The 278,286-nt window shown below is 38.7% G+C and overlaps 37 protein-coding genes and 4 long non-coding RNA genes across 63 annotated transcripts in view; 23 read left to right on the forward strand and 18 right to left on the reverse strand.

Annotated features, from left to right (window-relative positions):
- The first annotated feature begins 312 nt into the window (after positions 1 to 312).
- prg (piragua) lies at positions 313 to 2,360 on the forward strand. The gene is made up of 2 exons (XM_064683032.1): positions 313 to 2,245; positions 2,304 to 2,360. Exon 1 carries the CDS (start codon positions 387 to 389, stop codon positions 2,223 to 2,225), a length of 1,839 nt encoding a protein of 612 aa, XP_064539102.1. The 5' UTR covers positions 313 to 386; the 3' UTR covers positions 2,226 to 2,245; positions 2,304 to 2,360.
- Positions 2,361 to 3,276: 916 nt separating this feature from the next.
- Positions 3,277 to 24,796, forward strand: dachs (unconventional myosin-IXb-like dachs). 4 transcript variants are annotated; one of them, XM_064683060.1, is made up of 9 exons: positions 3,277 to 3,419; positions 11,136 to 11,571; positions 11,626 to 11,846; positions 17,853 to 18,166; positions 18,234 to 18,731; positions 18,792 to 19,496; positions 21,067 to 22,747; positions 22,829 to 22,998; positions 23,910 to 24,796. In XM_064683060.1, the coding sequence occupies exons 2-9, from the start codon at positions 11,177 to 11,179 to the stop codon at positions 24,267 to 24,269; spliced, it is 4,344 nt and encodes a 1,447-aa protein (XP_064539130.1). In that variant the 5' UTR covers positions 3,277 to 3,419; positions 11,136 to 11,176; the 3' UTR covers positions 24,270 to 24,796. The 4 variants fall into 4 exon arrangements, with proteins under 4 accessions (XP_064539130.1, XP_064539132.1, XP_064539131.1 ...); XM_064683062.1 differs by lacking the exon at positions 3,277 to 3,419 and adding an exon at positions 5,861 to 5,969; XM_064683061.1 differs by lacking the exon at positions 3,277 to 3,419 and having other exon boundaries at positions 10,862 to 11,571.
- A 2,539-nt stretch (positions 24,797 to 27,335) lies between these two features.
- Positions 27,336 to 43,284, reverse strand: Dh31 (diuretic hormone class 2). 2 transcript variants are annotated; one of them, XM_064682985.1, is made up of 5 exons: positions 43,170 to 43,284; positions 43,003 to 43,099; positions 29,120 to 29,230; positions 28,215 to 28,337; positions 27,336 to 28,155 (listed from the first exon to the last, which is right to left on the reverse strand). In XM_064682985.1, exons 3-5 carry the CDS (start codon positions 29,209 to 29,211, stop codon positions 28,020 to 28,022), a joined length of 351 nt encoding a protein of 116 aa, XP_064539055.1. In that variant the 5' UTR covers positions 29,212 to 29,230; positions 43,003 to 43,099; positions 43,170 to 43,284; the 3' UTR covers positions 27,336 to 28,019. The 2 variants fall into 2 exon arrangements, with proteins under 2 accessions (XP_064539055.1, XP_064539054.1); XM_064682984.1 differs by having other exon boundaries at positions 29,117 to 29,230; positions 43,170 to 43,281.
- A 6,125-nt stretch (positions 43,285 to 49,409) lies between these two features.
- On the reverse strand, positions 49,410 to 51,447 carry LOC135428926 (ribosomal L1 domain-containing protein CG13096). The gene is made up of 2 exons (XM_064683055.1): positions 50,244 to 51,447; positions 49,410 to 50,175 (listed from the first exon to the last, which is right to left on the reverse strand). The coding sequence occupies exons 1-2, from the start codon at positions 51,369 to 51,371 to the stop codon at positions 49,564 to 49,566; spliced, it is 1,740 nt and encodes a 579-aa protein (XP_064539125.1). The 5' UTR covers positions 51,372 to 51,447; the 3' UTR covers positions 49,410 to 49,563.
- Positions 51,448 to 51,963: 516 nt separating this feature from the next.
- Positions 51,964 to 54,164, reverse strand: LOC135428905 (U3 small nucleolar ribonucleoprotein protein MPP10). Its single transcript, XM_064683033.1, has 3 exons — positions 53,961 to 54,164; positions 52,209 to 53,898; positions 51,964 to 52,142 (listed from the first exon to the last, which is right to left on the reverse strand). Exons 1-3 carry the CDS (start codon positions 54,068 to 54,070, stop codon positions 51,990 to 51,992), a joined length of 1,953 nt encoding a protein of 650 aa, XP_064539103.1. The 5' UTR covers positions 54,071 to 54,164; the 3' UTR covers positions 51,964 to 51,989.
- A 480-nt stretch (positions 54,165 to 54,644) lies between these two features.
- PIG-U (phosphatidylinositol glycan anchor biosynthesis class U) lies at positions 54,645 to 56,278 on the forward strand. The gene is made up of 4 exons (XM_064682991.1): positions 54,645 to 54,893; positions 54,958 to 55,582; positions 55,643 to 55,914; positions 55,979 to 56,278. The coding sequence occupies exons 1-4, from the start codon at positions 54,764 to 54,766 to the stop codon at positions 56,230 to 56,232; spliced, it is 1,281 nt and encodes a 426-aa protein (XP_064539061.1). The 5' UTR covers positions 54,645 to 54,763; the 3' UTR covers positions 56,233 to 56,278.
- mRpL51 (mitochondrial ribosomal protein L51) lies at positions 56,247 to 56,912 on the reverse strand. Its single transcript, XM_064682992.1, has one exon. It carries the CDS (start codon positions 56,826 to 56,828, stop codon positions 56,310 to 56,312), a length of 519 nt encoding a protein of 172 aa, XP_064539062.1. The 5' UTR covers positions 56,829 to 56,912; the 3' UTR covers positions 56,247 to 56,309.
- Positions 56,913 to 57,008: 96 nt separating this feature from the next.
- Uba4 (Ubiquitin-like activating enzyme 4) lies at positions 57,009 to 58,456 on the forward strand. The gene has a single exon (XM_064682990.1). The coding sequence runs from the start codon at positions 57,059 to 57,061 to the stop codon at positions 58,421 to 58,423; it is 1,365 nt and encodes a 454-aa protein (XP_064539060.1). The 5' UTR covers positions 57,009 to 57,058; the 3' UTR covers positions 58,424 to 58,456.
- Positions 58,457 to 59,452: 996 nt separating this feature from the next.
- Acer (Angiotensin-converting enzyme-related) lies at positions 59,453 to 62,116 on the forward strand. Its single transcript, XM_064682947.1, has 4 exons — positions 59,453 to 59,767; positions 59,845 to 60,409; positions 60,481 to 61,722; positions 61,784 to 62,116. Exons 1-4 carry the CDS (start codon positions 59,717 to 59,719, stop codon positions 61,819 to 61,821), a joined length of 1,896 nt encoding a protein of 631 aa, XP_064539017.1. The 5' UTR covers positions 59,453 to 59,716; the 3' UTR covers positions 61,822 to 62,116.
- A 1,420-nt stretch (positions 62,117 to 63,536) lies between these two features.
- Positions 63,537 to 65,373, reverse strand: lmgB (lemming B). Its single transcript, XM_064682950.1, has one exon. The coding sequence runs from the start codon at positions 65,371 to 65,373 to the stop codon at positions 64,267 to 64,269; it is 1,107 nt and encodes a 368-aa protein (XP_064539020.1). The 3' UTR covers positions 63,537 to 64,266.
- A 102-nt stretch (positions 65,374 to 65,475) lies between these two features.
- On the reverse strand, positions 65,476 to 65,987 carry lmgA (lemming A). Its single transcript, XM_064682952.1, has one exon. It carries the CDS (start codon positions 65,779 to 65,781, stop codon positions 65,524 to 65,526), a length of 258 nt encoding a protein of 85 aa, XP_064539022.1. The 5' UTR covers positions 65,782 to 65,987; the 3' UTR covers positions 65,476 to 65,523.
- Positions 65,988 to 75,199: 9,212 nt separating this feature from the next.
- LOC135428835 (uncharacterized) lies at positions 75,200 to 81,204 on the forward strand. Of its 2 annotated transcripts, none has more exons than XM_064682949.1 (5): positions 75,200 to 75,629; positions 75,735 to 75,796; positions 76,396 to 76,564; positions 76,822 to 77,081; positions 80,360 to 81,204. In XM_064682949.1, the coding sequence occupies exons 1-5, from the start codon at positions 75,610 to 75,612 to the stop codon at positions 81,076 to 81,078; spliced, it is 1,230 nt and encodes a 409-aa protein (XP_064539019.1). In that variant the 5' UTR covers positions 75,200 to 75,609; the 3' UTR covers positions 81,079 to 81,204. The 2 variants fall into 2 exon arrangements, with proteins under 2 accessions (XP_064539019.1, XP_064539018.1); XM_064682948.1 differs by having other exon boundaries at positions 75,230 to 75,629; positions 76,822 to 77,054; positions 80,315 to 81,203.
- Positions 81,205 to 81,976: 772 nt separating this feature from the next.
- LOC135428925 (C-type lectin 37Db-like) lies at positions 81,977 to 83,059 on the forward strand. Its single transcript, XM_064683053.1, has 2 exons — positions 81,977 to 82,334; positions 82,537 to 83,059. The coding sequence occupies exons 1-2, from the start codon at positions 82,256 to 82,258 to the stop codon at positions 83,019 to 83,021; spliced, it is 564 nt and encodes a 187-aa protein (XP_064539123.1). The 5' UTR covers positions 81,977 to 82,255; the 3' UTR covers positions 83,022 to 83,059.
- Positions 83,060 to 90,892: 7,833 nt separating this feature from the next.
- Positions 90,893 to 91,876, forward strand: LOC135428923 (uncharacterized). Its single transcript, XM_064683052.1, has 3 exons — positions 90,893 to 91,052; positions 91,309 to 91,574; positions 91,641 to 91,876. The coding sequence occupies exons 1-3, from the start codon at positions 90,986 to 90,988 to the stop codon at positions 91,854 to 91,856; spliced, it is 549 nt and encodes a 182-aa protein (XP_064539122.1). The 5' UTR covers positions 90,893 to 90,985; the 3' UTR covers positions 91,857 to 91,876.
- Positions 91,877 to 92,288: 412 nt separating this feature from the next.
- FASN2 (Fatty acid synthase 2) lies at positions 92,289 to 103,424 on the forward strand. Its single transcript, XM_064683051.1, has 7 exons — positions 92,289 to 92,493; positions 94,590 to 94,817; positions 94,912 to 96,377; positions 97,167 to 102,416; positions 102,480 to 102,575; positions 103,035 to 103,181; positions 103,243 to 103,424. The coding sequence occupies exons 2-7, from the start codon at positions 94,631 to 94,633 to the stop codon at positions 103,354 to 103,356; spliced, it is 7,260 nt and encodes a 2,419-aa protein (XP_064539121.1). The 5' UTR covers positions 92,289 to 92,493; positions 94,590 to 94,630; the 3' UTR covers positions 103,357 to 103,424.
- A 108-nt stretch (positions 103,425 to 103,532) lies between these two features.
- On the reverse strand, positions 103,533 to 105,436 carry LOC135428924 (uncharacterized). Its single transcript, XR_010436347.1, has 3 exons — positions 104,898 to 105,436; positions 104,035 to 104,586; positions 103,533 to 103,967 (listed from the first exon to the last, which is right to left on the reverse strand). It is a non-coding gene; the product is annotated as an uncharacterized LOC135428924 (long non-coding RNA).
- Positions 104,332 to 115,913, forward strand: FASN1 (Fatty acid synthase 1). The gene is made up of 6 exons (XM_064683050.1): positions 104,332 to 104,474; positions 107,425 to 107,900; positions 107,962 to 114,671; positions 114,735 to 114,830; positions 114,887 to 115,030; positions 115,091 to 115,913. The coding sequence occupies exons 2-6, from the start codon at positions 107,669 to 107,671 to the stop codon at positions 115,202 to 115,204; spliced, it is 7,296 nt and encodes a 2,431-aa protein (XP_064539120.1). The 5' UTR covers positions 104,332 to 104,474; positions 107,425 to 107,668; the 3' UTR covers positions 115,205 to 115,913.
- A 3,384-nt stretch (positions 115,914 to 119,297) lies between these two features.
- Positions 119,298 to 128,090, forward strand: fusl (fuseless). 5 transcript variants are annotated; one of them, XM_064682995.1, is made up of 6 exons: positions 119,311 to 119,582; positions 119,710 to 119,759; positions 123,585 to 124,839; positions 126,596 to 126,748; positions 126,814 to 126,997; positions 127,056 to 128,090. In XM_064682995.1, the coding sequence occupies exons 3-6, from the start codon at positions 124,108 to 124,110 to the stop codon at positions 127,391 to 127,393; spliced, it is 1,407 nt and encodes a 468-aa protein (XP_064539065.1). In that variant the 5' UTR covers positions 119,311 to 119,582; positions 119,710 to 119,759; positions 123,585 to 124,107; the 3' UTR covers positions 127,394 to 128,090. The 5 variants fall into 5 exon arrangements, with proteins under 5 accessions (XP_064539067.1, XP_064539065.1, XP_064539064.1 ...); XM_064682997.1 differs by lacking the exon at positions 119,710 to 119,759 and having other exon boundaries at positions 119,298 to 119,447; XM_064682994.1 differs by lacking the exon at positions 119,710 to 119,759.
- A 335-nt stretch (positions 128,091 to 128,425) lies between these two features.
- Positions 128,426 to 129,340, forward strand: LOC135428873 (acylphosphatase-2). Its single transcript, XM_064682999.1, has 3 exons — positions 128,426 to 128,725; positions 128,903 to 129,029; positions 129,091 to 129,340. Exons 1-3 carry the CDS (start codon positions 128,662 to 128,664, stop codon positions 129,203 to 129,205), a joined length of 306 nt encoding a protein of 101 aa, XP_064539069.1. The 5' UTR covers positions 128,426 to 128,661; the 3' UTR covers positions 129,206 to 129,340.
- Positions 129,329 to 130,071, reverse strand: cype (cyclope). The gene is made up of 3 exons (XM_064683000.1): positions 129,919 to 130,071; positions 129,544 to 129,727; positions 129,329 to 129,480 (listed from the first exon to the last, which is right to left on the reverse strand). The coding sequence occupies exons 2-3, from the start codon at positions 129,714 to 129,716 to the stop codon at positions 129,417 to 129,419; spliced, it is 237 nt and encodes a 78-aa protein (XP_064539070.1). The 5' UTR covers positions 129,717 to 129,727; positions 129,919 to 130,071; the 3' UTR covers positions 129,329 to 129,416.
- Positions 130,072 to 130,564: 493 nt separating this feature from the next.
- On the forward strand, positions 130,565 to 141,347 carry Ncoa6 (Nuclear receptor coactivator 6). The gene is made up of 6 exons (XM_064682943.1): positions 130,565 to 131,567; positions 132,563 to 132,743; positions 132,820 to 134,121; positions 134,191 to 139,140; positions 139,204 to 139,701; positions 139,765 to 141,347. The coding sequence occupies exons 1-6, from the start codon at positions 131,553 to 131,555 to the stop codon at positions 139,824 to 139,826; spliced, it is 7,008 nt and encodes a 2,335-aa protein (XP_064539013.1). The 5' UTR covers positions 130,565 to 131,552; the 3' UTR covers positions 139,827 to 141,347.
- Positions 141,348 to 144,776: 3,429 nt separating this feature from the next.
- On the forward strand, positions 144,777 to 147,092 carry LOC135428857 (carbohydrate sulfotransferase 11). The gene is made up of 2 exons (XM_064682978.1): positions 144,777 to 145,383; positions 145,853 to 147,092. Exons 1-2 carry the CDS (start codon positions 144,867 to 144,869, stop codon positions 146,656 to 146,658), a joined length of 1,323 nt encoding a protein of 440 aa, XP_064539048.1. The 5' UTR covers positions 144,777 to 144,866; the 3' UTR covers positions 146,659 to 147,092.
- Positions 147,093 to 148,776: 1,684 nt separating this feature from the next.
- LOC135428867 (thioredoxin domain-containing protein 5) lies at positions 148,777 to 149,774 on the reverse strand. The gene has a single exon (XM_064682988.1). The coding sequence runs from the start codon at positions 149,721 to 149,723 to the stop codon at positions 148,854 to 148,856; it is 870 nt and encodes a 289-aa protein (XP_064539058.1). The 5' UTR covers positions 149,724 to 149,774; the 3' UTR covers positions 148,777 to 148,853.
- Positions 149,775 to 151,238: 1,464 nt separating this feature from the next.
- vri (vrille) lies at positions 151,239 to 155,373 on the reverse strand. The gene is made up of 3 exons (XM_064683017.1): positions 154,673 to 155,373; positions 153,229 to 153,522; positions 151,239 to 153,165 (listed from the first exon to the last, which is right to left on the reverse strand). Exons 1-3 carry the CDS (start codon positions 154,896 to 154,898, stop codon positions 151,304 to 151,306), a joined length of 2,382 nt encoding a protein of 793 aa, XP_064539087.1. The 5' UTR covers positions 154,899 to 155,373; the 3' UTR covers positions 151,239 to 151,303.
- An 18,465-nt stretch (positions 155,374 to 173,838) lies between these two features.
- On the forward strand, positions 173,839 to 175,032 carry LOC135428928 (uncharacterized). Of its 2 annotated transcripts, XR_010436349.1 has the most exons (3): positions 173,839 to 174,174; positions 174,238 to 174,371; positions 174,443 to 175,032. It is a non-coding gene; the product is annotated as an uncharacterized LOC135428928 (long non-coding RNA). The 2 variants fall into 2 exon arrangements; XR_010436348.1 differs by having other exon boundaries at positions 173,839 to 174,371.
- Positions 175,033 to 187,188: 12,156 nt separating this feature from the next.
- Bub1 (Bub1 kinase) lies at positions 187,189 to 191,205 on the reverse strand. Its single transcript, XM_064682989.1, has 4 exons — positions 190,053 to 191,205; positions 189,761 to 189,880; positions 187,987 to 189,705; positions 187,189 to 187,929 (listed from the first exon to the last, which is right to left on the reverse strand). The coding sequence occupies exons 1-4, from the start codon at positions 190,911 to 190,913 to the stop codon at positions 187,204 to 187,206; spliced, it is 3,426 nt and encodes a 1,141-aa protein (XP_064539059.1). The 5' UTR covers positions 190,914 to 191,205; the 3' UTR covers positions 187,189 to 187,203.
- Positions 191,206 to 191,901: 696 nt separating this feature from the next.
- On the forward strand, positions 191,902 to 199,766 carry Bsg25D (blastoderm-specific gene 25D). The gene is made up of 8 exons (XM_064682955.1): positions 191,902 to 192,100; positions 192,764 to 193,104; positions 193,433 to 193,668; positions 193,734 to 193,977; positions 194,743 to 196,543; positions 198,264 to 198,687; positions 198,753 to 198,864; positions 198,929 to 199,766. The coding sequence occupies exons 2-8, from the start codon at positions 192,813 to 192,815 to the stop codon at positions 199,183 to 199,185; spliced, it is 3,366 nt and encodes a 1,121-aa protein (XP_064539025.1). The 5' UTR covers positions 191,902 to 192,100; positions 192,764 to 192,812; the 3' UTR covers positions 199,186 to 199,766.
- Positions 199,767 to 199,884: 118 nt separating this feature from the next.
- Positions 199,885 to 201,029, reverse strand: LOC135428844 (uncharacterized). Its single transcript, XM_064682957.1, has 2 exons — positions 200,596 to 201,029; positions 199,885 to 200,518 (listed from the first exon to the last, which is right to left on the reverse strand). Exons 1-2 carry the CDS (start codon positions 200,960 to 200,962, stop codon positions 200,355 to 200,357), a joined length of 531 nt encoding a protein of 176 aa, XP_064539027.1. The 5' UTR covers positions 200,963 to 201,029; the 3' UTR covers positions 199,885 to 200,354.
- Positions 201,030 to 202,771: 1,742 nt separating this feature from the next.
- Positions 202,772 to 206,339, reverse strand: LOC135428843 (protoheme IX farnesyltransferase, mitochondrial). Its single transcript, XM_064682956.1, has 4 exons — positions 206,177 to 206,339; positions 205,900 to 206,116; positions 205,161 to 205,847; positions 202,772 to 203,113 (listed from the first exon to the last, which is right to left on the reverse strand). Exons 1-4 carry the CDS (start codon positions 206,255 to 206,257, stop codon positions 202,872 to 202,874), a joined length of 1,227 nt encoding a protein of 408 aa, XP_064539026.1. The 5' UTR covers positions 206,258 to 206,339; the 3' UTR covers positions 202,772 to 202,871.
- Positions 206,340 to 207,613: 1,274 nt separating this feature from the next.
- Cnot4 (CCR4-NOT transcription complex subunit 4) lies at positions 207,614 to 219,921 on the forward strand. Of its 4 annotated transcripts, XM_064683095.1 has the most exons (17): positions 207,619 to 207,820; positions 209,891 to 210,065; positions 210,123 to 210,236; positions 211,235 to 211,384; positions 211,558 to 211,644; positions 212,201 to 212,419; positions 212,477 to 212,621; positions 212,681 to 213,589; positions 214,194 to 214,355; positions 214,639 to 214,674; positions 215,559 to 215,765; positions 216,678 to 216,959; positions 217,015 to 217,076; positions 217,137 to 217,212; positions 218,325 to 218,741; positions 219,445 to 219,606; positions 219,677 to 219,921. In XM_064683095.1, the coding sequence occupies exons 2-17, from the start codon at positions 209,958 to 209,960 to the stop codon at positions 219,817 to 219,819; spliced, it is 3,279 nt and encodes a 1,092-aa protein (XP_064539165.1). In that variant the 5' UTR covers positions 207,619 to 207,820; positions 209,891 to 209,957; the 3' UTR covers positions 219,820 to 219,921. The 4 variants fall into 4 exon arrangements, 2 of the variants coding, with proteins under 2 accessions (XP_064539165.1, XP_064539166.1); XR_010436355.1 differs by lacking the exons at positions 218,325 to 218,741; positions 219,445 to 219,606; positions 219,677 to 219,921 and adding exons at positions 217,264 to 217,660; positions 217,735 to 217,884 and having other exon boundaries at positions 207,614 to 207,820; XR_010436354.1 differs by lacking the exons at positions 218,325 to 218,741; positions 219,445 to 219,606; positions 219,677 to 219,921 and adding exons at positions 217,264 to 217,660; positions 217,738 to 217,884 and having other exon boundaries at positions 207,614 to 207,820.
- A 2,589-nt stretch (positions 219,922 to 222,510) lies between these two features.
- Positions 222,511 to 225,820, forward strand: LOC135428955 (prolyl endopeptidase). 2 transcript variants are annotated; one of them, XM_064683098.1, is made up of 10 exons: positions 222,511 to 222,625; positions 222,706 to 223,060; positions 223,123 to 223,393; positions 223,451 to 223,593; positions 223,671 to 223,830; positions 223,996 to 224,115; positions 224,170 to 224,250; positions 224,308 to 224,699; positions 224,760 to 225,032; positions 225,394 to 225,820. In XM_064683098.1, exons 1-10 carry the CDS (start codon positions 222,538 to 222,540, stop codon positions 225,791 to 225,793), a joined length of 2,283 nt encoding a protein of 760 aa, XP_064539168.1. In that variant the 5' UTR covers positions 222,511 to 222,537; the 3' UTR covers positions 225,794 to 225,820. The 2 variants fall into 2 exon arrangements, with proteins under 2 accessions (XP_064539168.1, XP_064539169.1); XM_064683099.1 differs by having other exon boundaries at positions 222,600 to 222,615.
- A 2,054-nt stretch (positions 225,821 to 227,874) lies between these two features.
- On the reverse strand, positions 227,875 to 229,018 carry LOC135428856 (BLOC-1-related complex subunit 8 homolog). Its single transcript, XM_064682977.1, has 3 exons — positions 228,543 to 229,018; positions 228,412 to 228,482; positions 227,875 to 228,348 (listed from the first exon to the last, which is right to left on the reverse strand). Exons 1-3 carry the CDS (start codon positions 228,598 to 228,600, stop codon positions 227,917 to 227,919), a joined length of 561 nt encoding a protein of 186 aa, XP_064539047.1. The 5' UTR covers positions 228,601 to 229,018; the 3' UTR covers positions 227,875 to 227,916.
- Positions 229,019 to 229,779: 761 nt separating this feature from the next.
- On the forward strand, positions 229,780 to 232,407 carry RpS27A (ribosomal protein S27A). The gene is made up of 3 exons (XM_064683101.1): positions 229,780 to 229,891; positions 231,399 to 231,738; positions 232,182 to 232,407. The coding sequence occupies exons 2-3, from the start codon at positions 231,418 to 231,420 to the stop codon at positions 232,329 to 232,331; spliced, it is 471 nt and encodes a 156-aa protein (XP_064539171.1). The 5' UTR covers positions 229,780 to 229,891; positions 231,399 to 231,417; the 3' UTR covers positions 232,332 to 232,407.
- Positions 229,820 to 231,285, forward strand: Ip259 (NSA2 ribosome biogenesis factor-like IP259). Its single transcript, XM_064683100.1, has 2 exons — positions 229,820 to 229,891; positions 230,408 to 231,285. Exon 2 carries the CDS (start codon positions 230,433 to 230,435, stop codon positions 231,210 to 231,212), a length of 780 nt encoding a protein of 259 aa, XP_064539170.1. The 5' UTR covers positions 229,820 to 229,891; positions 230,408 to 230,432; the 3' UTR covers positions 231,213 to 231,285.
- Positions 232,408 to 233,325: 918 nt separating the features above from the next.
- Positions 233,326 to 241,167, reverse strand: LOC135428861 (myotrophin). The gene is made up of 4 exons (XM_064682981.1): positions 241,000 to 241,167; positions 240,831 to 240,941; positions 233,543 to 233,626; positions 233,326 to 233,485 (listed from the first exon to the last, which is right to left on the reverse strand). Exons 1-4 carry the CDS (start codon positions 241,081 to 241,083, stop codon positions 233,393 to 233,395), a joined length of 372 nt encoding a protein of 123 aa, XP_064539051.1. The 5' UTR covers positions 241,084 to 241,167; the 3' UTR covers positions 233,326 to 233,392.
- Positions 241,168 to 242,205: 1,038 nt separating this feature from the next.
- Klp31E (kinesin-like protein 31E) lies at positions 242,206 to 254,749 on the forward strand. 4 transcript variants are annotated; one of them, XR_010436356.1, is made up of 13 exons: positions 243,259 to 243,382; positions 245,477 to 245,546; positions 247,631 to 247,769; positions 247,828 to 248,237; positions 248,429 to 248,999; positions 249,597 to 249,945; positions 250,003 to 250,146; positions 250,206 to 250,397; positions 250,790 to 250,992; positions 251,204 to 252,165; positions 254,205 to 254,315; positions 254,368 to 254,452; positions 254,530 to 254,686. XR_010436356.1 is itself a non-coding variant. In XM_064683116.1 (12 exons), exons 2-12 carry the CDS (start codon positions 245,491 to 245,493, stop codon positions 254,596 to 254,598), a joined length of 3,180 nt encoding a protein of 1,059 aa, XP_064539186.1. In that variant the 5' UTR covers positions 242,206 to 242,345; positions 245,477 to 245,490; the 3' UTR covers positions 254,599 to 254,749. The 4 variants fall into 4 exon arrangements, 3 of the variants coding, with proteins under 3 accessions (XP_064539186.1, XP_064539187.1, XP_064539184.1); XM_064683116.1 differs by lacking the exons at positions 243,259 to 243,382; positions 254,205 to 254,315 and adding an exon at positions 242,206 to 242,345 and having other exon boundaries at positions 254,530 to 254,749; XM_064683114.1 differs by lacking the exon at positions 254,205 to 254,315 and having other exon boundaries at positions 243,261 to 243,382; positions 254,530 to 254,749.
- A 538-nt stretch (positions 254,750 to 255,287) lies between these two features.
- Positions 255,288 to 263,877, reverse strand: ova (ovaries absent). Of its 2 annotated transcripts, none has more exons than XM_064683119.1 (5): positions 263,750 to 263,877; positions 259,105 to 259,355; positions 258,841 to 259,038; positions 258,157 to 258,321; positions 255,288 to 256,601 (listed from the first exon to the last, which is right to left on the reverse strand). In XM_064683119.1, the coding sequence occupies exons 2-5, from the start codon at positions 259,348 to 259,350 to the stop codon at positions 255,366 to 255,368; spliced, it is 1,845 nt and encodes a 614-aa protein (XP_064539189.1). In that variant the 5' UTR covers positions 259,351 to 259,355; positions 263,750 to 263,877; the 3' UTR covers positions 255,288 to 255,365. The 2 variants fall into 2 exon arrangements, with proteins under 2 accessions (XP_064539189.1, XP_064539188.1); XM_064683118.1 differs by having other exon boundaries at positions 263,717 to 263,859.
- dpr21 (defective proboscis extension response 21) lies at positions 263,622 to 272,954 on the forward strand. 2 transcript variants are annotated; one of them, XM_064683122.1, is made up of 7 exons: positions 263,622 to 263,640; positions 270,080 to 270,306; positions 270,360 to 270,476; positions 270,886 to 270,979; positions 271,336 to 271,463; positions 272,541 to 272,709; positions 272,775 to 272,954. In XM_064683122.1, exons 1-7 carry the CDS (start codon positions 263,637 to 263,639, stop codon positions 272,864 to 272,866), a joined length of 831 nt encoding a protein of 276 aa, XP_064539192.1. In that variant the 5' UTR covers positions 263,622 to 263,636; the 3' UTR covers positions 272,867 to 272,954. The 2 variants fall into 2 exon arrangements, with proteins under 2 accessions (XP_064539192.1, XP_064539191.1); XM_064683121.1 differs by lacking the exon at positions 263,622 to 263,640 and adding an exon at positions 269,833 to 269,982.
- Positions 266,488 to 268,937, reverse strand: LOC135428974 (uncharacterized). Of its 2 annotated transcripts, none has more exons than XR_010436361.1 (3): positions 268,842 to 268,937; positions 268,509 to 268,716; positions 266,488 to 266,808 (listed from the first exon to the last, which is right to left on the reverse strand). It is a non-coding gene; the product is annotated as an uncharacterized LOC135428974 (long non-coding RNA). The 2 variants fall into 2 exon arrangements; XR_010436360.1 differs by lacking the exon at positions 266,488 to 266,808 and adding an exon at positions 268,315 to 268,351.
- A 173-nt stretch (positions 272,955 to 273,127) lies between the features above and the next one.
- Positions 273,128 to 278,286, reverse strand: part of LOC135428972 (uncharacterized) — a 15,309-nt gene continuing 10,150 nt past the window's right edge. For 2 of the 3 annotated variants that reach the window (XR_010436357.1, XR_010436359.1), the window contains 3 exons: positions 277,538 to 277,701; positions 275,864 to 276,130; positions 274,053 to 275,056 (listed from right to left, as the gene is read on the reverse strand). This is a non-coding gene — a long non-coding RNA (uncharacterized LOC135428972). Of the gene's footprint in view, positions 273,251 to 274,052; positions 275,057 to 275,863; positions 276,131 to 277,537; positions 277,702 to 278,286 lie in introns of those variants that run through there. The other variant, XR_010436358.1, reaches the window with a different exon arrangement.
- LOC135428970 (zinc finger protein ZFP2-like) overlaps positions 274,118 to 278,286 on the forward strand; it is a 14,022-nt gene continuing 9,853 nt past the window's right edge. Inside the window, exon 1 of the mRNA XM_064683120.1 lies at positions 274,118 to 274,292. Within this exon, the coding sequence (XP_064539190.1) occupies positions 274,215 to 274,292 (78 nt within the window). The 5' untranslated portion in view covers positions 274,118 to 274,214. The remainder of the gene's footprint in view (positions 274,293 to 278,286) is intronic.

The following is a 278,286-nucleotide window of genomic DNA, read 5'->3' on the forward strand; positions in this document are numbered from 1 at the left end:
AGCAACTAAAAACTACGGTACATAACAGTGCTCAAATAAAACGGGCGTCAAACGCCTGCGTTTCCCTATTCATATATTGGTTATAAATTTGCTTTAAAATACATAACCAATTTGGTCATTCTTTTACTGGGGAACTTAACCAACCCTTTAACAAAAAAATTCGTTCCTTAAAGTTTTTATCACTGCGTAAACTACATAAACAATAAAAAAATGTTTTCCGATTATTGTTTCCAGGGATGGCAACTTACTTTTACCGCGAATTGGTGCATGGTGCTGTTAATAACAGTAAGCCCATCGTTGGTTGTTCGCTGTTATGTTAGAAATAACATTTTTATATTTTATTGTTCGCGTTGCCGCTCATTTGTCTTTACAAAGTGCAGAAAAAAATGCTCAATTTAGGAACAGATGACGCAGGATATATAAATGAGGATAAGAAAAAGCGTCGAGTATCTATATCAAAACCAACGCCATGTCGTCTATGCCATTCACGCGTGACATTGACAACAGAATCGCCAAACATTTACGAAGCTACCGCAGATTTTATTAAAGAAGGATGTGAAAACGGTGAAGGCGAAAAGCAATTAATAGTCGATGCGTGCCAAAGTATCTGGGGTGTAAAGTATGAGCGCCATGAGTGCTTACCGGAACGTATCTGTGTACGCTGCCTTGAAATGCTCAAGGACTTCTATGAGCAGCGCCGGTGCATGCAGCAGCGGGAGTCTGAGCTGCAGCAAGATTTAAAAAACATTATTTCTCTGGATGCCAAGTACCGACCTGGCCTGAATGGCAATCCTGGCGTGTTTGAATTCGAAGAAGGCGAAGAAGGCTGCGTCATTGTCGACGTGGATCCAGATCAACTTTGCGAGACCAGCGATGACGAATTCTTAGGATCCGATGGAGAGGCTGACCTTGACGAGGAGGAGTGGGACGACGAGGATGAGGAGGAACCTCAAAATGATGAAGATGTTGATATGCCGCTCGGCATGGATGCAGCCCAAATGGCGATCATGCAGGCACACCAAACTGCAGATGCCAGTGCCACGGTAAATGCACATCCCAAGAGCGCCTTTCTGTGCCAATACTGCGATCTGGCCTTCACACTACAGCCAGACTGCCAGCAGCATGAGCTGGGATCACACGACGTCTCTGCGCCTTTCAGTTGTAACTACTGTCAGCTGCGCTTGACCACAAGGCCTGCTCTTATTGCGCACATCAAGGAGCTGCATGACGCTGAGCGGCCGTATGTATGCGCACTCTGCAGCAAGGGATTCGTTCGACGTTCGGACTTGAAGAAGCACACAATTGTTCATACTGGCGTGCGGCCCTTTTCGTGTCACGTCTGTTCCAAAAGCTTTTCACGCAATACCAACCTAACCAAGCACTTGCGCATTCACAGCAGTGTCAAGCCGTTTGTTTGCCAGCAATGTCCGCGTTCTTTTCAAACTCCACTAGAGCTGATGAAGCACACGCGCTCCCATGCCGAGGTCAAGCCCTACCAGTGCCAACGATGCCCTGCTTCATTTGCTCGCAAAGACAAGCTTTTAGTGCACCAGCAAGTGCACTTAAAGCGCGACGTGGAGCAACATAATCAAAATGTGCGCATAAACATGACGGTGCCGCTGGAACAAGTGCAGCTTCCACTGCATCCCTACGTGGAAGCCGATGCATCAGTGCAGCAGCTTCCCTACTCCTATCAACAACAGCCGACGTCGCAGCCAAAGAATAAACCACCAGCGAAGATATCGCGCAATTTTCGCTGTGATGTTTGCGACAGAGGATTTCAGCGTGAGCGGGATCTACAGCGTCATCGGGCTCTGCATATGGATAGGCTTTTTGCGTGCAAGATTTGCGGACAGGGCTTCAACCGACGGGAACAGCTGCAACGTCATGAATTGGAGGCTCATGGCCCCAGCTATACTTGTGCGATCTGTTGCATCACCTTTCTGCAACAGTCGGAGCTGGAAAACCACCTCAAAGTCCATGAGCTACAGCATAGTGTGGCTAAGAGCACACAAGAGGCGTTGCTAGCCGCTGCTGCGGTACCGCTGGGTCATCCCATTGGCGAGCAGATTGGCGCTGCCAAGCCGCCTATCGTACAGGAGCCTGCTCAGATGGCTAACTTAAGGCCTTCGGCTTCTGAGTTGTCCTTCTATAGCAATATGATACCCACAATGAATCTCGGCTTTTACAGCGAGACGCGTCCCGAGGAGAGCAATGGAGCTTGATAAGCTATTATTATTGCTAAGTAAAAAAGATATTGATCGTAATAAAGGTTATTAATTCATATTATGTTATAATTTTAGACTGACGTTGATATTGACGAATAGATAGATATTCAGTATGATTTGAATTCTTACGGACATTGCCCAAAACCAATATACTTTCTTTAATTTAGTGAACTGAGTATAATATTTAGGCATTTGACATTGACCGAATTATGGAGTGGAAAATTTTAACCTATATATATATGTTGCCAGCTTTAGTTGCCAAATTGATCTAGAGGCCAAACATTGAACAAATAGCTAAACCTTGTGAAAATCGTATGAGATTTGACCGAGTTATGGGTTGGGAAATTTTGAGCTATGCCTATATAGGATATTTGAGAGTAACATTTTTACATGAATTCAGACCAAAAATAATGTTGCCAGCTTTAGTTGCCAAATTGATATAGAGGCCAAACTATGAATAAAGATCTGCAAATGTGATGAGATTACGAATGTCGGGCTCTGTCTTTATTGCATTTTATTTTCCTATCTAAATATCAATTTTACTTCTCTTTAATTTAATTTTTTTAAGATTGTGTTACAGTAGACTTTTGTACACTCTCGGATGCACAGGAATCATGCATGCTTCACCTTAGCTAAGCAGATTATTCCCTGCCATTGTTCAGTAACTCTTATTTGGTATCTCTTTGTGTATTGTCACTTTAGAGCATTTATTATTTTAAAATATATATTAAATATATTTAAATGTAAAGCAACATTACATACTTACATCTGTTTTTTTGTTCTGTTAGAATCAAAGTACTCACACCTGAGATGTCGTAGGGAAACGAACAATTTATCAGTTTGACACTCTAGGAAAGCCTTGGGCAATATTTGATCCAGGTGACATAGACCACATCAGCATAATGAGTTGGTTCCATCTGCACAAGCTTATTATGTGGCTCAACACGCCTCACCCTCAACGAGTTAATTGTTTTAGGCCTGTGCTCAAAACATTCTGTCGCTTTGCTAAAACAACGGCGGCGCAACAGCTGCTCCAGCTGGGCAGCTTGTGTTACTTTCTTGCAGCACCGGTTCCACGGTTCTGTTCGTACATCCTCCGATCAGTTCGGAAAAACAATGCGACGAGTGAAGACGTCAGATATAAGCGCGATTCGCTGAGAGTGTAAAACAATCTGTGTGCAGTTCGCAAGCGTGGGTTTCAGTTTGTTTACTTCTTTTTCTGATAAATTGACAAACCAGATGATAAGTTATAATAATATAATACATAAATAAAAAACATGTTAACCGACGTGCACATTATGAAGAAGCATAATCGCCTGTGCCAATGTTTGGTTTCTTGTAATATCAGAATAATATTTGTTGGCCAGTTAAGAAATGCCAAAAATATGTGAAAAGTGCTTGTACTCAAAATTAAATATTGAGAAAATATGTATGTGTGCAAAGAGCGGTAATGTACAATATTGAAAATTGCTGCAACCGAAAGAAGACTTAAAGTTAGACTTAAGTTCAAAGCAGTTGGCAGGGAATTTGAGAATACCTGAAGGGGCGAAGGGGAAGGAAGGCTCACTAAATTCCTGTCTTCCTTATGAATTGCGTTGCCTTCGACTTCCCGTAACAAGTTGCCGGCGCCAACAGCTGCTGCGAATCAGCCATCAGGCGGGGGAGGAGAGGAATCTTTAATATAGATTTATTGGGCACTTTTGCCTTATTATTATTTTTACATGTACTAGAAAAGATACTACTTGAAAGGGGGTTTAGGAAAATGCATGTGTTCTTTGTGGAAATGGCGCCAAAGGATTTGGTTTCTTTGAGAAAGTTCATTTGAGACAGATTTGATAATTTTCGCAAAGTTCAAGTATTCTCGGTGCAGAACGCGGTTCAAAGAATTTTTAGCAAAAGTTATAATTTTCGTTTCATTTTAGATCCCTTCATAATAACTTTATCAATTCATGGAAATTCCACCAGCAAATGTGAAAATTTGGCAAAATCTTTACAGCTTTTTTTATCCACCATGGATAAAATTCTCATTCTCAAAGATCTTTGTGAAAATTTATTTGATACTTTTTTTTCTATTTCCAGCATTTTGCATTGCTCTTGAATGAAAAGGGCTTAAATGAAAGAAAGTTTATTTATCGGCTTCAAGATTCTTAGCATAAGATTAATATAGGCGGAAAACGTTGATTCCCACTTAAGGTTCTTTATTCGCTGGACTTTAAACATATATTCATATGGTGGTAGAGTTCTTAATGGTACGGGTAGATTTAAGTTTTCCACGAGCGGGAACTGGGTGAAAAAGTAATATCTACAAGGCTGGGAAACACCTTATATATATATCCATCCTGGGACTAAAACGAACTTTAAACATGTGTACATATGATTGTGTATGGTAAAAAAGGGGGGATGTTGACCGCAGTCAAAGATTGCTGTTGTCTAGCCGAGATTATCCGATTTGAAGGTTCCCCATTCCCAAACATTGTTTATTGTAATTGTGCTCCGTCGATCGAATCTATCAATGTCAGACATCAGTCAGCCTGTGGATGTGCTTGGCTGTTATTTGGCGAATCTTTTTCCATATTTAATTCTGTTTCGTTGGGGAGAAATGTAATCAGATGTATGCACAAGTCTGCCAGATATTCACATGAGAGCCGCGTTTCACATCCGTTTTGCATGTAGTTTGATCAACAATTCAACAATTCACTTTCTTCTGCCTCTGGCTGCCTTTTTGTTTGATTTCTTTTTTTTGGATAATGTGTGTGTTTTTCAAGACAATGCAATGCTACAGATAACACCCGTACATATGTAGGTAGGCAAGGTGCACAGTTGAAGCGTTCCACTTGGTCGCCGAAAGACCAGCTTTTCATCATATTCGTAGTTAGTCTCCATCTCCGTCGTCATCGTCGTCGTCGTCGTCGTCGTCATCCGTTTACTGTATCATAAACATTTATGCCAATTTTTTTTTTCGTTCGCTCGGAAACCAGTTTCCTGTGATATTTTGAGGTATGCATTTGCCTGGCACGACATTTGCTCCTGCGCTTCCAACGTGCCCCAAAAGACGCTGACACCGCCGACTCTGTGCAACTGTGCAACTGTGGATCTGTGGATCTGCGGATCCGCGGCTCAGTCGTTCGATGTGGCGATGTCGACTCACTTCATGTCGTCACGCGATCTTCAATTCGTTCATTAATTCAGTCGGCATACGGCTGGCCGCTGGGCGTAGAAGTAGAAGTAGCTGGAAGTGTTAATTAGTTGTTATAGTGTGGGGCTTCCCTTCAGGTATGCCCAGGCAGACATATGCGCAGATTTATATGGGAACTTGTGCAAATTGTGGGTGGGTGTCGTTTATAGCTAACTACGCATTACGGTACTAACAAGCTTTCTTCGGCTTTTCGTAACGATAAGGTAAAAAGGTATTCATTTGATTACCAGGTGTGTGTTGAGCGTAAATTTCCATAATTATTTAAATGTGTCTGGTCCAGGAAACTGACTTGGGCTGAGACTCGATATTGACATTGAAATTTCCAATTGTTATTCCGTAACTGCGAACTCTGGCTGCCTGCCTGACAGCGAAGACAAGATACAAATTAGTGGAAGCTGCATCCCAAGGCTTTCGAAATAAATTCCTGCGTGCAAGTCCGCCTCAGCCTCAGCCTGCGACTGGCTGCGATCGTGAATGGGAATCGGAATGCGAATGTGAACGCGGAGACTTGAAAATCAAACTCAGCCATAGCCAAAGATGCGCAGGTAATCTAGCCCGAGGGGCATATCAAGTCCACTTGCTTTGTCCGCTCTATTCCCATTAAATTGTTGTGGGTGTATGTTTATATACATATGTATTATCTGTGGGATATATGTATACCTTTGAGCAGCATGTAAATGTATGGTCACGACATTTTCCATTTGGCTCAGCTGCATTTTGGGGGCAGGTGTTGATTGATTAGTATAGAGACTATCTGTGGCATTTACCCCTTTTTTGGGAAGGTGCATTTTGATTAATATTGCTTGGTCAAGAATTCCCTGCCGCACACTATCGATCACAAACATGCCACGTACGTAATAACTGGTTGGCGTCTCTGGCCAGGGGCCAGAGGCTATATTTGAGCTGGAGGTCAAATTCCTGGCAACAATTTGGTTGTTAGCTGCTGCCTCCGGCTGACTCGCAATTGCCAATTCATAAAGGGACGACAACTCCAATCGCATTGACGCATGCATCTAATTGTTTCAAGCCTTTTACTGCTAACTGATTCGATTCACAGCGAACGTAGATGGCGATGACAAGTTTTTGTGGCCCGTTGGTTCCTGCTGCACTTGTTGGCATCCAACTCATCTCATCTGATCGCGTCGCGTCGCGTCGCATCGCATCGCATCGCTGTCACGATATTACATAACTCTGGCACGGCAAGAAAATTAACGCAATTGCTGTATTTGGCGACGTGCTCAAATTTAGAATTTCAGTTCAGATCCAATCGAAATGCGCCTCAGCTGTCAGCCTTGTTTGGGCTAATGCAATCAAACGCCGATTAAAAGTTCTTACACGCCTTCTCGCAGACGCAGACGCAGACGCAGACGCAGATACATGCATGTACTATTTCCGTCTTCGAGTCAACTCCCACATAAATTGGTGCTAAAAACGAGCCGAGAGTTTCCGTTTCCTGTCCAACCAGACCGATGATTACTTTTGTATTTTCCCTTGCTATCCGACTGCCATTCTTTACTATTTCTTTACTTTTTTGAAACCCAGAAACGTGACGATATTTGCAATTTTCTGGTATTTAAGTTGCGCTGCATATATATTAAAAATATTTTCCCAGTTTGAATACTCAAATATTTTCCATTTTGAATTGTCAAGAAGGTACCTATATGTATATCCACCATCTGAAACTTTTATTTCAATCCTGAGCTATGAATTTCGAATCGATTTCTTCGGCACTTCAATCTTGAACATCAATTTTCCGCCTATTTTCAATTCGAAATCTATATTACATTATACCTAAATATTTAAAAAAAAATATGTGAGATTCATCGAATAAAGAACGAAAGGTTGGAAGCAATTGAAGCCAAATCAAAAAGTTTCGTTCATTCAACCTTTGACCGGATTTGTTTTTTCCAACAGTGTGGATTTCTAAAATATGTTACGTATCAAATAAATTTTTACAATGATTTTTGAAAATGATTTTCAATATTTCAATCTACCACAGTTGGAACACGTATTCATTTAGTTCTTATGTGTAGAACATACAACTTTTCCCAACAAATCTTAGAATCATATATTCCAGCTAGGAAGAGAGGATTCTAAGAAAAGTGGGAAACACATCTTAAAAGAATTTGCATTAAGAACCTTGGAAATGAATTTGAGCACGAAACTTCATCCAACAAATCTTTGGGCCACTTTTTTAACAAGAAAGGGTGGAAAGACACCTCAAATAAATTCGAATAAAGATATTTGAAAATAATTGTAACATATGCGTAGAGACATAAAATCTGGGGATATAGAGAACAATTACAGAAACAAATGTTTTTTTGTTGTATCACAATCAGCATTAAAATAAGAGAGAATATCCTTAAAAATATGAACTGAAAATTTGATCAATATCGGGCAAGAAACACAGAAGTTATTAAGGCGCAGGAATTCCTGGCATGGATGGGTTTATGATGGCAATTAGTTCGCTTGATTGAAGGAAGTTGTGGATTCGATACCGGAAGGGAGAACTTAATCATTTTTAAATTTACTTTTATTAATGCTAGTACTCATACCCTCTACTCATTCAAGCGGGGCTATGGTAAGCGAGTGCGAAGCAAGGGTTGGTAGAAGTAGGTTTAGGATATCCCCAAGTCGGGCACTGCCGACTCTTGCTTCAACTATCATTTGTTCGATTCGATTATTGTTTTCAAGGAACTAAAAACTATATTTTATGGTGGCTTTCTGTTTGTTTGATGGGCTGCTTTATAGAATTCGCCACAGCGTGCGAGGGATTATTTGTAGGCATTTTAAGCCATGTACGGGATATAAGTATAAAAGCATTGCAATGCTATCGGAAGGCTTAGGGCTGAGTTTCATTGAGTTTGAGTGCATCGTCTGCCGACTTGATTTGTAAAAGTATTTCTCAATGTCCGCCTGGGGCCCGGGGCCAATGCCGAGAAGTGAGCAACTAAGGCAATAGCCGGCTCTGGCGAAACAACCAGCTATTAATCAAAATCTCTTGATCTGCGCAAATGTGTACACTGAGAGAAAACGAGCTCAGTCCAAGGCTAAACTACTGCGCCCACCTCTAATTGGGTCAGTAAATATTTTGACAAGTGTGCTGTTGGCGGCAGCCCACCATGATGGACGACGCCAGACCAGGCCAGGCCGGAGCCAGGCCGGAGTCAGGCCAGAGCCATGATGTTGTTGTTCTATTAGACATGTGTGTTTGGCCTGGCCAAATCGCGGTAAATCACAAAAGCCAGGCACGAACTGGCAACACGACTCCAACAAGAGATTCGACTGCGAAGGCGGACCAAGCGACTAGCTGCGCCCTTGGCTCTTTATTAAATTAAGTTAAATCATGTAATTTCCATGTAGCAAGTCAAAAGGGCAATGAATCGCCATCGCCCCATGATAATAATAGGGCAGTACTCTAGGAGTACATTTCTGTACCCTGTGATTTGCTGATCACTGATCACTGATCGCTGCTCGCTGATTTTCTTCTTGGGAAACTTTTCCGCTGGACCACAAATTGATTGTAAATGTTTGCCCAATCCCCACTAAATACTCAGGAATTTCAAAGTCTCGCTCTCTTGGTAATCAATTTATATGTATGCATCTAAGCCGCAGCGGTGATTTGTTGTTGCCAACGTTAGCACAAATGCAAATTAGTTGGCATCGACACATGGCCAAAGCCGAAGCCAGGGCCAAAGTCAGGGCCACATTGTCTTAACTCTGGTCTTGGCCAGAGTGGACCAAAGACGAGCCAAAACAACGTTTACGTTTTAGGTTTCTTCTTCTTCGTTGAGCTAAAACTTTTATCGCTCGCGTAGCTTAGAATAAATAACCTCAGTTAAGGGGCGACCACGGAGCCTGGCCACAGAGCCTGGCCTGCATATTTATGAGACCTATTTTGGTTGATGCGATTTCGCCAGCTGATTCTGTTACGTTCTCATAATAGACAGCAGCTTTTTAACTGTCTTCAAAAACTAATCGCAGCAGCTAATCATATTTATGCTCTTACGAATTTAAATAAACATTTCTCGACTGTACGGATAATAAAAAGAAGAAATATATATAATATAATAAATATAATATAATAAACAATATAATCAATTCCTTACTGCTTAACTTTTACTCATATGAACTTGCTTTATTTAAATTATTTCGCTTTAATTGCACATTAGAAAAAACTCACATTTCCTAATTTAAATTAAGTGCAAGAGTGCTTTAGTCGGGACTGACAGACCTAGGAGATACCCTGCCATAACTAGGAGCAGCTCGCTAATATAAAATATTTATCATAGTATAAAATATTTATTTATTTATTAACCAATGCTATTAGCTTTCAGTTTATCTTAAATTCAATAATATTAGCTTAAATTCTAATTTTAACTAAACAAGAAACATGACACTTGAAGAAAAGTGTATATTAATTAGTTTTAAAGAAAGAATTCCTTAAGCTTATGTTTAATTAAAGCACTATCGAAAAGCATTTCAGTTGCAAGATTGATATTAATTATTATTAATTGATTAAAGCTTTAATGATCAATTCATAGGCTCCTTACTTGCATAAGAAGTTCTATGAGTCCCCACAGAAAAGATCTTCCATGTTTCCGATACAATTTTCTGCGGTAGATTAAATATTTGTATATTCTGTTTGTTTATCAAGGAATCGGCTGCAAAATCATTTTTTGTGAAACCTTTTTACGGTTTAATAAACCGTAAACGAAAGTTTATTATTTTTCGCTTTCAATATCTGTGAAAATGTAGGTGATAATTTTTTTGGCACGGTTTAAAAAACGAAAGTTTATTTTTCGGTTTTTGAATATCTGTGTGAAAGATAACTCTAGTTCAGGACGACGAGTGTTAGTTGAATATAAAGTAATATGTTAAAAAAATTTAAATTTGTAAGCACTAAAGTAGCTGCGCGCAAGGCCGGGGAATACCCGCGTTATTTATATTACGATGCACCAGTTTTAATTGGTTCAGTCGGCAGGCTTAAAAGCAGTTCAAGAATAGTTTGCGAGGTGTCAGCTGTGAAGATCTTTCGCCCATATTAGGTAGCCGCCATAAGAGCCAACAAGTATGTGGAAGTGACTCAGATATGAGTGAGTTTCTGAGTTTTAGCTTTCTACGAGTACTCAAACGGTGCCGCCCGCTGTGTTGACACTGAGAAATGCCTGCGGCTCGTGGTGGCCACATGGGCATCGCTTCCACACTAGCAACATTTTATGACAATCATTTAAGTTAATTGCGGAAAGCAAGAGTTCCCCGAGTTCCCCCGTTAGGGCCACACGGAGAGGCACACGGAGACCACACCGGGTTGCTTGGCAGAGTGTAGGATAAATATTGTGTCTCATTTCCATTGGCAACTCATCCATCTGCCGCCTGCGTTTGCGTTTGCGTTTGCCTTGGTTCTATGTCGGATATCTGAGAGGCGAACAGCTGTGACCAGTTTCTCTGCAGTCTCCTTGGCCCGTCACGCGTAGTAAAAGGCATTAGCGTCCGTGTCTGTCACCTTCGTCATGGTCACGCTAATCGAGGTAATCGCCTGCGCCAATAAACTGACAGGTTTATGGGCGTGCAGACGCGGAAGCCGCCGCAGACCAATAGCCGCCGAGTGGACTAGCTGAGAGCCGCAGTTGGACACTTGATTTAAAAGCAATTAAAATGCGAATTGATGTCGCGATTGATTTCGCTCGTATTCGACTCATTTGTTGCAGATATCTTCGGTTGATGGGTCACGCAATATGATGATGATGCTATGTTGCTGCCGGACCAGACGTACGCCGACTACGTGGACCGACATCTGACCAAGCCGGGCTTCAAGAGCTCCGGCACCAGCAGCAGCAGCAGCAGCTACGACCGCACCGCAGATTTCTTTGAGAACATACCCGACTTCGTCGGCGCCTCCCTGCCGGCCTTTCTTTACAGTCACAGTCACAGTCACAGTCCACAGAGCAGCCGACAGCCTGCAGATGCGCACCAAGACACGCCGGAGACCCGGCGCTCCTCCAACTCCAGCGGACCAACTAAGGAGCCGAGCGAGACTTCGGGCAGGAGCGATAACTGCGACGATGTTTTGCGACTCTGCGAGGACTTTCTCTGTCGGCATCGCATGCGCCCCGACTTCTTTTGCCAATACCACAAGGCACTCAGGTGCGTAATATAGTGTATCCAAATGTTTCCAGGTAAAACTTCTGTGCCTTGCAGCTCAACCACGCCGTCGCCTAAGCAAAGCAAAGCTTCGCCAACCGTGGACAAGGCCGAATGCTCCGCGGGGCCAAGGGCTGCCAAGGAACAGGAATCCTCGGTGCTATCCGGCAATAACATCAATGATGTGGTCGAACGATTCACAAAGTTCTCAGCTATTTACACACTCCCGGTTGCCAGGCGAAAGAAAACATGCAACAAAACCACAGGAAACATAACTGGTGAGCTACTAACACTTTTCAGTTCTTATATATAATTGTTAATGCTTGTAAAGTAATATAGGTATAGGTATATAAATAATATATAATACTCTGCCACGATTAAAATGTAACTATACAGATCAAGTATCTCTCACTTTATGCCTACCAAAACCACCTTCCCGCCTTGCCTGTCACTATAAATGACATAAAGAAACGAGAAAGAAGCCATTCGGCACACCGACGATTTAACACCCTTGCTCGTATTTAAGAAGTACCGAGAAAATAGTTAATGCCGAGTATGGTTAAGGTATCTGGAAAAACAAAACAGGTTTTCATACAAGAACCTCATTTTCGATCGTTCCTATCGCAGCTATATGATATAGTTGTCCAATGTAAACAATATTTTGCATAAGTTTAGGGAGTATAGTTCATCTTGAAAATGCCGAGTTTGGCCGTAATATCTTGAAAAATGAAAAAGTTTTCCATACAACAACTTAATTTTCGACCGATCGTTCCTATGGCAGCTATATGATAAAGTGGCCCGATGTTGATAGGATTAGGCATATATATGAGGAGCATAGTCAAACTTTAAAATGCAGAGTTTGGACAAAATATCTCAAAAAACAAAAAAGTTATCCATACAACAACTTAATTTACGACCGATCGTTCCTATGGCACCTATATGATATAGCTGTCCGATGTTGATATGATTTTGATTTTATAGGAGGATCCTAGTGAAACTAATAAATGCCAAGTTTAATCAAGATACCTTGATAAACAAACAAGTTTTTCATACCAGAACCTACTTTTTGACCGATCGTTCCTAGGGCAGCTATATGATATAGTGGGCCGATGTTAATAGGATTATGCATATATATGAGGAGCATAGTATAACTAATAAATGCAAATTTTGGTCAAATTATCTTGACTAACAAAAAAGTTTTCTCAAGAACAAATTAATTTTCAACCGATCGTTCCTATGGCAACTATTGATATAGAGGGAATATGTACAGTTTCATAACGATAGCTTTAAAATTGAGAGACTACTTCGACAGAGAGAAACAGAGAGTAAAAAATAATACATTTTCAAAGATCTTTGTGAAAATTCATTTCATAAAATTGACTGCACTTGAATGGAAAATACGGATCAAAAGTTTATTGAACGAAATTTAATAAGATCCGCATTGGCTATACTTGCAGCGAATTGGGTATTCGAGGTTGTGGTGCAGCGAAATAAGCATGCAGTGAAGAGAATAAATACCCAAGGGTTACCATATCAGCTAAAAGTGGTGTTCGCTTATATCTTTGTGCAGCAAGCTGGTTTATGTCTAGGATAAACGATTTTCAGGCGTTAATTTTATGTTTTGTATGATTTTTGTGAAATGCCCTATTTCAATTGATTATGCTTGCAAGAAATTACTGGAAATCTTTACTTAAACTGTATAATGCATTGTTAAAAAAATAATGATGGAGAGCGCAGTATTTATATATTTTTGGGAGAAGAAATAATCTTGATCAGAGAATCTGCAAACCAAATTAATTGCCTCTACTTTCGTTTGACCGTAAAAATGTTGAATAAATTAGCATATGGCTGTTGTTAGGTGCTGTGAGCTGCAAACTGCGATGGAAATGATGTGGGAATTATGAAATGCAACATTAACAATAAACAATCAACGGTAATTAACACGCGAGAGACCCATAGTTCAAATACTTGACCCCATATTTGAGCGACTGCGCACAGACAGAGTAAGTGAAGCTGAAAACAAAGAGACCTCGGGCCTTTTACCTGTTTGTTAAATTTACCTGCGCCAACATGATGAGAGCGCGTCTCGGAGAGCACAACGATCGCTTTTCTACAACCGCGTCTGGAGCGGCGCAGACCAGCGCAAATCCAGCGTTCAGTCTTTGTATTGGCCTGGGAGCGAGCAAGTGAAGTCGACGGCTGTTCGTCTGGTCTGTGAATGTGGATTATAAGAAAAGCATATAAATCGAGCGTTCGCCACAAATAAACTGTTTAAAAAACATAGAAAAACTCGCCTGAGCGATGTTTCAAAGTCGCTTCTCAATCAAATTGTTTTCTGGAAAGCTGTGTTAATTTACTGCATATATATATGTACATGTATATGTGTATGTGACTGGCTGCGTGTGTGTGTGTGTGTGTGTGTACCTCGAAGGTATCTAAGCATCTACTCCGAGTTCCAACTCTGCGTGTGCTGGCGCTGCTGTCTGCGAGCTGAAATTGGTGGTAACTTGTTTTTCAGAAAAGCAACAACAACAAAATACAACAACAACAAAAACAACAAAAATGTCTGCATACAACAAGAAAACAAGCGCGCGCGAGTGAGCTGCAGATATAATTATAAGAAGAATCAATATACAAAAAAACAAAAAAAAAGAAACAACAAAAATAATACGGAGTAGAAAAGCAAAAGCAAGAGATTTGCACAACTCCGAAAACTATCGGACTGGACTGATTGAGGCAGATGCTGCCAGTGTGGTTTGGCTGCGCTGCCCTTCTGCATTCTTTGCACTCGTTTGTTTGTATTTTGTTGTTTCACTTGCTGCACAGCCAAAAAAAAGAAAGAAAAAGCAAAATAAAAATATCCCCAGCCAAACGGGCAGAGAGACAGTCGTTCAGTTCGGGCGTATCGGTATCGGTCGCATGCCCAGTTTGTATGCCGTGCACACAAATACAGATGCAGGCTAGCACACACACACATACACTCATACACACACATAGCCACATGCATGTAGACAATCTGGTCAACCTGGACAATGTTTGCCTTCTGTAAGCTTCTCTGCCGAAAACCTGTTCGATCGGGCGTGTTTTGTGCTGTGTATAAGCATACGAAATTATTCAAATAAGAAATATCGTCGTCGTCGCCGGTGCCGACGTAGCACGCTTTTCGTCCTTTTCGTCGTGTGCGTCGCCAAAAAGAGAATAATAATAAAAATACAAATAAAAATAAAAATAAAAGCAACGCATTGCCAATCCAAATCCAAACTCGTTTCTGCGACTGCAGCTCGAATTAGATTGTTTCATTCTCCGCTGGCCACACAAATGTACATCTACGATGGCCACATTGGGCCTGTCAAAAGTTTTCATACTGGATAAATATTTTACGGAATTGCAAAAATTTTGGGAGACCGAGAAGAAGCTGCAGGGTAAGGATTTTGATCTTGATCAACCAAAACCTGTTCACGTTTGTTTCCTACGTCTTTTGTTTCTGCGTTCTACTATTACTTTTTTTTATGATTATTATTGATTGTTTGAGCAGAGCTTTGAACCTTGCTTGCTGTCACCATAAAAGTAAACAATTATAGCATAATTATGGTATAGCCAGATCTGGGCCAAACAACGGACGATTGAAACGCTCGCTATCCCACAACTGTACCTAGGCTCCATTATAAGACCGATTTTGTTTGGTGTATATCATATCTGTTAGAGCTACGATCATTGCAACTATTAGCATAATAAAACACATTGTCCACATTAAAAACAACTCGATGTACCTACATATGTGCTGGGCACGTCGTATATAGTGCGCAGCTGTATTGCTATAAAGGTGTGTGCTGCTTGGCTTGCAACATATGCCTGCCTCCAGCTTCGTCGCAACCTCTCCGCGGGCCCATCGTGACCAGTTTTGGTCCCAGGCAACGCCGCCAACACATCCGTTGAGATGTTTAAATGTGGCCGTCGTCGCCGTCGTCGTCTATGCACGCTTATTTCAGCTTTCTTGAAATTTTCTTGACTGATTTTAAGTTCTACTGCATGCAAAAATTAAAGATTGATAATCAACAGCACGAATGGAAGCTTACCGAAAACGAGAATATAATGTAAAAGAACATTTATTTTCATATATAATTGGATTGATAAAATGTTCCTTGACAAAAAATAAATTTTGCATATCTTGATCTTTGGATCTCTGGATCTTTGAACCTAAAACGTTCAGCAGCATGTCAAATAATTATTTCAAACTAAAAACATCCTTTAGATAAAAGTTTTAACCTAAATATACATAAATTTCGAAATATTTATTACTACTTTAATTTATGTTTCTTGGGTTAATACTTAGCTTAATAACATTACTACTCTTACATACGGTAATTTTCTAGCCAAAGTCTGTAGGATCCTTCTACCTTATAATTTAATGGGTTCAGGGTATCCCCATCAATTTTCTAAGGTGTTTATTTAAAAGAGTTTAGTTTAAGAAAACGGACAATAAGTTTGGTATGCATATTCTCGTATAATATACATAGATTTAAGAGTATTTTAGTTTTTTTTAATAATTTTGTCCCAGATTAAAAAAGTTGCTTGAAAAATAGAATTCCATTCATCCCAACTCTCGCCCATCTGCCCGAGGATCGCATGAAGTTGTGAAGTAAATAAAGAACACAGACTAAGACTAGTTACTAAATGGCTTAGAATATAATATTTAATGCGAGAAAGAAGTCTCTGAACAGATTGGCATGCTATCTTTATCGCCTGCAAGGCATAGTTACTGGTTAGTCTAGTTGAGACTGGACTTTCATTATTATTATCTATAATTTATTTTTATGTGCAATATTAGAAACTTAAGAATTTCGGTATAGATTCTTATTGATTGCTTGGAATCAGGGCAATTTATCAATAATCCTGGGAGGACCAAAGTTTAAAGATCTACGATTAACGCATTTAAACATAAGTACAGACAGAATATATATATAATTAACAGGTCCGAAATTCTTCTACCATTATACCTTTTTTACCCAAATTCAATGGATGCAGGGTATAGAAATCGATACACAAATTCCGTTTTTTGAGCATACCTCCAAGCTTATAAGAGTCAGATACCAATTTCGACTCGTAGACACTTAAATACACACATATTCACAATATATAACCTACCGCCCCGCCCATAAAATAATAAGAAAACAACATTGTGGAGGTATAAATTTAATATAAATATTGGCTGATGAACATTTTAACGCCTTAAAATTTGTCATTTTTCAAAAATACGAATATTCTTAGGCACAAAAAAAAGTTCTACTCCAGAGAATTTCTTCAGGATCGGTTAAAAAGCGCAGAAGGTACTGCAGAAAAGTATTGAAAAAAGTAAAAGAAATTTCAAATAGGCTATAGAACGTTAAGTTTATAGGGTATAGAGGGAGTGATAAATAGTGTGCTACTGTCTTCAGTTTAGTTGAAAATCTAATCTAAATCCTAGTTGTGCACTCCCGACTAGAACACGTGTCTTTTAAGCGGGGTATAGCTTGGCGTATTTAATTCTATATGGGTGAAATACCCACTAATTATATATAATAAAAATATTTTATAGCACAAAAAAAAGGACTAGATCCTCTTACTTGTTGCAGCTACTCGTATTGATAATTTACTAATATCAGGCCAGTTTATAGGACACGTTATGGGAAGACCCTTCTTCCATTCATATGAGAAATATTAATAATGGGAAATATTATTAATCTCGTATTGATAATTTACGAATATCAGGTCAGTTTATAGGACGCGTTATGGGAACACCAACCCCTTCTTCCATTCATATGAGAAATATTAATAATGGAAAATATTATTAATAGTAAATATTGATAATTTACGAATATCAGGGCAGTTTATAGGACACGTTATGGGAAGACCGACCCCTTCTTCCATTCATATGACAAATATTAATAATGGGAAATATTATTAATCGTAAATATTGATAATGTACGAATATCAGGGCAGTTTATAGGACGCGTTATGGGAAGACCGACCCCTTCTTCCATTCATATGACAAATATTAATAATGGGAAATATTATTAATCGTAAATATTGATAATGTACGAATATCAGGGTAGTTTATAGGAAGATCGACCTCTTCTTCCATTCATATGAGAAATATTAATAATGGGAAATATTATTAATCGTAAATATTGATAATTTACGAATATCAGGTCAGTTTATAGGAAGACCGACCTCTTCTTCCATTCATATGGGAAATATTTTTATGGGGAATGTTATTGATCACAACAGTGTCTTTCGTCTTTCAGATGCCTCGTCGTCAAATGAGGCAGTGCACCTGCAACAGCGGCTCAAAAGTCTAAGCACCGAGCTGCTGGTCATGCGCAATCGGCTGCATGTGGAGAGTCAGGGGCATGGCCGGGCAGGCGATGTACAGCACCACGGTATGGGAGGAGGCGCCGGCGCCGGCGGTGGCGTTTCAGTTGGCGCCGGTGGCGGATCAAAGGCGGCCAATTATGACTTGAACGCGTCCAGTCCGAACCTCAATCTGGGCTCCGGGGGGCTCTCTGCGAATGCACTGCAGCAGCATGCGAACGGAAGCGGCCAGAACACCCTGACCAAGGTAAGTTCCATCTAACCACGTGCATGGAACTTCTACTTATCAATTGTGAACTCTAATTGGCGAGCAGCATGCGTACAACTACAGCCAGACGCTGCCGAGCAATGCAGGCTCCGGCGCTGTCATCCCGGCGCGCAACACGTCCATTCCGCATCCGCTGCCGCACCAGCTGAGCGGCGAGGTGTCCGGCATGGGCCAGAGCAAGGGGCACGGCGGCAGTCTGGGCTTTACGGGAACCTTGACGCCCGCCTCCCTGCCCCACAGCGTCAATGGCAGATCCAATACGCTGCCCATGCGCTCCTCCGCCGCAACTTCTCTTCCGGCGTCAGCGACTGTGACTTCGCATCCGAATAGCCAACAATTGCCATCCACAAAGCACGTGAATCCTTGCCAGAGCGTGAAAACGTTACCATTCGGATTTGGCTCTGCAGCCGGCGGTGGCAAGCAGCCGCAGCAGGTCAACCGTCTGGCCAAGGACATGCAGGATCTGATCCATCTGGCGGGCCCGTTGAACGAGCACGCCGTCATGCACACCCTCCAGGCCCGCTTCAACGAGCAGCGCTACTTCGTGAGTATCCCTCTTCCCGGAGATCTGTCCTCGTTTACTATAGATTCGCTTGCCTTGCAGACCAACGTGGGCTCGATACTTCTGTCGATTAATCCATACCTGGATGTTGGAAATCCGCTAACGCTCACTTCTACGCGCGACCTGCCGCTGGCGCCGCAGCTGCAGAAGATCGTTCAGGAGGCAGTGCGTCAGCAGAGCGAGACGGGCTACCCCCAGGCCATCATACTGTCGGGCACCAGCGGGGCCGGGAAGACGGCGAACGCCATGCTCATGCTGCGCCAGTTGTTTGCCATTGCCGGCGGTGGCCAGGAGACGGATGCCTTTAAGCATTTGGCCGCCGCTTTTACAGTATTACGCTCACTTGGATCCGCCAAGACGACCACCAATTCCGAGTCCAGTCGCATTGGCCAGTTTATTGAGGTTCAGGTCACGGACGGTGCGCTCTATCGCACCAAGATACACTGTTACTTTCTGGACCAAACTCGCGTTATTCGTCCATTGCCTAAGGAGAAGAACTATCACATTTTCTACCAGCTGCTCGCCGGCCTCAACAGGGAGGAGCGCCAGAAGCTCCATTTGGAGGGCTACTCCCCGGCGAATCTGCGCTATCTCCGCGGCGACATCACCCAGAATGAGCACGAGGACGCGGTGCGCTTTCAGGCCTGGAAAACTTGCCTGGGCATATTGGGAATACCCTTCTTGGACGTGGTGCGTGTCCTCGCTGCTGTGCTATTGCTGGGCAACGTTCAGTTTATCGACGGTGGGGTAAGTAACATATTCCCAAACTACGAAATTTTTAGACTGTTATATCAATTTTATGGCTATCAAATGCGCTGTTGCGAATATGCTGCTAGTGTTCAGATACCGATTCGAATTCGAAAAGATGTGGCTTTTATTTATTTTTTAAAAAGTAACAATAACAAATATAGTTTAATGATCTTGATAATCAACCATAGTAACACCGATAACAAGGTATTAATATCCTAAATTTTCATATTTAGACACTTTTTTTTGGTTAATATTTTTCCGAGATATTTCAATAGATGGTGTGGTTTGCTTAAGTTTTATTTGAGCCGTGACGCCATCTGTAGCCTTTTTGACTGTTTTGTGAAGTGGCGCCACCTAGTTTTGAACATACATGTTATTGTGCTCAGCTACTTATTCCATTCTTATCAACAAATTTAACTCGAGTGGAATGGCGTTCATGCTAGAGTGTCGATCTGACGCGCGGAAGTCGCGAGTTCGCCTCGCTTGGCTTTGCGTTGTATCTTAATCAATTAAAGGTGCTTCTCACTATTTCTTGCGATGATGATTATTATGGGTAATTTACGTCTGAATTTATTCGTGTTCGAAACTTATATATATTACTGAGCAAGAAGTTTTATTTTACTGTTCATAAAATATGCAGTCGGAATCTTATAAATGGTCCGTTACACATTGTGTTGCCCACAGATTGCAAATACATGTTTTTGGGTGTGTGTGTGTGTTTTTTTTTTGTATATGAGAAGAAAAAGAAGATTCAAGTGCGATGGGTTCAGAATTCCAACTTTGAATGCGAAGTTTTTGCCTCAGCCAATGGCGTGCAAGCAGCTATGTTTGTATGTGTGAATTCTGCATGCAAGAGTACATAAAAATATGTATATGTATGTGTGCTGTTATACACTGTAGTGGCAGTAGAAATTAATTTTGTTGGTTTTCCAGCGCCGAGCATGACCTATCCCAAAGCAAGGCTCTATCCGCGTTTGGGTATGTATTTAAAATTATTTAAAATTAGGCCAGCTTTTTTTGGGCTCGTTTGAAAATATTGGCTGCATAGAAAATATTTTTTATTTTTTTTTTATTTTGGCATGATAAAAATTTTTTTTTAAAAATCTATCATACGTTGAAAATTATTCAATTTATATAGAAAATATGTATAATAATTACCATTATACCCTGTTTACCCAAAAAAACGAATATACTTAATCTAAATGTGAATGTTTATTTATGTGTATATGATTATGAAAGAAAGTTTACATGTTTGTAAGGCAACCTCGACGGTAAGTAGAGCGTAACTCCTAGTCGAGCACGCCCGGCTAGAGGACATTCGAATTTGTTAGCTGACGAAACTTTTGCCTTTTGTAACTATCTGCAGTTGGTGCGAATAAGAAGTAGAAGAAGAAGAAGAGCTTCGGTGGCACTTGCATGCGCCAAATTATTCGTTTAACATCAAACTATTAAGTCTTGAGTAAAGTTTGCTCAAATAAAATTCCCATAAGAGACAGAAATTTAATCTGGATGAATAATATATTATTCATGCAAGTTATTAAAGTGAGCTCTCCTCCGCGTCTTGCAGGGCCTCGAGGTGGACGTAAAGGGCGAGACGGAGCTGAATTCGGTGGCCAGTCTGTTGGGGGTGCCGCCGGCCGCACTGTTCCGCGGACTGACCACGCGCACCCACAACGTGCGGGGCCAGCTGGTGAAGTCGGTGTGCGGGGATGGGGATGCGAACATGACACGCGATTGCCTGGCCAAGGCGCTCTACTGCCGGTTGGTGGCGACGATTGTTAGGCGAGCGAACAGCCTGAAGCGTCTGGGCTCGACGCTGGGCACGTTGAGCTCGGACTCGAACGAGTCCGTGCACAACCAGGCGGATGCGGCGTCGCAGCACACGTCGACCATTGGCGGCGGCAATGCGGGCTCCAAATCGATGGCAGCTCTGAATAATGCGGTGCGGCATGCCACGGACGGATTCATTGGCATACTGGACATGTTCGGGTTCGAGGAGCCCTCGCCGCACGCCCAGCTGGAGCATTTGTGCATCAATTTGTGCGCGGAGACCATGCAGCACTTTTACAATACGCACATTTTCAAATCGTCCGTGGAGTCGTGCCGGGACGAGGGTATTGTGTGCGAAACCGAGGTGGACTATGTCGATAATGTGCCATGCATCGATCTGATATCCTCGCTGCGCACGGGCCTGCTCAGCCTGTTGGACATGGAGTGCTCGGTGCGCGGCACGGCCGAGAGCTACGTGACCAAGCTGAAGGTGCAGCATCGCTGCTCGACGCGTCTGGAGACGAGAACCGCCCTGGAGCCGGACGATCCTCGACTCTTTGCCATTCGGCACTTCGCCGGACGCGTGGAATACGACACCACGGACTTTCTGGACACCAACCGAGACGTGGTGCCGGACGATCTGGTCGCCGTGTTCTACAAGCACAGCTGCAACTTTGGATTCGCTACGCATCTATTTGGATCCGAGCTGAAGGCTCTCTATGCCCAGCAGCACGCGCCACGTGGTCTCAGCTTCCGCATCTCGCCCACCTCCCACTCGGACTTGCTGAACGGGGATGAGCCGGTCTCGACGCTAACTCAGGATTTTCACACGCGGCTGGATAATCTGCTGCGCACCCTGGTCCATGCCCGGCCGCACTTTGTGCGCTGCATCCGGAGCAATACATTCGAGCAGCCGGGCCGGTTCGATCGGGTGACTGTGGTGCGCCAGATCCGATCGCTGCAGGTCTTGGAGACCGTGAATCTCATGGCCTCGGGCTTTCCGCACCGCATGCGATTCAAGCAGTTCAATGCCCGCTATCGAATGCTCGCTCCCTTCCGGCTGCTGCGGCGCACCGAGGACAAAGCTCTCGAGGATTGCCAGCTGATACTTCAGTACGCCATGGGCATGGAACAGCTGCCCGTGCAGGATGGCTCTGTCACGCTGGCCTGGGCCCCGGGCAAGCGGCACGTTTTCATCAGCGAGGGCATACGCCAGCATCTCGAGCACCTGCGCACGGAGATTCGGCACAGGAGCGCCACCCGCATCCAATCCATCTGGCGCGGCTGGTGCTGGCGCAAGAAGATGGGCAGCAGCCTGAAGCGATCCTGTGCCACCGATGCCGGCCTAATCTCGGCGCTGCCCGCCATCGCCAGCACCTGTGCCAAGCTCGTCAATGCCCACAACAATCCCACGGGCAAAGCAGCCACTGCAGCCATGGCCGCCCTGGCGGCAGTCGCAACCGCAGCTCCCAATACGGGTGAGAAACCTTTTGATCGATTGTAATCGACCCGTCTTTATCTCTCTCTCTCTCTCTCTCTCTCTCTCTCCTGCCATTTAGTCTCGCGCCTGTCCGCCAAATCCACAAACCAAACGCCGGGTCTGGGCATCGGAGGTGCCGTGACTCGGCCACGCCCTCAGCCTATTGCCGGCACACCACCGCCGGATCCGCACGAGAAATGCGACCAGAAGATTATCCAGCAAACATGTAGTCTCTTCGGACTCGACCTGGTAAGTGGCTCCTTTTGCAACTCTTGACGGATGCCCGATCCCCAAACTATTAACCAGAAGGAGGCATCTCCGATCTGGAAAGTATATATATTCTCGGTCAACATATATCCAACGCGACGATCTGCTTACTATTCGATCGGCAACAATTCTATTTTAAATTCATTTGTCGTAACTCGTTTCGGCAAATTCCACCCGTATGTGTGGAAAAATCGCGAAAAACTTTGTTGTTTACCATCCGATCGGCCTCAAACTCAATTTCAGAGATCTTTTTTTAAATTCATTTGCGGGGTGTTTCACACTTTTAGGAAAATCCATTCATCCCTGGTGGAAATGGGGATCAAAGATTTGGTGGGTGAACTTTCGCTCTCAAATTCATTTCCATGTATCTATATAAACAATCATTTGAGACGTGTTTCACATATTTGACAAAATCAAAGCTTTCTCGGTGGAAAGTGCAATTCCCAAGATTTTTTTGATGAAGTTTTATGTTTTGTCCGATTTGCTTTAAACTTATTTTCAAAGCTCTACATAGAAACTCAAGAAACACCCGTTTTAGTGATTTGGGAAATTCCACCCGTAACAGTGGTAAATTGGCGGAAATCGTTCGTATGAAAGTTGTTTGTTTACCGCCCGATCAGTGTCAAAATCATTTTCAAAGCTATTGGACCACATTTATTTTAAGTCCGTGTTATACCCGCTATTTATATTATATTATATTATATTATATATAAATTGTTTACCGCTAGCTACACATATATATATTTTTGAGAATGTGTCCCAAGAAACACATATTAAACCTTGTTGAATTTTTAGCTTCCATTGTGCAATAAATTCGTTTTAACTTTTTTACACTCTTTACATGTAAACTTCACCACTTGCTGGGATTATTGCGCTGTGGTTGCCGCTTGCAGGAACGCCCTCCGCCCGTTCCACTATCTCGGGCTTATACCATCACAGCCAATTCAAAGAAGCTGGGCTATCCGCAAAGTCGCATCATGAAAATGAATTTTCCGGAGGATGCACTGGCTAATCCGGCGCCAGGTGAACTGCAGCAGCTGAAAAAGGGCGACACCGTGACCGTTGTGGGCGCCTCCAGTGGGCGGGGCCATTTGGTTGTCGAGCACAAAGGCCAGACCTATCACGTGCCCTTCCAGTACATGGAGCTGAGCGGCCAAACCGTTGCCTCTGCCAGCAATGCCGCCGGCAATGCCACTATGGCCATATCCTCCGCCTTGATGTCGGCTGGCCAGTCGAATGGGGTGAAAATCTGAAATGACGCTGATCAGCCAGGAAATGACACTTTCCGACGGAGACTGTAAATAACTGACCAACTTAGTATAAGTGACTAAATTTAAAATATGAATCGCCGCGATTTGAGTTGTCCGATGGAGTATTATTTGTGTGTTTTTCATATGACAATAGGTTGTAGCTTCCAGTGCCAATCAAGTGGGGTTTTTCCAATAATAATAATCTCTACGGTTTTGTTGTTATATATAGTTTATAAAATAGAAAACATGTAGTTAGTATAAGTCGCTTCTGAAGCCTCGTTTAATTGAACCTTTATCTGGCTGCCTTCAGCGTATCGTGGACTAAATAAGGGTAAAATGCATGCGGTTTTTCATTGTTGCTCATTGCCTGATTCATTATAATATTATATTATTCATATGGCAATATATACATATATATATATATTGATTTAGTTTTTTCACACATATATTTATTTATTAAGTCATGTTGCGTACATAATGTACTAAACATTCCACTTCATCCATTAAAGAAATAGAAGGCATGTACAACATATTCTGCGTTTATTATCTAAGTAAAACGAGTACTAAATATGAATGTTTGAAGTAAAACGAGTACTAAATACGAGGGAATGAAGTAAAACGAGTACTAAATATGAATGTTTGAAGTAAAACGAGTGCTAAATATGAATGCTTGAAGTAAAACGAGTACTTATTAAAATGACTGTATGTATTTGAGATTTCACCATAATAGAACAGATATTATGGTTGGTTGCGTTGTCTCACAAATAAAGTAAGCCTTTTTATCCACGCATTTGTGTTTGGCCAATATAAAATTTGATGTGGCATTATCGAACTGTATAAGTCCGCACATATTTATATGATGAGTTTTCCCATTACTCTCTAATTTATTGTTTAGCAAGTTTGCCTCTGTTCCAGTGGTTAGTGAATAAAATATATTTCGATTGACGAGGTTATTCAAATCGGTCCAATATTCAAGGGTTTGGTTTAGGTTTAAGCCCACGTTAAACAATTCGATATTGTCTTGAAGATTGATTAGATGCGCGTCGAATCGACGACACTTTTCCGCAGCTCCAAACCAATTCAAAGTATTAATATGCTCGATGTAGTAGTACTTCGTCCCGATTTTATCAAAATTGTTCGGAATATCTGCCCGGAAAGTATCCAATACACGATGTTCTATATGCACCTTTGTGTTCGAGCCTAAAAATGGACAAGTTTCTTATATTCGCTGTTTCTTATCAAAACCAACAACTATTTCTCTTAAACGTCACCTTCCATCGCACTCTGGGATTTGGCATAACCCGACACAAGTAACAGAATAATACTATCCAAAAATATAACACTAATTCGATTATACATTTTGATGCCTAAGTGCAGCTGACGGAGCTCGGAAACATACTGGATATTAATTATGAATGCCATTAATGATTTATAGGGGCAAGTTTAGTACACTCAGTTGAGAGCAAAAGTACTAAGCGCGTTCCAGATTCGATCAGATAAATTATAGCGTATATATATAAATATTTGTGGTGTTCCGTCACGATATACAATACTTAACTGGCAACGTTTACCGAAATTTTAAATATAAATAACAATAATGTTAAAAAGAATGATATTCAATATAAGAGAACCAGCAGATGGGAATCCTGAATATTTTCTATTGCGTATGCTACTTGGTTTAAGATGGTTCAATTCCACCTGCCGATTGTAAGGATTTACCATGCTAAATTTTACGGCGTTAATTTCATTACAATGGTAAGATTGGAAAAAAACCAGTTAGTGAAGTAAGTTTTAATTTAAAAGTGATCAATTTCACCTTCTCTTATTAATTGGGCTTATCGATGTGGGGCAATATTGAGCATTTTATTATTTTCGGTCGCACTTCACAAATGTATCTGAGAATATTCACGGCTGTGCGGGAATAAATAAAATAATAAAATAAATAAATAAACACATTCAATTGCAATGTATTGGCACATAGAAGCACAATCATGCTAAAACGAGTTGTTGCGCATTTGCTGGTCCCAAAAGATACATTTGAAATAAGATTAAAGAGGTGCTTCTTCTTTCTTATTTATAATACACTTAAGCAATAAAACTAGGAGGATTTATGTCTGTAGGTAAAAGTGAGGCCAATAAAGCCAAGAAGTGAACTACCAAAAGTCAGCATTGGACTTAAAGGACGACAGCTGAAGTCGATAAATGGCTTTTTAATTGTGTTCTGCAGGATGAACTCCAGACCTCTTCAAGAGAACTTACTTTCTATCCAGAGTGCAAGTGACAGTCCCTTAAAGAGTATTAGCGAAAACAAAACTCAAATCTTATAATATTTATAAGGGAACTATATCCTATATATAAAATAACGTGTTTGAAGTAGATAGGATATAAAACAAAAAGTGCGAATTTTTACCTTTGGGTTGCCGAGTATAAAATACTTCTGCAGTCGTATTCATAAGATCCATATGATATACAGATATAGTCTAGGCAATATCATTCTGCTATCAAGAACTTGCATACCAAGTTTTTTATGTCCATTCAGCTCATTGTTCTGATCAAGAATATATGTACTTTATAGGGTCTGGGACAACAAAACATTACCCATGCCTATAATGTACATATGTAACAGGCAGAAGTAAGCATCTCCGATCCCATAAAGTATATACATATATTCCTTATCCGCATCAATGTCCGCTTCGATCTAGCCATGTCCGTCCGTCTGTCTGTCCATGCTAGAGCTAAAGGCTTGACTAGTTCCCACATTTGATTTCTTGCCCCAAAAAAAAAAGAACACGAATTTCTCAAAACGTCATGTTATGTTTCTCTAAACGTAAATTTATTTAATCTTGTCCATTAAGATATCAATGTATTTATGTTATAAATAGACACAATAATCCGTATATAGATATATATATATATATGTATATATTTATAAGTTCTTAGATATTTGATGCATGCGTAACTCTTAATTCTATCTACAGGAAGTGCTTCCAAGCTGCACCAGATAAAGTTGTTCAGGCCCAAAAGAAGACGTACATAATTTATATCTCATAATCAAAACATAAAACGAGATTTTCAGGTGACACAGTAAAATATTTTTATTTCTCATATAGTACTCATTAACTCAACGTGTAAGCGGGAAACTAAGTTGCACTTCTTTGACTTTGGATCTAGCAAATAAGTTGCCTATGGCAACTATCATGTGCATACTTACATATATAGATATATATTGATATATATATAGATATATATTTGTGGGTGTATATATATTTTGTGTGTTAATACTAAGGCATACCTATTTAAAGATTTTTTGCGCGAGTTTAATTACAGTTCAATTTAGTTATAGCATTGTACTTGTTCCTACATTTTTACTAAATGGGTTATATATGTATGTATATTTATTTATTCAGGCATTAAGTCGAGCGAGAGAGCGAGAGTGGATTATGATCTTAATATATAAAGATTGAGGGTGCATAAATTCATTCAACAGTGGAGCAACAATTTTTCAAAACTAAAACGCGAATATTCCCACGTCTATAGAAATGCCAATTAATATGTATATACAATGCGTAACAGGAAGTATCAATAGTATTGTAATTAAATGGGATTAAAATGGCTGCGAACAGTTCAAATTGTACATTAGTATAAAGACTGTGGAAATCGTAACAATATCTGTTGTTAGTTTCTTGTAGCTTTTGGGGAATTCGTTTTTTTTTTTTGGTAAGACATCATCTCGTGGTCGTGATCATCGCCCGTTTAAGCCTCGGTCTCGGATCGTCGCCTCCGACCCGGTCCGCCGGGAAAGTTGGCCGCAGCCAGGCCCATGCGATGCTTTGCCTCCTGTGTGCCGGAATAGCCGCGCGCCAATCCAAAGTCGACGGTGCGCTTCGAGCTAACAAAGAGCAGGAATGTAAAAACCAGGACCTTAAAACCTTCCGACCATCAGCTTACTTTTCCAAATCGTTACGTGCTCGGATTATGGTGCGACCGAAGCGTGTCATCAGCTCCATCAGAAGGTCGTCGGGCACCTCCTCGAGCTCGTTGTAGGAGCCATAGCCGCCGTTGGCACTTTGACTGCGAATCGAAATATTAACATTACTAGAATTCCTTTAATTCCTATAGATAATTAACTTTAAGCTAGAATTCGGCAGCGCAAACAGCACAAATAATTAAATAATCAGCGCAGCTAATTACTTTTCCTTGTAATTGACATTCGCTTCATATCATTTGCATTTGCATGCAAATCGAAAGGCGGCAGCACGCCCACTCGCCAGGTAAATGTCGTCAAAGTTAATGAATGTAATTTTCCACCTGAGCAGTTGCTCATTAAAGGAACTTCAACAATATTTAAATGGGTCAAGATATATATGCATAGGTAAATCATGAATATTTCAGACAAAATTTAATCATTTCAAGTGTCGCCTTAGTAAGATTTACGAAATATATATAAAACACGTTTGCTGAGTTTACATTCAGTTAATTAAATATGCTACGAGCTGAGTGAAAAAGGCACATTAAAAAAAAAAAAAGAAAATGCTCCGGCAACATAAAGTCGGAAAATGACTGGGGACATGCGCTTCCAGCCCGGCACATGCACACTGGAAATTAGCCCCATCATCTCGGCTGATGTCGAAAAAGTCCTCCATATTTCTGTTTGCCTTTGATAATGTCCTTGTCTAAGCTGAAAGAGTACACACACACACACACACACACACTGAACAAACTCTGGCGCAATTGGTTGCCGCAAATATTTTTCCAGCACTCGCTGCCAAAGTGCCAGAAATTAATTAGTTCATGCGAAAGTGTCTGACAAGAACAAGAAAAATGTGTGGCATGTGAGGCAATTGCACAACTACCTGGGCATGGGTGCAGCGTCGGTCCTCGAGATTGCCAGCAGATAAATGGTCATCAATGCCAAGGCGCAGAAAGCGAAGCGATTTGTCATCATTGCGCTGCGATTTAACTAGCTGAAAAAAGAAAGTTGGGTAAGTCTTTATAAATATCTTTATAGTAATAATAATAAATATCTTATTTATATTAAAGTAGCATTTAAATCTTGCAGGCACACGAAACCCATTACGACTAGCCTCAAGCACTTCTAGGCCCAGGTCAACAATTAAAAATCGATCGAGCGGGCCAGGTACAGGTATAATTTCAGCCCAACTTTAGTAGCCCCCCGTCCGTCCAGCGGACACAAACGGAAGTCGGAGGAATTCCATTTCCCATTAAGTGATTCATTAACTGCCCAACGAACCAGAAGCGACCCTCCCCTCCCCTTCCCCCTTCTCCCCCTCCCGAGCTGGTGTGACTCGGCTTCCGTTTGGCCATTTGACTGCAACGCAGTCACATTGACGTGGACAGGCTGCTCCTCTCCCGTTCTGCATTCTGTGCTTCCTGTCGTCGGGCGTCCTGGTCGTGCCCCTTAATACGGTTGTCACTGTTGTTGTGTTTACAGTTGCAAAAGTCGTACAGCCCGGTGACATTTCTCTGACATCACCCTTGCCGGCCGGGACCACAACAAGTCGGACAAATGAATTGGCTCTCTGGACCCATCCCGTGCGCCCGATGCTGACTTCTAACTCATCCGGGCACTCCGGTCGTTTGTCAGCAAGTGCCGTGGGACGGACGTGCACATTTAAAGTGCATTTTCATTGATAGACGAGCGAATTTTTGTCATCCCACATGTCACATGATTGCCCGTCCGATGGAGCCAATGTCATTTGTTCTGGCCGTCGGATCGCTGGCAATAAAATCCAGCATGGCTCGAATGATTTTCGATTGGTAATAGCAACATAAACTGCACAAAATATTCATGCAAACATTTTATCAAAATTAATTAATTATTTTTAGAAAATAATATCGCTTTTATGCCGGATGACAGACACAAAGATACACGCAATACTAAAATGACAACGCTTGCAGAAAATATTTAATTATTGCCCAAAAAGCGGGCAGATTTTTAATAAATACAAGTAAAAGCTTCTAGTCGGAAGCTCCCGACTAGGGGATACCCTGAACCCTCTTCTTCCAACGATAGGTATAAAATGATAGTTACTTGATATATATATACTCATAGCTCATATTATTTGCTGAAATTGCTTAAAAAACAGGATTTCGATATCGATTTTTATCGATTACTCGGGGTAAGTTATCGAATATCGTAAAACAAAGTCGATCTGCGCGGGCACTAGGAGGACCTACAGCTAAAATATCAAGTCTCTAGCTCTTATAGGTTCTGAGATCCTTGCGATCATACATACGGACAGACGGACGGACAGACGGACGGACATGGCTAAATCGACTCGGCTGTTGATGCTGATCAAGAATATATATACTTTATGGGGTGCTTCCTTCTGCCTGTTACATACATTTGCACAAATACATGATACCCTTTCTTTTTATATTTGTTACGATCGACTTTAAAAATGATTTGAAAACCAAAATGCCAACGCGATGAGCTTTGCTTTAATACTTCATACCTGCAATTAATTCAATTAGTAGACAGACAAACAACCAGCGACTAATTACGCCCTATTTAGGAGAAGGGACTAAAGCTGAAAGAGGTCAACTGCAAAGCAATGTCAAACGCATGAGTGCTCAATTACGACCTCCGATTGCTTTGATACTGAGCTGCTGGCCAGAAAAATGTGGGAAAAATGGGGAAAATTGTCTGTAAGCTTGGACTCGGAAAGGCCAAGGAACAGTTGCCAGTTGCAGATAAAATACCTACCCGAGGCATCTCCCGCTGCGACTCTTAAGCCATTTTGAAAGCAGATTTCAAATCAAATAAATTGGACCGCCATTTGAAAATAAAAGGCCAAGCGAAGCCAACCACACAATAAGATCAATATGTGATTACGTTTTATTGCACAAGCGTTTGCCCGTTCGCCCGTTTGCCCGTTTGCCGGGCAGCCACAGGTTGTTGGAAACAACAACAAAAAACATCCTTTGGCGAAAACTTGACGAATCGGAAGGGGCAACCAGAGGGGAGACTCACAAATATAAGTAATAAACGGATTTTACGCAACGCCGGACAAGTTGCGTGCAGCTCAGTTTCCTTTTTCATACCCTGCCCAAAAAAATAGGCAAGCATTTTTTTTAATATCTTCAAAATATCTATTAACAAAAAGAAAGTTGTGTGTACTAAAATTTTAGCTTACACCTATCTCAGACTGTGAATGCCATTTTTAATTTAATTTTTGTTAATTTCATCTTTAGTCTCTACAGGGCATCATTGAGTCGGTTACTTTTGGCCATGGAACAGGCGCAACTAGTACGTTCTTTTGTTTCCATTTTTTGTTGTTGTGGTTTTCCGTGGGATCACGGTGCGTATGATTGCCGGCTGGCTTTGGGTATTTGGTGTGTATGATTATTGGACAGCCGAAGCGACAGTTCAGTGAAGCGATTGGGCATATGAATGAGTGCGCTTGTCTGACCATCCGTTTATCAATCATTTTCGCATTTGATTTATGGCCGGCCACGCGGCCATAATGAGTAGTCCATAAATACATATAACGCATACGCCCTGGGTGACGGCACCAGTTACGGCCCAGCCAAGTGTAAAGCGCTGCGCACATAAATTTCGATTTATTTTTCTATATATGTACATTTGCTTGCCCGAGGCGCCCCTCGATTTGTGTCTGTGTCCAACAAGCCTTAAAGGCTTAGCAGGTACGCAAATACAAATTATCCGAAAATAATAAACATATAATAATATTTGCGCTCAAACAAGCAGATATTCAACAATTGTTGGGTCAGTGCACAATATAATATTGCGCTCAATAAAATAACTAAAAATATTTATATTGTTTGTCCCCAGCAAACACGCTTTATAATCCATCTCCGCCTTGCACTGAACTCTAGAATCTATCGAGCGATGTGATGTGTGCGCTTCGCCGTTTCCAAAGGAGCTTTGATGCTGACACTGAACGATTCGCTGCCGGGACTCAGTCACTCGAATTTTATGCTCCTAGCTATCCGAGTGCCAGGCGATTAATTGCAAAATGCAGCTGATAGTATGGCCAAATGACGCCTGAAGCCAACAAAGCGCAAATGCCAATAGTTTTTTACTTGACAGCACTCAGCTGAAAAGAATCATTTCAACGCTAACAAAAAATTCCCAATAAACCTACAAAAAATCCATCTAATAATATACATAGTATATGTTCCAATGATTCTAGAATATTTCTACGGTTTTGATTGTGGATATTATCTCTGCTTGAAAACATAAAATTAGTTTTGACAATTTTGAAATGGGCTGTTTACCCATTAAAAATGGTTAAAAATGGTATAATGTATTTGTGCAAATGTATGTAACAGAAAGAAGAAGGCATCTCCGACCCCATAAAGTATATATATTCTTTATCAGCATCAATGTCCGAGTCGATCTGGCTATGTCCGTCTATCTGTCCATGCATATGTATAAACGGAACGATCTCGGAACCTATAAGAGCTAGAGACTTGTACGAGTTTGTTTCCCATAATCGATAGCTTTCCCCGCTTCCGATCGTTACAAATTGATATCGAAATCCCCTTTTTTGATCAAAAATTTCTTAGGTTTTAAGAGCTAGAGTCTCCAAAATTAAAATGTTGCTTTTAGAATAGTAAATACATATTTTTGAAGAAGGTTCAGGGTATACCCTAGTCGAGCACTCCCGACTAAAACCTTACTTGTTATTAGTTAAATTTATAAAATAATAATCGCTATTTTTCTGTAACTTTGTTTTCTAATATTTATTGAATATTAGTTACATATTCTTATGAGAGCTTGATTTGTATTCTGTACTTCTGTTTTTTCAAAAAGAAACAATTTAAAATATTGTTTTGGGATGCAACCGCCAGCATGTTTTATGTTCTGCCTTATCGGATGTCTAAATTTAAATTAACTTTAAATGTATTAAATTAAGATTAAAGATATCCTTTTTAATCGCGGGGTGAGTATTGCCATCAAACTGTGAATGCAAAACTGTGCGAGATATAGATTCCTTTTATTTGAATCTTTAAAGAAAATCATAAATCTACCAGTCAAACTTATGAACTCTAGCTTCTAAGACTTCGGGAGATTTCACTCAAAGCTAATATACTGCTTTTTACTTTGTGCCCAGTGTATAAAATATAAATCTAGGTGCAGCACAGCCCGTAAGTTCTTGACAGTGTGCCTCGGGTGCGGTTTGTTCCGGTCCAAAGCGAAATGGGACACGCAGACATTGAAATTGCATTGCGTTGATTATAGTCAACACCTCGACTCGCCCAGTTGCCGGCCCCGGCGACATTCTCGCCCTGCTCGGATGCGAATGTGGTTGGTCACCTGCTGAGCTGGTAACTGAAAACGTACTTATGATTTTATAGACTTAGGTGTGGGGGAGGGGGGAGGGGGGGGGGGGGTTAGGTATCGACGTGGGCCACAAGTCTGAAATTGAATTTGGGTCATTCAATTTCTAGCTGATATAAGTTTCGGGCCCGCACAAGAAGTAAAGTACGAGAGCAGCACGTGATTTGATGCTTTATTTGAATTTTGTTCTTTTTTCACTTAAAGATAGCCGAGTCGCCGGCATTTGGAGTGCGGGGCTAATTCGCAAATAGTCAGGCCAGACAAACAAAAACAATTATGCGAATTATCTGCGCACTTTGCTGGCATTAAATTTTCATATACCAAATGAAAAATGCGTATACGACCCGGTTGCCAGGCCGGAGCTAGTTCGTGCCGCGTTGTAATTGGATGCTTATTGAATTAGCTACAAAAGGCGACGGCGGGGGGGCAGCCGGACTACAAGCGGCAGCCTGCTGAGTCTTTGGATATTTATCAAATTATTCCGTTTGTCAAATTAAGCAAACGAGTCGTTCATGCCGCAGCCGTAAAATTGATTCGCATTCTGCCACGAGACGGAAGTCGCAAAGCCATTTTATTTTCAGACATTTGATTTTCCCAGATTTCCTCTGATTTTCCTACACTAATCTGCTCGAACTGTCAATTGTGCGACAGGGTCGGTCCGGATTGAAAGAAATCAGAAAAGGTATCACGAGCAAGTCTAATTAACTGCCACGCCCAACCCATGGAAAATGGGTAAAAAGGGTATAATGTATTTTTACAACAGTATGTAACAGGCAGAAGGAAGCAAAGTATGTATCAGCATCAATAGCCGAGTTCATCTAGCCGTGTCTGTCCGTCTGTCCGTCAGTCCGTGCATACTTACGGACGCAAGGATCTCACGACCTATAAGAGCTAGAGGCTTGAAAATTGGAAAGTAGGTCCGCCTCGTGCTCACGCAGTGCGAGTTTCGATAACGATAACGATAATACGATAATCGATAACTTGCCAGGTTTCCTACTTTTTTAGCTTATCTCTTAGGTTTGAGGAGCTAGACTCACCAAACTGGATCTATAGCTTCTTGTATAGTATATATATGTCAAGTATCTTCCATTTTATAAATACCTTTCCCACCCCCTAGGTTCTCTTATAGTCTACACAGATTGAGAATATTTCGCCAAATAGGAAACTTATTTTGAAAGCTATACACAGTTGGACGGCCTACATATATCCTGAAAATTCCATAAAGGTTAGACTATAAGCAAAATTACATTTGCCACATTTTGTCTGAATCATTTTTTATCATTCCGGTTTTACGCACCACGTAAGTAGCAAGGTTAATTATAAAAACTTAATATTAATACAAAGTATACATACATGCTTGCTTTACATTCATAACTCTTAACTCTATCGTAATGGACTGGACACTCAAGGCTTTAACTTCCACTTACGTGCTTAAGTAAAACTGACGTCAAGTAATTACGACCTCTAATGTAGGCCCGAATCGTGGACCTAGCCTTGGGAATTGTAAGTCTTATGCATGCAAGGACTTCAAAACGTTTCCAGGACGAGACCTAAGAGGTACGAGGACAAAAGCACGCGCCGATAAAAAAAGAAGAAACTGTTGTCCTAACTCACAAACTGCTTCGAAGTTGTTGGCCGGGCCGCAGAGGAGCGACGCGCCGGGCTGGCTTGTACACGAAAAACAAGTTAAGACAATGAGAGTAGAAGAGGAACGTTTGAGGCTAAAAGCATCGCACGCATCAGGAGCGTTAAGTCGACAAAAGCATCCTGCGGGAGTCGAGTTGAGAGCTAAAGTCATGATGAAGGGGATCGGGATTGGGATTGGGTTTGGAAGTGACCCGCCGTCAATGTGAGCAGCTCTACCTTGGCGCTCTTTGTATTAACTTAAAAATTCATTGCGGCCCAAGGAATACTTTTATTTAGATTTGGCCATCCCTCCTTCCCCCGCCACCTTCTATCAACTGTAGGAAAATTATGCGAAAAATGTCGGACACAGATTAATATAATTGTACGAAGGTTTGCAACGCACAGCAAAAATCGAAAATTGTTAGCCAGGCAACAGGTTTTTTGGGTCCGACTGCAAGCCACGGGGAATTCGTTTGCGAATTGTTTATTTATTTATTTAAAGTGAGCATTTTGTGAATTAGCCGCAGGCGATTTGAATTGTTGCATCCGTTTGAATTGTTGGCTTACAAATGTTTCTCAAACAGCTACGGGAATATATCTAGGGCTCATACAAATGAGCTGTAATAAAAGTGCTCCCCTTGGCTTTGAAATTGGATAAGTTCATACCATTTGTCCCGAAGTCCTTCAATGCAATCAATGTTTGACAGCAACCTACCTCAGATTCTTGCATTTAGCTTAAGGCCCGAGTTTCTTTAGTGTAAGCTTACGATTCATTTAAAGCAATAGTCGAGCTCTTGAAAATACTTTAAGCTTTTTTCGAAAAACTTAAAACTTTTCGAACGTCACCGGGCTCAAACACGTCACAAGACGCAACAAAAGTGTGCAAAATATTTAAATAATGGGCAAACTATGCTTTTGGCCACAAAGCCGTAAGTGACGCATTCCGGCAAAGTTTTACCAACTGCCTGCCCTCTTCCTCGGCGAGCATTTTGCAATTCCTACATGTTGCCAGGGTATGTTTAGCTATTGCCTATTGTTGCCAGGGTGTGTATAGCTATTGCTTTACGCGACTGTCGTAAGGCATCAGGCCGCAATCTTGATAAACATCCTGTCGCAATTGAAGTCTCAGAGTGGCTCCCAGTCCCGGATGCCATGCAGATCCAGTTGCTGGCTCGCTCTCAATTGTCGCCAAATCCCATTGACATTTGTTTGTTTATGTTTTCCAAGCTTTGTTAATACAACTTTTCACAAATCAAATGGAAACTTTCACCCTCACATATTTAAATATCGAATGGGTAACTTTTTTTCATTGAATTTCTGCCTGTAATGTGAATGTTTTAGTCTTACGGGAATCAGTTTTGCATTTCGTAAAAAAGTCGAAAACCCAAAATGTTTTTTAGCAAAAGTAACCAATTTTTGATTGGGTAACCTACTCTTCTTCAAGCTTCCTGGGTGGGTAAATCTATATTGCATTTAGTACTTCTTCTAATCTTCTACTATCGCAAATTCCAAATACAAAATATCATCCTATATAATTATGTCTCCTCGGGATTCCTGTCTGTCCATCTGGGACCCTAAAATTACGCCAAATATAAAGCCCAACTGCAGTCCAAAATATGCCACCTACCTACGAAATATGTCTATAGTCATTGAAAATGGCTATAAAGTGTATATTATGTTTTTTTAAGGGTGATTCAGCCGGAGAAAAGTATCTTCGAATCCATAAAATATATATACTCTTGGCCAGTGCGATAGGCTGAGTCGATCTGGCAATGTTCGTCTAAAGCTAAATACTTGAAATTAAAAATATATATTTTCTCGCATATCATAAGCAGCATGATTTTATGGATATTTCATTCCATTTCAATATAATTTTGATAAGCATGCAGCTTCGTTTGTATTTAGCTTGGATTATGATAAGAGCTTGATACATCAAAATTGGTATGTCGATTTCCGGGAAGTTAGTTATACGTTTCCCCTTATTACTCCCCCCTTCCCCCCTCCTCTGGCGCCATATATAGCACCTTTACATTTTTTAACGAGTGAAAGAGGTAACTATAACCCATATGATCTGTATACGAAATAACTTTATATATACGTCGAGCAATCTCATTACTGAAGAGAACTGTATGAGTATAAGCATGCCAACATTATTCATTTTGATTAAAATGCCTTTATGACTTCTCGCAAATATTTATCCATATTTAAAAAGTATTTTATGTTGCATTTATTTGCCTGCGCCATGGCCATAGTCCCCTTTCCGCTTCCCCCCTCACCTTGCCCCGCATTCAGCGCTCAGCGATGTCTTTGGTAACATGTCGACTTCGTCTTGCTTGCTTGAATGCTTCCAAATTAATTGTGAAAAATTCATTATATAAATATTTTAACATTTATGGCTGGAATTCAAATAAAATATATTTTATATCATTCCAATGCTTCATGTGTGAAACAAAAACATGAATAACAAGTAAGAGGCTTTAGTCGGGAGTTCCTGACTGGAGAATACCCCTAATCCTCTTCCACCAACACCAAATGCAGCTCGTTTGGCTTGGCAGAAAAAAAAAATATATATAAAAAGAGGAAGGAAATTCATTCAAACCTACTTGCCACCGCATCTTATTACATGTAAGCAGAAATTCTTGCAATGAAGGTTGCCGCAAACACGTTTTCTTTAATAACTTCTGTGCGTTTTAACCGATTTTGATGAAATGCTCAACAGAAGATCTTATTGTGCTATAGAATATTTGTATTAAAAAGACAATTGCATTAAAATTGTGGCGATATCTATAAAATGAAAGATAGTTGATATTCGAGAAGCCGGGCAACTCTAGCCCTAAAAACCAAAGAGATTTGTTTATCAATTTTTATCGATTTTTATCGATTACTTGGAAATGGGGTAAGTTATCGAATATCGGAAACAAACAAAATGCGGGTCGACGGTTTAATAAACGAAAGTTTTTTTTCGGCCTTAACATTCTCACCTCTATTCGATTGACTTTAAATATATTTTTAAACGTCCAAAGTAGTTCAGATTGCAGTTTTTCACGGGCGGGAATTGGTTCAAAAAGTTATATCTAAAATTGTAAGTACAAAACTTGCCAGGTAATGTATGTATATGTATGTAAATGAGATCGAACCAGTAAATATTGTATCGTGCACTCTGGCCCTTCCACAACACAGAATTGCTTGCGTATAAGCATATCAACAATATTCATTTTCACGAATGCCTTCTTTTCTCAAATATTTATCCGCATTAAAAGTGTATTTTATGTTACATTTTTCATAAGTATTTCTTTGCCACAGCCATGTGAATTTCGCCACTGAGTGGCACCAGGAAAATGCCAGTCTCCAGTGATAAGGCATGCATTTACTCGTCTCTTATCCCGCGTCCTTGCCCGTTCCCTCCCCGCTCTGACCCTCATCCAGTGCTCAGCGATGGCGTTGGTATTATGTGGTTTTCTTCTTGTTTGCTTAAAGGCTTCCAAATTGTTTGTATGACAATGTTTGCATTTTGTAATAAATTCGGTTTAAAAAATATCTCAACATTTATGGTCTGCGCTTAAATTAAATATTTTCATATCATCCTAAGCGAGCTATTACGTTCACAAAGCATCAGGTAGAAATAAAAGAAAAGCGCATGCACGGAAATTCTTGCGTTTTGAGCTAGCTGCCAATGCCACGAGGCTTGCCAACCACACTTTTTCTCCAATAACTTCTGTGAATATCAATCGATCTTGTTGAAAATTTAAGCATTAGATCTAATTCTGCTATAGAGTATTTGTATATTCTCAAAAATGTTGAAAAACTGAAAATTATCTTAGAATATTCGGAATCCTATTTATATAAGCGTATAATTCCCGGCTTGTACAATAAGTTTGTGCAATCGAGCTACATGGGTATTAAAAGAAACTCAATTTGTTATTTTATTCAGTCCGCAAATGAGCAAAATTGCTCTTTATTAACTTTTACGTGCCGCCAGTATAAATTTCCATCTCTGCCCATAAAGTCATCTAATTATATATGAACATTTTTTTTTTTTTGCAAAAGTCGTGGACAATTCGAAACCTGAATAGCTCCTCTGCATAAAAGCATGTATTTCGTTGTCCAGAAGCATCATAATATTATAGCAGTAATTCGCTTAATACCCCTTAAAATGCCACTTGCAACAGAAATTTGACGGCAGTCACGAGGGCGTCATGATAGGACCATAGAGTAAATATAAGTTAAAATTTCCAAAGTTCTATTAGCTTTCACAATTTGGATTAATTTGCAACAAATGCAGCAAAGCTCGACGGATAAATAACTGGTTAGAGATTTAAACTCTGTGTTAAGTTATTAACATGTATGTGTGTGTCTCTGTGTGTATGTGTGTGTGTGGTTGTGTATTCCCTGCACTGAAAAGGGCATGCAATGTCATGTCCCAGTATCTCATAACCCTTGATAAGTTTACGGTAGAAGATGGTTCAGGGTATTCCCTAGTCGGAAACTCCTGACTAGAGTCTCTTACTTGTTTGTATTTAACTTTTGGCGATTTAACAAGTACATGTCGCAAATTTGGCAGTCAAATATGCTGCCTGCAACAGAAAGACGAACCTGTGTAAAGTTTGAAAGACGATAGTTTTAAAACTGAGAAACTTATTCGAATACGACAGACGGACAGACTAAAAAAGGGTACTTCAGGGCCTTGAATAATTTTTGTAAGCTCTTTCAGTCTTGTAGCTGACCGTTTAACTTGAGCATTATTAAGGTCTTTTAATTGCTGTTTTGGTATTCGCAAAAAACTTTATCAGGGTTTTTGTGAACTAATTGAAAATGGAAAAGTTTTCGGTGAAAAGCAGATGCGCTCATGTTATTTTTGCCCTGTCCCCTGGCTCATTTGGAAGCTCAACAGGGCTAAACAAAGGTGAATTGAAATTAAAACGCTGACGTGAAGAAATCCAAGGTATTTTCCGTTACGCACAGTTGTTTTTGTTGTTGTTTAATTTAAGTAAATTTAAAGAAAACAAACTTAAAAAGGCACAAGGGCAGCTCCACTAAATATCACCATTTAAAGCAATTTAAGAAAAACTTAAGCAGAGTATAGTTATACCCTTGAAGAGGGTATCATAGTTTTGTCATGAGATGTGCATTGAAGAAGTCATCTCTAACAGCAAAAATGTTAACATATATAATCGTGGTCTGCATCAATAGTCAGTTGATGTCATTATAAAACTTAGATCCGTCGCTCTGTTACAGGCAGTACATAGGTTGAAACCGGCGGGCCGTATCACTATATCACACAGTTGCTATAGGAAAATATAGCTCAAAAATATAGTTTTTGTATGAACAACTATTTTTTATAATGATATCTGTATTAGTTTCCCTAGGCTGCTCTTATATTAACCAAATCTTATTCAGATTCCACTAATTTATTATATACAGCTCTATAATAAGAAACAGTTCCGTTCTCCAGGATACCTTCTCCAAACTCAGCATAAACAAGCACACATATTCTCACAGATCTGCAAAGATACCCGATTTTGTAATATTTATTAAATCACAGTAACACATGTTACTTATTTCTGTAAAATGTACATATTTGCATTGCAAGGCACTGAACAATAATTCTTGAATCATTACACATTGTTAATAGACATCTCATAACAAGAACAAATTTTACAGATGTAATATGCCGACAGCAGGTTTTTTTTTCTGATTTCAGTGTAATTTCAGTTAACGACAATTTTGGACAGTTTCATCAGAAGCAAACTTCAACAAACTGAAAGCAGCCCATTCAACTCCTATCAACCTTAAGCTACATAATAGCAATTTAAAAGGCACATTACGTGTACTTAAAATCTGTCGCTTATTGAAGCTTGCAATTTGTACCATAATCCCAAAGACATCCACTTACGAGCAGAGCCAAAGTATAAAATAATAAAGGTACGAACCGACCTTAATTCAGCAATATTCAGTGAAGATTTTTGTGACATTAAAAGGGTCACATGGGCGAAATCCCATGCTAAGCAGGCAAAAAGGCAACCAAGGCCAGGAACAAATGTCTTTGGCTGAGCACACATTTAGCAGAAGGGCCACGGATGTGTGTGACTGGCCGATTGGCAGGAGCTTACGACATTTAGAAGACAATATTGGAGTATGTTTATGGACAGTTTAGAAAGTTTTACTTCTTCCATGATTTCATCTTTTTATATATCAAATGGGTATGGGCACAAGTGGGCATTGTCCGGCCTTGCCGTGGTAAATTTAAGATATTAAATTCAAATTCACCCGTAGCATCTTAATTTCCAATTAAAATCAACGGTTTCCGCCCACGTTAGTCTTGTCGTGAAAATCTTGATGCTGAGAAATTAATTTTCGTTTATTAAACCCGCATTTTCATCCAAGAGCGCTAAACTTTGCAAAAACGAATCAACTAATGTCCCACAAAGATCTTTAAAAATGAGTTTGAAATTGATTAAAATAAAATGTACACAGTTGCGGGTGGAAATTCCAGAATTGCTGAAACACGTACTCATTAAATTTTTATGTAGCGCTTTGAAAAAAAGTTTGAAGCAGATTAGATAAGAATTTATATCCAAAAGGGTATTCGCCAGCCTTTCCCATGGCAACTTTTATGCATTAAATTACATATAACTTATACACCCGATTACCGCCCGTGGAAATTTTCAATTTTAACTATCTAGAACTCCTCGACTAGAGATATTTTTCGCATATCTATTTGAAATAAGTTTGAAGTCCATCGAATAAGAAAAAAAAGTTGGATTCAGCTGTTTCCACAGTTGCGGGTTGCATTTTTAAAATATTTCAAACGTATTCATTATGGTAGAACTTTAAATTATCTGAAGGTGCATTGGGCGAAACTTAAGACTTTGAAACTTCCAACCAAAAATCAAAAATTTGGCGGAAAATTTAAATATTTTTTGTTCACCAGAAAAAGAACTAGAGATCACATCTGCACACTTTTAAGATTGGAGTACTTTACTTACATATAGATATAAATTATGCACAACAGAAAAACGTGTTGAATGTTCATGTCTAAAGTTTCAAGCAAAAAACTTCGTTCAAGTAAGGTCGGGGAATACCAGTTGGATATATATTATTATAAGTAGATAATATATACTAGATCTCTCAACAACTGCATACTGTTTCTAAAGAAATTTTAAGCACTGGCAAATGTCATTGCAACATACTGGAGCTCTACGACAATTCCTTGGCTGTCAATCTCTTAATAACTCCATTCTCTGGATCTCTCCTTTGGCTCCCCTCCGAGCACTTGATGCCCTCAAACATATTTTTGAAAATTTCCTACTTTTCTTTTTAAATGGCGAATATATATAATAATAGAAATATAGAAGGAAATTAAATTCAGAAGAGAAAGCAGCAGTACGAGAAATACTAAAATATATGCAATGTAGAGATGGTGACGATTTATCTCCTCCAACTAGTATTAAACATAATATTAAAAAACACAAAGAGAAGAATTAATCTACAGGAAAACGTCCTATTAAAATGAAGTTAATGAACAGAAAAGGGAAATTTCAAAACAATATATAATTAGACATTCTAATTCAGCATAGAACAGCCCCTTAACAGTTGTCGACATACTATAAAATTGAAAAAAAATTCCAATGGTCCCTAAGGATATCAACAGTAGTCCAACAACTGAATGATTTACAAAACTTGCTACAAAACTTTTTGTAGCTTAACTTAAGAATTATTCCCATGAAATTCATTTTATTCTTACAGACTACTTAAGGTCGTTTAATTTCAAATTTAACTCACCCTTTTTTGAGATAAAGCCAAAAAATGAGAGAAGTTTTTAGATGAGTCTTAAAAATGTTGTAGGATATTCAAATTTGCACGACTTAATATTTTTGCACTGCAAAACACACGAAACAAGAAAAATGTGTTAAGACTGGAAAAGCACTTTTAGACTATTTGAAACCTACAGTTAAAGGCGATTTCAACCGTCGCTGGCTTTCGCACTGCGCTGCTCTATGTTAGTCTCAGGATATTTCCGCTTATAACTGCACCGCTTTGGAACCGAAACCCAAGTGGAATCGGCAGCCAAAACACACGCGATTTATACGAGCGGTTCGTGCTTCACTGTTCGTATCAAAGTGGACGAGGATTCAAAAGATTTCAACGGACCAGTACGTGTATATTCTCGTGCTCGTGCTGTGTGTGTGTGATTCTGGCGTTCGCGCGCGTGTGTGTGCGTGTATGTCGTTCATCGGAGTAATACGTGTATATTCTTGTGCTCGTGTTCGTCTGTGTGTCTCTGGCGTTCGCGCACGTGTGTGTGTGTGTCTCTGCTGTTCGCGCGCGTGTGTGTGTGTGTCGGTTAACGGAGTAGTACGTGTATATTCTCGTGCTCGTTCTCGTGTGTGTGTGTGTGTCTCTGGCATTCGCGCGCGCTGGTGTGGGTGTGAGTGCCGTTCAACGGAGTTGTACGTGTATATTCGCGTGTGTGTGTGTGTTCTGTCAGGTAAATGCCGACAGCACGAGTAACAAAACGAACGCCCACGAAATTGACGATGTCTGCAAGATTGTGCGCAGTCATTGTTGGGTTGCGTACATGCGACCGACCACACGTCGTATGAGCAATGTGCAACACGTGGTGCAGCGATGGCGTCGCTTTCAGCGCTGGACGACTGCGAGCCACAACATTGGGCGAAGAGTGCGTTCGTTTATCAGTTTATCAGATGGCAATTACGCACAATTATCGCACATACACATTTGTCACGCGATCTTATCAGCTAACCATCTAATCAGCAGCAGATTATTTTCAATTAGTCGCATATTTGGCAGCCGTCAACCGAAATCCAATATAAATCCCAGGCACTATAGATGCCAAAATGGTTTTGGCTTATTAATTCTTTGGCAAGCTAATTATCGTCCTTATCTAATTAGTATTGTACAATATGTTTAATATTTGGCCACACACCCATTCCGTACATGTTATTTCATACTTAATCCCATTAAGAGAGGGGCTATCAATTCATTCTAGACAGTCACTACTTATTATGGATATAAACTTTTACTTATCTGGTGCTATAAAAACATCTATGTGCATAAGGTCATGGGTAATGCAATGAAATTTATCAATGTTAAAATTGTTTAGCCAAGTCTACAATAGGTCAAGCAGCGAAAATCGTATCCTTCATAAAAGAACAAAAAATCACGCAGGCAACAACTCATGATCTCCTTTTAATCAAGAACTATCTCTTGCACTGGTTTAATAGGTAAGAAAATTGGGTTTAAATTATTTTGTTATTTGTTTGTTTCTCAATAAACAAACTCACGAGTGTCGAGATCCCATATGGACAATATTTTGGCAACATCGGAGTCGTATTTATCGTATTTAGTATTTGTGTATTTTTATAACACATAGAAGGAGACATCTCCGATAAATAAAAATAGCATCCATTGGATCATAACCTGTGTTCTATCTAAACTACAATGCAAATGGTCCTCACATAAATACCCGGACAAGTATGCAATATAATACTGTAAATTCTACAGGGCCTTGAAATAAGAGTTCGATTCATATGAACTTTTGAACGTGTCCGAAAAGAACAATCAAGAGGAAGTGTTAAACAGACTCAATTTTCACGTAACTGTCCTAACAAATCCAATAATGTTTATAAAATTCGCTGATCGCAGTCGCATTAAAAAAGTTCGGATAAGTTAAATTTTAGTTGACTGTCTCGTGAACTGAGGTCTAGATTGGGGCATAATCAAAGAGAGAGAGAGAGTTGTGAGGAGCATAAGAAACGTGGAACTTTTGGTCCGGGATACTTCAAAGCAGAACTTACTGCTAATAAGTTGCAGACGAACCAGAAGTATTTAATTGTCCCTTGTGCTCAGATCGATTACTATGCTCTGTTGGAACATGCTTTTATCAAAAAGTATACACATTTTTGATTGAAGCTTGAAGAAGCAAAGCAGATCCCAATTTCATTAGAGATAATTCCTGACGGACTGATCGTCTCATCATTCACCCAGTCGACGAGCAGCAGATCGTCTTCAAATAAAGCCAGTAAGGACTACAGAAAGTTAAAAGATTATTTTCCTGTGCCGATCGTGGAAGAGATATTGGAGAAGCTGCAACGTCTTAATGGACCATAATGGACCTAGAACATGTGATTTTCAATGTACCCATTGAAGAGCAGAGGCAAGTCTTCACAAAAGCATGGCTTTTCGAGTTTAATAAATCGCTTTTGGTAGACTCTGATGCTATACACAGCTTTTTATGGAACACATTATTATTTACGCAATGGATGGAATTTGCGGATGGAATATTAAAAAAAGTAAGTTTGAAGTGGGGATTCGGCAAAAGGTTTAAAGCACGTCTCAAATGATTGTGGGATATTAATTGGAGCCAATGGATTTTACGGAAAGTAAAAAAGTCCCTTAATTAAAATTTAAGGTAGTTAAAAATGAGTTTGAGGTCTGCTGTGAAAATTTGAGCTTACCAGCTCGTACTGAGCGTGCTTTGATCATCAATATGTCAATCAGTCAGAACATTATATATATATATATAATAATAACAATAATAACAAAATATTAACATATTATTTAATACTTGCCGACCGTGAGACCGAATCACAATGTTTTCCATGTCGACATAAATATATTATAAATTTCCTTGTACTCAGTATCACATTCAATTTGAGAATAACTGTTTTTTTTCAGATTATCTTAAATTTCTTTTAATTTATATGCACACTCACTTCAACCTCATGCGAACCGCAATGAATAAGTGAAGCAGTTATTATATATGTATATATATATACCTTTCAGCCTAACAATGGTGAGCTAATACGACTTTATATAAATATTAATATTAAATATTATATATTTACATATATATGTATATATATATATAAATATATACATAAACAAGCATTTTCTACTAAGGCATATAAGTATTATATATATGTGTGTGTATGTATGTGAGCGTGTGTGTGTGTGTGTGGACGTGCGTGTGTTAGTGTATGCATGCATGTAAGTATGCATTTATGTATATATGTATGCATGCATGTTTGTTTTCTAATACCAAACGGAGAACAAGCTTATCAGTCGTTATGCTGCAAGTTTAAATAAAACGAATTTCTGCCAAGAGCCCTCCTCCTCGATTCTCAAGAATTCAAGTAGGCTCTGTAGTTTTGCATGCTTAGCTAGTAGTGTAGTTTTTTTTGTAGTTTATTTTATGTAGTTTTTTTTGGTTTTTTGTTGTTGTGTTTTTTGTGTGTACGTATGTATGGTATGTATGTATGGTATGTATGGTATGTATGTATGGTATGTATATATATATGTATGTATGTATGGTATGTATGTATGTATGTATGTATCTATCTATGTATGTATGTATGTATGTATGTATGTATGTACGTACGTATGTATGAATGTATGAATGTATGAATGTATGTATGTTTGTATGTATGAATGTATGTATGTATGTATGTATGTATGTATGTATGTATGTATGTGTGTATGTATAAATGAATGTATGTATGTATGTATGTATGTATGTATGTATGTATGTATGTATGTATGTATGTATGTATGTATGTATGTATGTATGTACATATGTATGTATGTATGTATGTATGTATGTATGTATGTATGTATGTATGTATATATGTATGTACATATGTATATATGTATGTAGCCGGACATATATTGCCAAAACACCGCCTTTACGTGCACCTTCATCACATTAGGTAACTGCAGTGAAAATTTCAGCTTCCAAGCTCTGACGGTTGATTCAGTCAGTCAGTCCGTCAGTCAAGACAAACAGTTTTATATATAAAATATATACATATATCTCTATATATAAAATTGTTTGTCCTGACTGAATGACTTTTGTCGGAACTGGCCAGATCGGAGCATCTTTTAACATAGCTGACATAAGAACGATCTGCCAAAAAATAAGTACTTACATATATGAAAATCTTGTTATTTATCAACTTATCTTGACCAAACTCGGCATTTATTGTCCTTACAAATAGGCAAAATCTTGTCAATATTTTGATTAGTTTTAAACTGAAGTTATCCAAAATTTAATTTCCAAGAAAGAAACACAGGCAAAAGAAGCAGATAGTTTGTATATTATTCATTTATAAATTTAAAAAAAAACATTTTGGACTATATTTTATGATTTTAAGAATTCAAAACGGCTCCTAAATGTCGAGCACACTCGACTAAAGCGTTCTTCGTAGCTTACTTTTAATGTTTTGCCGGCTTCTATTTTTCTTTTAAATTTGGCTTCTGTTTATTTATTCTGAAATATTTTTCCATGACATATTTTGCCAAAAGAACTTCGTGCTGGTCGTAGAGTTTTGTGTTTACTCGATGTTCAAAAATTGTTTATGGCAGCAACGGAAGCTGGAAAGCTGCGACTGATAAAAGCTTTACAATGTTTTTGTTACGGCCGTCGACAACGTGGTCAGCGCCAAATGTCCATAAACTGAAATAGACGTGATTTAAATCCCTGGAGTATTATCATGGCCAACACCTCGTCAGTTAATAGAACATACATGCATGCACGCACACATGTGTCATACATCCTTATATTTGTATGTTTGTGTCGAAATATGTACATAGATATGTTCAACTGTCAAAGTTGGGCAACACGTTATGGAAGAGCATTAAGCTAATTAAGTAACAAGACTTATGCAAGTCTAAGGTGGATTTTGGCATGTATCTGTTCATCTTAATGTGCATATGAATATGGCAGGTTGACCTTTCGACCTTGAATTAGCACAACGCGCTTGAGGATTGGTCCATCCATCAAAAACTTCAAAGACTTTTGTCTGGCAATAAGCAACATTTGACGTCAGAACTTGGAATATAGCGTCGGAAAAGCTAATTTATGTATTAGACATACTTATTTAATGGACGCTTTAGTCGAATCCTATGGAAATCACGGACCCAATTGCCGTCATCGCAGAGTGCAGTGAAGTGCATTTCACTTTACCACGACACGGAACGCCCGCGGCGAAAGTCTTGTCATATTTTGTAAATTTATACGTTATGTGTATACTGTGTATGGACGATAGTGGCATGTGCATATTTTGATGTTGTGGAGCACAAAGCAAAAGCTAAAGCACGCTCGTGTTATGTTGTCCTTTAAATTTCCAGGACATCGACTTATATGCATATATTGCCCATATGGTGCTAACGACAATGGACATTATTCTGATTTTTTATCGAGCTTAAGTGTACGGGCAATATCCGATTGTCTATGAAAATAAACATTAATTTTTATACCACGCATCTGTTCAATAGGCAACAGAAAAGATGTACTATCTTCGGTATGCCGAAGATTTTATACCCTTGTAGCAGCTGCTTTACGGCTTTGCAGATATGTCAGAATATATCTTAGACAACAGACTTTTTTGCCATGCAAAAACTTCTTTTTTGACCGACAGAACTATATAATATAAAAAAAAATGAGAACTTCATAATGTATAAGCAGCGAAGGGAAAATAATAATTGCCGGGCTTGGTAAAAATATATTGATATAAAAAACAGTTGTTCGTACAAGAACTTAATTTTCGACCAATTGATCAAATTTTGCATATATGTATGTAAAGAACACAGTGAAACTAGCAGAGGCAGAGTATGGTCCAGATATCCGGGAAAAAAAAATATTATTTTTACATTTTTATTTATATTTCATTTTTATTATATAATGTAATTATTATATTCACTTTGTGGACATTATATAAAAAGTATTGTCTTTCTTTTACAAATTTCATGCAACTTTTATAAACTAATTTTCTAGGGTAGAAATCCACATAAACATGAACAATTACACTCGTACGACTATATTATGCAAATATGTACAATTCGCGTTTGCAAATTAAATCTAGCGCACTAATTGATGGGTTTTCCATCAGGTGCAAACGGAATCTCTGATATGGTAGGATCTCGTGGCTACTAATGTTGTTTACTGTCCCTCTTCTAAACCTCTTCTTTCCATCCAATTCCCTGCTCCAATGCAAGAATTTTCGATGTGCTGGAGACTTCTTTATACAGCTTTAGCAGGAATTCCGACAAATAAAATTATAAGCAATTATATTTTCAGCATGCAGCTACAGCATGTAAAATATATAATAAAAAACAACAACCTATACGTTTGTTAGTTGTATTGACCGACAGTTAAACCAAATTCAGCCTCCTTATATCAACTGATTTTTTATTACTTAAAACGCATCCAATTATACAAACAGTATATTATCAAGATTGTACATCAAAAATAAAAAAAATTAAGACAAATGAAGAGCAGGGAACCGCATCATCATCTTCCTTTCTTATTCCTTATTTTGGTCATCAGACTCCGTTATCTACTTTGACCTTTTTTAATGCCGTATTTTTGCGTACTTTTTTTGGCGGCACTTCGGTCTCCTCGGCACTGTTCTCGTTCTCGTTCTCGATAACCGCTTCCTTTGAATCCGCAGCTTTTAGAGCATTTCGCTTCTCGCGAACTTCTGCCTTACGCTTAACCTGATCCGAAGTTAACTTGATGAAGTCAACGTCCTTGGTTAATGCGAATTTAGTCAGCACTTCATTGGCCTGTTTCTTCAGCTTAAGCATCCGCTGCTCCCGTGGACCAACTACGTACGGCGTGTCCGCAGGTGGAGCACACATGCTGATGTATAAGGGCAGCGCCGATGTTCCCACAATGTCAATCTTTAAATACATCGAGCGTATGTTGGCCAGCCCGCCAGGGTACTGTTGCTGCAGCTGCTGGATGACGAACAGAATGTTCTCTGTGAGCTGTTGGCCGCTGTGCTCATGATTGCCCACTGGTATGGCCGTTAGATCACCCTTCCGCAGCTGTCTGTAAGCAGTTCGGCAGAGAGCGCGCGAAATCTCCTTTGACAACTGGTCTCCTTTGGACAGACGGACCGCGTGCAGCACATTCCGGGGCTTCTGAGTAGCCTACATATAAAATTGGATTTCGATTAAGGCAGCTGCCCAGTAAAAGTAACAGGTAACAGGTGACTTACATTGCCGAGGAAAGCGCTAGCCTGGCCGGATAAACGCCCATCGCAGAGTAAGTAGTCGTAGCTATTGAGGAACTTGCGCTTAGCCTCAAAGGTGCCCATATCGTTGCGTAAACGATTAAACGGAAATACCGTCAAACGCTGCTTGACGCCATGCTCGCGTAACAAATCCTCATAGTGTTGCACGGTTGGCTCATAGTCACAGCGAGCTCCGCGCTGCAAGTCGGTCACAATCAGAGCAACGTCATCCTCGGCTCCGACTAGCGAGTGCTTTAGCGCCAGCTTTGCTACTCGCTTCGGGCAGCTGGGTATCTTATAGCAGCACACCTGTAGCATATAGCGGTAGTCGCTAAAAATGGGTGTTGCTTTTTGGTTTTTCACCTCCTCGGCCACCTGGCTCATGAGCGCAGAGCACACCTTTTGCACATTTGATTCGCTGACAATTTCATAAAATTTATCCTCGTCAAAGGGATTTAATTCATAGTTTAGCTCCTTGACTTTCTGTGCCTTCTTTTTCACGGCAATTTGTTTTTTCGCTCCCGTTTCTTTCACATTTCTATTGTTTGCAGCCTTCGACAGTTTTTTTGGAGCTTGTTTAACCTTTTTCCTTTCCCCGAGTTTCTTTATTGCTACTTTTGGTTCTTTTGCCAACGGTGGCTGCTTCTTAGAACTCCTTGTAGTTGCTGTAGCAGACTTATTATCTTGCTTTTCGGATTTCTTGTTGATGGCCACTTGTGTTTTCAGCTTCTGCTTCTCCACAGATTTCAATATCGGTTCCTTTTCGTTCTTGTTAGTTTTAAGTGATTTTGTCGCTTTAGGGGCAGCCACCGGCGCAGCCTTTTTGCCTACTTTTGGAGCAACCGGTGATTCTGGTGGTGCCAAAACCAACGGCTTCTTGGTTGGCTTTGACTTTTGCGGCAACTTTACATCTTTGAGCTTGGCTTCAATTGCTTTTGCGGTTTTTTTCTCAAGAATGGTTTTCGTGTTTTTATCGTCAACTGTAATTGAGGCAGCTTGTTTTGCTTTTGATGTAAGTTTGCTTTTAGTAACTTTTTGTTTTTCCTTAGAAACACCGTCATCTTTCGTTTTTTTCTTTAGAGATTTCGGCAGCGGCTTTTGTACTTTTACCATGACTGATTTTAAATTGCAGTAAAAATTGAATACAAAATGCGCTGGACAACACGTGCGAGAATACGAAATTATCGTACAACGTGCCTAATCGTTATCGTTTTCCTAAATATCGTTAAAACAGTTTCGATTATTGCTATAGTGCTGCAAAACGTACGTTTAAATTTGTATCGTACTAATACTATTTATATTTCAATGTACTGATATAAGTACTTCTGTTAAAAAAATATGCTATACACAATATTAAAGCCATATTCTGTGAAAAAATGTGTGTGCGTCATTCGCACGCTTTAAATAGGATTATCAAATGCCCATTACTTTAAAGGTCGACTAAAAATATACCAATTTTGCGATAACACAAGTGCCTAATTGCCCCAAGCCAAGTCCTTGGGAATACACACGCCCACAAAATGTGGACTGCTCGACGCGTGCCATCTCCCATGGTGCCTCAAATTATAGTTTGCTAGAAACCCAGCGTCGCTGCAAAAGCTTAGGATCCGACGCATTTATTGGCACGTGACGAATGCTTCGCGCCTTATTTTGACGTCATGAAAACTAGAACTAAAGGCATTTTTTCTTTTGATAACATATATAATTATCATTTATAAGTTATTTCTGTGGTTACAATTTCAGTTTTTTTGCATTGACTTCGGAAGTGGCCTTTTTGGGTCGTTTACTCCCAGTGGAAGCTAACGTGGACGTTGTTTTGTCCTGCAGTTTATTAAAGAAGGCCTTTGAGGATTTCAGTGCGCCCTGGTCGTTGCTGACGGTAATCTGCAATTTTGAATTTAAATATATAAATATAAATTATAGTTTATAAATTGCGTGCTAGCAACCAACCTTATTTACGTTGCGACTTTTCGTTATAGTCTTAAGCAGCTTAGCGTTTGTTTCTCGTTTCGTAGGTGCTTTGCCCTCCTTGGCGCGCTGCTGTTCCCGCTGTTCTATTGTCGTGTTGATAGCGCGCTGCTTTTGCTTCTTCTTTCGACGTTCGCGGTTTTTGTCGGTGCGTGTGCGCTCTGTCTTGCCCAGCGGAGTGTGCTTAGGACCACGGAAAACCTCCTCTGGAGCCAGAAGCTTGACATCGCTGACTGCCACTGGGGCAACCTCTTCCATCTGGACGGCGGGCGTGTTAGTTACAATTTTTGCTTCGGGCGCTACTGGTTTAGGTGTGAAATGGTAGTTGGAAAGTGCATCCAGCTTGAGGAATAGTGAGCGCATTGCACGTTTAATTTCTTGATGCTCCTTTGGCTCCGGCGCCGCGCCATCAGCCTCATCACGATTGGGATTCAACTTGTCCAGCTCACGATGGTATTGCTGCTCATAAATTTGGGCCAGCGACTGCTTCGACTTTTCCTGATCAAGCACCAGTTGCTTGCGGTATTCCTGTGGAGTGTGCACCGGTCGCACTGTGCGCTCCACATCGTCCCAGGCCTTGTCGCGTATCCGCTGCTTGATTATGTCCTCGATGGTGCGATTTTGCTCGTCGGTAAGTGGTGCTGAGGGTCGTGCCGTCGAGTCAAATTCGAGTATCTCCTCAAGCAGTGAGTTCTGTGGTCGATTTCCTGCTTGCACTTCTCCCTTATACTGCCACGGCTTCTCTCCAAGCACCACATCCTCATAGTCTCGTATGCGCTGCAGCAGACGCGCCTCCCGCATTTCATTGGACGACTGTGCCTCCATTGCAGGCTCCTCAGCCTCATCCTCGGAGCTGGCATTATTTTCGTGGTTGGATTCCGACTCGGGATCACTAGCAGGTTGCACACCACTTTGGGCCACAAAGTCGGCTTCGTCGATTTCACTCGCTATATCTTCATTGTCTTCTTTGTCAGGCTCGCTTTCGCTTTCATTAAAGTAGTCTTTTTCGGTGGCTGTTTTGAGTTTCTGAGCCTTTTCCTGCAATTCGTCATCCATTTCGAAGAAATCGCCAAAGTTCGCATTAGCGCCATTCTCGTCATCGTCTGAATCCTCAAGGACTCCAAAATCTTCTGCAAAATGATTAATGGTCTCACTTTCGTCTACCGGATTATTATTTTTGTGCTTCCTCATCTCTTTAGCATCTTCCTGCTCCAAAAACTGCTTCATTTCATCCAGCTTAAAGAACGTGTCGTCGACCACAGAATTTCTGCCCTTTTTGGACCGCTTCGCCTTGATTTGGCTAGATTTTACTGTTGACTTCTGTTTGTCAATATTATCAGAGTCCTCCAACTCTGATTGATCCTCCTCATCTTCGGCTTTCTCCTCCATGCTCTCTTGCTCACTTGTCTGCTCATTCGGATCCTCATCATCGTCGAGCTCGATGCCCAACTGCTGCTCCCCAATGTCTATAAGCTGGGCAGTTTGTTTTGATAGTCGTCCCAGCACAAAGTTATTCCGCATTTCAAGCTGTTGCCAGATTTGTTCATCGTCCATATCTTCCAAAACAAGCTTAGACGGGAAGTCTTGGTCACTATCCACATGGCTTTTAATGCACACGCTATATGTTTGCTGTATTAGCTGATATATGGCCTCAATAGACTCCGGCTGGGGCCTACAAGGAAAAAAAAGATTCGTTTTAGCAACACGTGCACAGTTGAAACAACATAAACTAACTTTAGATATCGATCCGGGTGTTTAAGCAACTGCTCAAAGTTTTCTGCCAATTCCTTAAAAGTATCTCTCTTGGATTTCTTCTTTGACCCAACATTCCCTTCCGTTCCCATTGTCAACTTTAACAACTTTTTAAACAAATATCAGACAAAATGTGCAACAATATAACTTGAAATTCCAAAATGAACAAAACGTCATGAACTAAATGAACAATTTGTTCGTTCACCAGAATATGAACGATTGAACTCAGATCTTCAACGGAACTAGAAAACAAATCATTAGAAATATTTCGAAAATGTTAATTAAAACAAAATATTTTAAAAATACACTTCTAGATCAAGATCTTAAATTTAATTTTTCGACAACTTTCTGCGTTATTTAAAAAAAGTTGCTATAATAATAAAGGTAGATTGTAGCAAAAAAACTGCAAAATTCAAAAATTGTAAATTCGGCAGGTCTTATAACACTTTACCAACTCAATGTTTATTACAATAGTCATTAAAAATTGTTATTAGTTGAACATGTGACATTTTTATTTATATCTATAAGTGACTTGATTTTTAATAAATTTTGAATTAGTTCTCTGTTTTTTCGCCTCTATCGATACTTAGTAATTGCTTGTCATACTTTCACTGTCTATCGGTAGTGTACTGCCCCCTATCGATAAGAAAAATATATCGGGGGCCTCTTGCAACAGTCACATATGTTTTTTTAAAAGGCCGTCCTCTGACACTGGAGCAGTTATAAAATAATGATTGTAGCCTGAATAGCGAACTATAGCTGTCAATCTCAATTAGCTTGCAGCCATGGACTCCAAGTGCTACAAACTACTTTTAGTCGGCGGTGCCGTGCGCTTGTATTTCAGTAGCACTTCTTTGGCGTCGCTTATCGGCCATCGTGTGGAATTTGCCACTCCTTTAAACTCATTCAAGCGCAGTAAGTATTCAGTTAAACCAAAATATTTTAAGGCATTCTTACTCATGTTATATTTAATTTGCAGTGCAAGAGGGAGTATTTCTGCTACAACAAGGTGTCGACCCATATCGAGGAGATCTTGTGCATGAGACACCGTTGCTGCTTAAAGCACTATCCGGCATTTTAATACATTACGCCCAATGGCTTCCACTGCTCTATATACTGCTCGACTTATGTACTGCCGCATTGCTGTATTTGATGAGCCGTACGTTTGTTGGGCAAAAACTGCAACAGCAACGTTTGGAGCGCAAGGACTACGCCAAGGATACAGAGGAACTCCAGTACAGTGTGAATGACAAATACGTCATATCGGAGCTAGTCTTGGTGGCCTATTTATTCAATCCATTGACAATACTGAGCTGTATTGGACTGACCTCTACTGTACTCAGTAATTTGTTATTGGCGATGTTTCTATATGGAATGATCAAGCGCCAGCTTTTCGTATGCGTCGCTCTGCTCGCGTTCGAGACCGTCCGTAGTCTCTATCCAGTTGTACTTATCGCGCCGTTGCTATTACTCTTTGCACGTCGTTCTGTCGGCCTGGGCATCGTTATATTCTTGCTTTTTGCGACTTGCTGTTTGGCTGTGGCTGGTGCAAACTACCTTGTTATGAATAGCTGGAATTTCTTAGATGGAACACTCGGTTTTATGTATGTGCTCGCAGTTTTGAATTTGATTCAGTTAATGCATGTCTTAATTGTTAATTTCAGCTTCTACTTTCGCGATCTGCAACCCAATATTGGACTGTTTTGGTACTTTTTCACCGAAATGTTCGAACACTTTCGCACCATGTTTCTTATTACATTTCAGCTAAATGCCACAGTTTTGTACCTGGTGCCTCTGTCAATAAAGCTGCGCAAGGAACCGCTTCTGTTGGCTACCGTCCTGGTTTCGCTAATGGCAGTTTTTCGAGCATATCCTAGCCTAGGTGACGTGGGTTTCTATTTAGCTTTATTGCCACTCTGGCGCCGCTGCTGGAAGTGTAAGTAACAGTCAAAGAATCGCAACTTATGTCAAGCTAATAATGTTATTGTGTTGTCTTGTAGTCATGGCGCATGGTTTTGTGGTGTTTACTTTCTTCCTCATAACGTTGTCCATGATGGGCGCTCTGTGGCATTTGTGGATCTACGCCGGCTCCGCAAACGCGAACTTTTACTTTGGAGCCACCCTCGCTTTCTGCACAGGTCAAATATTTCTAATTACAGATTTGCTTTTTGCGCACGTGAAGCGGGAGTTCTGCCTTTATAATGGCCAGAAGATCATGATTGATGGGGAAGAGGCGCGAATACTACTAGAATAAATTGAATAGGGATGCTCAAATAAAAAGAACGACTTTATTCAACATATACGATGTATCAGGATTATTAATTTGTAAGATTATTGCGTAGAGTATCCGGTTTTTGTCTTTCGATTGAGGAATCTGTATAAATACAAAATGCGCTTCTGCAAATCTTTCCACTTGGTAGGCCGGGCAATCGGGTACTTGGTCTTCTCCAGCATTCGACGCTTGCGCAACAGCACTTGGTATTCATTGCCCGAGACGCCGCGCAACCAGGAAGGCACCGAGTATAGCACACGTGTGGGATGAAGCCGGTCGTTGCCCAATATGTCTATAAAGTCATTTTGGCCGAAAAGCGCCCGCTTTTCAGACCACGGATTTTTGGGCCTATACACGGGTAAGGGCAGCTTCTGTCCATTATCCAAATGCGGTAGCAGACCACTCTGGAACAGCTTCTCTTTGTAGCCATAGCGACGCACCGTGCGGCCGCGCGCCCGTTTCTCGGCATGCGAAAGCTGACGCACTGTTTTGTAACAAGTCAGTGCCAAAGGCTGTGGTTTACTAGCGAGAGGTCCTACGCTACACAGTTTTTGTAACCCGCTGATCAGCCAAGACATCAGTTTTGATTATAATTTACGATTAGGTAATTATAAACAGTCAACTCCTAAGACGACAGGCAACGGTAACAGCTCCAACAGCTGTTTAGGCTCGAAATGAACACATGCTCTCGACGATACTATCGCATATCTTTTGTCCGGCCTGGCAACGCTGCATATATCGCTGCAGTGAGTAAACAAGTACTTGCTTATTTTTCCTTTACAAATCGAATGCATATTTGCACGTACCAATGATTGCCGCCGCCGCCAAATCTTTAGAAACAGAAAAGGCAAAACTACGACGAGAGATTGCCGAGCTGCAGGCTGCATTGAATGCAAAAGAGCAGAACCTACGCGAACTTCAGTCAAGAACAGCAGCATCACCCTTGGACCCCGAAGGGGATCTGCAACCCGCAACAAGGGAGCAATACGAAACACTTAACAACGATGACATTGCGCGATATAGTCGACAGCTCATATTATCTGATTTTGGCGTAAGCGGTCAGCTTAAGCTTAAGAACAGCGCGGTGCTAATTGTTGGCTTAGGTGGATTAGGCTGCCCGGCGGCGCAATATCTTTGTAGTGCAGGCTGTGGAAATTTAGGACTGGTGGACTATGACGAGGTGGAGCAAAGCAATCTACACCGCCAGACACTGCACACGGTGGCACGCTGTGGATTGTCGAAAGCGGAATCGGCGCGAATCGCATTGCTAGAACTGAATCCACATTGCCGAATAACATGCTACACACGCCTGCTGAACAGTTTGAACGCAATGCAAATTATACGTGCCTATGACATTGTGCTGGACTGTAGCGACAACGTGGCCACGCGTTATCTGCTGAACGATGCCTGTACGATGCTGCGCAAGCCCTTGGTCTCGGGCAGTGCACTGAAACTGGATGGACAGCTGACAGTGTACTCCTATGGCGCCCAGGGACCTTGCTACCGCTGCATTTATCCGGTGCCCCCGCCGCCAGAGGCAGTAACCAATTGCGGCGACGGGGGCGTATTGGGGGCTGTTACCGGCACAATAGGTGCCATGCAGGCACTGGAAGCTATTAAGATAATAGTCGGATTGGGAGACGTATTGGCCGGACGTATGCTCATTTTCGACGGCAGCAGCTGCCAGTTCCGCAACATTAAAATACGCAGCAAGCGGCCAAACTGTCACGTCTGTTCTGCCCAGCCGCTCATCACCGGACTGATTGACTACGAGCTCTTCTGCGGCATGAGTGCAAATGACAAGGACCATTCGGTGAAGCTGCTAGAGCCAGAACAGCGCATAAACGTGCTGGACTACCAAAAGTTGATGCAGACCACCACGGCGCATTTACTGCTGGATGTGCGTGCGCCAGCCGAGTTTGAAATCTGTCAGCTGCCCGACTCAGTTAACGTGCCTTTGGCGCACGTGCTGGATGACAGCTATCTTCAACGATTTGCCCAGCAATTGGAGAGCAAAGAGTTTCCCATATTAGTGGTATGCCGGCGGGGCAATGACTCACAGATTGCTGTGCAGCACATGCGAACTCGCTTTCCCGACCATTCGATACGAGACTTGGAAGGCGGTCTGCATGCCTGGACAAACCAAGTTGACCAGAGCTTTCCAATTTATTAGTGCAAATAAATGTTTATCCAATCCTTATCCCAATTGACATATTTTTACAATGTTACTTCATTTATATTGAGTCGCACAATACTGAAACTCTGCTGGGATAGAGAATAAACCATAATGTAGATTTTTATACCTCGGTATATATAGATTAGTTTGCATTTCTTCACTTTTCTTTAGCCTAACAGTTATTTTATATTGTAAATAGGTTGACTAATAAAATAACAGGGGGCAACTTTGTTAAAAAGGCGTTGATCTATTTCCACAATTTACAATCATACATTTAAATATGAGAATTTTAAAATTTAGAAAATAACTTGAATAACATGCTTTTTATACCCTGTACCCTTTGAAAAAGGCAGAAGCGGCATCTCCCATTTATATTGTATATGTATATATTCTATATCAGGACGAATCGATTAGGCCATGTCCATCTGTATGAAAACTACAAAAGCTGGAGACTTGAAATTTCAAAATGGATTTTGATTTCTCAATATTTTCGTATTTCAGAAATATCGATAAGAATAGATTTTGACATGTTTTTTAGGCATAACTCACAACTCTTCTATGTATATGTAACCTAGATTAGTAATATTTCACTTTTTTCATTTTGAAATTCATGTTGGAAGATAAGATTTTAAGTATTCAAAACGTGATCCTATAAATCAAAATATTATTTTAACGCAGAGGTACATGTGAGTTTGCAGCGAGCACATGCATTAAAAACACTAAAATATTATCAATTATAAAATTACATGCTTATTCCAACATGCACATAAATGTAATTTAAAACCGTTCTGCGAGCAACTACTTCAATACATAAAAATAAAATATGAAACCCATTAGCCCTACCCACTCACTCTTAACAAATGATAAGGCAAACATTCCCATAATATATACATATGTATGTATAAATATGCATATGCATGTAGATATATGGTGAAATGCATTGCATGTGTTCAAGACGTTTAATTCTGACAGAAGATTAGATTAGTTCAGTGTATGTGTGTATGTGTGAGTGTGACTGAGTATCGGAGCATGCATAAAAGCAGCTCTGCTTGTTGGCGGGTGTCCAGAAGTCAAATGGCATCAGCCCAGCTGCAAACTGGAGGAAGGAGCTAGACATAAGCAATTACTAAATAGCACAGAAAAGAGTAAAAGTGTACTTATAGTTTTTGATAGTGCTGGAGAGGAAAATTTGAGAATTGGGACATTGACTAAATTGAAAGTTTAAAAAACAGCGACGGCAGCTACTGCTCGGCGGCTACTGATAAAGGAGATCTCATTAAACTGGACGTTATGAACGGGTCAAATCTGTGTTTTTGGATTGCCTTCGCCTTTGCGTTGTGGGTTAGTATATTAGCAGCTAACCAGGCTAATTATTTCACCGACTAAATGCATATTTTCCACGATTCTATCGCGTTCAGCTGCCTTATGGAACTGCCGATGAAAATAGTTGCCCCGCATCCGTGCTGGAGGCTCAACGCTTCTTTGAACTGGAGAATTCAAAGTTGCGTGAACGCTACCATGCCGAGTACTCAGCCGCCTATACATACAACACGAACGTGACCGAAGAAAATCGCCGCGCCATGATAGCGGTGTACGCGGAGAGTGCGGGCCAGAACAAACTGTTGGCGCAGGCTGTTCGAGCGGGCGATTATGCCAAATCGGCTGATGCGAATATACGACGGCAGGCGCGAATGTTACAGGATCTGGGGGCGGATGCACTCGACCCTAGCGACTATCTCGACCTAAAGAATGCAATTAGCTCCATGCAGTCCAACTATGCCACCGCCAGTGTTTGCTCCTACACGAATCGGACCGACTGCTCGCTGACGCTGGAGCCACACATACAAGAGCGTCTGGCAAACAGTCGCGATCCCGCGGAGCTCGCGTGGTATTGGCGCGAGTGGTACGACAAGGCTGGCACGCCTATGCGCGAAAACTTTGAAAAGTATGTGCGCCTCACACGCAAGGCAGCGCATCTAAATGGTATGTGATTCTCTCTCTCAGCTAACAAGATAACCCCGTGATCTCTAAAAAAATAAACGACATTTTTCTAGACTATCGCTCCTATGCCGATTACTGGGTACACTTCTACGAAGATGCGGACTTTGAGAGACAGCTGGATGCCACCTACAAAGCACTGCTGCCGTTCTATAGACAAATACACGGTTACGTTAGGTACCGCCTACGCCAGCATTACGGACCTGAGGTGGTGCCTGCTGAGGGCAATATACCGATGCATCTGTTGGGCAATATGTGGGCACAGTCGTGGAACGACGTCATCGATTTATACACACCGTATCCGGAAAAACCTTTTGTGGACGTCAAGTCGGAAATGGAGCAACAAGGATACAGCATCCGGAAACTGTTTGAACTAGGTGATCAGTTTTTCCAGTCGCTGGGTATGCGGGCTCTGCCGGCAAGCTTCTGGAACTTAAGTGTGCTAGCACGACCCACAGATCGCGAAGTCGTGTGCCATGCCTCTGCGTGGGACTTTTATCAAGACAGCGATGTTCGCATCAAGATGTGCACCGAGCTAAACACACATTATCTGTACGTTGTGCATCATGAACTGGGTCATATTCAATACTATTTGCAGTATGAGCAACAGCCAGCCGTTTTTCGAGGGGCGCCCAATCCCGGATTTCACGAGGCTGTGGGCGATGTCATAGCACTATCGGCTATGTCCGCCAAGCACCTAAAGAGCATCAATCTCACCCGCAGCGGACGCCTAGATGAGAAAAGCCGCATTAACGAGCTTTTTAAGCAAGCTCTATCGAAGATTGTTTTCCTGCCTTTTGGCTATACCATGGACAAGTATCGTTATGCTGTGTTTCGCGGCGAACTTGATGAATCTCAGTGGAACTGCGGCTTCTGGCAGATGCGTTCCGAGTTTAGTGGCGTTGAGCCGCCAATAGCTCGCAGCAACAGTGACTTTGATCCGCCCGCAAAGTATCATATTGATGCCGATGTCGAGTACTTGCGTTATTTTGCGGCGCATATATTCCAGTTTCAGTTCCATAAGGCCTTGTGTAGCCAAGCTGGACAATATGTGCCCGGCGACAATCAGCGAACTCTCGATAACTGCGATATATTTGGCAGCAAAAAGGCGGGGCAAGCATTCAAAAAATTCCTATCAGCTGGAAATTCAAGGCATTGGAAAATAGTTTTGGAAGAGTTTACTGGAGAGACTGAAATGGACCCGGCCGCACTACTCGAATACTTTGATCCCCTTTATCAATGGCTCAAGCAGGAAAACAGCCGCTTGGGCGTGCCTTTGGGCTGGGACAATACAAATAGTGAGTTCCGCATTTTTCTTACTGAAACACGCAAATATTCAGATTCTTCAAATATTTTCAGAAATCCCATCCAATTGCTGTGGACTATTTAGTACTTAACTTATTTCTTTTCAATTTTTTAGCGCCAAAAAATGTTCTATTTTATATATATATATATGTATATATATATTTTTTTATTTAATAATAAATATAAGCCGGGACATAACTTATAAAAAATCAACTAAAACTATAATCTTATTATGTTTAGAAAAAACTCGTATGCCACAGTTGAACGAAAGGCAAAGATATCTTTTTAACATCAATTCTATACAATATTCCCATACAAACCATGCTACGTCAATTACAAATGCAACAAAATATATATTGGCCAATTCGGTCGAGCCGTTTTTGGTAACGATCCTCTTTCGGCTATTTGCCAACACCTCAAGAATTTATGTATAAATTGCTAGCAGTTAAGTTAGTATAATCATTGAATAGTTTAGCAAATATTTATTGTTATGATTTTTAATTCGTTTGTTCTTTAATTATTTCCATTACATATTACATTTTAACGATATTTATCATTCCCAGGGTTTGTACAAAATCTTCAATTGAATAGCAACAAATTGCTTCCTAAAATTTCGTTCACTCGCCTCGTCGTCGCCATTCCCTTAAGCTTTTCTGAAGTCTGTATACTCGAACATTGATATAAGATTTAAAAAAAATGCTTTGTGTACATATTAGAGCATTTAATAGTTGATAGTTGCTCATGAATATTAAAACCCGTTAGATAATGATATTAGTAGGCTGATGCATTGGCGCAGTTTTCATTATTTGATATTTTGATTGAATTCTTTGAATACAACATAATAACGTTTCGACAAGTACAGGTATTTGAATTTAATAAATCTTGAAAATAACTCTAGTTCGTAAGACTGCAAATATATCATTAATATTTGGCTTATGTGAACTAAGTTGCTCTCCAAAAAATGTTTGAATTCATTCATATAATTATTAATTAAAGTGCACATTAAGAAACGTTTTGATTCGTGTGAGCACGCATTACGTTCTTTACCATTACAACAAGATATAATAAGCGCGATAAATTAATCAATCAATTTTAGGCCTTGCAAACATTTCTATATATTGTGTGCCCTGCGCACTTATTTCTGACACATTTTGATCATTCTCTTTAAAATGAGGAAGTGTCGTTGGTTTTAAGTCAGGTTTTTTTTAACATATATATACATGAAAATTGTTTTGCTTATGCAGTCATCTTTCGGCAGTGCTCTGCTTTAAACTGTCCATTTAACAATGCAGAACAGTCCAATATATATATATATATATAGTAAAAGTGTACGCATTACTGCGTTTTTTTGATTCTTGAGAAAGTTAATTCTTTTTGGTGTTTTTCTGTTTACTATATCAATCGTTTCCCAGTATGCTAGTTTATGTTTTATCTTTATTCTTAGAAGCACCTATGTGATAAGCATGTGGACTAAGATCAGCTGGCGTTTTTTTAGATATGCCCTAATTTGATTTATTCTCTAAAGCTGACAAGAGGACAGTCAGACGAACGGTAAGAATTGAGGATGAGTATGTGATTACCAATTGGTTTGACAAACATTGAGGCATAATAATAAATACTAATGCCTTAATATAGCGTGTACATATTTTGAAATGTTGATGAATCTAAGTTGTATGAAATAAATGTGTTAGTTTGTAGCTCTTTACTTTAGATTTGCTAATGCCAAAGTTGAATCGCATAAACGACATGGAGGATCGAGTGTTTCTATGTGAAGGTTAACAACATTGTTTTCAATAACTACGATTAGTTAGGAATCGGCTCAATTATCACTGGAAAATAACAAAATAATATACATATAAATGGATAGATTTAATGTTCTAGACCACGAGTTCTGATTTGGTTAAATCTAATGAGTGAGTATGCTTTGTTATACAGTTTTTCATTTAATAATATGTCCAATTAGCACAATAGTTAATTTAATAAATTGTTATGTTTTTTTGCTATCATTGCAAATGTTGTGTAAACATTTTAAATCCAAGACTTCTGCCACAAGATTGATTTCGTATTATTCGTTCGATGCAGTTTCTATTTCAAAGCAGCAATTAAGATTTATGTTTACGGGTAATATACAAATAGATTATAAATATGTATAAATATGCAATTTACGTAGTTCTTATCAAAGGATTTTATCCCAGACTATTTGAAGATTATTATTATTGAATACAATTTCCTATTCAAAAATGTAACCATTCAAAGTTGGTGGATGTTTTTTTCTAACATCGATTTCGTAAAATCCAGAACGAAATGGAACGTATGGCAAGCTTGGATGTTTGTGTCGAGCAGAGCCATCAGTAAAGATCACAAGTCGCCCTCAGCTGCCCTTAGGTGTTGCTATGTTAATTGACTCCTGGATAAATGTGCAATTGACTTTTCAGAAATGTTGCTCTGTTGTTACTTTACGTTATGGTATCTATTTTCGATAGATCGCTCTCGAACCAAATACGCGTTCAGCATACTTAGTCCAAGAATGGGTTTTGTCATAGGGGCCTCTGATGCTGTAAGTTTTGATGTAGCAGCTGCTGCTGCTGCTGCGTGACACTGCTAATACTATGGTTGCTGCTGCTGCTGCTCGCGCCGCCACCCTTGGGTCGCGTAGGCGGTGGCGGAGGCGGCGCGTGCCGCATCCGTTGCTGCAGTATACGCGGCAACTGCGGATGCGCCTTGTGCTGAGTCGGTGGCGCTGGTGGAGCAGCTGATCGATGATAATGAGGAATCTGATGCTGCTGCTGCTGCTGGTGATGATGGTGCTTGCCCATGGAGGACGCTGCCGAAGACGAGCCAGATGCTCCAGATGTCGAGCTGGTCGATGCATGCGATGTGGTTGAACCCGTAGCCAACTTCGTGGGCAAATTACCAGTCGCTGGTGAAGAGAGTGCGGCGATAGTTGCCGGCTGTGGATTTCGCTTCGGTGCTGCAACTGGTGCATAGGACCCATCATCCTCATCGGATGACAGTGAGTTGGCATCGGATGGCGTGCGCGAACGAGATGGCGGCGAAAGGGCCTCTTGCTCCTGAAGAAACACCCGAAAGCCCTGAATGGACTCGTTAAGCGCCCACAGCTGTGACAGCAGCGACAAGTCCAGCTGCCGTAAGCCGTACATTTCGCGGCGCAGTATAGCCAGCTGGTTGTCGATGGTGCTTGACGCGTTATTGCTGCTATTGGATAGCGGCTGATGGTGTTGTGCTGCGCTCCCGCCCGCGCTGTGTGTGGACGAGGCCCGACTATGTACGCTCTCGCGATCACTTAGCGACTCTTGTGTCGAGGACAAGCTGCCATGTCGTCCATGACCGTTATAGTTGCGATTTCGCGTTGCTGCAGCCGAGGACGTCGATGGCCCCAGGTACAGATCACCCGTCGCAGCAGTCAAAGCGGCAACGGACGAGGTCGCCTGCAGTTGCTGCGGTGAGGATGTGTGAGAGCGCACCTGCGCCTGACCCTGTCCCAGTGCGCTTCCACTCGCCAGCTCCGGTCCCATAGCAGTGGCAGCGGCAGCGGCGCTCAGACTTTTTGGCAGTGGTGGCAGACCAGTTAATGTGTATTGCTGTTGCAGCTGACGTTGTTGTTGTTCACTGTTGCCCATCATTTTAGGAAATCGATAATATTCAATTGATGTACTTTAAAAATGTTATTGATGGTTTGCGTTGATTTCTGCTTGCCGTTAATTTAGCTCCAATTCTCAATATCGTTGTTTTTGTTGCTGTTGTTGTTGTTTCTTTTCGTACCTTCGTAACCTTTAGTGTATATTGAATTTCCAACTTTGGCGGCACATCGGGCACTGTTTGTTTAATTGTTGCAAGTTTAGCCACTTGACAATGCAATGCATGTGAAAGCAATGGGAGCAAACACCCCACACTAGGGGGCAGTCGTCACCGGGTAGCGCACACTCGGGGCAGGTGCTCTCAAAGGACATGCGACAAATGCCACAATTCTCATCATTTGCTATCCAACGCCAAGATGCAACTCCCGTCCATGACTTGATTGTTACTTTCATTTTGCACACATTTGCTTATCATGTAATGACAATTCTGATGCAGTTTAACAAAGTGTATGTGCGTATTTGCAGTAGGACAATCGTTCGTTTTCCGCAAAATATTGCCTTTTTTCTGCTACCACCTGAAAATAGGTCGACCGTAGTGATGTGTTTTTCGCTTGTTTCTTCTCTCGTCTCAATGTTATTTCTCTCGATTTGCGTGAGGCGATTGATGCTCAATTCGACACTGTTATGCTCGCATGGAGCTGTTACTAACTCGATATTTTCTTTCAATACTTATCGATAAATAAATGTAACCATTTTCACCAACGATGTTAAACTTAAATTTGAAGCATGTAATAATGTTACAATCTCACTGGGTAAACGGTATTTAAAATATATTAAATAAAATTTAGATTTATTCAACAATCAAAACGGGTATTTCACAGTCATCTGTCGCTCAGCTTGTAGCGAGCCGACTTTCTATTAATAATCGTTATCGATAGTTTTTCGAAAATTCATTGACATTAAATTTAATTAAAGTGTCCAGAATGGATTCGAGAGTTTAGTAAAACAAAATATTAAATTATTATTAATGGGATATTCAAGCCATAGTTTGTTTGCACATTTAGTTATCGAAACTCATTGCTTCAATTCACCTTGCATTTTTTGCAGTGCACAGAACAGCACGGATATAACATTTCTGATCGCGGTTATTTGAATGTCTGGTATACATTGGACTTATGTTATTAAATAGACAGAAACTCAAAACGAACATGGAATTAAGGCATTCATACAATGTATAATAATAATAGTAAACAAATCATTTTAAAATGTATTTCAATAGTTACATAAAAATTATTACTCTTTTATCATGTGCGCGATATGAGATTATATACACATATACTTATGCCATTACTGACTTGATCAAACCTGAGTCGAATCATTGATGATAAAGTTGTTTCAGTCGTCGTTGTATCGCGTTCAGTAAACCGACGAAAGTTGAAGCTGACAAACGTGCGCGGAGCTTTTCTCGTTCTTGTTTCGTAGTATTTTGTTCGATTGTTGTTCTTGGAGTGCACTGCGTAAGTGAATACAAACAATGGTAATAAAAGTAACAAAATAAAAAAATGCGTGTGGCGAAAGCTAAAAGCGTTAAAGTGCGTGTTTTGTGGATCATGGAGCTTATAAATGCTTAAATTAAACGGACAGCGTATGCGATTACAGTTCGATTCGACGAAAAAATTAAACCTGTAATTGACAACTCCCATCAAATTAAAATACAACCACACAAGAACCAATATCTACCTAGATACACGTTGTTGACCCTGAGGCGTTCGGCTTCCTAGCTTAAAGAGACGCACCTGAAGTAAATGTTATTTTTCAACAGATTGCCTTTTTGTCTGACGAGGTCTGACTTATGCGCGCATGCGCAGATATCGCGATTATTCTCGAGCTTTTGTTCCGGTTTCGGGCATTAAGTGCGTCTCTCGAATTCTGCGAATCACTTACACTTACCCAGCTTGTGTTTGCATTTGGAATATATGTTATTTACTTATTACAAATGCCTGCTTGTATGTGAACAATTCACAATTATAATTTCAAATCAAATGTGAATTAAATTTGATATGTGCGATTTTGTGGACTGCGCGCTGTCATGTGTCTTGGAAATAAAAGTTGCTAATAACACGCGAATAGACAAAAAAACAAATGCAGTTATTTTTAGAACCGTAAGCTGTATGCACATACATATGTACATATGTATGTATGTACACTCTGAAAGAATTAAGTATGCCAATTGGGTTTGTGTGTGTTCATAAAGAGAAGTCGTTGGATCAAAATGTAATAAGCCAAACAATCAATATACATATTGCAACTTTATATATCAAATTGATCAAATATATATTTATATATATATATATTGATAAAACTTGTTAGCGGACTGTTGAAAACAACGATTATAGCAACAACATATCGGAAATGATCGAAGCAAGCGCAAGAGACATTTAGTTTTGATAAGGTTTGAGCCAATCGCTCAATTTCTGGTGAGTTAGCCTTCAAACTGACTTCTTATACATATGTACATATATACACTGAGAGGCAATCAACCAGCCTAGGACTGCTGCTAGTCACACTGATAAAAAGAGTTTAATCACTCTAAAAACATTTTGCTTTAAATCTAATTTGCAGCAGGCAACGAGCATTCACTTATTCAATCATTCATTCAAGGAAGTAATTTCAATGTAAATCGACTTGAATCATTCAGTTAATTTTTTGCATGACTCATTCCTACAGATACATTTGTGTGTGAGCCCCGTAATTGATTTAAAAACAATAAGGTGGAACTGGGGATATATATTCTCAAGGTTCAGGCACAATAGCATTTTTGCATTTATTAACTGCAAGAAATGCCATGTGGGAACTAACATCTAGGGAACTTACTTACATGTTATACTTAGGAGAGAACATTTTCTGCGAGTGCTGACCACGTTTCAGTTGGTTCTCATATCTTTTGAAAGCTGTTCAGTTTTATAGCTGACAAATACGCATTGTTAAATGTTTGAAAAGAAATTAATCTTACGCATAACTCTCGGGGATATACCCAACTCTCTGTGCTCGATAAGGTTAAGAAAAGTTAGAGGTATATTCTTATAATGACAAGGCAAGTAGTTTTACTTTAGCTGAGCTAAAGGTATGCTAAACTTTTAAATATTTCAAATATTTATATTAAATATTTTAATATCCCTGTTAAGAGTTTTATAATTTTGTCATATAATGCAGAGAAGGATACGTCTCTGAGCCCATCAAGTATATATGTATATTCTTGATCAGCATCAACAGCCGAGTTTATATAGCCATTTCCGTCTGTCTGTCTGTTTGTATCGTCTTGAAACTTTGTATAGGTCCAGGTCCGTCTTTATGTAGCAGGCAGTACATATATAATCGAACTAGTATTTCTTATAGCAGTCATGGGAACGATAGGTCGAAGTGTTGCCTGGGCCTGACTTTAATGCAACATTTTTTTTTTGTCAACAAACTTGAAGCCAATTGAACAAAACTTTAAACTTCGCTCGAAAACTTCTTGAGTCGTATTTACCACAGAGTAAGCTCAGTTTATGCAAAAAGTGTAAACCACATCTCAAAAAATTTTACATAAAGAACTTTGAAAATGAATTTTTTGTGAAGCACTCCTCAGTTGTAGATATAGAGGTTTATTTATATTTATACCTTGAAACCATAGAAAAGGGGTAAAGAGGGTATAATGGGTTTGTGCAAATGTATGTAACAGGCGAAAGGAAACATCTCCGAACCCATAAAGAATATATATATTTTTGATCAGCATCAATAGCCGGATCAATAAGATTTACTGCTGAAAAGATGCCTCTGAATTTGCCTACTCTTGCTACATTTATCATTATCATTGTCTAACTTTAATAAAAACTCCCCGAATGAAATCGGTCACACAACGGACAACAACTTCAAGCTTTGCCTTGGTCGCAGCTAGTTCAATTCTTAGCCACTTTTTTGATTTGCAAGTCTGCTTGCATGTATCTAAACTACGTTCAGAATGTTTATTGAAACATTCAGGTCAAGCCGACGGCCGACGGTCGACGGTGTCAATAACCGTTTGCACGTTCGACGTTCATGGCTGATATCTACTACAACTAAAACCAGACCAGACCAGACCAGCATGCACTGGCCCCGATTTTGGCTTTGACAGTTTTGAAAACAAGTGTTTTATTGTTGTTTTTTTTTTTTTTTGCAAGCGATCGAAGCGATCATGCGATCGAGTGCGAGTGCAATCGAGTTTCGCTCGTGCAACTTTGAGTCAATAGCTCCAACATAGACCTATTCGTCGCACTTGCTGCGAGTCGCGCAACAATTTTGAGTGCTTTGACGTACACAAGTAAATCTTTTAGTGAATTTCAAGGATTTGATAAGTACATATAAGAACGAAGTATTTTTCCTGCTGCTTTCACTCATTATTGCATTTTTGTAGCAATATTTATTCGATGATTGTACAGTTTTTGATAAACACGCGTCGAACTTTATTGATATTACCAATTAGGACGCTGACTGTAATGAGGCAATCAAATATTTTTATGTCGTGGCTTGTTGATCGAGACATTCTTTTGTTGTGTTTCTGTTTGGGCACTAAACTATGCCGCTGAGTTGATGGACTCGATTCGAGTATACTATAACAGAAACTTTATCAATTTTGGTGTATCTTAATCTCATAATTTTGAAAAAAACCATGTCTCAAAATAGACTTTATTGATATTTGAGCAAATATCGATAAAAATGATAAGCTTTTTAGGCGATTGTTAAATATGAGTATATATTTTAGTTTTCAAGTTTCAAGCTTTTGTATACTCAGCTTGTCATACTGATCAAGCATATATATAGTTACATAAATTAAAAAAAACATTCATTTTCCCCATTTTCAATAGGTTCTATATCACGTATTTAATTTTATTGGATTTTAATTAATATTAAATAATTTTCGTGTTGTAGTCGTTCAATTCGCACAACGATTAATTCATTTTAAAAATGTTGAAAGCAGACTTATTTATACGAAACTACTAGTAAATTTCCCTAAATAACAAAAATTTTTTATTATTATTTTTATTTGTCAATTAAAGTCCCATTTTACGGACAGAACTAAGCGAATTACGAATGAGAATTACATCAATTCTCATTGTCTATTCCATTATCTGCGAGCTTTTTTATTATTAAATCTCATGTGCAGTTTGATATAGTGAAACAATGAAAGGTGTCTCCCTTTGTGAATGTGTATTTATAAATATATATACGCTTATATATCATGTTTCTCCCATTTTTTTCTTTTTTTTTGACAGTAAAAACGATTATTGTTCATTATGAAGATGCGGGTAATTTTCCAGTGAGGGAACTAAGATTATTTCTCATTCACGTTTTTAGTGCTTAATTGGTTCGCATATAGCTTAATAAATATGCACAACAAAAATAAACTGCAAACTCATACAAAACAAAGAGTGCTGGCGTATCGACTAGAAGTTACCCTGGACATTTTGGAATAACCTTAAAATCGATCCTTTTTTTTTGTAAAAATAAGAATAAAACTAGAAGCAGATATATGAAGATAGAATTTCGAGAGAAGAAAAAAAAAAATAAATAAATAATCATGCAAAAACGAACAATAAAGAAATCTTTAAAATTGATACGATTTTGCTCAGTCAAGAATATATTTACTTTATGCAGTGTTCAGTGTATATTGAAAATTTCAAATCTCAAGCTCCCTTAAATTATTATTAGATCAATTGAGCTTGTCATGATCGAGAATTGAAAGATATTATCGGCGACAGTATACCCTTTAATTGGTGCATGATATAAATTTGATTTTATAAGCCACAAGTTACATGAAAATAAACAATATGAATGGAATAGAAATTTTGAATATTCGAATTTATTAATGCTTTAATTCAACCTTAACTTAGCTGAAATTCAGAATATTTAATGTCGTTCCAAAGTTTACCTTTTTTTAATGACAATATAGTTTTGTTATTGCGACATTAGTACGTCCAATTAATTTTAAAACATGCACTTCGCGTGACTAAGTTGATTTGGCTTTGTGTTATGTATTTATATTATGATATCCCTTCTTGAATTAAAAAAGAGTATTGGTTTCGGGTAGTTTCTATAATTGTGTTCAAACAGAATATAAATAACTAAATTTACCTGTCTAGATCCGAATCAAACAAACTACTCTTAACGAATATCTCGCATAGTTTTGCAGCTCGGGTTACCAAATTTTTCCATCCTCATCTCCAAAAATCGCAAAATGCCAGTCACATTTTGAAAGTATCTCTTTTTAGAATACTTTTTTTTGTCGGCTTTAAACTGTGGGTTCAGAGTTTTGCGCAGTTATTTTTAGCATTGTTCTTACTTGTTTATCTTTCTAATTTTCGCCTTTGGATTGTGTGGAGTATGCGATTGTTATTTTCGTAATTCCCTTGGGTTGTTTTTAAGTACAATTTATTTATGCGATCGCGGCGGGAATGCTATTTGCCTTTGCTTGATATCAAAGTTTAAAGTTTGTATTACTTTGACCTATGACTTACTTATGTAAAACATAGAAACAAATAAGTTAGGTGTAGCTTACTGCTCAAATCTGTATGCCCTGTGTAAAAAAAGTCGGAGCTGCCGGGTAGTACCGATTGCGAAGCACCTTGTTTACAATGTAACTTTGGATTATATCTGAAAAATTAGATCCCCTTGATGATGGACTTTTATCCGATTTGCTTACTACATTGGAACTAAATGAATACGTGCTCAAAGTGATTTTGGCAATTCCACCCATTTTCCAGTAACTGTCGTAAATCGCCAGAAAACGGATGTATGAAATTTATTTGTTTATTATCCGATCGGTTTCAAACTCATTTTCAGAGATCTTTGTGAAAATTTATTTGACACGTGCTTCACAAAGCCGCGGAATATTCGCTAGTGTTATGCAGAGCTCAAGGTGTGGATTTAAAAAATCAATAAATATAAATATCTAAAATTAGAAGCACAAAACTTGCCAGGGAAACGCGCTAGTATCTTAATATATATTTGTTTTCATATCTGTTTTGTCTATATTCTAATATTAAGTACGATTATACCGCAACTGAGAGCTTGGTGCAGGGTATTTCCTGGCTGGTCACTTAACGCACTTTCAATATTATTCGGCGGTCTCTCGATAACATGAAACTTCACGTCTACAGTGAGTATAAATTTGAGTGCGTTTTGTGTCGAAAGAGATTGACAATCATTCAATTGTTGCACATTCAGTTCCTAATTCAATCGGAGCGCCGAATGAGCTTTATTAATTTTGGATCGGCTTTCAATCTGGCTCTCACTTCTCGGGAAGTATCTCCAATTAGTTAACTTGTGAAATGGATTTCGTTTGTGAATACACTCTGCCGAGTTGTTGTTAATGACTGCTAATGAACTTCGGCTCTTACGACGCTTCGAGCTGAAACCAATGCTGAGCTTTGAACAGTAACTCGTTTGCAATTGGGAAGACAGGAAAAGTGCGGTAATGGAAAAAACCCGTTTTTGCTTATCATTTTTCGTATCTGTCTGGGTGGGTTTTATTCGGTATTGGATGATTCAAGATTCATGCATTCGAGTCCTTCAGTTAATATTTATTATCTGAAAATATTGACTTCTGTCTTGTCTACGAGATTACATCCCCCTGTTGAGTGCACACCCGGATTTTCAGCTGAAACCTAGCCAAACTTATTATATATCATTTAAATCTGATTAAAAGTTGTTAAGTTGTAACCGACAGATAATTATTAATGCTGAGCAGCAAATTATCTCCGTCCGTTTGTCTTGAACTTGTCTTTTTTACTCACCCTTGCAAAGAAATCAAAAATCGTTGGATTCATTTTAAGTTTTCGATCAAAAAACAAATTGTTTGTAATGTCAATACTTATTGATGTTTTTTTGGAATATCTCCGATATAATAATGTCAGATTTTGGAATGATATAACAATTTGGATGCTTAACGATGTGAACTATCGATTGGCATTCAAAACATGAAAATCTACATTTTTGACCAAATTTGAGAAAAATGCAAGGGGTTACATCACGTTTTTCACTAAAACGGGGTCGGTTCGAAAATCATAACTTTTTTGATGATTTTTTTTCGAATATCTCGGGTAAATATCGTTTGATTTTGTAGTTTTATACCTTTTTAAAATCGTTGTAATCCTTTCGCTATCCAGTTCGCATTAAGAACGGCTTAAATAAAAGCTTTTGACAAAAAAACGAATCAATTGTTGAAATATCCTGTGGGATCAGCGTCTACATATTTCATAGGACTTAATATAATTGCGTCAATAATGTCACAGACAGAACTTTTGGGTTTTTTTTTAAAGATTTCTTGAACAAGTTTGTCCAGTCAACTTTTCTAATTTTCATATGATTGCAATGTGGGTAGGTATTTTTTAGTTAAGCGTAGGGTTTTTCATTTTATTTACTACACACGTAATTTCCGCTAGAATATTCCGGTAATGACAATTAAATTTGCATAATAAAACAAGAGTATTCTAATCGGGAGTGCCCGACTAGGGTAGACTGTGAACCTTCTTCTCTTGCCTATTGCCTAAAAAAAGGCAATGGCCAAGTTCTCGATTATCGGAAGCAAAAAAGTACTTCACGGGGCCTGGGAAGGTACGTTCAAAATTGCATGTATCTAACTCTCATTTAAATTTCGAGGACAGATATAAGAAAAGAGAGATGGACATTTCCAAGTCGACTTCGCAATAAATGCTTTCATCTGACTCATTGCGTAATAAACGGAGAGAATAATATTTATTACTCAATGCATCTGACTGTTAAATACATTTGCACATAAATATTATACCTTTTTAATCGATTTCATTTTCATTTGGAGGATCAGCCTACTATAACTTCCACTTGAAAATAATTGTATTTAATTAATTAAAACAATGCCTGCGTTCATTTGACTTTGTTTAGCCAGTCTCTGATTTTAGACAATATCTTTGCCCACAAAATGTTTTATAAAGCAAAGTCTACCAACACAAACAACCAGATACACTAGAAAACAGTATGATTCATTTTGCACCATTTTTATATATAGTAACAATAGTTCAATTGTATTGTTTTGTTGAATTTGGCAAACTAAACATACAACGTTATTTTGGAATGTATATTTTCTGGTCCGCAAAGCCAGCATAATGTTAAAAGCCCACCTCTGCCTAAAAGTATGTTTTGCTATTTTTTAAAATCCCTCAATCACGACCGACCAACCTGTGCTGGGCCATATGCATAATTCACAGAAATTTTGACCTGGATCAAGTTAGAAGCTCTTCCTAACTGAGTCCCATGTATCGTCTATACAGGGTAGACCTGTACCTATTGACCCTATTGGGTAAAAAAGGCAAAAAGTTTTTATAATATTTTTTTAAAAATAATTTAACCATTTAGAAGGGAGGATTTGCATTTAAAAATAAATATATAACCGAAGTTTTTCAAGAACTCATTTTGCATAATGCTCGGAAGGAGCGCAGCCGCAGCCTGTGTGTGTGTATATATTAACGGGAATTCTTATGGCAGGGTATCGTATAGTTGGAATCTCTCCAAATTGTTCTATCCATTTCTGCGTCACAGTGTTAGGCGAAATGCTGGTGACAGAGAGCGCGTTATTGTTATTGCCTTTGTTCGGCTGCGAAGAGCAACCGCCCGCCCGAGTGCTGACGCGTGTAAGCTTCGAAGCGCACTCTACATTGTGGAGTCTACGATCTCGAGCTCTCATTCGACCGAACGAAGTGCTCTCTGAAAACTTTCGATGACGACTCGGGCGGGAGTTTATTTGTGCATGTCGGATGAGTTGGAGCTGCGAGCAGAGGCGGAATCAAAGCTTTCGTATGTCACGATCTTTATTGAGCAAGTCAAAGCCCACATTAACGCACACACAGGTGTGACAGTTAGAAAACTCCTCTCTCCCTCTCTTGCGCTCGCTCTCTCTCTCTCTCTCTCCCTCTCTGCCTGTCAACACGCAAGTGTGAGCGAGTTGCCATTATGCTATCTGCGAGATACTTTTGGGCACTACCACTTCAGTTGCCGATAAAACGTCAAGCTGATTCCACGCTCCACGCTGCGCCACAAAAACAACTTTCGGACGAGTCACACGCATTCCACGACAATACATAAATGTAATTTTCTTCGCTATTTCATGCCGCATATAATCAGCCGCAGCAGCAGAAATAAGTCAAACAAAGCGAAAACATTCCGCAACGGGAACGGGATAAAACTCAGTTACTGCTACGCTTGAAGTTGTTCGTTCCAGTCTCTTCCAAAATGTGCCGCTGTTGTCAAAAGTAAGCGGACCTCAACCTTTTTTTTTATATATTTTTTATTTTTACATTTTCTGCTAACATTTGATTTTCTTTGCCCTTTCCTCGCACTCTTCAAACACCTTTCAGCTGCTTGGAAGATTTCTACTGGAACTGCTTTGAAGAACGGTTTTGTTATGATGAATCAATCGGTAAGTCTCAATTTACATTTATGTAGCTTTTCTGTTCACTCTCATTGAGGGGGGGAGGGGGCCTCATCTTTTTGTTGGAGAGTTGAGGGCTAGCCGGTGCATGTTTACCTACGTGTTGCTATGTACATACATATGCATATATATATATGTATATATATAAATACATATGTAACATACATAGTTGCTTGAATGTATGCGTATATTTTGTGTTTAAGCCGTAAAGTTATGCGACAGACATGGACAGTCTACTCTTGAACATGCCCAAACACACAGCGACGTATATATGTATGCGTGTGTGTGTGTGTGTGTGTGCGAAGTGTGCATGAAGTGTCCGGTAGGTGGCGGGCGGGCCGTGATTGGCATTTAAAATGTGTGCACAAAAAAAACAAGCAAATCGATTCGATTGAAATTATTATAATTTAATAGACTGCCGACAGAATGGGCAAAATAAATCAGATTGTATGGCAATGAAGAAATAACAATAATGTTAAAGAGACATCAGCTACTTACATAAGGTAGACATCGCACTAATGATTGCCAATAATAAGGCCAATTGCAGATAATGTGAAATAACAGTATCTATTTGCATTGCTTCACAGCCAACTATAATGCCGAAGACGATGAGGAATATCTATCGGCCCAGAAGAGTGGCACGATTATTGGCCGCGCTCAACATGCTGGGCCGCCGGACAATAACCAGCATCTACTGACTGTGCCACACCCAATTTGCAATCAGCCGCTGGGTCGTGGCAACTCGGGCCTAATGAGGTACTAATTGCCAGAGCAAGCGAAGCGCCGACATTTGCTAATTTATTAGTTAGTTGCTGTCAATTGGTCAGTCGCACGCTTTGATTCATTTGCCTGCGAATCTGATTTGCCGGACACTGGGGAAATGATGATGGCACAGCGCTCGGCCAAATGCAATATTTGCTATTTGCATTGGCAGCTATGTATATGGTTTTCTTTTTTTCTCTCGCTCAATTGTATTATTTATCTATATTTAATGTTTGTGTATTTTTGCACAGTGCCAAAATACACGAAGAGGATTATCGCCGCGTGACGCAGACGAATGTGCCCATGCTTGGCCCAGAGATACTGGCGGTGTTCGCCAACTCGCAGATCTTCCAGGACCATCAGCCAACCAAGCTGAACCGCATCAGCACGAAGACCTACCTGGCGGGCATCCACTCGCCCAATAAGGAGGCACCCACCACGCCGCGTCTCAGCGAACAGGAGCGCCTGTTGCGACGTCTGGAAGGTAATGAGGGGCACAGCCACGCCCAAAGTCATGCCCAGATTGTTCCAAGTGGGGGGGCCAGTGGCAAGACTAGCGGTAAGAGCACGCGCAGCAGTAGCATCGTCTCTGGCGGCGTGCCGAAGGTTAAGTTCTACTTGAGTTAAACAGAACCCATAACAAGTTCCAAGCTGTGGGTAGCAGTATTAGTGCCAAAGATACTTACTTAACTATGTATTGAAAACTTTCACTTAGTACCTACACCACAAAATGTGACCTAATATCATTAATTAGACGTAAGAATCGATAACCAGGCAACCAACCAACCAACCAGTAAAGAGTGAGAATTGAAAATATTTACCTTCAGTTAGCGTTTAGTAGTATTATTCTTATTCTTATTCGTATTGTTAGCACCTAGCTACCTATAAGTCTTATGTATTTCATCATGGACTTTATTAGACCTTGTAATCACTTGATTAGCTCTATGTTGAATGAAAAAAAAACAAAAAAAGGTAAATGAAAAATGAAAGTAATGAAAACCAAAACATATACTCAAAGGCAACTAATGCATTGTTATGGATGTCATCAGTCATCAATCATCGCTGAACTGTCTGCTGCAAGCTTTGAGAAATGTTAATTTGTTGATTTTCATTTGATGTCCTTAAATTTGGAATATATTGAAAGATATTATTCAGACTCCAGCTTGTTGCAAACTAGTTGTAATTGGTTTGTAATCATAAATCATTACTTGATGAAAAAATGAATTTCTGTGATTCAAATTGGGATTTCAGAATATGGTTGGGCTTGAATAATCTTATTTAGTTAATATACTTACAATAATGTCGACTTCTTAGAAAAAAGCTTGCAAAACTATTCTGACTTATATAATGCGCGAGTAAATGATGAAAATAGTTGTTTCTGCAATTAGCTTGATGTAATGGAAGACCCAATTATCACTTTAATAGGCTTTCTTAGAAAGATAAGCTTTAAAATAAACCCAATACTTATTAGACTCGACCTTTATCTTGCCTTTTGATAGTCGAGCAAATAATCAGTAGTTGTGCACAAATTGTACTTGGTTACATTTTTCAAATCATCTTTTACCATTGAATACGTAAATTGCTCGTGCGCTAATGAAATCGGTAATGCAAACAAACTCGAGCGAACACATGTCTAATAATCGAGCATTTTCCACGCTTGCGATAACAATGCCGTTTACGGTAATGTCCACCTGGAAATTATTAATCCGCATTAATTCTTTTTACCCCATACAAAATCCTCTCTCCACTTAACTGATGCGAATCCTTTGCCACGCCGAAGTTCGTCACAATTGTAATACCCTCTACAAGGGTATCAAAAGGAAGACGGTTCCCAAAAAATGTAGTGCCTAAAGATAGTGTTGTAAAAGTCAATTTTTCTTTTATACCTTTTGAGAGAAGCGCGACAAAAAACCAAGTAAAGAAGTTGTATGCTGAGAACAGGATTTGGAATCGATATTCTTCGATGTTGGCCCAGTTGTCGAAAGTATACTTAATCTATTTATAGTATTCACAATCTCGATGTGGATCAAGAGTATATATTCTTCAAAGGTGACTGGAATGCCTCCTGAATACATATATAATAATAAATTTAGAATTTAATCACTAACACCAAGAATTGAATTAAAAGAACAAAATGATTGCATTTATTGTAGGCGAGGGCTAAACGAAAAAAAATGAAGAGTTTTGCTTCTGTTACCTTGCGAACATTCACCACAGCAGATAAGGTTAACTTTACCGTAATCGGGAATGTTCCTATCAAGTCTATACAAGTGCAGCGCGTAAATCAGTTTTATACCCTGTACACATTGCAAAACGGGTATGAATGAATTTAATAATATTAATATTTTCAATAATAAAATTAACAATAGTAATAAAATTAACAATAATAATAATGTTAAGAGACGGTCTGATGTGCCAGGGACATGAGTTGCTCGACTCTTATTGAGGGGAAGAATCCCTCATTGGAGCTTGGAGTCCAAAACTTTTTGCCAGTAACAAGCAGAATATGTCATTTCCAACTCCATACAGTATATATATATATATATTTTTGATCAGGCGACGAACTGAGTCGATCGTCCGTCCGTTTTCCTGCGAAAGATCTACAGAATTTCACCTAAGAGCAAATAAAATTGCATAACATCAAATACAGGGTATCTCCCAGCTGTCATTCTCGAATTAAGTAGTTTGACTTGGTTTGTTTGCTTCGCTGATAACCAGTAATAAAATTTGTGCGCTGATAATGTGATAGGAATTCTTTTCTTCTCCTGTTTCTGTTTCTGTTTCTTTTTATATGTTTATATTTTCTTTTTACTATGTGTGCATCAAAATAAATGAATATAATTATATTCGTTTCCTCAATGTTTATTATTATCAGCAAGCATCTCCAGAATTAAAGCGCCTCTGATAAAATGTATAATGTAGTTAGCTTGACTTTTCATTTTCTCGAGATTTTCTCGTGTTATCTTTGCCAATTTTTAACTTCAAGCTGTATACAACGCTTTTCAAATAATTTCCCGCCCATCATACTTTGACTTTGAATAATTTTTTAAATTATTTCACATATGTAGTTGTGTGAAAAGAAGGATAACATTTTGGAACAAGTATTTTCGCCTTTATAAAGTGACGAAAATCAAACTTTCATCCTATAAACTTTGACTGCCAAATTCTCGAACAACTTTTATTATTTAATTTAATTTAATTTAATTTAGTTAGTCACAGCAGGATGACTCTCATGTCAAAGCAAAGCTGGCAATTTACTCAAAAAGTATCCTGATGCATAATTTACATATATTTATTAATATCGTGCGATATAACAACGAGAAAGAACATTTAAACCATTAAATAGTTTGAGCTTTTAAGTTATTTCTTTTATTTTATTTTCTTATTTTTATTTTTTTATTATTGTTTTATTAGTTATGCCAGGAATCGGACAGCAATATTGGCCATAGCAAGGCAGGTAGAGTAAGGAGTTTTTAAGTGAGATATTTAAGGTCTTTTTTACGAAAATTAAACTGTCCTCATTTTGTAAACAAATATGTCATAGTTTTTTTTTAGTTAAGAGGCCTGACTAGAGGAAAGGTGCGTAGTTATAGAAAATATACGAAAGTCAATATTTCCAATATTAGCAGTCTCTATTTCTTATAATCTATGAGGTCGATAGACACTAATATCTTTGGGCTACATTTATTAAAGTCATTTACAGAATTGCGTTTAAATTAATGTAATTAATTGTTTTTATTACAGCTGGTCTGCAGCTCGATGCAACCGACTCAACCAAGTCGGAAACAGCCGGAGCCGTACCGACGACATCCGAGAAACGGATTACCTTCACATTGGCGTCCTCGGACTCATCGCCGGAGGGCAGCCAGACGCTGACGCCGAAGAAGTTTGAGCCCATTGCCGAAGAGGAAAAGGAGGATGACAAGGATATGCTGGACGAGGTGATATTGCGACCGCGTCTCATCGATCGCCATCCGCATCTGCTGCCAAACGTGGCCGGGCTGGCGGCGACGCCCAAGCGCATTCTGCGCTCCGCCAAGAGTGTGCCGCACATGAGTGTTGCGGCCAGCGAGACGGACATATTCGCCATAACGGGCACGGGCAGCCAGATCAGCATGACCCCGGAGGTGCCGTCCATATCGTTCAGCAACTTGCCGAAGAACTACGAGGACACGCCGACCATTGAGAAGTATCGCGTCTCGCAAAGCCTCTACTCCATACAGAACGCGAATGCGGCGCGTGCCTCACAGGATGACTACTCGATGCCTCGCTATTTCCGGCGCTCCAATATGCTGTTGACTCAGAGCACCGAAATACTGCCCGGCTCCATATCGCTGGCCTCCATATCAACGTCCGCGACCTCCACCTCCTCGTCCAAGGACGAGCTGCGTCGTCCCGAGCAGGTCAAGAGCAAGCGCCTCCAAATGCTGCGCGGCAACCTGCCTCCGCTTCTCATCCACTCGGTTTCCTTCAAGCGCAATCGAGATGAGGCCAAGCAAGTTGATTAGCTCTCTCTACACCCGTTATTATTACTTAATCATTTTATTGTTTAAACATTGTTGTTCAATTTATGTTGTCTTAAATCAAATGTGCCTTGCTATACTCGTATTTGTCCATGCTGGCGACTAAAAACATTTACTTTTGCATGTATGCAAAAGCTGTAGTCGCATTTTGACTTATTTATTAATTAATTTGTGTACAAATTATTTTATTTTGTATTTTACAATTGATATTAATAACAATACAGACACACCTATGTTTTTCTACCCTAACATAGTTTATTATAAATTTGTCACAAATTTGAAGGAGACGTTGGACAACCTCTAAACTTGATTCGTTAAACCGCCTAAAGGTAGCTGGATCAGCTGAATCAGATCAGTATATCATACAGATCTGACAGATCGATCGAAAATGAAGTTATTGAATGTATAGATTTTTTGGGTGATTTTTGAGTCTTGACATCTCGATGCAACTTGACAGACTCTCAGACTATGCTGTCATACTTTCTATATCGTATTCGTATACAGAATCAGTCATAAAATTGTTTTAATTAAAAAGATCGTTTTAATAGTTTTTGAATAATCTTTAAAGAAGAACAACCTAAGATATATCACATAGCTTATCCGCAGATCGAGTTTATTTGAAATCATTAAAAGCAAGTTTCCACGAAATCGATAAGCATCGATATTAATATCCTGTGTTTAAGGATTTAAGACTAAATCCCCCCAAAATTGTTAAAAAAACATATTCGAATTAATTATTTATGCCCTGCAATTTGCATAAAAATCGTTTAATCGACTCCAGAGTTAGGCGTATTCGCATTTCCTATAATACATATATTCCTATATTACATAAAGCTTCCTCGTGAATCAATGTATAGAAGAAACTTCTCCTGTTCGGCAGTTATTGACTTCGGCACTTGTTTATAGTTATAAATAGAAATTGTTATTCTACATATGCCCACAATTTAATGTTATTTTCCTATAGTTAACCATGATATCTGCATCGAGACCGGTTACTTTAAATTAGTCATTCGTCTAATAAAAAATTACGAAGGCGTCATTCTGCTGAATGTGGTTTTAATGTATACGCCACACGCTAGTTGTAGCTTATAAAAAACAGGGTGAAATCATAACGTAACGAAACGCCGGACTCTACGGACGACCCCTCTCCAGGATCTTTACAATGTTCCGGACTACTTTGGCTGCGCTTATGATGTTGGAAATTTTGACGGGCTTGTCAATATCAGGGACTCGCATTGCAGGTGAGTTTCAAGTCAAATATATGTTTAACGCATTTGTGTTTTGCTGTCCTTCCATTTGAAAACTTGAAATAGTTAATCGTGTCACAAAATTTAAACATCTGATTTGAACCGATAAAGTGGTTACATGGTTACAATGATAAGCGAAAATATTCGTTAAAGTATATAATTATTATAATTATAATCAAATAATCGTCTTTTTCAGAACCATCAACAGCTATAACTATAAGTCGGCTGGGCATACCGGCAGGTTACAATCCCTCGCCGTTGTTCAAGAAGTTCGGAACCGGATATTACTATATACCTGAAGCGGGATTCGTCACCTGGTACACGGCTCTGCACAATTGCCACAGTATTGGTGGCCATTTAATAAGCCTGTCCAAAATAGAAGCTCTTCACGAATTGAGTAGTTATATTAAAAATACGACACATTCCACAAATTATTGGCTGGATCTCACCGATCTCGGCAAAGAAGGCCACTACGTTTCCATGTCCAGCGGCATGCGGCCAAGCTATGTGGATTGGTGTGACAATGAAGAGCCAATCAATTCAAATACCTACGAAAATTGTGTTAATATCGAGAATACGAATTCGTCCAGGCCGTGCATGAAATCACTTTCTTGTGATTTCCTTAGGAGCTATATTTGTCAATCGCATACTCCCAGAACAATCTCAATTGTGGTTTTGTAAATGTTTTATACTTATAAGTATTAAGCTAAGTATTTGTTTTTGTTGCTAAGTCATTTTTTAATTTGTAAGACTTGCAACTATTTATTGATTATATTGTTTCTGTTTTAAAAATCAGTTTAAAACAAGTCAGAGGTTCTAGTCGGTAGCTCCCGACTAGGAGATACCCTAAACTCTATTCTTCCGACAGGCGTAAGGTATAAAATGAAAAATACTTGATATATACATATATACTATTCTAGAAGTATGTCATGTCAATTTTGGTGACTCTAGCTCATATTATTTGCCGAAATTGCCCAAAAAACAGGATTTCGATATCGATTTGTATCGATTACTTGAAAACGGGGCAAGTTATCGAATATCGGAAACAAACTAGGAGGACCTACAGTTAAAATTTCAAGTCTCTTATAGGTTCTGAGATCCTTGCGTTCAATCGTACGGACAGACGGACGGACAGACGGACATCTGCCTGTTACATACATTTGCACAAATACATTATACCCTTTTTAACCATTTTAAATGGGTTCAGGGTATAAAAATTAATCTAATATTCGATCAAAAAGTAAATCTGTTCGCAACTAGATAAGCTCTCGATTTACAGATTGTTATTTTTGATATATGCTCGGGATTCAAGCCCAAAACGATTCCGCTTTATAAAAGCTCAAATTATTTATTACTCAATTATTTATTCGCTCGCTTTAATAGCATTAACAAGCTTTAATTAACAGCTGTTCGATCCAGATCGGAGCCCCAATAAAATTTACACACTGCCATAACAAACACAATTAGCGACAGCCTCAAGATATGCAACATTTTCTATTTGGAACATTTAATGAGACAAACAAAATGGGACAGAGCATTCCGCTGTCTACATTACACATTATTCACACCAATTCGCATTCGTATTCGCCCTTAATCTACACATGCTTCCTTAAGCTCCATGTCTTTAGATATATTTTACAAAGATATTTGAAAATTGATTCGAATTTAATATCCAAAAGTCTATCAATCTATTATTTGCACCCAATTTTATTCCCTGGATAAACTTTCGTTTATTCACCCCAAGTGCAGCAGTTAAAAAACCTGTTGAAACCAATCGAATATATTAACAAAAAAGTTCAATACAAACTCTGATCTCCATTTATTAAAAGACTTATTTAACATAACAAGCATATTATTTATAACATGCTAAGAGAATAATAATAATAGATAGAGCATGAACAAGACTTTTTGACCCTAATAAAGCACATATCAAGACTGCGCACCGATTTGAACCAGGAAAACGGAGCTTAATACCCGAGTTTAATCGCCGAGGTTATTCAATTTTGTGATGATATGCGTAAAGCATAGAAGGATACATCTCCGACCTCATAAAGTATATATTTTCTAGATCAGCAGAGTTTTTATTTTATTCTTTCTTACTGTCAGATTAGTCGAAAACTAAACTCTTGAACGAAAAAATATCTTGTTTTTCAAGATATCTTGATCTAACTCAGCATTTATTAGTTTCACTATGCTCCTTCAATATATGCAAAATCCTATCAATATCGAACCACTATATCATATAGCTGCCATCGGAACGATCGGTCAAAAAATTAAGTTCTTTGTATAATGAACATTTTTGTTTATTAAGATATCTTAGTATTTAAATGATGCTGTCTTTTCAAGATCGCACGACTATATTATATGGCGGTATAGGGAGAATCAGTTTTCCGCAAACTCCGTATTAACGAGCCGTAAAGCTGTCGAAGATATCAATATTTTGTCGTTAAACTATGAACCCAACATTAAACCGGCTTAGTTGGGTTAAATACCTCAAGCCGGACCTAAACCAAATAATTTTAATTTTTAAATAGTTTGGATCAAAAAAATGTTTATATTTTCAAATATTGAATGTGTCACAAAATGTATTTATTTGTCCGGATGGTTTTTCATACATTCCATGACTTTGATTATTTATAATTATAATTTATATTTGATATATATATATATATATATATATATGCCCTCTCCGTCTGTCCAGACACCTTTGCCTGTGTTGTCCCTTCCGAGCAACTTGGATTCATCTCCAATGTTGTCATTATCGCCTTCTCCGAGCGACTGCCCAAATATTACCCCAATTTTATCCCGTGAAATAGTCCCATTAGACCCTGTACCTGAACCTGTCCCAGTTAGCCAAACTGCCTCAGCCCCCTCAGCTCCTGGCCGCAAAGGTAGACCTGCGCGCAATCTTGCCCAGATTGTTAAAAACAATCATGGTGCCTCTTTAGCCCCACCAAATCCTGTTCTCCCTGCAGCCCCATCAGCGCCTACGTTAACTGTTGTTGCCCCTCGTAGGCAAGTTTTTGTGTCTCGACTTTCGTCTGACACCACCTCTGAGTCATTGGCAGCCTATATTGCTAGCCTATTCTGCTAGCGTGTCAATTACTAAATTTAATTTCTCCACTCCTCGTGAAATATCATCATTCAAAATAAATGTTTCACATGATATGTTCCCAATCATTTGTGATCCCAAATTTTGGCCTCCACACATGATTGTTCACGAGTTCAAGCCAAAAAAGCGTAACCAGCCTGTCACCCTTCCAGTCCCTTCAATACAGGGTACCATTTCTGCCCCAAAAAACTAACTTCCTCTTCTGACCAAGTCTCTATTCATTATCAGAATGTCAGAGGTCTCATTTCAAAACTCAAAAATCTTTTCATTGCCAGCACTTCCTTCGATTCGGATATAATCGCATTTTCAGAAACATGGTTAAATTCAACCATATCTGATTTTGTGGTTTTTTCGAATAATTTTATTTTGCATAGAAATGATCGGCTGACTCGAGGTGGTGGGGTATTAATTGCCGTTAAAGCCACTCTCCAGTCAGAACTTTTCTGTTTTAGTACGTAAGTATATATATATATATACTTTAACTTGATTCTTTTTTTTTTATTGAGATCTTTAGTCTACGATTTTTACTTTCTGTATACATCTCTATATAGTGAAAAAGTTGTTTATGAAATGTATAGCCTTGCGCTTTGCAGCACATAGACATTAGGAAGGCCATATGCCTTGCAAAATTTCATCAAGATTGGCCTTTAAACACCAAGGTTAATCAAGAACGCATTTCTCGTATGGCGGGGCTTGAGGCATGTGCGTTGTTCGTCTGCGTTTCCAAGTATAAACGGAAGGAAGCTTTAATTTGTATATACCCTGGTAGCCTGGCACTGGGCTGAGGGGTCAAAATGGAAGCCCAAAAGAAAAGCTGATAAATAGAGATTTGCGTTGTAAGAAGGAATTTCTTATAGAATAATACTTGTTAAAAAAATAGGCAAGCCGAGTAAAAATTTCAAAAACAATTTATTATAATTGCCAGAGGAAAAAACATGACAAATCTAAATAGGGATAGATGGAGCGAATAAATGAGTTCGGAAAGACCTAAACGACACATTAAAAGAATAACAAGTAAGAGGTTCCAGTCGGGAGCTCCCGACTAGGAGATACCCTGAACCCTCTTCTTCCGACAGGCGATAGGCATAAAATGAAAAATACTTGATATATGTATGCTAATCTAGAAGCTACATGTCAATTTTGGTGATTTAAGCTCTTATTATTTACCAAAATTGTTCAAAAAACAGGATTTTATACATCGATTTTTATCGATTACTTGGAAACGGGGCAAGTTATCGAATATCGGAAAATATCGGCCAAAATTTCAAGTCTCTAGCTTTTATAGGTTCTGAGATCCTTGCGTTCATACATACGGACAGACGGACAGACAGACAGACATGGCTAGATCGACTCGGCTATTGATGCTGATCAAGAATATATATACTTTATGGGGTCGAAGATGCATCCTTCTGCCTATTACATACATTTGCACAAATACATTATACCCTTTTTACCAATTTTTAATGGGTTTAGGGTATAAAAAACAAACAATTGTCAGAAGCCGGGACAGGTCGCTAAAATGAATATATTTATACTTATATTAAGTGCAATCATTCGAAATAATGAAAAAAGAAGCCCTTTCGGTAATTGACGCCTTCTTTTTGGTATATGGATAGAATGGAGCTGGCTAAATACAAAGTACTTGTAACTAATGAAACGCAATTATCTAAAAATCGAGGCTTTAATTTATAAGTTGAACCCAAATACGCAACTCTGGCCTGGTATTTTTCTGGTGTGGTGTGGTCTGTCGTCAAATCGAATCGAATCGATTAAAATAAATATATGCGCGTGAACTTATGTGCATATACATACATACATATGTATATATAAAATTGAAAGCTAGCATGCCTGCCTGAAGCTCATTTGTTTTAATTTGAGAACCCGATTTATATAAAACAAAACTTTATTTGCCGATTAGCAAGTATTTATATAAAAAAAATCAACAACAACAAAAATTCTACATGTCAGCAAATAGTGCACAGTCCATAAAGTTTCAGGCAAGATTTGAATCTCTAAGAAAATATTAAACTAAAAAATATTTGAAAATTATGTTCCTTGTTAACTGAAGATTATTGGAAATACATGATTTGAATCTCTAAGAAAATACTAAAATGAAGTAAAAAATATTTGAAAATTATATTCCTTGTTAACTGAAGATTACAAAATATGAGCACACATAAGGCTTAAGATTGGAAATACATGATTTGAATTTTTAGGAAAATATTAAAATTAAGTAAAAAATATTTAAAAATTTTAGCATGGATATTCTTTGTTAACGGAAGATTACAAAATATTTGTGGAAGTCGCCGTTTATCTTTCCATTTTACTTAAAAGGCTTAAGATTGGAAATACATGATTTGAATCTCTAAAAAAATATTAAAATTAGGTAAAAAATATTTGAAAATTTAAGCATGGATATTCTTTGTTAACTGAAACAACAAAATATTGGCACATATGTGGAAGTCGCAAGGCAAGGCTTAAGGTTGGAAACTTTGGACAGTTCGATGTGACGCAACTGTTTTTGCTTCGCTTGTATTTGCATCGCATCAGCTGGCTTGGGGTTGAACTATTAAGCCCCTGACGTATGCAAGCACCTACATATTTAACTCACCTTTAAGTAACCGTGAAAAGCCTTACGGCTTACGGCTTACGGCTTATCAGCTGCAGCCTGCATCTCCAAGGTCAACTGGTCGTATGCGTGATTGCAATCAAATATGCAAAAATATATACATATACATATATACATTTGATAGCCGAAAAAAAAACATTGACTACATTGAGCATAACACATATAGATACTCTCTTTGCCATTTGGCGCGTGACACACAATTCGGTTTAGAGTAAATTTCCGTACGCCGAGTTTAGGTGTCAGCGCCAGCCTGACTAACCAATCGCAACGTTATCAGTTATCACCCAAAAGCTGCGGCTGCGGCTGTGGCTGGACTGCGGCTGCGGCAGCGGCAGCGGCACGCGGCGCTCTAGCGCTAATCACATTGTTCTCATGTGCCAGCAACACCGAGTGGACGTGTGTCGCTGGATTTTCTCCGGCCCATTTGGTGGTTATCGCCGCCCAATCAAGGTCAAGGCTTGTCTAAAGCGATCCTCGTCTGCTGTTGTTGCCCAGCGCAATCAGCGTCGCCAGCCTCGATCGGAGGTATTCGAATGAAGCACGCGTCTTTCTTTCGTTTCATTTCATTTCAGTTTGTTTTCGTTTCTATTATACCTTCAAAATAGGCGAAAAGGGTATATTAAATTGTATTTCAAATGTATCCGTATGATCCGTCCTGTTTGCCGCTTTGATTTCTAAAAATATTCTCGTATATCTGACGTAAAAATCTTCTTTTCCCCTTCTTTGTCATGGTAGCTCTAAGGTATCTCCTAGTCGGATACTTCTTAAAAATGTAAAAATGATCCGTTTTGTTTGTCGCTTTGATTTCTAAAAATATTCTCGTATATCTGACGTGAAATCTTCTTTTTCCCTACTTTGTCATGGTAACTCTAAGGTATCTCCTAGTCGGATACTTCTTTAAAATGTAAAAATTATCGGATGTAAAATCTTTTTTTTTCCTTGTTTATCATGGTAGCTCAAGGGTATCGCCTAGTCGGATACTTTTAGCTCACAAGTTGTCGTTGCTACTGTTCCCATGCCAGACCTAACATATTTGATACGATACCTGTGCACCGAGCTTGCAGCAGGTACTTTATAATGTTATGTACTATTTTTCACGAAATTTTGCATTTTTATTTAGCTTTTAGTATATACGCGGATATCGCGTGGTACAGCAAAATTGAAGAGTACATTCGGAACACATATATATTTGATATATACTATATGTGAATGAAATGTTATTATTTTATTTATATGTCATCCAAATGGGAGTGGACCGCAAAAGTAACTTGTTTTATTCAAATATTATTTGAGTAACAAGAGAGGATTATGAGAAGTAAAAGTGTATACGACAACCTATATACCCACACAAACTGAAAGATACGATCAAGCAGCCTTGACTTCAAATAAATATTTATCGATAGAAGCAATTAAACTTGCATGGCATAAGACATAGACAGACGGAAAGGCAAACGAGCTTGTCTAGAAAGACTCAGCTCGTTGTCTTTGTCAAGAATACATATACCTTAAGGGATCGCAGATGTTTCTAATCATATACAATAGTCGAAACCATATAAAGCAATCCCAATTGTATATTGCCTTGCAAAAAGGTTCACAACAGCGATTTTATTAGGGCAAGAGAATGTTCAGTAGATAGCACATAAATCCAGACTCTTTCCCTAAGAATATAAGTTAATCTCAGGATCTATATAAAACACGCCTATATCAAGTTAATTTCCAAGCCTGAATAACTTGCCTGCCCGCTTTAAAAACAATTAAGATTCTCAATTTTAAAATTAAGTAATTAAATTAAAACTCAGATTAAGAAAACTTCACAACTTCATTATTCAAGAAATAATTTCCCATGGTCACCCAGAGCCGCAGCATAAATAGCGCAGCTTTTGTATTTATACCCATTGAAAATGCGTGAAAAGGGTATAATGGTTTTGTGCACATGCATGTAACAAGCAGAAAGAAGGATATCCGACCCCATAAAGTATTTTTTAGATTTTATAGGTTTCCCTAAGTATGTAAGTTGATCTCAGGAGCTATATAAGACACGCATAGATAAAGTTAATTACCAACCCAATAAAATCGATGATAAAAACAATTAGGATTCGCATTTATTAAATTAAGTAATACAATTAATTATAGATTCTCAATTTTTAAATTAATTAATTAAATAAATTATAGATTCTAAATTTTTTAATTGAATTATTTATATAAACTTCACATATCGGATATCGGACAAATATATACAGTAAATATTCAAGAAATAATTTCCCCATGGTGTACCAGAGAGCCGCAGCATAAGTAGCGCAGCTTTTGTATTTATACCCATTGAAAATGCGTGAAAAGGGAATAATGGTTTTGTACTCATGCATGTAACAAGCAGAAAGAAGGATATCCGACCCCAAAAAGTATATTTTAGATTTTATAGGTTTCCCTTAGTATGTAAGTTGATCTCAGGAGCTATATAAGACACGCATAGATCAAATCGATGGCAAAAACAATTAAGATTCTCAATTTTTAAATTAATTATATACCTATATTAAAAAAAACTCAGATTAAGAAAACTTTAAATTTTGGATATCGGACAATATACAGTAAGTATTCAAAAAATAATGTCCCATAAATAGCGCAGCTTTTGTATTTATACCCATTGAAAATGCGTGAAAAGGGTATAATGGTTTTGTGCACATGCATGTAACAAGCAGAAGGTAGGATCTCCATAAAGTATATTTGATTTTTTGTAAAACTTGGGAATCTTTTTAGAACACATGTTGCCAGCTTTCCGAGTAACCCTTGACAATTATTTTATTATCCGTAGGTATACACAACGACGTAAATTTTCAAACATTTGTAAATACTATTGTGCAAAATAATAATAAGTATATTTTATTATTACGTGTTTTTAAATTTTAAATGGAAATTAATACTACATCCTTATTGCCCTACGTGCTGGATCTGCTGAGTCGTCAGCCCGATTTATGTGAGTATCTGCTGGCCAGGACACTGGAAAAAGTTTGTCAATTATTCGGGGAAATTTTCGAGCTTGAAAAGGGAAATATTTCCTTTGTACTGAAATTAGATAAAGGAAGGAGCATATGGCAATCTTTAAATACCTATCAGTAATTAATCGGAATCTTTCAAACACATAACTTAAAAGCTTAATTTAGGATGAATCTTCAAATTTATGAATCGGTATTAAGCCAAGTATGTTAGTAAATATCGAAATTATTTTCCAGGCACATCGATAGATGCGTTGTGCGAACAGATACAGGATGTGGTAATGGACGATATTATTAGTCCCTTTGGCAATCTCAAGCGAGCTGTCGAGTTCTCGGTGGAGCTTGGCATGAATCTCGGCCTGCTCCTGTTGAGCGATAAGCGCGTCCGCATGCCCTTCAACTTCCGCACCAGGAACGACAACAAGCCGGCACAGGCAGCAAAGGCCAAAGATCTATTGTCGCCGGACCAGGGCAGACATGTCATCAAACGCCTGGCCAAAACTGTAAGTATATATAATATAATAAAAGATATATGTATGTATGTATGTCTTACCTGTACTCTCCCCCAGCTAAAGGACTCGCGAAGTGCCCTGAGTAAGCCAAAGAGCACCGTCAAGGCTCGAGCAAAAGGTCATCCAACAACCGGGTTCAAATGTAAGCGTGGATGCCCGAATGCCAGCAAAAAGCGTCGATCAACCAAAAAGCAGGGCATGCGTTTGCGTAAAAGTGCCGGACGCAATCCCACGGATCGTCACACGGCCGGAACTCGCAGTCGCCGTTATTAAAGTTGAAAATTTAGTCTGAACGTCGTTTGGGTATTGTTATATATTTAAATGGGCAACTGGCAACTGGCAATTGGGTCAATACACACTTGGACTAATTAACAGGGCATGGGCATGGGCACGGGCACGGGCACGGGCACATCAGGCACACGTACCTACGCACCTGTCCACCTGTCCTGGTTCCTGGTGTGCGTCGCAATTTTTGTTTGAATCGAAATTTAGCATAATGCATTATTCAGTAGATCACGATCGCTGTGCGCAGCCATTGTAAAAATACATACAGCTTGGCTGGGGGAAGGGAAGGCAAGGGAAGGGAAGGGATATGGCTTGGTATTAAGTATGGATATAGGCGATTATTTATGCGGCATTAGAATTCTTAGAACAGACAGACAGCAAGGCACGATAAAAAGAATGCGCGGAGTGCGCGTCGCGTTCAGTGTGTCTTCGGATCAGGTCGGAGCGATAGCAAACCCGTGATTAACAGGATAATTAGTGACAGTCACAGATAACATCCTACAGCGCACAGACACTCGAACAAGTTCTTTAAGGATTCACGGTGCATTATTAAAAACGAAAAAGTGAAAATTCATAAGTGCAAGACAAAGTTAACACACACCTGTGCTGGAATTAAATCTTATTCGTGAGTGTCAAGAGCAAAAGGTCGACCCCTTTTTGCTTAGCCTTTTATTACTCTGGTGAATCTATCTATCTAGTGTACATATTCCATACCGATGCAACAGATTTACTTTACTAAAGTGAATTCCATGCGATTGTACTTTGAATTCAATTTGATCTTGTCGCATATTTGACACTTTTCCAGCCATTGAAAATGGGATTAAAATGTATATTATGGTTTTGTGCAAAAGTGTTACATATATATGGTACATGTACATATATGATATGTATAGGGTATATGGCAGCAACATAAACCAGTGATCGAAGCGAATGTGCCCGACTAGGAATACCTTGTACCCAGCCATTCGAACTTAAGTATATGCATATCCAACCTAGACACAGTCTCTATGAGGAGAAACCATTTACAGCCTGTTCAATTTTAATCAAATATACAACTTTGGAATTGAGATTGATCCGTTGTTGAAAGGATATTGAATTTAATATACCTAGTTTGGCCAAGGAATGCTAATAATCCATTGACCTTTACCATATTAGCTCCATGATATTGTGCGATATTGTGGTCCGATATTAATAAGACTTATATAGTATTTAAAGAGCCCAATGAAAATAAAAGTCGAGTTCGGTCAAAATAGCTTGGAAACCAAAAGAGTTGCCCATTCAAGAACCTACATTTCGATCGATCATCCCTATGGCAGCTATATTATATAGTATATAGATATATATATATAGTGTATAGCTTTAGCACAAAACTAAAATGCACTCTACAAGGATATAAAATGGCATAGGCCAATGGAATCAGGGTCCTGATCAATAGTGTATATGTTTTATGGTTTGAAGACTAGTGTACATGTTTTACGTTTAACATTTAATACTTTTTCTACCAAGGTTTTGTGTATACCTATTTCAAGCAAAAGGTGTCTTTTGACACCTTAGCTAATAAGAGAGTTCAAGTTTTTAAAATTATTCTCTTTTTATTTATTATTTTCGAGGATTACGAGGATTTAGTGGTAATAAGTATAACAATCAATTGATGAATTAGCAAAAAGAAAATTTAGAAAGAATTATTCAACTCAAAAAATAATTTCAAGTTAAATGTTGAGCACGTGTGGAAATTGTGTTAATATATATTACAAAACTTTGTGAAAGATTCAGCACAAAATAATTTTTTTTTAATATTAAATTGAGCATTTCTAGACTATATATGACCATTGATTAATTTTATTTTTGTCAGCTGGAACAATGTTAAAAATGAATATAAAAAAAGATTTACTTTTTTTTTGGCTGTTTTGACTGCGAATTTGAATACATCAGATAATTAAAAGGTTTACTTACGTCTAATATTTTGCTAGATATTAGTTCTTCAAATAGTTTATTCATCGGCTTCATTTTATAAAATTAAGTAAATTACTTTTTGGCAACAGGCTCTTCAGAATAGGTTAAACCTGCCTTCAAACTGTTTCAAATTTTATTTTGACCATGATTGTATCTTCAATCTCAGCAATATTAATCAAGTTGGTACAATTGATAAATCTCAAATGGAATTGATAAGTACTTTTATTAACACTTTACGGAAAATCCATTCCACTTGGTGGAAAATGTATATTATTTTTCGGCGGAACGGCTTCAAACTTGTTTTAAGGGGCCATACGAATTAAATTTAATTTAATTTAATTTAATTTAATTTAATAAGCGGAAAACATTTCAATGCAAGCCCTTTGGCAAATATCTGGCAAAATACAAGACTCCTTGGTGAAAAATGCGGGCCTTCGATTTTTTGGGGAAAGTTTTAGGTTTCGTCTGTTCGGCTGTAAGTTCATTTTCGAAGCCGTACAGAAGAACTTATTAAGAACATGTCAAGCTTCAAAAATATACTTTTGTATGAGGAGTTCCACGGGGGAAACTTCATATTTCAAATTTGAAGAAAACACCTAGGATCGGCTAATGCTAGTCCAAATTTGTAATAGGAATATACATGACCTGGAAAAAAGGTATTTCGTTGCCATGTACACTAAGCTATAGTCAACATTTATGTCGGCTATATATATTAATATCTTTAAGGATAATTAATTAATAAAATATTTGAAACCAAACCATACACAGATTAAACCCGATCCAATCTGACACTGAACCAAATATACAAAATGGGTAGTAAGAAAAAGGAGGAACTATTGAAGACACAAAACAATGATGCTGCCGGCGACGAGGGTGAAATAGTCATCTCCGGACTATCGGGCAAATTTCCGGAGAGCAGCAACATAGAAGAGTTCAAGCATAACTTACTCAATGGTATTGATATGGTTACAGACGATCCGAGACGCTGGGAGGCAGGTAGGTTTTACATAAATCAATAAATATATATGTCCATATATACATGTATATATATATATGTCCATATATATGATGCTCTCTTTACTTACGGCAGGCATATACGGCCTACCAGAGCGCATGGCCAAAATGCGGGACGAGGATTTGGAAAAATTTGATGACAAATTTTTTAGCGTGCACCAGAAGCAGGCGGAACTCATGGATCCCTGTATGCGGATGCTACTGGAGCTGACACACGAAGCGATCATTGATGCTGGCATCAATCCATCCGACCTGCGCGGCAGTCGCACCGGCGTCTACATAGGCCTATCCTTTGTGGAGACGGAGCACGAGATACCCAACATGGAGCCGAGCAGCATTAATGGCTACTGCCTGACAGGCTGTGCCCGGGCCATGTTCGCCAACCGCATATCCTACACCTTCGACTTCAAAGGACCGAGCTTCATAGTCGACACCGCCTGCTCCAGCTCCCTTGTGGCCCTGTCGCACGCCTATACGGACATGCGGTCGGGCCGCTGTGATTACGCTCTGGTCGCCGGCGTCAATCTCATCCTGAAGCCTATTTTCGCATTGCAGTTCCTGCGCCTGGGCATCGTTAGCCAGGATGGCTCCTGCAAGACATTCGATGCGGGCGCCAATGGATATGCCCGTGCCGACACCTGTGCCGTCGTGTTTCTGCAGCGCCGGGCGCAGGCGAAGCGCTTGTATGCATCGATTCTGAATGTGCGCACCAATACGGATGGCTTCAAGGAGCAGGGCGTCACCTTTCCGGACGGTCGAATGCAGCAGCAGCTGCTGCAGGAGACCTACAGCGAGATTGGCCTCAGCCCCGATAAGGTGGTCTACGTCGAGGCGCACGGCAGTGGAACGCCCGTGGGCGACGACCAGGAGGCAAATATGCTGGGCAACTTTTTCTGTCACCCTGCCCGGCCGAGTCCTCTGCTAATTGGATCCGTCAAATCGAATATGGGCCACGCAGAGCCAGCATCGGGGGTAAGTGCGCTGGCCAAGGTAATCATTGCCATGGAGGAAGGCATAATACCCAGAAATTTGCACTATCATACGCCTAACCCCGCTGTGCCAGCTCTGGTTGAGGGTCGACTCAAAGTGATGGATCGCAACCTGCCCTGGCAGGGCGGCATTGTCGGCCTCAATTCGTTTGGGTTCGGCGGCGCCAATGCCCATGTTATTCTCAAATCACACGAAAAGAAAAAGATGGCCAGCACAAAGCCCAAGGACACCGCATTTAAACTTGTCATCTGCTCCGGACGCACCGAGCAAGCGGTGCATCAGCTCTTGGAAGCGGCCACAAAGCATCGCAACGACGATGAGTTCTTGGCGCTGATGAACGACATCCATTTAAAGCCCATTCCACTGCATCCCTATCGTGGCTTTTCTCTGCTGGGCTCTGCGGGCACAGTCAAACAGGAGATCTGCATCTATGAGGAGGAAAAGCGACCCATTTGGTTTGTCTACGCTGGCATGGGCAGCCAATGGGCCAGCATGGCTAAGGATCTAATGCAAATCGAGGTTTTCAACAAGTCCATTCAATATTGTGCCGAGGTAAGTCAAATAACAAACAGAGTACTCTTCATTTGCATCAAAAGCCGTGTCCATCTAGCCAAAGACAATATAAACACTAAGATACATTTGAATGCGAAGCAAAATTTCTAGCCTGGCTTCTCATCTGGCTTTTCCCACTTCACACGACATGCCAGCTGGCGACTGGCTGTTCGCTCTCCAAAAGCCAGACGAACAAATGCCGAAGTCGCGGCTTATTGATGCTGACACGAAGTAAGTCGCCAGCCTGCCTTCAGCAAAGCTGGTCGACGGTGCTCAGCGTCGATTCGTTCGGCCCTCATAGAGCCGAAGCCGAAGAGTCCATTCTATTTTTAGCTTTTTCGCTCTTTCAGTTGAGAGAGCGCAATGATACTGATTTCAATTTTGTTCTCAATTTTCAAAAAATCAAGCTGCATAGTAGCATTTTGTTGTATGGCGTTACTCTTCTTAGAGTTTATATTGTCTTTGATCTAGCCAGGTCTATATTTCCGTTTAAGTAAATATGTTACGTAGTTACGTACAAGGATGCCCTACCCTATACAAAATGTTAAATAGTTATTCTTAATCAGGACGACGAGCTGAGTCGCTTTAGCCATGCCCGTATATTTTATAGCATAAATAATGCTTGAGACTAGAGGCTAAACAGAAAAGAGGAATATTTCTCGCCAACAATCAACTTATGAAGAAAGCTAACACATATATGCATATATAAAAGATTATAATATAATAATGATTAATTTACTGAGTCATTAATGCAAATTTGTCTCTCTCTCCAATTATTCGATCATGCAGGTACTTACTCAAATGGACTTTGACCTGATTGAAGTGCTCACTCACTCGACAGAGAGCACATTCGACAATATGCTAAACTCCTTCGTGTCGATCGCTGCCGTGCAGGTGGCCCTGACGGATCTGCTCAAGACGCTGGACATTAAGGCGGATGGCATTATTGGACACTCGGCGGGCGAGCTGGGCGCAGCCTATATGGATGGCTGCCTGACGGCCGAGCAGACTGTCCTGGCCGCTTATTGGCGCGGTAAAAGCGTCCTGGAGACTCCGGGTCTGCCCCAGGGCAAAATGGCAGCCGTGGGCCTGAGCTGGGATGAAATTGGCAGCCACTTGCCGCCGGACTGTTACGCCGTATGCCACAACAGCGACAACAATTGCACAGTCTCCGGTCCTATGACAACCATGGACGCGACCATTCAAAAACTGCATGCGGCGGGCGTATTTGTGCGGGCCGTCGAATCCGGCGGCTACGCTTTTCACAGTAGATATATCGCGGATGCGGCACCGATGCTGCGCAAAAACCTGGAGCGACTGATCACCGATCCCAAGCTGCGCACCAATCGTTGGCTGAGCACCAGCGTACCGGAGCGCGACTGGCAAACGCCCGCGTGCCGCATGGCCTCAGCGACATATTTCATCAACAATCTGATTTCGCCGGTGCTTTTCCATGAAGCTATTTGCCATATACCCAAGAACGCACTAGTTGTGGAAATTGCGCCCCACGGACTCTTCCGATCGATCCTGCGCTCGTTGGGACCAAAAATCAGCTACGTGAGCCTCATGCAACGGGGTCATCCAAACAACTCGGAGTTCCTGTTGAGTCAGATTGGCCAGCTCTATGTAGCTGGCGGTCAGCCACAGCTGACGGGGATGTCTCTTTCAAAGACAATTAGCTATCCAGTCTCTCGGGGCACGCCCATGCTGAGCTCGCTAATTGGCTGGGATCACACACAGAAATGGAGCTACCCAAAGTTTCAGGGCGGCCGACAGACAAGCCAGCTCTCCATTGAACTGGATCTGAGTAAGGACGAGTACGCCTTCTTGGCCGGACACAAGATTGATGGTCGCATACTCTATCCGGCTACGGGTTACTTGACACTCGCCTGGATAATGCTGGCACAACAGAAGGGTTGCGACTTCCAACGGACGCCTGTGGTCTTTGAAGACGTCGTTTTTCACCGGGCCACGATTCTCGGCCTGGACGTCGGCTCAGGGGTCAGGCTGGCAGTTAACTACTTCCAAGGTAGCGGCACCTTTGAGATCTGTGAAGGCAGCACTCTAGTAGCATCGGGAAAAATTAAGCTCGTCGCCAGCGGCCAGGAGCTACAGCTAAACCTGCCCGGATTGCCGGGCAGCGCTGGCGTGGCCAAGCTTTGCACCAAGGATGTCTACAAGGAGATGCGCTTGCGGGGCTATGACTATGGCGGCATCTTTCAGGGTATTGTCGACGTTGACAATTCGGGAGTTATGGGCCGCCTTCTGTGGGCCGACAATTGGATCAGCTTCATGGACACCATGCTGCAGTTCCGCATACTCAGCAACAACCTGCGCGAGCTTTACGTGCCAACCGGAATTGAGCGCGTCGTAATCGATCCGGTTAGGCACTTGGAGCTGGCCAAACAGCAACAGCAAAAGCTGCCCGTGTATTTCCATCGCAACATTTCGGTTGTCAAGTGCGGCGGTGTCGAGGTCCACAAGATAAAGACCGCACAGACGCAGCGTCGCTCCGGCGGCCAGAGTCCGCCCATTCTGGAGCGCTATAGCTTCACGCCTCACGTGCAGCACTTGGATCCACGTGGGGATCAGCTGCGTGCCAAGCACATTGCCTTCACCGTGGCCATGCAGCTAATCATCGAAAACAGTGGAGGAGCAGTCAAAATCAAGGGAGTCGAGCTGGCTGGCACACGCACGGAAGGTCTTAACGCCGTCAAACTTCTGGAGCTAATTGAGCGCGAGCCCATTTTAGTGGGCGATGTGGCAGTAGCCACAAACAGCAGCAATAACGAGTCAGCTCTTAACGCATTGTTGCACGACTCGGGAGTTCGGGTAATTGTTGCGGATCCTGCGAAAGCGGCTGTGGAATGCCAGTGTGACTTTTTACATGCCGTTGATTTACTCTCGACCGACTGCACACTAAGAGATCTGCAAGTCCAACACTGCATCGATACCCTTAAGCCGGAGAGTGGCTTTCTACTACTGGAAGAAAGTCTAAGTGCTTACAGAGCCACGGGACAGGCTCTGTTGCAGCGCCTAAATCTGTTGCCGGTTATGGAGCAGGTCTACGACAGTGATCGCACGTTGATCCTAGCTAGAAAGTCAACCGATAAGGACTTCTCTTCGTCGCCGGTTGTCCGCATATCCAATAATCACTTTAAGTGGGTCACGGATCTTAAAACCGCGCTGTTGAAGTCGCAATCGGACGGTAGTAACGTTTACTTGGTTGCACAAGGAGAGCCACGTACCGGTGCTTTAGGTTTTATAAACTGCCTGAAACGTGAGCAGATCGCCTACAGAATTCGACTCTATTTGCTGCAAGACCCTGAACTGCCCGTATTCTCCCTAACGGGCACGTCCTTTGCCGACCAAATTGCCAAAGACTTGTCCGTTAATGTCTACCGGAATGGAAATTGGGGCAGCTTTCGACATTTACCCTTAAACACACATCAACCGCTGCTAACTGTGGAGCAAGCCTATGTCAATACACTGATCAAGGGAGATCTTTCCTCGCTAAAATGGATCGAGAGCCCCCGGAACACAAATGTAGACCTCAACAAATGGGAACCCTGCACAGTCTACTTTGCTCCTCTAAACTTTCGTGACGTGATGTTGGCATCGGGAAAACTTGGTCAAGATGCGTTGCCAGCTGATTTGGCTCACCAGGATTGCGTTTTGGGCCTAGAGTTTGCCGGACGTGACTCGAATGGTCGCCGTATCATGGCCATGGTGCCAGCCAAGTCATTGGCCACCAACTGTTTGGCCAACAAAAATCTTCTCTGGGATATACCCGACAATTGGACTATGGAAGAAGCCTCTACGGTGCCCTGTGTTTATGCCACCGTCTACTACGCCTTGGTTGTGCGTGGACAAATGCGAAAGGGTGAGCGGATCCTTATCCATGCCGGCTCCGGCGGCGTGGGTCAAGCTGCCATTTCTGTGGCCCTACACCATGGACTGACGGTCTTCACTACGGTGGGCAGCAAAGAGAAACGTGAATTTTTACTGAAGCGTTTCCCCAAGCTGCAGTCACGTAACATTGGCAATTCACGTGACACATCGTTTGAGCAAATGATTTTAAGTGAAACCAATGGAGAGGGCGTCGAACTAGTCCTTAACTCACTGTCTGAGGAGAAGCTACAGGCATCCATCCGATGCCTCGGTCTCAACGGACGCTTTCTGGAAATTGGCAAATTCGATTTAAGCAATAACAATCCTCTAGGCATGTCGGTATTTTTAAAAAATACATCCTTCCACGGGATTCTGCTGGACAGTGTCATGGAAGGTGAGGAGGAAATGCAGAAGCATGTGGTGTCGCTCGTCTCGGAGGGCATTAGCAACGGTGCCGTATTGCCACTGCCCACCACTGTCTACACCGACCAGGAGATCGAGAAGGCCTTTCGGTTCATGGCCTCGGGCAAACACATTGGCAAGGTGGTCATTAAGGTGCGCAACGAAGAGCAACAATCGGCGCTGCCCAAGCCGCGTCTAACCAATGCCATTCCCCGTACATACATGCACCCGGAGAAAAGCTATATCATCGTCGGCGGCTTGGGCGGCTTCGGTCTGGAGCTGGCCAACTGGCTGGCGACGCGTGGGGCACGATACATTGTCTTGAATTCACATTCAGGCCTAAAAACTGGATACCAAAGCCTGATGATCCGTCGATTGCACGAGCGTGGAGTCCAGGTAATCGTCGATATAAATGACGTCACGTCTGCCATAGGCTGCATAAAGATGCTGGAGAGTAGCAACAATTTGGCATTGGTCGGCGGCATATTTAACCTGGCTGCAATACTAAAGGACGCGATTTTCGAAGAACAAACTGTCAAAAACTTCGAGCTGGTCACAGCGCCCAAAATCCTAACCACAATGCATCTGGACCAATGCTCGCGCCGAATGTGCCCAGCTCTGGAACACTTTATTTGCTTTTCAAGTTTGGCTTCCGGACGTGGGAACCCAGGTCAGACCAACTACGGTCTGGCAAACTCTGCCATGGAACGGATCTGCGAACTACGCCAGGCCGAGGGCTATCCCGGCATCGCAATACAGTGGGGTGCCATCGGTGACACGGGCCTCATCATCGAGCACATGGGCAACAATGACACTGTCATTGGAGGAACTCTGCCCCAGCGCATGAGCAGCTGCCTGCAGACCTTGGATATCTTCATGCAGCAGCCCCACCCCGTGCTGGCGTCCATGGTGCTGGCCGAGAAACGCAAGCCGGAGCAGTCGAGTCGCCAGAGCCTTATCTCCACCATAGCCAATATAATGGGCCTGCGCGATGTTAACTCGATTCAGGATAAGACAACACTTTTCGACCTGGGCATGGACTCGCTGATGAGCACGGAGATCAAGCAGACACTGGAGAGGAATTTCGATCTAGTCCTGTCGGCTCAGGAAATTCGCCAGCTAACCTTTAGTGCACTTAAGAACATCGATACCCGAGAACCACAGGTGACTGCCTCGAGTGCCGATTCAGTTATAGAACCGATGTCGGTGAACGGTGCCAATAATATGGGCCGGACGGCAATTGCTCAAACCGATGAAACTCGCAAGGTATTCGCCAAGGAAGTATTACCTCAGGACGTACTCGTGCGCCTGCATTCCAAAGCGACAATCACCTGCAAAGAGCCTGCCGCGTTTTTCCTAGCGCCCATCGAAGGATTCACCATAGCCGTGGAAGCACTTGCCGCCTCACTCACCTGCCCAGCCTACGGTCTGCAGTGCACCGAGCAAGTGCCTCTGGACTCAATTGAAGCTTGCGCCGCCTACTATTTGCACCAAATCCAAAAGCTTCAGCCGCGCGGCCCCTACAACATTGTCGGATACTCATACGGTTGCCTTCTGGCACATGCGATCGGCGTGGCGCTGGAACAGCGTCGATTTAGCGTTAAAGTCATTATGCTCGACGGAGCTCCCACCATGGCCAGCGGCTATGTGCAGGAGGCCAAAAAGCAGACAGATGATCTAAACCGCCAGCAATCCATGACGCTGGCCTACTTTGGTGCCTTGCTGGCAGACGTGGACTACAACCAGGTGGGTGACACATTGTCATGCTCCCTCCATTGCAAATATCCGTCTAATACCTGACTTTTGCAGCTGCTACGAATTCTCGAAGGTGTAAAGACGTGGAATCTGAAGTTAAACAAACTCGCGGATACCTTAGCTTCGCACACTCAACAAACCAAGGATGTGGTAAGTCACCTACACACAAAATATTTAAAATATTGCTGGTAATTTGTTTATGCAAAAAATAACGAAAATTGACGGGCAAATCCGTGGTATACCCGCTATTATCCCTTATAGACATAGGTAAAAATGTCTCGCCCCCCGTAACTTTGTCAAAACTCAACCAATTTTCACGACGTTTGGGTCTTTCTTCATGGTTTGGCCTCTGGTCAATTTTACATATAAATCTGGCAACATTATTCTTGGTCGAAATTTATGCAAAAACGGTACCCTCAAATATCCTATACGGACATAAGTCGAAATTTTCCACACTATAAGGTTTGGCTTTTTGTTCCAGTTTGGTTTGCTTGGATATGCCTCTCTCTCTCTCTCTCTCTCTCTCTCTCTCAGTCCCTTTCTTTTTACACATATTTTCGATTGATGGGTAAAAACTTTAATGTTCTTTGTTGTCAAATATATTCACAGATCAAGAAAGCTGCCTGCATGTTTCAGCAAAAGCTTCTTCTATCAGAGAGCTACAAGGGAGCAAAGCAGCTCAACAGCGATGTGGTCCTCATAAAGTCAGCCGAGCACAATGCGATTATGACTCAGGATGACTACGGTCTCAGAGAGGTAATGAGATAATAAGATAATTTAATACAAGCAAAAATATGTTACTTAACCAACTCTGTAGATTTGCAGCGCTCAGATCGATATGCATGTAGTAGCAGGCACGCATAGGACATTTCTCAAGGAGGCCCAAACGTTAAAAATCATGGAACGTGTTTTACATAAACACACATGTTAGTTGCGTCATTTATTTTTTAATAATAATTTTACTGTTTAATGCAAAGAAAATATATTATTTTTATTTAATTTTGTATAGGCGTGTTTAACAATTCAATTTTGTATTAGCTTTTCTTTATTTCTTCGATGACCTACATATGTACATGCATAAATGTTAACATTGTTCTGATAAGAAATAAGTTAATATTATGATACATACTTACATAACTGCGCGCATTTTAATAACATTACTAATAAAAGCCCTTTTAACAGTGCACCTTTTTACATACGAGTATATATGCATACATATATACCAACACATAAGCAATAATTCATAAAAATCAGTCTATGAGTGAGTTTAGCTCAATAGAAAGCGCTCAAGAAAACATGCATAAATTTATATGTACTTATATTTGTATATATGTACATGTATGTACGCATGAATTTGAATTAAAACCAAAAAAAAAGTGGTGCGATTCTGATGTCTGCCCAATTTCAAGTATAACACATCCAAAGCTCGCAATAATTAAAAAAAAAGTTAAATTACGCTGTATAAAATTGTATGAAGGGCATCGTTTTTGCAGAGCCCGCATCAACAACAGTCCAATAGCATAACAGACAGACGCAGCCGCCCTGCAATGAAAGGTTAACAGGGAGCAAAGAGCTTTTTGTGCTTATCTCGCTTATTTCTGCTACTTACTCTCTTGCTCTCACTGCGCACAAAAGACAAGCTTTTTCGGCACCAACACAAGCCCTGCCGTCGTATAAAAGCCACTGCTCACCTGATGCCGCGACTATTTGTAATTCACATTTCGTCGTTAGGTCGCGCAAGAGTTTACGGAGGTTTTAACCATAAGCCGATTTCGCCGTTACAAGTGTTTTGCATCAATTGCATCAATCAAAGTGTATAAAATATTAAGCTTGAAGAATAAATAAAAAACAAAATACGCTGTTGTTAAGAAATGTGCTTGAAGTGAACAAATTTAATCAAAACAATTACTCTCCTGGCTTTGATCTCAACGGCTGATTTATAACAAAAATATCCAACACAAAACCGCTTACTCTTGTCATTCGCATAGCCCGGGAAAGCTGTTGCTATAGCCTCAGAAAACAGCTGTCGAGGAATCGCCTGATTTTTAGGTATGTATTCCGCGTGCATACATCCATACAACAAGCATATGGATGTGTCCATGCATACACACATACACTCACACAGATATTTACGTACATACATGTGTGGGGAAAATGAGTTCTGCAAGAAAGGAGAGAGAATAACTGACCATTTTTTTAACTAGTTTAGACATTGACGATAGCACAGCTGCAAATAATAATTAAAAGTCGACAAAATGTATAACTTGAAAATTAACATTTGAAAGTTTTGAATGTTTTATTTTATTAATTATTATTATTAAATCAGTCGGCATTAAACTTTACTTTGTGCTTTCAGATGATTTGAGTTTTTTATGACTTCACTTTTTTAAATGGCCAGTCTAATTTAAGGACTGCCAAAAGACAATCATTTAATTATAATAACAATCATTTTTAATAATAAAATACAAGTACCCAAAATATTCACTAAAGCCTGCAGTCTCCAGGCCCAGACTAGTTATTGCGCCTTCATTAGACTTCATTCTTAATGTTTCATGTGCAAATGTACTTGGTAGGGTTTCGCATGCTAATTAATTAGATGGTTGATTTCTATGATTTCTGCATTAACAAAACAAAAGCAAAATTGATTGGAAAATTTCCAATCTACGCTCGCACAAACATTAAAATGTATGTATGTATGTATGTACATACATACTGATTCAGCTAACGGAACGTTTATGCACGCGACCAGAAAATGTCCGGACACAAGTACGCTTACATACATACATGCATAGGTATGTATGTAAATAAATAAATGTATGTATGTGTATATACAAAATTTGTCTGGAGATGTGCTATCAGTATACAAAACGAATTCGAGTTAATCACCCCATTCGCGCTTATCACTTGGCAATGAACTTGAAGCGCGCGCGTCGGACGACTCTGAGGAGAGGCTTTAGTGAGGTGATCAATAGCTGCAAATTCACAACTAAAATAAGTTGCAGTTTCCCAATAATCGATAAGTGCAAAAATAGCCTAAGTGTATAAATAAACAATATTAAGTGCATGGTGGCAGAGCTTGAAAGCAAATTTACCGTAAAGTAGCGGCAACAGTGCCAATTTCTACAGTGGCTAGCTATTATTGCTAACAGAAATTTTTTGTTTACATATCCAATGACGCAATTTTTGTCAGATGGAAACGCTGGAAATCAATAAACTCGCTGTAATTAATGTAAAAGGATATGTTATTGTCGCAATAAGCAAGGGAAAACATTATAAGCAAACAAAACGATAGCAGAACATCAGACGTCTCCAAAACTAAAAAAAATTCCAAATAATACTTAAACAAACATGGAAATCACGCCACCAATCTCGCTCTCTACAAATTGCTTTTGAACACGCGTCATGCTGATGTGAATACGTGTGTGTATGTGTGTGTTTGTTGCCGGCTGGCGGACAATATTACGACGAAAACCGGCGCGTCTCTTATTTGACTCTAGCATGCTCTCTCTCTCTCTGTCTCTCCCTCTCTATTTGTATTTATGTTCATACATACATATGTATTCTTATTCTTATGTATGTATGCTTGCTGAAAGTGCTCTTGCGGACTTTCTCGCAAATAAGCCGAACTATTAGGTTTAGCTACACTGACTTATTTCATTGTGCCGCTCTCATTCTGCACATCGTACGAGTTTTATCGGTAAAACGTGCCAAACGTTTTGGTATGGGTGAGCGTCAGCTGCGACCCTACTCTTGGAACTTCTAGGCTAACATATTTTTTGTTGCACTGTTAGACTGGTTGCACACAAAACACTAAGAAAAGCATATCTCCATGTATGTATGTGTATGTGTATTCATTCATACACACATACATATATATACTTGTATACATAAAGAAATAATGTTGCCGCACATTATTAGGCATTTAATAATCACGCCACAAGCAAGCTACCGCAGATAGCGAAAACCGTTGCACGCGCATCTTCTCCAGAAATCACCTGATTTTCAATTACTCGCTACAAATTCGTATGACTAGGCGGGTACTTAGCTTTCGAGGGAAAACATTTAAAGCTTTTCGTGAGCAACAGAAAATTAACAGTATTTTAACATAAATGTTAACGTAGCTCGCCATACCTGTGTATTTAGCCACCAGTGTACAAAATATACGGTGCTTAAATATATTTAAACCATATAAAACAGAAAGGTTAATAATATACATTTGCCTTGCTTACACAAATATTTAAGCATATACATATGTAATTATTATATGTACATATGTGCGTCTTGTGGATACAGTCCGCTCCCCTTAAATTAGACACCCTTCAATCTGTTTTCTATTTAATTATTGGTCTGATTGAAAGTTAATGTTACAATTGTATTTCGACCAGAAAGTTAATTTAATGGCAAGAGCATAAACATTTTTAGCCAAAAACTGGCTAAATCAGGGCCCAATTTTATTCTACTGTGACACTTAAACTAAATATTTTAGAGAATTTGAATTATTTTTGTGTACGATTCGAGTATATAGACTGTTAAATATATTTGTACGAACAGAATTTATCCTAGCTTTGATAAATTGGAGGACAACGGTTGAATGAAAGTTAATTGTTTACCATCCGTGAAAATTCATCTGATACGTGATTTACATTCTTCGAAAAATTCATCCTTTTTGAATTGGCAATGCGGGTCAAAGGTTGATTAAGCGAAGTTTCGGGTTTAATCATATTCGAGAAGATATTTAAGAAAATTCCACATGTGCAAACTTGCATCTTTTATGTTCACCATCGAATCAGTTTCAAACTCGAATTTAAAGTTCTTTGTAAAAATTTGTTTGACACTTCTTTCGGCAAATCTACCGCTATATAGTTGTATCTAAACTTTGAAGCACAAAACCTGCCATGGGCTAATATACATATGTACATATATATGTCGTTGGCCGATGTCAACTGTGATCTTAAGTACATGTAACTAATGTCTGGCTATAATTTGTGTAATTTTGCAGTCGCTAGAAGCTGTTAAGAGCCGTGGATCAGCAAACTGTTGCAGTCAAGGATAGTAACAATTGCACCCCCCCTGTACAAAATAGCGGGAAAAGTGCACGCGCCCTCCGTCGGCGACGCCGTCGCAATAAAAAGCAACAAAATTCAGGCCAACCTGACGCCCTTGAGGAGCCAAGCGCGCAGATAACACCGAGCACCTCCGATTGGAACCGTGCCACGAATAATAGACCCTTAACAGCCAACAAAATGCCAGCCCGTTTTGCCGAAGAAGTGATCACAGCCGAGCCCGCGACGCATAATGCCCCCCAATTGGACCTGGGTGGACACTATGCGCCGCGCCAGCAGGTGCTGAATGAAGAGGTTGCGATTACTGGATTCTCTGGCCGTCTGCCTGAGAGTTCAAATATCGAGGAATTCAAGCAGAATCTGTTCGATGGCGTCGATTTGGTTAATGATGATCCCAGACGCTGGGAGCGCGGTAGGTGTCCATCTTATATTGTCCATTTAAGAACGTTTACAAGCATCTCTTTTCGCCACAGGACTATATGGACTACCCGACAGGATGGGCAAAATCAAGCAGGTCGATCTGGAGAATTTCGATCAGCAGTTCTTTGGCGTGCACCAGAAGCAAGCCGAGTGCATGGACCCCTTGCTGCGCATGTTGCTCGAGCTGACGCACGAGGCAATCATTGACGCCGGCTTAAATCCTACAGATTTACGCGGATCTCGCACTGGTGTATACATCGGAGTATCGACATCAGAAACAGAGCAGCATTGGTGCTGTGATCCGGACCGTGTAAATGGCTATGGATTGACGGGCTGCGCTCGTGCCATGTTCGCCAATCGAATTTCGTTTACCTTCGACTTCAAGGGACCAAGCTACAGCATTGACACGGCCTGCTCCAGCTCGTTGTACGCATTGGAACAGGCTTTCTCCGATATGCGTGAGGGCAAGATCGACAATGCATTGGTCGCTGGCGCTGGCCTTATTCTCAAACCCACGATGTCGCTGCAGTTCAAGAGGCTCAACATGTTGAGTCCAGATGGTAGCTGCAAGGCCTTCGACGAGTCCGGCAACGGCTATGTACGCTCCGACGGCTGTGTGGTGTTGCTTCTGCAACGTACATCGGTTGCCAAACGTGTGTATGCATCCATTTTGAACGTGCGCACGAACACGGACGGCTACAAGGAACAGGGTATCACCTATCCCATTGGCAGTATGCAGAACCGTCTTATACGCGAGACATACGAGGAAATTGGCCTTAATCCCAACGATGTGGTCTATGTGGAAGCTCACGGCACCGGCACCAAAGTTGGTGATCCACAGGAGGTTAATTCCATCACTGACTTCTTCTGCAAGAACCGTACCACGCCCCTATTGATTGGGTCGGTTAAGTCCAACATGGGTCACTCCGAGCCGGCCTCAGGCGTTTGCTCGGTAGCCAAGATACTGATCGCGATGGAGTCTGGTGTGATCCCCGGTAACCTACACTACAACAAGCCCAATCCTGATCTGTACGGTCTGCTTGATGGTCGTCTTAAGGTGGTCGATAAAAACTTGCCATGGAACGGGGGCATCATTGGCCTAAACTCCTTTGGTTTTGGTGGCGCTAACGCTCACGTAATTCTGAAATCGAATCCCAAGCCCAAGACCATAACACCACGCAATGGAGGACCTAAGGTTGTGATTGCTTCCGGCCGCACCTTCGAGGCCGTACAACAGATGCTGGAGTCCGCCGCCGCCCACACTGACGACGATGAATACCTGCAATTGATTAACGATATTCACTCAAAGCCCATTCCCCTGCACTATTTCCGTGGATACAGTGTGGTGAGCAACAAAGGATCGTTGCAGCGCGAAGTGGTGGAGTTCAGCGACGACAAACGCCCCATTTGGTACATCTATTCCGGCATGGGCAGCCAATGGGCCAGCATGGCGAAAGATTTGATGGAGATTGATGTGTTTGCCAAGAGCATTCAACGCTGCGCCGATGTTCTAAAACCCTTGGGTGTGGATTTAATTGAAGTGCTCACTCGGTCGACGGATAAGAGCTTTGAAAACATTCTCAATTCGTTCATCTCGATTGCCGCCATGCAGGTGGCCTTGACGGATCTGCTTTCCTCACTAAATATCCATCCGGCTGGCATTGTGGGACATTCAGTGGGCGAACTAGGCTGTGCCTATGCGGATGGCTGCTTTACGCCCGAACAGACTGTGTTGGCTGCTTACTGGCGTGGCAAGAGCATCCTAGATACGCAGTTGCCAAAGGGCAAGATGGCTGCAGTGGGTCTGAGCTGGGATGACGCGCACAAGCTCGTGCCCAATGATTGCTTCCCTGTCTGCCACAACAGCGAGGACAACTGCACAATTTCAGGACCCGAGGCTTCCATCGAAGCGCTGGTAGCCAAACTGAATGCTCAGCAAATTTTCGCCAAGGCTGTCAACAGCAGCGGCTACGCATTCCACAGCAAGTACATCGCCGATGCAGGTCCCAAGTTGCGCAAGAGCCTGGAGAAGATTATTCCCAACGCCAAGAACCGCACCGAGCGTTGGGTGAGCACAAGCATTCCCGAGTCGGCCTGGACCACGCCCATTGCCAAGCAGTCATCAGCAGCCTACCACGTGAACAACCTGCTCTCCCCTGTACTCTTTCACGAGGCGCTGCAACACGTTCCAAAGAATGCCATTTCCATTGAAATCGCACCGCACGGCCTGCTGCAGGCCATTCTGAAGCGCGCCCTTGGCCCGGATGCCACCAATTTGAGCCTGGTAAAACGCGGACACGAGAACAATGTGGAATTCTTCCTCAGCAACGTGGGCAAGCTGTTCGCTGCTGGAGCTCAGCCACAGGTGTTAAACCTGGTACGTCCCATCAGCTATCCTGTGGGTCGCGGCACTCCAATGCTGAACTCCATGGTCGGCTGGGACCATACGCAGAAGTGGCTGGTGGCCAAGTTTGGCAAGGAGACCTCTTCGGGTGAAACCATCATCGAGATCGATCTGTCCAAGGAGGAAGACTCCTTCCTAGCTGGCCACAATATCGATGGACGTATCCTGTTTCCAGCTACCGGATATATGGCTTTGGCCTGGATGACATTTGCTAAAATGCGAGGTGGCGAGTTCGAAAAAACTCCCGTAGTCATGGAAAATCTGGTGTTCCATCGTGCAACTATTCTCAATAAGAGCGCCGTAGTCAAGTTTGGAATTAACTTCTTTGATGGCACAGGCAAGTTTGAGATCTGTGAAAGCGGCAGCCTGGCTGTCTCCGGCCAGATCAATATTCCGGAAAGCATCGATAGTGAGGAGCTTCCCTTGGAACCCCAGACGCCCAGTAAGGTAGCCAAGCAGCTGGCCACCAACGATGTTTACAAAGAGTTGCGCCTTCGCGGCTACGATTACAGCGGCATTTTCCGTGGTATTGTAAGCTCGGACACCTATGCTTCCAGTGGCCATTTGCAGTGGGTGGAAAATTGGGTTAGCTTCATGGATACCATGCTCCAGTTCAGCATCCTAAGCAAGAACTTGCGCGAGCTGTACTTGCCCACGCGTATAGAGAAGGCCGTCATCAATCCACTCAAGCATCTGGAGCTAATTCAAGGACTCAGCAAGGAATCACAGACAGATACTGGTCTACCGGTCTACTGGTATAATGATATCAATGTTATCAAAAGTGGCGGAGTCGAGCTCCGTGGTCTTAAGGCCTCACTGGCACAGCGTCGGCCGGGCACCCAGAACCCACCCACACTTGAACGTTACTGCTTTGTGGCCAACAACAATGCAACCGAATTGAACGAGAATACCGAAAAGGCTCGTCTGCATGCTCTGGACGTGTGCATTCAACTGATCATTGAGAACTCCGGTGGTGCTGTGAAATTGAAGGGTGTCGAGTTGGCCAATGGCCGCAATCCCGATGTGCTCACGGCCAACCACTTGCTGCAAATTATTGAAGGCGAGCCTTTGCTGACCGGCGATTTGGCTGTTGTTACTTCCAACAACAATGAGGAACTCATTGCGAGCGCCCTGGGAGATTCTGGTGTACGCGTCGTATCCAAGGATGTGCTAAAGGAGCCTGTCGAGCAGAATTGCCACTTTGTATTCGGCATCGACGTGCTCTCTCGACCGGATACAAAGATCCTCGAAAACAGCATTGCCAGCATTCGCGACGGCGGTTTCCTCATATTCGAGGAAGGTCTGACTACGTACTCGAAGACTGGACGCGCACTTTTGGAGAAGTTCGGTTTCGTTGCCGTGCAAGAACAGACGCTGGGTGGAACACGCGTTGTCGTACTGGCACGGCATAGAGTCGACCTGAAGTCGCGTAAATTTGTGGTCGTACAGGTCACAGAGAAGAACTTTGATTGGGTCGATGACCTTAAGGCTGCCCTGGCCACAGCGGCAACAGAGCAACAATATGTCTACGTGGTCGGCCAGAACGAGGAACTGTTTGGAGCAGTCGGCCTGATGACATGCATCAAGAACGAAAATGGCGGTAAGCTGGCACGTTTGGTATTCGTACAGGACCTTGTATCCGAGAAGTTCGCCCTGACCGCGCCGCTGTACCAAAAACAGTTGGAAAAGGATCTTGTTTCGAATGTACTTAAGAACGGCAACTGGGGTACTTTCCGTCATCTTAAACTGGAGACCCAACAGGCCACCCTACAGGTCGATCATGCCTATGTTAATACTCTAGTCAAGGGCGACTTGTCCTCTCTGAAGTGGATCGAGGGCGCCAAGATCGACAGCACAACCAAAAAGGACTTTGAAACCTGTACCGTTTATTATGCCCCCATTAACTTCCGTGATGTGATGCTGTCTTCGGGTAAACTTGCCGCGGATGCTCTGCCGGGCGACTTGGCCGAGCAGGACTGCGTTTTGGGCTTGGAGTTTGCCGGTCGCGATACCACCGGACGCCGTGTCATGGCTATGGTACCGGCTAAATCTTTGGCAACTACTTGCCTTGCCAGCAAGCGCATGATGTGGCAAATTCCCGAAAAATGGACCATGGAGGAGGCGTCGACGGTGCCCTGCGTTTATGCCACCGTCTACTACGCCTTGGTTGTGCGTGGACAAATGAAGAAGGGTGAACGTATCCTTATCCATGCCGGTTCCGGTGGCGTTGGTCAGGCTGCCATTTCTGTGGCCCTACACCATGGCCTGACGGTCTTCACTACGGTGGGCAGCAAGGAGAAACGTGAATTTTTACTGAAGCGTTTCCCCAAGCTGCAGTCACGTAACATTGGCAATTCACGTGACACATCGTTTGAGCAGTTGGTTATGCGCGAAACAAAGGGACGCGGTGTAGATCTCGTACTGAACTCACTGTCCGAGGAGAAGCTTCAAGCGTCTATCCGCTGCTTGGGTCTCAATGGACGTTTCTTGGAGATTGGCAAATTTGATCTGAGCAACAACAGTCCATTGGGCATGTCTGTGTTCCTGAAGAACACATCGTTCCATGGAATTCTGCTCGACAGTGTAATGGAGGGCGAAGAGGACATGCAGAACCAAGTGGTATCACTCGTAGCCGAGGGAATCAAAAGCGGCGCTGTCGTACCTCTGCCCACATCAGTGTTTAATGACAAACAAGTGGAGCAGGCCTTCCGATTCATGGCCTCGGGCAAACACATCGGCAAGGTGGTCATTAAGGTGCGCGACGAAGAGGACGGCAAAAAGACTCTATTGCCGAAGCCGCGTCTGATCAACGCTATTCCCCGCACCTACATGCACCCGGAAAAGAGCTATATACTTGTTGGTGGCCTAGGCGGTTTTGGCTTGGAGCTAACCAACTGGCTGGTTACACGAGGAGCCCGCTATATTGTGCTTACCTCTCGCTCTGGCGTTAAGACTGGCTACCAGGGACTCATGATACGTCGCTGGGAGGAGCGCGGCGTTAAAGTGGTAATCGATACGAATGATGTGACTACAGCTGCAGGAGCCAAGAAATTGCTGGAAAGCAGCAACAAGCTGGCTTTGGTCGGAGGCATATTCAATTTGGCTGCCGTGCTGCGGGATGCTCTGATTGAGGACCAAACAGCCAAGGACTTCAAGACCGTGGCGGATCCCAAGGTGACGGCCACAAAATTCTTGGACCAATATTCGCGCGCCATCTGCACCGAGCTCGACTACTTCATCTGCTTTTCGAGCGTCTCGTGCGGTCGTGGCAACATTGGACAAACCAACTACGGCTTGGCGAACTCTGCCATGGAGCGCATATGCGAACAACGCCAAGTTAGCGGATTCCCCGGCACAGCAATCCAATGGGGCGCCATTGGCGACACCGGCTTGGTGCTAGAGAATCTCGGCGATAATGACACTGTTATTGGAGGTACACTGCCCCAGCGCATGCCGTCTTGCCTGCAGACCATCGACAAATTCCTGCAGCAGCCGCATCCCGTGCTGGCGTCAATGGTGGTGGCCGAGAAGCGCAAGTCTGATCAGTCCGCCGGCGTTAGTCTTATTTCAACCATATCGAATATCTTGGGACTGCGTGACACCAAAAACATTCAAGACGCCTCTTCGCTAGCCGATTTGGGCATGGACTCACTCATGGGAGCGGAAATCAAGCAAACACTGGAGCGCAACTTTGATATTGTTCTCTCGACGCAGGAGATTCGGCAACTAACTTTTGGAGCTCTGAAAGAAATGGACGGCGGCGCCGAGGTGAAGCCCACTGCAAGTTCAGCTGATGCGTCTGTTAGTGAGCCTGCCGCAAAGTCCATGCCTCCATCGCGAACAGCCAGTCCAATGGGGGATGGTACACAGGTGGTTTTCACTACTGCGCTGATACCCACAGAGGAAATTGTGCGCCTTGAAACTCAGGCACCGGCAAATAGCACACAGAATCCGATATTCTTTATTGCCCCAATCGAAGGCTTCGCTACAGCGCTGGCATTGTTGGCCAAAAAGCTCGAGGTGCCTGCGTACGGATTGCAATTCACCAGCACCGTGCCCTTAGACTCCATAGAGGCTGCAGCTAAGTTCTACATCAAGCAGCTGCGTACGGTGCAGTCAAAGGGACCCTACAAGCTGGCGGGCTACTCCTTTGGCTGTCTGCTTACCTACGTGATGGCCGCTATACTGGAGGAGACCAACGAAATTGCGAATGTTGTCATGTTGGATGGCGCGCCGACCTACGTCAATTGGTATACGAGCAGCTTTAAGCAGCGATACACCGTCGATGACAACAACAGCAACCAAAGCTACGGCCTGGCTTACTTCGGTCTTGTGCTAGCCAACATCGACTATAAAGCTGTAAGCATCAAATCATATATTTCCAATCAATAACATACTCATGCTCTTAATTGTCGTTATTAGCTGGTCCGTTTGCTACTGGTGATACCCACTTGGGAAGAGAAACTGGAAAAGTTTGCTGAGCTCCTCAGTGTTGAAATAACCCAGCCGGTGGAGACTGTAAGTACAGATTTTTCTATTGGCTTTCTGTTTTTAATTTTCAATCTCTTCTATAGATCAAAACGGCTGCGAAACTTTTTTACAAAAAGCTGGAGTTGGCCGACGGCTATACGCCAAAATTGAAACTCAAGTCAAAGGTGACACTGGTCAAGCCAACAGATAACTCTGCTAAAATGGATGAGGACTACCGCCTTAAGGAGGTGCGTTTAAAATCAAAAGTAATTCTAATTCAAACCTAATTTTGTATTTCTTTCATTTAGGTTTGCATAAAGCCTGTGGAGGTGCACACTGTCGAAGGCAATCATCGTACTTTCCTTATAGAGGATCAGTCCTTGGTGACAATTCAGAGTATACTTAAGCGACTTTTCAACTAGAAACCTTCGCTACATTCCAAAGGCAACACGCACACATTAGCATATATAATACTCATGCTCTAATTAGTCCATATTGTAGCTATGGAAGCTCTCTATTTTTCCCTCTTTTTTTTTATAAGGAAGTGCACAGCATCACCACAAATTACATTACAGCACAAGCTAGCACATTTAATAATGAATTTATACTATTAAGCTAAAAAGAATATATTCAAATTATTTTAACATGTCCAACAGTTTAACAAGCTTAGCATCATTTATAATTTATGTACTAACTGCCGTCTTGCAACGCCTGTGGACACAAAGGTCCAAAAATTAATCCACATGAGTTGCGATTCTGGGCAGTTGATTCTACTAAAATCTTTACTTACGTGTAAACATGAGAACAAACGGAAATAGATTCAAATAACCAAATATAAGCGTGTAACTATAATTATATGCACATCTATCACATGCTTTTTTAGTTTTAATTTTTAGTTTTAAGAACGAACTCAGATGTAACGAGCTTCATTCCTCGAATTATATATAAATTAATATATATAAATAATTTATATATATTTATTTATATATATGTGCAGTCCTCGATATTTATCTCCAAAAATAAATAAAAAATTGTTGTATTGATATATAAATATGCTTACAAAGTTATCACTCATGATTATTGAGGATATATATACATACTAACGAGTAAATAAATATAACTTACAAATTATTTGGTAGCTTATGAACTTGATCGAATGTATTTGTTGGGGGCTCATTTTGAGGTTCCTCGGAATTTATTATCCTAGCTTTTCCTTTTTAATGTCAAAATTAATGACAAATTAAAATTAAATAAAAAGGAGAGATTTAGAAAGCATATAATAATTTGTATGTGTGTGTGTGTGGGGGCGTGCATGTGTTAGTGTATGCACGCATTTATGTATATATGTATGCATGCATATTTGTTTTCTAATACCAAAGGCAGACCAAGCTTAGTCGCTATGCTGCAAATTTAAATAAAACGAATTTCTACCAAGTGCTCTCCTCCTCGATTCTCAAGAATTCAAGTAGGCTCTGCAGTTTTTGCATGCTTAGTTTAGCTAGTTTTGTTTTTGTTGTTTTTTGTGTGTATGAAGGTATGTATGTATGTACATATGTAGGTATGTATGTATGTATGTATTTTTGCATGTATGTATGTATGTATGTACACATGTATGTATGTACATATGTATGTATGTACATATGTATTCGTACATGCACGCATGCATGCATGTTTGCATATATGCAAAACAAACATGCATACCATATATTTACAAACATGCATGCATATGTATGCAGACGCATAAAAACATACATATATGTATGCATGCATATATTTTTATATGCAAAAATGCATACATAAATGTATATATATTTGTATGCATGTTTGCATATATTAAGGTATCCGAACATGTATTCATACATGTACGCATGCATGCATGTTTGCATGTATACAAAACAAACATGCATACATGTATGCACAAACAGGCATATGTACATATATATGGAAATTTTTTCGTATAGATCCTTGCAAATGAATTTGAGCGCGAAACGTCACCAAATCTTTGACCCCCATTTCCACCAAAGAGTAATGTATTTGTCGAGAAGTGTGAAATGAATTTGAACAAAGATATTTGAAATAAAGTTTGAGGACGATCGGATGGTTACCAAGAAAGTTTCATGCAAACGTTTTTCGCGGTTTTTCCACACATGCGATTGGAATTTCCCGAAACCCCGTCTTAACGTGCACCTACATCACATTAGGTAACTACAGTGAAAATTTCAGCTTCCTAGCTGTACGGTTTAGGCTGTCAGTCAGTCAGGACACACAGTTTTATATATAGAGATAGAATGCGTACATAGTAAATGCTTTATAAAGTTGAACATGTCTCTTTCTGCCCACACACATTTGCATAACCTTCTGACTTATACATTTTATAGGGTACCTATGGCTACAAAATATTACAATCTTTAATGGAAAAAAGTTTAGCAGACGATTGCTGCTCCTTTTGCTCTGACAACTGATAAGCAATTGATAATCAGCCATTGCCCGCGATTTATGACCCAGGGGTTTTTAGTCTTATTGGGAAGCCTTCTCTTGTTTTCGCGCATGTCAGATCGGTGCGCTGTAGAAACCTGTACTATATAGATGTGTCGATGTCTGAATGTAAGCAGCAGCAGCAGCAGCAGCTGACCACTATTAAGATCGCTGAAGAAATACACTTACCCTTATCACTGCTGATAAGCCTCACAGCCGGCAGCTCGTGAGCTTAGAGGCACTTTTTGTCGAAAATATTTTAGTTAATGAGAACCGCTCGTTCGACTTGAATCAGTTGATTGTTGTATGTATATACTTAATTGTGTCCTACATTTATTTCTAATAATAAGCTATGTAATTTATTGTAAGAAATAAAAGAAAAAAAAATTATTCATCAATTTATTAAATAATTTACGGTAATTTTAATATTTATGATACATTCAATTTTGATCATATGCATAATTAGTCTGCGACCGAGCAAAGCGCAAGTTTCTAAGAAAATGTGTGTCAGGTGGAATTTGAATAAACGGCAAACATAAATAAAAATTAGTTTAATTAAATAATCTTATGCTAGGTCAGTTTTGTTATGTGACACGCATATTGAATAACTATCCAACGAATGAATGAATGATACGCATTTAAGTCTATTTATGCGGTTTTGTGATAGCTAAAATGTAAAATTAATTAAAGTTTGCTATTCATTTGAGGACTCTAAAAACAAATAGAATTATTTTAAAACGCGATTTACTTATTATTGAGGAAAAACATTTTTTTAATTATTACTTTAATTATTAATTATTATCATATACAGGAACCTCAGTTCTTTATGTAAGCTAATGTATTTGTTGTGTTTGACAACGGTGGGAACGATTCTATGAATTAGATTAACAATTCACTTTCACATTTGCCGCAGCGAATTGCTGACTGAAGTTAATATTTTCACAAACGTAACTATCGAATCATAATATTACAATTTTTTGTTATCTATACACCTAATGACATTCTGGCATAAATTACTGGCCTCTCATATAAAGGAGAAGTTGGTCGCCAGTTCTAGTTTCCCAAGTCAGTTTCAAATGAATATTCATAAAGTACTGTGTTCTTATTAGCTGCAAATAATTTAAAATTTTTATTAGCCCCTTGTTTTGCGTAAAGTGATACAGCACACAATCAACTTAGCAAAGTGCGATTTTCTATTAGACGCAAGTGAATCGAGCTGAAAAGGATGGAATACAGCAAATAAAGCTGTCTTTATTTGCGCACGTTTCATTTTCAATGATTGTGGAATTACTTAAATATTTATACCAAATAAACTAGCAGAATTATTTGTAAATACTCTAAAGGATATTCAAAAACAAAAGATAAATTGTTTCTGCTGGCTGTGTAAATAGTCGGAATCTTCGCTGCGATGGATTATATGTATGTATATATGTTTGAATAGCTTTAACAGCCGTACAATCATGTCTGAGACTATATCAGCTGGAGGTGGAAAATTTTACGTTTATCAGATCATATAATTTTGAACAATCAATAGCTCAGCCAGTTTTTGTCCAGGCAGCAAACGACAAGAATCAATCAAATAGATGATATCCGAGTTGCTGAGATCCGAGCTATGCTGAGCCGCTGAGCCGAGCTGGCGACCTCAGAAACAGTAGCGATCGGCTAATAGGTAGGTTTATCCAAAAAAAAAAAAAAAAAAAAACTACCTAACGCGACGCGCCGCAGTACGTTTTGATAAGCTTGCTCGTGGCTCGACCGTAGAGCAGAATATGAGCACGAGTGTGAATCTGGGGACGACACGGACGACGCGGCTGACGACCCTAGCTCAGTTCAAAAGCGAAACTCAGATCAGACGCAGTTCAGTTTTTGCTGCCATTGACGGCTGACTAAAGTGACCTCCGCGCTGGATGCTGCAGCTTCAAAGTGCCATAAGCTCGCGCAGCGCAAAAATATATCTCGAAGTTCAAACAACCGTACAAATAAACTAGATTGCATTTGTGCCTGTGTGTGTGCGTGTGTGTGTGTGTCAGCTCTGTGCTGTGCGTATGTATGTATGTGTGTATTTATTGTGTTTACGTGTGCTCGCGACAAAGCTATTTCAATAAATACATATAGAAGCGCCTAAAGTCGCGTTCGTTCATTCAAGCATCAAACTCCTTCGACAACAGTCAAAGTCTTGCTCGCGATCAAGTAAGGCCCAAAATTGAACAGGTGTCGTAATATTCACTTCCGGTACGCGTAATTTGAAGACGGCCCTTTCCACAAATTGCATCTTTGCTTGAAACGAATCGAAAAACTCTTTCAATTACACGTGTGCTTCAATCAGTGCGTACAATTATAATGTATATATGTATATGTGTATACACATACATACATACATATGTGTGTGCATATGTTAACCGACTAACCTCCTCTCAATTTCACTCTCTCACTCACGCACCCACAATTGCAGTCGCCGGAGACGCCATCACAGCTAAACTAACATAATGCTAATTTGAAACGGTAAACAATTGGGAATTCTGCTATTTTTTGTTTTTTTGTTTTGTTTTCATGTACATATTTAAATTAATATGCGTAATTTCGTTGTGTATACATATTTGATTGTACGCATTATCTTTAGTCCGGATTGTAAAGTTATCGTTTGATAACAGTGAATGATTAAAAGTTTGGGTCTGATAAGATAGCCAGCTTGCAAACTCAGCCTTAATAGCCTCGGATGATAAGTGTGTGGGTAAATATATATGTTTTTCATTGAAATGTTTGTCCTGACAGACTGAAAACAACTTTTTTGTATAGTTATTTTATGTGATGAGTTGTGGGAAACGTTTGCAAATATCTTTCTGAAAATTCATTTAACGTATTTTCGAAATTTGTCAATTTTCTGAAAATCGATCCAGTGGGAAAATATTAGATTAAATTTAGTATAAACGATGAATGGAATTTCATCTAATTAACTTTTTTGGAAGGTGGCTTAAGAAAACTTTACCTAGGGTCGGCCAACTATTTCGGTTTTCATCCGATCACCCGCTAACCCATTTTGAAAGTTCAATTATTACAATTATTTTTTTTGCATTTTATATTAATGCAATACTTAGTCGAAGTTTATGGAAAAGACTTTTCGTGATTTACTTTTCTGTTTATTTTCGGATCTTTATACAATTTTCAGTACATAAATATGGCAGCCAATATTATAGTTCACAATTAGAATTTGTAACTTTGGGCAAAATGGGAGTATTTAAAATGTAAAGTATTCTGGATCTGTGTTTACTATACGAGATCTTGCACCTGTGGCACACCTTTAAAAATTGAATGTAGAATAACTTCTATGTTTGTTCTTCGATCTTGCTTTAGTCCGGAGTGCCTGACTTGGGGATTCCCCGAATCACAAGTTTCCATTTTGGAAAGGGGACGAAAAATCGACTAAAAACTGCCAATTTTGCGTATAATAAATACATATAAATATATTTCAAATATCAAGTCTATAACTTGTGTAATATCCGCAATCGATGCATTCATACAGACAGGCAGACGGGTAGACAGAAAGAGAGAGAGAGAGAGAGAGAGAGATAGAGAGAGAGGGACATGGATACGAGTTCTTAAATACCTCAGGGAAATAAGTATATGTGCATTCTGATTTGTTTCCCTCATTTCAATAACATAACTACAATTTTCACGTACTTGTAACTATACCTTCTCATTCCCTCATTCAATCGCTTGGTAGAGATCAGAAGGCACTGATCGATTCCAGCGCAAAAAACATATTTAAGTTTTTCAATTCACTACCATTTTTTTTAAGTATACTAGGTTTTTTTTCATCCGAATATGTGCAAATACCAAAGCCTAAGCTTAACATAACACACATGTTAGGGGGAGCGGGAAGTATTCTTCAAGTCTTATGATTAAAAACCAAGTCTAAAAATTGATATATTTTAGTTATTTTAGAAATTAAATTAAACATTGAAAATAATAATCAACTCGTTCTGCATATGATAGGCATTATTTATCCAATTTCAGGTATTTAGTTTTTATAGTTTCCCAGTTAAATCAAATCATTTCATGAGTCTAGCTTCTGCATTCAGAATTAATACCTTAAAACTAAACTGTTAAACCATAGTGCATTATCGCAATATTTTTATACACTTGTAGAGGGTATTATAATTTTGTCATGAAATGTGTACCGCATAAAAGAAGATAATTTCGACCCAACAAGTATATGTATTATAGTCCCTCAGATTTGAATGTTGATGTTGAAGGCAATGCATATGTCGGAACCTGCCGGATCAGATAACTATATCATATAGCTGCCATAGAAACGATCGGTCAAAGAGTAGGTTCTTGTATAGAAAACAATCCTGTCTATCAAGATATCTTGACCCACTTTCCATATATATGCAAAATCTCATCATCTTCGAACCATATAATACAGCTGCCACATGAAGGATCGTTCATATGTAAACAAATATTTTCTTGTATGTCAAAATATTCTGTTCTCTAAGATTTTACAAGTGTATTTAACAATCGGCGATCCGAAGATATCCCTGCTGCTCGTTTTCATATTCAAAGATCATAAAAACTATAAAAGCATTCACTTCATCGTCTGTAAGTCTTGTGCAAATTTGTATCTGTTTGATCAAGATTCTCACAAACAAACTATAAAATCTAGCTCTAGCAACGCGGCCAGTTAACAAAAGTCAACATTCGATTAGAGACCTAAGTGTACATAGATTTGCATTATGGGGGTATATCATTTGTTGGCAAATATAATTAGCTTAAAGCTAAGCAGAGGTGTGAGGGGAGGGGAGGGGAGGGGAGGGGGGGCTGATCTGATAAGCACTGCGAAAATTGTAAGCATCACGGCATTTCCAATTGGAATTCAGAATGTCGCCAGTTTCTTGTCAATTAGCTGAGGCAATTGAAGTACAATGCAGCACTTGGCGACTTGGTATTGGGACGGGCGTTATCTGGTCTAAATTTAAATATACTCTATTTAATTTTCAAATACAAGTGACCCCTAATATTTCGAGGAAGTCCTGCTGCGCAGTGACTGCTTTAATGAGCCGCGCCGCGGGACTTCCATTTACTCAGCAATTTGACCACATTGATTTATTTAAATGCGAATGCGCTTGACCCAATCTCAACAGCATTGTTGTTGTTTTTTGCTATTTTTGCTGTTTTTTGCTGTCTGCATTAGCATTTGATAGACCTTCAAATGGGCAGCGCCATAACCTGTTGAATGTCATGTTTAATTATTGCGCATACGCCGCGTTGTCCAAGCTACAAATCACAAACATCCTGCGACGCTCAAATCATTCTAATTCCGTCATATACTATGCGTTTGTCTAATTAGTGGCGTTTTTTTTTTTTTGTTAATTTTGATCTACACAATATACACACATGTAGAGGCATATTTAGAGCTACAAATTGGCTCAGCCTCAACATGCTCGTTGTTGAAATTAACTTTAGTTTTTTTTTCGTGACCCATTATAAGTATATTGAGGCATAGTTATTAAATTTGGCACCTTCAGTCGCATTCGGTAAGGTTTTTGCACTCTCCATGACAAACCGAAGCGAAGCTCTTTAAATCTCAGCCTCTGTCAATTAACGAGTATTTTTACTTTTATTGCGTTGGGGCCTCACTTTATATTCTCAATGTTTGCTGGCGTCTTAAATTGGATATATTAAGTGCTTGAGCGAGGCGATATGTTAGTCAAAAGTGGGGCCATTCATATCACATTCAATGACAACAGAATGTCTATATATATTGATTAGAGCCAAACGGAAACATAAGTCAGCCGTTTTTATTAAACAACCTTATTAACCCTATTAAGAATACAGTGGGTATCATAAATAGTAATAATTTAAGGGATCACAAAAGATATCATATCGGTAAAAGGCCCTGTATCAGTATATATAAGTGAAAGTAACAAATCTTGATTTGCTAAATCTAGTTAAAAAAACAGTTCATTTTTTAAACATTTATTATCTAATTCAAGAGGTTTATTAAATAAATAAATTGGTCGGTAATGCTATTAGAAAATTGTTTATTCTAATTAGACTTTTAGCGCTTAGTTTTTATAATTTGATATATTAAATAATTAGAAAGACACTCGTTTTTGTCGACCCTTTAATAAATAAGTAAAAAAAATATCTAAAAAATAAAATAGAGGAGCATAAAAGCCTCAGCTTTGGCTAAGCATGATTCCATATGAGGCACTAATTAAGAGGTAAAAGGTGCACCACAGGTCACAGGTCACAGGTCACAGTTAAATAAACTAAAATTAATTACGGCTTTAGAGCAACATTTTGATGCATTTCTTGCATTTGCAGGCCCAAGTGCAGCCACAACAGAAACGTATTAAGGGAGAGACCCAGACCCAGACCGAGACCCAGACCCAGACCGGACGGCCGTCTGGCGTATTGTGGTGGATGTGGATGTGGATTATACAACCCGGATTGACAACTGGGAGAAGGTTGGCTCTGGCTCTGGCTCTGGTGGACAGACAAACACGTAGTCTGTCATTTAACTACTATAATAATTATCAGTGCTGGATTATTATCAGTGCAACGAAACGAGACAAGAGGAGGAGAAGGAAGAGGAGAACCCCACTCAGCTGCATCTCTCTCTCTCTCTGTCTCTCTCAGCCGGACGGAGCTAACAATCAACACAATGTCAGCATTCGCGATTCGCCAATCCCGGAGCCACAGCAAAAACAGTATTAGAACGCAGATGAACAGATGAAAGCCGTACAGGGTGACGTCTGGACCAAACCAACCTATCCGCAACGCAAATTGGCAATCAAAGAATTTGGCTTCTGGTTGGAAGAAGGAGCACTGAGTACGGGCACACAATATGCTGACCACGGACAAGTGCACATCGGGAACACCAGCGCCGATTATTATCAGCGGCAACACAAAGCCAACGATAACTTCATGCCTTGGCTCGGTGCCGGCGTCGGCGACGGCGACGGCATCGGAGCAGCATACACACCTGCCGCATAAACAATCGCATTCCCTGCCCCATTTAACAATGCATCACACCTGCACACACGCGCTGCACAGCCAGAAATATGCACCCGAAGCGCCACGGCGAAATCTGCACGAGCTGCTGCTGGAACTGTTGGACGTGCTGCTCTCCTGCCTGGTCGTGGCGCCTTGCGTGATCGCCTATTGGCGCGGCACCTGGGAGCTGATGGGCGTGCTGCTCTTTCCGAATAGCCAGCCCTTTTCCGCGCTGGCCTCCTTTGTGATCGGCGGAGTGGGTCACTTTATTTTCACCATTACGCAGAACTTCTTCAAGGATCACATACATCCCGACAAGCGACGACTCACCTATTACGCCATCTCACGTCTTTATACCGCCATCTTTGGCATCGTCTGCGTCAATATGTGGCGCGGTGCCTGGATGATTTGCGACTGGCTCACGAGCATCGACTCCCTGGCCATCATCTCGGTGGTGACTCTGATTGCCTTGCTCTTCCTGGTCGGAACCCGCACCCTGCGCAATCTGGGCGCAGCGCCCTACACCGTGACCATGGACCACAAGAGCGACTACTTTGAGGTGGACACCATGTTCAAAATACCGGTAAATAGATATATTCTACACAAGCTTCTGTAGAGAAATACGAAACATGAAAAACAAAGAGAGCTTTAGCAAAGATATCAAACTAGACATGGATTTCATTCAGCTCTGAGCTCCGTCCTCCGTCAACATTCATTCGACTTACTTTTATAAATTAGCTGTTTAATATCCGACCTTTAAGAACACGGATCGTACAAATAGGTGTATATATCAATATTTAATAATATTATAGAGAGCTGTGCATACAGTAAAACATTCTTGGGCGAATCGAATTCGAGGTCTCTTTCTCTTAGAATATTCGAAACATACTCAAAAACAAGAATTATAAATCGATCTTTTCGAAAACATTTCGAATTCGAAGTTTTTTTTCTTAGAGTATTCGAAACATACTCAAAAACAAGAATTATAACTCGATCTTCATGAAAACATTTCGAATTCGAGGTCCCTTTTTCTCTTAAAATATTCGAAACATACTCAAAAACAAGAAATATAAATCGATCTCTTTGAAAACATCTCGAATTCGAGGTCTTTTTCTCTTAAAATATTCGAAACATACTCAAAAAACTGAATTATAAATCGACCTTTTCGAAAACATTTCGAATTCGAGGTCCCTTTTTCTCTTAAAATATTCGAAACGTACTCAAAAACAAGAATTATAAATCGATCTTATCAGATTTAGAAAAACTTTATGGAGTTGTTTGTGACTTCTTCTGTATTCGACAAACATTTGAGACAAAAAATAACTGAGAATCGAATCTTCTTTAAACCTTTTTTTAAGGATCTACCTCTTAAAGTCTCTGAAATCGATTCGATTTGTCATCTTTCATTTATTACAATGCCTTGAAAATCCTTCGTTATTTATTTAATATAAAATCACGGGCCTTAGGGCGAGGGAGAAAGAAATCTCTTGATATTTCGTTACTTTAGATATTTCTCTTTTTTTATTTTATTCCTTAGCTATCTTCTATAAGTGCATAAAAAAAACTATTCCTACCGATATTATCGAAACGGGCTGAGATATATCGAAAAATTATGGTATACGAGTATATATATTTCAATTTCAAATCTCAGGACCAATTTGCCACCCAGCGTAAAGCTGCCTATGCCGAAAATTCGAACTTCCCTCTAAACATACATACTCATAAGTACATAAATGAAAAGATCTGCAGATTGTATTTAGAGGTAATTCTTTTTACCTTTGCTCCAGACTATATGTAAGAAATGCACTCTTGCTACCCATCGGTGTTTATAGTCCGATTCTTGTTAAATTCAACCTATATTCGTACTCTATTCATAATATTAATTCTTTATCTACTATACGGGAACCTACACACCAAGTTTGGAGCATTAAATTCTCATAAAATTCGATGTATACTTAAAGGGCTCTTAAAATGGATTTTAGCAATATTTTGAAAATATGAGGGTTATATACTTTATAAAATTTAAAGTATTTCGCTTTCGTAGTTTTCGAGTTAGCATTGAAAAAAATCGGATTATGCGATAAACAGAATTAAAGAAAATAAAAAGAAAGAATGCTTTTGTGGAAATAAGAAAAAAAAATAATCAAATAAGTTCTTAGCTTTTGTAGTTTTGGGATCGACTTACTCAGACGGGTTTGACTAGATCGACTCTCGACTAGATCGACTTAGGGTATAAAAACAACAGAAATTCCCGCTTGAATTGCTTTGCTATATTGAGCTCACCCTTAATGGATAAATATGTACAAATTTGTGCTGTGTATTCGATATCATTGATGTAGGGTTTCAATCAACCCGGCCTTTACGTGCTGGACACATTGTTTTCCGTGTTTGTCATTGGCAGCCTGGTCGTGATTGCCTGGCGCGGTGTCTGGGGCATCTTCGATTTAACCCTGTATCCGCGCGACAAGGCAAAGTCCGCCTGGGGATCACTGGTAAGCCTGAGCCAAGCATTCGACTTCCTAAGCCATTCAAGTAAGATTCTGCTCAACCCGCACAGCTCATTGGTTACCTGACGGTCTTCGTGACCTTTGTCCTGCAGCCGCTCATGCGTTACGTGTGCCGGCGCATCAGCGGCATCCTGAAGCTGATCATTTGCGATATCTACTATCTGATGACATTTTTCGGAGCCGTAAATGCCTGGCGCGGCATCTGGAATCTGCTCGATGTTTATGTGTTTCCCGGTAAATAAATGCAACATATCGCCTCTATAGATCCTCCCTAACACTCTGATTGCTTTAGACGATCGGCTAATGAGCTTCTGGATAACGCACCTCATTCCGTTCCTGGTGCTGGCCGCCCTCAAATGCTCCAACTCGATTCTGGTGCGTGGCGTCTTCATCGATGCCGAGGGCTCCGGCGCCGAGTGCGTCCATCTGCCCATCAACTATGTGCGTCTACATTTTCTGCGCGAGCGCCGCAAGAAATTGGCCTCCGAGCCGTATCTGCATTTGGAGTCGCCGTTTTACTATGTGAAAGCGGATCACACGACGGCGGGGCTGGGCAAGCATTCGGAGAAGGACAAGGAGGCGCAGAACAGCCTGATTGAGAAGCCGCCTGCCAGCGCACAGATCATCTGAATCTGAATCTGAATCTGAATCTGAACCGGAATCGGAATCAATTCTCGTGACAGACCATGTTTAACTAATTTTAAATGAATAAACTTAAGTTTAGCTCGTGCTTGGAGACAAAAGCATACTTAACAGCCTGGCTTGTTGGGCTCTCACATTATTATTGCTATTTTTAACTGTACAAAACTCAATATATATATATTTATGTGTTATACTAACGTACGTATGTACATTAAATCGTTGGTACAAATTCGCCACTTTTGCACTTTTCCTTTCCTTCTGTACATTATGCACTGCAATCTAGTTTTCGCTTTCTATATACATTTATTCTACATATTTCTTAGAGGCACAAACTATTGTATGTTTGTTTTTTCTTTTGTTTATCGAAATTGTAAGGAAATTTGCAAATTCTTTATATGTACATATAACTAATTCCTACAGTTTTGGCGACCGGAATATGCTCTGTTTTCGATTTTACAAATCGAGCACATATATTTGTAATTTTGAACAATAAATAAAGTAGTGCAACAATTTTCAATTTCGCGAAGAAACATCAAATTAACTCACAGTATTTTGTAAAATTTAAATTTTAAAAAATTAGTAATACGAATACAAATTAAATTGCATTTCTCACTCCATAAAAGTATGGAAAAAATACAATATATATATTTGACAATCAAAGAATAAAATTTAATTGAAAAATTTACATTATTTTTAATAATATAATAATAACAATAACATTAATAATAGTTGTCACTTATCATTGCCTGATGTTATTTATATTAAAATTTGATTTAAATAAGGCCTAAATAGAGTAGTTGAATATGTATTAAATTTAGTCAACGCGTAGGGTACCTGGCCAAGCATTTATCAGACCAATTTCGCTGAAAATAAAAAACTAAAAGGCAACACGAGGGGGGGTTAGTGGGGGGGGGGGGTGGATTTTGCGCAGCTAAAATAAATACGCAAATGTAAATCGAAAGCGCAAAATAGAAAGCAATTGATATTGAAGCAAGGCGTGAAATGCAAAAAACTTGGCATTTCAGTTGAAAATCGTCGACGGTTTGCTGAAAATCATACCCGCAACAGCCAAATCAATTGCAATTGATCATTCGATTTTTCCGATTATCAAATTATTTAATCAAATACAAGTTATCAGAGACTTTATAATGTACTGAAAGCCAACCAAGTTAATTGTGTACACATATGACTCAGGGCCTCAGCAGGTCCATAACTTTACATAATCGCAGCCAGGACAGAAAGTGTAAGCGATCGACATGGGCATACCTGACATACGTCAGCTGATCACACTGGAATTCGAGGTGTTTGGACATGTGCAAGGTTAAGAGTTAATAGTTTACTTAAATCCCCATTGCCGTCGCCTGTTCGCCAAGCGCCGCGTGCTAAAAATATATCTTGGACAGTAGCTCGGCATTTCATGTCCTTGGCTTTGTTTCGTTGTTGATTGTTAGCAAAATACAAAGTAATTATAGCAGAGAATGTTTGTGTAATCGGCAGGCTTAAATCTGACGAAAGACACGCGTGATCGCTGCACCAAAGCAGGAATCACAGGTTGGGTCAAGAACAGCAAGCGAGGCACCATTGTGGGCAAAATGCAGGGCCCCAAAGCGGAGGTGGACAAAATGTACGTTACATACGCATTGCTTATTATACTTTTATAACTAATGCTCAAATTTCAATTACAGGATAACCTGGCTGTCCAGCGAGGGCTCGCCGGGCTGTCAGATCGAGCGTTGTGAGTTGCGAAATCAGAGCAATTTAAATCGACTGGACTACAAAGACTTTGCAATTCGATTTTAAATGTTGTCCTGTGTCTATGGTTTTTGTGTTTGTTTTGTGCACTATTTCGATAAGTTTCTAGAAACCAATTAATAAATGATTTCCATCCCGACTTGAATTGGGGCTGCAAATAAAACAGAGCAATTCACATACGAATTGAAGTGTATTTGGTTTTCAATGCAACAGCAACATTTTCATGTCTTATACTATTCCGTCTAGACCTAGAGCTAGTTCAGCACGACTGGAAACGGCCGGCAGCCTTCATACGCTCGAAGGACTTGTTGGCGTCGTATTTCCTGTAAATCAAACCAAATGCTTGTGAGTTAAGGCGAAAGCCTGTTGGGGAGTTTAGTACATACGAGTAGAACTCAGCATAGGCAGCTTTTTTTGGATCATTGACCAAAACCTTAAAGGCAACTGTCACAATTGCAGTTAGGCCAAGCGCCACAGCCAGATTGCGCTTGATTGTCGCATTGTGCAGGCCGCGCAGCACGGGTCCGGCGCTGCTGGAGGTTGCTGGAGTATTGGCCATATTATTGTTGACTGTAAATAGAATTTTCACTGGTCAGTAGTAGTTATGTAACTTTTCTGTACAGCAAATTCCTTTACGAAAAATTCAGACAACAAACATTTAATCGGCTACTAAATTTGAAATGAATTATTTACGCGATACTCCTTACCGACACAAGATATTAATACTGTAAAGATATTACTGAACTTTTTATTTTACTCACATTTGCAGATTATTCACTATGAATGCTGCCACTCTAATCAAATATTCTGTAAGGTTGCCACATGACACAAATGGTTTTTGGGGTGGCCACACTATGTTAATGCTGCGATTCGATTGTCGAAGGTATCTGCATCTAATATCGGATTCCGATATTTCACTTTTTGCTCTTGATATTACACCGATTTTAGTTTATTTGTTTGACACAAATATTCTACCCTGCAACCTAACAAACGTACAAATATATATACATTAAAAAAATACTAAATTCTCGAGATTTACTCATCTAACCAATAAACTAATTAGTGATTTAAACTAACAAGTTCTATAAATATCGATATTTTTAGGAAAATTTTGAAATTTATAAATTTCCCGTATCAAATATTCTTATTCTAGTATAAAAAAAAACATTTTCATAAAAAGATTATAGCTCTAGAGTTTTTTTTAAGAAATTTTCCAGAAAATATTTGAATTCTACAGTTTTATTATAGTAATTTCCAGGAAATTTAGTCTTTACGATAAATTGTCTGAGAAACATTATAAGACAATATTTTTTTTAGTTGGCAACACTGAGCGCTATTTGCTGGCATTTTTAGTACGTCTTGTTGACAAATATAAGGTCAACACTGACTGGAAAATAAAAATGGCTACCACTAAGGCGAATGCAAATGGCGGTTGTTATTGTTCGTGGAATTTCAATAATTACGAAGATTTTTTTACAAAATAAACAACAAAAACACTACGCGAAAGAAATACCAATAAGCTTAAAATCAATTAATAATATTCTGTTGACTGCTTGTATAACTATAAACTTTGTATCCGTTCGTAGGTTGTCTTAATCAGCACCAGAAACTTTGTTCAATCGAAAATTGTGACAAGAAAAATATTCAAAGTGAAAAGCAATATTATTATTTCCAAAGCAATGAAAAAACAACTGTGACACCAGAATATTTCACTACATGCTGTGAAAAGTGCATTACTAATTTTTTAAAAACTAATACTTGCAATTAAATGCAGTTAGCTGCTTTTAAAAAGATTGGAAAAGTCAAATCAAAAGCAAATCAGTATCGCCAGCACCAGCAGAGGAGCGCCCAATTACTGGACGCCTTCACCCACACTCCACGTTGTCTTAAATCGGAAAAATGCGTCGGAAACAGAAGATGTGCATGTTAAAGTTAAATTAAGTTAAATAACAAATTAACGTTGAGCTCCTGAAAAACACATATGCATGGGTGGATGCAAACGAGCAGCAAAAGTGCAGATAAAGACCAAAATAAAAACCAAACAGCAATTTAGTTGGTGCATACCGTGGAGCAAAAACAATTTTAAGTGTGCGGGGCGGTAATGTTAGGACCTGTGTTTTTGTGTCATATTCTATGAAATTAACAAGCTTACAATAGTTGAAAATGCGTGCAGTGCAAACATGCAATTGTTTAAATACAAAGAACGAAACAATGCGCGTCTTATAGTTTGGAAAACAAAAACGAATTTATTAATTGGCCACGATGTTGATGTCGATACACATTCGTGATTATAGAAATAGAAACAGCAAGAATTGTGTGCGCTTGTACTAAATGCAAAATTTGTACAACACTTTGCCAATTAAATCTACGACGGGTACGATTGCCGTGTGATGATATGCCACTTAAACAGGTGAGTACATATGTAGGCATTAATGCACTTGTGTTCCCGTGTCACTTTCTTCCATCATTTTTGATGGTTTAACTGATTTTGGGTTTATTTAGCCGCAGTCAACTTTGCCCAAACAGCTGATTCGCGACTTCTGCATTTTCATTCAAGAATTTAGAGGTGGAGGGGTCGTGTTTGCTTATTAAAAACTTGCGTCACCCACGCCGTTTTCATTTACATAAAAAACCGTTTTCGAACGTGTCATGCGTTAAATGCACCTGTGTGCGTACGGCTCTATATTTTTTCTGGGATTTTAATAAATGGAAATAAGGAACGAAGGTGACCACAGCAGTGTTTTGGTTACCAATTCCTGCCCCTCTTGCACCAACCCTTTCCAGAGCCTTAAGAAAAATGGCGACGAGATATCGATAACGTATGTCGAAAATGAGAACGTGAGCAACCTCTCACCAGGGGGCTTTTGCATTTTTCTTTATTTGTGCATTTGAGATATTGTTGGTATGACCCAAAGTAGTAAATTGTTTTGTTTTATAATGCAGCATAAGTGGCTAGATATGGATTAATAATATCCGTATATTTCTGTTGTAATAAATTGTTGTTGGAATTTCCAACAACCCTATATAACCATCTCTCTCGCACGCTACACGAAGTACGAGCACAAAACAGAAACGTCAAAATGTTTAATTGTTTTTTATTTTTTCTGTCCATGGCTGGCTCAACAATTACCAAGAACTTAATTGTTCTATTATTTAATAATGAATTAAAGTTACAGGCAGTTTTATAAAAATGTGATTGCTTACTGGGTACATACACAACATCGTTACCTACGAATTTATTGTGTGGCTATTACAACAGGGCTGCATGTGCAAGCTCAGTTTTCGATAGACGATAAATGTTGGCATATCGTACTGTTTTACATCACTAGGAATATCATTGCCTCCTGCTTCCTTAAATGTATATAATTTACAATGCATTTATTAACTGAACTCTCTCACTTACAGCAGCTTGAACCGTCTGTGCGGATATCGGTGTCTCTCCCCTGGGATGCAGCACAACGACTGCGTCAACTGGCCGTCGAGGGCAATCCCACCCTGCGTGCGCTCGGGATTCTTTCCGTGCAGCCTGAAGGCGATTCTGTGATAGCTTTAAATGTTGGAGGACAAGATATTAAAATAACAAAAGGTAGGTATTATCCAATAACGTTTAGGTATAAACGCTCCTTTCTTTTTAATACGCTTGTCGTAACTTTAATTTATAGATACTTTAAAAGATGTCGCAATCGGTGCAATTGAGGCGGCTGGCACGTCTTCCAACAAAGCCGCCCTCAATGTTGGCGTTGGCAATTCGGCGACGACGCCTCTGGCGGCGCCCACCTTCGATGGTCCCAGTACAAGCAAAGCAGCCTATACACAACATCAGCGAATCACGCAAATGACGCAAAACGATGCAATCTCTAGCCAGCAGCAATTACATCAGCAGCGGCGAAATGTGCTAACGCAGCAGAAACTAATTCAACAGTCATTGCCGCCGCAGACACCATCCTCGCCGTACAGTAATGCAAATACGACGCCGCCTGTTTTCAAGTCCCCTAACACAGTGTGTCCCATGGAAGGCAAAGTGCCTTTGCTGCCCTCACCTGCAGGCACGCTTAATGTGCCAAGAGATTTCCCGTTCGAAAGTATGCGACAGGCACGTGTCCTGCAGGGCAGGGATACGGCAACAACAGGTAGCATAAACGCACTGGGCCCACCGCCGCCACCCCCGATTGCGACTCTCAATCTGTTAAATAATCAAACAACGCAGAACGGCGAGGTTATTGCAACCACAATTCTTGCGGGAACCTCCAATAAATCTCAGTTCGTAAATCCGCCTCCACCATATCCCGGTCTAGGTCCAAGTTCAAGTTTGACAACACCCAACAATAGCAATTCGGCAGTTGTTGCACCAAGCGCGAAGCCGGCACAGACTTATATGACGACATCTTCATCTGCAGCACCAGCGCCTACAACTACATTGTCAGGCAGCAATAATATAGCAATATCATCCCCACTATTGGTCAACCTGCTGCAAAACGACGGCAATACAATTTCAAGTCAAATGAAGTCGCCCCAGTTGGCGGCGCCAACAACTCCGCAGTCACCAATAGTTAGCATGAGTCCAAGCACACAAATGATGAACTCCAGCTCGCCAATGCGGTGCTCCCCAGCCACTCCTAATGATTTTGTCATGGGAACCACAGGTGCACCTCTCGACATTGGAAACGTGCCTAGTCCGGTGGTGCCCTCCTCTCCAACCGGGGTCGGGCCCGTATTAATGCGCAACCTGCCAAACCAACAACAACAGCAGCAACAGCAGCAGCACCAGCAGCTGCTCCTCAGTCCTAGTGGCAATGCGAATCTGTATAATCAGGTGCCCACACCACATCGATTTCAGCATGCGGTGGCATTGCGTCACCAACAGCAACAGGTACATCAACAGCGCCATCATCAGATGCAGGGCATACACCCACGATTTATGCCACCCCAGCAGCAGCAGCAGTTTCTTGGGCAGCAACAGACTGGTAAGCAAGCGCACAGCAGTAGCATTAATCTTTATATTCAGTTATTAACTAATACTTTGACTTCCGCAGATTGCTTCAATAATCAAAGCGTGCAACAATCGCAGCAGCAGTTGAGGCAGCAGCAAATCCGAGCAGGTCTACCGCCGCCTCCACAGCAACATCAGCGACTTATGAGCATGCCGTTGTCTTCGCCTCAGGCGCAGCAGTTTATGTCTCATGGCGGCGCTTCGCCGATTGCCCATTCACCTGCATCCAGCCATCACTCAATGCACAGTCCGCTGATGGCTAACCATCAGCCTCCTTCGTCAATGCTTTCGCCTTCGAACACGCCGAAAAGTCCACATTCACATCAGTTGGCGCAGCTTCAACAAAAGCAAAAAGAGATGCAACCAATCTCTAATATGCAACATGCTCACCTTGTACCTGTAGCAGGCGCGGGCAATGCGCAGCTGCCACCGCCTCCCGACTACAATCAGGCGGCGGCGAATTCGCGCTGGCCCGCGCTAAATAAGCCGATGGATTCGGTTACTAAAATCAGTTTTCAGGAATTCACGCGCTACCAGATGCAATACAATCTACAGCAACAGCAAATTAACAACGGTCCAGCACAGACTACAGCAGCATCTAATACGGGAGAAATGGTACCACCAGGAACGATAGCACTGACAGGGGCCGGACAACGGCAGCATCAACAGTTACCGGTACCAATCCAGCAATTAGGGGCAGCACAGGAAGCGCAGAATGTTACGAACATTACAGCCGTTGGTCATGGCCTAAATGATCCATTGATTTCGTTGTCCGACCTCGACGCCTTAACAACCAACGATTTAGACGCTTTATTGCCAACTTTAAACTGTGATCTAGACTCAACGCTGAGCCTTGAGGATAAGAACGAGCTCGAATCATTGCTTCAGGATGCCAAGGATCTAGACTTGGACTTGATCGAGGATAATTTGACGGCGGTCGGCATGGATGTAGGAGATGCCCTGAGTACGCTTCAGGATACGCCCGGATGCATAGAACAACCCCAGCAACCCCAGCAACAACAGCAGCAGCAACAGCAGCAGCAACAGCAGCAGCAGCAACAAACTCAAATGTTGGACATGCAGCCCTTCAATCAACAGCAGTTGTTGCAGCAGCAGAGACAGCAACAATTAACTCAATTGCAACAGCTACAACAGCAACAACAACGTCAACAGTTGCAGCGCCAGATTCACCTGCCTCAGCAGCAAGTGCCGCATCGCACGCATCAACAACAACTACTTTACATGCAGCAGCAACAAGTTGAAAGTCCAAATGCCCAAGTTGCTGCGCAAAAGAAACTGGCGCAGCAGCAGCAACAACAAGCACCAGGAAATGTCCAGCAAAAGCAGTTCATCATAAATCCCCATACTGGCGATATGGAGCCTATGGCTAGCGATGACAGTGATACGGAGGCCGAGCAAGAAACAACGCAACTTCAATTTCGCAGCATGTCGAATAGCCTGAGCGGTTACACGAGCTTTAATCCTGCCAACGACATGTTGCTGCCGAACAACATCTTCTCCGAGGAGGACTCCAATTCGGCAATTTCTGGTTCACAGCTGCCAATAGCGGGTAGCAGTGATCAAGAGCGTTCTCACGATTCCCTTGCTTCCAACAAATCTGCATCGAATCGTTCGAGAAAAATGACGCAGCACAAGGCGAACCAATGCCAGCCCACGCAAACCCAACAGATGCAGATGCAAATGCAGTCCACCGCTTCCGGCGACTCTTCTCAATCAGGCCACAGTTCTTCCCTGATTGATACTGCAGGAAATAGCACTCTTGCCACCACTGGCAATAGTAAGAAAACTAAACCAAATCTCCTGCGCGATAAGCTGCAACAGGGTGTGAAGGAACGCAAAGCAAAGGATGCAACAGCAACGGCTACCCCAAAGCCAAAAAGGGAACGTGCCAAGGGAAATGCTAGGGCTAAAACAACAGCAGTGACCGTGTCGGCAGCAGCCATTGCAGAGGAGAAAATCAAGCTGCGACTTAAACTGGAGAAGGTGGATATAGCTGCAGCGTCTTATGAGCATCAGCATGTCCAAGTCAATGCCATAATGGACAGCAATCATTTACAGCAGCACCAACTACCGACGCAGGCGAAATTGCTGACTCTACCAGCATCGCAGCTCCATCAACAACAACATCAGCAACAACATCAGCAACAACATCAGCAACAACATCAACAACAACATCAGCAACAACATCAGCAACAACATCAGCAACAACATCAGCAACAACATCAGCAACAACATCAACAACAACAGCAACAGCAACTACAACAACAGCAACTACAACAACAGCAACTACAACAACAGCAACAACAACAACAGCAGCAACAACAACAGCAGCAGCAAAACCATTCAGTCTATAGCAATTTCCAGCATCAGCAACAAACTGATCCACAGCAAGGTGGTGCCGTTGGACTGAGTGAGCCACGTGTTCCGCCGCTTCAGATTCGACTTCGCGGCAAAAACTCAGTGGTTGTGAAGAATACGCGCAAGGAGCGGAAAAAGCCTTTGGCCACTGACGAAGATCAAAGGGCTCGCCAAATAAAGCGAACCCTTAGCGATCATGAGGCACAGCAACAGCCAGCATTAGTAATGGACGGAGGGACGGAGAGCAAACAGTCGAAGTTGATATCTGCGCCACATGTGAATGGGCTACCCAGCTCTGGCATTCTGCTACAAAAGAACCTACAGCCACCACCACCATTGCCGCCGCAATCAGTTCACCCAGCGCAACAGTTGCCAACAGGTGCTAAGACCACAACAATTGTGGCCGGAAAGAACGGGCTTACAATTAGTGCCATTGTGGAGGCACACAAATCGCAAGCCAGCGATGGGCATCTAGCGACCGTGGGATCAACTAACACTGGCACCACCACGACCATCCAGCAACAGCAGCAGCTTAGCAAGATTGCCACCTCGTTGCCAAGTAGCATCACTCTTAGCGCTATCACAAGCACCAGCACCACTAACAACAACAACAACAACAACAACAATAACAATAACAATAATAATAGTAACAATAATAATAATACTAGCAATAGCAGTAGCAACAGTCGCGTGCTAAGCAATATTACCTTAAAGAATCCCATTAAGACTGCAGCCACCATTACACCCATTGTGGGTGGTAAGCCGATGACAAAAAACCATAAGCCGCCGCCATACATCACCGCTGTGCAACAGCTGCAGTTACAGAAGCAGCAACAGCAGCAGCAGCAACAACAACTGGCGGCGGCCGTTACCATGCTGCCAAGTGCGACGACGCTGAAGCGTGTCGAAATCACCAAACGGGCGCCGAGCAACACCGATACAGCCACAATAAAGGTCACCACGGCCTCGCCCACAACACCGACTGCGACTGCGACTGCAACATTGTCAATGATTGGGGAGAGAAAGCTGCCCGTGGCAATCTCGATGAACTCGACTATTATTAATAATGTCAATGAGAATGCGATTGGAAGTACAAATGCACATACAATAACGTCAGGGCATCCCAAACTAAACCATGTGAGTCTACAAACAGTAGCGAGTACAACAACAAGCGTAACATCGTCACCAACGCCGGCGTCTGTGCTGGCCAGCACTTTGCGCAATTCGCCCGCCAGCAATGGTAGCGGCACTCCCGGTCATGGCAACAATGGCGGCGGCGAAGACAGTGGTATAGAGTCCATGGATGCGCTCTCTGAAAAAAGTCCGCATCAGCAATCCTCCAGCAGTCCCATACAAATGCAACAACAACAATTGGTTACCAAGCAAGCAATAATTTCTGGAAGTGCATCAACTACAATAACCCAATCTGCAGCAGTTGCCTCAACAGCAGTTCCAACAACAAGCGGCAATAGTAAACTTCAGCAGCTGCAGAATGCCGACGATGAGATTGAAAAGGCACTGGCCAAAATGGAGGGAGACATTCCGGATGACTCGGAGAACATTGTAGCCAGTGCATCAAAGGAGACTGTAGCTGCAACTAGGGGGGCTGGCTTCCATTTGACTACAACAATTGCGCCAAGCACCCCGAAACTGAATGGGGAACATGTTATACTTGAACACGACGATCTCATTAAAAAGTTAACGGATAACATCGAAACGGAGGATAAAAATAAACCGTCACCAGCAACAACAGTGCTATTATCAACAACTGTAAGGGATCCAAATACAGAAGCGGAGATGAAAATAGAAAAAAATATTTTGGAGGATCAGCCGACGCTCTTGTCCTGTAAACCGGAGGAAACTGAATTGCAGGACAACCGACAAACGGCTGTAACGGCTATTAAACAGGAACCAAAGCCTGGAATAAATCGCGAATCCATTCCGGACAAAGAAGACGCGGTGGATGAGAAAAAAGAAAAGCTAACCGACGCACTCCAACCCATATCAATTGAAATACCCCCTCAGTTGGATACTGAAACGCCGCGGATCAGAACACGCGCTACAAGTCGACTAGAGAGTCCAATGGACGCTCCAAAGACCAGCCCAGATGCACAACAACAGTCAGCTGTAGTCATGCCAACATCTTCTGCGACAGCAACCCCAACATTGCCGATTAGAAGTGCAACCCGTGTTACGCCAGTCCCGAGCCCTCGTCAGAGCACGACAACACCTGTGCACAATAATAATAACACCTGTATAAAACGTCGTCGCCAAGAGTCAGAGTGCGGCAGCAGCAATGATGGAACCATCGACGCCAGTCTTGTCGGCGAGACTAGCAGCAGCAGCAACAGCGCCAAGCGTGCACGTGTCAGCAGTGGCAGCAGCAGTGGCGGCAACAACAACAATAATGCGGAAATAACAGACCAAACGGGGCTCAATTATATGCTATCGAAGAAGATCGAAATAGAGTCTTCCGACTCGGACGAGCCACTAATCGAGGTGGCAGGCAAGGTGCGCAATTCAAAAGCACAGTTTGAGGAAAGGCACGTGACCAGACGTAATGCCCAGCAACAGCAGCAACAGCAGCAACAGCAGCAGCAGCAGCAGCAACACAGTGAGTAAAACAAATTCAATTTAAAGGTAATTCTTTGTTCAGTCAGTCCCGAGTACTTTACAGAAGCTCCCAGTTTGAACACTACTACATCCACTCCGACACAGAAGACAGCCAAAGCGCAGCCCATTGCAACAAGCAGCAACAATAACAGTGCGACGTTGCTGACTGTCAGCAACACGGCAACAGCTGCAACATCAAACAACAACAACAACAACAATAACGCGAATGTAGTGCATGCAACACGTGGCGCAACAGCAGCCGCTGCTACCGGTGGCAATACCAGCAACATTACTAACAACAATAATGTTGTAACCACCAATTCGCCAACAGACGAAAAAGTTGGCACGAGAAGGAGCGTCAGGGCGAGCGCTGCTGCCAACAAAATTATATACAGTCGAAGCAATGCAGCCGCTGCTGCTGCGGCTGCAGCCGCAGAGCACAAAGGGACGACGGGTAAAACTGGAACTGCGAGTACCGGAGTAGTCAGCGGAGCGGCCAATCCCAATACGAATGCGAGTGTGGAGAGTGTGGCAGAAGCGCGCCGAAAAACGCGCAGTGCAGGTAAATTTTGGCTTAAGCAACTTAAATGTAATAGTAGATTGTATAAAATTTGGAAACTTATAGTAATCAGCGAGTCTATGCTGACCGAGGGACGACGAAGAAGGACTTCGCGTGATTACAAGTGACCAGAGTTTTGCGCCTTGGCTAAGGGAATTAATCAGGCAAACGATGCTGACGAGGACGAATTGGTTGAGCTAATCGAACTGGATATTCCGGATAGGTTTGATTTCAGCACTAGTTTCCCTTTGGACCAGGCGCAAAACGTTGAAGGCGACGTCGAGGAGGACGGCAGCGTTGAAAACGATATTAAAGATGTCAAAGAGGATCTCGTTAATATTTCTTCAGCGCTGACCGTTGATGCGGTCAGCCTGCTTATGCCAGATTTGAGCAATGCCACAGCCTTGGACTGCGGCAACTTTGTAGACTACGATGAGTTCAACATGTGTCTGAATAACCTCCTGAGTGAGAAGGACGATCAAAACCTCGAAATCCGCGATGGAAGCTCAAATGAAAATGTTAATGCTGGCAAACACCAGCAGCAGCAATGGTGTGATGTTAGCGAGGTTCTCAACATGGTGCCGCTTAACAACAACATGGGATTAAGTTTTCAGGAATCCGTTCCGGACTTGAGCGTGACAGCCGATGATCGTTCTGTCGGCAGTAGCTCATCGCAAACGGCATAACGGCGTCGTTTTGATAAAGAATTGTTTACGATGCTTTGTTTTACAGCTCTGAGCTCTGTAAATAGCTTAAACTCACACAAGCATACAAAAGCCAATTCTTTTGTTTGTAAAAAGTTTTTGTAAAGGTTTTTCCTTGAATATTTGTATAGTTAGTTGTAAACAAAGGTTGCAATAATGTTGCATCTCTGACGAGCAGCATCACACACATAAATCCATGTTTCACTTATTTTTTTTTTTATTAATTTTGAAACTACCCCTTACTAATTGAGCGCTACTTTTCATCAAATATCCCATGGTTAATAGATTTGCTAGTCAAGTGAAACAGACAATTTATGTGAAGATCAAAAAATGTATTGAACAAATTAGATGAAAAACAAATATGTGCAGAAATGTATAACAAAGTAGTTAACTCAAACACCCTATAAAACGCATGCGTATTTTCATTTTCTCATCTAAGCTCTTGTATATACTTTAGACATTATTCAAATAAATGCAACATAAACTCATTTAAGAATATAAATAATTTACTACGGTTTATCCTAATGATTCAAGCTTAAGATTGCAAAACAAATCAGACCATACTTTTATATTTTTATTTTATTATATTTTAAGTATATGCACACGAAATATAGATATATAGTCCTTATAGTTTTTTTATGCAAACGTTTGCGTTGTTTCGAAAAAATTTGTTTTTTAGTTTTAAACGCTCATAATATTAACGAAAATTCTCTACCAATATATGCACATAAAAACCTCTGCAATAAGTTAGTCAAGGCAAACCACGATAAAATAGCGTGTAGACCAGAGAGAAATATATAAAAAGTGTTTGTAGTTTTGCAAAGCGAATGAACATATGTCTACACTTATATACAAAAAAGAAGCCGTATATAATGTTATATATTTTGCATACACACAAAACAAGAAACATAAAAAATAAAAAATAAAAAAAAAACGAAAGCAAAAGTTGTATTGTATATAAAGCAGGCTCTATTTTTGCTAAATGTTATTTAAACAATTAGGGGAAAATGAAGATGCATAGCAGAAGCAAAACGCTAAACAAACACATTATATTAATATTTCTTTAAACGCATACATATATATATTGTTCAATATTATTATCTTATGTGTATTGTATGATTGCTAATTAAATAAGTCTTTTTGATACTTAGTTCATGGTTAATGTAAAGAATGAAGAGAGAAACTTACATAAAACCACGATCCTTTAGAATAACATTCATATATAGTACCGATATATGTACATATTATATCTCTGAACACATATATAAAACGAGTTCGTTATGATACAAAAACCCCATAAAAACCATATGGATGTCAACAATTCTAAGCATTTCACAGTTATCCACACACGAAATTCACAAGCAATATGAAAATAAATAAATTCAATTTCACCGCAATTTAAATCTGCAAAATTGTTAATGGCAGAGTTGTATAAACGAAATTAGTTCTTATATGCCAATGCCATTCAACACAAACTCGTGCAACAAAGACATACACACACGGTTAAATTAAAAAATTAAATATTAATAAAAAGCAATTGCATGTAACAACACAAGATGAAGAACAACAAAAATAAAACGAAAGTGTCTTAAAACGTAGTATTAGAAATTTATTATAAAGAATTTGTTTGTACTTTAACATTAAAGTAAAAAAATATTTATAGAAAAAAGAAAATACAAAGATTTAATATACACAAAAATTAAAAAAAAAAACAAAAATCATTTCCTTTTTATACCGTCAACAACCCATACATAAAACATTATCTTCAAAAATGAAAAAACAGCAAATCATATATTGTACTATCGGCTATTTACCGGTCTTACCCGTGTCAAGTTTATTTATAACTATAACATTTTATTTATAACTACAACTCCTGAGTGAATTTGAAATCTACCCGTACTATCTTGAATTTCATGTCTAAATTACACATAGCTTTTTGACTATCAGTTTGAAGTCCATCGTATAACGTTCCAGGAAAACAAGATATTAAATTAAAAAAATGGTTCCCCCGTAAGACTCGAACCCGCAACGGACTGCGCCATCTGCCACGGCTACTACCCGATAACCATTGGAACAACTCATCTGCTGCGAGAAAAAATCGAATTTAAATATCAGAATTCAATAAAGACGCGCATGAATGTGTGTGTGTGTGCGTGTGTGTGCGTGTGTGTGTGTAAATGTGAACAGAAATTGTTCAAATCTGCGCTAGCAGCCAATGCCTTGAAGCTTGCCAACATAACCACACTTTTTTTAAATTAACTTTTTCTGTAGTTCGCTTATGAAATCCGATGGGCTTTAATATTATTTTCGAAAATTTTTGTGAAAACCTATTTGATACATGTTTCACACTATTCGAAAAATCCGCCCGTCTTGGGTGATAAATGCGGGTCAATGGATGAGTAAGAAAATATTCGCGTGTAAACTCTTTTGCATAGATCTTTTAGAAAATTCATTTTAGGAGTATTTAACACTTCTTCCATAATGCAAGCCTCCGCGGTGGAAAAATCGGGTTAAAGGTTCTTTTAGTTCAAACTTATTTTCAAAGTCTTTCATAAAAACATAAAGAATACGTGTCGCTAAACGAAAATCATTTTCAAAGATCAAAAATTCTTTAGGAGGTGCTCCACACTTTTCGATACCTCTTTGTCAGAAAGGCGAGTCAAAGATTTGGTGGTTTCTAGCTCAAATTCATATCCAAGGATCTTTATGAAAATTCACTCAAAACATGTGCGAGTTATTAAGTTTATTTATGGCTAAAAAAGACTTAAGAATGTTTCGCAGATACAAAATTTGAATAATGAAATAAGATGTAGATGCCTGAGACACGCAAGTGCTTCAAATATTTAAAGTATGTTCTATGTAATGTTAATGTCAGCGCAATTGCGCTCCCAGCGCTTGCGCAGAACACACAGGGAATAGAGGATTTGCTTAGGAGTATGACAGGCGGCCAGCAAAGAGCAGCCGACAGTTGAGTGTGAGTCGCCGTTTGGAGCTGACGACAAAGTGGTCAGGCAGACCTATAGAAAGTGCAGTAGCTAATAACCCAAGGTGGGGCCTTAGGCAGAAAGTGCTGTATACTCACAGAGTCTCACAGTTGGTCAAAATTTACACCTACATATGTATGTAAAATATGTGCATACCCAAAATATAATAATAAAGAAATGGAAAAATCAATTTTCATAAATAAATAAAGTGCGAAAAGTCGTTGACAGTTTCATACAATGTGCAGTGAAAAACTAATAAGGGTGCTCTCCACCTGGGAATACCCAGAACCTTCTTTTGCCCACACCAAATGCACCTTTAGCAGTAATAAAAAAATAAATAAAAATAAACTAAGACTCGAACCCGTCACAGACAGCGCCACTTGCCAGCGCCTCTACTTGACAGCCATTCCAACATTCCGCTTACTCCGCAAAAAAAAAAAAAAACGTATTAAGATAGCAGCACATACACACATACACACACAGCACACAAAACAATACAGTTAAAGCATTCATTAAAGACGCGCAATAATGTGTGTGTGTGTGTGTGTGTGTGTACATGTATACAGAAATTCTTGCTTATTGCCGCAAACACGTGTCCAATAAAAGCCCCCGTTTTCTTGAATAACTTTTGTGTTTTTTAACCAATCTTGATGAAATCGAAAATCGGAAATCAGCTTCTACGATAGAATATTCGAATATTCGCAAAAAGACAATTACATTAAAATTAAGACTTTAATTGGTGGGCAGATCAAATTGGTTTATATATGTATGTATTTGTTTTATAGCTATGTTGTGTAGGCGAGGGGCTGGCAATTTGATGACTCTACCTCCTAAAACATAAGAGATTTGCTCGAAAAACTGAATTTCGAAATGGATTTTCGATATGGACTTATGGATTGCTTGGAAACGGGGCACTAGGAGGATCTATGTTCAAAATTTCAAGTCTGTAGCTCCTATAGGTTCAGAGATCTTTGCGGACAGACAGACGGACAAGGCTAGAACGACTCTGCTTATCAAGATTATATATACTTTATTGAGCCGGATATGCGTGCTTCCACCTGTTACACACATTTGCACAAAAACATTATACACTTTTAACTCATTTTTAAAGGGTTCGAAGCATAATTAAAGAGCGTGACTTGTAGGACCCTCCCCTTAAAAACGTTAAAACTAAAAAACTAAGTACTTATATAGTGTGAAGTAAAATATGCTTTGAAGGTTGGGCATGGAGGTCACTCAACTGAGGACGAACATAATTCCTATCAAAACAAAACCAATTGTTGACACTCAGGAATAATGTCCGACTTTTTGTGTAACGTTCCAAGCCCAAGCTTTTTCTTAAAATTTATAATTAGTATTATACTAATTGTTGCAAGTATAAATAGTATAGATTATTTTCACAACCAGAGACAATCTACAGGCCTATAACATGCCGGCGCTGTAAAGTGGGTAGGACAAGAAGGATCCAGCTCCTCTCAAAATGCACATTCGTTTGCCATCTGGACGACGCCTACACACGTACCTGAAAATAGGCACCTTTGTCTTGGTGGGCGTCTTCTATTTTGCCTTTCTGTTCCGGGAATCGCTTAATGCCTTTGAGCATCGGGAACGTACCACGACCACGGGTTTCGAGGCAGCGGAATACGCCGAACCGTCGAAGCTTAAGCTCAAGCAACTGCAACGCCAACGGGCTCTCCAACGTATCCGACCAGGTGTGGCAAATGGGAGCTCTACCATAACGAAAGAGACAACGGCCGCCTCAACGAGTACATTAAATCCGGCCTACGAGTACTCGGAGGAACTGCATAGCCGCACCGAGCGGGACTTAAAGCTGCGCCGCGAGCATTTGGCGACCGTGTGCGGGCGGTACAAGCTGCAGGACAAGTATCCGCCAAATCCATGGGAGTTCTTCATCTCGCCCGGCCACAACAATCTGGTGTGGTGCAATGTCTTCAAGGCGGCCAGCAGCACCTGGTTGTACTACTTCAACATACTGGGTGAGTAAGGGAAACAAGTCCAACCAAAAGCTGAGTTTACATGGGCGACCTTCTGAATCTCTTCCTTAAGCGAAAGAACTCCAATTAGAACTCCATTTTAGTAAGATCATTCGGATTATATTGAAAACAGTCTAGCTTACCTTTTATGCCGTGAACCCATTGACAATGGGTCACAAGGTGGCTTGGCTTTGTACAAATGTTTGAACAGGCGGAAGGAAGCATTTCCGATCCCATTAAGTCTATATATATTCTTGATCAATATGAATAGACGAGTTCGCCTGACTGTCCGTCCGTCTGTCCGTCCGTATCTCAGAACCTAAGTATAAGAACTAGAGAAATTGAAAATTGAAATTTTGCACGTGAGGCATCCTAGTAAGCCCATTTCAAATCGATCCCTTAGGTTTTAAGAGCTAGAGGCAAATTTGACATATAGTTACTATATGAAAGTATTTCTCTATTATCCCGTTAGCCGGCTACGATCTGAAATATCTGCAGCGAACGGAAGTACAGCCGCTGGAGCTGGCCCGACAGCGTTTCCCCCGTCCGGGTCTGGCCGAGCTGCTGGAACTGTTGCCCAGCGCGTTGTCCTTTCTGTTTGTGCGCGATCCCTTCGAGCGTATTCTGAGCGCGTATCGCAACAAGCTGGAGGGCAATCGCAATAGCTTCTACAAGGCGCTGGGCACCAAGGTCGTCCATCGATTTCGCCGCCGCAGCGCGAGCGGCGCCTATCCTCGTTGCGGTCCCACCTTCGAGGAGTTTGTGCGCTTTCTCATCCAGGAGCACGCGACGGGCAATCGATTTGACGAGCACTGGGCACCGGTGTACAGCTTCTGCACACCTTGCAGCGTCAATTTCAGCATTATTGGCAAAACGGAAACATTCCAGCGGGACTCGGAGTTCATCATAAGGCAGGCGGGTCTCGAGTCGCTGCTGCTGGGCAAGCTGCCGCGACGCAAGCTGCGCAAGATTGCGAATCAGGCGCGGAACGGCGTCAAGTCGGCGGAGCTGGTGGAGCGCTACTTTGCCGATCTCGACCGGTCAACATTGGACCAATTGCTCAAGATTTATCGTATTGACTTCGAACTGTTTGACTATGACTATCTAAAGTACTACAACATGGTGCATTCCTGGAGCATGGATCCAAGTACTACGACAACGACAGCCAGGCATGAAAGAAGAAGACGAACTGGGACTGGCACTGGGACGGGGACTGAAACTCTTGGCACAACGCCGGCATCCTCATATTTGAGAACTCTTACTGCTGGGCCCGACTGAAGCTAAATAAAACAATCTTATTTGTGTGTACCTCTCTCACATGCATGGAAAGATCACGAAAAGACAACTGAAACCCAACCGAATCTACAAAAATTTAACCTAATCCACCAAATGCGTAAGGCCAAATCAAAGTTTTCCAAAATCACGCCAACCAAATGTCGATAAAATGACTTATTTTTATGCATTTTTTGAGCAGTCATTTTAAATCCTAAACTTAAATATACTATACAGCAGCTCTAGGGTCAGGCCCCTTTTTAGGCGCAATGCTGGCTGTCTTCTTAGTTAGTACAAAAAAAAAAAAACAAACCAAACAAAAAATTACATGCATATTATTTTCCTTGCACACCGAACCTTAGAAACGAACAATTTTAAATATAAAAAAAAAACACATATATATATACATAAATATTTACAATAAACATATTTACACCTTCGACGCATTCTCTATAACTCTAACCTTAAGATGCCATACATACTTAACATATGCACCTGACATATATATGTCACATGTACCTATGTATGTCAGCTGCACTTTATGAACAGGTCTTCATCAATGTTTTTACCTTTTGTGGACTGTGGATGGGCCTTTTCCTATTCTAACGAAAGCAAAAGTAAAAAGAAAAGAAAAAGTAAAGTAAAGTAAGAAACACAATTTTGGGGGATGTCAAGGCAAAGATCGAGTTAGCGAAAACAAATCTGCAAATATTTACAGAAATATAATGTAAACTATTCATGTGATGTTTAAACTTAACGTATACACATGTATATATATATATATATAAGTGAATATTATACGTACATATATATATAAAAAAAACCTTTACTTATCTTAGATTGTATTCCATATAAATCATACCTAAATTGAGGAACAAACTTTAATTACAGTTAAACGATATTATTCAACTTTTTTTTGCTGGCAACAAAATAAAAGTCTTTATTAATAAATAGCACATAAATGTTTTGAAAATAATAATAATAATAATATAAGAAAGTTTTTATTTTATTTTTTTTGGCATTTACAAAAATATTTAAATTTTTTTAAGTGTACTTAAGAAAGTTTTGACGCGCTTTTTGATTGTTCAAAATATGTTTGGCAAATTTGTGGAAATAACTATTCATATTTTATTCTTGTATAAAATTAGTTTGGTGTCTATTTTTGTGCAGAATATTAAAAAAAAAACACATTCTAGCTGACTCTCAATAAATTCCTATTCTATCTCTATTATTTAAAACAGGTAAAAGTGCTCTAGGAGGGGGACTAAAGTATCCGACTAGTAGTAGGAATTTTTTTTAAAAATTTTTTTAATTAAATTTGTGAGAAGCGAGAAACTATTTACTTGTTTTGCAATTTTGTACAAATTTTGGTGTGTCTAGCTCTTAAAGCCTAAGAGATTTGGCTGGTTTAGTTGGATCCACGTTTAAAGCATGAATTATATAGTTTTTATTGACTCTGAGACCGATGTATTCATACATGCGAACAGATCAACTTGACAAGTAATTGTTATATTCATTTGTAGATAACCGTTATATCCATTTTACTCATTTTCGATGGGTTCCGGGTATAAAATCACCATAAAACAGCAACGAACAAAATGATTAAAACCGAGTTAGGGAGGATATCTTTGGAACTTAAAAGACTTAATAACCTTGTGTAGACATTTGCTAGTCAGCTGAGAGTTTAGACAAGTTTAGAAGATTAAGCAAAATAATGATTTAATAGATGATTTGCCGTTAAGCTATTCTGAACTCCACTTCTAGCTGAGAACATATTTAAAGTCTAACGAATAAAGAGCCAAGAGGCTAAGGATATCTTGGCACGCCGAGGATTTAATATCCTTGTAGACATTTGTCCTACGGTTTTGCAGATTGTATCAGAATAGTGAAGTTCGAAATGGCTGAGCTTGAGAAAAATATCATTGAAAGCAGAATATTTTGCCAAACAAGAACATTTCATATAAAAGTCTGATGTTGATATGATTTTGCATATATGTATATGACAATTATAGTGAAAGTAATAATCAAGATATCTTGATATGATAATTCGATGAAAAAATCGAATACCTTCTAGAAGGGTAAAAGAAGGGTATACCTGTCCGTATGTTTAGTATAAAGCATTAATTTTCTCTTGCTTTCACATTAACCTTTACTGCTGTTAGTGCTTGGATAGAGACAGAGACAATTTATGGGTAATACCCCTATGTTATGTAAATGTAAGCAAAAACTACGAAAGTACACATTAGGGTATTGGCCTTGTCAATTGTGACTGTTGCCAGAGCCGCCGCCGCCGCCGCCTTATAGGTGCCATTGAGCATCTGCCCGACGAACGTGCGTAGGTTATCGATGTCGCGTCCTCCTTTGAACTTTTGGACAACTCGACCGTTTTGGAACCAAAGCATGGTCGGCACACTTTTGATGTTTAGTTCATTGCAGATGGACCTCTCCGATTCGCAATCGTACTCAGCAATGCACAAAGTGTTGTCTGTCATCCCCTGGGCCAGTTCTGTCCAAACAGGCGCCAAGGCGGTGCAGTAGTGGCAGGTGGATGAGAAAAATTTGATAAAATATATGCCGTTGGCAATTGTCGCATGGAAGGTATCAGAGCTCAGTTTGAAAACAGAGCCGGGCACGCAAATCGTCTCGGCTCTGTATTCACGATCCACAGGAATATTTTGCAACCTTAGCAACTTGATCAAGGTGTAAAGGTCAACGGGTCCGTTGAAGAGTTCGTGCTGCGAGCCGCCCTTTTCGAATAGCGCCAAACTTGGATAGCTGGTTACATTTTTCGAGATACAGAACTTTTCATGCTTTCGACAGTCAATCGCACCGATTGCGATATCGTTAATGGACCTGTCCTCTACGATAACAACCAGGGTAGTCAACACGAGGTACAAACGTGAACAGCTCGGACATTCCGGCACGTAAAACTCAACTAAAAAAATCCGGCTCTTTGTGGCGCTTTCAAAACTCGCCGGATTGAGCGACAGGATCGATTTCGATTTGGCCATTGGTAATTTGGCTTGCACGATGAAGGATGCCAGAAAAACGAGTAAAGTTTTGCCTAGCATTATTTCAAAATTTGACAAACATTCTTTTACAACTATATCAAAGGTGAGTAAATGTATGTACGTCAAATTGCTTTACAGGTGCGATTAAACCAGTTAAAACTATTATTGATTATTTTATATTTCACAAGAATAATCCAAGGAACAACAAAATAATTCAAGAAATTGTATTTTTTTGCTGCCAGTTTTTTCCCTTTTCACAGTTTCCGTGATATCCCAATAAGAAAAAAGATTGTTGTGTTATGTTTTGTAAAGAAGTTCTTCTTCAGTCGGCAATTTTAGCTGAATTTCCGCCGATCTGTGCGATCTCTAAGTTATATGGAAAAAGACGTGATTTTATATTTAGTCAATATAAATTGTTTTATTTTCATAGATCAATATTGAATACGTGTAATCGCTATGCATGTTTTTAAAAGTTTATTTATGGAATGTCACACTGAATATTATGCAAGGTGTGACAATCATATAGACAGACGATATATATATACATATATATCTTTACAAACGAGTAGGGTTACTTGCGGTAAATATAAATAATTATTAGGATATACATTATAGGTAATAAAACTTATATATATTAACTAAGTGTTGCCCTCTCGGCAACGTTTCTTAAGCCTTTACACACAGTTTGCCAATTGCAAAAAGCAACACAATGCCAATAGATCCGTACATACACTATAAATTCCAAATACTTTAAACATCGATATATGCAGGTATTTTATGTATATTGTTTAAAATTCAATCATTGATCTCGAATGAGACTGAATTGAAATTGCGAATAATAAAACACTTATTTTCAAAAACTTCTAGACAACCCGCGTAAAGAGGAATTACAATTGGACGCCTTGTAGAAATTGGTAATGGTTTAATTTCTTATTTTAACTAATTGTTTATAGTATTTGCTCTGTGATATGATAATAAATAAGCTTAGCTTGCATTTAACTTTATACGTCTCTAACTTATTACTATTATACTATTTATTTAGTCTGCCTACGTATATTGCAATGCTTATGTACAGTGATAATTTAAGAATATTTTTACACAGCAGATTTAAAATGGACAATATAGATGAAAAATAGTTGCGTACATATTGTTATTATTATTTAGTACTACTTATAGGGTAAGCGTGTAATATGCATTAATGTACAACAGTAAATACTTAGGATTGTTTTCTTTTAAAGTATATGGTATATATGTATATAAATATGTAGATAGAGAACAACAATGAGTAATGTTAATATATATTACATGACAATCAAAAGAAGGAAAGGCCAAATGGGGTTTCCCCTAATTATTTCAGCTCCTAATTTAACGAGATCTATATAAATAGTTTATCGCATATCAATATTTGTTGGACATGACAATTATGAAAAACTCTACACAGAAATACCAAATGGCAAATTTTAAAACATAGAGTTATAGATTTTTTTTTAAAGGATGTTTCCAGTACAGTGGAGGATCCGTCTATAAGTCAAATCAAAATATATGAAAACAAATTTTCGCCTTTACATCTTTTGTCTGTCTCTTCACTCTCTCTCCTCTCCCCCCCCCTCTGCTACCCATTACTGTGCCAAGTGGACGAACTAATCGGCAAGGATCATCATGCTCTTAATGCTGGCAACCTCGGACTCGAGTCGCTCCAACTGGCTTTTGAGCATTTGATCGCGATCCACGTTGGCGACGACAGCTACGGACACGACGGCTTCTTTGGGAGCCAGAAGCTTGCGCTGGAACTGTGCCGTCCACTCGGCGCTGGCAATGGAAATGCCCGAGTCGCGCTCGTCACTGGAGTTGTCGCCGCCGTCGTTCCACGCGGGCGGTGAGGAGCGACTGCAGTTGGGCTCCTGCTTGATGTGCTGCAGCGAAAGCAGCGCCGTTGCGGCCGCATCCTTATCGCCCAGATGCGACTTGTGGCGCAGCTTGAGCGGCAGACAGTTGTTGGCTTCGATGGCGCCGCCGCTGCCGCTGCCACTGCCATGTGGTGGACTGCTGCGCTGCAAGCACGCCAGCGCATGCGAGTCCTGCGAGCGAGCAGGCCCGTCTGAGACGTCGTGCTCCTGCTCATCGTCGCCGGAAACGGCCCCCGACGAGCAGGCGGACGAAGATAACGCCGAGGACGTAGATGAGTGATGGGACGACGTCAGGCATGTGGTCGAGGACAACATGTGATCGTAGCTGGGCGAACAGGCGCGTCTTGACAAATTCAGCACGCTGGCCGCTGCCGAGCTGACGACCGCGGAGCAGGTGCTGCTCACTGTATCCACCGCACTGCTGCTGACGGCACCCTCCATGCTTTGGCCGTGTAAGTAGCTAGCTTCCAGCTGATCCTTGCTGATGGCAACATAGGCGGATGTGGGTGAACTTGCATTTGCATTTGCATTTGCATTCACTGCTGCAGGTGTATATATCGTAGCGCCGGCTGGCGACACCGCGCTCACTGTCGCCGCGTTGTAGAGCGCTCCAACAGCCACGACCTTGCGCAGGCTGTCCAGATCCTGGGGCCTGACGTTGCGGTGCAGCGCTTGTTGGAGCACATGTAGATTGGCAATGGCGTTACTTGGCGGCCGGCTGTTGTGCCCATCCATTGCAGAGGGGGCAGCGTCCTGCACTTGCTGATGGTGGGATGGTGTCTGCTGCAGCTGGTGGTACGGATGCGAATGCGGATGCGGATGAGATTGAGGATGGGGCGGCGGCGGTGGTGGTGGGCCATGCTGCCCTAGATGCTGTCCATTCTTGTTGGATAATGACGATGATGATGTTAATGACTCGCTGGCGGAATTAACATTGCTGCTCGGTCCGTACACGATGGGCGAGAGCAATGGTGCATTGGAGCTGATGTAGCCGCTGTGTGTGTGCGCAATCGGTGAGCTGCAGCCGGCTCCGGCGGGGGAAGAGCCCGAGGATGAAGAGGAGCACGAGTTGCTGCTGCTGCTCATCTTGGCCCGCTTGGTGTTGCTGAGCACCTGCTCGCTGGTTGGCAGAGAAGCGAGAATTTTCTCAACGCTCACCAGGTTCTCGCCGGAGATATTAAACTTGTCGCGAATCGCGTCGAGCTGCGCCTTTAGTACATGATTCTCTTTTGTTAGCTCAATAACACGCTGCTCCAGGACCATGTCGTTGTAGCGCCGCTTCTCGCGACTCCGCTTGGCTGCCTCATTGTTGCGCCGCCGTCGGTCCCAGTAGCTCTCGTCCTTTTTGTTATCGGGCGTAAACTCGCGCTGCTTGCGCTGTGAGAAGAGCTCCTTTTGGGCAGCGGTCAGGGTTGATTGTGCCTCACCAACGGCGCTGCTCTGTCCAGACGACTTGCTCATCATACTGTGGCCATGGCTGTCCGTGTAACCGTTGCCCGGCCCGAACTTGCTCAGGCTGTGTGTGTGGCCGTCCGACATTCCACTATCGTTTGACTGTGGGCTTATTGAGCCTCCGTACATGGACAGGGGATGCACTGAAGCGGAGAGAAATCAAATGATAACCTATCCGCAATGGTTTATTTTCAGAATATACTTACGATTTGTGGCTTCGTTCGAACTGCCGTTCATAGACAGACTGGGCGAAATGGTTGCCAGGCGCACACTGCTCATCATTGAGACGGATACGGATGCCGCGGTAGCTGACGCTTTATTCTGACTTTGTGTGGGTGTCCCGGCGAGCACCTCGGGCATTGCGGTCGGCGTCGTGACCACCCGCAATTCCTGCTCCTGCTTAAGCGGTAGCAACTGCGCTAGTTGGCTGCTCACGCTGTCCCTCAAGTGCTCTTGTTCTTGCTGCAGCTGCAACTGGAGCGTCTGCCCTGTATGTCTAACTGTAAAGAAAATCCAAAAGCAACTCTTAGTTCCCATTGGTTCTTCAATTTCTCTAAATCAAATTAAGTTCTCTTCCATTTATGTAGACTTTAGATCGATTCTAGCTATTTCCACTGCAGAATTTTACAGTTATCTATCGCTCTCAGCATTAGTTAATTATATATACTACATACATATGTATATACATATAATATATAAAATGCATTAAATATTGTATTTATGCAAATTACATTTATGGGATCCATTTATTATAAGATCTTGTTTGGCCAAACAAACATTTATAACATATTTTACATACAATACCTACACACGTACATATATATATAAGTGTATGCCTAGACGGTCCCTGTTTATCTGGTCCTTGGCCTTGTCTTGTCCTTACAATATTATAATTTTTTACATGCATACAAGCTAACAATTGCATGAATGACAATACATATACGTATTGTGTATGTATGTATGTACATACGTGTGTTGTATGCACACGAGCTTTCATTTTTATTGCAGCCATCCATTTACACAATGATTACGGCAAATGATGCAAGAATCAGAGAATTAGACGACAGCACCAGCACAAAGAACACACAACACAAGTACACGTATACACTCGCATGCACATCGATACACACACACACACACATGCAAACGAAAATGGCAACGTAAACAAGAAATCACACGGATTGGTCGGTATTCTGTTTTGTGTGTTACTGTTGTTGTTGTTGTTGTTGTCACCTCACCCTCACCGTGACCATCAAATTGGCATTTGCAGTTCAACGTGCTACACACACACGCGCACACACACACACCCATACGCACACATACATTTATAATCGTTTCTATAAACTGGCTACTCACGTCAGCAGCCAGACGCTGCCAACGTCGTAGCCGCCGGCAACCCCTACGACTCCTACGCCGACAGCAGCCACATTGGTACAAATAAAAGCAACAGACGACGACGACGACACTTCGCTGCAATCGCTGCCCCGCTGCCTGTGTCGAAATTCACAAAAACAACATGACTAAGCGCGCTGCTGCTGCGCTCTCTCACTCTCTCTTTCTCTCTGTGTCATTCTACTTTTCATGAGTTTTGTTTTGCGTTTTAAATTTACAATCAGAAATTCTAGATGTTGTTGTTATTGTTGCACTTACATCTAGCTTTAATATTTGTTGCTGATACAGTAGTGCACTGCGTATGTAGAATGTTGTTGAAGCTGTTGCTGTTGATTTTGTTATTATGTTTTGTGTTGCTGTACAGTTTATCGGTACAATTTTTGTTCTTCACGATGTTATTGTTTTTGAGTATAAACAAACTTTTAGTTGTTCCAGTCTCTTGAAAAAAGTTCACTTTACGCTCCAACGGGCTTTCTATCGACATAATGTTTTGAGTGCCAAATCACATTTAATTATCCAAGCATTGTTTACGCAGTTGCACTGCCGATTTAACACACATTCAGATTTGCAATTCGATCGGATTGCCAAACAGGAGAAACACTGATGCATTTGCACTTGAATGTTTAATAGTAAAACCAGAATTAGAATTCTGAGCCTCAAAAGTTTTTATATCTTAATGCACTTTAAATGAAGATACAGTGTTTTTTTTTTATTATTTTTATTTTTTGCATGGCCCAAACACTTGTAACGGTTGTCGAATGTTTAGATTTTACTGTCTGGGATTTTTTGTAACTAGCAGTGGATTGCACTTCATTCACAATATGTATATCGCGGGTCGCAAGCGCATCTACAACCGCTTCGAACGAATGCTGAATCGCAATTGAATTTGTAAAAGCATTTCACTCGGCAGCCGCAGTCCAATCGGAGCCCGGTCACGTTGCCACTGCACGCAGCAGCGACACGCGACTGCTTTCGAACATCGAACATATGCCAACATGTTGGAAGTAAGAACCAGAACTGTGGGGCATTGGTAAAAGTGAAATTTAACGGGTTGGAATCCGATTATACTCTTGTGGACGCTGCCTGCCTGTTGCGCGTTGCGCGCTGCGAGTTGCAACCGATCACATTGCTGTACGTTCCATGGTTGAGTAATCAGCGGCAAACAGAAATCTTTACGAGCTGTACATTTGAAAACTAGAACGTGACTGCGCCGTGTGCCGTCTGTTGGCTATCAGCGGTGAGGTAAGTGACAATGGCACTGATAAGGGCAGAAGGTGTTTTATTAGGATATTGCGATGCATTACGCTGGGCACACCGCACTTACATATGTATATGTACATATGCATGTGTACGCTTGTATGTATTAATACATGTGTTTTCATATGCGAACATGTGCACAATGCTTTGCGGTGACGCAAGCGTCTTATACAGAACACCCAAGGAAAATCAAGACTGGAAGGTTGTCTGGAAGGGTGCCTGATTAAGGATACTGGTCCGGCGATTTGAATTCGCTTAAACTGATTAACTAATTTAAGTGCTTATGACTTTTATAATTTAATAATTAACGTTAATCAGTTATTTAGTGTTTTTCAATAAATGTGAAACAATCGTAGATACAATATCTGTCTTTTTTGTAAACATTTGCAGCCATGTGATAGAATGAACCTCGTAAGTGCTGAGTTCGATGAAGATATCTTGGAAACAAAATACAAAGCATCTTGCCGCGTTTGATCCAGATCTCTGATTCATTAAAATTGTAAAGCGGAAACCAGTCTCAAATGAACTTTTATAAAGGACCCTTGGGAATGAGTTTGAGCCTGAAAACATTTACACCCAATTACCACCAAGGACATTCCGAAAAATGTGAGACACGTCTCAAATGAACTTTCGATTAGATCTTTGATAAGGAATTTAATCCTTAAACTTCATATAGCAAATCATAGGACGCCTTTTCCACTAAAGTGGGATAGACTTTCCAAAAATGTAAGGAAAAGAACGTGTGAGAATAATATATTGAAAGCTACGATCTAAGTTGGGAGTTTTCTCTAGCTCTTATTGTCACTAAAATCGTTAGTTAGTCGTTAGATGACCTAATAAAGAACACCCAATTACCTTTTCCTTATTGTCCATTTGAATTTTATTTAACAGAGTTATGTAAAAAGTAAACCGATTGCAGTACAATGTATGTAAAAGTGTGCAGAATATAAACTGAATGCAAAGCAATTGTCTACAGTTACATAAGCGATAATATTGCAAGCAGCGTTAAATTAATAATAAGTAAGTGCTATTCTAGTAAATCAAGTATTGATAAATCATTTAATCATATGGCAACAGCTCTTTAAACCTACAAAAATGAAGCCAGGATAATTTGACATTGAAAGTAACTTGCGTATTTAATGTCTATAAACAATTTATAACTGTGAGTAAATGTGTATTATACAAAACTGGTTAAATGCACGGCTCGTTGAATAATGCGTATTATTACAAAATTATCAAAGCCGGAAAGCAGCAGGCTCCAGCAGCGACAGGTACACGTGATCAGACACAGCCACGTGGGTCGTCCGGTATGAATATTTAAGCATATGAATGCAAAATGCATTCAAAACTTGAATAAGAATGTAAATGCGAATAGGAATAAAACCTTGCATTTAGGTAATAGCGCAAGTGATTTAAGATGTATGTATGTACATATATACATTTGTACATGTGCTTATGTATGCACATATTAGAGTGAGCTAGTGTTAGTGAAAATACGCCAGATTGTTACGAAACAGAGCCGTCGTCGTCGTCGTCATCGGCGTCGGCGTCGACATCGACAGAGCAGCTGTCGGCAGTACACAGCTCAGCTCAGCCAGCCCCTCCCCTTCCACCTTCGGGCAGCATTGCCAGCACGCCTCCTAAGGTTGTCAAGTTCTAGCAACGCCAGCGGGCTATTTATACTCGATACTTGCCGGGCGCTGGAGCTGATCACGTGTCGCGAAATGTGCAGTTGACAGTGCAACGCTCCCGCGACAGTGGCTCACATGTTCGCGGCTCGAGTCCGCAATGGAAATGAGCTAGTCGCCTACTTTGTGTGCAGGATTTGAATTGTTACAATTCTTATTTCTTATAATTATTCGTATTCCTATTTTTATTCGTATTATTATTTTTATTCTTATACTTATACTTATACTTATACTTATACTTATACTTATACTTATACTTATACTTATACTTATACTTATACTTATACTTATTCTTATTTTTATTTTTATTTTCGTATTCGTATTCGTATTCGTATTCGTATTCGTATTCGTATTCGTATTCGTATTCGTATTCGTATTCGTATTCGTATTCGTATTCGTATTCGTATTCGTATTCGTATTCGTATTCGTATTCGTATTCGTATTCGTATTCGTATTCGTATTCGTATTCGTATTCGTATTCGTATTCGTATTCGTATTCGTATTCGTATTCGTATTCGTATTCGTATTCGTATTCGTATTCGTATTCGTATTCGTATTCGTATTCGTATTCGTATTCGTATTCGTATTCGTATTCGTATTCGTATTCGTATTGGTATTGGTATTCGTATTCGTATTCGTATTCGTATTCGTATTCGTATTCGTATTCGTATTCGTATTCGTATTCGTATTCGTATTCGTATTCGTATTCGTATTCGTATTCGTATTCGTATTCGTATTCGTATTCGTATTCGTATTCGTATTCGTATTCGTATTCGTATTCGTATTCGTATTCGTATTCGTATTCGTATTCGTATTCGTAAAGGAAGCCATTGATGCTCGTTTTTCTAAGACTTTAATTTATTTCTCTTGTCCAAGAGGATATAGAAACTCACTAATACTAATTAACAGTTATGAGTCATTTATTTTTATTTTATTAAATATGAAGTCGTGTACGTATCGCTTCTTTGTTGTGTCACTCACCGAGTGGGGAATTATGTAATATTCCGAGTTGCTAAGCTTACAAAAGCTGAGTTTAACGATATGTGCATACAGCAAATAAATGCATATATGGCGAGAATTGTATTGACAAAAATGCTATTTCTACTCTTTTTCGATTTTCAAGTATCTAGCTTTAATAACAGAGCTCGTATCGGGCAGACGGATACCAATGCCTTTTTGAAGAGGTAGGAATAGAGGAATAGAGTATTGTGCAGTCGGTCGCATCTGACTGATGCACTTTTATTTTATTCCATTTTTTTGCGAAGGTCGCTTGACATGCATAAAAAAATTTTTTTACAAAAGAGAGGTAATATGATTCAAATCAAGTTCTTAAAAATGATGTGTTAACAACGCAAAGATTCAGTTGAAACTTTCAGTATAATTTATATATGTATCAATATAGTTGTTCCAATTATCACCTAGAATTTTAATTTTTTTTTTTGGGTTTCCATTTTATGGTGTAGTTCACTCTGCTGGCTGCACGACTTGATAGAAACTTTACGAAGCAATGATCAGCACACGTAGAAAACAAGTCATTCGCCTTCCAGATTTGACCTGGAAAGTGGTTCACCGCTATTGTATTTTCTAAAGTGTTGTGTGTAGGAGCTGGCTTTGCAACGTGAAAAATTAAATCTGGTATCAGTTCGGCAGAAACGGTTGGCCTCAGCCATATCGTCACCCGCCTCCAGCACAAGCCCCATCCATACATCCTCCTGGCCTATCCCGTCTGTCACTTCAGAGCAGCGTTACGCTGTCCCCCAATCATCGACAGATGCGACATGTTCCAACCTGTTTGCTGCGCCACACGTTGCAAAGGTAGCTGTGCTGTTGAAAAAACGTGAGTCGGCCAAACGGCAAACGTGACAGCATGTTCGAAGCGGTTTCCGACTGGCCTACTGAACAGGTGATGGGCGTTAAAAGGCGGCAAGCGGGGCGTGCAAGTTAGGAAAAAACATTTCGCAATATATTTACATTGTATGTCGTTGGCACGTTGCAGAACAAAGGGTGGTAGCAGGAGTATTGTCCAGACGGACACTGGGATTATTCGATTGCAAAGGGCCCGGATTGTGCATTCTCCAAAATTACAGTACTCGCTGCCCCTATTACATGACAAACAAATCGATGCTAATAACGTGCGATAATTGTTGTCACCTGCAATCTGCAGTGGGATGCAAGCCTAAAGAAAATTGTGAAAACAAATATCATCGTATGCACATACATATACATACATATGTATGTAATAATATGGGTCGATGTAGATGTCGAATTAAGAGAGGCGCTGCTTGTAGCGTTCGTCTGCCCCCAGAAGTTTCAATTTCAAGAGCAGCTGCGTCAGCGTCGGCGTCGACGTTGGTATTGGCTTTGGCCGCGTAATGAGTGCAAATGTGAATGAACTTGCCGCAGACGCACACGCAGCCAGCTACTCACTCACACTCACTAGCTCACGCGCTCTCTCTTATCTTCTGTCGCTGTCATTTTGCCAAACTGAACCAAAAATCTGAACTACATAAACAGTTTTGGTTAAAAGTTTCACGCGAAGTTCACTACGATCGCTTTCCATGGGCAAGGGGGAGTTAGTACTCCGTTAGACTGTTCTAGACTGACAATAAATTTCAAATTGTTAACACCTATCCCCTAAAATAAAAATGTTACGATACTTTTACATAAATATTAACATGCATACGTACATCTGTATGTGTATTTTTGTATGCTTGCTCGCTTATTTATTATGTTGTGACACAATTTTGTTTCAGTTTGTATATGTATATGTGTACATACATGCATACATACATATATAGTTGTTCTTTGCCCATTTAAATTTCATACTTTCAAATATGTGTGTAAACACATTTTTATTATATGCGCTTATCAGACCTCTCCTAAATCGGGTTGGTTTCATTTTATCACACGACAAGAGAACGGTAGAAATCATTTGATATACATATGTATGTAAGTGGCAATGGCAATCGTAGCAAACAAGAAAGAAAGCGTTACAGCAATCAGAGAGTAAGAGCAAAAGAGAGGGAAGCCGATAACACAATATAAAAAGCTTCTGTGTATACAATAACATATTTAGATAGATATGCACGTATGTGTGTAGACTTTAATACGCAGCAGCGCATTGGCTGCCAAAGACTCGAAGCTTTGAAGAAATTTGGGTCTTGCTCTAGTTTTCGCAACCAAAGTTCAATGATCGATTGCAAAATCCAAAAGCTCATGCGTGAGGGCAGAAAAGGAGGCAGTGAGAGAAGAGAAAGAGAGTGAGAGAGAAACAGTATATTGATAATAGAGGCTCTCTTGCGTCATGCAGAACTCGCTCGTCATGTGTGGAAACATCTACGCATCGAGAGGCACATATATGTATGTATGTATGCATGTATGAATGAAATGAAATGGAGGACGCGCGGACTTCGCTTTCTGCTTTCTTTTTATCGAGCAACTTTTGCGCTTCGTTGTAATTGTTGTTTCCTTTGTTATTAATGGGTGAATGCAAGAAATGCGTCATACCCAATTTATATATGTATATGTATGTTTGTATTAAATGTACATACATACTTGTCCAGCAACTTAATAATATTATCGTACACTTAGTACACATAAGTACACTGGGCCCCTATATTATTTACATACATAGCTGCCACATAAACGATTGGTTGAACAGTATGTTCTCGTTTGCCAAATATTTTGTTATACAAGATATGTGTAGTATATTTTACTAGCGGGTTTTTTCCCAAAATCGAGGTTGTTCGAAAATCAAAACTTTTTTGAAGATTTTGAACGATTCGTTTGTAAAGTCAACCTTTTTTGCCGATTTTTTGGGATATCTCGGCCAAATAATGTCCGATTTGGAAGTTTTATACCATTATGGACATCATCACGTTTTTTCTAAAAATCGGGGTCGGTTCGAAAATCCAAACTTTTTTGATGATTTTTATTGAATATCTCAGGTAAATACTGTCAGATTTTCAAATGTTATACCTTTTTGAATTCGTTGGGATCCCTACTATCAATCTGCAAAAATTTGGTTGACTAAAAATCGATTCATTTGTAAAGTTAACCTTTTTTGCTGATTTTTTGGGATATCTCGGCCAAATGAAATGAAAATCAAAATTTTACGGTTACGGGTTACATCACGTTTTTTCTAAAAATCGGGGTCGGTTCGAAAATCAAAACTTTTTTGATGATTTTTATTGAATATCTCGGGTAAATACTGTCAGATTTTGAAATGTTATACCTTTTTGAATTCGTTGGGATCCCTACTATCAATCTGATTTGGAAATTTTATACCATTTTGGACTCGTAAGGATCAGTACTATCGATTAGCATCAAAAAATGAAAATCAAAATTTTACGGTTACGGGTTACATCACGTTTTTTCTAAAAATCGGGGTCGGTTCGAAAATCGAAAAATCGAAACTTTTTTGATGATTTTTATTGAATATCTCGGGTAAATACTGTCAGATTTTGAAATGTTATACCTTTTTAAATTCGATATGATCCCTAATATCAATCTGCATTTAAATATTTTAAAAATCGATGGTTAAAAGAATTTGGTTGACTAAAAACCGATTCATTTGTAAAGTTACCCTTTGTTGATGATTTTTTCGGATATCTCGGCCAAATAATGTCCGATTTGGAAATTTTATACCATTTTGGACTCGTAAGGATTAGTACTATCAATTGGCATCAAAAAAATGAAAATCTCAATTTTCACCAAAATCGACAAAATGGCAAGGGGTTACATCACGTTTTTTCTAAAAATCGGGGTCGGTTCGAAAATCAAAACTTTTTTGATGATTTTTATTGAATATCTCGGGTAAAAACTGTCTGATTTTGAAATGTTATACCTATTTGAATTCGTTGGGATCCCTACTATCAATCTGCATTTAAATATTTTAAAAATCGATGGTTAAAAAAATTTGGTTGACTAAAAACCGATTCATTTGTAAAGTTAACCTTTTTTGCTGATTTTTTCGGATATCTCGTTTTTTCGGATATCTCGGCCAAATAATGTCCGATTTGGAAATTTTATACCATTTTGGACTCGTAAGGATCAGTACTATCAATTGGCATCAAAAAAATGAAAATCTAAATTTTCACCAAAATCGACAAAATGGCAAGGGGTTACATCGCGTTTTTTCTAAAAATTGGGGTCGGTTCGAAAATCAAAACTTTTTTGATGATTTTTATTGAATATCTCGGGTAAATACTGTCAGATTTTGAAACGTTATACCTATTTGAATTCGTTGGGATCCCTACTATCAATCTGCATTCAAATATTTTAAAAACCGATTAATTTGTAAAGTTAACCTTATTTGCTGATTTTTTCGGATATCTCGTCCAAATAATGTCCGATTTGGAAATTTTATACCATTTTGGACTCGTAAGGATCAGTACTATCAATTGGCATCAAAAAAATGAAAATCTCAATTTTCACCAAAATCGACAAAATGGCAAGGGGTTAAATCACGTTTTTTCTAAAAATCGGGGTCGGTTCGAAAATCAAAACTTTTTTGATGATTTTCATTGAATATCTCGGGTAAAAACTGTCTGATTTTGAAATGTTATACCTTTTTACTGTCAGATTTTGAAATGTTATACCTTTTAAAATTCGTTGGGATCCCTACTATCAATCTGCATTCAAATATTTTAAAAATCGATGGATAAAAAAATTTGGTTGACCAAAAACCGATTCATTTGTAAAGTTAACCTTTTTTGCTGATTTTTTGGAATATCTCGGCCAAATAATGTCCGATTTGGAAATTTTATACCATTTTGGACTCGTAAGGATCAGTACTATCGATTGGCATCAAAAAAATGAAAATCTAAATGTTCATCAAAATCGACAAAATGGCAAGGGGTCATCCCTTTTTTCTAAAAATCGGGGTCGGTTCGAAAATCAAAACTTTTTTGATGATTTTTATTGAATATCTCGGGTAAATACTGTCAGATTTTGAAATGTTATACCTTTTTAAATTCGTTAAGATCCCTACTATCAATCTGCATTCAAATATTTTAAAAATCGATGGATAAAAAAATTTGGTTGACCAAAAACCGATTCATTTGTAAAGTTAACCTTTTTTGCTGATTTTTTGGAATATCTCGGCCAAATAATGTCCGATTTGGAAATTTTATACCATTTTGGACTCGTAAGGATCAGTACTATCGACTAGCATCAAAAAAATGAAAATATAAATTTTCATCAAAATCGACAAAATGGCAAGGGGTTACATCACGTTTTTTCTAAAAATCGGGGTCGGTTCGAAAATCAAAACTTTTTTGATGATTTTTATTGAATATCTCGGGTAAATACTGTCAGATTTTGAAATGTTATACCTTTTAAAATTCGTTGGGATCCCTACTATCAATCTGCATTCAAATATTTTAAATCGATGGATAAAAAAATTTGGTTGACCAAAAACCGATTCATTTGTAAAGTTAACCTTTTTTGCTGATTTTTTGGAATATCTCGGCCAAATAATGTCCGATTTGGAAATTTTATACCATTTTGGACTCGTAAGGATCAGTACTATCGATTGGCATCAAAAAAATGAACATCTAAATTTTCATCAAAATCGACAAAATGGCAAGGGGTCATCCCTTTTTTCTAAAAATCGGGGTCGGTTCGAAAATCAAAACTTTTTTGATGATTTTTATTGAATATCTCGGGTAAATACTGTCAGATTTTGAAATGTTATACCTTTTTAAATTCGTTGGGATCCCTACTATCAATCTGCATTCAAATATTTTAAAAATCGATTGATAAAAAAATTTGGTTGACTAAAAACCGATTCATTTGTAAAGTTAACCTTTTTTGCTGATTTTTTGGAATATCTCGGCCAAATAATGTCCGATTTGGAAATTTTATACCATTTTGGACTCGTAAGGATCAGTACTATCGACTGGCATCAAAAAAATGAAAATATAAATTTTCATCAAAATCGACAAAATGGCAAGGGGTTACATCACGTTTTTTCTAAAAATCGGGGTCGGTTCGAAAATCAAAACTTTTTTGATGATTTTTATTGAATATCTCGGGTAAATACTGTCAGATTTTGAAATGTTATACCTTTTTAAATTCGTTGGGATCCCTACTATCAATCTGCATTCAAATATTTTAAAAATCGATGGATAAAAAAATTTGGTTGACCAAAAACCGATTCATTTGTAAAGTTAACATTTTTTGCTGATTTTTTGGAATATCTCGGCCAAATAATGTCCGATTTGGAAATTTTATAACATTTTGGACTCGTAAGGATCAGTACTATCGACTGGCATCAAAAAAATGAAAATATAAATTTTCATCAAAATCGACAAAATGGCAAGGGGCATCCCTTTTTTCTAAAAATCGGGGTCGGTTCGAAAATCAAAACTTTTTTGATGATTTTTATTGAATATCTCGGGTAAATACTGTCAGATTTTGAAATGTTATACCTTTTTAAATTCGTTGGGATCCCTACTATCAATCTGCATTCAAATATTTTAAAAATCGATGGATAAAAAAATTTGGTTGACTAAAAACCGATTCATTTGTAAAGTTAACCTTTTTTGCTGATTTTTTCGGATATCTCGGCCAAATAATGTCCGATTTGGAAATTTTATACCATTTTGGACTCGTAAGGATCAGTACTATCAATTGGCATCAAAAAAATGAAAATCTAAATTTTCACCAAAATCGACAAAATGGCAAGGGGTTACATCACGTTTTTTCTAAAAATCGGGGTCGGTTCGAAAATCAAAACTTTTTTGATGATTTTTATTGAATATCTCGGGTAAATACTGTCAGATTTTGAAATGTTATACCTTTTTAAATTCGTTGGGATCCCTACTATCAATCTGCATTCAAATATTTTAAAAATCGATGGTTAAAAAAATTTGGTTGACTAAAAACCGATTCATTTGTAAAGTTAACCTTTGTTGATGATTTTTTCGGATATCTCGGCCAAATAATGTCTGATTTGGAAATTTTATACCATTTTGGACTCGTAAGGATCAGTACTATCATTGCATCAAAAAAATGAAAATCTAAATTTTCACCAAAATCGACAAAATGGCAAGGGGTTACATCACGTTTTTTCTAAAAATCGGGGTCGGTTCGAAAATCAAAACTTTTTTGATGATTTTTATTGAATATCTCGGGTAAATACTGTCGATTTTGAAATGTTATACCTATTTGAATTCGTTGGGATCCCTACTATCAATCTGCATTCAAATATTTAAAAAATCGATGGATACAAAAATTTGGCTGACCAAAAACCGATTCATTTGTAAAGTTAACCTTTTTTGCTGATTTTTACGGAATATCTCGGCCAAATAATGTCCGATTTGGAAATTTTATACCATTTTGGACTCGTAAGGATCAGTACTATCAATGGCATCAAAAAAATAAAAATCTAAATTTTCACCAAAATCGACAAAATGGCAAGGGGTTACATCACGTTTTTTCTAAAAATTCGGGGTCGGTTCGAAAATCAAAACTTTTTTGATGATTTTTATTGAATATCTCGGGTAAATACTGTCAGATTTTGAAATGTTATACCTTTTTAAATTCGTTGGGATCCCTACTATCAATCTGCATTCAAATATTTTAAAAATCGATGGATAAAAAAATTTGGTTGACTTAAAACCGATTCATTTGTAAAGTTACCCTTTGTTGATGATTTTTTCGGATATCTCGGCCAAATAATGTCCGATTTGGAAATTTTATACCATTTTGGACTCGTAAGGATCAGTACTATCAATTGGCATCAAAAAAATGAAAATCTCAATTTTCACCAAAATCGACAAAATGGCAAGGGGTTACATCACGTTTTTTCTAAAAATCGGGGTCGGTTCGAAAATCAAAACTTTTTTGATGATTTTTATTGAATATCTCGGGTAAAAACTGTCAGATTTTGAAATGTTATACCTATTTGAATTCGTTGGGATCCCTACTATCAATCTGCATTCAAAATTTTAAAAATCGATGGTTAAAAATTTGGTTGACTAAAAACCGATTCATTTGTAAAGTTAACCTTTTTTGCTGATTTTTTCGGATATCTCGGCCAAATAATGTCCGATTTGGAAATTTTATACCATTTTGGACTCGTAAGGATCAGTACTATCAATTGGCATCAAAAAAATGAAAATCTAAATTTTCACCAAAATCGACAAAATGGCAAGGGGTTACATCGCGTTTTTTCTAAAAATTGGGGTCGGTTCGAAAATCAAAACTTTTTTGATGATTTTTATTGAATATCTCGGGTAAATACTGTCAGATTTTGAAACGTTATACCTTTTTGAATTCGTTGGGATCCCTACTATCAATCTGCATTCAAATATTTTAAAAACCGATTAATTTGTAAAGTTAACCTTATTTGCTGATTTTTTCGGATATCTCGTCCAAATAATGTCCGATTTGGAAATTTTATACCATTTTGGACTCGTAAGGATCAGTACTATCAATTGGCATCAAAAAAATGAAAATCTCAATTTTCACCAAAATCGACAAAATGGCAAGGGGTTACATCACGTTTTTTCTAAAAATCGGGGTCGGTTCGAAAATCAAAACTTTTTTGATGATTTTTATTGAATATCTCGGGTAAATACTGTCAGATTTTGAAATGTTATACCTTTTTAAATTCGTTGCGGATCCCTACTATCAATCTGCATTCAAATATTTTAAAAATCGATGGTTAAAAAAATTTGGTTGACTAAAAACCGATTAATTTGTAAAGTTAACTTTGTTTGATTTTTTCGGATATCTCGGCCAAATAATGTCTGATTTGGAAATTTTATACCATTTTGGACTCGTAAGGATCAGTACTATCAGTTGGCCAAATCAATGTCCGAAAAATGAAGTTAATGCGTTTCTATAACATTTTGGGGTCGGTTCGAAAATCAAAACTTTTTTGATGATTTTTATTGAATATCTCGGGTAAATACTGTCAGATTTTGAAATGTTATACCTTTTTAAATTCGATATGATCCCTAAATCAAAACTTTTTTGATGATTTTTATTGAATATCTCGGGTAAAAACTGTCTGATTTTGAAATGTTATACCTATTTGAATTCGTTGGGATCCCTACTATTAATCTGCATTCAAATATTTTAAAAATCGATGAATACAAAAATTTGGTTGACCAAAAACCGATTAATTTGTAAAGTTAACCTTTTTTGCTGATTTTTTCGGATATCTCGGCCAAATAATGTCCGATTTGGAAATTTTATACCATTTTGGACTCGTAAGGATCAGTACTATCAATTGGCATCAAAAAAATGAAAATCTCAATTTTCACCAAAATCGACAAAATGGCAAGGGGTTACATCACGTTTTTCTAAAATCGGGGTCGGTTCGAAAATCAAAACTTTTTCTTGAAATGATCTTTTATTCGATATGATCAAATCAAAACTTTTTTGATGATTTTTATTGAATATCTCGGGTAAAACTGTCGATTTTGAAATGTTATACCTTTTGAATTCGTTGGGATCCCTACTATTAATCTGCATTCAAATATTTTAAAAATCGATGGTTACAAAAATTTGGTTGACCAAAAACCGATTCATTTGTAAAGTTAACCTTTTTTGCTGATTTTTTCGGATATCTCGGCCAAATAATGTCCGATTTGGAAATTTTATACCATTTTGGACTCGTAAGGATCAGTACTATCAATTGGCATCAAAAAAATGAAAATCTCAATTTTCACCAAAATCGACAAAATGGCAAGGGGTTACATCACGTTTTTTCTAAAAATTGGGGTCGGTTCGAAAATCAAAACTTTTTTGATGATTTTTATTGAATATCTCGGGTAAATACTGTCAGATTTTGAAATGTTATACCTTTTTAAATTCGATATGGGATCCCTACTATCAATCTGCATTCAAATATTTTAAAAATCGATGGTTAAAAAAATTTGGTTGACTAAAAACCGATTCATTTGTAAAGTTACCCTTTGTTGATGATTTTTTCGGATATCTCGGCCAAATAATGTCTGATTTGGAAATTTTATACCATTTTGGACTCGTAAGGATCAGTACTATCAATCAAAAAAATGAAAATCTCAATTTTCACCAAAATCGACAAAATGGCAAGGGGTTACATCGCGTTTTTTCTAAAAATTGGGGTCGGTTCGAAAATCAAAACTTTTTTGATGATTTTTATTGAATATCTCGGGTAAATACTGTCAGATTTTGAAATGTTATACCTTTTTAAATTCGATATGATCCCTAAATCAAAACTTTTTTGATGATTTTTATTGAATATCTCGGGTAAAAACTGTCTGATTTTGAAATGTTATACCTATTTGAATTCGTTGGGATCCCTACTATTAATCTGCATTCAAATATTTTAAAAATCGATGAATACAAAAATTTGTTGACCAAAAACCGATTAATTTGTAAAGTTAACCTTTTTTGCTGATTTTTTCGGATATCTCGGCCAAATAATGTCCGATTTGGAAATTTTATACCATTTTGGACTCGTAAGGATCAGTACTATCAATTGGCATCAAAAAAATGAAAATCTCAATTTTCACCAAAATCGACAAAATGGCAAGGGGTTCATCACGTTTTTTCTAAAAATCGGGGTCGGTTCGAAAATCAAAACTTTTTTGATGATTTTTATTGAATATCTCGGGTAAATACTGTCAGATTTTGAAATGTTATACCTTTTTAAATTCGATATGATCCCTAAATCAAAACTTTTTTGATGATTTTTATTGAATATCTCGGGTAAAAACTGTCTGATTTTGAAATGTTATACCTATTTGAATTCGTTGGGATCCCTACTATTAATCTGCATTCAAATATTTTAAAAATCGATGAATACAAAAATTTGGTTGACCAAAAACCGATTAATTTGTAAAGTTAACCTTTTTTGCTGATTTTTTCGGATATCTCGGCCAAATAATGTCCGATTTGGAAATTTTATACCATTTTGGACTCGTAAGGATCAGTACTATCAATTGGCATCAAAAAAATGAAAATCTAAATTTTCACCAAAATCGCCAAAATGGCAAGAGGTTACATCACGTTTTTTCTGAAAATCGGGGTCGGTTCGAAAATCAAAACTTTTTTGATGATTTTTATTGAATATCTCGGGTAAATACTGTCAGATTGTGAAATGTTATACCTTTTTAAATTCGTTGGGATCCCTACTATCAATCTGCATTCAAATATTTTAAAAATCGATGGTTAAAAAAATTTGGTTGACTAAAAACCGATTCATTTGTAAAGTTACCCTTTGTTGATGATTTTTTCGGATATCTCGGCCAAATAATGTCTGATTTGGAAATTTTATACCATTTTGGACTCGTAAGGATCAGTACTATCAATCAAAAAAATGAAAATCTAAATTTTCACCAAAATCGACAAAATGGCAAGGGGTTACATCACGTTTTTTCAAAAAATCGGGGTCGGTTCGAAAATCAAAACTTTTTTGATGATTTTTATTGAATATCTCGGGTAAAAACTGTCTGATTTTGAAATGTTATACCTATTTGAATTCGTTGGGATCCCTACTATCAATCTGCATTTAAATATTTAAAAAATCGATGGATACAAAAATTTGGCTGACTAAAAACCGATTAATTTGTAAAGTTAACCTTTTTTGATGATTTTTACGGATATCTCGGCCAAATAATGTCCGATTTGGAAATTTTATACCATTTTGGACTCGTAAGGATCAGTACTATCAATTGGCATCAAAAAAATAAAAATCTAAATTTTCACCAAAATCGACAAAATGGCAAGGGGTTACATCACGTTTTTTCTAAAAATCGGGGTCGGTTCGAAAATCAAAACTTTTTTGACGATTTTTTATGAGTATCTCGGTTAAATATCGTCTGATTTTGAAATGTTATACGTTTTTAAATTTGTACGGATCCCTAATATCAGTTGGCATTCAAACAAATTTAAAATCGATGGGTCAAATGAAATTTGAGGCCGATCAGACGAGCATTTTCATCACATAAGGTTAGTTTCAGCTTCCTAGCTCTTAAGGCTTGGGCTGTGCGTTGATCATTAATCAGTCAGGTCAAACAGTTTTATAAGTATATAGAGATATTAAAAATTGTATTTATTTAAATTGTTTATTCAGGTAAGAAAAAACACAAAATGTTAAAATAAAATTATTGCAAAATACAAGCACACAGTCTTTCCGTCAGCTTTTCGATTCCACAAACGCACACATGAATGGAAAGTCAATGCACGCGGCGACAGCGACGCCAATCTCAGAAGTAAGAGTAATAATAGCGGTATTAACAACAACAACAACGGCAACAACAACAACGGCAACAACGTGACATACTTATGGTGCGGCTTTCTTTTATACTCTGTACCCATTGTTTGTAATGCAATTTGTCATAGAATTTCTAATAACTTATTTTGCTCAGTTCCAAATCAGTTCATAGCTGTTAAATTACCAAAAATACGTTTTAGTGTCGTAGTTTCTTATGTAATGTTAATATGTACATATATTTAATAATATAAACTAAAAATATACATATTCTATATATCGAAATATAAAAAGTCTTTTTTGTTTTTTGAAACTGAAACTAAAAAAAAAACAAAAGTCGTTTGATTGTTGGATTAAATTGAATTTCTAGAAAATTCCACCTCCAAGTGAGGAATAACGCTGCTGCAAGTTTGTATGTACCAGGCCGCTCTAGTCGGGAGTGCCCGACTAGGAGATACCCTGCACAAGGGTAAATTCATGGGCCAGAAGGTTAGAAGGCCAACGGATGGTTGACTTTAAAAATTTAGCAGCAATCGTAAAATTCTAGATCTAGATGGATCGCAATAAAGTTTCGATAATAGTTAAAACCTCTCTTTATCCCGACTTTCTTTTATGCTTAGTTCTTTTGACCTTCTTTTGGTAACACAGATGTCGGAATATCAGTCTGGTCTCTTGTCTTGTCTTGTCTTCTCCGTCGCTCTTTCAGCTTTCTAGAGTTTACGAGAAGTTTGCCTAACTCAGACTCAACATCCTTGACATCCAGACTTATATTTATCTGGTTGTGCATAGATTGCTTCAGCATTAGCAAAACACAGCTTTGCTGTGTGATGCAATAATAATAATAATGATAATATAAATATTAATCGTAATAATAATAATGAAAAGGGGTAGATTTTAAGTAAAGTGTGAAAAACGAATCAAATAAATTTTTACAAAGTTCTCTTAAAATGAGTTTGGAGCCGATCGGGTAAAAAAGTTGCATGCAACCGGTAAATTTCCACAGTTGCGGGTGTCGCCCGCTCATTTAAGCTTTGACCCCAATTTTTCATCCAAGAATGGGTGGATGCACGAAAAATGTGAAATAAATCCTCAAAAATATCTTTGGGAATTAAAAATTATCCATCAAAACTTTTACTCCCATATTCACCAAGGAGGGACAAATATTGCGAATAGTTTGAACCCTTTTGAAATCAAAGATCTTTAAAAATGCCTTCTAACTTTTACAATGTATGTAATGAATGTAATTTTAATAGAATGGACAGCATTTCCAGATTGCAACAAAATAAGCCAACATCATATAGACATACTTTCATGCACGTGTGTACATACATGTGTACAAAGTAAATCAGGCCAAATAGTAAGCGGTGAAAATAGTACACAAAGCATACAGACTGCAGCAAGAGACAATGCAAAACAAGTTTTCAGAATTAGGTAAGCACCATAGACTCATCTTAAGTCCAAAATGCCGTTATTCCAGTGTCAGAGCTGAGAGCAAGAACCGTAAGAGCGTCTATTAATGGGACCGCTCGTTTAAGACGCCAACGCAACACAACGCAACACAACGCAACGCAACGCAATGTTAACGCTGTGACCCAAAGAGCGCCAACTTTTTCGCCTTATGTAATCAATTACTAAAAGAATGATGTTAAAGAAAGAAATGCTACAACACGCCTGCCCAACTGGCCCGGCTCGGCTCGGCTCGTTCTTACTTTCTCCGGCAAAGTAGGCCGCCAAAGCACGATTAACGAACACAGATATCATGTAATTACGAAACTTTCACGCAAGACACACGAACGAGCACACACATGACAGCAGCTCTCCAACAACACAAAGCCAAATACCAACTTATACAAAGAATGTGCATATGTAAGTGTGCACACACATGTGTGTCAGCGCGGCTCTCTTAACATTTACGTTCCGTCGGTGCAACTTTTTCGGGCTTGTAGTTTTTCGTCTTTCGATTCCAGTTTAGAATTGGGTCAAATAACGGATTTGTGTATTTGCCTTCCGTGGCAGCGGCCACAACGGCGTACTCACTAACTCTCACACACACACACACACACGCGCACATATTCTCACAAAAAAACTTCTGCTGCGGCAAGATCAGCTAAAGAACGTAATAAACCTCAAGCATGTCATTACTCACCGCTGTCCGTCTCCGCTGTTTAAAACAAAAACCGAATTTCAAATCGAGAGCATAAGAAACCGGTTTAAGTCTCACAGTCACAGTCAATGGCGTTTGAATTACCTACTGCCCGGCTTTGGCCATGGCTTTCATGCAGGTTGCGACTCAAACATGCTGCGTCGGTTCAAGCTTTCGTTTGTGTGCAAGCAATAAGACAGTGTATACGTAGCTATTTATGTATTGGCTAGCTTGCTTTGAGGGCTGTTCTACATTTGAGCTCTCCAACTGGTGAAAATAAACTTGTGAGGTTGCAAGAGGCTACGGAATAGAACGTTCACTTACGCCCAATGCTCATTAAAGCAACACTAAAGAGATATTCAGTTTTGATTTTATTGCTGAAGAGAAAGTGTTACGCCAATTGTTTAATTAATTTTTCTTCTTGCTACTCGTATGCGAGTAGAAGCTACCCGAAGCTACATACATACATACATATGTATTTATATGAACACATACATACGTATGTATGTGTATATTACGTATGTGTTGCATGTGCTTTGGTGTCAATAACCTCAGCAAGAGCGAGGCCAGAGTAAAAGTTTTGCTCAATGCGCTTCATTTGTTGTTTTGTCATCCTACATACATACATACATACAAACATGCATATGTACCTACATCGATTACTTACGCTTCTCTGCTAACACTCACTCGCTGCTCTTCAGTTGCTATCAACTGAGCTTGGCTTGGTTGCGAATTCATTCTTAGGGCAGCCTTTTACAAGCGCGTCGTCTATTTTCAATGCGTTGGCTGTACGTCAAACAAGCCAAATGAATTATGCATTTCAGCAACTAAAACTTTCCAAATTTTTTCGTCGTTGTTGATGTTTTTGCTAGTTTACTAATTGTTGTTGCTTCTATAGTAATTATTATCGTCTTTTCTATTGCCATTATGTACCGCAACTTCTGCTACTGTTGCTTCCAAATAGAAGACATTTCCCATTATTTTCTATCTTTATTTTAATCGTACATATGTACACACACACATGCCCAATACATTCATTCACACAGATAAATAAACATACATACATACATATAAATGCAAGATGAAAACTGCAATTGTCTTCCTTATCCCGATCGTCGTGGATAATGCGGCTATTACGAAATAATCGAAGAATAAGAAAAATGCGCAATACGACACAGGAACACACACAATCAGACACATATGCAAATTTATGTAGATATGTATTCATTCATTTCTTCAAGTATACAATAAATGCACATGTGTATGTCTTAAGTATTTACCAACACTGCATAGTATATATTATCCCTTTTGTGTGCAGCGCAGCCATTCTTCAGAAATGCCTTATTTAGAACGCCAGCAACAAAATATTACGGGCAAAGAGAGACTACAAATCCCAATGCATAGCTGCAACCGCATTGAAGTCACAGCCTGTATCAAACAGTAGGTTTATTGGTCATTGGTCAGTCAATAAACCAGAAACTGTTCTTTCGCACTCTCACTCTTTCTTTCTCTCTTGATCAAGCTCTCACACTCTTTGTTCGGTTGAACAATTTGCGCAGTTGCCAGCCATAGCAGCGACAATATTAGCAGCAACACCAACGAACGGATTGAACCAAATTTGCGACGTTCATTATTTGAATTGTACATGCAATAAAAGTAACTTAATTAATATAAATATATACATATATATACATATGTATATAAATAAATAAATTTTCTCAAAAAAGCTTTGAAAATGATTTTGAAACTGATCGGACGGTAAACAAACAACTTTCATATATCATGGAACTTCCCAAATCGCTGAAACACATAAAAAACTCTTGAGGAACTTTGAAAATTAGTTTTAAATTGCCCTTTCCACCGAGAAAGCTTTGATTTTGCGAAAAATGTGAAACACGTCTCAACTGATATTTTATGTATATAATCCATGGAAATGAATTTGAGGCCGGAACGCCACCTACCAAATCTTTGACCACCATTTTCACCAAGGAGGGATGAATTTTCCAAAAATGGCGAAATGCCCTTCAAATTAATTTTGACAAAGAACTTTGAAAATGAATTTGAGGACGGATGGTAAACAAAAAAGAATCATACAAACGTTCTCGCGATTTTTCCATACTTGCGGCTAGAATTTTCGAAAACCGCAGTCTTTCCGTGCACCTACGCCACATAGGTAACTACAGTAAAAAATGCAGTCAATCAGTCAGTTAAAAGTTTGGCATAAATAAAGTAATAATATTTGATAAAAATTCTATTTACTTGTTGGTTTTGTCTTTTGGGACTTATTTCGTTTCAAATAAAAAAGCTTGCATAATAATTCTAAGGACTGACAAATTTTAATGCCTGTTCACACTCAAACAAATTCGACGATTGAATCGTTGAGTGCACTGAGAGTAAATGTCTTTCCCTTTGGGTGAGCAGTTACACGCAGATCTAGAAGTTGTTCGGGATAGCAAAGCGTTGCAGTGAGAACAGGAGGGAGAGCGAGAACATTCTCTGCATATGCATGCATACAATTATCTGAGTCTCATACATACATACATACATACATATAGCAACAACAAGCAAATCAGCAGCAGCGACGTTGCACACTGAGCGCGCGACGGCGTTGCACTGATCGTTCGGTTTTCGAGGCTTGTCGTTGGCCGACAATTTAGCAAACTTACTCTCGCAGGGCAAAAAACAATGAGCGGGACGGTGTCGCGAAAAAAATGTCAACCATGACGGCTCTATATATTGTATGCTTATTGTAAAATAATATTATATAATTATTTAAATACTAACAGCACCTAAAGAATGAAAACAAATATTGCTTTTTGCATCTACACTTATATAATACACACGCGCCGCTTACTGCGCAGTTGAAGCTGCAGGTGCGCTGTTTCTTCCCTTAGGAAATGCTTACGTAGATTATCTCGATGTATATTGCCCGATCATTGTGAAACCTTAAGGGCCTTAATTTGGCACCAAACTAAGTTTCTCAAAATCATTTTTTAATTTTTTGGCGAACGAAGGGCTTAGCTTAACGAGTGTCTATATACCAAATTAGGTTTATCTAGCTTTCAAAACCTTAGAGATAATATTATCAATATTATGAAAATATATATGTACATATGATCAGATACCAAAGGCAAAACGATCTTATCACATTTTGTTAATATCTTTTCCTATTTCTTAAGTAAAAAAAAAATTGCTGAAAATTGCTATTCTATATATATATTTTGGAATTAGTATTGGGCTATATTTTAAATTTAAAGATTACAAAACATCCAGCAACAGGCAAACGTTTGGCTGAAAGGGATTTTATATTCACGCACACTGGACTGCAGCGCTCTTACTTGTCTTTATTTAACTTGTTATTATATAAAAAATTTGTTTTCTCTTGAGCTTAAGCCCAGTTGTGCAATTTTAGGCTTATTTATATATATACATACATATATGTATGTATGTGTATACGTGTGCATGTATAGACATATGCGCATGTGCGTACGCCAATAACGCTACTAAATTTAATCTTCATTCTCTTTCTTGGTCTTGCTGTAGTTGTTTGTGCTGCAGCTAAAATGATCTTACTGAAAATACATACATATATGTATGTATGTAAATTTGTATCAGTGTTCTCGCTCTGGTCGGTCTGAATGTGCGCATACATATACAACATATTTATTGACGCCATGAAAATGAACAAACTGAGTGAGCGACTGATTTGCTCAGCCTTGAACTTCTCTTTGGAGTGCATTAACTCTGCGATCACACAAAACAAACCGATCACAAACACTCACACGCTCACATAGCATGAGCAACAATGGCTGCGCCTTTCGTGCTTGCAAAAAGAGAACATTTTTCGACCGAACTTCTGAGAGCAGAATTATCGTTCAGACTGCATTTGTGTCGCTGTCTGATCTTATTGTAGTCTCTCGTTGCTTTATGTAATATAGAATGTAGTCCTCTCATACCCTTACGTTTCATATGTATGAGTGTATGTACATATATTTATTTATATATGTAAGTATGCAAGTATGTACATACATACATATATTTTGTATTTACAGTGGAGCTGCAAGCCATGTCTTTATCAGCGCCCCCATTTGAGATCGTATTACATAAGCGCCACTAAACGGTGTTGTTGACCAGCAATAAATTTCCCTTTTTTATGCATAAATACATACATATGTACATATGTATATACATGCATGTACATATGAACATACAAATAATGGGGCGTGGTACACATACACACGCATAGGTACATACATATGTATAATGCATACTTACATACATATGTATATTCCTTTTTTAATGCCGTGTCTCTTCGCACACTCATACAGACGCACCATGGGCATTTTGAACCTTTCTGGCGTTGGCCTTGAACCTGCTGCCGATCGTCCGCTCTGGCAGCAACTGAATGTGGTGAAACAGATATGTATGTATATATGTACATACATATGTATGCATGGCAAAGCAGACATGTATGTATGTAGCTATGTACGACCAGATGCCACCGAATGTGAAGTTATAAATGCGAACTAAAGCACCAACTGCAGCTTTAGCTGTGTACGTATGTATGTATGTATGTACGTTAATTCATTCGCTTCTTAGTTATGGTAGGCAGAGTTTTTACACACAAACACCCACATAAGAACATACATACATACAAACATATGTACATACATATGTACTAATAAGAACTTTTATGGGCATGTGTGAAGTAACCGCACGTAACCGCACACATGTACAAACACACATACCCGTATTTTTGTATATGTGTATATACATATGTATGTATGCATATCTGCATACACATTTTGTATTCGCATTCGAATTGGCCTGACCCCACACAACATTGCAAATGCTCTGACGCAAGACCTTGAGATTGTTTCGTTCTGCCAGCAGAATCAAGAGTTTTGCCCCGCCTTCCCATTTGCATAGTTATATAAACACATAAGTAGACGCTGTTTGCATGGCTTAATTAATCCCTATATATAAAAATGACTGACTGATGATCAACGCAGAGCCCCAAGCCAAAAGAAGCTTAAGCAATAATTAGCGAACTGAACTTGTGATGGAATTGGGAAATCGACCAATTAATTTGTGTGCTCACCCTTTTTCGTTGATTTGGTGGGTGAAGTTTCGAGTTCAAATTCAGTTTTAAGGATCTTTCTGAAACATTTTTTTCAAAATTTTGGAAACTCCACCCGTAACTGTGGTAAATTGCCGTATAAAGGTTATATGGCTCTAGATATCCAGTAGTATCCGTTAGTATAGAATAAAAGGGATTAGTTCCGTAAAACAGTGTGAGAGAGTTTCGTCTAAGGTTTTACCAACGGAAATGACTCATTTTATGACAAAATTATAATGTCCTTTATAAGAAAATAAGAAGATAGTTATTTTGTAATAACTTACTAACATTTGTATTTGTATAAAAGAAAATGTACTTAAATTGCAGTACATATGTACACACAGCCCAGCATGCAATACAATCGGAATTGCAATTCTATTAATAGAATGAAGAGAAGAAAAAAACGCATACGAAAGTACGTGAACACATTTAAATTTAAAATTCTTGCGCTTTGCGCTGGCTTCTGTTTTGTAGCTTATCTTGATAAAATGTTCTACAGAAGAATATAATTTCGCCAAGGATATGTAGCTAAATTTTAACTTTCTTGAATGTTGCCACTAAAGCCCTGCTCAAAACCCGGATTTCGTTATCAGTTTTTATTGTTTGATCCATGATTTGAAACAAACTCTTACTAAAAGAGAAACTACGGTGAAAATTGCATGTTTCTAGCTCTTATAATTTTTAAGCTTGTCTATTAAGACTCTTATACTTTACAGGGTCAGAGATGTTTCCTTCTGCCTGTTAGAGAAATTATACCAGTTTTCAATGAGTTGAAGTTATAAATAAAATTTAAAATTTTTAAAGAAATTTAAAATGAAGCAAAGTTACTGGATAATCTAAATCATACATGTGTAAATTATAAGCTAAGTAACTTATATGTAAGCACATTTGCATATGGTATGTACATACATTCTATCCATGTTTAAATAAATGTATCTATAAATTGGGGCAGTCGAATATTGCTTTGAATTTTTCTTTTAAATTCTGTTCAATCTCATTGATTACATAAGTTGCAGTTGCTAAAACCCGTCTTAAAATTGTAACTACCGCAGTCGCAGTAAAATTTATACTGCCGCTTCCTGCGATCACAGCACACTCATGTTCTGAGCACGAAGAGCGTCATTTCGAAAGCCCGGCGAGTCGGCTTGCATTTGCTTATGTATGTATGTATGTATGTAGAAATAAATATGTGCGAGCGCCCTGTTGGGTTGGATGCAACTGCAGCGTCAGACTCCGGCTAGATCGAACATGTTCGAACAAACTCGGTTTGGTTTCAACAGGCGCAGCGCAACCGACCTAGTTTCATTATTTGGCCCGTTGCTTTATGCTGTTCGTAATTTTATGTTGCTCTTGTTGCTTGTGTCCCCATCTCAACGTTTTGCGCTTAGTGATCTTTAACGGAGGTCCACTTTCTCTTTTTTGGCCAACTCAATTGGTATGCTATGCTTAGCTTGAACATTTAGTTTCTGTCTTAGATATTCGACCTCATATTCAGTTGTCATTTCTTGCTGCAAAGCGACATTTGTCTTAACATTCTTTTTTTTTATATATTGCTCGTTTGTTTCTTACCATCCAAATTAATAGGTTGCACAAAATATATTCGATAAAAAAAATAGACTTGATCTGCGTAGATGTATGCATTTGAACTGTCGAGTCCCTAGTTCAGTTCGTCGACTTGATCAAGAATATATATTATAAATTAAGGGGTCAGAGATTTCTGTTGCAACACTAACCATGCAACATACAACATGTCGTATGGTTAATGGCTAATACAAACATTTTCACAATACCATTCTATCCTTTATAACAGTTTTCAATAGGTTCAGGGTATACATAACATTGCGATTTAAAGTTAATAATGCTTAATATTAATATAATAATTATTATATATTATATTAAGTTATATTAATATTATGTGAAAATGCCTTCTTGTATGCTCTTCACATGAGAAGATTATATTTTTAATTTTCTGCAAGGTTCTGTTAAACTGAAGACTTTAAAATCGTGTCTTGGAGTTATTCCAGTCTTTATCTTAATGCGCAATGAGTATAAAATGAATGAACTTAGTTTAACTGTGAGTCTGCCAAAAAAAAAGGCTAACGGCTGCCTGTGTGCTGTTGTCCTGTTTAAACTTTCTCTGTTCCACTGTCTCGCTTGCTATCTCGCTTGCTCCCTCTTTTCGTCTGTTAGTCGTCCTTTTCTTTGTTATTGCCTTGGCAGCTAAACTTTCAAGGTTAACCCTGCCAGCGGAGAGCAATGACATTTGTCTGGCGGCGAGCCATCGACCACTTCACAGTGGAGCAAAACAGCATTTATGTGTTGATAATAAATATGAGTGTATTGATGTCTGCAACCGTGTGTTAATATTCGCTCATATTTTTGTACATATTTCGGGGGCAATCATATACAAATTTACGTGCATCGAGTTATCGAATTGCATATCAGCTCCCATTTGGCTTTGCCTAACTTTGAATTAGAAACCAATGTACATGTCCCGTTTGCTCTCTTCAGCTCAACTTCTGCCTGCCTGCTTCCCATTGGGTAATAGGACATGGAGACGAGCTTTTATAACCGTTTTAATATTCGCGCTAAATACATTGGGTTGGTCTGCAAACGCAAAATCAAACATGAAAGTCTGCACGTGTGTACGTCTTGCTTTTGTATATGTATAAATAATTGTCTTTGAATTTTGGGCAGCAGCAGAAGTAGCAGTAGATAGCAGGTTGTTGTGTTTGTGAGTGGCTCTAATCGGGAGTGCCCGACTAAGGGATACCACATAATAAAAATAAGTTTAAAACAACAGGAGCATATTTCCTCGTTAGGACCCCAAAAAAAACGAGTTAAATTAACATATTACAATACAGTTTAACGCAATTGCTACTATATATTCTATATATTCTGACTGTTACATACATTTGCGCAAATACATTATTCCCTTTTTAGCTTTTACATTCTCAGGATGCACCCTACGCTTCGTTGGCCCTTTCAATAATCTTAATCTTAACCAATATACAATTTTCCAACACTCTATTTTCATTTCAAAAGGCAACTACAGTTTTAACGCGTTTTTTTAAACAAAAACAAAACTCAGTTGTCGCCCGTTATGAGAGTGTTATATGATATAGTTAACCCGAAATTGGTAAGATGATTTTTAAAATTTTATCCAATTGAAGAAAGCTTGAAAAACACTTTTAAATTGATCACCAAACATTTTTGGACCAATAAATTTAATTGTGTGCCCGATATGACATTTATATAGAAATACAAACTTCTAGCAACAAAAAACCTGGAATACCTGCCGACACTGAACAAGAATGTAACAAAATACTTTAGGTGATCGGATACGCCTCTCCTTGAATGCAATCATGGCCATACGAATAAATGTAGGTGTATATGTATATGTATATGTGTGTGTGTATGCACGCAGACTGGGAATTTTATTAGTTTTATGCACACTTACATGCATACTTTATACACCCACACACATACACACACACACAAGACGGCGGCTGGCGCCCTGTCCCTGTCCCTGTCTCTGTCCCTGTCTCTGTCCCTGTCTCTGTCTCTGTCCCTGTCTCTCTCCCACACCCTCTGCGGCTGTTGAGGGTGTTGTCCTTGTCGCTGTTCTGAATGTGCGCGGCGTCTGCTCCTGTTCGTTGGAAGGGAAAGGTTATTAGACTTAGCCCAGACATTTGCCGCGGCTGCTGCTTTTTGTTAAAATAACCTTTCGCTTTTAGGTTGGTTACTCGACGGAAACAACCTTGCCTGGTTTGGGGGCGGTTCATCAGACGAAGACGCGGCCAGTGTCCTCCGTGTCGTTGTAATTTCGAGGGGCGACGAACCGTGCCACGTCACGAACGCGATAATATTTTCAACATCGCTTTTCGGCGTGGGCTTTACGCATGAAAGAGTATCCTTCGTCCTGGACAATATACACAAAGCCAGGAACAAAGTTTAGATTTGTTGCATTGTGTAGTTTTTCTTACTAACAATCTATCTATATTTCAATGGCGTTCTTCTTTTTCTTGTAATTATTATATATTTTTATCTACGGATGAAAGAGTATCCTTCGTCCTTACCTATGGACAAATATGCACAAATAAAATTTCACCAGAATACGAAAAGCCAGGAAAAAAGTCTAGTGTAGTTTTTCTTACTAACAATCTATCTATATTTAATTGACATTCTTCTTTTTTCTTGTAATTATTATATATTTTTATCAACGGATGAAAGAGTATCCTTCATCCTTACCCAGAACACGAAAAGCCAGGAAAAAGTCTAGATTTTTAGCATTGTGTTTTTCTTACACGCAATTTATCTATCTTTCGCTGGCATTCTACTTTTTTCTCGTAATTATTATATATTTTTATTTAATTGATTAAATTAAAATTAAGCGCCTTCCTTTTTAGCTGTAAACTCTAGCAAAGTAAACTCTGAATGCCCCAAGGTTGGACGAACCGGTAAATAGTATATCCCCATTGTGTCGGTTTAGGCTATTGGCTTTTAATTTTTGTATTATAATGTACTTTAAAGCATCTTTGTACTGGACAGTTTATTTCTGTAAATATAAGGCCTTGGATTTTTATTTTTATTTAATATGAAGATTTGAAAATAAATTGAAGCTCGATCGAATGAAAAACAAAGGTTTCCATTCATTTAACCCCTGTTTTTATACCCTAAACCCATCAAAAGGGGATAAATTTATTCTTGATCAGCATCAATAGCCGAGTTGATCTAGCTATGTCCGTCCGTCTGTCCGTCCGTCCGTCCGTATGTATGAACGCAAGGATCTCAGAACCTATAAGAACTAGAGACTGAAAATTGGAATGTAGATCCTTCTAGTGCCCGCGCAAGTTTGTTTCCGATAGTCGATAACTTGCCCCGTTTCCAAGCAATCGATAAAAATCGATATCGAAATCCTGTTTTTTGAGCAAATCTCGCAAGTGTTAAGGCCTAGAGTCACCAAACTTGACATAAATGTCTGAGTAGTATATATATATCAAGTATCTTTAATTTTATAGCTATTACCACCTTCCCGCTATAAATCAAGTAAATAAACCAATTTGTATTGCCAACTAATTTAAGCCACAATTTTGACGCAAATGTCATTTTGAGAATATACGAATATTTTATAGTACAAGAATATCTACATTTGAAAATTTCATCAAGATCGCTTAAGAAACACAAAAGTTATTAAAGAAAAGAAGCATTTCGTGTTGGTAGAACACGAACAGGGTATCCCCTAGTCGGGCACTCCCGACTAGAGCCTCTTTCTTGTCTACTTTACTTTTTTTTACTTCAAATTACTTAATTATTTGCCCAGTTTCGCTTTGCTAATAATATTTTGAAGTACAATTGTTGCACATTCAAGCAAAAATACGGCAAGAATGGTTGGTCATGATATTTCAAAATTGTTTTGTGTAAATATGTGTAATAGGCAGAAGCAGGCGGCATCTCTTTAACCCCATTTATTTTCTATAGTCTTTATCAGCATCAAGAGCCAAATCGATATTGAGCCATGTTGTGTGTCCATCCGTATAATCCGAACATCCGAAAATCCGAATAATAACAGTTGTGCTCTAGTCGGGAATGCTCGGGATACTCTGAACCTTCTTCCAACCAACTCCATATATCATTTAGAAAAAACAATTCTCGAATATAAAGAAAGATACTTGATTTGTATGAACTATTCTAGAAGCTACATGTAAAATTTAGAGACTAGCTCTTAAAACCCAAGAGATTTGCAGTATTTCAATATGGATTTTTAACGGGATTAGTTATTGATTATCCTGGAGGACCTACGTTCGAAATTTCCCTCTAGCTCTTATAGGTTCTGAGATCGATCCGTTCAAAAAGTATATATATTCTTGATCTACTACTGATGCTTTATATGATCGCAAATGCTTCCTTTTGCCTACAAACATTTCGCACAAAGCCAAAATACCCGTTTTACTCCTTTTCACTGGGTTCAGGATACTTTGAATACGCAAATTGTTGCTTGTTGGGGGGACAAAGATTATATTGAGATATATTGGATGTAGTTAGTTTGTTGCTATTTATTTAATTGATCAGAAAACTTTGAATAGATATGCGTACTACTTTACTTTCGAATCGCAATTTGATTCGTTGCAACCTAATTTGTCACTCGAACTCATAAACCAAATCGCCAACGTGCTGCAAACTGAACTGGGACACACTTATTAATTTATGCATGCAACGCCAACAAATGCCAAATCCATAGAAATGTGTGTGTGTGTGTGTGTGTTTATGCTAAATGCTTTAAGCTGTGTGTATGTGTGTTTGTGTGTGTGTGTGTGTTGCAGTTGCAATCAAAGTTGACGTCGAAGCCGACACACAAAAAATAGAAAGTTTACGTGTTGCATTATTTGCCCGATGCAGTTGCCGCTGCCTCCGCCGCTGTCGCTGCCTCTGCCTCCGCCTCTGCCGCTGCCTCTGTCGCTGTCGCTGCCGCGCATTTGCTGCAATTTTCTCTTTGCAATTTGATTGAATAAAATATTGTGTAAAAGCTAATGTCGACGTTGTTGCCAACTTTCCAACCGCAATCGAGGCTTCTAACTCGGTTACGGTTACTAGAAGCAATAATAATTACATTTGTCCCACTTTACTTTCACTTGGCGAGAGTCGAATGCGAATGCGAATGCAACTGCAGCCGCAGCCGCAGCCGCGAAACGTTGGCAACTGCAACAACGACGGCGTTAGAGACCGGCGTCGACTTTGACTTTGTGTCGCTTTACGTATGTGTGTGTGTGTGTGTGCTGCATGAAAAGCTGCAACTTTTTCCAGTCGCTAGCTCGGGTGGAAATTGTTTACCGTTGCCTGCCTGCCTGGCTGGTTGTTGGCAAAAAGGAAAAGTGGGTCAAGCGCAGCGCATTATTGCCACACAATTGCTGCACGCTGCACACAGCTATTGCCATGTCGTGCTGCCTGCCGCGCTTTGTGGCACCTACTTGACAATTTCGAAGCGGGCCAAATTGTGAATTTTGTTTGCCGTTTTTTGCTTTAACTGACATTTGCATTTCATTTGCAAAAATAGACTGCGACGATCATTTTCTCTTTTAATACCCTCAACTCATGGAAATTGGGTAAACGGGTATACTCAATAGTTAGTTAGTCAGAACGCGTCGATCTCAGAATCTAAAGGAGCTACAGACTTGGGTCTTGCATTTTACAATTTCGGATCACCAAATTTTATAGTATATTTTGTACAGATCAAGTTTAATTCCATAGTTATCCAATTCATGGCAAGATATAGTATAGTAGAGTATTTGTATATCCCTTTCATCCATTAAATAGGCCAAAAAGTACAGTTTTTGTCTAAAGCTTGAGCAATTGTTTTGGTCAATGTCTTAGTCGGGCACTCCTGAGCCAAGGGTTTATGAACTTATGGAACTGTATCTGAGAAGTCTGTCTATCTCTCTATACTATTCTAGATGCTATATGTCAAATTTGGTAAGTCTAGCTCTTATAACTTAAGAGATTTGCTGAGAAACAGGATTTCGATATCGATTCTTATCGATTGCTTGGAACAGGGGCACATTATCGATTATCGTAATTGTACTGCGCGGGCATTAGGAGGACCCACGTTTAAAATTTCAAGACTTTAAAAGGTTCTTAGATCATTGCGCTTATACATACGGAGGGACTTGGCTAGATCGGCTCGGCTATTGATGCTGATCAAGAATATATATACTTTATGGGGTGGGAGATGCTTTTTTCTTCATGTTTCAAGCAAACACAATATTAACACTGAGACGATAACGTCCATACATTTGAATTTGACGCAAATTATTTAAAGTGGGTTTTGCACTTTAAATGCCACGCTAACCGAGTGGCTTTTCGCTAACGAAAAGCCAGACGAACGAATGCCGAGATGTCGCGGTACTTATATTATCTATGGGCAAGTATAAGAGCACAAGTACATTTGACGCGAATTCGTAAGTGAGTATAAGAGTATCGGCTAGTCGGATACCCTCGGATATGACACTTCGCATGTGGATTGTTGTTTTTATTTAACATTTTTTAAATATATTTTCTAGTTCTTAAAGTTCTTTTGTGTTTTACTTAATTTTATATTTTATTTGCTTACATTTCGTTAGACATAAAATTTGTTTTTATTTTTTCTGCTGTCTCCTGTACATACAAAATTATTACATTACTCTTTTTATCTTATTCTTTATTCAATCTTATTTGCACGAACAAATTTCATTGCATATATTTACATGTACATACTTAAGTACTTAATATAAATCAAAAATCATCTATTTGGTGGTCCGTAAAAGTGCTTTTTTTTCACTCTAAAATGTAGGGAAAATTCTCTTAACTATTTCAAAGTGAAAAGCCATATCTAATGTTTCATTTTAAAAGTGTAACTAATATCGTAGCCAATAGCACAAAAGTACACATTTATTTAAGCAAAGCCGGCTTATTTAATAATGGATAGTTCGTTTTGAAGTAATGAATCAATTGTTTTCTCGTAATTGACTAGTGTTTCAGGCCACATTTTCCGGCTGAAACTTACCAGTTTTGAAAAAAAATCGTCGGAAATGAAACTAAATTAACGCGAGAGAATTTCTTTTGCGACGAAAGCAAGTTAATGGGCTGCTTCGTTTATGATCTGTCTAAGTACGTTTTATAAATAATTTTAAATAGATTTTGCATCGTATTCCATGAAGTTCAGTACAGGATATTTGAGGAGGGTTCGAATTTAAACTAATTATATACAGCATAATGTATATTGTTGCACAAGAATTTGAAATACAGCGGTCGATAAAAACAAATATATTCAATTATGTTAATTATTAATCTTTTGGCATAGTTTTGGTTGTTCGAATATAAATTTGATTCTTGGGATATACAAATGATATTTTTTGTGGGTTTTTTTTGTTTTAAATCTATATCAAATCATAGTTTTTTAAATATAAATTAATTTAATGTACATTAATATGAAGAGAAAGCTTAGTTGGTTTCCATAATTTACATTGTACATTAAAATAAAAATAATTTTAATTCTGAAAAAGTTTGTTTATAAAGTTAATTGTAATTGTTAATCAAAGGAAGGTAATTAAAATAATGTAATTTGTGTTTAGGTAAAGTGTACCTAGAATCTTGTTACCAACCTTGTTAGACAACCAAAAGATGACGCGTGATAAATGCTATAGAGAAAATCGAAAAAAGCGAATTCAATTTCTTATGACTTGGCAGGTGACACTTTTGCTTATCTCAAAACATTTGTTAATGTGGCCACATACAAAAAGAAGATCCAATGGGTTAGGCAACAAAAATATTTTAATAACTTTCAGCTAAAAGCTTAGCTGCAATGGATAACGGCTTAAATGACACTGGCGTTGGTTATCGCCGATGTAGAATGTTAGAGAGGGTGCGTATTTGTTTCTGCAGTTCGGAGTCCATGCGGCAACATTCCTCATCAAAGATTTCACGCATTTGCTGTAGCTGGGGCAACTTGTCGGCTTGCATATTGAGCAGATCGCAGAAGAACTTCGACCACACGTGCTTCTTTAAATAGCGTGGCAACTTTTGACGTATTTCCCAGCCGGCGGCTCGTTTCTGCGGCTGCATATACTCGCCAAAGAGCATGACATGCACGGTGCTGGCAATACAAAAAAGATCTGTTTCGTATGACCATGAGCGGCCCTCCTGCATTTCGATGCATGTAAAGCCATCCGTCTGCACCACCTTGCGGAACTTGGTTTGTTCGGCGTCGGGAAAAAGCGACATGTCGATTGCGCATCCAAAATCAATCAGCCGCAGCGAGGGTTCGGCATTCTCGACACTTGGTACGCGCATTAGCAGAAAGTTGTCGGGCTTAATGTCCGCATGAATGATGTGCTGTCGATGCAAATGGTCGACAATGTTGCAGATCTGCGATGAAAAGTGCATAACCAGAGACTCGTGCATCACTTTTGTGGTGGCTTGACGTATCTTATTATTAATGTCCAGCAGCGAACCGAAAGGCGAAAACTCAGTGGCAATAAGGCTGGCATTCGGTGCGATAATCGCAGTCGATATATCCATAAGGCCTGGCAGCACTTCGGGCTCCCGTATGCGTCGTAGCACCTTAAAAAAATAGTTCACATGAGTATAAAGTATTAGATTACAAGTAGGAATTCTCACCTGATCACATATATAGATCTCCCAAGTATTTGGCGGCTTCTGGTATTTAAGCGCCACAACGTTACCGGTGCGAGTGTCAGTTGCCTTGTACACGGACCCATAGGAACCGCGACCCACCTCTTTGTCAATGTTGAACTGCACGCTGTCAAGGACGTTAAGGGTGCGCGTGTTCGAGATTTTCGGCAGCGGTGTTTGCACAACTTTATAGCTGGCATGGGCGTCGTTGTCCCCAGGAAAATTGAGTTTAGCCAAAAAGGCGCGGCAGAGCTCGCTGTTGAACGGATCGATCGCTTCTTTGCCCAGGTGACGTGCAATTGTCTCCAGCGCCTTTGAAAGACGGCGTTCCTGTGCCTCTGCATCGTGTTGCGTAGCGAAGTAAGAGTTTTCCTGAAATGTGGAGAAGTCCGCCAATGTGCTTGTTGTTGTGCTCTGTGCAGGCATGTGGTTGTTGTTATTGTTGTGCGCAGGCAGCGATTTATTGCCAACGCCAGCAACATGTGTGGCTTCACGAAAATTAAGTCTATCCACAGCTAGCGCTAGCGAGCCATTCGAATTGTCCAGACCACCGGCACTGGAGAACGAGAAGTTGGCATTGTCATTGAAGGTAGCGTTGTGTATTGGCGCAGAGGCAGCTTCAAAATCTGCATGGACAACGCCAGGCTCGACACCGTTTGCCACCTGGTCCACCACTGAGCAGGATGAGTTACTGTTGCTGCACAGTTCAGATTGAAACTTGCCTTGTTTCGCCTTGGCGCGCGCACGCCTGCTCTCATTTGCTGTGCTTTTTGGTGTGGAGGTGTGGCCCAGAAGATACGGGTGGAAATGATGGCTTTCGTTTCGCTGGCGCTGCATTGTAGTAGCTCCACTATAGTCTTGCAACAGCTTGGACGAAGTGGCAAACTTGCGCATAGGTTCGGGTGCTGGTGTCGCTGACGGCAACTCTGGATGCTGATGGTCAATGCTTTCGATTGTATAGGCACTATATGTGCTGCACTCTAATGTGCGTTCTTTTTTAAATTTCATCTTTATAGAGCGATTCTGTTGCTCAAAGGTTGTCTGTGTTCTAAATTGCATTTCGACGTCCACGCCATTGGAGTAAACCTGCTTCACCGGCTCTGCATCGTTGTCCTGCTGATCGGAGCCCTCCTCATCTGACTCTTCGTCTGATTGCTCTGGTTGGTGATCCTCCTCCTCCTCCTCCCCTTCCTCATCACCGCCAACTTCAGAATTTGCTTCGTTACCTTTACCATCCATTGCCGTCATGCAGTAGGATGCCTCCTTTTGATAGGAGTCGGAGAGATCCTGTTGCTGTCCATCTCTATAAGTGGGTTCTTGCGCATGATGCGTCTGCTCTTGTGCTTTGATATTGAGTGGCTGTTGCGGCGCTTGAGCCTGCAACAATTGTTTCCGCTGCTTCAGCAGATCTGTATACTTGCGCGCCAATAGTTCTTCAGGACTATACTCGATGCCCACGCCCGCTGGGTATACCATCTGTTTGGGGTAGTGACAGACACGTGATGGGTCGTCCGGTTCTTCTAGAGTCAGTGCTGGCTTCCACGTCTCGTGGTTGTTCCGCCCGTAAGCATGAAAATTTCGCGGCAAACGCACACCTCCAACTTCCGTCAAGGACTCCTGCGGCTGTGGTTGCCCCTGGCTAGGACTTCCAGTGACCGACACCTGTTCCTGTAGCTGTGGTCCCAAGTACGTATTTGCGGGAGTCTAAAAAGTGCAAAGTAGTCAGTAAGCAGTACGCCAATATCTAAGGGCTGCTTACCCGATTTTGGGTACCCGACATGGGAGAATAGTGCGAGGGTGCGAGCGATTGGTTCTGTGCAGCTACAAATGCGGGATGATGTAACTGTTGGCCAAAGCGCGCTGGTGCTGAAGGAGTTGGCTGGAAAAAGTACGCAGAATCGGTTAGCATTGATTTTGTTAATATTAAATAGGAAAATAAAGAGTCAAATGTGGGTTTGGAAACTATATTCTTGCAACTGCGGACTTCTCCGAATGCTCAAAATGATCATTGGCATAATTGCGAAGTCTTAGAAGTCATTTTAAAATATTACCTGTTCTTGATGCTGGTAGTGAGCTTGTGACGGCGCTTGCTGCTGGTGTTCTTGTGCATGGGGGAGATATGTAAGCTCCTGTGGATGCTGCTGATATTGATGAAAGTTATCTTGGCGAAGGTGATGAGACCTCAGTGGTGTGGATGTCGCAGGATTCGGGTAGGCTTGCTGTTGCTGGTGATGATCTTGCTGTGGCTGTTGCTGTTGCTGATGATTCTCTTGCTGTAGGTGATGAGTTTGTGTGTATGTGGTTAACTGCTGTAAAGCGTCGTGAGACGGTGTCTGGTGCTGGTGCGGATGCTGTTGCTGCACTTGTTGCTGCTGGAAAAACAACGAGCGCACATATGTAAACTTGGCGTGGGCGTTTTGCAGCTCAGCGCTGCTATGTGCTTTTTCTTGGAACGCAAGGTTGAATACTGCTTCAGCGTCCTTAAACTGCTCGTGCGCCTCGTAGTAACTGGCCCAGCCAATATAAAATGCGGCCACCTGGCGACCGGTGCCACGCTGAAATAGAACCTGATAGAAACGCAATTGGTCCGTCTGCATTGCAATGTATTTAAGCCAGAGCCGCACGAGGCGCACGTCCTGCCTATAATATTCGTTGTGCTCGTAGACTGTGAGGCATCGTTCGAGCGTTTCGCGGAACTTAAGTTCTGGATCGCTGTGAGCATGGTTTTCGTACCAACATATGTAATTGTACCAGTGATCGAGCGGATCGGGTCCCTGGTAGAGCGATATAGCGTGCTCCCAGGCTTGTTTGTCCTTTAGGAAGTCGTTCACCTCATCGGCACTCAGGTTCTCGTTTGCACTGCTTGTTTGTGTTTGATTCGGGTTGGCCCGCATATATGAATGCATGGCCATTCTGATCCTGTTGATCGGTGTGGAGCCAGAATGAGATCCAAACTTCAGCAAAATTTTGAAAGCGTTTGCATTCGTAAACCCAAGTTTCGTAATAAATCTAATTTATTTACACGGCTCTTTGATCAAGGCCGTCGCGAAGATTGCGTCCATGTATTTCAACGACAAATAATAATGAATGCTAACACTTTGTTGTTGTCCGTGTTAAAATAAAACTATTATTGCTTTTACACTCAATAGCTTTCAAGAAATACAAAAAATAAGTCTTATTCTAATGTTTTTTTATGTCGCTGTGTTGCTGATAAGCTATCGCTACTTTTTTGTGGTGGCCAATCGATAACATGGAAAGCTACCCTGCTATGTTATTAGTAATTTAAGTAAGAAAAGGGTGTTCCTAACATGCGTTTCGAATAAGTTCCAACATTTCCCATTGCCAATTTGGCTTTCATAATTTCCATTTGGATAACCAGATCTGTAGATCTTAAAACATTAAATATATATATATATGATTTACATCAGTAACACAAATCCAGGGAATATGTTCTTTGCTTTAAGACAATAAAAAATTCGTGAAGTACATACATATGTACTTTTGATTTAAATTAAAAAGGAATATAAGAAAAAATTCTGAATAAAACTTGTTTTTGTATTTTATTCCTATGTCTATTAAGTGGCTGTTGAACTATATACTACTTGATTTTTGGTTTTCAATAATATTTAAGAAACTTGATCTTTATAAAACTGAATGTGTAAAATATGTCGTTGTGTTATAAAAAAAAATACGGGGCAGTTTTGTTTGTTTTGTTAAATATAAGTTAAGAAACTCGAACTGTGAGTCAAGGCAGAAGCGTTTATTAAAACTGTCACAATTTATTAGAATAGACTGAAAATCTACGAAATGGAAACACTAAAATAACAAATGAGAATGCGTTGTGTCAGATAATTCCAAAGGAAAAAATATATCGATAAGTTGGCCCCAGCCCCTTTTCTCCGCCACTGTACTCGTTTATAATACATTATGTTTTTACCACTTTAACCATTACGCATCTAGTGCTTTATTATTGACTGTGCAATCGAATGAGTTTGTGTATTTGTATGTGCATATTACCGATCTAAAATCCCCAACAACATCCAATGTTAAAACCGACCAACAAACCAAAAGCCGTGGCTGAATCAACAACTACTACAAAGTATGAGGCCTTTATCGATTTCACCTTAACAGTGTACAAATAGGTTTTACTTTATATAATTATTCTAATAACCATGCAGAATTTATATGAAATGTACCACACATCGAAGGATTCATCGTTGTAACATTGTAAACAATTTACGAGTTGTATATATGGGTATGCATGTACATATGTACCAACTCATTCATGGCATTTACAGCTTTTCACTAGTCTAATCCGTTCAATACTTCGGGCTCCCAATTTTTCAATCATGGCATTGAATCAATATAATTCTGTAATACCGTATTCTTACATACATATGTATTTATATATTTCCTCAAATAATTTTTACCGTAATTATAAAATAAAAGTTTGGTTTTATCTTATCTTGCAAATAATGGGAAGCAAAATAACAGCCGAATTTGTTGTAATATTAAATTTTGGCAGGAGTATCGAATAAGATTTGGATTATGACAGACTTCCTTTTAAAGTTACTTTGAGGATATATGAATATAATTAGATATTATAGATATGACATTGTAAATGCCATGAATTGTGACTTTTGAATATTGGAGGTATATTTCATATAACTGCATGACTATATTTTAAATACTTCGTGCTAATCCTGTCATGTCACAGATAACTTTCTTTCCTAGTACTAATTATGGTATCTATACATTTAAGTAACGGCCATAATTACGTTATTAACGGATACAAACCTAGCGCGTAGATAATGGAAGTGTCGGCCGATCCGTACGAGCAGAAACTTTACCAGATGTTCCAAAGCTGCGAAACATCGCAACGAAACAGCGGCTTGCTAGACGAAGTTTCGCTAACGCGCCTCTGCCAGCTGCTGCAGCTGCGTGATCAGGGATCAGCGCTGATCGCTAATCTGACCGCCAGCGGTAGCTCCAAGTTGGGAGTTTCATTTGAGCAATTCAAGGTAGCGCTGCTTAATTTTCTGGGCACAGAATTCGACAGCGCAACATCGCGGCCCGGATTAAGCACACCATCTGGACTTAAAGGTAATTTTATAATTTTACCTAACCCCGAGTGTCAGCTGTAAATAATAAAACAGCAGCTTTTATGAGGGGTACAGCTGGGATACCTGCCCTGCAAGAGAGCTAGGTAGAGATAAAAACAGGAATAGTGCATTTAAAAGTGCTCCGCTGTGTGTTTGTCCAACAGTTGCAATTAGATCCTCCTAACGATACAATGGGTACACGATTGTATTACAAACAGTGCTCCGGGTTTTTTGATCCAATAATTGAAACACTAGCTGCTCGTTTTGGTACACACGAAAATTCGACGTTTATATCTAAAGCTAATTACTAACAGACTTTTCTTTTGCAGAGCGTTCGTTGGTGATAAGTGACGAATCACCTGCCAACACATACCGTGAGAGCCTGCCAGAGGGCGAGTCGTCTGATCGTGAGGTTTCGCCCAAGCTTATAGTGGGCACCAAGAAGTATGGGCGCCGCTCGCGGCCCCATCAGATTGGCCTCGATGAGTTACCTGTTACGGACTCGGATAATACAGACGAGGATCAGCAGCAAAGTCTTAACGGGCTTAACGCTAACATCGTTCAAGTGAGCAGCAGCGCCTCGTTGTTAATTTTCACAATAATCAATTTTTTTTTTAACCAACTTTTTAGGTGCAACGATCATCGTCACAAAGTGATCTGCCTGGCAGCCGGTTCCTGCACTCCATCTACTACAGCGGCAGCAAGCTGAAGCGCTGCGCTTCACTACCAGCACGCAAGAATCTGCAATCGAAAATGATCACCACAACGGGGAGCACAACAACGGCCTCGACAGTCGGTACGCAAGTCGACAATAGCAGCACCAAAAGAAATCTCAGAGAGGCAGCAAAAGAGTGCAGCAGCGTGGAGTCGCTAGGTAAGTGCCACTTGGTCCAAGCTTCAAAGTATAAATCACGTTTGCGACGGTTTTTCTGTTTTTGGTAACACATCAGCTTTAGCTTAGATCCATCCCAACTGGTAAATCATATATATATACTACGTGTGCTTTAATTTTGCCTTGCCTTTTGGCAAGGAGTTAAATTAATCTTTACGGACTCTTAACTGTCATGTGTGCTCAAGGCGTCCAGCGTGTGCTTCATATAATTAATTCAAAATTAAACTAGGAGTATTTTCAAACTATTCAGGAAAACCCCAATTACTACCTACATTTCATAAACATATTTTGAAGACAATAGATAAATATAAATCTCTAATGACAGTTGGTTTTGGTGAGCTCTTTAAACGAGAGTAAACTATTATTAAACATTTCCTTTCCCAAATAATTAAGAAACAATGAAAAAAATAAGATCATGGTCCCTGCAAAACTTAGTTTCTAAAAATATATACATTTAATAATGTAATTTTTACATACTTTTGGGCAATCGTTTTTTGACATTTTAACCATACTGTGAAAATGCAGCACATAATTGATTTCCTTTGTGTAGATTGTCTTTCGCTCTCAACCGATATATAAATAACTTGAATAATTTTAATATTCAGTCAAACAAACGTTGATTATTAATATTAAAATCGTTTACTTGGGATAGTTTCTTAATGGTTTTGTCGTACACCTTTCACTGTATTTTATGGGATCCAGCTTTTCGCGTGGCTTAATAATGCTCATACTTTACATACTTTACAGACCTCATGACCCCACATCAATTGGAGATAATTAGCGCGCAAGTTATCATTGACACCTGGGAAATGGCAAATATCGTTAATAGTGTAGGTTTGTTACACGCTCTAGGCTTCGACGAGGAGGAGGTGAACCTCCAGCAGCTGACCAAAGTCCTTGAAGAAGAGATACGTGGACTTGAGCTGGATCCACATTCAAATGTGTTGCGTGCTCTGGTGGCGCTCCAAACTGTGGAGTTAAGATCGCTACGACAGGCATTCCGTCAACAGCATGAGGAAAATCTAAAGCTGCGATCTGATAATAAGGCAGCCAATCAGCGAGTGGCGATGTTGGCCGCCGAGGTTGATGAAAGGCATGCAATTTTAGAGGACAACTGCAAAAAGGAGGTGCATCAACTAGAGCAGAGACACGCAAGTATGGTGCGCGATTTAACTCAGCGCATTACAAGCGATCGCGACCATTGGACCAGTATGACAGCGAGATTAGAAGCCCAGATTAGAAGCCTCGAGCAAGAGGAGATCAAGCTGAAGACTGAGCTAGAGCTGGTGCGTGCTGAAAATACTGAGCTGGAGAAGGAACAGCAGAAGATGCACCTGCAAATGACTGAGGTACTAGAGCAAAACATTAAGTTGAATCAGGAGCTGGCTAAGTGTGAGCCAGTAATTAAATTGGAGAACAGCGAACATGCTGCCATTGGCAGAGATAAGACTACAGAGGATGATGAGATTTTGGACGTTATGGAGCAAATGGCCGCATTGAAAACGGAGAACGCACAATTACGTGACAAAACAGACGAACTAACAATGGAAATTGAGAACTTGTACGTCGATCTGGCTCGTACAAAGTCAAGAAAAAAGGATGCTGCAACTGTTGGTGGGATTGCCTCAGCAGCGGACTCGGCCGAATGCGAAGAACTGGAGGCTGTTAGCGTCGGATTGGCCACCAAGCGAAGAGGTGATTCGCCTAGCAAGACGCACGTAGTTGGCGAAAGTCCTCGGCTGGGAAAACAGCGTAAGTGTTCAGAAGTAGGCGAGTCCAGTGACAATAGCAGTGATTGGTTGGCGCTCAACTCTGAACTGCAATGCTGTAAAAGTCACGAAGAGGAGCTTGCTACTCTGCGGCTGACCGTCGAGCAGTTGGAACTAAAGCTAAAGGCTGCCGACCCTGCTAAAAGCGCTAGCAATAGTCGTGCCACCACGCCGGAGACACGCTGTAAGGAGCTTGAAAACAGTTTGGAGCAAATGCAGCGCGCTTACGAGGATTGCGAGGATTACTGGCAATCCAAACTAAGCGAGGAGCGGCAAATGTTTGACAAGGAGCGCCAATTATATGAAGATGAGCAGCTGGAAAGCGATAAAAAGTTCACCGAGCTGATGGAAAAGGTACGCGAGTACGAGGAACAGTTTAGCAAAGATGGTCGGCTGTCACCAATTGATGAGCGCGATATGCTGGAACAGCAATACGTTGAACTCGAGGCGGAGGCTACGCATCTGCGGAATAACTCAATTCGCATGTTAGAAGAAAAATCTCTTCAAATAAACGCATTGCAGTGTGAGGTGGAAGACTTACGTACACGTCTAGGCGAGAGCGTAGAGATATTAACTGGAGCATGTGAGATCAATCCGGACGTCCTGGATCAGATAACTGCACAGTCTAGTCAAAGGCCTGCCAGTTCGCCCATTAGCTACCTGTGGCACCAAAGCACAATACAGGAACCTCTTAAATCGTTTGATGCTGCTACCGGGGAGAGCAGTCCCAAGGTCGTCACACTCCTATGCGAGTCTCCTAGCCACAAATTAACCAGCCGGTAAGTACAGCGTATAGATATTGTGCGGCTCTTGGGAGTCTTTTCTGTGTATATGTTTATGTGTCACGTCTTTATAATTCTGATCTTATTTAAATATTATTTTGTAACTGATGAGTGGATGAGTTGATGTGCTTTTCACATGTTAAATAAATTAGATAAAACTTCAATTTAACCTTTTGTCAAATTCATATTAAGCTACTATTTAAAATAGTTAAATGTCTTATTATCAACATAATAAAAGTCAATTAATAGTTCCTTTTTCTGTATCATTAGAGCAACACATATTTCTAGTTTTCAATTAGGTTCTATTGATTTAACAAATATATTTTTTAGAGTTCAGTTTGGTTGGTTGGTGTTTTTTTTATGCCCTGCAAATCAGATATTAGGTAAATGGTCTGAAAGAACTTTTCAAAGACAGATGAAGTTATCTCCAACCCAATTATTTAATTTAATCAGGCCGACGATCTGAGATCATCGGTCTGTATAAAGTTGGTTTTCAGAGAATATCGGAGCTAAAAACACTTTTTTAACAAAAAAAAAAAGTCTCGTATAACGTAAGCAGACAGTTGTCATACTTGATAACAAAATTGAAAAGAATTTTTTTGTTTTGTGTCCACTTTTTTCCATCCAGTTAATGAATGTCAAAAATTGGAAAATGTATATCTTCCACAGCTTAGAGATAGACTAGTCAAAATATTTTGATAAATTTCAATGGGAGTTATTATGTACTGTGAGCAATTTAATGCCAATTTTGGCATGTAGGAGTTCGTAATATAAACAACATATGTACGCAAATCAAGAGTAGTATTTACTAAATAAAGGTCTGATCCCTAAACTTCGTCCTTGGTGTGCCGTCGTTTAGCTTAACGAGCTACTGGTTGCGATCCTCCATAGATTTCGATAGACAGCGCCCACTTATTTAAAATTGTTATTTTTTTTTGTTGGCCTGAGCCCATAAGGTATAATAATTAATGATTAACTGGCAAAAGTAAGCATCTCCGAGCCTATCATTTGATTTGATCTAGCCATGTCTGTCTGTTCATAATAGCAAGTAAGAGTGCGCAAGTCGGGAGTGCCCGACTAGGGGATACCCTGAACCTTCTTGCGCTCACTTGGTTTAGGGTATACAAATATTATAAAAAAATACACATCAAAATTATTTTCTATTTGATTATGCAAAGTAAGTGGGGAAAGGGAATCACAAGGCCGAACTCCATAAGTGCGTTCATAGATTTATTTAAATGTGAATTTAAGCAGACAAAAATTCACAAGTTAATTAACCAATTGTTCAAATGGAAAACAAGTGAGAACGCAGTCGATTAAAACAGACTTTTTTCACATTGCCCTCGAAAAACGATTTTAGAAAAAGTTTCGAATTTCGTAGTGTTTAGCTTGATCTCAATAATTCAGAAGTTTTTTTATTTGACAAAATTTGTGACTAGTTTAAATCTGGTTTAAGTGCGGGTATCCACGACCACATATTTAAAGTGCAAAGCTTCTAGCTTCAATAGGGAAAAATTGTGTTCAGCCACAATTGATACCAAATTGCAATTGATACGAAAAACAAGGATTAAAAAATACAGTTTATAAGCAACTTTATGAATAAATTATTATATGAAAAGTCCACCTGGAGAGAGAGCTTTTGTGATTCTGTGTACTGTTGTTTTTGTTCTCCAGCATTACCTTACAAATTTTAATGCTAATTAAATTTATTTTTTAGAAACAATCTTACCACTTCGACGACATCCATATTTAGTACTACGCCTCGTGGAACTTTATCAACGGGCCCATCATCCACAAACAGTGATACAAAATATACTTCGTCAGCTAGTGTTTGTCCGCCGGCGCCCATTTGCAAGCCCAAATGTTCGTCCGAAGGCGAAATCGCGGATAGTGAGACCTCATCAACTGCATCGAACAAGAGCTTTGATTCGCACAGCGTGGTGTCAACCAGCAAAGCGTCTTGCTTCAGTCATGAAAAGTGCAGTAGCCCGAGTGTTCTGAAGGAGGAACTAAAACGTCTTAAATTCTTCGAGCTTTCACTCAAGGAGCAGATAAAGGATCTGAGTCTGCAACGTGACGGTTTAGTCATGGAACTGCAACAGTTGCAGGAAGCACGTCCTGTTCTTCAGAAAGCATATGCGGTGAGATTGTTGATAATAAGTCGTTAGCTTGTATTTATTTTTTATTTATTTATTTTTTTAAATAGCGAACAACACATCCGACGCTTCAGCAGCGACTTAATCAGCTAGAGCTGAGGAATCGACATTTACAGAATGTGGTTAAGCAACAGCAGAAATATACCGAGTCTCTGATGCAGCGTAAATACAAGAAATTATTACCATTGACTGATCATTTTATTAATTGCAATCAATTAACCCATAGAATCCTGGCGGCAGCATCAAGTGGATCTCAACGAGTTGCACGGTCGTATTGAAGCACAGGCTGTCTTGATTGCCGATCAGACTCAGCGTCTTCAAAACGCCGATATTCTTGTGAAGGATTTGTATGTGGAGAATTCGCATTTGACCGCTAATGTTCAGCGACTTGAGCAGCAGCGAGCACGCGTTAATCTCATTCACCAACAGCAGCAGAAACCGCACCTTGTGCCTACCTTAAGCGATCCATCTGGAATTCCGTAAGAGAAACGCACCAGAGATGAAATAAAGACACATCGAAGTAATACGATAATATGTACCAATACACTAGGCATCATTAATGCAGTGATATTCTTCAGAGTATTTACATGATATTTTTTTGTTTGTGTTCATATATAAAATTATATATGTTCTCGATAATGTTTTTTGCTGAAGAGCACCTCAAGAAGCATCTTTGTACAGAATGGAACAATCGACTGTACCGATTTTTATATCAATAATCTACTAATTGAACTTCAGTTTTGGTATATACATTGTTGATCTTATAAATCAATAAATTGACATAGTTAACGTAATAATAGAGATAACATTTTAAATTGGTTAATTTATCAAAGTTTATCACTCGCATATATATTGTTGATTTTAATGGTATTAAAGTAAAAAAAAAAGACGTCGAAAGTAGCAAGATTTGTAATCCAATTACCGTACAACATGTATTTATTTCGCATATTAAAATAGTTATTAATATGCAATCGTTTTGTCAAATATTTATGTATTAACATATTTACGAACCAATTAATTTGTAAATGCTCGATGTATACCTTAATTCTATGTTATGATCTGTGCTTGTTAATGTACGAACGAAACATTAAACTTTATTTTGTAAAACTAAAAAAAATGTATTTAATTTACGAGAACGGCATCTTTCTTCACCAAACTAAAGGTTATATACTCTTGCAGATATCAGATGAGTGGGATATTTTAATACTTTAAAGCAAATATACAGGATTTTTTTGATCAATAGTTCTTATTGGACCTTTATGCTTATGCTAGTATATCGGAGCTGCCCATCACATCCAGTTGGACTGCCGAAAAATTTGCAGATGTCTCGAGTAACGCTCGCTATAGTCAGGGGCTGGAATGTAGCTGGAATGCAGATGCAGCTCAAGGGTCTTACACATGTCGATCACGTCGGTCCGGATGGAGTCCAGCTGTGTTCAAAGGCATTCCTTATCAGATCACATACAACTTATTATCCCTCACGTTTTGTCAGCTGCGGCCTACCCAATTATTTTAATAAACGTCGAAAACTTCCATTATATTCCGCCTTTCAATTGGTATATCTTATTCCAATTGGTTAGAAAAGGAGCCACAAAATATTGTGTTGCCATTGTATTATATAGATAAATTTATTGGCACGACATACGATTTACTCAGGATGACATATATTTCATTATGTTGTAGTCTCGCATTGATTGGCACCTTTGCTCATAACTCAAAAGCGACGCTTCCAATGCGCTGAATTCCACATTCAATAAATTGTTAGTCTGCTTTAGTAGAGCCAAAAATGTATTGACAGCTGACTTTGGTTTTACCACTGGAATAAAAAAAGTACATTGCAAATATTAGTAGGATTTTAAGTTTCTACTTTCATTTAAATAAAATGTTATTTACATTGTGGCTGGGTCTTGGGTTCAGGATTCGGTACTGTAGTCGTGGAATTACGTCGTTTACTACCATTTTCTACAAATTGTGCAATTACACTTCGAAATTTCTCCGGTATTAGAAATAGACGATCCACGTTTCCTTTTTTATAGCAAAGGTATGCAGATTTCATCTGAAACCATTTTCTGCGGACTTGAGTTGGTGATTTGTTGGGAAATCCATGCCTTTTCATTTTGCTAGCAATTTGGGTAAAAGTATTGTGCGTTGTTGTAGCGTGTGCCGATCCTTGCGTAAGTCTCACTTCATTTAGTAAATTAAGCATGCATTCAATTTCGGCAGTGAGCCAAAAATTTCTTTTTAATTTTTCAGATTTCATTTTTTTAGAATTAATATTTACTATTTATTAGAGATGTGTAATTGAGTACGTGCGTCAAGTTAGCATCGGTCATTGGGCTTCGATTGTTAGAACTTGGTTCCGGAGCTGGAACCACAGATTTATTTTAGTTCTAAAAAACTGAACTGTCCATATTTTGAATTTACTCTTCTTAAAATCCATTAATTTAATAATTATTGCCCCGAAACTCACACGATTAAATGCTATAATTTCACCACTAACCATAGAGATGATTATTTTAACGTTGGAGCATCTATATATTGTATGGTTAGTGGTTATAGTCATTTCACACCGAGTACATTTTATGGGAACGAATGAAATTTATTGAAGATATGAAACTGCTGTTAACATTGGCAACATCTAACATCTTTTCAAATGAAAAAAAACTCTACAATTAAAATTTTTTTAAATAAATTGTCAAGTTTGGCCGAAAAGAAAACGGAATTTCGATATCGATTCTTATTGATTGCTTGGAAACGGCGACTCTCTGAAACAAACCGGTACTGCGAGAGCACTAGAAGGACCTGCGTTAAAATTTTTAAGTCAGCTCTTGTACGATCTGAGATCTATGCGTTCATCCACAGACGGACGGCTAAATCGAATCGGCTATTGATGCTATTGATATACCTTATGGGGTCAGCGATGCTTCCTTCTGCCATCAAACGGGTTAACCTGTACTAGTTCACAGGATACGACGTCGTGTCCATTCACGAGTCGTTTGAGATCACCTTCGAGGCCAACTCCGTCATCATTATTACTTTTATCACACTTCACTACTCTTGTTCCCTACACAAAGGCCCTGCCGCACTGCCTGGAGCCATAGCGCTCCGCTGCACACTTTGTCATTCTCAAAGCACGTCTACTCGTTTGGATCGTCAGCTTTTATTCTTTGCTGCCGGTGTTGCACGGTTGCGAGAGCTCCTTGCCCTTAATTAATTTCAATAATTCGACACCTTGCCTTGTTCAGGTCTCTTGAGGGCTGCTAGCGAGCCTGTTGGCGTGTGCGGCTGGCCAATTGTTGGAACCAGGGGATCTTCAAATCTCTTGCGCTCTTAAAAATCCTGAATAAAGTCGTACCTCAAAGGGATTGCACTCTTTTGGGATTGGGTTGACAAGCCATAACTCAGGTTTGTATTCCAAATTGCCAGATGGGTGCCATATCTTGTAGGTAAACTAACCGTTTACAAGCGAGCGATAGTTTGCTGCGGTAGTTACGGAGCATGTCAATTGAATCTTTGTTTCACTCAGAGCTGGCAACACCCCTCACCTTATTGGCCTAATTTAACGTCCCAGTTTCTAACGCAGTTGCTATAAAGTTATAGGTGGTACTGAGCTGCATCTGGTGGGTAGATCCAATTGGTTTATTTATTTGATTTATAGCTATGCTGTGTAGGCGGGGTGGTGAAATATATTTGATAATTATATGTACTATTCAATAAGCTACATGTCAAATTTACTTAGCCTCCAGAAAGACGATTTCGAGATCTATCGATTGCTTGGAAACGGGATAAATTATCGTTTATCGAAAACAAACTCATACTGCGCATGTACTAGGTGGACCTACATTCCAAATTTCTCTAATGTCTCTAGCTCTTATAGGTTCTGAGATTCTTCCGTTCATACATACGGACATGGCTAGATCGACTTGGCTATTGGTGCTGCTCATATTATAGACATACTGACCAGCTATCAAAGAAATTATATATTATTAAACAAACTATTAGAAAATGTAAAGACAAATGTTAAACTAACATCTTAACTAACCCAAAATTACGAACACATATTAACCACTAGAGTTCTTAATTTAAAGCTTTGTTTTTATTAAGTTAGAATAAATATATTCTAATTATGTACATCTAAAGGAATTACAGTAAAGTTGGTGTATCAAAAATCAACTTGAACCAACTGTTACCTTCAGTGGTATTACATTTTCCAGGCTGCCTGATGGCGAGGTAGAAAGGCGGGACACATAAGAGTCATCACTTTTCACGTGTTTTTCTTCCACAGTATCGTTAAAATACCAATTTTTTTTGTTGGCCAGGAACAGTAGCATAAGGGCAGGTAAATGTATTAATGAAAATCTGAACAACTTTCGGGAGCTGCCACTGTCAGATTTGGAGTTAAATTTATACGCTGCAATTAAGAAACGATAGATTAATAATTATGCTCTATTGGATATCTATATTAACTGGATATCTATATTAACTTAAGGTGCACATTGATGACTAATTGAAGAGTTTATAAAATGTATGAGCTAATAACTAAAGTCTTAATATCTTTAATTACGTAGGACGGCGGTTTTAAAAATTTCGTGGTCAAATTTATTTCCTAAAAATAATTTGAGGCCTGTTTCAGACTTTTTAAAAAATTCAAGCTTCCTCCGTGGAAAATGCGATTCATAGATGTTTTGGGCTAAGTATTAAGTTTTGTCCGATTTGCATCAAACATATTTTCAAAGCTCTACGTAAGAACTAAATGAATACGTATTTCAGCGATTTGGTAAATTCCGCTTACATCAGTGGTTAATTAGCGAAAAACGGTTCTATGAAAGGTTTTTGCTTGCCATCCGATCGATCGATATTTGAAATATCATTTGAGACGTGTGTTACATTTTTCGCAGAATCCAAGCTTCCTGATAGTACATACATAGATACATGATTGTTTTTTATATACATATGCCAGCATGCATGCATGTGTACATGTATGAATCCATGTCCGGGTACCTTCTGGCATATATACAATGTATATATGCAAACATGCATACATATGTACATACATACATACATGCATGCATACATATATATATGTACACACATACATACATGCATACATACATATGTACACACAAACATATATATGTACATACATGCATACATACATATGTACATACATGCATACATACATGCATACATACATATATACAAACATACATATGTACATACATGCATACATACATACGTATGTACATACATACATATATATATACATACATACATATATATGTACACACGTGCATACATACATACATAAGTACAAACAAATAAATCTACATAAATACACAAAAAAAAAATCACTTCACTGCTAGCTTAAGCATGAAAAACTGCAGGGCCTACTTGAATTCTTGAGAATCAAGGAGGAGAGCACTTGGCAGAAATTCGTTCTATTTAAATTTACAGCACAGAGACAAATAAGCTTGGTGTGCGTTGCGTATTAGAAAACAAACATGCATGCATACATATATAAATGAGTGCATATACTAACACACGCACGCCCACACACACACACACATATATATATATAATACTTATATTCCTTCGTACAAAATACCTGTAGACTTTGTTCGATATAAGCTCACTTTTATAAGATTTGTAGAGAATCTATACTTTATTTATTGCTAGTTATATATAAACAGTGATTTTACCAAATAGAAGGTACGTACGACTATGTATCCGAAAATAAAAAGGAACAAACATCGAATGAAAAATAATAATATGAAATTCCAATTTTTTTGCAGTCACGAAAAAAGGCTGAGACTATGTCGTATTCTTAAAAAGTAATTTTCCCTTTGCCTCTAATAGATGACCACCTCAATCGCTTACAAAACGCATTGATATATGTATATCATAACTGACTTGAAGAATGCCTTTTTCTAAGTTCACCTCGTTTGTTACTCAGGACGGCCAATATCAGTTTTGCAAGGTGATGTTTGGCTCAATAAATTTACAGTGGATTATTTACATTAATGCAATGTTTAGACGAGCTTTGTCGCAGAACTTAGCATCAGATTGAATTTAATTTTTGTTAAATTAAATTTTATATAAACACGAGTACAATTTTCAGGTATTCTTTCCCATTTAAACTATTGGCTTTCAATTTTTTTTCAAGCATTTATAAGTTGGTTTAACTGCCAAAAGTTATAGCAAAACTATTTTATTCTGTTGACTAGTATTGTTAGAGCGGACGATATGTTTTTAATTGTAGTGGAAGTTACTTTTAAATATTTATTAAAAGCATGGCTAACACAATATTAAACTGTAGATGCTTTTCAAAAATTATTTTGTTTTATCAATAAGCCGAATTTATACATCATATTACCTGGGAAAGCTCATAATTTGTTATTTTGTTCGTCTATATATAGGTACATATCTAAAATTAGCCACTAGTATAAATATTCACTTACCTAGATAACAAAAGTATGCATTTAAAGGCAATGTCTCCAAAGCAAACCAATAATTAGTAACATCAGCAAGGGGAGCTACCAGAGACAGTCCGCATATCGCGAATGCATAACGCAATGCAGTTCGACGACAAAGGCCGGGGTTGGTAACAGCCATCATACGATAGCCGGCTCGCGAATAATCCGGACGTAGGTTCCACGAAAGGGCATTAAAATGGGGGAACTGCCAGGCATACAGAATTCCGGCAAGAATCATTGCGCCCGCATCTAGCGATCCTGTGCAACCAGCCCAGCCCATCAGTGGAGGTATTGCTCCAACAATGGAGCCTACCCACGTGTTGCCAATACTCATTCGCTTCATTGGTGTATATATTGAGGTGTAAAGAAATAGGTTTCCGGCTCCTAACGCCGCTGTTAACCCATTGACACCAAAATACAACAAACATAGTCCTGATGTCGCTGATACAAATGCGAAGCCAACCGCTTTAAGCGGAGTTATTTGACCAGTAACCAACACCCGGTTTTTTGTTCTAGACATTTGTGAGTCAAAGGGAACTTCGTGATATTGGTTGATCGAATTTGCCGCTGCTGAAACCAAGCCTGTTCCCAATGTGCACATTACAAATGTAGTTAAGTCAAATGCAGCAGGTGCCATAGCATATCCGCCCATTGTTGTTATGACAACTAACGCTGTTGGGAAAATGTATTAGTTTTTTTAAACACACATTTTAAGTCAACTTACATGTCAAGCGAAACTTGGAAAGTTTTTTATATTTACTTAAAACATTTCCGTCATCTAAATATGGGCTCTGCATCCATGGACATTTCTCTACGGTTATTTTTAAATTTTCTGGTTTCTGTTCTTTTAATATGGTAGAGGGACCAGAGGTTTCAGTTGATGGCGCATTTCTTGCCTCACATAATTTTGAACTCGCCGAAGATCTCGCGATTGTCGAAAACTAAGAATTGTACAACCATTGGACTACCAGCACGTTGCATAACAATTTCCAATATCTTACCCGAAAGATGTTTACTTGCGCAGGAAGTATATGTGTTGATAAGCACTCTAATGAACTAATTTTATAATACGCGCGAAACATTATATATTTGGTTTTGCTGCTTAATATTAAGTATTTAAATCATATTTCAGAATTCTTATTCTTAGGACATGGCTTAGATATGAACAATTGGTACTCAGCCCCTAAATGTAACAAGTATTCGAAAGTAACTAGTTACAATTCCAAAGTAACAGTGACAAAATGAACAACATAAAATAATTAGGCTGAAAAGAATGAAAGTAACTTTACAGTTCATTGGGATCCCAATATACGAAGATGATTTATTTGATTGATACACAATATTTTTCTTTTATTTATTACGTGTCGGCTTATCTTATGAGGGTCAGCACCGGCCAGCCAGTAGTCTCCTTAGGTGTGAGTATATCCGTGGCCGCCGTCACGAACAATCGCACAACACTACACTTAATTTGCACATCACTAAGCAGCTGACTCCAAAATTTACACAAGGGCTAGCGACAAAACAAAGGTAACCATATTTACTAACATAAAATCTGACGTCGACTTAACGGGAAATGTTTATTTTAGTCAGATGCGTATAGTTACTTATATTTGTATGATTATTGAAAACATGAAAAAAAAGCCAAACCTTATGAAAATCAATTGAGTTTTGACCGAGTTATGGGGGTGGAAAATTTTACCTATGTCTATATAGGATATTTGAGGGTATGATTTTCACATGAATTTGGACCAATAATAATGCTGCCAGATTTAGCTGCCAAATTGATCTAGGGGTTAAACAACGCAAAAAAAAGCCAAACCTTAAGAAAATCAAATGAGTTTTGACCGAATTATGGTAGTGGGATATTTCGACCAATGTCTATGTTGGATAATAACGAGTATACCCTGGGCTTGACAGTGGTACGTTTAAAATAAATTGTCTCAAAGTTCTTTGAAAATGTCTTTGAAACCGATAGGAAAATAAGCAAAAATATTTTATAAAACCGTTTTCGCTAACTTTACCAAAGTTGCGGGTGAAGTTTCCCAAATCGCTGAAACACGTATTCATGAATTTCTTATGTTGTTTGAAGCAAATCGACCACAACTTAAAACTTCACCAGAAAAATTTTAGAGTCACATTTTTCACCGAGGCAGCTTTGATTTTGCGAAACCGGATTCCAACAATGACGTTAAATATAAATCTGGGAAATTACCTTTAGTTTTTGCTGGGTAACAAAAATATTTTGCGAACGCAATCTGGCAAAAAATTAATTGGCAGTCCTACCTATTTTCCGAGTAACACTTTAATAATGTCAAATTAAAAGATGCAATACTACCTCTATTTTTAAAGGCAACTCATACTTAACAAATGTTAATTTATCGATATATATACATTCGATATTTTCTACATATTTACCACATTTCCTATTTGTTCATTATCAGTCTGTCTGCTTTTCTCTTTTTGTTTCGTTCACAACCCTGGTAATCGGACCAATTTCTGAAAACTATTCGGGATAACATTTCGTTAAGAAATTCGTAGCTACAAAACCACAATAAGTATATAAAATGGTTGCTGGCCTAAAACAATAGGACTGCGACCTACACATACCTTTGTATAAAACGTCGACCAAATACTTAAATATTTGTGTATGTATTAAACTTCGTATTTCTCTTTTGATTCACCAAAATATGCATACATACATACATACATGCAAATGTATGCTTTTATATATGTATGTCATTAACAGTATTTGGACAGTTCTATTGTTTCATTGTGTCTTCATATATGAACTATACATGCATACCTAGCAGCCTTCAGACATACAATTTTTTATTTTGTACTGTCAAAACAGAAATATTGTCTGCATGTATTACGTGTTTTATATGTGTACTTACATACGTATATCGAATTCAACTTATATACGTACATACATAGGTGTTTATATACTTCAGACGATTTGTGTTTTGCAATAATAGTGGTTTCTTTTGTCGATCCACAGTTGCACATTTCGATTACATATGTATGACAACAAATACAAATAATAAATAAATATCTATTAAATGATAAAAAAAAAAATAACAATTGGAATTCAACCACGACGATATCAGAAAATGAGCAGCATAATATCAGACTGTTTTGATTATGTTTTGCAGTAAATGTCAGTTGTAATTAAATTGGCAATATACATACATATACTGTATTTACGATGAAGCAATTGTGAATTCTCAAATTTACAAATTTCTCTGTTAATGCACGATTTACAAACTGTGCTAAAATATTAACAAGGTGTCAAAAATCCATATGAAGTAGTTATAATAAAAGACGTGTGTTATGGAATCAAATGATAATCTATTCATGCAGAAGCAACTTTAAGCAGTTCTTTAACAGTGATGTTAACAGAAATGTTATAGTACGACAATAAAATTAGTGAAATGCTGAATAGTAATATCAATTTTTAAACCGAGCAAATTCCTATATTTTACGGAATTAGCAGAATGGGTTAATAATGAATAAGCTATCCATTTTCAAATTCGAAATGTATGCCATTTAAAGCATAGACAGTGATTTGTTGTTGTTGTTTTTATTTTTAGGCATACCATCATACCGGTTCAACAATGTATTTATACAAAACATAGATGGGACAGTTAAAACAAAAAAAATTAGAGTCATTCATTTTATGTGGATCAGGTCCCCCGATCGCTTTCATTCGGGTCCAAGACTCGCTAATCTGTTCAGAGAGATGGAAATTTAAGGAGCCATATGTTTTGTGTGATAAAATGGCATCGCTGATTTATATCGTTTTGACTTATTATAATGCTTTTGTGCAAAAGTGTGTGACGTGCACTTCTCTGACCTGATAAAGCATATACATTTTAGTCAATAACTACCGAGTTAATTGAGCTATGTCTATTTGAATGTCAGTACACATTCCCCTTTTCCACAAAATCGAGAAGAATCGGATTTCATATTAGGACTTTTTCCCATATATAAGACAGCTTTCGAATTAAGTCTTAGTTTCAGGTGCACAGCACATTGTACACCTGACATATCGATAACCTTTCGAAATTTACAGGCGCAATAAGCAGTCCTTAAAATCATGAATGATGTATACAACGTATCAATAACGTCTTCCTACCGCGAATGTCATATTCTCGGGCAACAAAAAAGTTTAAGTGCAGCTTTTGTTAACTGTTAATAAACTTTACTCAAAAATTACAAATAAAAGACAAGAGAAGTAAAGCCCCATAAAGTATTCCTACTCTTAAAATATTTGCTTAGAGGTATTCTTAAAAACTTCAATTCGATTTTACGAACAAATAAATGTTTAAAAGGTATTCTCTCTTTTTAATAAATTGACTGGACAGTCAATTTGACATGGACAAAAAAGTTTTTTTCGTATACGATTCATAAAATTTCGTCCACTGTTCTTTCAACACCTCATTTAATTTGGATTCGGTCTAATGTGGTGATTACTGATCTTCACAGATTGGTAATTTTCAATTTAAATGAGTGAAACAAATAATTTTGTATGTACCAATTGTGGAAATGCGATTTGCGAAGACACGACGCACAATCTTTCATTGACTAACTTCTATTTATATGCTTACTAATTATATATAAAATATAAAATTAGTAAATATATGTTTTATACAATATATTAAATTCTATAACATGTATATATATATACATTAAGAACGTTTAACATTTTCATTCAGCTACAACAAAACATCTGATTTTAAAACGGATACCAGTATAAAGTGTATAGCTACTTCCATTAAAATAATGAACGGCTTGGCCAATAGTAATGATGACTCCGTAGAGTGTCCATTGTGTATGGAACCCTTGGAAGTCGATGATCTGACTTTTTTTCCATGCACTTGCGGATACCAAGTAAGTCATATTTAATTTATGATTATATGGCCTGTAAATGTGTATGATTTATTACAGATTTGTAGATTTTGCTGGCACAGGATTCGTACCGACGAAAACAAACTATGCCCAGCATGTCGGAAAGAATATCCAGAAAATCCAGCTGATTTTAAACCCCTTACACAAGAAGAAGTAAGTAATTTTTCGTTGATGGGATATTATAATAATGAGGAACACATTATGTTCATATTTGACACATTACTACGCAATATATAAAATATAAGAAATCTTGTTAGGCAGACTGAGGACGGGTCGCATGACACTTTTGTCTAGCAAAGGGCTAGAGGTAAAGCCACATACCATTGTTGCCCAAAACTTGTGTTAAATCTTTAAGGGGCTTTTTATAAGAGGCACTGGAGTGTTGTTAACTCCGATCGATGATTTTTTCGTACAAAACTGCATTTCCTGAGTAACTGACTGATTGATGAGGAAGCTGAATATTTACTGTAGTTACCTTAATGAAGGTGCACGCTAAGATGCGGTTTTGGAAGTTTCTTGTTTACCATCCGATCGACTACAAAATCATTTTCAAGGATCTTTGTGAAAATTCATTTGAGACGTGTTTCACACCTTTCGCAAGATCCGGGCATCTTAAATGTAAAATGGGGTTCAAAGGCTGTAAGAGGGAAGTTTTAAGTTTTCTCCGATTGGCTTCAAACTTATTTTCAAAGCTCAGCGTAAAAACTTAATCAATCCATGTTTCCGCGATTTTGGAAATTCCCCAATGCAAATTCGGCGGAAACATTTTTTTTTGTTTATCAAACTTATTTTCAAAGATCTTTTTGAGAATGTATTAAATGTTTTTCGCATAATCTACCACTCTTGGATGAAAATGCTGCTCAAAGACTAAATTATAGAAAGTTTATTTTACGGCTTAAAAATTCTCATCATAAGACTTACTTGGGCAGAAGCCGTTAATTCCAATGTCTGGTTCTTTATTCAATTAACTTTAAACCTATTTTCAAATAGAAGTGGAGATCAAGATGATTCGGGTGGATTTAAATTTTCCACGGGTTCCAAGTTGGCACATGCATAGCCGTGCACTACCCTCTAGTTTATATATATATAATGTAAAATGATTTTAAAAATATTAAATTAAATAAATATTTTATTTTATTAAACCTTTTTAGATGATTGCTTTTAAGTCTCAGAAGCGGCAGAGGGACCAACAGCGCAAACAAAAGATAACTGAAAATCGGAAACACTTAGCAAATGTTCGTGTGGTTCAAAAAAATTTGGTATTTGTCGTTGGCTTGCCGCCTCGACTTGCAGACGCAGACGTAAGTATGAAACCAATTCTATAAAATATGTATATTTGTTATTCTTTTCCTACTATACCATACGCCTACAAGGAAATTTGATTTGATTTATTTATTAATTGATTTGTATTTACCAACAAATTATTTTGTCTTGTTTATGTTTTAATATTTCCATATTATGCCTTTTGTAACAGATATTAAAAAAACACGAATATTTTGGAAAATATGGAAAAATTCATAAAGTGGTAATAAACCCAAGTACAACTTATGCTGGAGTACAGGTAAGCGCTAATGTCATTATACCCTCAACCCATTGAAAATGGGTATTATTTAATTGTGAATATGTATGTATCAGGCAGAAGGAAGCATCTCCGATCCCATAAAGTATACATATTCTAGTGTTTAGCTAAATCCGTCCGCCCTCTGTATTAACGCAAGAATCTCTGAACTTTTGATCTTAGGTCCTCTTAAAGCCCGCGCAGTGCGAGTTTGTTTCCGATAATCGATAACTTGTTCTGTTTCAATTTAATCGATAAAAATCGGTTTTTAAATACTGTTTTTTTTTTAGGAAATCTCGTTTTAAGAGCTAGTCACCAAATTTGAAATGTAGCTCCTTGAATATAATATATATATATCAAGTATTTTTCATTTTATAGCGGTTGATTATGGGTTCGAGTCCAATTGAAATTTCTCTTTTTATTTAAATTAATTTTATTACTGCATTTAGTGTTTGTAGAAAAGAGTTCAGGGTATCCCCTAGTTAGGTACTCGCGACAGAGCCCCTTACTTGTTTTATATAATAATAATATTCCTTATCATCACAAAATCCATTTTAAGGGCCCCTCAGCGTCGGCATATGTCACTTACGTACATAATCCGGATGCATTGCGAGCTATACAAAGTGTAAATAATATAATGATAGATGGGCGGCTAATCAAAACCAGTCTCGGAACAACAAAATACTGCAGCCATTTCATGAAGAATCAACAATGTCCCAAAGGCGACTGTATGTACTTACATGAGTTGGGTGACCCGGAAGCTAGTTTTACCAAGGAGGTATATGGAATATATATCAAATTTAAGATGTAACATATTAATATTCAAACGTTATAGGAAATGCATCAAGGAAAGCATCAAGATTATGAAAAACGACTACATGATGTTCTAATTGCAACTTCTGGGGTAAACAATGTGTCTGGAATTGGGGTATCTACTAGTAGTGCAAATGTAGGTGGAAGCGGAACTTCAAAAGCAAACGGTGAATGACTTTTTGAATTATAAAAATTACTATATGAATAACAGCTTTTTCTGTTACAGCTTCGGTGGCGATGTCGTCATCATCATCCTCGACATCTTCAGTATCCATTGCAAATACTTCTACTTCAGTAAATTCACAGCAAAAAGAGTCGTGGCCGAGCTTGTCAGTTTCACCCATCAATAGCAAGGAAACTTTAGGAAGTGTTCCCAATGGGAATGGAAAAAGTAGAAAGGAAAAGTCTCGAAATGATAAAGGCCGTCATGAAAAAAACAAAACTAAAAGCAAAACTAATACGTACGCCAATTCTAATACATCCAACAAGGAAAATTTTATACCTGATTCAAGGAGTAATACACACACAACAACAATAACATCAGATTCAACAGAAGACCCAGTTGCCTCTTCAACGAAAATAGAATTAGGTTCTGTTAGCAACCGACCAAAAACAGAGCGTAACAAGGAAAAGGGTTCTTCAAACCGTGCCTCTCTTGCAAAAGAGCAAAGTGAAAGTAAGGAAACAATTCAAAACACTTCGGCTGAAGTCGAAAAGCAGTTGAAAAATCCTGATGATGGTCCAAATACAAGCAAAGATATGGGCACGATCAAGCTCAAGGAAAGTACCAAAAAATTTTCATTACCACACAGGTCGGCATCTAATGTGCATCGCTCACTTAGCACTAGCAGTGAAAACAGTGATGATCACTTATCCGAAAGCAGTACAAGTGATAAAAGTTCGCCTGAAAATTTGAAGACGCAATCTAATGGTTCAACTGAGGATATACATAAAGATATTATGATCGATAGAACTATCGAATTGGAAAGTGGATCGGATGATGTTTTGTCAACTACAAAAACAGTTAACTTTCATAAAATGTGTGATTCCAAAGTTAAAAACAGAGATGAAAAAAGTCAGGATAGTACTGAAATATTAAATATTGGTGAAATTGACAGCACAAAGGATGTATCGGGTATGTTTTAATTCATTTCGCATTTGTGTTATCAATCTATGTGTAATGCTAGCTAACCAATATGATGTTGCCTTTGTCATAAAGTACACAACACTTTATGTACGGACCAATGCTTGTGATATTAGGCTGTGAATGCAATGACCGCACTTTGCCATTTAAACATGAAATGGACTAAGAAGTGTTGGTGCTTTCACTGAGCTTTGCTGAAGGCAGCCTGACTACTGAATTCGTTGCTCGTGTCAGCATCAACAAGCCGCGACTACGGCATTCGTTTTTCTGGCTTTTAAAGAGCGAAAAGCCAGTAAGCTGTCCTGTTGTTTTAAGTGCGAAAAACCAGATGAAAAGCCAAGCTAGAAAATTAGTCTATCTGTCTATATTAACGCGATCGCATAATAGCCTCAAAACATAATAATAATAAATATAATAATAACTTATATATACGCATCTTATCTTGCTTATCTTTCACGATATTAAGTAAATGAAGCTATTTTATCATAGGCAATTATAAGGACAGCATTAAAATTATTCTAAACTATATCAACCTAGGCTAAGTTTGGTTATTTGAATTAAAAGACTAATTTATATTACCCATTTTATGTTTCAGATGCTCTGTTCAAATTGAACATGTTTGATGACAGTAACAGCTTCTTCTCATCGTCACCCACATTGCAGCAGTCACTACTTTTAAGAAACAAAGTAGATGGGGATGTAAGGCAGCCGCAAGTAAACAGCGTAACAAACTCACATTTGCCAGACTTGCTTAATGGTAATATGCTTATATTACGTCTGTTATTAATATATTAAGTATCTTTCATCTGCACAGATTTGAAAATTGCAAAATATATTTGGAACTATTTTATCACTGCATAAAAGTTTTCCGTAAATTTTGTAAATATTTTGCTGAAAGAGAAATATAGAAAGAAAAAAAAATAGAACACAAGTTCATAAACTATCGCTTATAATGCATTGCAATTATTTAAATTACCCTTTTATTCTTTCTATATCGTACTTCATCGATGACAATCATCATGGTCTCGTGGACAAATCAGGGATTGATGGATACCAGAATCCAGCGAACGCAAATGGTAAATATGTTTTTTATTCAACATCCATTTCAATAAATATGAACAATATCTCTTTTTATAATTTGATTGAAAGCCTCTTCTAACTTATTGTTGGATTGCAAGTGAATCAGCTGTTTTTATACCCTGAACTCATTAAGAATGGGTAAAAAGGGTAGAATGTATTTGTGCAAATTTATGTAGCAGGCGGAAGGAAGCATCTACTTCTAACCCCATAAAGTATATATATTCTTCAGCATCAATAGCCGAGTCGATCAGGCCATGTCCGTCGCCTGTGTGTCCGTATGAATGAACGCAAGGATCTCAGAACCTATAAAAGCTAAACACTTGAAGTTTAGAACGTAGGTCCTCCTAGCGCCCGCGCCGTAGGAGTTTCTTTTCGATAATCGACATCTTGCCCGCTCCCAAGAATCGATACCCAAAACATGATTTTTAAGCAAATCTCGTAAGGTCTAAGAGCTAGAGTCCCCAAAATTGATGTGTAGCTTCCCAAATATATCAAATACCTTTCAGTATATAGCTATCGTCTCCCCCCGCCTACACAACATAGCTATATATCAAATAAATAAACTGATTTTAACTGCCCACCAATTTAAGCGACAACTTAAATGCCATTAAGTTTCTGAGAATATATGAATATTCTATAACACAATAAGATCTGCTGTTGAATTTCATTAAGATCGGTTAAGAAATAGAAAAGTAATTAAACAAAGCGTGTGCTTATATTGAGAGAGAGCAATAGAAATATATTAGATGAAAGAAAATAACGTGATTGTTTAATTTCTAAATCTAGAGCCTCGAGCCGGTTTAGCCGTCAACGAAATATATAATTTTTTTACGCTTAGTTTAAAGCAAAGTTTAAACAAGAATATTGCATTTTTTTCCAGAATGGGAGGAAGCCTTTAAGAATGTAATGTTGCGCAACAACCGGCAAGTAGAAGAGCAAGTTCTGCATCAGCAGCATCTACAACTGCAACAGCAACATCATCATCAACAAGTACTAAAACAGCAGGAAGAATTTCTTCGCTTTCACGAATTACATAAAAGGAGCAATTTAGTAAATAATGCTGGAATTTCTCATACCACGCACACTGGTACGTTTTATAAGTTCTTAATTGTAGTCCGCCGAGAACACGGCTATATAGTACAAGCATTAAGGAGTCACAAATTTGAGCAGATTTTAAAGCAGTTGTTATGGTAATTTATTTTGTGACAGTATTTATAAAGAAGTTTCTTATCTGGTTTGCTTTTGTATGAATTAGAAATGGGTAAGGCATTTTTTTTGGGAGTCAATACAAAACAATTTAATTTTTCAACGAATTTCTAAACTAAATTTTATTGGGTTTTCGTTGATAAACATGTGCAAATGCAACATTTTTTGTAATTATTTGTTTTGATAGTTCAGTATAGTTTCCGGTAGTTAAAACGTGCCGCGTTTCCAATCAATCGATAAAAATCTGTTTTTTGAGCAAATCTCTTAGGTTTAAGAAGAAACTTGACATTTTCTAGCTGTTGTTGTTGTTGTTTGATCGATAAGCTTAAAGCTGAATGATATTTGGATAAAAATATAATCTCGTTTTGGGTACGGTGTGAAAAAATATATATTGTTGTTATAATTCTCTAGCTCTCTTAGATTCCGACGAACAGTCGGCCATTGCTAAATCGACTCAGCTCGGCGTGCTGATAATGCCTCCTACATACGTTCGCACAAATAATTTATATCAATAAAGGGCTTAAAAGTGATATTTTTTTAAATCTCTTTTTGTGCTTGAATATATTTGTGTATAACTAGAAATTTGGTGAAAGTAGCTCGGACTAGAGTAAAAGTGCTCATCAAAATTAAAGTATAAAAAGTACCCAAAAAAAAGAGTTCTTGCAGAAATAAGAAAAGGAATAATAGTTAAACAAAGATTTTTTTTTTTCTTTTGTGTGTCTAATATTTGACAGGAACCAACTATACACTACAACTATATTATATTTATATATAAATCTCTTTTCTTTCGCAGATTTTCCAAACCATTATTATAGTGCTGATAATGAAGCGAATAGGACCCAAATACATGGATCAGTGCATCCACAGCACATCGTACAGCAACCCGATGAAAATCCTAATTATGTAAATAATATATTCGGTGGAAATATGTCAAAGTTTTTCGACTTTCACAAAAGTCAACAACAAATACACCAACAGTACATAAATGGACAATCTCTGCTGAGTAATTCCGATTCTCATCGATTGGCTATATTTTTGGAAAATAACCGTGCTAACCCTGCAGTTTTTGACAATGGTAATTCGAATTTTTGTTCATTTCGACATATAAGAAAGAATTTTTTTAATATCAGGCATTTTGGCCCAACAATCGCTGATGCAGAAACAAAGGCTTATGGGAAATTTCGATAAAACAGTAAGTTTACAAGTTTGATATATATCGAAGTTTATATAAACAACAACATTTGTTTTTCAGTCTTCAAACCAACCACAAAACATACATTCGCCACAAAATCGGTTTTCACAAAGCTCTTTAGCGGACGATGACCTAGGTAATATTTTAAATTATATTAAGAAGCACAATCAATGGCTTAAGTTCACAGCTTGTAAAATGCATTTTGTGTAGAGTGAAGAGTGAAATAGGGCATCTCAAGTTATATAAAACCTTTTTGAAGACTGTTGAGTTAAGAACCAAAGATTTTGTTGCTTGTGCGGACACATACATTTAAACGATCCCTAGACATAATGAGAGAGCATTGAGAGCACTGAGAGTAAGACAAAGCTGTTTCCTGAAGGGGTAGCGAAATAAAAAACAACAATGCTGTTCTACCACACAAATCATATGTATTTCTGACTCTCTTGCTCTCTGAGCATGGCTGCGGAATGTAAGGTTGTTAAAACTTCTCTTGGTTCCAAGGTGGAGTCTTGTTGTATATAACACATCATGATGTTAGTAAAGAGGATGTACATATAAAGTTTAGCCTTTGGTATCAGACATGAGTAAGTATTGTCGCAATCGATGAAATCAAAGTACTAAAAAATGGCTCTTTGTTTTCTTTTTCTTACGGTTCTAGCAGACGTTGTTGCCGACTCTAGATCCCCAAGCCCTTGTCGCCAACCAGAAGCTGGTTTAATTTTGCTTTCAAATGTCTAAAAAATGTTAAACAAAAAATATAGACAAAACATTCAGCATGTGTTAATACACTTATGCAAGACAACGGAAATAGTCGTTTTAACATTTAAAACTAAAGATTATTCATGCATTTATTATTGCAAACCTGTCTTTTTTTAATCTTTTTCTACGAAAATATTGATTTTTTGCAATGTCCGTTTTGATGTTCAGTTGCGTGTCCATCTGAACTCTTTGAAACCAACAAAAATTAAATTTTATTGATAATTTGGAACAAGAACCCTTAAGTTATTTAGGAAAGGAGATTGATAGTAAAATATATGTTATTTTATGTGTGATAAACACCCTGCTTAATTTTATGCTTTCATATATGCATGATTTTAAATATTTTTTATGCCTGCATTAATGAATTAACTTAACCATTATAGACTCGAGTTTATATACTTGTTACGTATTATGGTTACAGGGTCAGTTTTAACTAGTTAATATTATTTATCGGTTACTAAACATCATATATATCTTTTATCATGTTAGGATTCGACCCGTTTATTGAAACACAAAAGGGATTAGCAGAGCTAATGGAAAATGAAGTTGTTCAACAGAATATTAATGGAATTGCTGGACCAAAATTACAGCAGCAAACACCAGCTTCTCATCAGCAACTTCTTGATAACATGCAGCGCGCCCGAATGCCTCCTCCTGGTTTTAATCACATGAATACCTTAGGATTTGAAGGTGCAGCACGAGTACACTCGAGTAAACTTTTTCCTTTTATTAATATGCCGAGCAACTCGGTTGGAAACAACACTACCCAAGGAGAACAACAACATCAAATGCAACTGGCAACTAACTGGAACAATCATTTGGCCACATTGCACCAACATCAAGGACAGCCTATGAGTGACTCCCATTTGCAGCATCAAGTCGCCCAAACTAGCATCCAAAATAAAGGTAATCATGTTATATCAAGACTATATTAAGCAATTCCGATCCCATAAAGTATGTATATTTTTGATCAGCATTAATAGACGAATTGACTTATCCAAATTTCAAATTTTGAATGTAGACCCTTCTTATGCCCGCGCAGTTTTTCGATAATCGATAACTTTCACCTTTTCTATGCAATTGATAAAACTCGATATAGAAATCCTGTGTTTGAGCAAATCTCTGAGGTTTTTTTTAGCTAGAGACACCAAATTTGACAATTAGCTTCTTTAATAGTATATATATATCAAGTATTTTTCATTTTATAGCTATCTTCTTCTTGTTTCTGTGAAATGTCCGTCTTGTTCTTCGTCCATCCGCATAAACGCAATGTTCTACGTAATTAAAGAAACATGAAACTTAAAATGTTTATCAAATATTGTATAATTTTGTTTGGTGCTTTCTTGGAGGTAAAGCAGCGAAATGGTAATTAGACGATTATCCAAATTTGGCAAGTATATTTCTGAAGGTCTTTGGGGATTCAGCCAAATATATCCCAAAGTTTTTAAGTACTGATTGTACTCGATTGCACTATTGCTTGCTTATTGCATTTTTTCCAATTTGTACCCATTAGTGTGTATTTATTATATATATTATTATTATTTACTCTAGTGTAAAATTATCTTTGAATGTTTGAGTAAAAAATCTTAAAAATTTACTTTAAAAATAGGATATAGTAGCAATGACTGGACTGCAATGGATCCAGCTATTTTGTCATTTCGGCAGTATTCATCTTTTCCGCATCAAGCTCAAATGCCACCTCATCAACAACAGCAACAACAAGACCTATTTATGCAACATTTGGCTCAAAATCACCAGCAAAACGGACAAGGTAAAAATTAATATATATTTTGTACTATATATTTAGAGTTTTAACTAATACATTTTGTATTGATAAATAGGTTTCGGTAATCAATCCCAACAAGTGCTTCCGGGTATGAACGTGCCTAATAATATGATCAATGGACAGTCGTCATCTCAGACACAGGTAAACGCCAATGTTCAGGGAATGCTGGAGTTCTTAAAAAACCGCCAATTTGTTTAAAAATTAATGTCTGAATATTATAGATTGGTTTACCTGTACTACTTATAAAATACTTATTGTAATACAAACATAGTGAAAAAATCGAATATAACAAATCGAAAAGCTTTTGTTTTTTTTAATCTAAAATTTGTAAAAGAAATTGTTTTTACTGGGATCCTTACAAACGATGCTGTCAACACCAACTACATAGATCTGGACATGTTCACGACAAAAGGAACTGCGGTGAAAACAATATCAGTACAAGCGGCGGGGCTGATTGAGAGCACTAACCATACAACATATAGATAGTACATTTAGAAGTCAAATTTGTAGCCATTCATTTTTTAAAGTTCTGGTCCAAAGTCGACTTTGTTCGTTCAGTTGTTCAGAGAGCAAGAGATTAAGAAATACTTATGAGAGCGGATGACTTCCAGCCGCAGAAAGTGTAGGCCAACGTAGTGCGTACCTGAAACTCGAACGGAGGAACGTCTAGTTTGACGGCTAAGAACTCCGTCGAGGACATTGTGTTCCGATTGAAGGTCCTGCAAAGGGCAATGGGTGTGGAAGAGGGTCCTGCGCGGCGTGCCTGCGAATGGTCCAGAAGACTGAGAGACCGGGAACTGGTTAAAATAATGTAACGGGGTTTGAATGGATGAGCTGCGCCGGGAGTGCAAAGAGGTGGAGAGGCAAATGGGTCGTAGAGGCAGAGCTGGACATACCCAGCAGTCGCGCTATCCGCAAGGAGCGAAGCCAATGGTAATACCGGCTAGTCTGGTAATACCGGCTAGTCTGGTAATACCGACTAGGCTGGAACTGTAGACAGTTCGATCAGGATCTTCTGTTACAGGTGCGGGAATACTGTCCGGGAAACTCCAGAGGTACCGTAATGATAGCTGAACAGGCGCTTTCCGGGACGGCGTCCACGGAGAAGCAGGGGTGGAATACCTCACAAGGCTTACCATATGACGAACATGTTCGGCCATTCATGTCGGGCCAAAATAAAATTTTTGGTGAGCGCCAGCTGGAAGGGATGACGCTGGCCACCCGACAAGATGTAGAGGCTCGGCCGGAGTTCCGCAGGCACATGCAACCAAAGCGATTGTCCGAACCACAGGAGAAGAGGATCGATTGTAACCTAGCCCCAGCCGTCTTGGGTCCTGAGAAGTTAAGTTCTAAGTTCCATGGAATGCCAATTTGAAAGGCTTCTGGCCGTGTCGATGACGCAATATGAGGAACTCGAAAGTGAGCCGGATATCTGGGAGCTGCCTGGGAGGAAAGGATAGACTTAGTGGGAGACATGCGGGAGTTTTAGCTCTTTGCACATGGAAAATATACAATCAATTTCGTAGAACGGGCCCAACCGTTCAAAGATCGACCCTACCCTTTATTGCCAGCGATGTAGTAAGTAATGCATTATGAAATGTTAAACTGGGGAATAATAGAAGAGTGCAATAACTCATAGAATATTCGCTCCACACTAGTGCGGAACCGGGTATAAACCGTTTCTGCCTCGATGCACGCATGCATAAAAATTTGACACTGAAAGACGCGTATCCGCGTCCCTTTATAGAAGACATCCTAGCCAGGATAAGCCACACCTACTTCATCTCGAGGATACCGCATTTACAGTCCCAGTTAGGCCCTAATACCAATTTCGAGTCATGACATTAGAAGACCTGCTAGTTATTGCCCCAGATTTCCAAACTCATTCAAAGTACCTGCGACGAGTAGTGATTAACGGAGCCAAATCTTCCCTCTGTTTCAAAGCATTGAAATACATGAGCTTTCTTATTGGTGCTGGAATGCTACGAATGGACGGTAGCTTAAAATGTCTGATGTTCATGAAGGACTTAAGCGGAAGACTTGCTCGTTGCAATAACTAAGAAGCTATAACTAAGTGCTAATTTATTGCAGCACTGCTGCCTCTAGAAGGAGAAGAAGAAGGTCTTCTCGGAACGGACTTACCCTATTTTTATTGTTTTGCCTATTCTACCCGTTACTGCTAGCCTCCTAGTCCTAGTCCGCCTCGCTTGAGATTAGCCGTGTATAGGGCTTTCATGCACCTCTGGGCCGGAAAATGCTGTCCTCCAATCTGGCCCCCTCAGCAATAAGTTTAATGGCGATATCGCCTGCTAATTTCTTTGGTTGATTTTTGTTTGACACATTTTTAATTATTTAATATGTCCTTATTATTCGGTTGCGTTTATTTTCAGCTATTTTTTATTATTAATTTTAAAGTTAAAGTTTAAAGTTTTTAATCCTCGGCTTGGCACCATTGATTTTATAAGGGTTTTTCTTCTGGATCGGCACAATTAATTTTATGAAATTTGAATTTTTCTAGTCAAATAATCTTTTGATTTGATACAATTATATTATAAGAATAATTTCGTTTAATTTTTCGTCTCCCATAGGTTTTTATTTTTGTTGTAGTTACTCCGGCAAAATGCGATCACAAATGCGATCACAAAATAACAGCACACATCAAGCCCGCAGATGACCGCAGCCAAAATCGCACCCTCCGCTCCACATCTGGGCAGCAACGTTATCGGTGCTGAATAACCAACTGTCTATGCCATTTATATAAGTTTTTTAAATTTGGATGTGGTTGCTAAGATGCTAATAGAAATGGAACAGAAAAATTGAAACAGTATGTCAATGAAACAAAATATCGGTAAAGTGATATCGATAGTGTGTCATTTGACATATTTGTAGTGTGACTTTTTCAATGAGCTCCTCTCTATGCAAATTATTACAATGCGATATTTTTCATCTCGACCTCAGCTCAAAATCTTTGTTCGTGCATTATATCTTGGAACGGCAAGTAGAAGTATGTTTAAGGCGCAGCATTTAGAAGTATTTTACTTAAAAGAACATCTAAATATGTTTTCACCCTGCTTGTTTACATAGATTCGCCAATTATAAAAAACATCGGGATGTCAGGTGTTCCGCAAAAGTCTTCAGAATCAATGAAAGCAAATTTTGTATATCCCGTTGCCCGTAAGGACTTATCGATTGAAGATAACTTCCATGGCTCAAAGATAAAGGACGTTTACCGTTGGCTTGAGGATCCGGACGCCCCTGAAACCCAAGAATATGTTAATAGTCAAAATAATATAAGCCAACCATTCCTCGAAAGTTGTGAACAGTGGAAAAAAATAAATAATAAGCTTACAAAACTATGGAACTATCCGAAATATGGATGCCCCATGCAATATGGAAAATATTATTATTATTTCATGAATACGGGTCTTCAAAATCAAAGGTAACCTAATGCCTTATCATATTTGATTATGTCTTCTATATGTGCATATTGTCTTATTACAGTGTTATGTATCAGCAAGATTCACTACATGGCGAGAGCAAGGTTTTTCTGGACCCTAACAGCCTGTCTGAGGATGGAACAGTTGCGCTGTCGCAAAAGGCGTTTTCCGAAGATGGTAAATTTATGGCTTATGGGCTAAGTGAAAGTGGATCTGATTGGACTAAGATTCGCATACGAAACACTGAAACCGGTAAGGATTTCGACGAAGTGCTTGAAAAAGTAAAATTTTCGGAAATATCATGGACAAAGGACAATAAGGGATTTTTTTACGGAGTACGTAGACAAGGTCTGCAGAGTTATATGATTAATAATAACTCCTTAATTCAACAGAGATACCCTGATCAAGATGGTAAAACTGATGGTTCAGAGACCAAACAAAATGAAAACCAAAAGCTTTATTATCATCTCGTCGGAGAAAGTCAGGCTAAGGATGTATTAGTCGTTCAGTTTAATGAGGAACCGTCGTGGCGCTTGTATGGATTTTGTATATTACAAATTAATTTTATGAAATTAGCTAACACCCATCCAATTTTCTCTTATCTCTATTTAGTCAATCTGTCGTATCCGACTGTGGCAAATATTTGATACTGGCCATTGTTAAAGACTGTCGTGATAACATAATATACTATGCCGACCTTAAACCCGGGGAGCCAATTAAATCCGAACTGGATGTTAAAATCATTGTTGATAAATTTGAGTCAGACTACGACGTAAGTAGAATATGACGCGTGTCGTATAATTATTATTATTATATAGAAAAAGACGGAAACGATGGGTATACACTTTATAAACCTCAGATTTGTGTGTTCCTTAACACGCATATCATTTTTACCTTTAAATATCTGTTAGTTACATACTTATTTTTGTTTTTGCAGTACGTGACTAATGTGGGGTCAAAGGTGTATTTTCGTACAAACAAGAATGCTCCAAATTATCGTGTCATAATCATCGACTTTGAAAATCCAGCCGAAGAGAATTGGGAGACCCTCATACCGGTAAGAATAATAACTGTCAGCAATACAATATATAGAATATATCTTATTTTCAAGGAACACGAAAAAGATGTGTTGGACTGGGCTAAATGCGTCAATGAAGATAAGCTTATTCTTTGTTATATAAGAGATGTTAAAGTAAGGCCACTTTTATATACCCCGTAAACCGTTGGACAAAGATTTTGTTTATTCTAGACGATTTTGCAAGCTAATTCACTTCAAACGGGAACACTAATACGACAATTTGATTTGGATATTGGTACCATTGTTGGAACCTCTGGAAAAACAAAATATTCGGAAATTTTTTACAATTTCTCGTCATTCCTAAATCCCGGAACAATTTACCACTATGATTTTAAATATCCAGACCAGCCACCAAAAGTCTTTCGGGAAATTAAACTCAATTTGGACGGATTTCGACAGGATAATTACGCCGTTGAGCAAATCTTTTATTCTAGCAAAGATGGCACTAAGGTGCCAATGTTTATAATACAGAAGAAACGAGCTGTTCGTGAGCCCCGACCATGTCTGCTTTACGGTTATGGAGGATTTAATATTAGCATGCTGCCAACATTTGGGCTAACAGGGTGAGTATCTTTATACATATATTGTTATTTGAAACTTTAGGCACAACCGAAAAACAATAGTCTTATGTTTGTAGATACTTTTGATGGCGTTCTGGCTTATCCGAACATTCGTGGTGGTGGCGAGTACGGCGAAAAGTGGCATAATGGCGGACGCTTGCTTAATAAACAAAACGTTTTCGACGACTTTCAATGTGCTGCAGAGTATTTAATTGAAAACAAATTTACCACAAAAGACCGTTTGGCAATACAGGGCGGATCTAACGGCGGTCTTCTGGTTGGTGCATGCATCAATCAACGTCCTGATTTGTTTGGAGCAGCTATTGCACAAGTTGGGTTAGTATTCTATGCTTAAGAACATTGGAATAATTATATTTGAAAATGAATGTGTGAAGTTAAAAGTCTGATCGGCATCAAATACTTTTTAAATTCTATTTACGACCCTATTATTTCTCGTTAACTATAATCAATCATTACTGGCGCAATCCTCGGAGCCCTAGCGCTCCACTGTCCACTTAACAAGTTGTTTCCTCAACTCCTTTGCTCGAAAAGGGTCCACTCTATTTGAACGCTTTTTTCCAAGTCCCGGCTCACTCGCTGTCAAGCCTTACCCTTACTTATAATTAATTCAAATGCTTTGTTATGCTTTTATCTAAGTATTTAAAATACATCTAACAAATATTGTTTGTGCCAACAGCGTAATGGATATGTTGCGGTTTCATAAATTCACTATTGGTCACGCTTGGTGCTCGGACTATGGAAATCCCTCGGACAAGGAACACTTTGATAATCTTTATAAGTTTTCTCCGTTGCACAATATCCATGCACCACAAAATGAATTGAAAGAGTATCCATCCACACTGATTTTGACCGCTGATCACGACGATCGCGTCAGTCCACTGCATTCATTAAAGTTTGCAGCTGCATTGCAGGATGCTGTGCGTAATTCAGAATTTCAGAAAAATCCGTTGCTACTTCGTGTATACAAAAAAGCTGGTCACGGTGCTGGAAAGCCAACATCTAAAAGAATTGAAGAAGCTACCGATATTCTAACATTTATGTATAAAAGTCTTAAAATGGATGTCATCAATTTATAATTTGTAAATATATAGGTAACTATTGTATTTATCTTGCCTTTTAAATTTGTAATCTTATAATGTGACAAATAGTTTGGCACTTTCACAATAGCTTGCATTTACCATGTATATTACAGAATGCATCAAAGTAAAGTCTTTTTGAAACTGATTGGTATTAATATTCATTTTTGTTGTTGGTGGTAGGCTAGAAAATTATTTTAAGTCATCCATGCGGGGATTACACAGGTATAAATAGTAATATTACAATGTTACAACCAGCTTGGCCGAATATTAATTGTCAGTGTTCAACATTGAATACTGAAATATATATTGTGATAGAGGGGGGTGCTCAACATTCACTAGGCCACAAATAAAATAAGCACAGAGCATATTTGTTGACATGCGGCAAAATATACGAAAGACAATAAGAGTACAAAATCGAATGTTTGAAAGTTATAGGACGCATTCAAGGCAGCATTCCAACAGCACCAAATATGCCGCTATAGAGGCCGTACCTATATTTTTGTATACCATCCATCTACTTGGGAGAATCCAAACAAAAAAAAAAAGACTGAGTAATTCTTTAAGGAGTCACAATGTGGGTATTATCTTTAGATTTAATAAAATAACAAATTGGAAGCAGAGCTCTGTGGACATTATTGAAGTATCTGATCAAATTTAACTTCAAGACCGCATTGAGCTTACAGCGAGGTACATTGTGGAAACTCTAACTAACTGAACGGAACACCTCACTTTCTGCAAGAGGAGCTGCGATGGATCATCAGGACAGTGCTAACAATAAAGTATTAAGTTTCGATGGAGACTCAGAAACTTGTGTGAACTAACCAAGTGCTCAATTGTCTCAATGCACTTGAAAAATGGGGATGTGGATCCCTGTTGATTCAGGAGAATAAATTCACCTGATTGGATTTGAGATCCTTTTAACTACGATTGGCGGAAAAACAAAATATCAAATATTGTATGAAGCTCATGTTGAATTTGCTGAGATCAGGCTAAAAGTTGACTTCCCAAACAAGGCTATGATCAACTACCTCAGTAACAGCAATAAATCTAGATGCCATGAAAGTTTTAAGATAAAACCTTATGTATTCAGCTGTGCTGAAAATAAAAAGTGGAAAATATGCCAAGACTAAAAACATTTTATGAAAATATGACTTCCTCCTTGGGTACAGAAAATTTTAGTCATGGCCATGATCTAGCAAATCTCCAATGTCTGACAATTGTAAAATTATAAGAGGATTATAGAAAAGAAAGGAATTAAACAATAAATACTAATATATTAGGTTAATAAATAATATTAATTATGTAGATACACAATGATAAAACAAATAGAAAGAAAATTAGGACCGAATTTATATGCAAACAGCTGTTTAAAATAAAAACCAAAAAACATTGAAAAATATATATTACTTTTATTTAGTCTTATTACTTTATTTACTGTAAACTGTTGAAAAAAAATTGTCTTGTATTTTATATTTTCAGTGCTTTCAAACTTTATCTTTAGCAGCTGATCCTGAATCAGCTTGTATATAAAATCAGCTTGAAAATAAAATATACTTGATTTGTATAAACCATTCTAGAAGCTAAACGTCATCGTTAAATTCATCCATCATTCTACAAATTGGGGGACTAGGTTCTTTACCTTTGTCCACTCAACCTTTAAACACTTTTGTGAAACTCGTCTCACATGAATTTTTAAAAAGAACTTTAATGGCAAGCAAAATTAACAATAATATTTGTTTTTTTTTTATTAATATTTAAATTAAATTCTTCGCCATGGTTTTCATTTAAAACACATTTACGAACCTATTTTAACAAATTCTGCTTTATAGCTCCTACAGATGCGCGGGATATATGTTTTATTATATAGAGTATAGAATGTTACCTGCGATTCTTCGGCCTGATTGTTCCTATATGAGATACAGATGTGAGATAGTTATCCACTGTTGAGATTTTGAAATGTTATTTGCCAAAAAAAGCTGGTAGAAGCTGATTTCCGTTAACATATTTGCGAAAAACGAAAAGGATGTTTGCAAATTATTGTTGCACAGATCGTGTTATCTTGAAATGCCACAACGTAATTACTTTTGAACATTTAATATTGATATTTATTTGATAAGTAACTAATGTAATGTTGTGTGAGACCTTTGAAGCTCAGTCGAATTGGACTGAGTAGTTGAAATATTTGTTAGTCCTTGTCCAGTTGCTATTATTGTCTCCATTCGTTGGGTAGTGTCGCGCATCACCCCACTGAAATCGGGCAAATCTGGAAGCTCTAATGCGAGATGCGCTGAAAATCTTTTATACACCGAATTTTTGATGCTTTCCTTCTTAGTTTTCTTCCTACTTTCTTCATATTTTAGTTGTTGTTTAAGAAAGATGGAAGTCTTCAGAATTTCTTGTATATTATAAAAAGTATTTTCAGATTTCTCTATCGATTTGAGTGCTTGCACACCATATTCCATGTCGAAGCAATGTCCTTGTAGGTTGCTTTGTAAGCTGAGAACTTCGGCTCGTTTCTCTAGAATAGCAGGCAGAACCTTACGAATGTGTTCCTTGAATATATATTGAATACATTAATATATTTTTTTTATTATAATAAAATTAGGAAAGCAAACCTGAATTCGAAAGAAAGCTAATGATGGGTCATTGGCGAATATATGTACATTTTCAGACAGTTTTTCTGAAGCTAGAGAATAGGAAGAATATATATGATGGATGCTATTGACATTTAAATAAATACAATTACTTTTCTTTGCCTTGAAGTTAAGATCACTGCCTGGTTCCATCTTTTTCTGTTTTCGCATTCGTACAAGAATATGTTGTCAAATTTACAAATGTGTTCGCAGTGTTTTCCTTGGTTACAAATCTATACTCATACATACACATACACATGCATCTCACGATTCCGAGGTAGGTAAAAGACTTTTTATTGAAATCTCGATTCTACCACTCTTATATGTTGATATTGCGAAATTGTAAGTAACTCTATTTTAATGGCAGATTTTGATACACTTGAAATTTCAGTTCCCATATATTACAATGTACATAAGTATATTCATGATCAGTATCAAGTTTCTATATCAAGTAGTTTTAAAACTACCGTTACGAAACTTTTTGTAGGTCCATCTAAGCATTACTTGCTTGCCCGTGCACTTAAAAATGACCAAAATCACACAAAGCAACAGAGCCCGTTTCTAAATAATGTTGTCAATACATATTAGGGATGAGCGATATTTACACACTCGTTATGAGCAAGAAATATTAATATATTGAATGGGATATCGATACTGAGAGTCGATATATCGATAGGGGCCCAAATTTTACTTAGGATGTTCAAACCAACAAACGTTCATACAACCGTTTTTCGCTTATTTACCACTGTTGCGGGCGAAATTTCCCAAATCGCTGAAACACGTATTCATTAAGTTCTTATGTAGAGCTTTGAAAATAAGTTTGAAGCAAATCGGAAACAACTTAAAACTTCACCGAAAAGATTTTAGAATTTCACTTTCCACCGAGGAAGCTTTGATTTTGCGAAAAATGTGAAACAAGTCTCAAATGATGTTTCATATAGATCGTTGGAGGTCACCCACCAAATCTATGATCCCCATTTCCAACAAGGAGTAATGCATTTTTCGAAAAGTGTGAAACACCCCTCAAATGAATTTGAACAAAAAGCTTTGAAAATGAGTTTGTGGCCGATCGGATGGGCAAAAATTGTTCTACATATGCGGGTGGAATTTCCCGAAACCCCGTCTTAACTTGCACCTTCATCACATAAGGTAACTACAGTGGACATATCAGCTTCCTAGCTCTCAGTTTAATATATAGAGATATATAAATAGTAGTGTTGGGAAACTCTTATTCGATTTTGTAAATATTATTTTAAATGGAATATTCATACCACTTAAGAATATAGATTTCTGTTCCTTTTCACTGTGCCGAAAGAAAATGTTTGTATGTTTCACATTGATTATTTTTTAGTTCAAAATCATTCGATAAAATTCTTTAAGCAACCTTGTTTTTAAAGTGCTTCACTTCCTGTCCGTACCACGTTTGTCGGGTTCTTTCCTATCGTACGTTTGCCAGACTAAGGTGGGTAAATTTTCGAAGATTTATTTTAACGTATTAATATTAAGTGATTGCAATATTTTTATGAAGAAAGAGAAAGCAATTATTAGAATATAGCTTGAAATTAAATATTTGTTCATGAATCATGGTATAAATGTAAACGTTTATACAAAATACACGGAAGAAAAAACGCACATTTATAGTCATGTACATTGTACATGAGTATAATTTGTTTCATGTAGTGTGAGCGGGTAAAGTGCCAAAGATAAACTGTTTTTACCATGTGCATATGATGTACATACGCATGTGTATTTTTCAAATGATTGTTCATATTCGTATATAAATTGTGGTTAATCAAGGTAAGTAAGGTGTGGACAATATGTCACTTGTGGATTATCAAGAAATACATATGTGTGTATGTAATGCATAACACATATTGTATGTATATAGTTGCATATATGATCTAAGATCTTCATCGGAGAATTCACAGTGCCATATTTTCCCAATTGTATTAACTTAATAATACATTTTGCGTTGCAGGTCTGCGGAAGGAACGTACATCAAAATGCCGCAAAATGAGTATATGGATCGCCATCGGAAGTTGTTCGGTCGACGGCTCGACTATGAAGAACGCAAGCGCAAAAAGGAAGCGCGACTTCCAAAGGAACGTGCCCGTAAAGCGCAAAAGTTGCGGGGCATTAAAGCAAAATTGTTTAACAAGGAGCGCCGCAATGAAAAGATACAAATAAAGAAGAAGATTCAAGCCCACGAAGAGAAAAAGGTCAAGAAACAGGAAGAAAAGGTTGAGGATGGAGCCTTACCGCATTATCTGCTTGACAGAGGCATCCAGTCAACTGCAAAGGTTCTATCAAATATGATAAAACAGAAACGGAAAGAGAAGGCTGGCAAATGGGATGTGCCTATACCAAAAGTGCGTGCTCAATCCGATGCAGAAGTGTTCAAGGTTCTGAAAACTGGAAAGACCAAACGGAAGGCGTGGAAGCGAATGGTAACAAAAGTAACCTTTGTTGGTGAAAACTTCACGCGAAAACCGCCGAAATTTGAGCGGTTCATTCGGCCGATGGCATTGCGCATGAAAAAGGCGCATGTTACACATCCAGAATTAAAAGCAACTTTCCACTTGCCAATCATTGGTGTTAAGAAAAACCCCAGCTCCCCAATGTTTACCTCTTTGGGTGTGATGACCAAGGGTACGGTTATAGAAGTAAATATCTCTGAATTGGGATTGGTAACGCAAACTGGCAAAGTTGTTTGGGGTAAATATGCGCAGGTTACAAACAATCCAGAAAACGATGGAGTTGTGAATGCCGTATTACTTGTATGATTATATGTAAGATGACTCTTATTTGTATCTTGGTTCATTTAATAAAAATAAATAATACAAATAATACACAAAAGACCTTTCTTTTTATATATTTATCTATATTCAATTAGTTGTTTATTATTAAGACCTATCATTAGTTTTTATTTATATTTTTGTGATATTAAATCAACTCGGTTTCTTTTGCAGTTGGCCCCGGGAGTGTACGATGCAAATTTTTGTAAAAACCCTCACGGGTAAGACCATCACTCTTGAGGTCGAACCGTCGGATACCATCGAGAATGTAAAAGCCAAGATCCAGGACAAAGAAGGAATTCCTCCAGATCAGCAGCGTTTAATTTTTGCTGGCAAGCAGTTGGAAGATGGTCGCACCCTTTCTGACTACAATATCCAGAAAGAGTCCACTTTGCATTTGGTGCTTCGCCTGCGTGGTGGCGCCAAGAAGCGCAAGAAGAAGAATTACTCTACTCCCAAGAAAATTAAGCACAAGAGGAAGAAGGTCAAGCTAGCTGTCCTCAAGTACTACAAGGTATATCTTCAATAACCAACAGATTAACAATACGATCTGTTCTTGGAATTCTTGAGTCTTGGTCTTGAGCTTGAGGCTTTTAAGTCTTTCATCTAGCCAACATAATTATTTTTGAAGCCGTTCACAAAGTAAATGGAGTATGTAACTTTTGTGTCATGTCAGCTGACGCAGTTATTACGCTGCCATTAAGCTAGAGTTATTCATTTGTGGATGTGATACATTTTGTTGTCACGCCACGCTAAATACGAAGTTTTAAAGCTGTTTGCTAAATTTGTCAGGTAGATTTGTGAAATCGCGGGCACGATTTATGTACCATTTCGAAAGGTAGGTCTGTTATGACCCAACTTGCTGAAGTTACACCCACACAAAATAATCGGAGACATTGGAAATAGAGTATTACGCGGTCAGGTGCACAACACTAAAATTCTTGTTTTGTATTGCAGGTTGACGAGAACGGTAAGATCCATCGTTTGAGACGCGAGTGCCCTGGTGAGAATTGTGGTGCTGGAGTCTTCATGGCTGCTCACGAGGATCGTCATTACTGTGGCAAATGTAACTTGACTTTTGTGTTTAGTAAGCCAGAAGAAAAGTAAGTGCCGGCGCTTTAGATCAGGCATTTATTTCTACTGTAATTAAATGAAATAAATATGAAGTAAAATAAGCCTGAAACCTTGTGTTGTGATTTTAAACTTATTTCTCTGCTTGCATTGAAATTGATTGAGCGTTAAATTGTTAAAACAATGAAACAAACTTATTTAACACTTGTTGCTACCAGATCTATGTTCGATGCGATAATCATAGTTTTCCAACTCGAGTGACCAACGGATTGCTCCGTGGATTAATGTGCTCCAACACTTTAAACAGGCTCCCTCTGGCCTGCAGCCTAAGCTTGCTCTGTGTCTTAGTTGGCGAAAGTTGAAACACCTGATCTCTGCGGCTGGTTGATTTGATGCCGCTTTTCGCTTGGCCACTTGCTCCATCAGCTCTGCCTGCCAATTCTTGCGGCTTCTGACGAATCTGGTCGAAAATGAGCAGCTTTTCGCGCAACTCGTCCAGTGAAGTACAATATGGCATAGACACAGCTGCTCCTGTCTTACCTGCAACCCGTTGACAATAAATTGTATGATGTCGCGCATAGTCAAGTCAGCTTGAAGTACGCTTCAAAGTACTGCAACGCAGTCTCATCTTTGGCAATTTATCATAACTCAAGATGTTATCCCACATCGCACGGATTAACTCCTCTTTCAGATCATTCCAGTTTAATATCCCAGCGTTAAACATGTAGAATTGTGCTGACGCAGATAGCAGACGCTTGGCATAAAAGACTTCGATATCATCCAAGCTGAGTACAACTTTCGACCATAGCAGATCAGAGACCAAGCGGGAATTGGAACAGCTTTAATTACCGGCAATTGTTAGGACAGTCAGTCTGATGAAAATGATAGCTTCAAAACACCGAAAGCTGCGCGGACAGCTTCAAAAAATAGTTCACTAAACCAAGATATACTGATGTCAGCATCACGGGGATCGTACACAAAATATTAGGCGCAATTCGATATTTAACTTAAAATTAAAGTAATACATGTGTTCGTTTCTTTTCTAATTTATTAAAATGCTCATATGTTTTATATTTCAAATTGTTTTACAATTATTTTTATACATTGGAAAGCAGTTTCTTGATTTCGTCATTTTCTGCTACTGCGGCATAACTCTCACCATTTGGAGTGGCTCCATTTTTATCTGCACCCTATAAAATAAATGTAATATTTTTTTATATTTCCATAGATTCTGTTATTAAGTATACTTTTTCCAATAGATACTCCACGCATTTAGTATGTCCTTCCCACACGGCCGCCAAAAGTGGAGTGATACCATGTTTGTCTTTTCTCTATTAAAAATACAGATACAGGTGTTTAATAATACTCGAATCGATAATATTGGCCTAATCCTCAGCTTCAATAAAATTGCACACAACATATGTAAAATTTACTACACAATATCACTTGTCTCTGCTCCTCAGACTATATATACTGTTTCACAACTTTATCCACCGAAAATGGGTAAAAAGGTTCACTGAGATATATTCTCATAGGTATTAGTGACAACGAAAACTACAAGCTGGAATAATTATGTGATCAGATTTGAATGCCAGATTAATCTAGAGGGAAAACTTTATACAAAAAGCCAAGCCTCATGAAAATCTGACGAGTTTTGACCGAGTTATGGGGGTGGGAAATTTCGACCTATTTCTATATACGAATCTTAGGGGTAAGATTTTGACATGAATTTGGACTAAAAATTATGTATTCAGATTTGAATTCCAGATTAATCTAGAGGGAAAACTTTGTACAAAAAGAAAAGCCTCATGAAAATCTGATGAGTTTTGACCGAGTTATGGGGGTGGGCAATTTTGACCTATGTCTATATACGAAGCTTAGGGGTAAGATTTTGATATGAATTTCGGCTAAAAAATTTGTGATCAGATTTGAATGCCAGTTTAATTAAGAGGGAAAACTATGCATAAAAAGCCAAACCTCATGGAAATCGGTTGAGTTTTGACCGAGTTATGGGGGTGGAATATTGCGACCTATATCTCTATATGATCTTATGGGTAAGATTTTGACATGAATTTCGACTAAAAATTGTGTATTCATGTTTGAATGCCAGATTAATCTAGAGGGAGAACTATGCATAAAAAGCCAAACCTCATGAAAATCTGATGAATTTTGACAGAGTTATGGGGGTGGGAAATTTCGACCTATGTCTATATACTAAATAGGAATAAGATTTTGACATGAATTTCGACTAATTAGGTGAGCAGATTTGAATGCCAGATTAATCTAGAGGGAAAATTATGCATAAAAAGCCAAACCTCATGAAAATCTGATGAGTTTTGACCGAGTTATGGGGGTGGGAAATTTCGACCTATGTCTATATACGAATCTTAGGGGTAAGATTTTGACATGAATTTGGACTAAAAATTAGGTGATCAGATTTGAATGCCAGATTAATCTAGAGGGAAAACTATGCATAAAAAGCCAAACCTCATGAAAATCTGATGAGTTTTGATCGAGTTATGGGGGTGGGAAATTTCGACCTATGTCTATATACTATATAGGAATAAGATTTTGACATAAATTTCGACTAAAAATTAAGTGATCAGATTTGAATGCTAGATTAATCAAGAGGGAAAACTATGCATAAAAAGCCAAATCTCATGAAAATCTGATGAATTTTGACCGAGTTATGGGGGTGGGAAATTTCGACCTATGTCTATATACTAAATAGGAATAAGATTTTGACATGAATTTCGACTAAAAATTAGGTGAGCAGATTTGAATGCCAGCTTAATCTAGAGGGAAAACTATGCATAAAAAGCCAAACCTCATGAAAATCTGATGAGTTTTGACCGAGTTATGGGGGTGGGAAATTTCGACCTATGTCTATATACTACATAGAAATAAGATATTGACATGAATTTCGACTAAAAATTATGTGATCAGATTTGAATGCCAGATTAATTTAGAGGGAAAACTATGCATAAAAAGCCAAGCCTCATGAAAATCTGATGAGTTTTGACCGAGTTATGGGGATGGGAAATTTCGACCTATGTCTATATACGAATCTTATGGGTAAGATTTTGACATGAATTTCGACTAAAAATTAGGTGAGCAGATTTGAACGCCAGATTAATCTAGAGGGAAAACTATGCATAAAAAGCCAAACCTCATGAAAATCTGATGAGTTTTGACCGAGTTATGGGGGTGGGAAATTTCGACCTATGTCTATATACGAATCTTAGGGGTAAGATTTTGACATGAATTTGGACTAAAAATTATGTGATTCAGATTTGAGTTCCAGATTAATCTACAGGGAAAACTATGCATAAAAAGCCAAGCCTCATGAAAATCTGATGAGTTTTGACCGAGTTATGGGGGTGGGAAATTTCGACCTATGTCTATATACTATATAGGAATAAGATTTTGACATGAATTTCGACTAAAAATTAGGTGATCAGATTTGAATGCCAGATTAATCTAGAGGGAAAACTATGCATAAAAAGCCAAACCTCATGAAAATCTGATGAGTTTTGACCGAGTTATGGGGGTGGGAAATTTCGACCTATGTCTATATACGAATCTTAGGGGTAAGATTTTGACATGAATTTGGACTAAAAATTATGTGATTCAGATTTGAATTCCAGATTAATCTAGAGGGAAAACTATGCATAAAAAGCCAAGCCTCATGAAAATCGGTTGAGTTTTGACCGAGTTATGGGGGTGGGCAATTTCGACCTATGTCTATATACTATTTAGGAGTAAGATTTTGACATGAATTTCGACTAAAAATTATGTGATCAGATTTGAATGCCACATTAATTAAGAGGGAAAACTATGCATAAAAAGCCAAACCTCATGAAAATCGGTTGAGTTTTGACCGAGTTATGGGGGTGGGAAATTTCGACCTATGTCTATATACTATTTAGGAGTAAGATTTTGACATGAATTTCGACTAAAAATTATGTGATCAGATTTGAATGCCAGATTAATCTAAGAGGGAAAACTATGCATAAAAAGCCAAACCTCATGAAAATCTGATGAGTTTTGACCGAGTTATGGGGGTGGGAAATTTCGACCTATGTCTATATACTACATAGGAATAAGATTTTGACATGAATTTCGACTAAAAATTAAGTGATCAGATTTGAATGCCAGATTAATCTAGAGGGAAAACTATGCATAAAAAGCCAAACCTCATGAAAATCTGATGAATTTTGACCGAGTTATGGGGGTGGGAAATTTCGACCTATGTCTATATACTAAATAGGAATAAGATTTTGACATGAATTTCGACTAAAAATTAGGTGAGCAGATTTGAATGCCAGATTAATCTAGAGGGAAAACTATGCATAAAAAGCCAAACCTCATGAAAATCTGATGAGTTTTGACCGAGTTATGGGGGTGGGAAATTTCGACCTATGTCTATATACTACATAGAAATAAGATATTGACATGAATTTCGACTAAAAATTAAGTGATCAGATTTGAATGCTAGATTAATTCTAGAGGGAAAACTATGCATAAAAAGCCAAATCTCATGAAAATCTGATGAATTTTGACCGAGTTATGGGGGTGGGAAATTTCGACCTATGTCTATATACTAAATAGGAATAAGATTTTGACATGAATTTCGACTAAAAATTAGGTGAGCAGATTTGAATGCCAGATTAATCTAGAGGGAAAACTATGCATAAAAAGCCAAACCTCATGAAAATCTGATGAGTTTTGACCGAGTTATGGGGGTGGGAAATTTCGACCTATGTCTATATACGAATCTTAGGGGTAAGATTTTGACATGAATTTGGACTAAAAATTATGTGATCAGATTTGAATGCCAGATTAATTTAGAGGGAAAACTATGCATAAAAAGCCAAACCTCATGAAAATCTGATGAGTTTTGACCGAGTTATGGGGATGGGAAATTTCGACCTATGTCTATATACGAATCTTATGGGTAAGATTTTGACATGAATTTCGACTAAAAATGGTGTATTCATATTTGAATGCCAGATTAATCTATAGGGAAAACTATGCATAAAAAGCCAAACCTCATGAAAATCTGATGAGTTTTGATCGAGTTATGGGGGTGGGAAATTTCGACCTATGTCTATATACGAATCTTAGGGGTAAGATTTTGACATGAATTTGGACTAAAAATTATGTATTCAGATTTGAGTTCCAGATTAATCTACAGGGAAAACTATGCATAAAAAGCCAAGCCTTATGAAAATCGGTAGAGTTTTGACCGAGTTATGGGGGAGGGAAATTTCGACCTATGTCTATATACTATTTAGGAGTAAGATTTTGACATGAATTTCGACTAAAAATTATGTGATCAGATTTGAATGCCACATTAATTAAGAGGGAAAACAATGCATAAAAAGCCAAACCTCATGAAAATCGGTTGAGTTTTGACCGAGTTATGGGGGTGGGCAATTTCGACCTATGTCTATATACTATTTAGGAGTAAGATTGTGACATGAATTTCGACTAAAAATTATGTATTCAGATTTGAATGCCAGATTAATCTACAGGGAAAACTATGCATAAAAAGCCAAACCTCATGAAAATCTGATGAGTTTTGACCGAGTTATGGGGGAGGGAAATTTCGACCTATGTCTATATACTATTTAGGAGTAAGATTTTGACATGAATTTCGACTAAAAATTATGTGATCAGATTTGAATGCCACATTAATTAAGAGGGAAAACTATGCATAAAAAGCGAAGCCTCATGAAAATCGATTGAGTTTTGACCAAGTTATGGGGGTGGGAAATTTCGACCTATGTCTATATACTACATAGAAATAAGATATTGACATGAATTTCGACTAAAAATTAAGTGATCAGATTTGAATGCTAGGTTAATCTAGAGGGAAAACTATGCATAAAAAGCCAAATCTCATGAAAATCTGATGAATTTTGACCGAGTTATGGGGGTGGGAAATTTTGACCTATGTCTATATACTACATAGAAATAAGATATTGACATGAATTTCGACTAAAAATTAAGTGATCAGATTTGAATGCTAGATTAATCTAGAGGGAAAACTATGCATAAAAAGCCAAATCTCATGAAAATCTGATGAATTTTGACCGAGTTATGGGGGTGGGAAATTTCGACCTATGTCTATATACTAAATAGGAATAAGATTTTGACATGAATTTCGACTAAAAATTAGGTGAGCAGATTTGAATGCCACATTAATTAAGAGGGAAAACTATGCATAAAAAGCGAAGCCTCATGAAAATCGATTGAGTTTTGACCAAGTTATGGGGGTGGGAAATTTCGACCTATGTCTATATACTACATAGAAATAAGATATTGACATGAATTTCGACTAAAAATTAAGTGATCAGATTTGAATGCTAGATAATTCTAGTGGGAAAACTATGCATAAAAAGCCAAATCTCATGAAAATCTGATGAATTTTGACCGAGTTATGGGGGTGGGAAATTTCGACCTATGTCTATATACTACATAGAAATAAGATATTGACATGAATTTCGACTAAAAATTAAGTGATCAGATTTGAATGCTAGGTTAATCTAGAGGGAAAACTATGCATAAAAAGCCAAATCTCATGAAAATCTGATGAATTTTGACCGAGTTATGGGGGTGGGAAATTTCGACCTATGTCTATATACTAAATAGGAATAAGATTTTGACATGAATTTCGACTAAAAATTAGGTGAGCAGATTTGAATGCCACATTAATTAAGAGGGAAAACTATGCATAAAAAGCCAAGCCTCATGAAAATCGGATGAGTTTTGACCGAGTTATGGGGGTGGGAAATTTCGACCTATGTCTATATACTACATAGGAATAAGATATTGACATGAATTTCGACTAAAAATTAAGTGATCAGATTTGAATGCCAGATTAATCTAGAGGGAAAACTATGCATAAAAAGCCAAACCTCATGAAAATCTGATGAGTTTTGACCGAGTTATGGGGGTGGGAAATTTCGACCTATGTCTATATACTAATCTTAGGAGTAAGATTTTGACATGAATTTCGACTAAAAATTATGTGATCAGATTTGAATGCCAGATTAATCTAGAGGGAAAACTATGCATAAAAAGCCAAGCCTCATGAAAATCGGTTGAGTTTTGACCGAGTTATGGGGGTGGGAAATTTCGACCTATGTCTATATACGAATCTTAGGGGTAAGATTTTGACATGAATTTCGACTAAAAATTATGTGATCAGATTTGAATGCCAGATTAATTAAGAGGGAAAACTATGCATAAAAAGCCAAGCCTCATGAAAATCGGATGAGTTTTGACCGAGTTATGGGGGTGGGAAATTTCGACCTATGCCTATATACGAAGCTTAGGGGTAAGATTTTGACATGAATTTCGACTAAAAATTATGTGATCAGATTTGAATGCCACATTAATTAAGAGGGAAAACTATGCATAAAAAGCGAAACCTCATGAAAATCGGATGAGTTTTGACCGAGTTATGGGGGTGGGAAATTTCGACCTATGCCTATATACGAAGCTTAGGGGTAAGATTTTGACATGAATTTCGACTAAAAATTATGTGATCAGATTTGAATGCCAGTTTAATTAAGAGGGAAAACTATGCATAAAAAGCGAAGCCTCATGAAAATCGGTTGAGTTTTGACCGAGTTATGGGGGTGGGAAATTTCGACCTATGCCTATATACGAAGCTTAGGGGTAAGATTTTGACATGAATTTCGACTAAAAATTATGTGATCAGATTTGAATGCCAGTTTAATTAAGAGGGAAAACTATGCATAAAAAGCGAAGCCTCATGAAAATCGGTTGAGTTTTGACCGAGTTATGGGGGTGGGAAATTTCGACCTATGTCTATATACTACATAGAAATAAGATTTTGACATGAATTTCGACTAAAAATTAAGTGATCAGATTTGAATGCTAGATTAATCTAGAGGGAAAACTATGCATAAAAAGCCAAACCTCATGAAAATCTGATGAGTTTTGACCGAGTTATGGGGGTGGGAAATTTCGACCTATGTCTATATACTATACTAGCGGGTAGGAACCGACCTTGCCCGTGGCTTTTTCGCCAATTACTGGTGTGGGTGGCTGAAACACGTATTTATTAAGTTCTTATGTAGAGTTCTGAAAATAAGTTTCATGCAAATCTTACAAAACTTAAAATTCACTTCATTTACGATTTTTTCCACATTTGCGGGTTGAATTTCCCGAAGCCCCGGCTTAACGTGCACCTTCATCACATAAGGTAACTACAGTGAAAATTTCAGTTTCCTAGCTCTTACGGTTTAGGCTGTGCGTTGCTCACCAAACAGTCTGTCAATAAGTCAGTCAGTCAGTCAGGACAAACAGACAATATGAGGCCATTTAAAATTCTTTGTCAAAATAGTTAGTTTTTCTTTGCAATTTAAGGTTGTAATCAATTGAAAACTGCAAATGTATTGTTGATTTATGAGTGTCCTTCAGTAAATAAACGATTTGTATGTACATACATTAACAGCATGCCGATATGCTCTTAAATACGAAAAGAAATTACATGCTTACATTTACATCCGCTCCCAAAGTAATCAAATATTTCAGAACATTTAGCTGGCCGAAATCAGCAGCATAATGTATTGGAAATCTCCCTTTGATCTCTGTGTTAACTTTCTGCGTCTGTAAATAATATTTAGTTGAAAAAAAAAGGTTCATCTATATATATATTTTAACGCACATCGTTATTAAACGTTGTTTGAACGGCATCTAATTCTCCATTTTTAATGGTCCAGATTATGTTTTCATTGTTTTCCTCGCTCATGTTTTGTGTATATAATTTAAAATTATAAAATGTTATTGCTAATCACTAAAATAAAGGTGGTAGGGATGGACGATGTTTACTCAACCTTTTACAAGTTACCATTATTAAAAGTAACTAGTTACTCTTATAATTTATTTCAAGAGTAACAGCGACAAGACAAGACAAAACCAGTTATGCCAACTCTAATTTTTTCCCGTCAGATCTGGCTTTTTTTAAAGTCTGATGCGGGAAAAAAATTAAAAACAGTGGGCAGCGGAAATGCGAATTATTTGTTATACGCTTTTTTTTAAATGATTTAATGTTAATAAAGATTTGTATAAGCTTGACTCACAACGAGCGAGTCGGCATTATTATTGAACGGGAAGCACGAAGTTGGCATGTTGGTAGAACTATCAGCCTGCTTAGTGCGATTTACGAGCGGCTCACATCACTAAGGCGGCGAATTTCACAACTTGATAAACTTGTAACTTTTAAAATGTCGAAAACTGATGTGCCGGACTTAAGAATTGACTCCGCCAGGATAGAACTCCGCCGGAATATAACATTTAACGCAATTTCATGTATCTGGTAATCATTTAAATGAATGCCTAAACACTTAACTACATGTCTTTAGTCCTATTTTTATATATAGATTGCAAAGCCGTGGAAAGTGCTGCTTTGACTACAAGCTTCCGGCAAATTATTTGCATTTTGTCGGCACTAACGATGCCTATGTCGTGAGGATGAAATGAAATAATTTTATTATTATTTACTTGAATTAAACTAATTATAACATTTATGTTTAGTTGACTATATAGCTGTTATAAAATGTTTTGCGTTTTAAAATTTTTGTTATTTGAATACCCTTTAACTTTTATTGAAAATATTTAAAGAAAAAACACTACTCTATTTTCCTTTTTTTGTACAGCATTTGACCGTTTTCCGATTTTTTTAAAGCAGATTTAGCTATTTTGGTTGCTCAATAAATGGCAACACTGTCAGTCACACCAAAAAACAGTGACTAAAATAACTACTTTTAAACATGAACATGCAAGGGAACTGTACAAACGAATAACTGATCAATGGTGAACAGCTGAGCAGAACAAAACAATAAGAAAGGAACACGGTCACTAGTTCAGTTTAGTGAGCAACATTTTCTTGTTCACGTATTTATGAGCAACCCATCACTGACATATATGTTTATCGTAAAAGAGCATATAGGAATGTAAATGCACATAAAAGCTGTTGATCTTTAAAGAATACCTAATACATTTGTGTAACAGGTATTATTTTGTTGTTTATTTTGTTTGCTATTTTGTTGGTATGTCATATTTTCATTATAGAATTTTCTTTTAAATATTCATGAAAATAGAATTAAAGCTGAGTAGCTATGTATTTGTAAACAGCTGGTGCCAAGTAGCTCATTTGTATATATATACTTGTGTATTATTGTTTTTATTATACATTTTAAAGAAGTGATTTCTGTTTTATTGAATCGCAAAATCACAATAAATGTAAAGATTTCAATATCAACAGACAGATGTAGCACTCGGTCATATTGTATTTATAACATTAGATCAAAATCAACTAAAAATACGTCATACCTACAAATTTATACTTGCTTTACTAATCATATACTTAAACAGGTTACAGTGTTTTTGTCCGAAATGCCCCTGAACTCAGCGCCTATCTACATGAGCTTCTATACATACCCAAAAACACATACATACATATGGACGCCTACAAGCCCGAATAACTGTGCAGCTTCGCTTCTTCAAATTGCTCTACACTGGGGCCTACGTATTTGAATAACTGCAGTGTTTCAAGTTGAATCATTATGAAATCCAAATGTGTGAATAGTTAAGGCAGAGACCTACCATAAGAACTTACTTATCTTCCTTAAACCTATTGAAAATGGGTAAAAAGGGTATAATCGTTTTTTTTTGGAAATGTATGTAAAAGGCAAACGGAAGCATCTCCGACCCCATAAAGTGTATATATTCTCGATCATCATCAATAGCCGAGTCGATCTAGCCATGTCCGTCTATCCGATCATATAAACGCGTTGATCTCAGAACCTATAAGAGTTTGAGACGGTTTCCACAAGAGCCTCTCGTTATATTGTCACATAGAAATTTTAAATCATTAAAATAAATGTCATTCTTAATTGTTTAAAATATAACGGAGAAGGCTTTGCACTGTTCAAAATTAAAATTAAAAGGATTTTGATAACTGGTCGCAAAAGAACCTTATTTTGTCTTAGCGCCATCTTTTTCGAAATTGGCGACAAGCATCAGAAAGCAATTTTCCATTTAAACAAGTAAGTAAGGAAATACCCTGAACCTTTTTCAACCAGAATCAGCTCGCTGGCATTTTTAAAATATAAACAATTAATTCCGTCTGCCGCACAAAAACAACTGAACCAATTATTTGTCATCGCCTGATATCCTAACAGCACACCGACATGATGAAAAAAGGAACAAGAGGTTCTAATCGAGAGATCCCGACTAGGGAATGCCCTGAACCCTCAATGTACTTACCTTATGTGATGAAGATGCACGTTAAGACGGGGTTTCGGGAAATTCCACCCGCATGTGTGGAAAAATCGCAAAAAAAGTTTGCATGATACTTTTTTGTTTGCCATCCCATCGGCCACAAACTCATTTTCGAAGATCTTTGTTCAAATTCACTTGAGGGGTGTTTCACAATTTTCGAAAAACGCATTCCTCCTTGGTGGAAATGGGGGTGACGTTTCGCGCTCAAATTCATTTCCAAAAATCTATACGAAAAATCAGTTTAGACGTGTTTGACACTTGTCGCAGAATTCAAGCTTCCTCGGTAGAAATGTGATTCAAAGATGTATGCCTGTTTGTTCTGTGAAGTCTGCATATACTTATATGTATGCGTGTTTGTATATATGCAAACATGCATACATATGTATTTAGAAACATACATACACACACGCATACATACACACATGCATACATACACACATGCATACATACACACACGCATACATACACACACATGCATACACACACATACATACATATGTACATACATACATATGTATATACATACATATGTACATACATACATATGTATATACATACATATGTACATACATACATATGTATATACATACATATGTACATACATACATATGTACATACATACATATGTACATACATACATACATATGTACATACATACATATGTACATAAATACATATGCACATACATACATATGTACATACATATGTACAAACATATGTACATACATACATATATACATACATACATGTGTACATACATACATACATATGTACATACATATGTACATACATACATATGTACATACATACATATGTACATACATACATATGTACATACATACATATGTACATACATATATACATGCATGTGTACACACATGCATACATAATTACATATATGCGTACATAAATACATACGTACATACATATGTACATACATACATATGTACATACGTACATACATATGTACATACATACATAATTACATACATACATATGTATGTACATATATGCATACAAGAAAAAAAACAGACAACAAAAAAAACACTTCACTACTAGCTAAGCATGAAAAATTGCAGAGCTTACTTGAATTCTTGAGAATCGAGGAGGAGAGCACTTGGCAGAAAAAATTCGTTTTATTTAAATTTGCAGCACAGCGACAAATAAGCTTGGTGTGCGTTCGGTATTAGAAAACAACATGCGTGCATACATATGTATATTCATAAATGCATTCATCACATACACACCTACATACACACACATACACATGCATATAAACACACACATATATATACATAATAATTATGTGCGTTCGTAGAAAATGCCTGATTTATTATTTAGTTTGTTCCATATAAGCTCACTATTATACAAATCTAGAATCTATACTTTATTTATTGTTAGTATTATATATGTTGTCATTGATTTTTGTCTTAGGGAATCCAGTAACTATTTTGTTGAGTAAACATTTAAATTTTTCATCAGCATCATTACCTCTGGCAGAGTAACTGGGTTAGAGGGCAGAGACATTTGGAATGGGTTTTTCAGCAATTCCTTTTTCTTTTAAGAAAAAAAAAGCGAGAAATTCTTTGGCTTGTCAAATTTATCTTATTTTAGTATTTATACTTCGTTTGCTATGCCTAGAATTATATGCAACTTCGATTTAAAATCGGATATTGATCACAGAAATTATAATATAAGAATAAATTTAAATTTAAATAATATGTATAATAGTGTAATTAAAGATTGAATGTTATTGAGAAGACTGTTTATCACACAACTAGTAACATTTAAACTCGTATATTAATTTAGAGACCGTATAATATACCCACAAACTATTAACAGAATTATATGTATTTCAGTGTATCAATCCATCATGGCTACTGAAGTTGATGCTGCCGATAAGGATTGCTTAGTTCGCGTTGCAGTACGGTGAGTGAAAATAAAACAAAAATTGAAATTGAATTGGGAAATACAAAGTCAAACATGAGTTTTTCTATTCTTTAATGATAGTAAAAATGGGTTCTTAAGTCTTTTACACGTTGTTTTGGTTTAGGGGCCTGTTCTGGCAATCAATTCGTTGGCAGCCATCGAAGAAAAGCGCCAAACACATTTATTTATATCTATAAGCTATGAATATTATATTCTTTGTGATCATTTGTCTCTCCGTACAAACGCAATTCCGTGTGCAGCTGACTGCTTTGACCACGCCCACAATATATATCATATACTAATTAAAATTTAAAAAAAAAAAACCAAATACCTTCAAAATCGAGGTGATTTAATAGGTATAATTATCCAATATAATGCATTTTAATATATGATTGACTATAATCAATGTAATTTATTAAATACATCGAAATCGAATATCACTGTCGGTCGAAATAACTTCAAAACTATTATGCATATTCCGGTTAAATGTAAAATATATGTGTTACTTTTACAAAATCAAATATAAAGTTTAAAGATCTGTGTAAGTAAATTGAAGTGTTAAAATTCTTGATGGAAATGTACATCCCTAGTCGGAAGTGCCTGACCAAATGTAACCCTGGAGCCAGAGCCGTGAAATGGTTAGACGTCTGTAACAGAAGGGATGTTAAGAGGAACAGACGATAATAGACGAGAGTTGGGTTCGAGCTTTTGAAGCGAAGAGCAAGGAGACGACAACGAGATACGTCTCGTTGACTACCATTAGAACGGAAATGTATTACTGTGTCAATAAGTAATCGGATTTATCAAATGAATGAAAATCAATATATCCAGATTAAACTAGAAGAAGTGTGAAGTGAATGGCTCCAGAAAATCGTTGGCTATATTTATAGGGGCTCAACCGGGAGAGCCTGTAAATTAAGCTAAGTTGGACAATGACCATTAGTGTTCTTAAAATGACCTATAATAAAGTAGTTTAAACGCTAAAAAAGAACAATTTGTGACCCATATTTGCGACCTTTGATTCTTCGACCATCTCAACCCACCACCGTACGCATTCACTCGGTCAAAGAAAGCTGGCCCCTCTAGTCCCGAGTAATTGCCGAGCTTCTCGTAAACCTACATGAGTTGGTCATCGACGCCATTGAATATGCCGGTGACCTAGGCTGAGCGCAGGACACTATGATGTCTGTTTGGACTGGTCCCATAAAATATAAACATCAAGAAGGACGCTGTATTAAGGCTCCCTTGCATCCATGTCTGAAATGAGCATTTGTCAGCGGACTTTGGTCATGCCAACTTATTACACATGATTTTGCGTTTTGTAAAATAACTGATTTTAAGGCCAAGGAACTTTACTTTGCATGTTTATCTCAAGCGGTTTACAGATGGATGCAAAGCTATATAGAACGGGTGGAGGTATCTTTTGACACAAAACACTGAAATCGCTATCGAAATTCGATTCTGGACAAGCATCATTCAATCAGGCTTAATTCAGAGTATGTTTTCGAAGATGTGAATTAAAATCTTCATTTGCTAAATACATTTTCGAATAAATTCGGTATTTATGGTCCCATCTTAACAAAAATTTCAGGGCTTAAGTGTAAAACTCAAATATGTGTATATCGAAATAAAATGTATTTCCTATTAAACTGCGTTTTTCTCTATTTAAGGAATAACGAGGGTATATCAAAAAATAAAATAACATATATAATAAATCTGACCAAAGTAACCAAAGCATAATAGATATGTACGAAGCTGAACTTTTTACTGAAACATCCTTTTGGACCGAAGGTGAGCACTAAGACAAGCTGTTTAAACTGCCAAAAGGGGAAATGGCTGTTGAAGCTAAAACAATGTGCATTGAACTATAAAAATACTCTTTTGATTGCTCTTCAGTAGAAAGATTCTAAAACTTCGGGTGGTTAATTTTTAAAATGATATCTATATCCATATAAATGCTGTTATATCTAAAAATTAATTATGGGGTACAGTCTCCTTATGACTAGTATAGAATTTATGCATGGAAATTTAAGAGCATTTGGGTAAAGTAAGCTAATTTGATTTTATATTTGGGATTTATGCAGAATCCGACCGCAAAATTCAAGGGAGCTAATTGATATGTGCCGAGTATGCACCACCGTAACTCCTGGCGAGCAGCAAATTGTTTTGGGATCCGACAAGGCGTTTACCTTTGATTATGTCTACGATGTGGACTCAAATCAGGTACGTTTACAGCAACAACAACAAATAATCAAATCATTTACTTTTCTTTATTTCGTAGTGTGATATATATACCGAATGTGTGGAGCGTTTGGTTGAGGGAACCTTACATGGCTATAATGCTACAGTACTTGCGTACGGCCAAACTGGCTCTGGAAAGACATACACAATGGGTACGGGACTTGACCCCACTTCTGGCGACTATCGTCTTGGAATAATACCTCGCGCAATCCGACATATATTCGCCGGTATCGAAAGAACGCAGCATCCAGAAGATAATGACGTTTCCGTTACAAATTCACAATTTAGTGTGGCTGTGCAGTTTATAGAGCTATACAACGAGGATATTATTGATCTTTTAGACCCATTCAATAAAAATTCAACTTTTAAAATTCATGAAAGTGGCAACGGAGAAATTAATGTAGCGGGTGCAACGATTAAGCCAATAAATGAACCCCAAGAGGCCCTAAAGTGAGTAGATCATCGATAAATTCTGGTACAGAGACAATCACTTGCTCATGCTTCCTGTAATCAGATAAACTTTTCATTTGAAAAAAAAAAGATTTGCTACACCCAAATCAAGACAATGAATAGCTTCCACCTTTGAATCGGCAAGTTTTTTAAAGTTGAGCCACCTTACAATTTCCATTATATTGTCACAGATTTCTCCAGCAAGGCGCCTTAGCCCGTACAACTGCTTCAACTAAAATGAATGATCTGTCTTCTCGATCGCATGCAGTGTTCACAATATTTGTTCGCAGACAGCATGTCGTTGAGCCAAAAGTAAATTTTGCGGATAACGACTTTGAAACTTTGACGTCTAAGTTTCATTTTGTTGATTTAGCTGGCTCGGAACGTTTAAAACGAACATTAGCCACAGGAGAACGTGCACGCGAGGGAATATCAATTAATTGTGGCCTGCTAGCACTTGGAAATTGTATCTCCGCATTGGGAGATAAATCAAAGAAGGCTTCGCATGTGCCATATCGAGACTCAAAGCTTACCCGTCTTCTTCAAGATTCTTTGGGAGGTAATAGTCAAACATTAATGATTGCATGCATATCCCCAAGTGATCGGGACTTTATGGAAACATTGAATACATTAAAGTATGCAAATAGAGCTCGCAATATTAAAAACAAAGTTCAGATTAACCAAGATCAAAGTTCTCGAACAATTTCGGTTTTGCGAAGAGAAGTCGCTGCCTTGCAATTGGAGCTTTTGGAATATAAACAGGTATATTATTCAAATACAATTGATAGTCTTTATAGATAAATAATAAATAATGCCAGTGTAGATTTAACCTAAATACAATTATAGTGGGTTTCTAAAATTAAAAAAACCTAAGGGGAACCAATACTTGAACACCTGTGCAGATTCACTCAAAAGCACTTTCGATATATAGCAAAGATCACAAAACTATATCCTTTGCTTTATTTCCCAACTTCATTGAAAGACCCTTTTGCTAAAACCTTTTGTAATCTAGCTGCTTCACGAAATTGTAATGGGGTGTATCCGATTGTGTAATATTTGTTCACACCCCAATAATAGTTAGGCAAAATATTTTGATCTTTATGTGAGCACAGTCCAACTAAGGATAACTTTTTAAAATTACCTTACATTAATCCCTTTTGTTGTTAGTAGAAGAGGATTCAGGGTATCCCTTAGTTGGGAACTCCCGACTGGTGATTTTTAATTCTTTTATTTGTGTTTAGAAAAAATAAAAATCTACTTGTGGAATGAGAGTTAATCGTAGGGTGGGAAAATTTAAAATAGGCTTAAAGTTGTATCAAATTTAAACTTTAATAATAATAATAATATCTTTTCTTACAGGGTAAACGTGTGTTGGATTCCCAAGGGAATGCGTCAATTTCAGATACATTTTATGAAAATACTATGTTATTGGCCGATAATAAACGTTTACAGCAGCGACTTAAATCAATGCAGGAGACTATTAACATATTGGTAGATCGAAATGCACAGCTTAAACTGGAAAAACAAACACATGAATGGTCAATTGGCGACAGCTCTGATTTAACAGTCACCAATTTGGTGGGAAATTATATAATTGAGATCGAAAAATTACAAGCGAAATTGCTAGAATCGGAAGAAATGTGTCAACAATTGAAAAAATACAATTCGACAGGAAATTCACCACGTGCTAATAAAACAGTTCGCGACGGTAAGAATTTTAATAAACGATATTGTGATAAATATTTCATAGTTTTTTTTTTCGCAGATCCAAACGTTATTATAGACATAGCAAAAAGAGGCTTAGAGAAGGAGCGGGAACTTTTAATGTTTCGTTCATTACCTGGCATACCTAATGAAAATAATCATTTAATAGAACTGGAATTTTCAGACAGCGAAAGTGATCCTAATGGTAATAATAAATTATGAGTATATTAAATAAATATATTGAATATCGCTCTTTCTTTGCAGAAAAAGAAATGGAAGATGATTTAAATGAAATCAATTCAGATATAGAAATAAAAACTAAATTAATTGAACAATTGGAGTTGTCTCAAGAGAGAATGCAAGTTATGCGGCAACACTATGAAGAAAAGCTGACGGCGTTAACATCGAAAATCTTTAGCACTCAAAAGGAAAGAGATGAGGTGTTAGCAAATATGGGTAAGTTTCCATGTGATGCTTTGCTAAGACTATCTTGTTGTGCCTTAGATATCCTAAAATGGAATTGCATTAAAGTATTCATTATAAGCTAATCGGTACCTCGCTAACTAACTAACTACAACGCTGCCCCTGTGGAAGACTTGAGTCCATGTTACGCTGGCGTCATTATTGAAGGATGTTGGGGTTAACAGTTGGAGTTGGGTTGTCTCGCATCCCAGATCTAAACATTATAGAGAAGGTCTCGTCGTATATATATAGAAACAGGAGCCCTAACTTACTCAAATAAAACCCGAGGCTGGAAACCGATATTTTTAATTAATGATAAACGAGGGGATCCATCGATAATTTAAAACATTCTATTAATATATTCAAAAATCGTAATATTTTTGCAGCTTCCTCTTCAAATAATCAACCAAAAGACAATTTAAAATCAGTTAAAATTGAATATGAGCGTAAGCTCAACGACATGAACCGCGAACTCAAAAGATTGCAACAGACACAAAGAGAACATATTCGACAACAAAAGGAGCTTAAAACACAAGAAATAAAACTGCAAAACTTGCGAATGGAACTTAATGAATTAAAATGTAGTAAGGCAAGTACTCAATTAAATGTAAGAATTTAAACATACTATTTTAGGACTCGGGAAAATAATACTAATAATATAATTAAGTTATTTTAACTGTTGTGGGTGGAATTTACCTAATCGCTGAAACACGTATTCATAAAGTTCTTAAGTTCAGATTTGTAAATAAGTTTAAAGCAGAGAGAAAATTAAAAATATTTTCAAAAATTTTATATTTTAGGTAAGGTTAATGAAAAAAATATCAGAGCAAACAAGCCAGCATAGAGAGGAAAATACAAGAAAAACTCGAGAAATCGCCCAATTACGCAAAGAGCAGAGACGGCAAAAAAATGAAGTTTTGTCCTTACAAGCCAAAATGAGTGCAAAGGAGCAAATTTTGAAAAGGAAAACTGAAGAAGTGTCTGCTCTGCGCAGAAGCCAGCGAAGTGGACATGTATGGCAAAGGACGAGTAAACAGTCAGCATCAAAAATGGAACAAACACGGTCCTTACATCATCGTTGGGAAAAGTTATCTCGCACGATAATACAGTCTGCCAGAAACAAGCAGTTAATCAGTCAATTGGAAACTGAGTTGGAACGCCTTGTTAAAGAAAGGGAACAACTGTGCCGTGAATTGAAAGTAATTAAAGATCCGCAAAATATTGAAGGGGGATCTGAGTATTCAAACGAAGAAGATAATCTAAAAACCAATATAGGCTATGTACAGGAAAACATAGAACATGTTCAAAAAGCAATTATGGAGTTTGAAGATATGAAAGACCCCGTGCACAATGATGCGTTTAAGATTCAGGGCATCTTAGACACGATAAGTACACTGGAAGAAGCGAAATACTTGCTTCAAAAATTGTCGGACAACGCTATTTTTATCACGTGTAATTCGTCAATGATCGAAAACCGTTTGCAAGAACATGAAGCCCTACTTAAAGAAGCTCAACATGAAAGTGGCATACAACAACAAATTTTGCAATTTTTTTTGGCAAACAGCAATAATGATCAAATTTTGGATTTGTTTGATTCTCTAAATTCGGATGACAAGCTTCGCTTAAATCATTTAAATCGCAGCTGGTCGGAAAAGTCGCTAATCAGCAACGGAACTTATGATATTCCTCGCGAAGAACCATCCTTTACCGAAGAGCAAGTGCCGGAAGCAAGATGTTCGCCATCCAACACAGATATTGAAAAGTAAGATATATATAATAACCCTTCATTTAGAATCGATTATAAGATTTTGTCCAAATGATATATTTTTTTTAAATCGTCGTCTGGATGATTATCGCTAGCTGTATCTACAGCCAGGGAACGTAGATAACATTTTCTTTGTTTTAAAATCTTTGCAGCTGTCGTGAAAAATATCGTTAAGAAATATCTAGTTCTTGCTTTTAATCGGGGTTTAGCTTGAAAGACAGATTACTATCTGTCGAATCTACTGATTGAATCTGTTTGTCAGTCCGTCTCTCTGTTTTATATAGGTATGGGGCTTGAAAAACAATTATTTCATAATTAATTGCCTTGATCCGACTGGAGGATAAATGGGGCACTATAGCGGCAAAATACCTCCTGCACAAGCGCTCGCGCTACGGTTCGTGCCGTCTGATTTGGGAGAGTAGTAGTGGTGGGCAGGTAATCCAGAATGTCGATCGCAATACGCCCGAAAGGAGCGCCATTGGAACCTGGCTGTAGCCGACCGACCGTTCGGCGGGAGGGTCGTTTCCTGGCGTTACACTTCGGGCACTGAGCGCACCAGATTGCCACTTCCGCACTTTGCCCAATCGAATAGTACAGCTTCTTCAGTTCGGCCAACGCTTTACTGTCGCCAAAGTGGCCTCCAGTGGTTACGTTACGAAGGGTATCCTCCTGAAGGTAGGATCAGCACACCTTGGTCTAAGTATAGGGTACTAAGCATATCCCAGTAAGCTTTGATTTCCGGGATCTCACTCGAGGTCTCCTTTGCTCAGCCATGAGAAACCGATTTTCAGTGTCTTATCCACGTTTTGCAGCTTAGCATTGTCGATTGACTGAATTTTGTAGAAAGAGAACACCTTGAGAGTCGCCCTGCTCGTCTTTTTCGCATACGTGACACTCTCCGCAGTGACTACGGAAAAGGCTGTCTGCGTTTCCGTGCTGTCTGTCACTGCGGAACCGGATATCCATTTCATATTGCAGGCGTTCAACCTAGCGCGCAATTTCGCCTTCGGGCTCCCGGAAGTTGTAAAGCCACTTAAGCAAAGCATGATTGGTACGGAGCAGTAACCTGCGTTCCATTCCGTTTCATTCCTTCGCAATAATTGGTAGCGTCGGTGTCTAAAATTAAAAGGTCCTGGGGTCCGGGAAGCTGAGAACGGGCAACTTCGTCAACCTTTCTTAGAGAAAGTGGAAGGGCGGCGTGAAACGAAAACAAGTCGGGCTTGGTGATCTCATGCAGCGGCCAAGCTAGTGTGGCGAAGTCCGGGATAAATTTACGGTAGTAGGAACATAGGCCCACAGAGAATCGCACATGGCTACAAAATACTTGGCTACGAAGGCTTGGATAACTCTTGTCATGGCACGCCTTCATTCCGTTGTAACTCACAACCTGTTCTAGATAATTAACTTCGGTGAAAGTGAAGAAATGGCACTTGCGGAGACTCAGCTTTAGGCTGGCGTTTTCCAGACGGTCAAAAACCCGCTATAGGTGAATATAATACTCTTCGGCCGTGGGAGAGTGTACGATGATATCGTCTAGATACACCAACACCTACCTCCATGTGACACCGGCAAAGAGGCTGTCAATCCGACGCTCGAAGGTACCCGCGGCGCCGGGAGCGTCAAGATGTCGTCCATCCAGGGCAGTGGATAGAATTCCTAGACGGCGGCGAAAACAGTCGCCGTTGGTCCTTACAGAACCGAGAAAAGGTATCCTTTTCCCGCCCTAAGACCGGTGGTGGGTAGGCCTTAGGCCGGGCTAATTGCCCATGTTCTTCATGTCGCTACTATCGATTGGCAATCAATTGAATTAAAATTTTTGTCAAAAATCGGTTCGATCGTGGTGGGAAACTTTTTTGATGATTTTTTTAAAAATATCTCGGCCAAATCCTATCCAATGACTTAATGACTCAATCCTAAGAAAAACAAGATGCTTTAGACTACAAATAAACACTAAAATATTAAAAAGACAACACCAAAAATTTGTAAATAACTTGTTTAAAAAAAAGAATATTGTATTTTTTTTTACATGATGCAAGCAAATTTGGAGTGCTCACGATTTTATTAGGTACAAATGAAGCTTACTCTACAATCAATCAATTATTCGAAACAGTATGCAATTCCTCGGATTACTAAAAATAATTTAAAGTGTTAGTAATCAAGAAATTTTATTGTTATTTTTTATTTATATTTAAATTTTAGTTGCTCTGACAAAAGTCCAAAAGTACGCGGACGTACAGCCCGCCGACACGATCTCCTTTTTGGAGAAACAGGTTTACCTAACCAAGTATGTACTATATTATGTGACTTATATGACAAATATTGCAAATTCGTTAGTAAATACTAATTGATTTTTTTACGCAGACACTTAAACCACATCATCTTGACCAACTGAATGTAATTATGGCAAGTGGATCCGAGTCCTTCGATTAAGATGGTTGTTAAAAATGTATTTCTATAAGTTTTTATGCGAATGTTAAAATAACCTTACTTTATATAATAAAATAAATCATTGTACAAATATATATAAAACGTTTCTTTGTGGAGATTGAGTAAATAAATAAAGTCTCTGGCTCCTAAACAATTGGCTTATTGAGCACTTGTTGTTCTGCGGCTCGTTTTTTTTCTAACAAATCATATCTCTCCTTTTGATCAGGGTCAATAGCCCATTCGATCTAGCCATGCCCGTCTGTCTGTCCTTTTATCTATATGTCCATCTGTCCGTCTCTATGAAGGCTTCGATCAAAGTGCGACCGCGATGCGGACGTGTGGCCCTCTTCGTAATCGTCGAGAATAGAATAGGCGGCCGCGTTATTGAGGTGCACCCTAAGGAAAGCACCCCCATGTGGGCGGTCCCTCGACCGGCGTTTTCATTCCGTTTCGCCACGCTAGCATAAGACCATTATTTAACCACTTTTCTAATAGTTTTTAAATCGAACCTCATATCTATCTATGCGCTCAATAAACTTCAACCACCGCAAACCTTATTTTCAAGCACAACAAGCCAAAAGTATCCGTAGCCTAACCTAAACTGACACAACCCGCAACAACCATACGCAAGCAATGTCAACTGGGCTGCGCCAGAGTGAAACTCTCCCCTGTCTAATTAAAATAGGATTAAGTTGAAAAAGACTTAGATATTTACAAACTTTATTATATGATATAACATTATATTACTTAATTAAACTTACATGCTATTCCTACGTTGTTAAATCAATGGAAATTACTCTACCAGACGAGTTAAAGGGTTGCACAGTTGAAAGATTTTCAAAATCAATGGTGTCAGTTTGAGTAATACCTGACTTTTCTGAACTGGCTGCACACCAGTCAGAAACAGTCACTATCCTTTTTGACAAATTACAATTTTCTTGATTATATGAATGTGAACAATTATTTGCTGGACTTAGCGCTTTTTCTGAGCTATTTGTTTTTGATTCAAGACTAAATGTGTTCAGTACTGAGTTAGTCTTATAGTTGGAAAAAATGTAGACAGATTGCTTTAATGGCTTAAGTGAGTTATCGTCTGTTGATTGTGAATAACCGGCTGGGGAAGTCCATTCAGTTTCTCCTATATGATTATTTTGCCTGGCAGCAACTTCCTTATTATGCGATAATGACATTATAGTTAACGTATCTCTATTTATAAATTTTGACTTATCAATTGACGGATCGTCATCATCGGACGAACACAAATCTATTGTGTCGACAACCACCTCGGTTGAAGGGGAAATTCTCCATTGGGAGTTAAGTGAAGTATCGCGTGTTAACCTAATATTAAGTTTAGTGTTGGTAATAGGAAATTGATCTCCGATGTTGTCAGTCAGTTTTTTCAATCTGACCGAAATTGGACGGCATTTTTTAATCAAAGGAGAATTGAGAAACAAAAAGTTTTGCGTAATGTCCCTTCGTTGCAAAAACTGTCGACGTGGAAAAGCATATATGTGTGAGCTAAAATCTTGCAATTTTTTGAATGTAATATGTATGTTATTTGTACAATTTTTTTTTTCAAAAAGTTTATGCTTGCAACTTGATTTTAATAACAAGGGTGTGTAGCAAAATCTATCTAAGCGCTCTTGTCTTTCGAATACATATTCCATAGATATTGTCTGTTTTATTGACGACAGTAATTTCTGTCCAGCTGGAGATGATATTGGGATAAATGAACATCTGTTAAGTGAAGGCACAGCTCGATTTCTCCGTGCTGAAATGCGTCTATTTCTGTTTGAAGTCATCATAACTAGTTCTTCACTATATAAGTTGGTTCCCTGTGTTTTTTTTGAGTTATTATAATTTGTTGCTTTAGATTGAAGACAAAAATTAAGAAGGAACGCATTCCTTAATTCAATGTTTTCATTTTTAGTATCGATTTTGCTGTCTGGTTCCGGAGAGTCGCATAAAATCACATCATCCTCCATATTACATATTTTTTCATGTTCCTGCAAATAAAACGACGTTAAATTAAATAATATGTTGAATGATCCCATGGCACAAATTTAGATTTTTCTTTCCTGCGCCAAGGCAGGTTCATTGAAGCCTCCAAATAAAGAAAATACTTTTATTTCTGTAGTAAATTTATTTTTATAAGTTGAGGTGAACTCCTCCGTGTGGTTGACCGCCTTAGCAATTCTTCTCTGGACAGTAAAACGCAACATCCCATTATTTTGCTTCAATATTGACCGATTGTTGGATTTAGAACTGTCTTTAAAAGTAATAGATGTGTGAAATGCTTTAGAATGAGGCCGAGTTTTGTAGAGCCTGTGATGACAGGTCTCCCAAAGAAGCTTCTGGAAGCCGACTTTTGCGGACCTTTCTTCTATGAGTCGAAAGTTCGTACCAGGCCGCCCATGAAGTTCTACATAAGTGTGTTTATCTGCTTCACCAGCAGGGCAGTGCATTAAGAGCTACTCAAGGACGTATCGACTGGGTTATTTTTTGAGTTTCCAAAAACAGTTCATTGGTACTTGTGGAAAACCCAGCCAGATGTGGTCTTACAACGCAACAAACTTCGTTGAAGCGAAGAACGATCTGATGTTTTTGAAAAGTCTCCTGCTAGCGATCCCTACATTGAAGAGGTTCATCTTTTCTGTTTCGCAGATAATATAGATTGGAAATTCGTCGTCAGCTTCACTAGACTGATCTATTTGAGTTTATACTAGTAACACATAATTTAACTCAAACCATGTAAATACACCTTGAGCAAGGATTGAAACGGAGTTTAGATCTGATTGATGCCTCGGAACTTCATTCCTATTTGGACTTAAGGAGCTGGAGCAGTCTACTGCGTTATGACATTAGACCAATAATAGTCCGAGTCGTCTAGGCTGTCTTTCCTACTTATCCTGACTTACTTTATTTAGGTCAAAAATAAATTTGCCCTATAACCCATCGCCGTAAGAAGTTTCACAAAAAGGTAGGAAACAAAGGGATTAGTCCCGTCTGTAAGGCTTTACTGTCATCAAGCCCAAGTACGGCTGATAAGCCTATTTGAAACATAATGTCAATTGCAACGAGTAGTCAGGTAAACATGAAACTTGCAAAGCCTCAACAGACTTAAGCGTTAAGCCCAAGGAACTTATACTAGCCATTAACGTTAAACTCTGTCAAAAGTGAGTCTACCTTCTCATTCGATAATTTTAATAGTCAATAATTCCAGCCCGTAGAAGATTGAAGAATAAACTTTAGTCAATTTTAAATATATAACTACTAACTCCCGCGTAAATTTGTAACTCCAACAGTATCACTTCATTTAACATGTCGATACCTAATTCGCAGCCGCAAATCTCAAATATATATAAATATAAATTGCTAATTTGTAACTCCAACAGTATCACTTCATTTAACATTTCGATACCTAATTCGCAGCCGCAAATCTCAAATATATATATTTTTTTTGGAGCATTGAAAAATTCTTTTTGTTTTTTACTGTTAATTCGAGAAAATGCGGTTTGAAAGAATATAAAATATGAACTAAAATAAATATAATGAACTTACCAAGATTGCTTCCGTGGAATATAATTCGGCATCGCAATTATCGCAAAGATAAATATCGAACGGAGGTGGTTCGACCATCATATATTGTGAATCTTCACCTTGTATATCGGTCTTATTTTTGTGCAGCAGCAAACATTTTCTATTTTTATGTTGTCGATCATATGACTGCAATCAAGTAAATTGGTATATAAATTAACTCTTAAGCTTTTTAGTAGAAAAATATATTGTTAAAATCATTGGCGCTGCCTTTTTCAACCTTAAATTGTATATCAGCAAGCTCAGTAAATTAAAAACAGGTCTTCTAGCAGTTAGCTAGCGGTATCGAGTAGAAATAAAAATGATTCAAAATCGATTCGGACTCGATCTGAAATTTATCTGAATTTACTTTTCAAACCTAGTCGAAAATTGGAAGAAAATTCTCAATAGAAGAGTTCGAAGAAATAATATATCAAGTTCAATTTAATTTATCCAAATGGATATAAAACAAAGGTATACAAAAACGAATTAGACTCATTAGACAGTTATTGGGACAACAAATATACTCTTTTTCTCTATGTGAGCAGAGCATAAAAAATGCAATGGTATTAAGTCTTCCAAAGCTTTCCAAAGATAACATTTCATTTTGGTCCGAAGTATAATATTTTAATTGTTTGTCAACTTTATGTTTCAATTGAAAAATCTTACCATGTTTTCGTTTCGAAATGTCACCAACAATTTGTTATTTCGTCTATCGTAAAGAGATGTAGTAGAATTGTAGTTGTTGATAAACCTCAAGCTTGCGTGCTCATATGCGGCTAAGTCATTACAGAATCGTAATAAAAATAGGCTTTTGTGAAATTGATAACAAATAACTACAATCTCCTTCATTTTTTCCATCCAATTCTGTAAAAAAAAAAATGGTTAGGTAAAGCTAAGCAAACAACAAATACAGGTTAGATATAAACTTACCCCAACAAAATGTTTTGGTCTCTTTAACGGAATGCCAAATGAAGCATTTTCTGGCCACCACTCAGGCTCGCTGCAGTCTATTTTTTTTGGTAAATTTATATGTCCCAAAGAGCATTGTACCATAAACGGTATAAAGTTTTCTAGTTGAGATTCAGTAATTTTTTCCAGAGAAGTTGGATATCCATTTGCAAACAATAGGGGAAGGTTTGATATCATGTTCTGTTGCGATTTATCAGACTCGTCCATTGCCGCTAAAAATAAATTTAAATAAACTATAAAGCGAAAAAAGTATATACTAGCGGGTTTGCGCCGGCCTTGCCCGATCTCAAAGATCTTTAAAAAAGAGGTTTAAACCGATCGGACGGCAAGCAAAAAACTTTCATACAACCGTTTTTCCCGCCAATTTACCACTTTTGCGGGCGAAATTTCACAAATCGCTGAAACACGTATTCATTAAGTTCTTATATAGAGCTTTGAAAATAAGCTTTAATCTAATCGGACACAACTAAAAACTTAACAAAAAAAATCTTAGAATCGCACTTTCCACCGAGGAAGCTTTGATTTTATTCATATAGATCATTAAAAATGAATGAACGAAACGTCACCCCCCTTTCCATCAATGAGTGATGGATTTTCCAAAATGTGCGAAACACGCATCATAAAATATCGATAACAATTTTCACCGATTCTTTGCTCGTTAATGTCTATATTATTGATTTCAAGGGTCTAGCTCCTATTAGGTCCCGAGATCGACGCGCTCATACAAGTGGACATGGCTAGATTGACTCGGCTATTGATGATAACCAAGAATGTGCTTAATTAGGTCGGACATTATATCTGCCCGTTACATACATTTGCACAGAGTTTTTATACTTTTAACTCATTTTCAATGAGTTTATGTTAAAATGAATTTGTTGATGAAGGCCAAAAATTGGGAAAAAGCGCAATCGCCTCACTAATTTTCAAATATATTTAAGGGGTGTTTAGTACATTGAGTCAAAGATTTGGTGGGTGCAGTTTCATTTTAAACAGAAAGAAAGACGTCCTGTGTTCAACTCAGCCACCTGATTTGCCCTCAGCATTGGCGAAAGCTCAGTAAGTTGAGGTTAACCACGACAGGAACGTGTTCGCAGCTACTTTCGCTACGGGCCTAGAAGAAAATGCAATCAAGGCCGATTAGCGTCCCCAATACTAGCAGCAAAAGAAACAGCAAAACTATTCTCAGCAATGTCAAGGGAGAAGCCGGGCTTTTAAGTAGGTGGGCCAACGTCAGTCCCAGTAACAGCGGCCAATGAATGTAGACCCATCTACATCCAAGTACAGACAACCTATTACCAAAAGCCTACCGGAGTAAGCTTACCGCGAATCCCAGTAAAAGGTCGAACACCTCGAACCGCATGACCGGTCCAAGGAGGAAAAGGGTATAACGATGGACAAACCGAGAAGGCATACAACAAGTCTGCCACCGGGGCACTCATTGATCTCGAGGCTGAAGTCGAGCCCAAGTACGACACCGATGACCTCAAATTATATCAAGCCTAACAATTGGGTAATGGACGTAATCCCAGCAGTAAAGAAAAGCTTCTTGAATATGTTAGAAGATAACAAAAAGGCTTTCGCAGACCCTAACGAGTCGCTGCCAAACAACGGTATTAAGACAGACCCCGAAACAGTTAAAGCAATTTGGCAGTACCTTAAGCCGAAAACTCTTTTTGCAGTCAGCTCATTTCTGGACCTGGCCTGCTGTCATGGGTGTTTTGTTCAGGACTTTGCAAAGTAGCAAAGCCAGTCTCAGACATCTTAAAAGAGGATACTGGGTCCATCAGTAAATATAGGTTGGAAAAATTTTACATCTAACTAAGCGAAGTTTGACGCAATGTGTTTGAAAGACTCTGAAGCATTTCAGCGTCGTACAACGTTATGTAAATGTATCCCGACCATAAAAATCCTGTTGACCTGACTACTGATGCGTCAGATTACGGCAATCGGGCAGTTTTTTCCCAAAACGGGTGACAAATAACAGTGATCTCCAAAAAGTTGAAAGACAGGGAGATAAAATACGCAACTAACAAGCATGAGTTACTAGCCATGGTTTGGACCTAGGAAAAGCTTTGTCACTACCTTGATGGTGTGAGACATTAACTTATTCACGTTTGCATTTTCGGAAGCAAACCCTAACGCGAAGACTAAGCGCTGGAAAGCTCGCATTGACGAGACCGACCTAAACCTCCAGGCTACGATGCAGTTAAATAAATATAAAAAAAAACAGGTTGACGTTTTCCACGACCCCTAGTACATTGCAAGCAGTAGCTACCAAAATCCAAAAGGCTCAAATAACCCAAAATCAAAGGGTCAACCGGGACAGGCAGAAAAAGGGTTTCATACAGAAAAACCTCTCGATGTACAGACTTATGACGGACAAGAAAAAGATAACGGGCATGGTCCCACAATTTAACCTCGGAAATTGTTAAAAGTAGACACAGGACACGTACGAGACTTGTTGTCCGCTATCAATGTGCACCATAGGATCGCAAGAAGTTCGGACTTCTTGGGCACAGCTTTAAAGGTGATTACCGGCACCCCCGACGCGGACGACTGACAGAACATAAGAATTACAGAGTCACAGTTGATTTAGACACAAATAAACCGTTCAACAGACACAGGCCATTTGTTAAAGCTGGCTAAAAAAGAGTAGGTCGACACGGGTCACCTGTACAAGACTGTTATATCCAATGATATAATTCATTTCACCATCGAGTATCCTAGACTAAAGTTTATATGCAAGGGTGCGACGGACGGCTCGAGCGCTCAGGGTCTACATTCCAAACACAGCCAAGCCACCTCGATCCGGTAACCTTGGTAGATGATGGTGTCATTACCACCACCATCCGGCCGACCACTGACAGCTACGATGAAGGCATCGAAACCAGAGTAGCCGGGACGAACATCGTCCCATTTGATCGCTACGCACTGGTAAACGACTTAAGATTCGTCAACCGCAATTGTTTCCTAGTGTCGCATTACGTCCGCCGCTGAACCTTAGCGGCCACAACTTGGTGCTCAACCTCCCGTATCTGTACCATCTAAGCGAGGAGAAGTTTAAGCGATAGCTATAATATTACTTATACTTGCAGATCAAGTATACTATTCTGAAGACTAAAAAGAGATTTGCTGTAAAAAGATTTCAATTTGGATTTTTATCGATTTCTTGGAAACAGGCAAGTTATCGATTATCGGAAACTAGAACTTGCGAACAAAATTTCAGGACTAGTTCCTTGCATTCATACATACGGACAGACTGATGGACATGGCAAGTGATAGTGATCATGTATATATATACTTCATGGGTTCGGAGATGCTCCAAATACATTACACCCTTTTTACTCATTTACAATAGGTTTAACTACCTTCCACCGTCTGAACTGCTTGCTATATCCTATAACCCCACAGATAAGTAACTAACTAGATCAATCCCGAGCAGCTGCACCACCTTGGTCGTGGTTTTCTTACTCTACATGATCATTTGCCTTGTTCAGCGCCTTCTGAAGATCAGACGCCAAACCGAGCTGGCAGATTCATTACAACTATCATTCCAGAAATCCAACGACGGCCTTCAAAGTAGCTGGTCGGTGTGAAGTACCGCGCGCTGAGGGACCAAGCTAAGAACGCTCACGAGACGCCAAGTCAGCGTTATGCGGGGCCGCTTTGTGGGATAGGTTTAGGTTATGTTAAGTTCAGTTCATATGATGTAGTTCACAGGCATTGACGACTAAGAACAATTTTATAGCACGTCGACCTCGCTACTTTACATACTTCTCTTCCTCTTTTAAGTTTAAACAATTTAAACTTCGCCCACCTGGGGCAAGAAAACTGTTGATATTTATATCTAACAGTTTTAGAGCTGGTTACTTTTGGCAGGTAGACTTTCCATGACGACCAAGAACCGAGTCGGAAACATTGCAACCACGCCCCCCGAATGGAAAATATTTTCAATTTCTATTCAAAGGACTGCACGAAACCAGTTTGATACTGATCTAAAGGTTAGGTTTGAAATCATCAATTCAATAATCAAGAATTACTTCGCATATAGTATGCTCCATTCGCAACACTAATTTTAATTATATTATATTTTTCCAAGCTTATGGGATGTGCAATTGCTTCCGAAAAACATTTAGGGCCATTCAGTGGAGTGCCCGCTGGTCTAAGTACTGTCCAGAAAGATTTACAAATTAATTTGTAATAGGCTGCTTTAGCTTGGAGACGGAGATCACAGCAGAAAGCACTTTCACGAGCACAAAGTGGCAGTCAGGCATGTAGTGTTAACGCTCTAAAATTTGCGTTTATAGTTTCTCGCACATTATTTTTTTTTCAGAACCACCCTTCAAAGCTTATGCCCGCACCATAGCAGAAAAAACCACTGGGAATACTATACGAACCACACATATGTTAAATAAAACCATGAAACCACATATACATCATTTACACAGACAGATTAAAAGATATAACATTCCTGTAGTTGAGATTAACTTGTTATGGGTGAGTATATTTACATGCTAGATACATAAATATTATCGCTTCAATTAACGTATTTAAAAAAAAATTGTATATGTACGTGTGACTTATTATATAGTTCACTGCTACAAACCAAGCGTTCAATGTACAAAAATTACTATATATTAAAATGTATTGAAACTGCGAATTACGAAGACAATCTTTAGTTACGGTTCACAGCTGAAGAACCAAAATTTTATTTTCGACTCTACCAATTGAATTTACTTCTATGTTGTGAATATGCGCAGCGAATGAGTATTGCAGCACAATTGGAATGGTGGAAATAGAACAAAAATACAATAATGCAGCATTTGACTTTGATAGTCGATAAAATATAGTACATTTTCTACATAAAATTTAATACAACATAATCAGCCTGCAGGAACGTATCAATTGCGAAAAGCATGTCTTTGGGGGATATATTATTTGGTTGTTTTTATATTAAAAATTTTTTATATTAAATTATACCAAAACAAAATGAGAATGAAACAAGTCTGCTCTGTTTTTTGTGCATATCTCTTAGTTTTTAGAAGCAGCAGTCACCACGTAGCGTGAGTGACTGGCAACATCTGTATAGTTATTACAGGTTAAATATATTTAGCTTTTTGAATTGCGCCTTCTCCCCTCCACCATGTTGTGTTTATGTGCTTGTATTTTTAATTCGATTGGCTGAAGGTATTTGCAAGTTAAGGCTTAGAGGTAACAATAGCATTTTTAATATTAATTTTTATATTGCTGGTAAATCAATTTACCATCAAATGGGAAGTAATAGTATGAAATAAAGGCGACTGCGTAACTTGAGCTGCATGATGGAAGAAGGTTTAGGAGAACACTCTCCTAGTTATTCCCAGACTTGTTAATTTTTGGAATTTGTTATGAAGCGAATAGGGTCGAAAGTTTTGTTGCAAAAGTATTGTTTGATAACTTTATCGGCTTTAGTTTAAGTTCAGTGAGCTCCTAACGTTGAACTTAAAATCTTTTTCATTATTTATTTTTAAATATTGTGTATATCAATTAGTATTTTTTGTTGTGCGCTGAACTATATAATGTTATATAAATAAAAAACGAATCATGAGAATAAACAGAGCTTACCTTGACAAATTTTACAGGACCCTCTGAAAATTCCGGACGATGCATATGGTAGTTTTAGTATTAACGATTGCTTTTATGGCTACATAATCAAGATGCACTGTCAGAAACACTTTTCAATAAGCTCTGGGAGTTGCAGGATAAACATGTTTTAGTGTTCAAAACGTCCAGTTTCGTTTGTAAAACCATCTTTCTTTGCTACAATACCAGAGATGAGGACGTGAAATTCTTCTTAAGTCCCGAGCACACCAACTTGGGACTTGGGTTAATGATGACATAACATGTTAAGAGTGGAGAATCGCTTTGCAATTTTAAGTACACGACTTTCTCTTTAGGAGTTAATTGCGCTGAGGGGCTCCATGCATGTGGATAATGTCCTTCCGAGGGCACACCCCACAGAGGAGTCCCGTTTAAACATTGGAAATGAAATGCAAAGCTTCATGTCAATCATCTACTGTATTCCGGTTCCCTCGAAATAGATGATGAAAGACTTTAGGTATTCGATAAAACTGCTACGTCAGACGATTTCTCTTTCATCCTTTCCAACATTATGTAAATCCTTTTCTGAACTTCGAAGCTTTTGATACAGTCGGATGGTTGGCTCCATTCATTGATTTGTCGCGCAAAAATGTACAGATGAAATATTCAAATGCAGGATTTTTGGTTGCACTAACTAGACTGGGATGATCGACTACCATCTAACATTTTTCAAAGGTAGCAACAGCGCAGCTATTTATGTTTGTTTCGAGTTCGCCCAACATATGTCTGTGAATCTGCTTACAGCCAAAACCCGAGTAGTTTTTGTCAAAACTGTGCCCCTTTCTAGATTACAACTGTGTGTTCCCATGCTCCTTTCCGAGATGGCCGCTACTTCCCTGCCGAGAACACGGTTGTTTAGCTGGATGGTGGTGGAGGACAGCACGGGTTACCCGCTGATCTGCGCAGAGGATCCGTCACCTCCAGGTCCAGTACTACCTGAGCCGGACACCCCATCGCCCCATGACGCCATAGCGACGTTTTGGTAGCAGAAACCCGACTAAGGACCGTCCGCGACAGAGGGCCTAGCTGCGTTCGAGCCTTTAGCATTAGCGAGGGGAGGAACCTCTGTTCTGGCGTCGTTTCGCTACCCCCAGCCTTAAGGTAGATTTGGATTTGCCACTAAAACGCGAGTAGCTCTTGTCAAAACTGTGTGCCTTCCTAGGTTGCAATTGGGTGATGCAATGCTTCTTTCCGATGTGGGTAAGTCGCCAAAAAGCTGCTGCCTGGAACTGAAAGATAATTAACATTGGTGGCTTGAATTAGAATAGCTGCAACTACCAAGAGATAACTGCCCGTATCCGTGGAGTCTATTTCAGAGACCCAGCTAGGGCGACGTCAAATTGCTGGTTTAGCTAATCTTTTTATATCCCTAAACTCTGTTATTTGGTATAGACCGTTTCCAATTCACATAACTCATCTTATGGGCTTATGGCATTCGTCTGCCAGATGGATCCACGCTGGATGTAAGGAAGGCCCTGGGGTTAGATGTTGGCCCAGCTGGGAAAGTGATCAGCATTTTGTTGCTTATCGTGCCCTCTAGACCACGTCATCCTAGGGATGGATTTCCTGTGTGCAATGGGCACCTTACAGCGCTGTGGCAACGCCGAACTGGTCCTAAAGACGGTGGTGGGACCGATCAGGGGCCCGAGATGGGCGAAGCACCGAAAGAAGGCCTCTCACGTCAGGAAGAGGGAGTGCCTGGGTAGCGATGGTTAGAGCTACAACAACGGCTCAGGGTTGATCATATAGGTGGCATGCCAAAGGACGGAGGAAGTTGAGGCAAAAGCTGGTGTCAGCAGATCAGGAGCAGCTACCAAAGTAAAGTAGTCAAGGGCACCCTGAGAGTCCTAGAGGTCCATCTGCGGTCGGAGTAGTGTTCGGCGGACATGAGACGCATGTTTAACCCCTCATAGAGGAGGCAGAGTGGCCGGAGGATATGGATCCGGAACTGAACGAGTTCCTGGAATCGGAACTAGCACTCTTCGAAGGTCTGCAGGAGGTCTCGCACATCGCAGAACATAAGATCTGGTGGAAAGATGACAAATCATTTAAGTAAAGGTACTACCCAAAGAGTCCGGCCATGCAGATGATCTTATGCAAAAAAGAAAATGGATGTTGGCATGCGTGCATCGACTACCGGAACTTAATGCGCACAAAATTCTGGATGCTAACCATTTTCCTCGGAGCAATCACATCCTTGAGCGGTTGCGTCACGCCCGATTTATCTCTACCCTAAATTAAAAGTGCGGCTAAGATACCAATGACAGCCGATATTAGATAGTAGGGAATGTACGGCATTGACGGTGCCGGGGAGGGGATTGTTCCATTGGCGGGTGGTGCCATTTCGATTCATGTGCGACCTTCCAGCGGGAAGGTAATAGGGCCGGGGCGATAGGGGCGACATGAGAACGACTCGTCGAGAATATGTGGGAAGTAGACTGATCAAGAAGAAATGCAGCTTCTTTAGGCAGAGACTAGTCTACCTCGGGCATGTAATTCGCGGGGAGGGGATACGTACCGTTTTGGATAAGGTGAAGGCAATACGTTGCCTTAGGGCCCCAGCTTATTGTAAGGAGTTGCAACAATGTTTTGGGATAGCTTCGTTGTACAGGCGTTTCATGCCCAACTTCGCGACTCATGTGCAAACGCTGACGGCGCTTCTAAAGAAGGGTCGGAAATGGTCACGGGGTGAAGAGCAGGAAGAGACATTGCGTCAGTTGAAGGACAGCTTGACGACTGCCCCTGTGTTGGGTTGTCCGGACTTTCCGCCCAATTTGTCTTGCAGACTGACGCGGGCGTCAGTATGGCGTCAGTATGAATATGGCCTCGGTGCAGTGCTGGCACAGACGATAGAGGAGCAGGAGCGGGTGATAGCACACGCGAGTTGGAAGTTGTTGATGACTGAGGTGAACTATTCTGCCGCCGAGAAGGAGTGCCTGGCGATCGTGTGGTCGATCAGGATCACCTCGCACTCAAATGGTTCCCTCCGGGAGGATCGCGCGGTGGGCACTGGAACTGCAACAATTCCAGTTTGATGTCCACTACCGACGAGAAAATCTCAACGTCGGGGCTGATGCACTATCAATCCTCCAGACACCTGTCAGCAAGCAGTGGTGGCCGAGTCGCCCTGCAAATGAGTCGCTAGTATGCTTGCCAGGATCGCCAAAGAGCCAGCCGCGTTGTCCGACTAAGTAGAGGAAAATGGGCTACTGTATAGATATTTGGGCCACCGGTCGGATGACGAGGAGTACATTTCCTGGAAACTTTGCATAGCCAGTGGACAACGGCAGAGGGTGCTGCTAGAATGTCATAAATCTCCCGGGCACCAAGGCGTGAGGAAAACAGTTTTCAAGATTAGCGCAGAGGTACTACTGGCCAATTATGTTCCGCGAAGTCTGCCAGAAGTTGCACATTCTGCTATTCCACTAGCAAGCGTCAGTTGTCTGTAACATATGAATGGCTAATATACCGCTTCTTTAAATAAACATCTGATCTGTTTGATTTGATTTACGTAAGCGCCACAAGGTTTTCTTCCCAAATGTCAAATAATATGGCCTCATTGTAGGGGCTACTTATTACATGTTAAACACTTTGGGATTAGTACATTTTTAAATTTTAATTTAAGTTACTGCTTACCTTATTTGCTATATCAGATGCTTGGTAATGCTACTCTCATATTTTAATAATTAGTACATTTTTAAATTTTAATTTAAGTTACTGCTTACCTTATTTGCTATATCAGATGCTTGGTAATGCTACTCTGATATTTTAACAAGACATCGATACCAAATCAGATAAATCATCGGAAACACGAATTACTTGGGGCTTGTTGTTGTTTTTTATGAGAAAATGTACAGGCAACATACTTCACATTCACAAAAATTTAAGAAATGTTGATAAAAGAATTAGGCTACAATTCGCAATCATTTCTAACTGAAGTAAAATAGTAAAGTTCTTATTATTGGATATAGTAAAATAGTTCAACGAGATTCTAAAATTAAATCTATAGTCTTGGTCTTGATGGTCTTAATTCTATTTAAATATTTTTAGAAACGTGCCTCTATTATCAAATTAATTTGATCCTTCTTACTTCTATTTATGAGCTACCAATCTATGATCAATATTATTTTTGGGAAACACTAAAGATGTTTCATGTTATATTTTTTTGCTTTGACAGCTTTTAGAAATAGATGTTAGCCAATTTGCAACAATTCTCCATACATGTATGTATGTATAAATAGCGAGAAAGTAAGGTTATCTACGGTATGCCGGAGATTTAAAACCCTTGCAGACATTTGCCTTACGGGTTTGCAGATATATGAGAATGGTAAATTGGAAAATACAATATGTTGCCATACAAGAACTTCATTTTCGACCGATCGTTCCTATGGCAGTTATATGATACAGTATAACGTATATCAGATTTTAAATACATATATGCAGGGAGCATAGTGTAACTTATAAATGCTTAGCTTGGTCAAGATATTTTGAAAAACAAAAGATTCCCATGCAGCAACATAATTTTCGACCGATCGTTTCTATGGCAGCTATACGATAAAGTGGTCCGATGTTGATTGGTTTTTGTAAGAGACCAGTTCGCATATAAACAGACAGACTGGCCCGGCTATATCAACTCGGCTATTGATGCTGATCGAGATTATATATACTTTATGGAGTCGAAAATGTCTCCCTCTAAGGGCCCCGAGCTTCTTTTACCCACACCATATCCAGATGAGTGTGTCTTAACCGATCTTGATGATATGGGTAAAATTAGTTGGTAGTTCCAATGGATTTATTGATTTAATCTATAGCAATGTTGCAGAGGCGGGGAGATAGATATATCCATTTAGAGAAAGATAATTGATTTATATATATGTATATATACTATTATAGAAGCTCTTAAATGGATAAAAACTCTATTTTTTAGTATATATATATTTTGTGCATATATTAAATGAAATATTTTTGGATTTTCCAACATTTATTTAAAATATGCTATGTATGCAGTCTTTTACTCTTACTCCCAATGCGCATGCCTGATGTCGAGAAAAAAAAAAGTAAAACGGGATTGAACCAATTTTATAGCAAATTACGTGACGAAAATTAAAGTAACAAATGTCGGGATAAAAACATTAAACACATATCATAAAATGATTGAGTCGCAAAGCTTTCGAATTGTACTTTACACTGTGTATATTTGTAAGTTAGTTTTTGATTAATGAAGTTTTTTCTTCACGTTCTTGTTGTGTTTACATGCATAAGATAATAAAACAATTTTTTAAAAATTTGCTTATAGTACTTTTTAGATTAGCACTATGCCAGCGCGACCACTTTGGGCCAAGAATTAATATGACGGACATGCTTATGCTGGAAGAGAAAGTCAATGGTTTCAGTTTTAATGAGGAACAAATAGTCAAGTACCGAGGACCCTATTTTGATACAACTGCAACAAAAAATGTGACATCTCTTGTTGGTAAAACAGGACATCTGAACTGTCGAATCAAAAATCTCGGCAATAAAACGGTTAGTTATTATTGCATACGAAAGTTCTTTTAATAAACGTTCTGAAATTAAAGGTATCTTGGATAAGACATAGAGATTTACATCTCTTAACAGTATCTGAAAGTACTTACACATCGGATCAGAGATTTAATGCAATCTATAATAAGCAAACTGGTGACTGGTCATTACAGGTATGTAAAAACATTGCAATCGTGCTTCAATTTAAATTTAAGAAATTTTATTAACTCTGCAATTGTCAGATACTTGGAAATTAAAACAATCTTTATACAATTATTCAGTTCCTAAACACATCTTTCCGACAAAATGTGAAAAAAATACTTAATTGTTATATTTCAAAAAAATTTACATTTACTTACTATGTTCTGCATAAATGGCCTTAATCCTATGTCTCAGAAATAGATGGTCAGAATTGTATTGAAACGTAGGTGCATTTAGTGTCCGCGCAGTGAGATCTTGTTTCCGTTGCCAAGCAATCAATCTATATAGAAATTATCTTCTTTGATTGTATCCTTCGTTTTTTGTTATAAAAACACGAATGTTTTAAGTCAACTTTACTAATTTCTTTTTTTTACTTTTCAGATTAAGTTTCCACAAATCAGAGATTCTGGAGTTTACGAATGTCAGATATCGACGACACCTCCAGTTGGATATACCATGATCTTCTCCGTTGTAGGTATGTTCTTTGTTGGAAAAGCTTCTTCTGATAAAAAATATGTAAACAACAAATGCAGTCCGATGCCTCGACTGTGTAATACTATGTACGGGAATATATTCTGTATATTCCTCGAAAATCAACAGCGTCGAAAAAAATGTCGCGTGTACGGAAAATCGATCGGACTAGCAGACAAACCGACTTTAAGACGGACATTTTAAAAAACCAATAACCACTTTTCAATTTGTGAACCCATTGGGTACGAATAAAGTTTATAGTATACCGGTTCCCCGTGGAAATAGCCTGCACTTTTTAGAAAGATACGCACTCTTATCTTTTTAATTGTGTTTAAAACTCACTTATTATTATCCTTACAGAACCAATTACAACTATTCCTGGAGCTCCAGAGTTATATATAGATTTGGGATCTACAGTTAATTTAACTTGTATTGTTAAACATCTTCCTGACCCCCCTCTTATGGTTCACTGGACTCACAACAATCAGGTAAGTGTAAGCAAAATATAAAATATGCAACTATAATATATACAACGTATGCACAAACCAATGGCCTATTTCAATGTTCGATTGCATTTTATACCCTGAGCCCATTGAAAATGGGTAAAGAGGATATAATAGGAATCAACTCCGACCAAAAAAAATACAAATATTCTTGATCATCATTCAGCATCAATAGTCGATTCGATCTAGCCATGTCTGTCTAATCGCCCGTCTATCTGGTCCCCCTAGTGCCCGCGCAGTTCGAGTTTGTTTCCGATAAGCATCGATAAAAATCGATATCGAAATCCTGTTTAAAGCAAATATTTTAGGCTCTGAAGGAAACGTGGCCGTTGGCGTCGCCAGTTTGGTGTTGCGTCTGTCGAAATGCATTTCTTGGGAACCAACGAACTCTATTGGTTCCGCTAATTTCACAATTAAGTTCCTGTGCCATTGTTGTGCCGAATTTGCGATCGCTCGGTAGCTGGCCAGCAAGCGCGTTGACCTCGTATGCACCTAAGTTGCATACTCAACACCTTTATGTCAGCTTTTCGCAAATATTGGTATTTTGGGTAGCTTAGGTGTTAACTAACTGTTAATAACCAGATAGATCGTGAATGCTCCAATGTTTTTTTATGCTGTTTTCCGGGGGAGCTTCTGTTTTGTCAACCTTGGCTGGGCGCTGTTCGTTGCTAGTGGGAGTGGTTGTTAATTAACTTTGATTCATCATCGATAGAAATGTTAATTAAGAGCTTCTTTTATAATTTATTTTCTTTTGGAAAAATATTATTCTAGTTTCTTCTTCAGATATTATAAAAGTACAAATGTAAAGCAAGGTTTATATTACCTAAATCTTCTGTAATTTAATCTATTTTTAAGTTTAATTGTGTGGTAAGAATATTTTGGGAGTACTATCGTTGGTTATCTTATATATTCTTTCTATACTGTCTTCAGTTATTAAAACTTGTTCGTTATTATTTCTCTCTTAATTGTGACATAGTTATTTAATTCTGATCTTCTCACAAAATTACCTTATTTAGTAAATTCTATAGATTTTCAACATTAATGAAGAATTAACTATTTCAGGAAATAAACTATGATTCACCAAGAGGCGGGGTATCTGTTATAACCGAAAAAGGTGACATAACGACTTCTTATCTACTAATACAGCGTGCTCAAATATCTGATTCTGGCAAATATTCCTGCTTGCCGTCAAACGCGAATTCCAAATCAGTTTACGTTCACATATTAAATGGTAAAAAGATTTTCTAAACAATTTTCTCTCATAACAAGAATATTTATTGTATTTGCTTTATATAGGCGATCACCCGGCGGCAGTCCAAGGAGCGAACTTAATCAGAAGCTTAAGTTTGAATGCTTTAGTATTATTAATGATATTCGCACATCTTTAGGCTCGAAGTTTTAATCAAAATATTATTTATATTTGTAAATATAGTTATTCAAAGTACTCATCAAAAAAATAAATTAAAAATAATAAATAAATAAGTGACCAATTTAAAAAAACACAAAATCGATGACTTACTTTATTAAACGAACAACTCACTTATTTAACTTCAGAAGCTTTGATTCTGCAGATTGGTCCTATTTTTATCCAGATTTAAAAATTGCAGTATTTCAGTGGCATCAAAAAAAGTCAGTTCACTTATCAACAGGACAATGATCCGAAGAACACGGCCCATGATGTGCGAATGTGGCTGGCACACAATACGGCTCATGTTCTTCCACATCCTCCTCAATTACCTGACCTCAATCCAATCGAGCACATATGGAAGGAACTGGATAAAAGGCTTAGAAAAATGAAAAAAAAAAAAGGAAGCATACATTTTCAACGAAGACTGAGCTTGAATAAGCCTTAGCGAAATAGTGGCACAAAATTGAACCAAATGTTGCCCGACAATTGGTGCATTCAATGCCAAATTGCCTAGAAAGTATTATAAAATAATAAATATTAATTTTTATCTCTTGTTTTTTTTTTTTAAATTTTAACACAATTATTATACTATACAAATTTGCATATTTTTTGTTTTTTATTTGTAAGGCTTGAAGCAACCAAAAATGTTCATTCTTTAATACCTTAAAATAAGTTAGATATACAAAAAAACACATCAAATATATTTTAATAAAATAATAAGTTCGTTATTCTCAAAATTTGACTTTTGGGTTGACCAGTTGCCAATACTTTGACCTTGACTGTAAATAATAAACTGTTTACGTTGAGAGCCGTGTTCTTAGGAACTTGTTTGTAATATTATACATTTAAAAATGTACGTTAATAAATTTTCACATATTCTTAGTTGTATTATCTTCTTATTTCCAATGTTTGGTAATGACAGATTTAATTACCACTGAGCAATAACTTTATGCAGATGTGCACATGTGGTAGCAAACAGATTAAGAGAGATTAAGTGTATCTTCGGCTCGCCGAAGGCCTATTGCCATTGTATGTGCAAAAGCTTAAAGGAATATTCTTCCATATAACAACTTGTTTTTTTTTTTTACCGATTTTTGTTGCGTTACACAGGTTACAGGTGGGAATCAAATACTTTATTCAATATACTCTCATTTGCTTTGGGAATAGAGTATAAAAGTGGGCGTGTCTATTTTACTCATCCAAAGCAATGAAAGAGATGCCGATAGCACAGACCAGACAAGAAAATATTCTTACTACATTTTCACTCAACTTTAAGAAACCGGATTTTGACTAAAGACTTGAGTAAAATTACGACATCGACGTTATGAATGGGAGTAGTAGTTGCGGGCCAGGTGCCTGCACCTGTTCCGTCCAGAAGTGGAAGTGGATTTGTTGAGTGTAACTCGGTAAGCAACTTTTTAGTGTTGACTTGTAGGTATGACAGAGAGAGAGAGAGACAGAGATGGAAAGAGTGCAAAAGTAAGAAGCACAAGCAAGTTCTGCCAATGATCCTGAGAAATAACCGCTCACACTGAAATTCATTCAAAATACCCTAGGTAAAACTCTAATTGCCACTCAAGAAGAGTACAATAATGCAACGGCAACGGCAACAGCAGAAAACTAAAGGGACTGCAGAATATTGAGGTAATGATAACAAGCCGCTCGCTCACCTCACAATGCAACAGGTGACGGACGCCAAAACGGTCTTCCTCTTGGGGAGAAGTCAAGTTGCTACCTGTTAATACATAAATACATATGTATGTACATCAAACGATGCCTGCAAGCAACGAATAAAGGTAGTACATACATACATATGCCACAGTGCCCAAACGTGAGCAGGTGCTCGTACCCGTGCCAGAGCGTTCAAGACGAGTTTGTTTGAGATCAATTGATAGCCGTAGCGTTGTGTAATGTTGATCTTGTTTTGGTAACGTAGTGGAGCATTGAGTTAAATGAGCCTGACTCTTAATTTTGCTGGATGGCCGCTGGTCTTGTCCGCGAGACGACTTTTAGTATGTGTATGCTTGTGTGTCTTGTGAGTATGTTATGTCTGAATGGTATTGGTATTTTAAGTGTTTGCAGTTTTTCTTCAAGAAGGTCATGGCCGATTCAAGCGATCCTGATCACGCAGTATTTGTTGAGCATTGAAAGAAATGGGTGCGGAGATTCACTGTTAACAATAAAAATAAAAATAAAAATACAAATACATATAAAAATACAATAACAATCTACATTCATCGACTACTGTAAAAAGCCTAATGCAAACTGTTTTTTAAAATGGAATTATGCGTTTTAATACCAAAAGAGTTTTCTTTAACAACAATATCCTTGCCGACTAACATCGAATCTGTTTTAACCGTGTGTGCAACAACTAATATCAAAAGGGGAACTTTATTTTATCCGTTTCATGGTACTATTCGTACCGACAAAATAGAAAACTTAAAATATCCTGATGAAAATGATGTAAGTGTATTATTTCTTATAATAATAAATAACTTATCTGAAAAGTAAATAGCCCAATTAAGCATGCAATATGCATGTAATATAAACATTAATAATATATTATAAACTGTGAATAAATTGCATTTTGAGTTTTTACAATTATAATATTCAAGGGTATACAAATCGATTGAAAAGAATTGTATGTGTATAAGGTATACATATTCTTGATCAGTATCAGTATCCGTCTGTTCAGTTTTAAAGTTATCCTTTGTACGCAGTAAATAAAAATGATCGGTTCACTATATTAATTGGTTGTCTTAGGAATTATCGTTCGAGAATAAACTTGTTTTTTTGACAATATCTTAATCAAATTTAAATTTGCAACAATTTCATAATTCTCCTTGAAAATCTGTCAAACTGTTACGCAGCAATTTGGACGATAAAATTTATTTTTATTCAATCATTAAGATTATTTATGTCTTGTAGCTTAGATTCAATACTATTTTGGCTGTATTGAAAACATTTAAAAAATTACTTTTGCATTTTAAACACTTGGGACTAATAAAATGTGAGTCCAATATTGAGTGGCATCCTTCGTTCTTTTCGTTAAAGTAGGTCACAACCGGAAATAGCAGCTTTCTTCTTGGTGCATGAAATGTAAAACGAAAAAGTATATAGTATGTATATGTTTGATGAATATTAACTGGCGTGCCTGCTTGTCCGTCTGATTGTGCAGTAGCAGTTGTAGGTAGCATCCGACGTCGGTGTTTTAACCCACCAATTACGTGCATCTCTTTTGCTCCTGTCATATAAACATTATCTTATCAACATCCGATATATGTGCATCGCATAGTTTAAAAATGAACGACTGGTCGAAGAATGAGCTTTTGGATAAATGCTCTCTTATACCCTGTATCCCATTAGCACTGCATTTGCTGTTGGTAGAAGAGGGTTCAGGGTATCTCCTAGTCGGGAATTTGCGACTAGAGTATCTTACTTGTTTTTTCTTGAAACTTAGTTCTTGGTATGAATGTGGAGTACATGGCTGCGGCAAGGCTGTGCTGTCGGCTACGGGTTCCAGTGCAATTGAGGGAACTTTTTCTTTTATAAATTTATTTTTATCATTGCCAAACCAAACGAGCTCCTAGCGCGAGCTGCATTTGGTGTTTTTAGAAGAGGGCTTAGGGTATCCCCTAGTCGGTAACTCCCGACTATATATATTTATATATATGTATTTAAAAATAAACTGTTTGTCCTGACTGACTGATTAGGGAGCATTTCACTGTAGTTACCCTTTGTGAAGCAGGTGCACGCGGTTTGGGAAAGAAGTTTATATACAATTTTTTTTTCAATCGACTCGGGTTCAAACTTATTTTCAAATAACTTTATGATAAATTTGTTTACATGTTTTCGCAAAATGCACCGCTCTTGGATGGAAAATGCTGGTCACAATCTTTTATTAAGATAGGACTTTCCGCGCTTTTCTTTATCTACAATTTTCAAACTTTAACTAGAATACAATTACAATAATCAACACCCGACTATTGTAGCTACTAAAGGAAAGTGTAAAACACCATCATTTGATATAAAATTATTTGTACACTGATTCTTTAATTATTACTTTTATACGCTGAATCTCTTAGGTTTTAAGAGCCAAAGTCGCCAAATATTATATATAGCTTCTATAATGGTATATATAGATCAAATATCTTTCATTTTATAGCTATTAACATTTTTCTGCAAAGCCAAAGAAAATGAGCGCGTAACACGGGTAGCATGTGGTGTTGGTAGAAGGTTGTTAAAGAAATTTAAGGTGTTCCATAGTCTGGTACTGCCGACTAGTGCACTCTTACATGTTTTTTGTTGGTCATGGTAGGCCTTTTTCTTTAAATGGCTATTTGAATATGCGAGTTAAACACCAAAGACTATTTCGCTCAAATTCGAATATATCTAAAAAGCTTAATTTTTAACAGTATTTTCCAACGAGACTTTGGTCACGATTGATATACTCAATTGCTTAATTGTCAATTGCCGTGAGAGAGTTCCCTTGCCAATCTTAATTTAAGATACACAATCTTAAAATGCGGTGTCGACTAGACCTAAGTATATTCACAAGGAGCCATAGCTAGCTTTACATTATAAGAACATGTATTACGCATCGTTGCTTCAGAAATGTTTTGGAAAGAAATGCTTCTTAGTACTTACATACATACATATGTAGTGTGAACGATTCAGCCCCTCTCTGAATTTTTCTCAGGCTTGCAGTAACTAACTGCTGAAGCGTTAAAGAAAACTGTGAGAACTTCTTTAAAATATCTCGAGTCCGTCTTCAAGACTTCCCAGCGTCATGGGAGAGTGATCACCCTATTGACTCTCAAAAAAAAAATTATAGCATTAAATTCATAGCAATCATATGTATGAGTGTATGAGTGTCTTCTTCACTTTATATATATGTTCCTACATAAATATTTTTGCTCAAAACTTTATTTTATATTTAAAAAAAAAAGTTAAATAAACAAAGTGATTTATAGAGAAAATGTTGAATATAAATTATTAATTCCAATAAAAATTTTAGTTCGGCTTGTGCCTAAATGAGATAAAACAACAAATAAGAATTCAATTTAATAAATGTATATATATATACTAGCAGGTATACCCTGGCCTTGCCCGTGTCACGCTTAAAATAAATGTTCTTAAAGATCTTTGTAAGTGAGTTTGAAACCAATCGGACGGTAATCCAATTTACAGCCGTTGCAGGCGAAATTTCTCAAATCGCTGAAACACGTATTCATTCAATTGATCTCGAGGTCAAACCATGAATGAAAAGCCAAAACTTATAGCCAAAATCGGTTGAGTTTTGACCGAGTTATGGGGGTGGAAAATTTCGACCTATGTCTATATACGAATCTAAGGGGTAAGATTTCGACTTGAATTTTGACTAAAAATGATGTATGCAGA

Source organism: Drosophila montana, unplaced genomic scaffold (genome assembly GCF_035044405.1).
Source record: "Drosophila montana isolate Dmon_TW-CO22-7 unplaced genomic scaffold, ASM3504440v1 contig_2581_1, whole genome shotgun sequence".
In the NCBI taxonomy this organism is placed as follows: domain Eukaryota; kingdom Metazoa; phylum Arthropoda; class Insecta; order Diptera; family Drosophilidae; genus Drosophila; species Drosophila montana.

What these genes read in the sequence shown, in the direction of transcription:
- prg (XM_064683032.1), top strand. Translation starts at nt 387, where the DNA reads ATGCTCAATTTAGGAACAGATGACGCAGGATATATAAATGAGGATAAG.
- dachs (XM_064683060.1), top strand. Translation starts at nt 11,177, where the DNA reads ATGTTGCTGCCGGACCAGACGTACGCCGACTACGTGGACCGACATCTG. An exon ending in GCCAGAACACCCTGACCAAG is followed by an intron (nt 18,167 to 18,233) that starts GTAAGTTCCATC and finishes ATTGGCGAGCAG; the next exon opens with CATGCGTACAACTACAGCCA. An exon ending in TTCAGTTTATCGACGGTGGG is followed by an intron (nt 19,497 to 21,066) that starts GTAAGTAACATA and finishes CGCGTCTTGCAG; the next exon opens with GGCCTCGAGGTGGACGTAAA.
- Dh31 (XM_064682984.1), bottom strand. Translation starts at nt 29,211, where the DNA reads ATGATGACAAATCGCTTCGCTTTCTGCGCCTTGGCATTGATGACCATT. An exon ending in GCTGCACCCATGCCCAGGTA is followed by an intron (nt 28,338 to 29,116) that starts GTTGTGCAATTG and finishes TTCGATTCGCAG; the next exon opens with TCAAAGTGCCAACGGCGGCT. An exon ending in GCACGTAACGATTTGGAAAA is followed by an intron (nt 28,156 to 28,214) that starts GTAAGCTGATGG and finishes GCTCTTTGTTAG; the next exon opens with CTCGAAGCGCACCGTCGACT.
- LOC135428926 (XM_064683055.1), bottom strand. Translation starts at nt 51,371, where the DNA reads ATGGTAAAAGTACAAAAGCCGCTGCCGAAATCTCTAAAGAAAAAAACG. An exon ending in CTAGCGCTTTCCTCGGCAAT is followed by an intron (nt 50,176 to 50,243) that starts GTAAGTCACCTG and finishes TTTTATATGTAG; the next exon opens with GCTACTCAGAAGCCCCGGAA.
- LOC135428905 (XM_064683033.1), bottom strand. Translation starts at nt 54,070, where the DNA reads ATGGGAACGGAAGGGAATGTTGGGTCAAAGAAGAAATCCAAGAGAGAT. An exon ending in CACCCGGATCGATATCTAAA is followed by an intron (nt 53,899 to 53,960) that starts GTTAGTTTATGT and finishes TTTTCCTTGTAG; the next exon opens with GCCCCAGCCGGAGTCTATTG. An exon ending in AAAGTCGCAACGTAAATAAG is followed by an intron (nt 52,143 to 52,208) that starts GTTGGTTGCTAG and finishes TCAAAATTGCAG; the next exon opens with ATTACCGTCAGCAACGACCA.
- PIG-U (XM_064682991.1), top strand. Translation starts at nt 54,764, where the DNA reads ATGGACTCCAAGTGCTACAAACTACTTTTAGTCGGCGGTGCCGTGCGC. An exon ending in GATGGAACACTCGGTTTTAT is followed by an intron (nt 55,583 to 55,642) that starts GTATGTGCTCGC and finishes TGTTAATTTCAG; the next exon opens with CTTCTACTTTCGCGATCTGC. An exon ending in CTGGCGCCGCTGCTGGAAGT is followed by an intron (nt 55,915 to 55,978) that starts GTAAGTAACAGT and finishes GTTGTCTTGTAG; the next exon opens with TCATGGCGCATGGTTTTGTG.
- mRpL51 (XM_064682992.1), bottom strand. Translation starts at nt 56,828, where the DNA reads ATGTCTTGGCTGATCAGCGGGTTACAAAAACTGTGTAGCGTAGGACCT.
- Uba4 (XM_064682990.1), top strand. Translation starts at nt 57,059, where the DNA reads ATGATTGCCGCCGCCGCCAAATCTTTAGAAACAGAAAAGGCAAAACTA.
- Acer (XM_064682947.1), top strand. Translation starts at nt 59,717, where the DNA reads ATGAACGGGTCAAATCTGTGTTTTTGGATTGCCTTCGCCTTTGCGTTG. An exon ending in CCTTCGCCTTTGCGTTGTGG is followed by an intron (nt 59,768 to 59,844) that starts GTTAGTATATTA and finishes TATCGCGTTCAG; the next exon opens with CTGCCTTATGGAACTGCCGA. An exon ending in CAAGGCAGCGCATCTAAATG is followed by an intron (nt 60,410 to 60,480) that starts GTATGTGATTCT and finishes ACATTTTTCTAG; the next exon opens with ACTATCGCTCCTATGCCGAT.
- lmgB (XM_064682950.1), bottom strand. Translation starts at nt 65,373, where the DNA reads ATGATGGGCAACAGTGAACAACAACAACGTCAGCTGCAACAGCAATAC.
- lmgA (XM_064682952.1), bottom strand. Translation starts at nt 65,781, where the DNA reads ATGAAAGTAACAATCAAGTCATGGACGGGAGTTGCATCTTGGCGTTGG.
- LOC135428835 (XM_064682948.1), top strand. Translation starts at nt 75,610, where the DNA reads ATGTGCCGCTGTTGTCAAAA. An exon ending in ATGTGCCGCTGTTGTCAAAA is followed by an intron (nt 75,630 to 75,734) that starts GTAAGCGGACCT and finishes AACACCTTTCAG; the next exon opens with CTGCTTGGAAGATTTCTACT. An exon ending in CCTGTTGCGACGTCTGGAAG is followed by an intron (nt 77,055 to 80,314) that starts GTAATGAGGGGC and finishes TTTTTATTACAG; the next exon opens with CTGGTCTGCAGCTCGATGCA.
- LOC135428925 (XM_064683053.1), top strand. Translation starts at nt 82,256, where the DNA reads ATGTTCCGGACTACTTTGGCTGCGCTTATGATGTTGGAAATTTTGACG. An exon ending in ATCAGGGACTCGCATTGCAG is followed by an intron (nt 82,335 to 82,536) that starts GTGAGTTTCAAG and finishes CGTCTTTTTCAG; the next exon opens with AACCATCAACAGCTATAACT.
- LOC135428923 (XM_064683052.1), top strand. Translation starts at nt 90,986, where the DNA reads ATGGAAATTAATACTACATCCTTATTGCCCTACGTGCTGGATCTGCTG. An exon ending in GAGTCGTCAGCCCGATTTAT is followed by an intron (nt 91,053 to 91,308) that starts GTGAGTATCTGC and finishes ATTATTTTCCAG; the next exon opens with GCACATCGATAGATGCGTTG. An exon ending in TCAAACGCCTGGCCAAAACT is followed by an intron (nt 91,575 to 91,640) that starts GTAAGTATATAT and finishes ACTCTCCCCCAG; the next exon opens with CTAAAGGACTCGCGAAGTGC.
- FASN2 (XM_064683051.1), top strand. Translation starts at nt 94,631, where the DNA reads ATGGGTAGTAAGAAAAAGGAGGAACTATTGAAGACACAAAACAATGAT. An exon ending in CTCAACAAACCAAGGATGTG is followed by an intron (nt 102,576 to 103,034) that starts GTAAGTCACCTA and finishes ATATATTCACAG; the next exon opens with ATCAAGAAAGCTGCCTGCAT. An exon ending in ATGACTACGGTCTCAGAGAG is followed by an intron (nt 103,182 to 103,242) that starts GTAATGAGATAA and finishes CCAACTCTGTAG; the next exon opens with ATTTGCAGCGCTCAGATCGA.
- FASN1 (XM_064683050.1), top strand. Translation starts at nt 107,669, where the DNA reads ATGCCAGCCCGTTTTGCCGAAGAAGTGATCACAGCCGAGCCCGCGACG. An exon ending in TCCCAGACGCTGGGAGCGCG is followed by an intron (nt 107,901 to 107,961) that starts GTAGGTGTCCAT and finishes TTTTCGCCACAG; the next exon opens with GACTATATGGACTACCCGAC. An exon ending in AGGACTACCGCCTTAAGGAG is followed by an intron (nt 115,031 to 115,090) that starts GTGCGTTTAAAA and finishes TCTTTCATTTAG; the next exon opens with GTTTGCATAAAGCCTGTGGA.
- fusl (XM_064682997.1), top strand. Translation starts at nt 124,108, where the DNA reads ATGCTGACCACGGACAAGTGCACATCGGGAACACCAGCGCCGATTATT. An exon ending in AGTCCGCCTGGGGATCACTG is followed by an intron (nt 126,749 to 126,813) that starts GTAAGCCTGAGC and finishes CAACCCGCACAG; the next exon opens with CTCATTGGTTACCTGACGGT. An exon ending in CGATGTTTATGTGTTTCCCG is followed by an intron (nt 126,998 to 127,055) that starts GTAAATAAATGC and finishes TGATTGCTTTAG; the next exon opens with ACGATCGGCTAATGAGCTTC.
- LOC135428873 (XM_064682999.1), top strand. Translation starts at nt 128,662, where the DNA reads ATGGGCATACCTGACATACGTCAGCTGATCACACTGGAATTCGAGGTG. An exon ending in GGTGTTTGGACATGTGCAAG is followed by an intron (nt 128,726 to 128,902) that starts GTTAAGAGTTAA and finishes TGTAATCGGCAG; the next exon opens with GCTTAAATCTGACGAAAGAC. An exon ending in AAAGCGGAGGTGGACAAAAT is followed by an intron (nt 129,030 to 129,090) that starts GTACGTTACATA and finishes TTTCAATTACAG; the next exon opens with GATAACCTGGCTGTCCAGCG.
- cype (XM_064683000.1), bottom strand. Translation starts at nt 129,716, where the DNA reads ATGGCCAATACTCCAGCAACCTCCAGCAGCGCCGGACCCGTGCTGCGC. An exon ending in GCCTATGCTGAGTTCTACTC is followed by an intron (nt 129,481 to 129,543) that starts GTATGTACTAAA and finishes TTTGATTTACAG; the next exon opens with GAAATACGACGCCAACAAGT.
- Ncoa6 (XM_064682943.1), top strand. An exon ending in AGATATTAAAATAACAAAAG is followed by an intron (nt 132,744 to 132,819) that starts GTAGGTATTATC and finishes TTTAATTTATAG; the next exon opens with ATACTTTAAAAGATGTCGCA. An exon ending in GCAGCAGCAGCAGCAACACA is followed by an intron (nt 139,141 to 139,203) that starts GTGAGTAAAACA and finishes AGTACTTTACAG; the next exon opens with AAGCTCCCAGTTTGAACACT.
- LOC135428857 (XM_064682978.1), top strand. Translation starts at nt 144,867, where the DNA reads ATGCACATTCGTTTGCCATCTGGACGACGCCTACACACGTACCTGAAA. An exon ending in GTACTACTTCAACATACTGG is followed by an intron (nt 145,384 to 145,852) that starts GTGAGTAAGGGA and finishes TTATCCCGTTAG; the next exon opens with CCGGCTACGATCTGAAATAT.
- LOC135428867 (XM_064682988.1), bottom strand. Translation starts at nt 149,723, where the DNA reads ATGCTAGGCAAAACTTTACTCGTTTTTCTGGCATCCTTCATCGTGCAA.
- vri (XM_064683017.1), bottom strand. Translation starts at nt 154,898, where the DNA reads ATGTCGATAGAAAGCCCGTTGGAGCGTAAAGTGAACTTTTTTCAAGAG. An exon ending in AACAAATATTAAAGCTAGAT is followed by an intron (nt 153,523 to 154,672) that starts GTAAGTGCAACA and finishes TTTTCTTTACAG; the next exon opens with TTAGACATACAGGGCAGACG. An exon ending in TTCGAACGAAGCCACAAATC is followed by an intron (nt 153,166 to 153,228) that starts GTAAGTATATTC and finishes TCTCCGCTTCAG; the next exon opens with TGCATCCCCTGTCCATGTAC.
- Bub1 (XM_064682989.1), bottom strand. Translation starts at nt 190,913, where the DNA reads ATGGCCATGCATTCATATATGCGGGCCAACCCGAATCAAACACAAACA. An exon ending in ACTACCAGCATCAAGAACAG is followed by an intron (nt 189,881 to 190,052) that starts GTAATATTTTAA and finishes TACTTTTTCCAG; the next exon opens with CCAACTCCTTCAGCACCAGC. An exon ending in TGTCGGGTACCCAAAATCGG is followed by an intron (nt 189,706 to 189,760) that starts GTAAGCAGCCCT and finishes TGCACTTTTTAG; the next exon opens with ACTCCCGCAAATACGTACTT.
- Bsg25D (XM_064682955.1), top strand. Translation starts at nt 192,813, where the DNA reads ATGGAAGTGTCGGCCGATCCGTACGAGCAGAAACTTTACCAGATGTTC. An exon ending in CACACCATCTGGACTTAAAG is followed by an intron (nt 193,105 to 193,432) that starts GTAATTTTATAA and finishes TTTCTTTTGCAG; the next exon opens with AGCGTTCGTTGGTGATAAGT. An exon ending in CAGCAGCGTGGAGTCGCTAG is followed by an intron (nt 193,978 to 194,742) that starts GTAAGTGCCACT and finishes CATACTTTACAG; the next exon opens with ACCTCATGACCCCACATCAA.
- LOC135428844 (XM_064682957.1), bottom strand. Translation starts at nt 200,962, where the DNA reads ATGAAATCTGAAAAATTAAAAAGAAATTTTTGGCTCACTGCCGAAATT. An exon ending in ACCCAAGACCCAGCCACAAT is followed by an intron (nt 200,519 to 200,595) that starts GTAAATAACATT and finishes TTTTTATTCCAG; the next exon opens with TGGTAAAACCAAAGTCAGCT.
- LOC135428843 (XM_064682956.1), bottom strand. Translation starts at nt 206,257, where the DNA reads ATGTTTCGCGCGTATTATAAAATTAGTTCATTAGAGTGCTTATCAACA. An exon ending in CGCAAGTAAACATCTTTCGG is followed by an intron (nt 206,117 to 206,176) that starts GTAAGATATTGG and finishes TACAATTCTTAG; the next exon opens with TTTTCGACAATCGCGAGATC. An exon ending in TTCCAAGTTTCGCTTGACAT is followed by an intron (nt 205,848 to 205,899) that starts GTAAGTTGACTT and finishes TTTTCCCAACAG; the next exon opens with CGTTAGTTGTCATAACAACA.
- Cnot4 (XM_064683095.1), top strand. Translation starts at nt 209,958, where the DNA reads ATGAACGGCTTGGCCAATAGTAATGATGACTCCGTAGAGTGTCCATTG. An exon ending in AACCCCTTACACAAGAAGAA is followed by an intron (nt 210,237 to 211,234) that starts GTAAGTAATTTT and finishes AAACCTTTTTAG; the next exon opens with ATGATTGCTTTTAAGTCTCA. An exon ending in CCCTGCAGTTTTTGACAATG is followed by an intron (nt 216,960 to 217,014) that starts GTAATTCGAATT and finishes TTTTAATATCAG; the next exon opens with GCATTTTGGCCCAACAATCG.
- LOC135428955 (XM_064683098.1), top strand. Translation starts at nt 222,538, where the DNA reads ATGCAAATTATTACAATGCGATATTTTTCATCTCGACCTCAGCTCAAA. An exon ending in ACGGGTCTTCAAAATCAAAG is followed by an intron (nt 223,061 to 223,122) that starts GTAACCTAATGC and finishes GTCTTATTACAG; the next exon opens with TGTTATGTATCAGCAAGATT. An exon ending in GCAGCTATTGCACAAGTTGG is followed by an intron (nt 225,033 to 225,393) that starts GTTAGTATTCTA and finishes TTGTGCCAACAG; the next exon opens with CGTAATGGATATGTTGCGGT.
- LOC135428856 (XM_064682977.1), bottom strand. Translation starts at nt 228,600, where the DNA reads ATGCGAAAACAGAAAAAGATGGAACCAGGCAGTGATCTTAACTTCAAG. An exon ending in TAACTTCAAGGCAAAGAAAA is followed by an intron (nt 228,483 to 228,542) that starts GTAATTGTATTT and finishes CCTATTCTCTAG; the next exon opens with CTTCAGAAAAACTGTCTGAA. An exon ending in TAGCTTTCTTTCGAATTCAG is followed by an intron (nt 228,349 to 228,411) that starts GTTTGCTTTCCT and finishes TATATATTCAAG; the next exon opens with GAACACATTCGTAAGGTTCT.
- Ip259 (XM_064683100.1), top strand. Translation starts at nt 230,433, where the DNA reads ATGCCGCAAAATGAGTATATGGATCGCCATCGGAAGTTGTTCGGTCGA.
- RpS27A (XM_064683101.1), top strand. Translation starts at nt 231,418, where the DNA reads ATGCAAATTTTTGTAAAAACCCTCACGGGTAAGACCATCACTCTTGAG. An exon ending in CTGTCCTCAAGTACTACAAG is followed by an intron (nt 231,739 to 232,181) that starts GTATATCTTCAA and finishes TTTGTATTGCAG; the next exon opens with GTTGACGAGAACGGTAAGAT.
- LOC135428861 (XM_064682981.1), bottom strand. Translation starts at nt 241,083, where the DNA reads ATGAGCGAGGAAAACAATGAAAACATAATCTGGACCATTAAAAATGGA. An exon ending in CTTTGGGAGCGGATGTAAAT is followed by an intron (nt 233,627 to 240,830) that starts GTAAGCATGTAA and finishes TATTTTTAATAG; the next exon opens with AGAAAAGACAAACATGGTAT. An exon ending in TGGAGTATCTATTGGAAAAA is followed by an intron (nt 233,486 to 233,542) that starts GTATACTTAATA and finishes TTTATTTTATAG; the next exon opens with GGTGCAGATAAAAATGGAGC.
- Klp31E (XM_064683114.1), top strand. An exon ending in GAACCCCAAGAGGCCCTAAA is followed by an intron (nt 248,238 to 248,428) that starts GTGAGTAGATCA and finishes ATATTGTCACAG; the next exon opens with ATTTCTCCAGCAAGGCGCCT. An exon ending in AAACAGGTTTACCTAACCAA is followed by an intron (nt 254,453 to 254,529) that starts GTATGTACTATA and finishes TTTTTTACGCAG; the next exon opens with ACACTTAAACCACATCATCT.
- ova (XM_064683119.1), bottom strand. Translation starts at nt 259,350, where the DNA reads ATGGACGAGTCTGATAAATCGCAACAGAACATGATATCAAACCTTCCC. An exon ending in CATTTCGAAACGAAAACATG is followed by an intron (nt 258,322 to 258,840) that starts GTAAGATTTTTC and finishes ACTTGATTGCAG; the next exon opens with TCATATGATCGACAACATAA. An exon ending in ATTCCACGGAAGCAATCTTG is followed by an intron (nt 256,602 to 258,156) that starts GTAAGTTCATTA and finishes TTTTATTTGCAG; the next exon opens with GAACATGAAAAAATATGTAA.
- dpr21 (XM_064683121.1), top strand. Translation starts at nt 269,934, where the DNA reads ATGATTGAGTCGCAAAGCTTTCGAATTGTACTTTACACTGTGTATATT. An exon ending in ACTTTACACTGTGTATATTT is followed by an intron (nt 269,983 to 270,079) that starts GTAAGTTAGTTT and finishes ATTTGCTTATAG; the next exon opens with TACTTTTTAGATTAGCACTA. An exon ending in CATGATCTTCTCCGTTGTAG is followed by an intron (nt 270,980 to 271,335) that starts GTATGTTCTTTG and finishes TTATCCTTACAG; the next exon opens with AACCAATTACAACTATTCCT.